This window comes from Pithys albifrons, chromosome 7, assembly GCF_047495875.1.
Source record: "Pithys albifrons albifrons isolate INPA30051 chromosome 7, PitAlb_v1, whole genome shotgun sequence".
In the NCBI taxonomy this organism is placed as follows: Eukaryota; Metazoa; Chordata; class Aves; order Passeriformes; family Thamnophilidae; genus Pithys; species Pithys albifrons.
In genome coordinates this window covers 42,639,997-42,928,354 of record NC_092464.1, presented here as the reverse complement: position 1 = coordinate 42,928,354, position 288,358 = coordinate 42,639,997, and the positions used below count along the sequence as shown (strand labels likewise).

Genomic DNA, 288,358 nt, shown 5'->3' with positions numbered 1-288,358 from the left:
AAGACTCCAAAATTTGCTTTCATACACTTTATTTTGGGACCCACCTGAAAGACATGGCAGTTGAAGTCCTCTGCCTTATATACTGCAGCTAGAATACGAAGGGTGCCAGCAGCAAGCCTCGAGTGGGTGGGACCTCCCCACTCCAAATCGGGAGCCAAGTTCCTGGGCAGGGAACTTGCCATAAAAATGCTCTTTGCAGTCTTATCCGGAGCAACTGTGACAATCTGGGGCCATCTGCAGATTTGCCACCTCACTGCTCACCTCTTTTCCAGATCATTAAGGCGTGCATTAAACACCACCGGCATTCTTAACAAATTTGCGAATCAGTCCTACAGCTAGCTGAGAAAATGCTCCCAGCTCCTTATTTTCTGCCTCCATCTCTGTTTCACTGTGCCTTCCTTCATGTGATGGGGCGATTTCCCAGTCACAATTATTCAAAGTGCGTTAGGAATCGGGATCCTTCGTGTCCTGCACAGAATCAGGGCTGGAATTTCTCCACAAGCCTTTGGAGAGGAGTGGATGCTGCTGCTGTGCTTGCCCGCCTCCTGGCCGTGTGGCAAGGTTCCTCTCTATACAGCTCGTGTCAAGGTCGTGCCGTGCAACTCTTCCAGAGGCATGGGAGAGGCATTTGGGGAAGCTTTCCTGTTGTTGCTGGTCTGCTTTGTGGTTTTTTGCAGGAACCTGTGTTGCACCTGTAATCTGGGATAGGCGGAACCTGGAAAGAAAAGACATAAACAGCAAAACCAGAGCCACCCAGGCCAGGTAATTAGTTGTATTTATACAAACATCTCTCCCCACTGTAGTTTTTGCTTCCCTGGTGCATATTTATTTTTCTTCCTCCACTCTTCTGAGAACATTGTGGGGCATTTCCCTTTGGCGGGCCACCAGCCCTGCAGGACTCAGTGCCCTGCTGCTGGGTTGGCAGCACAAGTGCAGTGACCCCGTGCAGCAGCCCCAGGGCTCCTCTGGGATAACAGGGTAGATGTGCTATGGGAGTCTGCACTATGCACCCCGGATTTCTCTCTCCCCTTGCCACTTTTGGGGAGTGGGTCTTGAGCTTGCTGTGAGGGACAGTGAGCTTATTAAACTGCTCGCTGTGCTCTGCAGCTGCACTTCTGCAGTGTTCCCGCTCAGCAAGGCCATCACTGCCACCCCTCGTTTTGTGTGGCACCTCAAGTTATTCCTCCTACCTGAGGGAGAGGAGGGGGAGAGCCTGTTGGGAAAATTTCCTGTGAACAAAATGATGCTTTCTGAAAATGTACCATGGGATACAGCCCCAAGGAGGCAGAACAGCCCAGAGTCACCCTCAGGTGATGTCTTCCCTTTCCACCAGCCATTTTAAAGAGAAGCACACATCCCCAGTCACGTGGTTTGTACTGTAACACATGGGGCGGATGGCACCTGCATCCTTTGCTGCCTTTTCTGGTTGTCAGTGCAGAGACCTGGCAGCTCCAGGGCTTGCTGGGGCATTGCTTCAACCCAGATCTCAGCTGTGTGCCTGGAGATGGGCAAAGCACAATCCTTTCCTCCCAGCATCCAGCTACCTGGAGGAGACAGTGTTAGCAGGAACAGGAGGCAAAAAAGCCACTGTCAGCTTTGGGATCGTAGTGGGGATTGCAGAGCCCTGGCTGCCAGTCTTTGCTGGAGTGGGGGATATTTGCAGCCCCAGGGTGTCAGGGTTCAGAGGACTCTCCAGTCCAGCTGGGCTGTATTTTGTTTGGATGCACTGAATGGAAAATATTAGCCTGCAGACAAAACAGACGCTGTGAGGAGGAGTGCAGGGCAGTACGCCCACCTCAGGAGCCGGGGCTGGAGCAGCATGCTCCCCACATGGCCAAGCTATGCCAGCTATGGGCTTGCTAGGGAGCCATGCCGGCACTGTCCTCATCCATCCTGTGCTGGGAATAGCTTTTGCTGCTGAGAGTCACCTGGGCACACTTAATGGAAAAGTTTAAAGGTGAAAAGTCCTCTTTGCATTCCAGAGAAGGGTTCAGTGTCTGTCTCTCCAGAGCTAACCAGGAAGCAGCCAGCAGTTGGCCTCCTGGTCTAAAAATGGCTCTATTTTATAACAAACCTCTCACTTGCTGTTGGAAGGTAGTAATCACAAAGCAGGTGGTATAATCTGCAAGCAGCACAGGGCTCATCTCCCTGTGTGATAAGGACAGAGCTAGAACCTGCATTGCACTGGAGGTGACCACCCAGTGCAGCCCTGCAGATACACATGTGTGAAAATCACTACAGGCATGCACTTCAGGTCTATTCTCCATAGGGCTTTTTTTCTCCTACTTAAAATAAACCCAAAATTCATTAATTAAGAACCCCTATGTGCCATCTGCTTGTGGGCCAGCATAGCTGACAGTACCTGCAGTCAACCCTCCTGCCACCTGCTCCCACTGGGTTTCCTCTTCTGGCAAAGCTTTATAACCTTTGGTTTATAGCCTACTCAAATGTGATTCATTATTAATTGGCTGTAAAAGCAAGGCCACTGCAACAGACTTTTGGAGTTCCTCCCTCCCACTCCTCTCCTTGTATGCCCTGGCTTGGCCAAACAGGATGGCAAAGCATATCTCCAAACTCTGCAAAGGAGGATTACAAAGGAGGGCCACACTGCATGGCATCCCACAGCTCCTGTCTCCAACTCTGCAAATCCCCATCCGGATGCCAAAACTGGAAGAATGGAGGGTCCTCAGGAGGAGATACCACTTTAGGGACAGTCTTGTTTCTACTGTGTAGGGTGGCACAGCTTCCCCCTTATACCCTGATTTTACCAAGCCAGGTTCTGTCCTGCTCCCTTGCTGACCCATCCATGTTCAGGAAAGAAGAGACCATCACCATAATCCAGTTTTGTCTCCTCCAAACTCAGCCTGAAGCTTCACCCAGTGATTTCTGCACTGAGCTCACAAGCCCTGCCAGAGGTAGCACCTGGCTTTTTAGAGGTCCAGACCTGATGTAAAGACTTTGAACATCATTACAAAAATCCTCTTCAAAAAGCTGTAAGTAATCCCTGTGAGATGTGCAGATGGGAAACACAACTTTCTGTCCCCCACCCTCACATGGTGCATGGCAGTCTGCATGCATGGCCCCAGTGGGTACACGCCATCCCCTGTGACAGACACCACGCCTCCAACACAGTGTTAGCATGGAGCATAAAGAAAACAGCAAAACACACATCCCCCTCCCCCCTCCAGGAGATCAGATCAGGATATTTCCATCCTGGCCCTTTCAGGGATGGGGGAAAGCAGCAGGTCACCAGCTCAAAATGTAACCCAGTCAGTGGGGCTGCCATACAGGCACGTGCATTGCAGTGCTCCAAGGCTCCCTCTCCAAACATGGGGCCAAGATCCTGCAGCGTGGGGTGCCTGCACAGCCAATACCACTGCTGTTGGTGCCATGGCCCTGCTGGGGGACAAGGGGCTGGAGCAAACCATCCTCAGCTCTCCAGGAAGCATTGGTCATCCAAAACAAACTTAAAATTCAAGCTTTCCAGCTGGCCTTCTGTTTGTAGTCCTGGAGAGAACTTTTGGGTACAAAAAAACAATCCCAAATGCCTTAAAATAACCCTGAATCTCTTCAACAGAGAAGTTGTATTTTGAGTTATGTAGAATATTATCAAACAGTGAGACCTTCTGCTAAAGCCATGGAGGAGATGAAAGAACCTTAACTCCTTTTCTCTTGTCTCCTGAGCTGCCCTTCAGACCTGGGTGTGCTTTTATCCAAGCACCTTCCAGAACTCAGGCAGTGGGCTCATGCTTTACATCCTGCTTGGATGGGACAAGGATGTGCAGTTGCCATTGATGTTCTCTGCTCCTCCTGCATCAGAGAGCTCTGCTTTGTTTCTCTTCCCAAGGCTAGCCAGGGAATAAGCAACCAATGTTTAAACAAGCAGTGGACATTTTATTTTATTGAAATATTAATTAAAAAATTGTTTTATAAACCTGAAGGTTTTGGCTTAGGCTCTCTGACAGCCCCTTCAGCACAACATGATGATAAGATATATTAGCAGGTCAAACACTCTGCTCAGTTTAATGCTATGTGTTATTGCAGGTCTGAAATGTTATTTCTGTTGGATATACAAAACCTTGCTCTTTAACAGATTTATTTCTTCATTCCTCTCAAACTTGTCTCCAACAGCAGGCCTTTGTGTTCTTTCTCTAGAATCCCCAGCTTGCTCACCTTACCAGGGCCAATGTTACCCTGCTTTGCTCAGGATGCTCTAAGCCCAGAGTGCACCCAGTGTTTCTGCCAGTCACCTGCTGCTGCTCCAATCCTGGTACAAATGCCCACTTCAGGGATAGAAACCTGCTTGTCTGGGCTGGAGCAAAAAGCAAAAGCTGTCCTGAACTGGGGGAATGAATAACCATCCCTTCTTCTATGCTAGTTTAGGCATTAAAACAGAAGGCTTTGGGGACAGAAAGTCCCCATCATCAGGCTACGGATACCACAGGACGTGGTTTCATTATGAGCAAGGTGGGGGGCTGGAAACAAATACTCCTTTTAAAGAATTCTCCACTCACTGTCTTGAAACAAATCAGGTCTGTCACCTTCTCTGCTCACCTGTGGATGTGCACTGCCTACAAATTCAGAGGTTTTTTGATTATTATATCGTCTACAGTGGGTTGGTGCCTGCATAGAGCTGAGAATACCTGATCATACACACACAAACACACACATTCATGGTGACAACTATTTTTATGACCACAAAATCCCATGAAAACAGATGGTGCTGTAGTAAAACTACAATAATCAGAGTGATTTACATACACAGTCAAACTCCAGCTCTCATTAAGAATAAACTAAATAAAGATCCGCAAGATGCAAGCAGCTCTCCAGATCTGGCTCCAGGCACTCCCAGCATTGCTGATGCCTGAGTCTGGAATGTTGCTGCAGTCCCAGGTAATGCTGAAGCCTGGGAACCACAGATTTGCATTTCATAACAAATTTGAGATGGAGTGTGTATCCAGAGCATCAGTCTAAGCCAACCTCCAACATAAACTGAAGGAAAAGATGCTTTTTGTAGATTTTAAGATTATAAAGTGGAAGCTGAGCCCCAGTGCAAAGTGGTGCAGGTGATCCTCCCTTCAGAGCTTGGAGCCCAGCACCTCTTGGTTTGCCTCAAGCACAGCCACCTTGCAAGTGGCCCCCAAGCCTCCCATGTGCTCAAGGAAGTTGGTAAGAACAAATCTGGCTGCTTTCACCTCCTCTTTGGCGAAGGGCCCTGGCCAGGGCACTAGCCCAATTACCCAACATGGGTAGGCCAGCCAAGAGCCCAGCATCCCCAGTCCCCTTCTGGAGAAGGTCCCGAGGGCTCTGAGTCAAGGACACACATGACAGAGAGGATGGTGTGACCACAGAAGGGCAAAACCCATCCCACCTCCCCTACAGGCTTGGGAGAGGAAAAAACAAGCATCCCTTGGGCCTCCTCTGCCCACTGGGAGAGAGCATGGCCCCTCCAGCAGCTCCCACTGCCCCTGGGTCTTCCAGCCCAGACACAGAGCCAACAGTCAGAGGGGACAGCTGAGTCCTGAGCAAGGGTTATGCCATGCACCACCATTACTTTTCCAGTGTGATTTTGAAATGATGGTTTCAGCCAGCACGTGGCCAGACATGGCTGCTGTACCTGGAAAGATAAAGGGTAAAGTCTAGAGAGTCACTGGTTCGCCTCCATTCTGCAGGGCTCCCCAAGGCTCTCCTTGTGACCCTTTATGTGTCCTGAGGGACTCGCTGTGTGTAAAGAAACATGGAGAGGAAGGAGGAAAATCCAAGATGCAGTGCAATTAAAGCCACTGGGAACATGATAAGTCAGCCAGCCCCTAGGCAAGGACCCTCAGGGAGCAGCTGGCTCTCCAGGGAGCAGCTCCAGGGGCTCTTGCTGCAAAGGCTCTGCGCAGCCTCTTCCCATGAAGCACAGCCTGACTTGCCTCACCTTTCCTATGCTTTAATTTTCAGGACTTTTACCTGTGTTGTTTAGGTCTTGCTCATAATTTGTTCCCATATGGTTTAATTTGCACCTCTAAAATTAAAACCAGGTTCCTTGCTGTTAGGGGGCAGTGGGTCTGAATACCGAGCCACAAAATTAACTGGTTTTCTGTCCCAGTGAGCTTAGACAAGCTCAGGGTTCCTTGTAGCCTTGGTGTTCCTCAGCCCAGAGCTACAGGAATGGGGAGCTGTGGCAGTGCTAGAAAGTTTTCATTGAAGATTCTTTTAAGTGCCATCAAGTTGCACAATGCAATGGCTTTGAAAGGTGCCAGATGAGAAACTCTCAAATTCACATTTAATGTGGTTTGGTTTTTTTTTTAATCTGCCATTAATCATGACTTTCATGATATTCACAAGGAGCAAAATATTCCGTGGCAAACTGAGGTTACCTTACTCCTGAAATGTGGAAAACAGGGCCAGAGCAAGTCAGGAGCTCTGTGACAAATGTGTACAGTATATTCTAGAGTATCATTAGCAGACAATCACTCCCTGCAGCCTCCATGTGCAGTGTGGATGTAAAAACACTCAGACCTCGCTGAAGTGTGGGACTTGTAGCTCAAGGGAAACCTTCCTCTTGGGCTGAAAGCTCCAGGTACCTTCAGCTTCTGCCCTTTCCATGTCTAATTCCATGAGGCAAAGCAGACTGAGGTGATTCACTCATCAGAAATGTCAAAACAGCACAGTAGGCTTCAAGAAGAGAAAACAGCCATCCTGGGCAGCCAGCCCCTGCCCAGCAGCCAGAGCAGATGTCCAGGGAGTGCATACAGAAAGCGCAGACGTGCAGTGCATTGGCCCCAGGACAATCCCATCCAGTGGCTCATTGACTTCAGCTGCCTGAGATCACATCCTTGTGTTTGGCAGTCCTTGAAGGATTTTAGTTCCTTGAATTTGTCTAGCTGCTTTCTGATCCCTGACAAAGCTCCTGAACCCTACACCATCCTATGCTGACACCCTGAAATGGCAGCTGTGCTGAAATACTATTTCCCCCTGCTTCTTTTAAACATGCTGCCTAATAAATTTACATTATGGCTTTGAGGCTGGTGAGAAGGAATTAAAGTTTCTTCCCATTTCTCTTTCTTTCACAGCCCTCTTGCATCCTCACCCTTGCCCTGCAGCCATCTCACTTCCCGGCTAATATGTTCTAGCCTATCCATCCCGTTCTCCCACAGAAGCTGTTCCCTATTTCTGTCTGCCTTTTTACCCCCCAGCAGTGCAGTACTAGTGATGTTGATCTACCTGAGCCATCTCACAACGAATCAGAGCAGGTACAGGTAGAAGAGTCACATCACTGGGATGATCTGTCTGAGGTCATTGTGTCATGCACAGCATTTCCTTATACATGGAAAATTTCACTGTTGTCCCATTGATGCATGCTCAGCCATGGAGATGCTGCTGATGGATGTCACTGTGAGTACACTGGCAGCTCCAGACTGTTTGAGTCCAGCTCCTGGCATGACTGAATGGTGGCAGGGATAACTTGGTCCATCTTGGAGACCAGCACAAGTGAAGAAGGAGCAGCGTGACTGCCTCAGTTTCTCAGCCATTGCCCTACAGCACCCAGAAAGCAAACACAGAGCCTGTGCTAGACAGAGGCTCAGGAACAGCCACAGAGGAAATCTCTTACTTCACATCCTGGGCAAAGGATGCTTCTTCCCAGCAGATAAAACAAGCTGGAGAGAGGTGGATGCATCTCTTCCCTCTCATGAGGAGCAGAGGCAGCACACCCCTGCTGGGCACCCACCTCCTCTCTTGCCTTGCTGTTTCTGGGCTCATCAGTGTATTACAATTTACTCTAATTACTGTCTTTACCTCCTGCCTTTGAGAAGCTGCCCACCCCCCACTGCTTGAGTGAGGAATGATATTTTACCATCATTAAACCAAGCAGGCTGGCAATATCCCATATGTTTTCATATCTGCCTTGATTTAGATGGGGATCAGCTGTGAGGTACATTGAGGATCAGACCCATACACAACCTATCCAATACCCCTCTGTGTCTGCCAGCGTTGGAGATCAACCTTGACCAGTTTTCTCTGCTGCAGGTTGTGTCCCAGTCCTGACTATGTCCCACCTCTCATGATTTCATGCCCTTTCTGGCTGTTCACTTGATGGAGAGCTGAACAAAATCAGTACAAAAGAATGCTGTGGCAAAATTTGCACTGACATTTGCTGGCATTGTTCTAATTTTCTGGCAACTTGAATGTGGAATGTGTCTGATATTTATCAGAGAAAAAATGTCACATCCTTCCTCTTCCTCCTGATATATATGAAAAAAAAAAGAAAATGCAGTCTGGAAGCTTTTAATGCCATGTGTTCTTCCACCAAAGACAGTCCCAGAAGCCTAAATGCTGAAGCACAGATGCACAATGTACACCCCAAGAAGATTATTCTCCAGGAGACCCTTCTTCTTGCTGGATTACTTTTAAAGGATGCAACATGCTTCTAGTTTTTGCAGTCTCACACTTGGTGTTCTGGGAATTGCCTGGCCATGTTTGTACCACCATAGGACCTTTACATCCCCACAGTCCCCTGTGGGAAAGCAATAAGAATGAAGGGCTGCATGTTCCCCTGTCCTTGGTCAGTCTTGCCTCCTGGTTTTCTACTGTAATGAAAAATATCACATCAGCAATTCCTTCTTGGAAAAATCCAACCTCAACACTGGTCTCTCTTTCTCTTTTAGGTGTCTTTTCCCGTTTCCAGCTCAATTTGCATCCTGATGTATGATACTTTGCTGGAAAAGCCTATTGACACAAACACTGTGAACCACATCCATGGTTTCCGTGATTGCAGGTATGTGTCTGTACAGGTGTGTGCGTGGGTGCTTTCATGTGCAAGTATGCAAATATGCCAATATGTGAATTGATCAGAGTATTGCACCTGTGTATTTATCATTTATTATAATGCAATATGTAATGCAAATGTCATATGCAAATAATTTATTTAGTGCCACGCAATGGAACACAAGGAATCCGTCTCTCATCAGGTCTGTGGGGTTTACATTTTGCATCACAGAGTCACTCTATTTGCTGGGGATGGCACAAGGAAAAGAGCTGTCAGTAATACTTTGTGTGGAAGCAGATGCGTTGTGCAGAACTGTGAGCAGGCTGATGCAGTACCTTTTATTACCCAGATTAAGGATGGCAGGCAATATACTTGCTAAAGGCCAACAGCAAATAATCTTTTTCCTGTGAAATGAATTTAGGCAGCTTGAGGTGGGGCCAAAAAGCAATTAAGTATATTATTAAAGCAGGGCATGAGATTGTAATCATACATATGTATATTATGTACTTACATATGTAGAAAGGCAAATAAGTCTGCAGCCACCTTTGGAGCCAATATATTCAAGTCTGAAATGCAATAAGGCTGGAAATTAGGTGCTTATCTTCCTTTGTTAATGTGTAATCTTCCCCTTCAATCAGCTGCATTAATTATTCCATCACACTGAGTTTTTACATTTCTGAAAAGCAGAAAAGTTAATTTTGTTGTGGTTCATGGCTTTGGAGAATTACCTGGGGCTGAGAACAGCAGGGATGAAGACAGGCTGGCTACTGACTGCATCCCTCCCCTTCCAGGCACCCTGCTGACAGGTTCCACACCTCCCTCCACCCGCTGGGGCGGTGAGATTCCCGCAGCATCTGGCAACAGAGGGGTACTCCACTCTGGATGTTGTCTGTTGTCAAGGAGACAAAGTATCTAGATTATCAGGCCAAGAGATAATATGATAGACATTTAGCAAAATGCATGCAGCTTTCAAGAAAAAGAAACCACAAATCTTCCATAGTAAGAGAGGGATTTTTCAAATGAAGAAGTGGATTTCTTTCTTCGGAGGCTGTAAACAACAGTGGTATAAACTGAGGTCAGCTCAGGAAACCTGAGTCACTCTCTTTCCCCACTTCCCCTTTGGACAGAAACATTGATGTTTCCCTAGTTGTTATGAACACCATGTGCACAGGTTCGTCTGCTTTCCTACTTGTTTTTAGTGCCCTCAAAAAGGGGACTCCCCTTCCCTTCCCTCTGAGCACCAGGTACATGGGCAGACCTGCTGCAGGATGCCAGTGCAGCACAGCTCTGTGAGCCACTCACTGGGAAAATATGTACAGCCAGTTGGTCTTCCCTGCTGCTGGGATTTAGTGCATCCAAACTGGGAACAGAGCTAGCAAGCACCATGACAGATGCCATAGAGCATCAGACTTGGGTAGGCAATAATTTGGGAAGCATTGTTGTGTATCTTCTCCTCATTCATCCTCCACAGAGCTAATCAAAAGTGTTCTGACCAAACAAGCATTTTTCCATTGAGGTTTGCCTTTTTAAACAAACCAAAATATCCTTTGTACTGATTTTGATAAAAATCACAATTTTCTTCATTTAAGAAAGGTGTTCTGTTATTATTAAAACATGCCAGACCCATTGTGTTATTGAAAATCTTTCAATTAAACCAAAATACACTTGAAAAGTGAATTTTAATTTCAGGAGATATTTCAAAATTTGTCATTTACTTTTGGACTAGGAGTGGAATAAAATGAGAAACTGCAAGAATGGAAATTATCCAGGTAATTTCTGTATAAACTGACATGACTCCCACATTAACTGCTGAAGGGTTTTATTGCAGGACAGAGTTAAGATTCAAACTAATGAAGTGAGGCCAATATACAGGTCAAATAATGCAACAGCTGTTACAGTGCTCTAAGAACTATAGGAGGTCACTAAAAATTATGCCAGTTCACACTGGTTTACATAAAATGTACTTTGTCAAACTAACCGGATGCCTTTGATGAGATGATAAATTCTGCTGAAAGAGATAAAAAGCCTTGGACTTGGTACTGCGTGACATTGGCTTAGAAACCAGAATGGCAAGAAATCAGTGTGTCAATATTAAATTAAATTAAGCAACTACAAGCTGCTTAACGTCTACATCTTAAAATAAATTGTGAAGAGGAATCATCTCTTGTGTGCATTGTATGCGAGTCACTTTGGTGAGCACATATTTTGTGTCCATTACGGCAGATATTTCTCCTAACATTTTAGAAGAAAACCAAACATCACCACTGATGACGATTGTGTGTGACACAGACATTGAGGGACACATCAGGAACAAAGAAAGGATAGCACAGATCAGCATCACCTGGTGACCTGCACTTGAGCAAAAAATAAGTTGAGCAAAGCCAAGCATAAACCCACATATCCAAGGGCCAGAATATACGGACAAGGCAGGTGACCCATGCCCACATCCAGCCTGTGAGCTGAACTACTGCAGTAAGAGCCTTATTTGCAATTTAATATCCTAGAAGACCCTGGCAGAGCCCCACTTGTTATTATTGCATGTATCAGGTAGACTGGACCACCTCTGCACTTGGATGCAGCCTAAGTTCTTCCTCCTCCTGTTTATTGACCAGCTTGTTGTTCTGTTGAAGGCTCGTCTTTATTCCTGGTTTTGAGGCGCTGCACACCCTAAGAGGTAGGACTGCAGTTACTTGACACCTCAGCATATGGCCTTCCAGCAGGCTTCCTGCACTCAGCCTGCCCCTCAGGGACAAGAGACATTGCCACTTGCTTGGCTTATCCCTGGGGACCTCTGGACTGCTACTGATTTGGGATCTCTAGAGGACTTACTTACAGGTTGAAAATCCTCCTTCAACTGTTACAAATAAATCTTTGCCTTAATAGCCTCATATTTTGTGCCATCCTCTATGTCCTTTCAGGATGTTATATGCCACATAAAATGCAAGAGGTCATTAAAGTTAAAATGAGAAACAAATTAGCCTATATTTACACTGATGGATGCAAACAAATTAAGATATTCAAAGATCAGGCCTCTGTTTTTAAACACTGATTAATATTCTAGTAAAATCCTCAGGTTCTAGAGATCACAGAAGATGTTTCATGTAACACAAACCCCCAAATATATGACTACACCTGGGTAACACTGGGCGAGAGGAGCTCACCCTAACACCACCTGCAAAGCTGCATTGAGGGCACTGCTACAAGGACTCTTACAGCTGCTGCATCTCATATGATCAACAAAGAGCCATGGACCCTTCCCTGTAAGCCCATCAGCTCTGACCCCACAGGCTACGAGGTGCTAACATATGTTGCAACCAAAATATATCCCCTATATCCTCAAGGGAACCTACTGCCAAAGCAGAGGAAGGATATTTAATCTGTTGTGCACTGAAGGCTGGGTGCCTGCTGTGTCCCTCTTGATGTTGCTGCTATTGGGATCTCTGTGTTGCTCAGCTCCTAGTTTTGTGAAACTTGTAGGAACTTCGTGTCTTTGTGCCTTTCATTCCTCTGTCAGATTTGTCTGAGGCTGGCCAATAATTCCAACCTAATAGCAGGGAATGCAAAGGGAGCAAGCAGCAGCGTGATTGCATAGCTGTATTTCCTTACGAAGAAAGGCTAAAAATATCAGTGACCTTTACGAGCTCTATTTTTCCATGGTTTGGAGCAGAGTTGTGAAATTTGGCAGGTGCAAGAGGCCTTTGGGGTGTGCCTTCTGCTGTTCCTGTGAAAATCTTTTCAAATTTGGACTAGGTATAAGCCTTTGGAAAACAAGACCATATGTTAAGAATACGGTTCAGATGCATGTAAGAACCTCAGCAATTCAGAGGAATTCCCCAATAATTTCATCCTCCCTGAGTCCCTTGGTAATTTGCTGCTCTGTGCCACTGTCTGGCTCTGGGATCTCCATCTAGATATCCCCAGATTCCAGTATGAATACTAGGGTGGAAAACATGGGCACAGTTTCTTCAGAGCTCCATCTTCTCACCCTGCTAACAAAGACAGAGTAAAAGGATGCTCAGAGCAACCATGTGAAGGGATGAGGACACAGAGCAGATGGTGGACCAAGGTGGTCTGGAATCACCATATCCCACAGAAGGCAGAGCCAGCGGACAACCTCCCAAACCTATTCCCGCTTGGAGAAGGAGGGCTTGCTGCTGTTTTTGCTTTCAGACAAAAGCTGTGTATAAGCCACACGCATTAACCTTTGTGAAGCACATATGTGAGCAAAATAACCCCTGTTACGTGATCTTGTCACGCACATGGAGGAAAGTTCTTGGTCTGGGATCTGCCCATGTGGCCATAATGAGGAACAAAGTGTTTTGCTTCACAATAGATTAGTCATTTGCTTACAGTTTAAATAGGCCTCTGAGAAATTATCTGATGCTGTTTTCTGGCTAGACAGGTAAGAGTGGCTGTGAGCCGTGTCCATGGAATACCTGCCTCACTGAACTAGAGGAGTAAGCAATGACAGAAGGTGGTTTGATGACTCCTGCCTGAGTGAAGGACGCTTTCTCAGACAGCAGATAAGTGCTTTTTGTTTATTGCTAATTTACACAGACTTGCTTTAAGGGAAGCTGATTTTGAAGTAGAGGATGAGCTTTGAGGTCCTTCATACCTCCAGGCTTCAGCCTGCTTTTCCCCTGGCCCTGCTTGTCCCGCTGACCTGCACAGGCCACATGGGCAGTGGATGATGCAGAATGATGGGTGAAAAAGAGCCTCCAAGTGACTGGGTTTAGCCAGGGGGATTAATCAGAGTGGAGCAGATTAATCTGGGCACACCTGAACTCCAAGGGAGATGAGAAAGCTTGTCACAGCCACAAACACTGGGAGTGACTGGGGAGGTTGCAGGTGGCAGGCAGGCAGGGATGGAGGGAAAACTGATGAGGAAACCATTACAGGAATTGAATGAGAATTGGGATTGCCTGGGCAGAAAAGAATAAAGCTGAACTGAAAGTTAAGGGAGAGACAAGATGGGGAAATGGAAAATATTGTATTCTGTAGTGGCTAGTTTGGATTTCTGTCTTATGCACCAATGATGGCAAGAGTCCTATAGAAAAATTAGATTGGGGTGAACATGCACTCAATTATGTTAGTAATTAAAGTCTGCTTATTGTAGAGGCTGTTCAATGAAAGTTGCACAAGCTGTGTCCTTTCTAACGGCTCCCAATTTCTGAAGGGTTGACTTTGTGATGATGGTCAGCCAGTGCCCTGTTCTTGACTGAACTCTAATCCTTCAAGAGCAGTATCATCCCAATTGATTCTTGTTGGAGGTCACTACACACAAACAAACACAGAAATCACAAAGCCAGGGAGTGCTGGAGCAGTATTAGAGGAGTCATAAGCAATGCCTTCACTGCATTCTCCATGTCCATGTCCTGAAAATGTCCACTTTTAGATAAAGCACTGCTTGAGCCTGGAGGGACTCCAGTGAGGGATGTTGTGAGCAGCAGAATATGACAGCGTTACCAGCAGTGGGTTAAGGACCTGCCTGGTCAAGATTGGGAACACTCTGGCATGGGGAGACAGGGGCCTTATGACAGCCTCAGCCCCACTACTAACGCTGCCAGACCCCATCTGTCAGAGCCCTGGGTGTTAGCAGGATAAGAGCCAACAATCCTTAGTAACCAGGGGAAGATTTTGCTTTTGAGCTTAAGGCTGAACTTGTGACGTAGGCAGGTGCCTGCAGCTGGGTGTTTAAGCCCTGGCTTAAACATGGGATGTGGGTGTGGGACAAGCTTTGCACATCTCATGCTGGGACTGCCTTCCTTGCATAGCATATCCTGGTGCTCTGGTCCTGCTGAGTTGATGGGAGGCTGAGGCTGAGGACCCCATGCAGAGCCCATGACAACCCGTCAGCTCCTGGGCCCTGTGCTGATGCCTCCACAGCCAAATGCATCAAGTTATGGCACTGTCACTCATCAGTCACCCATCTCTCCATGACCCACTTCAGACTGCAGATTGCATCCTAGTAAAAAGGCTGTTTCATAAAGGACTTTCTGTCCTATTTGTGAGAATCCAAAGCCCTTTTCCTTCTGTTCACGGCTGTGTAACAGCCCTATTGGCAAATGCATCAGCTGCTTATTTGGGAGAGAAATCCTGGCGAGGCTGGATGTAAATTTACGTAAGCCAAATGGCATACGAGTTTTCCAGAGAAGACTGGCAGAGCCCCTCTGATTTTCAGAAATATCTATTCTTTTAATAGCTGATGGACAGGTTCATTGGTACCTATTTTTAAAGAGATGAAATAGACTCTGAATAACTGAAGTGACCAACATGTCAGTCCTTACCAGACAAAACTTGGATGCCATCATTGAGGATTTTTCCCATGTCAAAACAGGGCAAAGGCTGCAACGCTTGACTTCAGTGATGCTGAGGACCCCCAACCAGACACCTTGCTGTCTTCCCAGTGATGAGTGAGGAATTTCATAGTTGATTGTCAGGAATATTTACCTGGGCAGGTGCTAACACTAAGGACAATCTATTATATATACACACACATAACTGAATTTGATTAGGAGTCTATGGAATTTTTAAGCAGATGGCAAACTGGACAGTATAACAGGAGCAAAAGCTGGGCAGATACAACTCTAAACCTGTTATGTCCTGGTTATACGTACCTGTTGCTCTGAATCTGCAATGCCCCCTTGGCAGGGCAGAACCACCCAAGTCTGGTGATCTCAAGCCAGAAGCTTATAGTCTCATGGTAGAATCAGCCCTCTAGATATTTTCCACATCACTGCTGTGAACTGGGCCATAAGGACCTGGAGAGACAATACAATACATTAGTTTTTCTGGGGTCTGCAGTGAGAATAAGGTTGAATCACCACCCACCACCCCCTCTGACTGTCTGATGTGCCAACATTTTCTGCTGTCTAATGCTTTGCAGCCCAAAGAGCAGGCTAATATTTTAACAGATGTAGACTGCCTCCTTCACCAATCCCCTTATAGGAAGAGTTCATTGGAAGGTTAATAGGATGCTGAGAAGACAGACTGATTAAAATTAAATTAGTCCAAATTAAATTAGGGGAAAGTCGAGTAACCCAGTCAGTTCATAAGAATTCATAGCAAAAGCATTAAAAAGAAGCTGTTCACGCTGTAAAGAAACAAAGGATCTGGACCTGAGAGTGTTCTTCCCCAGGCATCACCCAGCTGGATTCAGTTGGAGAGTCTGCATAGCTTGTAAGACCAGTCTCAGGAGCAGCCAGGAACATGCTGTGCTTGTTCATCAGCCCCTCAATACACTTAGCTGGCTCTGGGACACCCTGCAGACTTCCCAGGGAACAGCGTGGCTGGGAGTACCTGGTGGTGGGACCTGTCACACACCCATGCAGGAGGTCACAGCCTCTGTCCAGTGCCCTGCAGCATCCCATCCCATCCTGGCCACCAGGCAGGCTGAGACCGCAGCTTGTAAGAGGCAGAATGTGTTGGGAAGCAACAAGGATCCAGCAGGTATTACTGAACTCCTTGCCTTCATCCGTGCTGCCCCAGCAGTGTGACTGCTTCCACACCCAGCATCCACCTCACAGGAGGGTTTGCAAGATGTGGGTCACAGCACACAAGGTCATCAATGACTCCGAAGCACCTTTGAGAAAGCACTTAACACAAGTAAGGTTGTTTTAAAGTAATAATAACAGTCAAGTGAGATATATTAATCTCTACTGCTCTTAAAGCTGTTTCATAAAACAACAAAGCTCTCCACAGATCTGTCTAAGTTATCCACTCCCCCAGTGCATCCTCCAGGAATTCAGATGGTCATCTGCTTTCACATGCAGCAAGGCAAGTTTCTTTTTCTCATCGTGTGAAGTTAGGAAAAAAACCTGTTTCAGAAACAAAGGGTCACAAAATATTCACTATCCTAAGGAGCACGGAGCCACAGATCCTGCCATTCAATATGTAATGAAGTTAATATAAATGTGCCTAATTTTCTCTTAATTTCAAAGTATCTCTATATCATTTGTCTTTGGATTTTTGCTTTTATGTTTGTACTCTACAAACTAAGAGAGGTTCTTCAAGCTCCATAGTGTGCAATACCTCCTTCTAAGGAGGTAATCATCTCATCACAAGATGAAACAATATATATGTAAATGTACACTGATACATAAAAACTGAAATAAGACATTAACATCTACATTTTGATGCACTAATTTGGGCCTAGTTATGTTGACACAGATGGAGTAAATTACTGGAGGAGAAAAAGCACATCTGTTAGATGTTATTGTTTAATTAAGCCATTAGCAACTGAAAGACAAGGGCCTTTAAATTATAGTATTTTATATTTATCCGAGCCTGTGGTAGTGATACTTGGAGCATGTTGTAATCTTTCATGCAATCAGCCCAACAACCCCTCTGTGAAGGAGACAGAAGTGTCCCTCTTTCTGCCTTGCAGAGGTGGGCTGTTTGGTCACCAGATTCCCAGGAAATTTTGGTCAAAACACAATGGTCTGAGGATAACACTGTAGCACTGACCTGCTTCATTTGTGTGGCAAATCCTCACAGGACAGCAAAAGAAATCTTCTTCTGGAAATGAGCATCCTTGAAACCTCCAGTCATTGCTGGGTGAGGGCCTTGTACCCTGCCATTCGTGTACACCCTGTTGTGGAGTTTTGGACAGACACAATTTGCTACCTGAGTGCCAACACTGTGCACACAGCCAAAGAAATTGGCAATAATCCTTTATTACAGTTGCAGGCTCTCTCTGGAAATCTTATTCTCCTGTTCAATTTTACAGGGAATAAATTTCCTGGCTGGAGGGAAATTTCTTCCCACGAGAGGGAACAAAGTGTCTCTGTGAGACACCATACCAATGGACTTAGTACAACATAGAGGAGAAGAAGTATAATTTTGTATCCCAAAAAGCCTGCAAATTCACAAGGAAAGAGTCCATCATGACCCCTGAGGACACAGGGTCAGCTACAAGGACTTGTCCTGCAGACTGTCTCACTAAACACCTGCCCTCTTTATAAGATGCATTTACTGGGGAAATAGAAATTTACAGAGGTCTAGAGAGCTTAGAGATGTTAAGCATATAGAAGCAGGGCAAAAGCAGACATCCACAAAGAACAAAGAGACCATTTTAGCAGCTTTAAGGTGGAAGAGGTGAACACCATCAGCTTTGTCTTTACCCAGGAACTGAGGTTTTCTTGGTTGGCTGTCCAAGCAATGCCTGGTAGCTGTCACGATGGGCAAGCATTAGGGTCACAAGCAGTGCCCATAAATAGTTCGTTTAACTTTTCTGTGCCATTTTCACCATCACTACCAGCAAAGTGACACAAGATAAATAAAAGTAAGAAATGCTTTCAGCTTTAAAAATAGAAATGTTTTTCACTTTAGCTGCTGCAGGAGGAAGGCCTGAGTCTGCTCTCACTTATGCTGGCATGAAACAAAATTAGCTGTACAGAAATGTATGGAGTTACATCTATCAAAAACTGCACGAGTGACAGCAGAACTGACCTCTTTTCTTTTAAACTTCTTCCCACTCAATACTGTATCTTTTATATCTGATGCAGTAATCTTTTAGAGCTGATCCCTGACCCCCAAATCAGTGCTGATGCTATTCAGGAACTAACATGGATACAGCTCAGAGTGGAAAATTAGTCTTAGTGAAGGCCCAAGCAACATGAGAAGTGATCCTTGGGCCAGCACAGAGCAATGTGAATTGCCACCACAGAGAGCCAGCATTTGCTTTTCCTTACACTAGAAATGTTAAAGCACAGCACAGTTGCTGGCAGCAGGGAGGAAGCTCATGGGGCTCTGCAAGGAAAAGAAAGACTGATGGACTCCTGATGGTGCCCCATTCAGCTCTCCTCATCCAGAGCCATTGACTTTGGCCAGGCAGGATCGAGCTTTGTGGGACCTAAGCAGATTGGCAGAACACATGGAAACTTCCTGAGGGATGTTCCAGAGAAAGGACACAGCATACTCCTCCTAATGAAAGCAGAGGTTCAAACACAACAAAGACTTTCTCCCAGGGAGCTGGGTCCCAGTGCTCTACTGTCTGAGGTGGCAGAGATTTGAAAACTAACCAGAAGCCTTGCTGCTATCCCAGAGTACTGCATTAAATAATTGAAAAATGAATAATTAAATTAAAAGAGGATTATTTCCCACAGGCAGGCAGAAAATTGCTGCCTGCAGGACAAAGGATGATGGCAACACTTCATTTTCTGCAGTTCTCAGCAGCCAGGAGCGAGGTGATGTGAATAACATCCACAGTGGGCCGGAAGAACGCCCCCCTGAATCACGTTGGGTTTTTGGCTCCCAGTTTATCCCTAAATTGTCTATTGCCAAACACAAGAATACCGATTCTGAAGACCGAGGAAGCAAATCAGGAAATACTAGACATTCCCTTTTCCAAGAATGTCACCCTTGGGGTGTGTGGGGTATCTACTTACGTGCAGATACCTGAGGGATTTGCACAGATCAGTCCTGTTGACTCATGGTTTGCTGCTATACACATTTGTAGGATACATTTCTATGTTTAGTCATCTGCGTTTATTTTATTGCTGGATATGAGGAGACGTGCACGTGTGCTTTCTTCTAGCACCTTATAAGAATAGTACAATGGAACTATTATATTTTTCCCTAAGATGTATATATCTGTTTGAACAGACGACACATTGTAAGAGTCTGTATTTCTCACGAACTATAATTAAACATGAACAACTCTCCGCACAGGATAACAATACTATAATATACTTGCTCTCCTCACAGAAATTTAAACAAGTCGACATGCTGAGTGAATAATGATCCTACATTTAGGCAGCACTTATTTTCTCTGAGTAGCTGCAAGCCTTTGGCATGCTGATACCCAGACTGAATAAAGCACTACAGCAGGGTCTGAACAGGACCAGAGGGGAGTGAGTTGTACTCTTCAACCCTTTTACCTTCGCAGCATCTCAAGCTCTTCTTGCCCTGCAAAATTTCTCACCCAGCAGCTACACCCCTTCACTGCCCCCCTTTCTTCTCTCTGCCTTTTGCATCTGGAAGCCCTCTTTTTCTTCTCTGTGTAAGGTTCCTTCTGACAGTGTTCATAAACCCCTCCCTTAAACTCATATTTGTCCAGTGAAGCAATTTCTTCACTCACCACATCAACATTGGCTATAAAAGGTCAGGGTACTTTGCCAAGAGCTGTGACATTTTCCTTAAGCCCATTTTTCTCTCTGTCCAGAAACTTCCTAGTCTGCAAGATGGTGGTTATAGTTGTGACTGAGCTGTCACAAACCAGATGCCCGGGATTCAGAAATACACATGTAGCAACAGGAGGGGTAAGCTTTAAACCCTGCTAGTTGTCCTTCCTCCCTCCACTGGCAGGTCCATACTCATCATCACATCCCATATATATCTGAAAACTGTGACCCAGTGCAGGAGGCCCAGGATTTCAACAGCAGATTTCTCATTCTCCACCCTGTGTGCCAAAGCAGATGGGCAGAGGAAGCTCAGCAAGTAAACAGCATGCTTGACACCATGGAGCAGTGCTGTAACAGAACAATTTCTGAATGCCAGTCCAGGGCCTCAGTCCCAAAAGCAGCCCTTTCCTTCCTCTACAGAGGGTATGTCTGCAGGCTTCATTATGAGAGGGAGCATCTTTTGTGAATGTGGCATTTGAATTCAGGAGCAATAAACCTGCACTGGAGCCCAGAGCCAGCAAGGCCAGAGCCAGGGAGAGACAAGGATGAGGGCCTGGCTGGCCATGTAGGCAGCTCCATCGCCCTCCCCTCACAATGGTACAGCAATCTTTCAGCATAAGAAGGAGCAGAGAGCAGCACAGTAACTTCTCCCTCTATGTAAAACCATGAATAGCAGCCCAGTGGAGGCTAGTGGAGGAGATATTTCAGCATGTGCCTTTTCATTAGAATACCCTTGCATTTAGTAAATAAACCTTCAGTCCTTTTAAAAATGGCCTCGCTCTGACATGTTCCAGGGCCAATCATCACTGATACCAGAATAACATTTACACATGGAGTAGTTCAAACTTGGTATTCACAGAGTACCCAGCACCAATGCTTCTCTCTGTGCCTACACAGCTATTCCCTTATCTCAGCCTATCTAGCAGCCTCAGGAACACAGTGGGTCATGTTGCCTCCTGTCCTGAAGCCGTCCCAGATAAAGCAATGCAAACATCTTTGTCCTGCTCAGGTCCAGGCCCAGCTCCCTCCACCACTCCAGCAGAGGCTAAAACCTCCAGAGGGATACTCTAATCCCAGCCATCTGGCAGTGGTCCCTGGGGGACAGTCCTCCAGCTCCAAACTGTCAGCATGCTGCCAGATGAGTGCTCCCCGCTGCTGGAACAACTCCCAGCCAGCCGGCCACCACTAGCCTCCAGCCTCTCCTTCCCACAGGCACAGGAGAAAGGAGCTGTTTTGGGGATGGGGGAGGAGGGAACTGAGCTTAGACACTCCAGAGAGGCATTCACTTTCCCTTGCTCATCAGGAAACACTAAACTACAGGTTTTGTGAAGGTGTGTCAACCCCTGTGATTTAATGTTAGCACTGGCTCTTTGTATCTTCAAAGTTCTTTACCATCAGCTGTCCGTGGTCTCCTCTCAGTAACCACCAGACAACTGTGCTGGGACCAGTGGCACCACACAGAGCTTGTCTCACTCCCAAATGACTCAGGCCCTGCAAGGGTACCTTTGCAAGGCAAGCAGACTCTGTGTTATTATTCCCTCTGACAGATGGGGAAAATGAGAGGAAGTGCAATTGCAGGATTTGCCCAGGGCCTTCCTGCTAACCTGTACTGTGAATGCATGAATTACTCAGCCCTGCGCTCCAGCCAATGAGCTCAAACTGCCTCCAGCACTCATTGCTGCAAACCACTGACAAAAGCATCAGTGCATCAGTTCTGGGTCAAGCCAAGGTCCCATCTATCCCTGTATCCCATCTCCGATGACAAGCATGGTGGGTGCTGAAAGAAAGGCTATGCCAGTAAGGCTGGTACAGAGCATCTCCCTCCTAGTATGCCTTGAAAAATTAGTGATTGCATTCCATCCCCAGCATCTCTCATAATCATTAAAGCATTGAATCATGCTTTTTGGCTTGCAGAGCTTGCATTGTGCAGGTCTGCTTGAACTGAAGAAAGGAAACACTTTGATGATCCTAATCAGAACTTCCCTGTATACACACATTTCCGTCTCCACCATGGCAGGAGCAAATGCAGCATTCTGCTACCCAAGAGCTCACGTCCAAAACATGCTTCCAGCCCCAAAGGTCACCAGAAATGGAGGAAAAAATGTAACCCTGCTCTCAAGCTGTTAGCCAGATCAAACAAAAGATTCCTCTCCAATCCCAAGAGCAAGAAGGCCTCTGGTAGGCAGTGGGGCATCAGTGGGAGATCAGGCATTTCAGCCTGGTTGCAAAGCCAAGGAAGCCAAGAGGAGGTTTTCAGTGGGATCCAGATCAGGTCCTTGGGGAGTGTGTATAATCAACAGCAAGACTGGCCATATGGATCTGAGATCTAAACTGTGCCATAAGAGCATAAAGCAACAGTAGGCTCTGAAGAGACAGTTATCCACCATATGCTATGGATCCTCCCCTCTACCTTGTGAAGACATTTTATATATTTTGCACCAGAGGTAAAATTTACCCAAGGAATGTAATAAACATTATTGCCTCAAAGACAGAGCACAAACTTTACACTATTGGCAGATTAAAAAGTCATCCGCTCCCCAGCGACTTCCTCCTGCACGTAGCAAGGAAGCCCAAGTGTGGATAAATTTAACACAGATGATTCTCATTTTTTGCTTCTGGAAAATGTTGCCCTGGCAGATCGTGGAGTCAAGCTATACATCTGTCACTCCCTCCAGTCAAGTCCTTGGGAATCTATATTTATAGTCCTGGGCTTTATACAGTTAGAGTCTGTGCCAAGCCTGCTGCAGTCAATGGAAATCTTGGAAAAAAAGCCTTTGGAATGTTTTATAAAAGCACAGTTTTGACTAGAATATGTTAAAATGTTAGAATATGTAAAAAAATATTTTTTAAACATTTCAAAGAAAAGTTTATCCAGTTAGTAGATTCTGAAATCAGCTGTGGAAGTATGCTCATGAAAATGCTCAGGGCAGCAAGATTACCTGAGCATAGCATATTACCTGCCATGCACAGCACCCTGTGCTCCTCCAGCACTTCAGCCTCTGAGCTGAATCAGAGAAAGTTTTGCATAGCTGATTCAGGTGATATACCCAATTCCACTCTAATCTACTTTTCTGTTAAATAAATGCCATTTTACAACTTCATTATTTGCTGTTATCAATCACTGAGGAACAAGCATGTGTGTATATCAATAAAAGCAGGAAGATTTTTCTCATTTTTATGTTTGCTGAGAGAAAAACAGCATTTGCTGCAAGAATTTTTGGATGAGCATGACCTTCCTCTGGGACTCCACTGCAAAATATTGGTGCTTTTTTGTGGGACTGCATAGATTTCAATATATATTTTGTCCTGGTCTCCTTCAGCTTTTGCCAGGTTTTACAATCTCCTTGAAATCTGGCCTATGAGAATCCAGAATGCCTGACCTGTAGGTCAGAGATAGAGATGCTACAAAGGGGACACACACAGACACAGACACACAGATACACAGACACACACACGACCGGAAAACTTCAGAGTGATAAACAAATGAGCAAAAAACATGCATCACAATTTCTAAATCCTACAGCAACATAAGTAAGCAATAAGAAGTCCTATAAGAAAATTCAAAACAAAAGCATTTCCAGCTGACATAGCCAAGAGAAAAAATAAGATAAAATGCTGACCAGAAGCATTTGTAGATAGTACAGACTTCATGAGACTTCTCCAGTAAATTTGGCTTCTCAAGGTTGAAAAAGGTTTATACCAACCTTGCTGAGCCTAGCACAGCTGGCAGAGGCCTCAAAGCTAAAAGGATCTGGCAAGCTTCAAGCCAGTTTTAGCATCACTTGGGAATAGAGCATGATCAAGCCAAACATCTTCCGCTGGTGCCATGTTCACATGTATTTTAGTGTCATCCACAGAAAACCATGGCTGAGGATATACAGAAGAAGACAGTGGTACACTGGCCCCTGGGCTCCCCATGCAGCACCTGTGCCACCAAATTTCCAGTGCAGATGCCTCAGTTTCAATATTTAGGCACTTTTGTGCTGAAAGAGCAAAGTCAGAGGTAATGCAGGGCCCACTCCTGGCTAAGTGCTGCCCACATTGTTGGATTCAGCTTATGTACTGCCAGAGCACAGCTTAGATGTGAAGATCCACAGGGCAGCATCCTTAGGGTAGACTGAGCTGAGCAGTGAAAAACATTTATGACACAGCATGTCCTCCTGTCCATTGCTTCTGCTCAGATTTTACCACAGACCTGTGTGTCACCAGTTTGGATATCAGGCGAGCCAGATCTCACCATGGACTTGCTTGGATTCTCAAAACTCTGCCTGGGGAGCTGCTGTATGCAAAAGGCAGTGAGATTCCACAAGCCTCAAGCATTGCCCACCCAACTCTGTTAGGAACCCAGTGGGCTACCTCTCTGCACCACAATTTTCATGGTGCCACACAGCTAAGTACAGAAGGGCTTACAAGGTCCAAAATTAGGGCCTTGTCTGCCCAAGACATCTGTTAAACCTCACCTATGAAGTGCTTTTACCACACATGTAGCAAATCTATTCCCCCCAAAATGTGAAATAGGTAGAACAGTTTACCCTCTGTTTCTCCACCTCTTTTACAGCATGAAGCTTCATCCACAATGTGGGAATCCCAGGCATAATTTCATCTTTTATGAGAGTAGGAATATGTGTGTCCTAGATACATGCTGTGACTACCAAATAATAGGTTATATCCTGGGGAGGTTCTTCATGCCCAAAATAAAACAGGGACACTTGGCAAGAAACAACAAGATTTGGTGGGGAAAGCAGAAGCTGTGAAGGGAAATTCTGCTGCTGAAACAGTTGTGAAGAGGAAGAGGCTGTAGGATGATGTAGGCCATGGAGCAAGGTCACTGCTAACTTCAGAAACTTGGGTCAGGATACAACTTCTTAGCTTTCCATATCATCTAAACACTGGATTTTTAGAAATTTCCTTATAAATTTTATGTAACTTCTCTTCTTCTCCATGAGATTGATGCTCTGTACCTGCTTCTTTTACATGGTATGACACCAGGAGAGCTGTTTAATGCATTTCACAGTCTGATGATAGCAAGGGGTTTTTATATGCCTCATGCAATTATCTTGCTACATGCTCAGGCAATGTGTGCCCCAGGACTCCAGGAATGACTGTTACCAGGACATACCTGTTGGTTTTATAATATGCAAATATCTGTTAGCTGGTTTTGTAAATTCTCAAAGTTATGAGCCAGTGAAATTAGAGAGTGAATAGCTCCATGCTACAGAAATCCAAAACAGAGCTCCAGCACTTGTAAATCAGTGTAGCTCCACTGAGTCAGATGGAGTTGGGTCAATTTATGCCAGGTGAAGAGCTCATGTAACTCCAAAATGGTCTGTAATAAGACACCATCCTGCTTTTTCTCTTTGCAAGTGTACTAGCACTGCATCTTTGCAGATGATCGTATGTTATGCCACGTGCTGGCCCTTCACACACAGCAACTGGCACTGATGTTTATCCAAAGCATTGCATGAGGTGAGAGGGAGAAAACCAACCACAACAAGAACTTGGCACCATGTTCGTCTCATCTGAGCCCTGTTTGGATATGAGGAGTGTTCCAGAGGCTCTGCCTGCCTGCTTTGTGCTGGCACGAAGGGCAGCCTTTGATTCCCGGGTGGCACCAGCTCTGGCCCTTTGCTGTGGATTTAAGACACAAGGGCATTGTAAGTGCCTGGCTGCAGTTCTTAAGAATACCAGCACTCTGGGCTCTTGCAGCAGCTGCATCCTTATCCTCAGCATCTGAAACCCACTTGTATTATTAAAGTGGCAGATTTCAGAACTGGCATTTCCCCATAAACCACAGGTATTTTAAATATTTAGCAAAACAAGATGGCATGTCGGAATGGTTCTTATGGGTTCTGCGTAGCACTTAGGCAGGAGACAAAACAATACCAGAGTTGGCTCCATGCAAGATGAGCCCTGGATGCGATTCCTCCTCTCTCTCAGGCAGGATACAGGCACTGCGTGCACAAACCCACAAAGATTCATCCGTAAGCATTGCTCTTCTCAAAACTTTTCATGTCCTTGTACACAAAATGCTGTAAGACTCATAACCTACTTAAGACTGGTAATGCAAAATGGGAAACAATTGTCCCCAGGAAGCAGCTGGCTGATGAAAGTTCCACTGGTGTGAATAAGCAGTACAATTACAGGGGAAGGCAGCTGCCTTCAACCAACTGCTAATGGGACACTGAGCCTTTAACTGATAGATCAAAGTGCAAATGTGTCCCAGAGCAGGACTGACTCAGTTACTTGAAGTCCTATGGGAAATGTGCTAGTAAGGCTCATTCCAGCTCCTTAACTCATCCAAACCATTGAAACTTAAAGAACTGAAGCCTCCAACAGACTGAGATGCCTCTGTTTGTCCTACCAGAATTGTATCTACACCTTTGGAAACCTGACCTTACTTGTCTCCATCATAAGGTCCACCACTGCCACTCATGCAGACAGTCTCAATTTTTGGCCAAGAACAGAAACAGCATGAAAATGAGAATCCCATTTTAGCACTCATGTCAATTATTTATTCATGAATGCTGATTTATTCATCAAGATGTCTGCCTTCAGCTGTGATTTAACAGCTTTGCTAAACATGGGTTTCATTTAAGTAACAAGGAACTTCACTCTGGTCCTTCATCTATCTAATAAGGACCAGCAGGGGTCCTTATTTAATAAGGACTACAGATGGACCAATCTGGATTCTGCCTTTAATAGACAATATTAATAGCAAAGATTAATTTCCTCTACTGCAGGAATGAGCACTAGTATGAGCATTATGAGGAAGTCGGGCTAAATGTTTGTAAATTCTAAGCCTTAATATCTATTTAGGTAGTCATTTTATAATAACAAACAATTAGATGTATGCAAAAGGCAGATAACACATAGAAAAAGAAAATGCTCTATGGACCTTTCTGGACCATAAACGTCTATCACTTGGTTGCCCGAGACTGTGTGGAATCAGAGTCAAAGGGTCCAGCTGGCTCTCCCAGTTCTGTATTTGTCCTGAATATAAAGTAATTCATTTATTGCTCAGAGGAGATAAGTTACAGGTATTTCCAGATTAGATAAAAAATAAAAGCCTTCTGCAGTCACCCATCCATGAATCACCAGGACTTCACATGGAGTGAAAGCCACGTGCTGCTAAAAGGCTCACTGTAATAATGTTGGATACCAAACAACAAGTCTGAATTGTGATATGAATTCTTAGTCTAAGCAAATTCACCCTGTAAAATGAGAAGCTCCTACACGATGCTGCTCTTGCACATTTGAATGGGTAACCTTTGATTCCTGGCAGCCCAGTGAGGATAGTTTATACAAATGGAATAGGTAGGGGTCAATGTACCTAGAAAGTTGATCAAGACTTAATAGGAAACAAAATCCAGTAAGTAAAGTCACCTGATTGTGACCAAGTCAACATAAACTAGCCTGAGCTCTGGTAAAAGGCTGAGTACAGCTCTAGCCCATGACAATTATGACTCTCTAGAAATGTTCTCCTTCTCAACTGCAATAGTTAGGAGCTGAGTGTGGCTCAGATCAGAAGCAAGACTGTGCCTGTGCCACCTCTTGCTACCACTGCTGAGCTGAGGGACAAAATTACCAGGCCCCAGCTCTGACACTGCCTCCCTTCAGGCATCCACTGTTCCCTGACATCTCCTGACACGGTGTTGCCAAGCTCTCCCAACAAAGGGACACGTCTAATCAGTTTAAAGGATCCCAGAGAGGTTATGAAGTGCCCAGACAACCAACTCAACAAACAGAGTAGCTGGGTAGAGAAGATAGGGTGGGTAACAAGGACCTACAGATGATGATGACCTCTTAAGTCAGCCAAAAGAAGACATGCACCCACAAACTAACTTGTCAAAAAACCTGTAGCTCAGTCACATGGAAGTGTGTGAAAATACCCAAAGCACATACTGCTCTACTTTCTCTCCTTTGGATGTTGTTTATTAACAAATACTTCTACAAGTCTGGGGGAATTACATTGGGATGAAACAAAGTATGTACTGGCAGTGAATATGCACCATGGTTTGCTATATACTTTGCATGACTTTTTAAGTGCCAATGTTTTTCTTCTTATTTTTTTTTCAAAGCCTGGCACATTACCATGACAGCTTTACAGTGAGACACCAGTCCAAGATGCTGACATCAACTAAAAAGACATAGCAACAACCCAGCCCTTTCACATACTTTACAAGTACAATGTGTTAGTGTTAGGCAATATTTGAAGAAATACTAGGAAAAATAGTTCCCAGGAAGACCTGGATTCTGCCTTCATCCAGGCAAAGAAATATATGACAGAATCGATAAATCCTAATGACATTGCTGATGGCCCACCTAGTCAGGGAGCAGTTGTGAAACTCAAGTATAAGAAATGGCCCATAAAAGACAGTCCTCTTTGTTCTTTTCAGTTCATTTGCTCTACTTTTATGCTGGCAAGAGTTGTTTGGTAACACTAAGTAGCATAATAGGGCAAGAGGTTTGCTTTTTTGGCATCTAGTGAAGATAAAGAGGTAACTAAAAACTCTGCCAATAATAACTTGTATTACAAAGGGTGGAGGTGGACAGTGTAGTTTGCTGAAACTGCACTAAAGCCCAAAAGCAATGGCACATTTACACTATCAAAGGTCTGCACGTTTCACAAAGAAAATGACCCTTAATCTCTGGAAATGGACAGATAAAGAGTTCAGCTCAATCTCTACAGACAGGGTCCTTCATCACCACTTTACAATGTTCGCATCTTATGCAATTCACTCAGCTCCCCCCACCCCTCTTTGCCTTCTTCAGAGATGGAAATGTTCTGCTGGCTTGTGTGCTGTAGCAGCTGCTTCTCTTGACATTTCTGCTGCAGGCTGGGATACAGACCCTGGGAGTTCTAATGAAATAGCTAATATAACCCTTCCTCTCCTTTCCCAATATTTCATGTGAAATAGAAGTTCTAATTTAGGCAGTCATTCCTCTGAGAAGTCTTCCAAGGTTAGTGGAGATTCAAAAATAGTTCAAAACAGCAACAACCAAACCAGGGGTGCTTCAGGCTTTAATTTTCTTCCAACAACATTCGCTGCTTATTAAAAGGAAGTAAGTATTATTTCTGCCAGGTATCCTGCAAGGAACTTAAGTCTATTAGTTATTTGCTCCCACTCTTTAGATGGATGTTCAGGTAAATAGAATAACGTACAGAAAGCTAATCATAGAATCATAAAATATCCTGAGTTGGCAGGAACCCACAAGGATCATTGAGTCCAGCTCCTGACCCTGCACTGAACAAACCCAAGCATTACACCATGTGCCTGAGAGTATTGTCCAAACGGTTCTTGAACTCTGTCAGGCTTGGTGCTGTGACCACTTCCCTGGGGAGACTGTTCCAGAGCCCAACCACCCTCTGCGTGGAGAACCTAATATCCAACCTAAACCTCACCTGACACAACTTCAGGCCATTCCCTTGGGTCCTGTCACCTGTCACCCCAGAGAAGAGATCAGTGCCTGCCCCTCTACTTCTCATGAGGAAGTTGTAACTGCAACGAGTTACAGTCTTCTCTCCTCCATGCTGAACAGACCAAGTGACCTCAGCTGCTCCTCATACAGCTTCGCCTCAAGGCCCTTCACCATCTTTGTAGCCTTCCTTTGGACTCCCTCTAACAGCTTTATCTTTTTTATATTATGGTGCCTAAAACTGCACACAGGACTCAAGGTGAGGCCACACCATTGCAGAGCTGAATGGGGCAATCACATCCATTGACCAGCTAAATTCTGGTGCTGTGAATATGTAGTACAGGGCACAATAAGAGAGCATGATTTTGGCCCAGAGGTTGCATTTGTAGCTCAAAAAAGTTCCAGGGAGAAAGTGTCTTTACAGAAGTTATTAATATTGCATTTCTATGACAGAACATCCTAGCTGAGGCTTCATCTGCTGAAGGGAAAAATAAAACACTGTTTTCTGGATAGGAAAACAAATAAGAGTGATTGTAACATGAAAAAGGGGCTTTCACTTGTCAGGCCATCTCTCCAATGGGCCTGCAGGAGCTGCTCATTAGGAGTGTTTCAATCACTATCAATGACTACTGAAGGCTCTGTAAAGACAGCCTCCATTCTTTCCCATCACATTGCAAATACCCAGTCCAAGCAAACATTTGGGTTTTTTCAAGCTCCACTGAGACTGCTGGCTAACAAAACCATCAGCATCACACTGAGCAAATTTGACAAAATACGAAGAAAGCTAAATGTCAGTCAATGAGACTTGTGAACGGAGATCTCTATCTTGAATTACCCTTTTTGTGCTTTCGCCCATTACCTGGGACATCTGGGAAGCAGGAATTGCAAATGCAGTCGATTACCCTCTCAGCTGTAACAGATCTAGTTTGAGTTCTGGTGGTATTGCTCAATAGTTTCTTTAGGGAAAGTTATGTTGCAGGAAAAACTAATTGAAAACATGGTAATTAATTGACATATACACTCCATCTCAGCAACTAGAAAATACTCCTTTCTGCCATTGGAAAGAGACTAGTCTTCTCATCCCGAGTCACTTTACAGCTCCATTAATCACCTGTGTTTGCTCCAGTGGAGAATGCGCTAATTGCAACTGCTTTGTCTCAAGCCTGCATACATTTTCGTACCCTGCCTCCCCCATAGCCTCCAGGAACTCCTTAGTGCAGATAAATTACTTCATGCAGTTCACAGAAGCACTCAACAATGCCACTTGGCCAGTTCCATTAATATCATCATGTAGCATACTGATACTGCTTTTTAATGCATGTATGTTTTTCAGATTCCAGGAAGAACTATACTATCAGCAGCTAATTAAACAGAGTATTTAACCCACAGTGAATATTTCTGAACACATACAAACCTGGTGGAGGCTTACTGATGGATTGCCATGGACCTGTTTCCAAGGTTACATTTCTATTGGCCTTTTTCTGTATGTTGATGCCTTCTACCCATACATTAAAACAGGGTCTGGAAACATACCTGCCTTGGATATGTGTTAGGTTACTATAATTCAGGAGTCCGAGCAGTGAATTCCCAGGTGCTACAAGCCCCTGAATAGAAGTGAGGTACAGCCTGTTGATCATACAGCCTCTCCCCAAACCCTCTCTCTGTCAGCTTCCTCCCTCAAACCTGCATTTCCCTCAAGATCTAGTATTAATTCCTCAGACTCAGCCCAGGGATTATAAATATCCCCTATCTCCCACGTTCCAGTTAGCATTTTGTGAGAAAACCTGAGGAAATTCAGCAACACAACTAGCTTTTACGCAGCATCCTAAACCAGCTTATTAAAAGAAGAAATAAACACCAAGCCCTTTCCAAAATGCAGCTTCCTTCCATCTAACTCTGTCCTGCACCAGAAGTCCTTGGAGCGAGGAAGGTGAACAGGCAGTTCAAGGGGTACCTGCTGTGAGATCTGCACCCTTTGATCTAGAGCCCTGTTCAGCCCCTTCCCCTCATGCTCCAGCTTTCTTGTGCATCTCCTTGAGACTTCACCCAGGAGTCCTTTTAAACTCTCTTTTAACACCTCTTTAGCATTACTGAGTTGCTGGCAAGTTTCCAGTGCTCCTGGAAAAAAGGGTACTAAGTTTGTATTAGGAGCTAATGCAGTCAATGGACCAAAACTCATTATGCCATCCAGCAGCAGCAATCCGGAAAGTCTTTAGCTTGGAATATCAGGAGACACTGCAGCTGGAAACATCGAAGTATATGTATAAAGGCTTGCCTGTCACCTTGGATTTTAGGGACCCGACTCCAAGGAGATATGCAACAATTTGCTGTCCCTATTGCTGATCAGCAGCCACTAAGGAAATATTTTTTGAGTTTTTGCCAAGAGGATAACAAGAGACTGCTGGAGCACTTCAGCTTGAATGGATATGAGTTGTAAATCCTCTGCTTAGCTGTATGTGCTGAGAAGAGAGATGCATATCTTCTTTTTCCTTAATCCCGAGGTACTCTACTATCCCACTTGGGAGGATGGAGCTATGGAGACACCATTGCAATTATCAACTGAAGTTGAGAGATCAGTTCTGACAGTAGCACAGAGTATGCCACGAGCATATGAATGGATCAAGCCTGAAGTCACTAATTCACCTGGGCAATTTTGTTGTTCTCTTTAAATGTCACGTGTCACTCTGTTGTACACTAACAATTATACAAACCCATAAATTAGTCCAAGCTTGGGCCAGAAAACATGTGGCATGAAGCTGCATCAGGGGAAGTTCAGACTGGACATTAGGAAAAGGTTCTTCACTCAAAGGGTGGTCAGTCACTGGAACAGGCTTCCCAGGGCCCCAGGCCTGCCAAAGTTCAAGGAGTGTCTGGACTATGCTCTTAGTCACACAATTTAGTTTTTGGTAGTCCTATGAGGAGCAGGGAGTTGGACTCAATGATCCTTATGGATTTCATCCAACTTGAGATATTCTATGATTCTATATCAGACAATCAATAAAAAGGGTCTCCTAACAGTTTTAGAGGTACAGAAACTTCAAAAATGGCAAGAGGGTAAATGAAGTCACGACAAATACCATCTACTTCTCTACTATTAGCTTTCGTGTTTCATAAGAATTTCCACAAAAATAAAGCCATGAAGGAAAACAAGAAGGTTACATATAGGTAAAATTCAATAAATTGAGAAAGATGAGGGGTTTGATAAATAGAAAATAAAGACGCTTCGAGCTTTGAGAATCCTGAAAAATTATACTATCATATAAACCAACTACAGACTATGGACATTATGTTGTATCAGTAAACATGTTTGCCCATCCTCTTTCAACTGTAGCTGCAAAGGAAATTTTTTTAAAATGCAGTCAAAACGTATTTCATTGTACTTATGTGCTAGTAGAACATCTCTCAATTTTACAATGAAATTCCAGTAGTTTGAAAAGAACTCAAATTTGCAACTGCAGATAGTGAGTCCCTGTTTTTGACACAAACCTCTTTCTTAGGTGGTGCAAATCAGTCATCACGGAAATTGGAAATTCATTGCAGAACAAGGTATTGTGCACTGTGGGAAATGCTCCATGACTAGCAAAGGATAATTTGTTTAATCTGATTTTATTTTCTAAATTAAGTGGCTTTCCATTTCTTCTTTTAGATTCAGGAATAAACAGTGTATTTGAGTGTGCATCTCCTATATGTACCACTTGAAACTGCACAGACACAACAGCTTGTCTGTGGAGATCGAAACCAAAGGTCGGTTTGCCCAATGTTGGGATATGGGCCAGGTCTTGTCTATGGTTTTCTCTCTCTCCTAATATCACTCTTGTATTGGTGCCAGGAATTAGGATATTCATCTTCTCTAGGTAAACATCAGTTTATAAAATGGAGAATATAATTGCACAGAAGCAGCTATGATATGTCTTGGGACTAGTGAATGCCTCCTAATTGAGCTTTAGTGAAAGCGGCAGTTCTGGCATTATTTTTATTCACCTTGTGGAAAATTATTGGAGCATATTTCATATAATTAGGATCAAGAATGGAATTGGCATCACTTCCAGCAAATGCCCCTGAACACTAATCTAGTTTATTTGGCACCACTGATGAAGCTTCTCTTGTGGGGAATACAATGACAACAATTAACCTGGCAATACAGAACAGAAATGGGAAGTGGGAAATTGTCTTGTATTTTATCCACATACAGCATGAAATGTGACCTCATTTGGCAACAGAGCAGCAGTGCCTTCAATTTATTTTTGTGTTTCCACCCTTCCCCATCACTCTGTGTCTTGAGATGCCCAGAGGAATCTTCTATTTTTTTCTCACTTAGCTGAAAAATCCCCACTTTTCATGTTGTCCAAGAAGATCTCAACAAACAGACCTATTTAAAATGTTTGTAGCTAAATGCATAGGATTTAACTGGGTGTTGTTGAATGACCAGAAGATTTAGACCAATATTGACTTTCAACAGCTGCCAGTTCAGAGTGGGAAATCAATACCAGGATTTGGGCAAGGTCTGTACATTACTGCACCAGGATGTACTTCTATTTCTTTTTTTTTTTAGTATTTGCATATCATCCATACCTACTCCAGTTTCTAGTGGGTTCTGTTTGTTTCTTCTCAGCAAGTGTTCTGGATAACTCATCAAACCCCCTTTTTCCTCTCCTTTATCCACTAGCTATGAATTCAGTTGTGGCAATATATTTTAAGTTTTCCAGGTCAGGTGAAGGGACAATTCATCCGCCCTTAGCTTTCTTTTCCTTTGATCTAGTCATCAAGCTGGATGGTGACACAGTGAGACTTGGAAAAACTAGTCCTCCAAAGTTTGTTCGCAGGGAGGATGTTTGGAAGAGACTTCTACTAGAAGCAGGACCAAGAGATTAGGTATTAACCTGGGATCTTAAATACGGCAAAGCTTGAGAGACTGAGGGAGACTTACAGGCACAGGGGAACTTGACAGGAAAGAGGAAGAGCTAATTTGGTTTAGCTGCTGAGCCAGCTGAGAAAGGGATGCAGAAGAACTCTGTGGGGAGGAGTGAGAGAGGAGGATCCTGTGTATTCAGGGAGCCTTAGACTTAAACACAAAAAACACTACAAAACTGTGAGAAAATTTAAACAGGGAAATATAGAGTTGCTTATTGGCATTATGGGCATTTTGGTTTTTTCTAGAGCAGTATATTTCTTTTGCCAGATGTAGGACCTAAGAACACAATGAATGTCTTGCCAAGACTCATATTCTGTCCCTGACCATGGCAGTAGGAAACACCATCCAGGCAAGCATGCTTATTTAATTTAGGAACAGTTACAAAATCTGTCCCTTTCCTCTCTTCTAAGTGGGTGGACAGGTGGGATGGAAACCCTTGAGCACTGATTTATGGCACTGGAGCTCAGGGCAGGAATTCGTTTAAGCTGTTGAGCAGCCCAAGGAAGGCAGCTGTGGGCCTGGAACACACGATTTCTACACCAAGTCTCATTTCTTCTGTGAGAAAGACACAGAGAGCCTAAGCAATGTGTGACAGAGATTGAGGAACAGACAAGAGCTGTGATTTGCTTAGGTGAAGAGCATCTGAAGAGCCTCCTGTAGCTTCAGTGTAGTGGGGACAACTTGTAAAGCCCTGGTGAGAGCCATACTACTGTTTATGATGAGCAACTGGAGGCCACAGGATTGTATTTCAGTCATATTATTAAAAATCTCTCCAAACACAACAGATTTGGGGAATGCTGTCAGATCTAGCCCCATCCTTTCTGAAATCCTGGGAAAACAGAAGAGACTCACAGCCTGTCCTGATCATTAACACCCCCCCTCCCTGTAGCCCCCAAACAGCCTTGAGCAAATGCCAAAATTGAGAGTTCCTCACAGAAAACGTCCTTCCATTATCCTGAATTCCAATCTGTGCTCTATCCTTTTCTTCGACAGCAGAAAAGGGATGTGGTAAGTAAATCCTGTGCAAGCTGTTCACACCAAAACCAACAGCTGATCTTGTAAAATTGCTGCTCCTGGTAAAATACCTTGTTTAGAAAGAAAGTAGCTGCATACAGCTCCTGGACTGACTGTAGATGTAGCCCAAAGATCAGCATGTTACACCAATTCAGCTGTGAAGAAACAAGCAACTGACTTGCATTAGCAAGGCCACGAATGCATAAAAAGATACACTGTCACAATGTCCTGGCAAGACAAAAATGAGAAACTTCCTAGAAACTGCTGATTTGTGGTTGTGCAACAGGAACCCACCTAGAGCCTCGGTGTGAAATCCAAGAAATGGCAGGGACGCATCTTCCACAAGGAGTGGAAATGTCTATTTTTCATAAGCAAACAAGTCAGTTTTGCCAGATGTAGTTTTTGCCAAGCCATTTCATCATGAACTTGGTCCTCCACCAGTAGTCTGTGAGGATTTCAACAGCTCACCAGCTTTGTTGTCAGGTGAGCCAGAGTGGTTTATTGTCAATACAGCTGTGCTACTGCAGCCTATTTTCCCTGTTCTGTCCCCCACAAAAAATAATTTACAAAGCAGAGAGGAGCAAAGGGCAAGACAAATGACACTGAACCCAGGGGAGCTGATCCTTGCTCTGGAAATGCCTGGTGTGGAAGGGGTAGCAAATGTCCAACACCAGACATCCCAGCCACAGTCATCAGCAGGAGACTGAGCAGTGCCCTGTGGCTGTGGCTGGTCCCTGTCCCACAAAGCATGTGTCCTCTGGTTTTATTCATGCTGCTGCACTTGGAAAGTGATACAGGCCACTATGTTGCCCCAGACCTCACCTTGTACAGGAGACATTCAGGCTCACTTTCCAGCAGTTTTTCTAAACATTTGATTTTTATGCACACATGGTATAGAATATTATTTTTTAATTTAGAGGCTCTTAAACTCATCCTTGGCTTAAAATATCTTGCATACCCACCTTCTGGCACACCATTTTAAAAACTCTGGTGTGAGTCTCTCATGTCCTCTCTTGTGTCAGACATTACACAGCCCCCTAAACAGTGACAGCTAATGCATTGCATATGCTGCAATATTAAGTTTCATGAGCAGAAAATGGGGTGTCACCTTTAACCATGAATTTCCTTCTTTCCTTTCCTAAAAATCTATGTAATAACAATTAGCACAGACTAAATGGGCATCTTTCATTTTTACAGGTTTTGGACACAAATGTTTTTACCTCACATTACACCAGAATTGGAGAAATAGCAATGTTCCCTGTCAGCACAAAGAGAAGTGAAAGACAATAAATCACTGACTTGTAAACTGCACCCAAGAATCAATAAAATGCAAATGGCTACAACATAGAAGGTAGAAATACATTAAATGTGGATGGTAAGAAAGCGGGATAAGACTGGAAAAAGATAAATCTGTGTATGTCTTTACATCAGACAGTAGTGATGAAGAATGGTTCTGGCTGCTAAAAAGAGAGAAGTTCTTTGCAAACGAAATGGTATCTGACCACTAAACCCTGTCCACTACCCTTCTAATGGAGACAGAATATATCATACCACTGTGAACAACTTTTAGAAACTTTACACATTGCTGATTACAAATGAAAATGTAATGCAGTCTACACATGTTTTGGCTCTTATCTCTCCTCCAGGGGAAAGCACTAAAGCCTCAGCCTACCATGGAAAAAGTAGCATTCAGACATCTGTGACCAGTATGTGTAGAGAAGAAAAGATAAGGTGCATATCAAGCCTATATCTGTGACAGAGGTCTCAGAGTTTCTAGGGATAGATAAATGAATGAACATAAGACCAACTGAAAATCTTTTATTTAAACCTTTGCTTTCCCCACAAGTATTTGCTCTCTATGGAGTATTTTCTCTTTTGAAAGATCACCAAAAATATTTTGGCCAATATCCTCAATATCCAGTGCTTACACACAAACACACAAATACACTCCCTTATTTTTCTTTTATCTAGCTTATTCTTGAGCAAAGATACTGTGTATACATTAAAGAGCCCTTGAAGAAAATTCAACCTGACAGCCTATTGTGCAAGGTAAGAGGTAAGCTGTTACTGGTTGCAGGTGACATTAGATACCTGGGCTGTGAGACAGATTTGGATATTTGAAGAATAACTGGATCTGAACAATAGGAGATAAATAAATCAGAACAAAGCCACAGGTAGACGCTTGGATGAACAGTGGCCTCCCAGTCAGTGCCTGTCATTAGCCCACACTGGCAGTACTGTAGGTGAGATGAATAACGTAGAGTTTCAACTTCAAAGTTCTGAGCAAGGCTCTTGAGTTTTATGGCTAGAAGTACAATCAGCTTTGTATGGTCAGCAATTCATCTTACTGCTTTAGAAACTTAAGAATAAAAAATGCAAATGGACCTTTCATGTGTTGATTACTTAGGGATGTACAAAACCATGAACAGTGGCAGTAATGAAATGTCTCCTGGGTGCCTTTGAACACTACAGGAGGACACAGGCGAGGTTCCCTAGGAAACCAGAGATGCACTCCAAAGCATGTGCAAGCTTGGCCAGCTGACAGTCACTCAGTTGTGTTCTGAACATCACTGCTAGAAGGTATGTGATTCGACTCCGGAGTGAAGTTGGAAGGGCTAATTGTGCAAAACCTAGAGGCTGTTGGGATAGATTTACTCCTGGTTGCATAAATGTTCAGATCTCCAAGAGAAAGAAAAGGTTGATTGCTAGCTATTCAAAATGAGGGGGAGAGAGGGGTGAATAACACCTTCAATTAATCAAATATTGATCTTAGTCCCAGATTCTGCTGGCCTAAATTCCACCTAAATCCTTGTGCCTACTGTTCTACATTGGCTGGAGCCCCAAAGGCTTCTAAGTAATTATTCCAGAGATGTGAGTCAGGCTTAGAGCACAGAGCCACCAGTGCTCAGCATTAAGTACTCGGATTTATGTAGAATCTAGTCCTGACAAAACTGGGCTTAAGGATTAAACTATACCTCTGAGATGCTTATGAGGGAAGATGCCTTCAGACCCAATGCCTGACCTTGCCTCTTCCGACTTCTAGGCAAATATCAATTTAGCATCTCTTGGGAAAAACAAACTATCACCTCTCCTAAACTTTGCTCTCCAACCCCTCACTGAGATTGTTCAGAAGAGAGCAAAGACCATATATATGTGTGACCCACAGGGGAAATGTGAAGAGAACAGAAAATAACCAAACACTTTTGCCCTCCTTGGCAGCGTGATTCCTAACCCTTTGCAGATTGTTTTTCTCTTACCACAAGAAGAAAAACCTTTTTTATGAGGGCAGAACAATGGAATTTCTCATACAACTATGGAAGACGTGACAACACTGAATTTCTTTCCAGTTGCATTTCCCTGACTCCCTTAGAACAGGCCCCTGTATCCATCAAAGACGGAAAAGCAGTCACAAGAGATTTCAAAATGCTACCTATGACTTGGCAGTGAGTCCTTTCCAATGATCTATGGATCAAATACCCTTAATATCAAATATTTGAGGATTTGGATATCTGGACTGCAAAGGGCCTGCCACATAACGAGCTTTCTTACAGAGTTTTCCATGGATTGAAGAGGCACTGTTCCTCCTGAGCTCCTCTGCCTTGGTGTGAGATAGAGCAGACAGGTGTGGCTGTAACTCCAGCACAAGACATAAATACATTTAGCAGCTAGATTAGCATAATTGCTTGCCTAGTCAGCTAGCATGCAAAGTGCACAAACAAGTACCATAACAGTTTTATTACAAGTATGCTTGCGTTTCCTTGAGACGTGATAAAACAGAGAGATCAGTATTTTTAGAAAGAGCAGTAAAAAACCTGAAAAAATGCAATGAGTAATTTAAAACAAATGTTAAGAGAATTTTGTCTTTAAGAAATTTTCTCCAAGATGCACAGCTATTCTATTTTATCAATGTGAAAGAAAAGATACGATGACCAAATGTGTTGCCAACCACAAAAACATTTAGGTAGCTTTTGTTTAATTCCTTTATAAAATAGACTTCACTGCAGTCATTTATAGTCTTCAGAGTAAAAGGTGTGATTCCATCTGGAAATATTTTAAATGGGTGATTGGTTGAGAAATTTCCCCACCCTTTCTTTGTTCAAGCAAGAGATAAAGAATGTGCCTCTTTTTTCTCAAGCACAGTATTTAGTTTTTGCTGATAAGACTGTACAGTGCCCTTTGAAGAGCTTGAATACCAATGAATTATAACTGATATAAACACATTTCTAACAATCCGCTATAATTTCACAAATATTACATGAGCTAGCTAACAAGTTTGTTAATCAAAACAAAAAGACAATAACATCTTTGGTGTTACACCAGGATGCACTCAGCTGTTAAACAAAGTAAAATCAGCTGTTGGAGTTTGTTCCCTCCACAAATGGCCCATTGTGTGTGTTACAGTGAACAGTGGGAGCAGTGAGCAAGATGTGAACAAAGTAGTCTGTCAAATCCTTGGTTTGATTTATAATAATGGGGTTGCATTGACATGAGAGTGAAATACAGCAAAGCATATGTTCACTGTGAGTAATACAGGCTCATTTATACATTACAGGAGTATTAAATAAACAGGCTTGATCATTTTCTAAAATAGTCCTACAAAGAATGTGGTTATGTGCCATGGGACAAATTCTGCTTCACAGGCAGTGATCAGAGAGAAAAAAAAATTAGCTCCTTTTTTCTCTTCTCCTGTAAATTTCCAATCCTTCTGGTGAAGAGAGTTGAAATAGCATGCATTTTCCTCTTGTAGGCCTAAAGAAAAACTAACCCTGGTCTTTCTCTGGAACAGAGAACAAGCACAACAGTGGCTTCATGACATAACTTGCTCAGTTTCAGTCCTCAAAAATCTGGTCCCTTCAAGTCTCAGTCAGATGTTGATATGAAAGGGCTGGGTAGGACTTCAAGAAAATGTTGACAGATTCAGAGATGTCAGTGACAAATCCAACTTAGCTATAAAACACAGAGTGGGGAACACAGGGAAATACAGGCATTTATCTTGAACACTGGCAACTCTTCCACATGAATGTTCTAATTAGGAATCATGACATCCTATTCCTTTTTTTAATACCCTAGTTGCAAATGGACAACAAATGTTATTTAGCAGTGATTGAGCAAGAGAATGTCATTGTTTAAACATGGAAATGGAATTTAAAGTTCTGCATTTAATTATGTTTGGGATTGCTTTTCATTTGGAGCTAAACCTGGAGATTTAAAAAAAATGCGGCTCCAATATTGTTTCTCTTTGTAAAATTGGAAGAATGTTGAAAAACATACCCAAGCTGCCTCTAACAGCATGAAAATTGTCTAAAAAATAGTAAATCCTCTAGTTGTTCAAATAATAATGCATTGTATGAGCACAGTTATTTTGTGTTGTGGTTCTAACCACTACACAATGTGACAGATCTTAGAAGTCTCTGAAGGCTCATTTTATTTCTTTCCTTTCCTTTTTTTTAATGTGAAAATGGTTCTTTGCTTTATCTCTCCCAGAGACCTCAATTTCATGGGCACCTACTCAGTGTCAGAAGTGAAGTCATTATAAGGAAACTGCATTTTTTTTTCTTTCCAGCCTGATTTGAGAAGTTCTATACATTTGCCAGTAACTTTTAAAACCTGATAAATTAAACACACAGCATTCTTCTCAGGCCACCTAGAGAAAAGGAAGACTGAGTACAGAAAGGAAGACTGAGGGAAAGGCAAAAAACCCCAACAAAACAGAAGGACTGTTTCCTGAGCTTTAAGACATAGCCCAAACTGAAGCTGAGGTGTAGCTGGATACAATTCCGCAGCACTGGTAGCGAAGTACAGGCCAAGGCTGGAGCTGTGAATTCTTGGGTATGTGGAGCTTCAATCTGCTAACCCTGGAAAGCTGCTCTGCCCTTCACTCTTCATTTCAGGGGGGTGAGTTTAACTACACAGCTTTAACCACTGGCTTTTACTGCACTGGCAGAGGTCATTTTGACTACATTTGCTGCAGTGCTAAGAGCAGATGTGTAAGTATTTAATATGGTATTCATCAGAATAAAGAAAAAGAATTCAAACAAAACCCCCTAACCCCAAATCCTTTGTTGACATGAATTTTTGAAATGTTTCATTCAAAAACTGATATGTTGCACTTATGAAAATGGCAATACTATCCTTTTAGGTGATCATCAGTTATTCCAAGGAAAGACATTTTGCTGTGTAAAACACGATTACTGCTGTTCCATGACTACAATTGTCCTCAAAGGTGTAATTCTCATTTTTCCTTCCAAGAAATTGCATATTTTTTAATCCATGGCATTACATCATTTTAAAGGTCTTCAGCTACAGGTCCCCACACTGCATCTTGATATTTTCTGCAGTGCACTGGATGCAACTAAGCTTAAATCAGGGGTATGTATAGCTAAGGACCGTTCCTCAGGTAATATGTGTTTGAACATAGCTGAAAAGAAGCAATAATTATAATACTCTAAAAAGCTTTTAAATATTCGGGGGTTTAGCACATGATGGTCCTGTTTCATCCATTAAAGTGGCAGGGTGGAATATAGGTCATATCCTAGCCATTAGCACTTACGCTTCAGTAACGAACAACTGGGGTTATCTGTCACATGACCAGGATTCTAATTTTGATTTTAACGCAATAATTGTGTATTTTTTTCCCTGTAGCAGTGCTCATATGGCTGATTTTCTACACTTCCTACCATTTAGTCTATTCAAAACATGCATTGCATAAAGAAATTGAAAGAATTCTTTCTGCCATTCATTTGCAAAGAGTATCTCATCAGAGTTGTTCTTCAGAAGGTCAATTTTTTTTTCTAAACCTTCCATTCTTGCTCCCAGATCAATGCTGCATTCTTTATTCTTCTACCCTGACAAAGTGAAAGGGGAGAATCCAACTCAAACAAAGTCTTCCCCAGCCAGTGTGACACCTGCACAAGGAAAACTGGTGCTTTGTCCCGCACAAAGGCCTCCCAACCCTTCCCACAACAGAGAAAGACAGAGAGTACTTCTGAGTTAAGCTCCTGACTACTATAAAGTAACATGTTGGCAGTAAGAGAATTTTTTTTCTGGAACTGACTCACTTTTTCCTACCCTGTCTCTTCTAGAAGAGTTACTAGGAATCCCTAAATAACTTGGGCCAAGCCCAGAACCATAAGTGTAAAGGAATGCAAGTCACCAGCCTTAGAACCACTCCTAACTTAACTATGTTTAATTAGTTTATCACTTAGAACACTAATGTGTGTCATCAGACTTTATACCTCTACCTTCCCTTCCACATTCACACATTTTTATCCCTTTCGACTGAGGAATTAGGCATCCATGTCATTCCTGACTTAATTCATCATTTCTATGCTTGATGTTCTTTTAATGTCCTGTTCCTTTCTGAGCAAAGCAGGAGCTTTTAAATTATGTCATCAGCTCACAGAATGAGATGTGGGACAAAGGTATCGTAGAAAAGGCAAAGTTTCTGCACTGCTTCTGTACTAATCAGGACTCAGAGAGACTGCATGCTGGATCTCAGGCTGATATTTTTGTCCCCTTTGCCTGGGATAAGTCAGGTTGGGCCACATCCCAGCTTTCCTGTGAGTACAAGGGTTCTGTTTCCTGCATTGCTGTCTCTGTCATTTGTGTCACCAGCTGGATTTGTTGCTTTCAGTGAAAAGTAAGTGAGGAATTAGGGGACACAATATGTGCTTCCTTCACAGTGGGCAGCAACTCTCCAAGTGCCCTTGGCACCAGTGGGAAAAGCTGCTCTCCACCCACAGCAGGAAGTACACACCTTCTTCCTCCATGGCACTAAAGTATCCCTAGCCTTGCTTTGTGTGTTTCCCTCCATGGCAGAGGCTGTGGGTGGGTGTTTGTGCCCCTTTTCCTTCCTGGAGAGAGGAGAGATCTTTTGCAAAGATCTGCAGCAGCATGGTAGAACGACCATGCAGTGGTGGAGAAGCACAGTATTCCAAATGTGGTCTGAGTGCCAAGTTAGAAGATGGTAATTGCTTTCCCCATCTCCTGGCTGTGCTGCTGACACAGCCCAGGGTGCTAATAGCCTTCATCACTGACTTGGGATTACCCAGCTGTCCCCAGGCCCTCAGGCCCTTCTCTGCAGAGCTGCACCTTGCACAGAGTTAGTCTTTCCCAGGTACCATTTGTCCTGGTTGAATTTCATGAGGTTCTTGTCATACAATTCCTCCAGCCTGAGTCCCTCTGAGTGGCAGCTCTATCCTTGACCATATTGACTAGTCCCACCAATTTGCTGTCATCCACAAACTTGATGAGAGGGCACTCTGTCAGCTCCTTTAGGCGTTGATACAGGCGTTAAACAGGTCGTGTCCTGGGACAGACCCCTACAGTACTCCACTCCTTACTGGCCTCCAGACCGAGTACAGCCCTCTAACCCCTGGCCTCTAAGTCCCATCATCCAAACAGTTTTTTACCCAGGTGGTTGTCCATTCATCTAGCCCATAATGTACTAATTTGGATACAAGATTGTGGTAGATGGTTTCAAAAGCATGGCAAAAATCAAGGTAAATAATATCCACTGCTCTTCCTTATCTATAAATCCATTTGTTTTACTATAGAAGGCAGTCAGGTTGGTGAGGCATGATTCACCCTTGGTAAATGCATGCTGACTGTTTCTGATCACCTTCCTCCTGTGCCCAGAAATGTGTCCACAACCTTTCAAACACAAAAGTACAGCCTTGCAGTGACACCAGACACCTCCCTCAGCAGTCTTGGATGCAACTCTGTTGATCCCAGGTATGTTCATGGGTCAAATTCTCCCATGTAATCCCTGACTTGATCCTCACCTAATACCAGCAATTCTCCTCCTTGAATATGGAGCACACCGAGCTGGGAGACCCTGCTGATACACCTGAGCCAACAATAGTTCTGGGTACCACAACCTTACCTGTTTCCACTGTTAGATCATTTGCCCCATTCAGGAACAAGACCACATTTCCCTTTTCCAGTATCTTACTCTTGGAGTTGTGCCAGAAGCTCTTCTTGCTGCCCTTCCGATCACTTGCCAATCTTAACTACAGCTGAGCTTTGACCTCAGAAAAGAGACCATATGTGGTTCCTTTGGACATTTCCAGCAGTTTCTCCATCAGCCCAGAAACCCGAGTTACCTCTTGTGATTGTGGAAATGTACGGAACATTCAAATGCAAGCACTGAGGCCATTAAGAAATGTAATATCTGAATGTCCTCCACAAGCGTCAGTATAAATTGTACTCTTCTATATCTGTCCAAAGGCAGCTGCTTTGTTCTGCTTTGTCAGGGAAACTGTTAATAATTTAATAATGAAAGGGAACTAATGAGGCCTATGGATTTGAGCCTCATGCTCAGATTATCCGGTGTCTAATGAAGTGTGAATTTTGACTGAAGCTTTTTCCACCCTGAGGGGAAAAAGCCACTCTCATCCATGCGGATTCTCCTGTGACTAATGAAGGGTGAGCTCACGCTGCAGCTTTTGCTGTACAGGCAGTACAGGTAAGGTTACTCTCTTCTGCCTAGGCCTAGTTCTATGACAATTATGAAAACATGTAATTCTGGACATATTTACCCCTTTAATTCAGATTTGACCAGTGGGTTTGGAAATTACTAGGGAGAATGGACATACTCACAAAGGCTGGTCCAAAGTCATTATTTAAGCTTTAAACACTTTGAAACATCCCAACATTTTCTTGCACTACTTTGCATTTCAAACACATTTCATTGAAAAGGTGCAAAATAATTGACATTAAGTATTAGCCTAATCTTTGAAACAGGTGAACCATAATGATTCACCTTTATATATCCTTTTTTAAATACTGCAGACTAACAATTTTTTGTTTGTTTGTACACTCCATACTCTTGACAGACGGCTCACACATTTAGTATCTTATATAAAATATAAGGTTATTTTTAATGTCAGCCAATAAGTATTCTGTAAAACAAACATTATCTACCATTTTCCTTCCGTAGTAGACTGTGCATGGATTTAGCAAGGAGGAATGTTGTCTGGTCTGATTTGGATGCATATATGCCATGAGCAATCCCTCAAGCAGATGCATGAGGCTGTTGCTGTCACCTTCCCTAGACAAACACATTCAGGCTAATGACTGACAGTGAGGTGTGTGCTGCTGTGGCACAGCTATCCTGTTTTACAACCAACGTGGGGACAAGGCATGGCACTTTTATTGTGAAGTAAACCAGGTGAGGCCAACCAAAAGCAGCAGCACAGGGCCGACCTCCCCTGGCAATCTCACTGCAGCTTGTGTGATTTTACAGATGTGTTGCAACCACATTAATTAAGTGTTCACTGTGAAAAACCTCACAAAACAAGGCCCTGTGCCACTGAAGACAAAGCCTAGTGTGACTGTATGTGTGACAGGAGGTTTACATTAGCCTGGTGGGGGAATAGTACTGGTCTCACCCCAGCAGCGTGTGATCTTGTGTAAGCAGTGATAAAACTGCCTGAAAAAAGGCAATTCCATCCCACTTTGACTGCCAGACTCTTTCCAGTCCCTGCTGTCTCCTCTTAAGTGGTGCATCTCTCCTTGACCCTCTTCTTAGTCTCACCCATACTCATCTACAAAGACTCATCCCATTGAGTAAAAAAGCTGTTGTATCATACAAGTGACCCAAAGTATAGTATCTCAAAACAGCTATACCACAGATGAGAATTCTTTTTTCCTGCAAATGTATCCTTTTCCACCCACTTGTTCTCCCACAGAAGCGAACACACAGAAAAGGTTGAGTACATCTGAGTGTGACACCCTGTGTGGCAGCCCACTAGATGATAATGTGATTTCTAGCTGATATAAAAAAGTCCTTTAGACCAAAATATTTTGCAAAGGGAGACTCAGTGGCACTGAACTGAAGCATCGTTTGGTATTTGTGAGATGTGCCTTCTCCAACATGCCAGTGAAAATCAACAAACTATTATTATCTACAGAGAGGGAATCCAGACCTAAGTTTCACAGAACAATAAGCACGAGGCATCACCTCATTGCAGCAGGCTCAGAAACCCAAGCGGTATGTGCTGCACGCTGGTGGAAACTCAGACTTGAGAAATCAGTGATAATCAGGAAAACACAAGTGAACGGCTGGTTATTGCAATTTCTTACATCAAATCTGTCTCATAAATTCAGCAACCAGTTGTGTTTTATTGGTATCCAAATGGTGTAAGATTGGAGAATAAGGTCTACAGAGTGGTCTGAATTATGACAAAATCATGAAATTCTCATTCTTCTTAGGAAGAAGTGATCAGACTCAACATCTCCTGAAATCTCCATGTAATTTTTTTATTTCTTTTTTGAAACCTTAAAACACGACATTATTATGTCCTTTTGTCCTTTTTATTACGTATGATCACAGAATTTCAGTTTAGTCATCCCCTGAACTGTATTTTCTGGTTGAGTTGATTCACAAAGATTGGTTTCAAGCTAAGAAATTCCAGGTTAATTCAACTGCCCTGCTGTACAGTGTAAAACAAGCTTAATTAACAAAGGAATGACATAGAAATGTTGTGAAAGCATAGGGGAAACTGAAGAACATTTATCAAACCTGTTCTTAAAACTGGGCTTTGCTACAATGAGGTTTCGTACTTTCTGTCCATATATCCTGAGTGGCCATTTCTATTTGGGGGGGGGGGGGGAGAAGGCACTTTTCAAAGTACCCCTTTTAAGGCTTTAATTTCCCTGGCTATTGAAAGATTTTCTTTCCCTGATCTTTGGAGGAAATCCTTGCATTATTTCTGATGCTCCAAGCAACCACTTTGCTCACCCCTCGTGTAGCACAACCACTTCAGATATTCCTCTTCCCTTCGCTACATGTACAGCCAGGTACGTGTACAGGGAAACAGTACTCTGCCTGGTGTAAGGGTACAGGGAAACTCTGAAACACCTGCCAGGCTCATTCCTTGGCCTGTTTTCTCCTACTAGTCTCAATGTCACCCTTTCCTTTCACTACCTGTAATTCTAGATGATCTCCACCATCACATCGTGCTCCCATCCTTCCCACCACAGGGCAATCCAGTGCCAGTGTGCCTCACTGTCCGGGACATACGGGGCAACATCCCTATACCCTCTTTAGGATGCTACTATTGCTGCCCCTTTCTTTGTGATCAGCCAGGAGTCACAGGTATGGCTACTACCTGTTTCTTTACTTCCAGGTGACCTCCCCGATCCATTTTCCTTCCCACCACAGGGGAATCGAGTGGCATTGTGCCTCGGTGCCATACACCATTGCCACCCAGGACACAAGAAAATCATGCCCTGCCCAGGCAGGTGGTGGATTTGCCACGCCTGGAGGTGTTTAAGGAAAGACTGGACGTGGCACTTATTGCCGTGGTCCATTTGGCAAGGTGGTGTTCGGCCATGGGATGGACTCCATGATCTCAGAGGTCTCTAACCCAATTGATTCTGTGATTCTGTAACCCCCATACTCTAATACCCTGCTATTGGAACACAAGAAAGGGTAAAAGGGCATGGTCCTTTAACGACCTTACCCAGCCCTCCAGCCCAGCGCCCCCTGCAGAGGGACAGGGGCGGTTTTGCCCTCTCCTCGGACATTCAGCGGCTCGCCCTCCCCTCCTATTTTTGCCATTTCCAGGGCGAACTGCTCATGTTCTTCATGCAGCCGGAGCCCCGAGCGGGCAGGGCCGGGACATTCCCGTTCCCTGCCCCTCCTGCGCTGCGCTCCGCCCCGCACCCGGCCAGGCCCCGGCCACCATTGCCCCCCGCCATCCCCGCCGGGCGGCGCAGGCGCGGGTGCGCGCGGGCGTGCGTTGGCCCCGCCCCGCCCCTGGCGGCCCCGCGCGCGCCGCGGCCGTTGTTGTCAGTCGCCACTCGGAGCCGCCGCGGGAGCGGCCGCAGCGCCGCGTCCTGCAGAGCGCAGCCCGGGCGTGGGGCACGGCCCGCCGCAAAGACTCCGCGCCTCCCCGCTGCGCTCCTGCACCCTCTCCCTCCTCCCAGAGCCTCCCCGCTGAGCTCCCCGGCCCCGCAGCCGCTCCCGAGGGCAGTCGCGGCGGGCGCTGCCCATGCAGGGGGCGGCGCGGGGCGCGGCGCCCCGAGGAGACGCCGCCGCCGCTGCGGGCAGTAAGTTGCCGGCGGGGTTGGGCCGGGTTCGGCTGGGGCTGAGCCGGTGGGGTGTGGTGGGTTCCTTCCTCCCCCTCCCTACGCCTTCCCGTTCCTCCCGAAGCCGGCGGAGCCCAATGGCGGCCTCGACCCAGGGGGAGGAGGCGGCGGTGGGGGGGACGTTCTCCGGCCGCCGCCGAAGGTCGGTGTGTCGGTGCCGCCCGGGGAGGGGAGCGCAGAAACGGGTGTTCCTGCGGGGACGGGGGGCTCCCGGGGTGCGGGTGCTCCTGCGGGGACGGTGAGTTCCCGGGGTGCTGATGTTCCTGCGGGATCGGTGGGTTCCCGGGACGCGGGTGTTCCTGCGGGATCGGTGGGTTCCCGGGGTGCGGGTGTTCCTGCCGGATCGGTGGGTTCCCGGGGTGCGGGTGTTCCTGCCGGATCGGTGGGTTCCCGGGGTGCGGGTGTTCCTGCGGGATCGGTGGGTTCCCGGAGTGCGGGTGTTCCTGCGGTGCCGGCGGGCTCCCGGGACCTGCCGTGCCCGTGCGATCGGCCCCGTGTGACCGCAGTGACACCCGGCCCCGCGCGTGTGACCGAGCGCGGTGACAGCGGCCCCTCCGCCGCCCCCCCGCTGCCCGCGCCGCGGATGTTCTGTCGCTGGGAGGGGAAAAAAGATAAACAAGCGCGGCGAGAGCCCCGCGGTCCGGCCACGGGTGCGTTTTAGAGCAATGACGGTGCATCTTGCCCCTCGGAACAGGGTGCGGAGCCAACAGGTTTGTCTTCGCCCAGGACTGGAGCGTGGCCCTCCGGACAGACGGTGGAAGTATCCCTGGTGCTTTGTCAGTACGTGTCTTGCTGCTGTCAGTGCACTTACTGCGTTGAATTTGCTGCCTTTGGCTCGCTCTGGAAGTCAGTCGGATAGCTAGCGAGGTCCTGGATAGAGGTCTTTGTGCTTTTTGCCAGGTTTTGGCACGCAGGTGGTACTGCACTAGTTAAATTAATGGAAGGTGACTTTTAAAGATGTGTGTGGTTGATGTACGGTGTTGGTAAGAGTTGAAGGACAGATGTGTGTCGTTGGTTTTGTTATTTGTTTGGGGTTTTTTTCCAGTAGGTAAACTGAATTATGTATTGAAGAACATCTAGTAGGGCAAAAACCTACATTGGCCAGAGGATGGTTGGTGACAAAAGTGACCTATTTTCAGATTGGATATTTTTATTGGTAAGGGATGCTAGTATACCTGTGAAAGAGAGACCTGTACATGTGATACATGTGTATAAACACCTTTGGGTTTCTGCTGATACACAGATAGTTTCTTATTGACCATCTTGTTTCCAAGAGCTTGTTAAGAGTAGGTGGGCAAAGAATTGCTTTCCTCAGTGGTACCATTGCAGTTCCTGGAGCAGCTGAAGCGTATTGTGTGATTTTCAGCCATCTAGCATGAATGAATTGCATGCAAATGTGCTTACGCCTGCCCTCTGTAGTGCAGTCACTACTTAGTCATATTGGCTGCTTTTTTGGAGTTGTTTATTATGGATATATTTAGATCTTCTGGCTCTGGGGAAGGACCAGTTTAATGGATTTCAACAAAACGAAGTCTGTATAGAAGTGTTTACAAGTAAATATTTCTTATCATAGAATTAAGCATTTTTTTCAAGGCATGCACCATTAGGAACTAGTTTAAGGAATGGTGAGATTTTTTTGACAGCTACATCATAGAAAGTGGGAAATTGCCTACTGGTTATTTTTGTACTATTGCTGATGCTTAGAAAGAAGGAATCTGAAACAAATAAGAACTAACAGTTGTTGCTACACAATGCAATCAAATTTTACTTTGTGAAAGATGTCAAAATGTTAACTTAGACTAATATCTGCCCCTTTTACTTAGAGTGCATGCAGATATCCAGATTTGAGGACTTAATAGTAAAGCTAAAGAGGAGAAAGTCCAGTCTTGTGTCGTATTTTTCCTGAATATTCTAAGTGATCAGAAAAGTGGCAGAATGATGACATGACTTTTCAAGTGGTTGGAAGAAGCAGCTGACCTGAATGCTCGAGCTTTGCCTGGTAGTCAGGGTGTCATCTAAGACAGCACATTCATCTTGTTCCACACTGGAGGCTTTCATGGAGAAAACCAGGGGAAAGGGGGAGTTGAATCTTAAGTGGACTTAGTGTTTTGTGGTTTTTGTTTTTCATTTTACACAGTGGAGAGGCAAGAAAGTACTGTTTGAGTTCTGGACACTGTACAGGTTACTGCTGTTCCTTGAGTCATTCTTGTGTGAGAACTGATATTCCCATGTGGTGTGGGTGGTTGCACTGTAATAAATAGGCTGCTTTCTGATTATTTTAAACAAATAGCATGATGAGAGGATGCATGGTAATATGCTACTGCAGAATTCTTCTGCTTGAAGTAGTGCACTGTTCTGACCAGCCTGGTCTCTTCTAACTTGCTGCCTTCGATATCATATTTGAATAATTCTTTTGCAGTCTGCGCCTTTCATGTATCATTGTCCTTTTTGTCCCACTAACAATGCTAAAGTAAAAGTAGCACCTTTGTCTTGCTTAGCCTGCCTTGCTCTCAAGGGCACAATATCCTGGTGCAGCTTTTTTCCTCACAGTGTGTCTCTCCTGAAGTAATGCACTTCTTTTCTTGGATTTTGTTTGGCTTCGAAATTTCATTGCAATGCTGTAAAACTGCTTGATGAACTTCTGTCCATTCCTACTTAACAATTTTCTAATCACGTCTTAAAATAATAAAGCAACGAAACATGTTTCAGATCAGGGAAAGGCAGATACCACTGAACTGCACTTGATGATGAATATAGTGATGTTAAATTGCATAAGTTCTTAACTTTAGCAGCCTGTGAGGTTCTGCACATCTTGTGTCGTCCCACTGTTCTCAAGCACTGAACTGTGATGCTGCAGCTGCCTTAATAATGTAAAGTAGCTGTTGTTTTAATACACCTAACAGTATTATGTAAGAGCTTAAGAGGATTTGAAAAAAACTGTGTATTCCCTCACAATTCTAGGATAACTCACCCTGGCAGAGTTTTAGTACACATGAGTTGATTGAGTCACCAATGTTAAGAACTTAATGAGAAAAAATTACACTTGTGAAATATAAACCTGGGCATGTTCACTCTGAAAACCGGAATCTGTCTGTGTTACAGTAATCTACAGTAGTGCTGGGAAACAAATGTTGCACTGAATTTGACAGACTGGTTATTACTCTTCCTTTATATATCATTGTGGGTTTTTTGCAGCATTCTCTTATCTGGAGTTTAACTCACTTTACTTGGGACATGGTAGCCTAGATTATAATCTTAGTTCATGTTGAAGCATGGTGAATTTCAGGTGTCTGTCAATTCCTAACTAATTTAGGTGCTGTAAAAGAGAATAAAGTATTGAAATTGAGTAACTGTAGGTTGGGGACAGTTTGTATCCTGGATGGAAAATGTCAGTGTGATTGAGGCAATTTAAATCCATTCAGCACTTGAGATTTATTGTACCAGATGTGTTGCTGAAGCAATGAAGCCATCTGACTTTGACCTTGAAGATGTTCTTGAGAAATTTTACAGCAATTATTATTGCTTGTAATAGGTGCATATATTTGCACCTGAATAGTCATGTTTGATATGAAGGTTGATGCTTTCACCTCCCTTGATACAGAATAAAAATCATGTCTGTGGTTCTGAATTTACACAGCAAAGATGTACGTGTTAAAACAGTGGTAACGTTGAAATGTTGCACCACACTGAAACGTTCATTGATTACTGGCAGAATGTTTAGAATTCCTGTTAGCGATCTTGGCTGCACTGCCTGGCGTGACAGAATTATGTGGTAATATTAATAAATAGACATTTGAAAAAGGTGAAACAGTTCTGCGAATTCATGAACATGGAGGAGAAGCAACTCTTCTGAAAGAGTCCAGATTGGTGGAGTAGAAATCTGAGTTGTCTGTTCTCTGCCAAGTTCCCGCAGAAAGTTTCCTGGAAATAAAGATTTAAGGTCCTATCTAAAAGATAGTGACACCATCATGAATCACAATAATGTGACTTCTGTCTGATATGCGAAGTATTTCTTCATCAGTTTCATGTTCCTGCTTATTTTGGGGGAAGAAAAAAGGAAAATGTGATGGCATTTAGAGTATAAAGTTTTCAAGAATCTACTTGGATACTTCTTATCAAGTTTGGAAAAGTATAATTTTGGGCAAGGGAGCCCAGCCTGCCTGAGTTATCTCTGTTCTGATGGGATGGTTGGCTGGAACACCGGGCCTTGATTGGTTCGGTTTGTGAATGGCTGTACCCGACAGATCCATGCCAGCTTTCTGCAGTACAGGAGAGGTTTTTCATAATTGCAATTGAAACTAATTTGTGTTGTGACATCACAGGATCTGAATAAAGTTTTACAACTGATTTACAGATACAAAAAGAAAGTACTAGCAGATATCACAAAACTTGGAGCAAATCCTTTTAAAAGATGTTATCACTATTATGCAGAAGATATTTTATGAGACGTGGCTATGTGGGAACATTTCATATTTTTCTTATCCTATACAATAATATTTTAGGAGCAACTTTAGAGCTTAAGAGCTGAATTGCTGAAGCATCTGGTTTGTGAACAGGGTAGTAGTTTGTAGTATTTTTATATATATTTTTTAAGCTACATAGTGGACTTTGAGGGTAGGCATGAGAGGAGAACAGCAAACATGAATTTAATTGCTTTTGGAGCTGTGACTGGTGAGAGGACCTTAAATGGTGTAAAGCTACTGCCGAGCTCTTAAATCCATAGGGCAGCTTGTATTTGTCTTGTGTAATCCCTCCTCTCAGAAATGGAAAGTACCTTGTGAACTGTGGCCATTATCAGCATGGTTGTGAAAGTATCTTGGGCTTTTAACATATTTCACAATTGGAACCAATGCCAGTGACTGCAAGCCGTGGGCTTGTTAGTGGATCATCGTTTGGTCGCTCTTAGCACATCTGCCCTCTTACAGCTTTGGCTGCAGTCTGTGGTCACAATCCTGCTGTTACTGCTACTGTCTCGCTTTGCAGTGTGTACAGGCTTCATTGTTTGTAATTTTTTTCTCATTCACATACTTGTGAAAGAAAAAAGAAATAGACATTCTTGACTTTTAAAGTGGAGGCCCTTAAAGGGCCAGTTCAGATCCATCTTCTTTCATTTGTCTGTATTGAAGGAGATTCTCACAAAGATGCCAACTATCTGGTGGAGTTTCTACAACACAGTTCTCAAATTTTAGTTTGCTCTTTGCTGGTGTTCTGCAGACCACTGACCACAACTTTGGAAACTCATGTGGAAGAGGAAAGCTTTCAATTTCTGTGCTTCCTGTGACCGCCCTAGTCTTCAAGAAAATAGATGGTACACAGCGATCTGTAGGTCTAAAAGTCTGGAAATTCTTTCTCTGAGAAGTAAATGTGTTCTTTAATTTTTGGTATCCTGAACTGTGCATTGTATTTTTTAAGTTTTCTTTTTCTCATGTGTTGTTGTAGCTGCCTCAGAGTGTTTTGCTCTTAGAACTCAGGTCATGCAGGCTCTCATCATTTTATGTCATAAAATAACACCAGTAACTTTTCTTTCCTCTCAAGTCTATAACACTGCCCATCTTCCCTGCCCACAGCCTTTCATTTGTCCCAGAGCAATGTTTTACTAAGTTTATTCATCTGCCAAAATATTTCTGCTGCTGCCTGTTCACTGAATAATGGACCTTAGGGTTGAAGAATTCTTGGTAGCATTTTGCTTTTACTTCTGAATTCTACGAAGAGTTAAGGCTGGGCTTCAGTACCTCCAATGCCTAATGAAACACTAACACTTCACTACAGACTTCCCAGACATTTAATGACAAAACTTCATCAGTAATTGGCAGTTCTCATATCTTTACAGAGCAAAATTCTGTAGACTGTTTAAGGAATACAATAAAATTGTGCAGGTTAATTCTTCTTTTTATTTTTGGAACATAATACTACGTGATAACTCTTCATCATGATCATCATCATTTTAGGTGTAGCCATACTGGATGGTAGAGAGGTTTGCTGAATACAGCTTGACATTCTGGTAATGCAGTATGAGCTGGATGCTGATGTTGGCAATAAGGCCCAGGTGGAAAATAAGAGGTGTGTGTACACCTCGAAAAACATTTCCTGTACTGTTGTATTGTGGCACTTGCCGGGAGCAGGAGGTTTGATGGTTTTGTCATCAGTGCAAGGGAAGACACATGTGTGTGCTGCGTTGCAGTCACGCAAAGTGGAAAATAAAGCTCTAGAGGGCATTGTATGTAAGGGCTGAGTTTTAACAGAGCTGCCCCTGTGAATTGTGTCTTACGCCCCTGCCAAAAAAATGCTGCATTTCCACAGTGTTTGCCTCTAGGGCAGGTATAGATTGTCCTTTTTCCTTGAGTACATTTCACTGGTAATTGTGAAGGCTGAGGTCATAGGAAGGTGAAAGAGGAAGGTCTCTGCTGGGCTCTGATAGCTGTGTATGGCAACAAAAGAAGAATACAGGTTCTTGGGCTCTTAAGTCTCATTGAGTCTTGAATATTCAAGAAATGTTTAGTAGTAGAAGCTTAAAAACTGGAATACTCTGAAGGAGTTGAATAATGTCAAGCTCTCAGAGCATGTGGTATGCATTGAGTGTGTATGTTTTTCACATTTCACTCTTGCAGTGCCTTCTACCTGTTTCCAGTGTGTTGGCTCTGCCTTATGTAAAGGAGAAGTGACCAAAAACCCTCGGGGAAAGCAGATGACAGTGTAACAAAATCAGTGAAAAAAAGACAATGGAAGTATAACATTGTCGCGTGTAAGTAGTGGCTCATTTAGTAACAAGACAATTTTTAAAGACTCATGGCTTAGCCTGTGAGATATCTTACAATAGGATGACAGATAAAAGTTAATAGGAAATACTGGAAAAAATATGAAAAGTTATACTTGCAGTTTGTATCCTAAATTGATATATCCTTTGGTTTGCTCTCAGATTCTAATTATTTGTACAGATTGCTTTCAGAGTAAAAAAATTGCTTTTGAATCTCCATGATCTATTTATGTCAAATTTGCAGTTTATTGTTTCTAAGAACACCAACAACATAAGTATTACTCTCAGCATAGAGTTAGGTAGCAAATAAATAATTGGTATAGATGCTGTTACTCATATGAGACAAAAGAGCAAAAGGACAAACAGGGTAAAACTTCTTTAATGTATCTGGTGGGTGTGTGTAATTTGTGCATCCACTGAACTGCTCATTCTCAACTCCTGTTACAGAAAATGAAAGCGTGTGTTTTAAGAAGTGATTCATTTGATGTATTTGTCTCTCTGCTTTCGGGTGCAGTTGGTTTTATCATAGACTCTTATCTGTGTTGACTGAACCTCCATTTATCATGAAGGGAGACAGGAATGGTTCGCTGTCTGTGGATGGAGGAGTCCCAGTGAAGATTACTGGAGCTTTCATGTCTGTTAGCCTGATAATGCAGGGAAGCCTTTGCAGTGATAGTGTTTCAACATTTTGTTTAAATGGGGTCTTGAACCTTCATTTTCTGAAGTAAGAAGCTGATACACACATTAAGGTAAGATGAGCTAGGCTGGTCTGATGTGCAGTGTAAAATCTAATGAGACTTTCTGAAAGGGGTGAATTGCTTAAAGAGAAACGAGTGTCTCTGGAACATGCTGCTGTTCTAAACAGATCTATTCATCCCTTTTTAAAAGTGGTTGAATCACAATACTGTTGTTAAGCTTCCTAATAGGATGCATGTGATACTACAAAACAGCTTCTGCAGATCTCCATTACAGTGACTGTTTGCAATATTTTATGGGATAGTTTATATGAGCTTCTATGGGAGGAAGGATCTGTTCTGAATTTATGTACTGGTAAATGTCTACATTGCATGAAAGGACTATTGGGGGCACAGCTGAGCTCTGGTATTGTTCAGGAAAACAGTATTTTTGAAACCATAATTAGCCTCATGGATTGAATGCCACTAATGGTTACTGAATTCATCAACTGGACAGCTCAGTGCTGAAAAGTGAACTGATCAGGGCCTTGAGGTGAATATGAATGAAAAGACAGGTAAATATTTTCTGTGATATAACTGTCTCTCAAATGCTTTTGATCAGGCTGTAGTTTGGCTTGCTGGTAAAGTGTGACTGGTGGAGAGTTTGCTTATCATGTGCTTTAGTCTGAAGCTCCTTCATTTGGTAAGGATGTTCAAGAGGTCACATAGGAAACTGGATTACTGAAGTGATCCATTGTTGAGAATAATCCTGTTTTGGAGGGTGATGGTAAATCTGGAAGTTTTGGGTGGTTTCATCTGTAGTTGGCCCCAAAATTTTCACTGTTGTAACTGAGGAGACAATAGCAAAGAAAAGGTCTCAAAGAGGCTTCAGCTTGAAAGCTCTTAGTTGATCCTTAAGTACTTTCAAAGCTCTGCTTTTTTACTCTGGAGAGAAACTGAGAAAAAGAAAAGTATTGGTACAGCAACTGCAATTCTTTAGATAGCATATTTGAATTGCAGTCAAGGCTTGTATCTATATACACTGTGACATTTTTGCATCCACTTCCTGCCACTGAGCACTTTTGGTGTGTTCAAACCATGTGTGTATGGAAGATCCTCGTGTTTAGCTGTGGGAGCTTCCTCTCTGAGGCTGTATTTTAAAACCACAGAATAAAGGGTTGGTTTTTCAGTTATTTTGGAGACTTTGTTAAACTGTTAAAGAATCTGCATTAATTTTATTACAGCTAATGGGGCCGCAGCATTAGTAAGCACAGTTTGTCCTCCGTTTGTGTAAGATCTTATGCTATTGATTACTGTCTGGTGTATTTCTCCATGGCTTAAGCAGAAGTGATTTTTGCCGGAATTCAGTTGACAGGTTGTTTATGTGTATTCTGTGATTTAGAGTTACATCACTTGTTGAGTTTGTACAAAGATGGTTGAGAATGTGCCAAGTGAACAAAATAATGAGTATAAATCTTTCCTTACTGCTGAGTGTTGCAGTTAAATTCAGACAAGTTGCATTCTGTTACATCTGGCTGGATTTGCTCTCTCCCTTTTGCTCTGCCAGGGATGGAACCTTCCTCAGTTTAAGGAAAAAAAGCTAAGTCAGAGTTGACTGAGGCTTTTTTACCTCTGTCGTCGTCTTTCTCTCTTCCTTTTAGAAAACTTTGGTTTTACCATGCACTACAAACTCTCTGCTTTGTCTGTAGGTGTTGTTTTTGAATCCAAGACTTAGCAGAAAATCTCTCTTAAAGCCACATCTTCTCCTCGGGGAGAAAAGGTGTTTGGTGATATAGGCCAAATTGGTAGGATGTGATGAGTTTGTGCTAATAGGGGTGTAAATCTTGAGGTTTGGCGTAACATTCAAGAAAGAAATGGTCCACAAAACCATGAGCCATGGAGTTTTTATTGTGGCTAACTTTAGTTGCATGGGGAATGGCCTTCTGTGTATTGACAATTTGGGGGGGGTTGTTTTTTTCTTTTTTTTAACTTAGGAGTTAATTATTTTAATTAGTTTAGCAGAAAGTATCAAGCATAGGATAGCATAATGGGTAAAATAGATTTTTAGGGACGGGATGATGTCCTAGTGACAATTTAAAAAAGTGGTCTTTGTGTGCTCTTTTTTTTCGTTAGTTTCTTTAATGAAGAAGCAGTGAGGAGTCAGGTTAGCATGATGTGGAGACAGCAGTACTATGAAGTGTGCTTGTGTGGAGTGTTTGGGGGTTTTGTTTGGTTGGTTTTTAAAATTCTGGCAATCTCTTTAAGATTAGGCTTCTGGTGTCTCACAGCTCTGTGGGTACTGCTGGTTATATCCCCTGTTGCTTCATGCAGTTTAAGGTTGGGTGGTTTGTGTGTGTACATGGACTGTTCTTCATTAGTTGTGTTTTGGGGATTAGGTCAGTATGATGGAATATTGACAATTGTTGGAAGGCATTGCATGAAAACGATGTCTGTGCACAGTAGTCGTAGTGAACCACCTCAAATTGGCCTAAGAAAGTAGAATAAGACAAAGCAGAAAATGTGTGGAGAAAGGTGAGAAGAATGTTAAAGCCTGTGGAATAACCTGCAGAAGGAGTAACAGGGTAGAACTCGAACAGGTTCGAACCGAAGCTGGAAAGGGAGGAAGCTGAAGCTGTGACTTGCTTGAGCCAAGGTAAATGGAGTGTGATAGTTCCTGTTTTGGAACAACTGAATGAGAAGATGCCCAAATTATCAGGAGATTTAAAAACAAACAAGAGGAAGTGGTTCTTCTCACAGTTAAGCTGTTGAACTCTGTTGCAGTATGTTCTTGATGCTAAAAATTCGCATGCTTTAATAAAGTCCCTGCCCAGTTTCACAGGGAGGGGTGTGGTGGAGTCCATCAAGTGCTATTAAACACAAAGCCACTGCTCTCAGATGTAAAGAAGTTTGTGAATCTCTTAAAGAGAGGTTCATTGTTTATTGTTACATTTGTCACTGTGCTGTGTTCCTCCCTGTGTGTCCCCTAATGGTTACTTACCACCTAGGGGAGCGCCCGTAGGGGAGTGTTGGGCACGGGCATTTGATGTAAGGTGCTGTGCTTTAATTTAGTTTTGTGCTTTTTTCAATTAGAATAGGATGGCATTAAATGGGAATAGTAGGGGAGACTTTGCAAGAGCAGCATTATGGGGACCATTGGGAAGCAGATATGCCAACCTGAATTCTGATACTATGGCATCTCCTAGTGAAGGGGAGTGGTTTCCAGAAGGGCATGTGAAATGTAGTGCTCAGTAGCCCAATGAAAGGGTCCATAGAGCAACACAACACAGTGAGGGTTGTTAAAGCTTGATTACTATCTGTAAAGAAACATAAAACCCCAAGCCTCAGTGTTTACATGCTTGTCACACTTCTGTTCCTCGTCTGGCTTATGAAGTTTTGGAAGTTGATTGACTTTGTTCAAATTTTACAGGTGTGGAGGTATCAGCCTGAATTCCCATGGACTTTGTGGAAGCAGACAGCTGGATAGCAGAGAGGTTATACCCATGGCTCCAGCTGAGAGAAGCAGTAAGGTGAGCTTGTTAAACATCAGAGAATCCTCATAGGACCCCCAACCTTGTAATTGAATTCATACGAAACCAGATTCATTAGTTTCACTGTGAAATAACTTGTTTAGCAGGGAGTGTTTTTAATCTAGTGCTTACATTTTGACTTGGGAATAACTAATGTAAGGAATGGTCTGTTTGCCAGCTTCCTTTTCAGAGAGTTTCCTTTTGAAGTTCAGTTTTGAAACTGTGAAAATACATTCTAAAGAGCTATGTTTTCTGTATTTTATATAGACTTGGCAATGAGCCACCTGATTTTCATATTTCTACTTCCTTTGCACTCACAGTTGGAGAAATGCTTTTTGATAGCTACAGTTTTTCATTTAAACCTCAATCTAAGTTTTAACGATGCAGGAAAAGTTTATGGGAAGTTTTGTATGTGGAAAAAAAATGGCAGTGGGGATAGAAGACCTTCAAAACCAGTTTTGAATATGAATGCTTTATAAGTTTGGTCTTGTTTGCTTAAATGCCTAATTATCTGGTAAGCGGGAGTTCAGCACATAAAAGCTGAACTCTGAGTTTTCTCCCCTTTCTTCCCACTCTTCTTCCCCTTTCCCTGACTCATTCCCAGGACTGCAGAACATATGCAACCTACATGCAAACTTTGTGTCACCAGTTTTTGTGACTTCAGTCAAAATATTTAAGACATTTTATTTAACACTAAGAGTACATTGAACTCAAATGTTTGAGTTCAGCCTGTAAAGCTTCATTTGTTGTAATTACAGTACTGATTGATAATGGTCAAATTAATGAGAGTAACAAAATTAAGTATCATATGTCCCTCTGAGCCTGTTAAACAGGAAGCTGTTAAAGGGGAGAAGGTGGTAAGTCCAAAGTCACCCATCAGAACTTTATATTAGAGCTGTTTCATGTGCAATATGGAATATGCCAACAGTAAGATAAATCAAGTGTGCTTGTGTTGCCATTATTCTGTACTGCCCAGCTGATTGCTAATGGAGCTGGAAAACTTACAGATTTCAGCTTTGCCAGTTTTGACAGTCCTTATAGTACTGATTTCCTCAAGTGCTGCTTGCAAGGATTCTGAGTCAAGGCAATTAAGGCCACTGAGCCTGAGAGAAATTTTCATTCTTGTAGTGTTTAAAAGCACTTTCTTCAAGCATACTGATAATGTCATGTCAGAAATCTGCCAGTTAGCCTGGCATGGCTTATCAAACCCTTTTCAAAAACTCCTGAAGAATGTAATAAATAATCTGTAGTAACGTGCTAATGTAACTTCAGGTTAATTACACTATCATAATTTTGCTTCCTTTTATACAAATACGTAACCTTGTCTTTTTGTTTTTAGGTGTGCTTGGCGGTGATGATGGACTATTTATTTGCATCAGATACTCTTGTATGAAAATACCACGTTTCCAAAGAGCTTAAATATTATTTCATCTTCTGAAACAGAATGGCAGGCTTCAAACGAGGATATGATGGAAAAATTGCAGGATTGTATGACTTGGATAAAACTTTGGGCAGAGGCCATTTTGCTGTGGTCAAACTCGCTCGGCATGTCTTTACAGGTGAAAAAGTAGCAGTGAAGGTAATTGACAAGACCAAACTGGACACTCTTGCCACTGGCCATCTTTTCCAAGAAGTGAGGTGCATGAAACTAGTGCAGCATCCCAACATCGTGCGGCTGTATGAAGTGATTGACACCCAGACCAAGCTTTATCTAATCTTGGAGTTGGGGGATGGTGGAGATATGTTTGATTACATCATGAAACATGAAGAAGGTCTGAATGAAGATCTGGCAAAAAAATACTTTGCTCAAATAGTTCATGCTATATCCTACTGCCATAAACTGCATGTAGTTCACAGAGACTTGAAACCAGAGAATGTGGTCTTCTTTGAAAAACAGGGACTTGTGAAATTGACTGATTTTGGCTTCAGCAACAAATTTCAGCCTGGAAAGAAGCTCACCACAAGCTGTGGATCTCTTGCATATTCTGCTCCTGAAATTTTACTTGGGGATGAATATGATGCACCAGCAGTTGGTATGTTCTCTTTGAATTCAACCCATAATTTGTGAACTCAAGTACCATGATGTTGTTGTACCTCTTTGTTTTCTGTTTCAAGGTAGTGCCATATGTGGAAGCCAACTAATTGGCAAGAAATAATATAACCTGGATGAGCTATGGATGAGTTAATGCTGTTTGAAGGAGACACTCAAACATCCTCAAAAAAGCTTAGAAGTTCTTTCTTTATGAAATCATGCAATTGTATCCATTGTAATTATGTTTTCTGTTAATGTGGATGACAAATACTGGATTTTTGTACATACTTTGTTAGAGAACTCACCTTCTTTTTGGAAAAGTGCCTGTTTTAAAACTTACTTTTAACATGACCCCACACCCCTTGCAAAAAAACCCAACCACCAGTGATTTTCTTTGCTCAGTTCAGTCACAAGCCATCGGTGCAGTGGCCTTGTGAGCCCAGGCCACTTACATGTTCTGCTGCAAGGTGGGAGGCACCATTTGTACTAACTCTGGTGCCAGAGGAGAAAACAGGGAGTTAAAGAAAGCTTCAACTCCCTCTTCCCCCTTTTTGTCTGAGCTGAAAGTAGGGGATGAGTTTCCAGTTGCTCCCAATTGTCTCAAATGTAAGAGAATGGTAAATGAGCCTGTGTGTTTGTAGCTGGAAAGTGGAGTGTGCAGGACAGACTACGACAGATAATTCTCTTACTGTCTCTCTTAGGGCTACTGCATATTCTGTTAGAAGTAATTTAGAGGTCTTTTTACAATAGCTGTTAACATTGATAGAGACACTGAGTATTGTCCTGTCTCACACAGATCTGTTAGTTGAGGTACAACTCATTTCTCCAACAGATTCAGGTAAGCAGACTTCCAAATGGTGCTCCAAAAATAGGTTCTAGTAGTCAACATGCGTCTTGTTCTTATTTGCTCAGTGTCTTAATACTTTTACTGTCTTGATAGCACCTGTTGGGACTCTGTATATGGCTGTGTATGTTTTTACTGTGTTTTACAGCAGGGACTGTAGTCATGGTTTAAATTAAGACTGAGTTGTCCAGGTTTTGCTAATTTATCTGAGGTAAACAATGACCCAGTTTTGTATGCTGACAGGCACACTGTTGAACTACATTTTTTGCATTATTTTTAATATAAATATGTTTAGCTACTAGATCTTATGGTCTTGGCCTAAACATTTGAATGACGCTTAATGGCCTTGAATAAGTATTGTGCTCTGGGTTTTCTGGACTTGAAAGTACTTTCTCAAGTGTGCTATAATTAGCAATTTTGGATCTGTGTTACTTGTGGGTTTGCAAATCTATGCTGATGATACAGTGATGCTTTGAAAAATTATTTCTATTTAGAGTCAGATGTTTTAGGTGAGTTGGTTCTGGTTTTATTGGTGGCAAATGAGAGCTCCTCACTCCAGAGTTCTTCTGTGTCTCTGAGAATTTCCCGAAGCATGAGTGTCACCAATTGCAGTGGCCTCCCAAACTAGATGGAAAAGTGCATTTGTTAAATATTCTGTACAGTGTCTTATGTGAATCATTTCTTGGAAAATGGAATAGCAGTCAAATTTTGGAGGATGAGCAAAAAATGAAGCTTTGATATTGCTGCCCATCTAAAGATGCTTGGAAGAAAGGTGGTGCATGGGGATTAATGGGGGAGAGGTAATGAGGAGCATTATGATCAGGTGGTTCAAACTGAATTTTGTGGTTAACAAAGTGTGCTTTGGACCTCTAAATGATAAATGTAATAATGTTTATTGGAGGACTTTGTAAGCAAGTGGGTGAGTAAACCTCTGAGTGGTACTAAAAGGAAATTTTGAATGAATTCATAGAGGAGAAGGTCTTGCTTACATAGAATGGATTGATGTGAACAGTAGAAAAATTACCCAAAAATGAAATTCTTCTCACTTATGTCTAAGGATGCCAGTTAAGTTCCATTTCTGAGAATACTTAAATACACATTAGGGGTTGTTTTTGCTTATTCCCCAGGATGCTGCCTCAGTTAATGGATACTGAGAACTTCTGTCCTCCTTGACCGATTGCAGTGCTTGAATCATTGTAGTGCCGTATTTTTCATCACTTTGTGGTGCACTATAAAATCTTTATAAAGGAATGTCAGCACAATAATTAACAGAATAAAAATACCAAAGTTTACTGCAAGATGCCAATAAGATGATGACATTGAAGGCTCTGGATTTTTCTTTTCTAACTATGGGTAAAAAAGATAAACTATATTTCGGAATACAATTTATTTGTGTTTTAAATGCAAAAATGGTGGGGAAAAAAATAAAATTAGGGCCTCTTTCACCCAAATGGAGTCTTAAATGTAGAATCTTAAAAGAACATATGTTTAGGAAATTTATCACTAATGATATAATTATATAACTAAGGAATTGGCTTCTGAAAAACTTTCTTAACCTTGAAAGACGGGAGGAGGTCATACCTGTGGCCTAGAAGGATGTATAAATTCAGAAGTAGACATTTTCAAAAAGAAGTTACATCAGCTGCACTTTGCTGCCAGTAATGTGCCAGGTGTGTATATGTAGCTTGAAACAGTGGTGGAGTGCTGTGAACTCATCCAGCTGTTGGCTGAATGGGGCTATTCATGTTGCAATAATAGTGACTGACAATGGCAAAGATTTCTTTCCCAGTCAGGGTGAAATTACGTTAGAGCTGAACCAATCTAAAAACTCATCCCTTAGCAGAAAGCAGGTCATGCTTTCCCCAGTGCAACTGCATGGTCCTGGTGCTCACTGGAACACCAACTTGACCACTTGAAAGCCAACTCAGTTTACTAAAATAACAAGTTGAAATGGATTCCCTGCTTACATGCTGGGCACAGGAAGGGACACTTGCATTCATTATAATATTTTTATAACCCCACACCAGTTTATATTTATGCAAAATTGTTGTTGCAAAATAAGTGCAAAAAAAAAACAACTGATCAAGCTGTATGATGAGTTTTTCTGCCAAAGACCTTTGCCATAAAAATGACTTTTCTGATCTCTTGTTAATGATGTTAGAATGAGTATATAAAGGAAAAGACTTTCCATTTTCTTTGTACAAAAAGCTGAAATATTTAGGGCAAGTCTTTTATTAAGTTATATGCTTAATAAATACAATGGAAAAAGCTTGCTTTATGAAAACATAACTTTCAGCTAGTTTAGGGATTAATCTGCCCTTTGTGATGCCACTTGAAAGTTTTCACACTTGAAAAGAGCCTGGTTAATTTGGGTCTCTCATTTCCTTTTGTATTTAAAGCTGTAGTTATAATGATGCAAGAGGAGTATTGGGCAATGACTGTGTGTTCCCAGGGCTTTTCAAAAAGCTAAGTGAGTTAGATAATGAGAGTTTCACGTGTTTTTTCATACTTAATTAAAATTTGTTCTAGTCAGAGGAAAGTGAGAGGACTGTTGTTAGACATAAAGTTCATTTCATGAATCAAATGGATGTATTATTTTTGCTCAGTTTGGTCTAGAGCAGGACTGTGATCCAGTGAACTCCAGCAGTATTCAGAAGTGGATAACTTAGAGGAGGAAGAATAAAGCATGTTCTGGTAGTACTTCTCTTTTGCTTTACCAGCCTCAGCAGGGATTGGAGCATTAAATAAATAGAAATCACCTCTTTCCTAGGTGATAAAAATTAATTGGAAATTTACAGATTAGTTGATTCTTTCAGAGGAGAGCAAGTTCTATTTTAACTGCTTGGCATCTCTACAAAGTGAAGTGCTATGTAGGCTACAGTGATTCTGGAAGGCATAAACATTTCTGATAGCTTTATGTTGTAGTAGAGTATTCTGTGCCTGATTTTGTCGATGCATGGAAACATTTGCAGAGGAAATTCATTCTTCTGGGGATGAAAAATGGGCAAATTCAGGTCGTAAGATTGGGATTTTGTACATTTAGCACAGTTGAGCACAGGCCTTGAGAATGGTACTGTAATGCACAAATCACATTGTTACCATCACAGTTACTTAACATGCAGCCTGTCATCACAGCAACACAATGAGAGTGGTGGGAAGATGTTCCTCGGAAAAAACTAACCTGAGTGTTGAGGTTACTGTAGCTCCATGCTATTCAGCTGGCAGTTTGTGTAGCCCAAATCCAGCTTGCTGCTTCCTTGGAAGTTGCAGACAACACCCATTGCTTTAGTAACTAGATGCTGCCTTTCTTGCACGACTCAGAGCTGGATGTCTTCTGTCAATATGATAAAACAATATATGTATTAATTATGTAGTCATACATTTTTCAGAATTAAAGGAAAGAGAGATTAGGCTTTTTTAAACATACCTTTTGCTGTCCTGAGCTGATGATATACTTATTTTAGACCCACTTTGTGTCTGTTGAAATGATACTAAATTCTTTTGTTGTTGGTTTTTATGGTGTTTTGGTTTTTGCATCAAGCATTTGCAAGGGCTTCTTATTTGTATATGGTGTTGCTGGAGTGTGTTTGGTCTTTCAGAGCTTCAGCCACGCCCAGCAGCCCCAGTGACCCTGTCAGGCCTTTGTGGAGCTAGTTCTGATGTTTCTTGTTGTGTATAACACTTTATTCACAAACTGAATTACTAAGCATAATGGCCAGTGGCCATATACAGTAACCTTTTACACTACAAAAATACTGAATACAAGACTGGAGTTAATAAGGTAAGTGCCAACCACGTACAGTATTGAATAATTGAGCATACCTGGCGGCATTAGCAAATCTGACAGAAATGAAAAGCAAGAGTTCCTGCAAAAGCTGTTCTCTGCTTGTTTTGAAAATCTCCTTTTTTGATGTTGTATTGCAACACTTCTCAAGATTTGTAGTTAGATACATGATGGAATGAGCTCGAGCCTGTGAGGGCACAGAAAGCTCCGGGTGTAACGCTCAGGTGTCTCCAGGGCTTCCCCTTCTGTGCTGCTCGTGTCAGTGCAGAGCTGTCCCTCCTCAGGGGCTTTGCTGCTTATGTGTGGCATGGCTGGCCATTTGATGAACTGATTTTTATCAGCTAACTCGACAGAAAATCGTTAGAAAGCCAAAAGCTGATGGAAAGTCTGTTCTCTGGAGGCTTAAGTTGTGTGAGGTGAGCAGAGCTGTTTGTTCCCTCGGCACTGAGCACAAGAGCTGGTGGAAGGGAGGTGAAGGGAGCGCAGCTTGGACAGAATTCTGTGGGAGGGTGGGAGGACCTGCCTCTCTTTTGTGTTAGCAAGTTTAGGTTAGATCAGCTTTGCCAGGGTAACTTTTTCTGGTAACTCATTTGACTGAAATTCATTAAGTATTGTCATTGCCAGTGCGTTTGTAAAATATTGTGCTTGTTCTATCAGCTTTAGAAGCTTTTTGAAGCAAACCAGAAAGAATTGGTGTACCAGGTGTGTTTCTGTCCTGCTCTCTCATCCTGTGTACTTGATTTCCCCCTGCGGTGCTGTGTATCTCATGCTGCTGAATAAAAGAGTAAAATTTGAAAAATTATCAGAAATTAACTTTTTATACCTTTTTAGAAGGGGCAAGTGGAAGTAATTGGTTGTAGAACACTTGTAGAAAGTGACAGTCTTGAGGATATTCATGACATGTTACCAAAGAATTTATGTTCTGTGGCAATTTGTATGTAGGTAGTAAAATTTATTTTTAGTGAAAGGGGAGTTCAATTTTCATGCAGTATCCTTTGATTCCCTTCCCCTGCCCCCCCCAGCCCCCCCATCTAATTGCTCTGTTGACAAGAAAATATTTTCAATGCCTCAAATTGGGGGTGTTATGCTGCAAGTATTGGAACCTTTTATTCAGAAGTGAAGCTGTGATGTGATGGGGCTGCAGTTAACAGTGGGAGTTTGTGGTCCTGATAACGTCTCAATAAATCTGCACAAGCTGATATTTATGAATTATAATTTATGTTCCTTTCTGCACTACTTTATGCAAAAGTTTTAATGCATTCACCAGTGCTGGTGAAGCAAAGAACAATTTATCCAGGTGAAACTAGAGAAGAGAAGCTGTCGGGATAGTCTTCACTTACTGCCACATCAGCTAAACTGTAACTCAGGTATAGTGTTATTTCTCAGCCATCTTGCTGTGTTCATGGGACAACTGTTTTCATAGTATTTCAAACTGCTGTTATGGAGCAAGATTTCATTATGATGAATACATCTCTGCAGCCAGGAAGCCTAATTTCCTGCATCTTTCAGACAAATATTCAGATTAATTATGTTCAGCCCATGGCTGACTAATTTGGCAGCACAACCTCAATCAGTGGTGTCCTACCCAGTTATGCACCAGATGCCCAAGTGTTGCATTCATGTGTAAAGCTGTACTAAGATGTTAATTTTTATAAATAAAGTACATTGTACAGCTAGAACCTATAGGAAAAGGTAGTCAATCAGAAAATAAAATTTTTGAGATACCAGGAGCAAATTGTATTTACATACCAAAAAAAGACCAAAATCCTTGCAGTGAAACATGTTCATAAGCTGTATGTGCTGTATAGACTTTGCTATATCCAGTGATTTTGAGAACATGTTTTATATAGAAAAAAGCTTCCTTCTATATTTAACCAATTAATATTGTTTTATATCCTGGCTAGTTATTTTCTGGATGAATAGTATGGAAATTCACGCAGATGATGTTGGTTTTGTTTGTTTTTTTAATAAAGATTCAGTAACTTTTTGTGGCTAAATGACAGGAACCAAAGGAGATAGAATACATTTCTAAATGCAGTATTGATGAGTTGAAGTCAAACAGGCTATTCTGGAAGGAAAGCAGTGGCAGACCTTTCAATGGTGGTGGTTTTTGTTAAAATATCCTTACCAAAATTTGAGATGCAGTAGTTACTAGAAAACAAAAGAACTGATTGTATTTCAATAGTTTTATTCAACCAGCAATACCCAGGCTATTGACTTCAGGGAAAAATCATGAATTCACAGAATAGTTTTGGCTGGAAAGGACCTTAAAGGCCACGTATGTCCAACCCCCTGCCATGGACAGGGACACCTTCCACCAGACCAGGCTGCTCAAAGCCCCATCCAGCCTGGCCTTGAACACTTCCAAAGATGGAGCATTCTGGCCTTCTGAGGCATTCCAGTGCCTCACCACCCTTGTAGTGAAGAATTTATTCCTAATACCTAATCTAAACCTGCCTTCTTTCAGTTCAAAGCCATTCCCCCTTCTCCTGTCACTACATGCCCTTGTACAAAGTGCCTCTCCAGCTCTCTCTTAGCCCCCTTTAGGTGCTGGAAGGAGCTCTGAGACCTACCTGGAGCCTTCCCTTCTCCAGGCTGAGCAGCCTCAGCTCTCTCAGCCTGTCTCCATGGCAGAGGTGCTCCAGCCTTGGGACCATTTCCTGCCCCAGCAGGTCGGTGTCCTTGTGGTGAGGCCTCCAGAGTACTGGGAGGAGTTGCCGGATTGAATGAAAATAAGAATGGTTTCCAAGGATAAGACTCGTTACGATGATCATGTGCTAGTCAAATAAAATAACTTACATAGAACAGACTGTTTTGCCAGACAGATGAGCTAATTAGGAAAATAATTTGCTCAATGCCATTTGCTATTTATGCTCTTTTTTGGAGGGTGGAGGGAAGGAAAAGATTTCTCCTAATTCTCTTCTCTATCTCCTAATAGTAATATTGATTGGATTTGTGGTGCTTTAAAACAAAGGAAAAACCCAGTTCTGCATGTTAATTTTGAAAATACTAGCCTTGATTGTGGATGTTCTCTTCCTGAGCCTTCTGCAATGGAAAAATTAATTATATTTTACAAAGACAAAAAAAAAGTTGAATTAGCAGATGGTAGCATCTCTGAGAGCTAGAAAGGTCAGTACACAAGTTTATTCAAAGCCTTTTTCATTAAAAATTAAAGAATGAAAGAATAGTTCAATCAGCTAAAAATTGGGTATCTGAAAAAGTAACCTTTGTTCTTTATCTACACTTCAGATTTTACACCTGGCCCAGTTTGAGAATATTCCAGCTTTGTCAGCAGTCTTTGCACGTGGCAGTGTAAAAAGACTTGTGATACACAGAAATGCTGAAATCATTAACACAGTTACTCTGTGCTGTCTTGCTACTGACTTTTTATGCCAGGGATACAGCTTTAAAGCTTTTTGGCTTACACAAGGGTAAATATACTTTTCTTATTTCCTTTTGAAGCACAAGTATATCAACAAGCACCATTCAAACAATTCAGTACTATGAGACCACCTTTTATCTTCTGTACTGTAATTTTTCATAACTATTTCTAGTAGAAGCTTCATTTTCTGCAATGTTTCACTTCTCATATGTATTTTTACTCTTAAACTGTGTTTTGGTTCTTCAGACAATTATGTGAAGCTGTGCTATAAATGTGAGTTTTCATTCAGTTTTCCATAGCCTATGGTGTGAACAGGAGCTTAAATTTCAGTTTCTGACAGGCATACCTGCCACTTCTCATGACTTACCAGCCTGTCCCTGCTCCTGAGCCCAAGGAACCCTGCAATTCCAATCCAAACAAAGTAGTTTGTAATGGTGTTTTTGTGTCTGAGTTCACAGGAGTAGCTGCAGGTACTGCCCAGTTACTGCCCAGCCCTGAAGATGCCCAGAGTGCAGAGACGGAGATGATCTCTGCAGAGGTTTCCTATTTAGCTCTGCATAAAAGAACTTGATAATGAAGTGCTGATGTACTGACTCTTCCCAGGCTTGTATTCTCCAAGTTTCTTCTACAAAACTGCTCTGAAGAGATTGTGGCAGTGGTGTTGACATTCTCTTTAACACCTTAACACAGTGGTTACAGTAACTGCCCATGATCGTGGAAATTGGGGTCCATTTCCATCCTTCATTTCTCCACAGTCTCTTGATACTTCTGTAGTGGGAAAATAAACGTGTAAAAGTTTCTGTCATCTCCATAAATGTTGATTTGTTTCCTTTTCCCTTAAGTGCCTTCTAGTAGAAGATAACTATAATGTTCAGCTGTTACAGGCAAAGAGAAATATAGAACCTGGATAAACTTACTCAATATTACAAGTCATGTCTGAGGAATTAGACTTTCTGTAGAAAGATCCATCTTCTCAGCTGCGCGATATACACTGTGTAAACTGTTAAGCAGTTCTAAACTTCAGTTAGCAGGAAAACTAAAACCAAGTATTTTCCCCATCAAGGTCTGAAATAAACAATTTCAGTAAGCAGTCTCAATTTACTTTATGTGTGTTAATGCAAATGTGTCTATTCCAAAATTAGTATAGATTTTTAGCTGCTTAGACTCACAAATTCACATTGCATATACAAAGTGTGACAAGTCTCTGACTTCTGAGGAACAGCAGAAATTTGAGTGAATCTGAAGCTGTAATGATCCCCTGTGTCATTTAAGTGGGAACTTTCTGAAATCTGAAGTGCTTATTTTAGGAGTAGACCAGAACTGTAGAAAGCAGTGAGTGGCTGATGAAATGGTGAAGCCCAGCTTGGCGGTGAAGCAGATGCAGATGGATATCCTTTGTGCAGAGTACAAACCTGAACGTGGCAGATGTTTGACCACCCTGTGTTTAAGACAATTACGATGTAGTTTGGTTTCTATGGCAGTGACTTCATGTTATGTAAGAAAGTTGCGTATAAACAGCCCTGGTTGTCATGGTTCACAGTCCTTTCCTGATCAACATTATTTAATGGCTTAGAAAACAAAAAAAAATACTGCAGCTAGCTACAACTGCTTTTATTCTTATTTTATTCATGTTGTAGAAATGGCAATTTCAATTTAGTAGTACCCAGTTTAAAGGCTAAATTGCTTTTGAAATAGGCCTTGATTTTGGCCACTGCAGTGTAGAATTGTACCTTCCTACACCAAAATAATTTGAAGTTTTACATGTTGCATGTCAGGCCTAATTTCTACTTTTCCATCAGTTTTCTAAAGAGAACAAATTAGATGACCCTTGAAGAGAAGTAAGCAGTTTCCATAAAGCCTTCATCTGCTAATTGGTAATTACTGAGAGTAGTAAAAGAACTTGAAATTGTGAAAATTAAATTGTTTAAATCGGCTCCTCCAAAGGTGGGTCTGTGTAATCCTTCTCTTTGTGTTCCTTAAAGTACAGATCTCAAATCTAGAATTGGCACTGGCACCCGAGTTCTGAGCTGTGAGAAGGGAGTATGTCTCAAAGCATATGCCGAGGTGTTGCCCCCAGCCAAGGAGCTTTGTGGTCTGTGGCTTGGCTATCCAGCAGTACATTTATTACAATATCTAAAAGTTTTATCTAAAACCTAGTAACTATTTTCGAGCGTTAACACAGCACCATGGCCAATACATTATCTGTAAGTGGTGCATCAGGTGCATGGAGGAGAGACACAGCTCCGCAGAGTTCTTCACTCTGCATTGAATATTTGCATTTGACTGAAGGGGAGATTTATTTAAATCGTGCAACCCATTTAACAGGTCTCAAAAAAATAGTTTTGCTGTGCATTCAGATCATATCAGTATAGTTCTCCACTCTTTTTTTTTTTTGACTCTGAGACAGTGCCATTCAGCGGCTGGGTAAAAGTGTAGATAGATGTTGTCTGATTTGCTTTTAATTGCATATCTACAGTTTCTAATAATGTGTGGAAGCAGGAAGCTGCCTCAGCTAGGACTTTTCCCCTGAGTTAATGTAAGGTACATATGTGGAGACCTAAAGAAAAGCTTCTGTGTCTTAGAACTTTGAGTTATGTTTCTTCCTCCCTTCCCCAGTTATTAGCTAGTCTAATAAAGAGACAGTGCTGCTTTTTTTATTTTGAAGCCTTGCCTTGCCATGTCAGGCTTTTAATTCCATTGCTGCTCCAGTAACCTTCTAATCTGCTTGTGCAACTTTCTTGTCACAGGTGATGCTTCTGAGCAAATCAGAATCACTAGACCTTGACTGATACTTTCACTTGGCTTGAGTGAAAAACTCAAACTTTTGTAAATCCTGGGGATTTAGACATGAAAGATTGAGGTGCCATTGTCTGCTCTGGGGATGGATCAGTCTCCCGAGCAGGAGGTGTTCCCATTTCACCACACCTCTGTATGTGACTGGAAATCGTGTCAACAACCAAGTGTTGGTCAAAGCTGGTGATCAGTTGAGTGCAAACCACCTTCGTCATTCCTTACATTCTTTGGATCCAGAGGACAGATGATGAGTTTTTCCTTTATTAATAAGAAACACTATTAGAGCAGCACTGATAAAGACAGCACAAACCAGTATGGTAAGGAACATTCTTGTGTGTGGCTTTGTGTAAAAAATAAAACTTGGTAAATATGCACTATAATAAAATAATCTCTGATTCTCCTTTACTAAATCCTCTAAGAGAGCCACACTTAGAGTTGTTCCATCTTTCAGCCAGATGGCACTATTCTGGAAACAAGAGAATTCTCCAGAATGAACTGGGGTTATTACATGTAATGGGTGAACAAAAATGGTATATTTGAGGAGAAGGCATTTTAATTTCCTCAAGAGTTTTGTGCAGTATATTTTCTGAATTTGACTGAAAAATAGGCAGCTATTCATCTCCAGTAGAGAAAAGTGGAAAGCAGAAATACAGGATTGATTTTTGCATGTATGGGAATGTTTTAAAACTAATAAATCAGGAACAAACATCAGGATTTCTTATTTATGTACCATATAGTCATTTAACTGCTGATCTTTTAAACCTTTCAAAAAGGTGTGTTGGTATTAACTCATTATTTTGGAATATCTGCATTGAAGACTTCAGATACTAAACCTTGAATTTCAAATTGCACTGAAGACTTAGCAGACCAACATGTTTAAACTTATTTGCATGTTGGGACTACAGGTCACCTTTTTAAGTTTAGAAGAGAGATTTACAAATAACTAAGAGTTTTAACTCTTAAGTTTGTGGGTTCTTTTACAAGGAGATTATTTCCCATTTTTGGTGTTGTTACCCATCAAGATATAAATGTCTTCAAAATATGCAAAATAACAACTTTATAGCGCAAAACTGGCAGGGATTTCTGTTGTCCTGGAAACTGAGATCTGCCAGTAAAAATCCTATTTTTTATTTCATCCAGCGTTGTGTTTTGGAAAAAATGCCAATGTGTGAAGTGTTGTGGTAGGTTGGGAAGGGCAAGTTGCTGTTGTTACTGATCTTATTTTGTTTAGAAATGCACACGGCTGTTGTCTGAATAATTGTAAGTTGAAATATCAGTGAGTATTCCACTTGTTATGTACCAGTTCCATTTTTCCATTGTTTTGGCAGGATTTGTCTATTTTAAAATTGTAGAAAATTTGTTTCCTATTCTATGTCAGCTTTTTTTACTGCTTCCTTTACACTTACTATTCTTTACACTGTGTTTGGTATTAGGAGTGAAAAGTAATGGTTTTATAGCAGATGAGACAGCTCTGTGCTGGTTTAAATGGAAGTTTGGTGTGTTCATGCTGTCAACATTAGTTTAGTTCTCACTGTGCTGTCATGCTTTCAGGTTCTCAGATGGACACCCAGGATCTGCTGCTTTTCATGGGCAAAAGGAAGCACAGTTTTCCTGTTGGTGCTGCATCCTGTGAAGGTCATGTGGTGTAATCCCCTGGTCACGCAGAAACACTTGCACAATTCCCCACACGGTGTCCAGGTGGCTTTTAAACATCCCCACACCCTCTGTGGGCAGCCTGTGCCAGGCTTGGTCACCCTGCTCAGGGTGAAAAAGTGTTTCCTGATGTTCACAGGGAACACCCTGTGTAGCAGTTTGTGCCCATCGCCTCTGGTCCTGCTGCTGGATGCCCTCTCTTCTCTTATATGCATTGATAAGCTCCCCTTAAGCCTTCCCTTCTCTGAGCTGAACAGTCTCAGCTCTCTCAGCCTTTACTCCAGGAGACACACTCCAGTCCATCATCTTCATGGCCCTGCTTTGGGCTCTCTCTTGCACGGGGAAGCCCAGAGCTGGACTCAGCACTACAGGAGTGGCTTCACCAGTGCTGAGCAGAGGGGTGAGGGGTCACCCCCCTTGACCTTCTGGCAACACCCTCCTGATTGTTGCAATTGATGATTATGGTGATTCATTAAATGTGGGTTTTTTAATTTGTTTTTTTAAAGAAACACCTGTAGATTGTTGCCTGAAATGCTGGATGGCAAAGCATAGGAGTGAGCTGGGTGATCACAAAACTTTTTCAGAGTGTCAAAAACTTCTGCAAGCACCTGTGCCTGCACCTGTAACAAGGTGGCAAGTTGCAGTTGACCAGAAAGAACCTTGTTACAGGTGCTGCATCTGCCATCTGGTTGGTTGTCTTTTAGTTGCATGAGGAGTTACAGACAAGTGATTGGGTCTAGTTAAACAGTGGCATAGAAAAGGGTCAAGGGAACAGACCTTCAATTGGACAGGGCAGGACAGAACTCCTGAATGTGTTCTCTTAGTATACCTGCCAAAATCCCAGTGCTTGGCTCTGCTTCCAGGAATGAGGAGAGGCTTGATATAGTATGATATTGGAGGGCTTGTGAAGTTGTTGCTAGGGATGGCCTCTGTCTGGTGACATAGTAAATTCTGCACTGAGTGTCCCAGTGATTTTTCCATCTTCACACATAGACTAGACTTCCCTAGGCACACCAGGCTCTTGCTTCCTGGTTATTAGTGTGCCTTTCAGTTTGCTTGGGCTGCTCAGCTCTGTCCATGACACACCAAGCTGAGCCATTTTAGTCACCTTGGCTGTAGGTACAGTGAAGTTGATCCTCATCCACAGCTGTGGATTCATAATAAGGTGTGAATAAAAACCATGTAATTGTTGGTATCATCAGAATAAGTGTCTGCTATGCTGGCAGGGTAAAAAAATACACATTTTTCAGAAAAGTATAATGGTAAGCTTTGCCTGTAGTGTGTAAGAAGGAGGTGAAATGTAGTTGTTGCTGCCCTAGTGCTCTTCACTGCCAGCGTAAGAGCATCTAGATAATATGGCAATGTAAACAATTCTAAAGCATTGTTTTTAGTTTCTAACAAAACTTTTTCTGCATACATGTGATTCCCATTTAGTGTTTATTTTGTGCATTAAATAAAATGCATGATAGAATGAAATACAGTAGCAGTTCAAGGTGTGCTTGATATTTCATTAGCAAGAATTTGTTATCTATTTTTCATGCAGTTGTCTTAAAAAATTATACCATTTGCAGCCGCACTTATCTGGAAAGGCACATGAGTACAGAGAGCAAAATACAGTAACTAGTGACACAAAACTCTGTTATGTGCCATCTAACCAGTAATTACTGTTTTATTTGTCCAAACATAGGGGTTGATTTTTAACTGGACATTGCATTATGGCAAACAGTAGTCTTTTTTTTTAATGCACTTAGAGAATCAGTTGGATTTTGTTTCTAAAAAGTGGTTTTTATTTTTATAAAGTAAATGTACATACATGTTTGTCTAAATAACTTTTGAAAAATTAAAACTGTTCCTGTTATCACATGTCCTTTCAAGTTGAAATATAGTGAAGTGTATGTATGGCCCAGAGAAGAAGCCATGTGTGTGAAATACAGACTAGGTTAGGAAACTGCCTTGTGACAGAAAATACTTAAGGATGTTCAGTATCTGCTCAATGTAGGCGAAACTTCAAGGTCTGGTAGAGTCTTCCTGTACATGATGATTTCATGAAGCTTCAGTTGTCGTCTTACTTTGATTGCTGTCCTTTCCTCAGGATTGTATTATTGGTTTTAAGCTTGATTTCTTAGAATATTGTTTTTTTCCTTCTGTTTAAACTTTCAATATGCTTATTTTTAACTTATACTTTAATTATTTTCCTCCCCTCCCTAATATTTTTCTTTTGGCTTAAATTTAGCCAATATTTATTGGTTTTTTTATAGCAAATGCAATTTGTCTGTACTAGTGAATCCTATGTGGACTCTTCTAAAATACTTCATGCCGAAAAGGTCCCATGAAACATTCTGTTCTGTTGTGGGGGGAGTGGTGAACAGAATAGTGGGATAGAGCATGTTAAAAAATAAATCTTAGGCAAAGTTAAAAATATGGGAAGGACACGGATAACCAAAAGTTGAATGTTCATAGAAGTGCGTAAGTCACATGTCTCTTGTGCTGGCAAAAACTTCTTGTAAGCAGTTGTGTGGTGGCAGATAGATAATGCACCAGAACTTTGTGGTTGTTTTGAAACTGAACAGCAGGAGAAAGATGTAGGTTTAAAAATTAAAGGTGGACCTCTTAGGTGAAAGTGCGTTTCTGTCTGATGAGGGTTTTTTAAATCCTGTATTCCGGAACATCCGCTTTGTGGCATCTGGCTGCCAAAGTATTAAAGCGCTTACTGAGGCTGTAAAGGTGGGGATAGTCAGGCTGAATTTGCAGGTGTACCTGATACGATGTCTGAGCCTCCAAATGCTCAGTACCTGCAGGATTGAGGCCCGAGCAGCAAACCAGAAATCCAATAATTGTCCGAGTTAAGAGTATACTCTTACTACAAATTAAAGCTATAAAGAAAATTACCATGTAGTGTTTCTGTTCCTCTTTCAGCCAAACCATATGAAGAATCGGTTGTAGCGAGCAAAATGAGTAATTGTTCTGGGGATGAATCTGTGTGATTTATGTTAGTGAATAAAACTGTAGCCATTTTTCATGTATTAAATGCATGTCAAGTATTTGATTGGGACACAGAAAGCAGGACGCGGCTGGGTGGGTGACATGGTGTGGTTCCCTCTGGCAGGCCCTGCAGCAAAGAGCTCTGTGCTCTGCTGCCCAGGCCATGCCAGCTGCCCTCCCCTTGACCTCAGGACACCACCTGCGGCATCATTCCCTCTCCTCAGCTGTCTGCTTGGGTGTACTGGGGGCAGATCTGGGAAATGCTAAGGATGGAACATCCAAAATTGCCACTGAAATTTCCAGAGCACGAAGTTGTAGCTAAAGTTTTAGCATGGCCTTTTTTCTAAGCATTTACTGGAGCAAGTGACTTATTTTTCTGTAATATGATACATTTCTCAATACTTATGCTTCCTGTCCTGAATGCAGCGAGACTCATGAAATATTTTCTTTTAGGCAGACTCTTAATAAAGATTTGAACTAAATATTAGCTTTTGCACTAAGTAGAAACCAACTACAGGGCTGCATGCCCTGAAGTGCTTCTTTTTCATCTTTGGTATGTCATTTCACTGGGGAACAAGAAAGTTGTTAAGTGTTTATTTTACACAAGCAGGAATTAAAAGGAAACAAGAAGAATCCCAGAGTGTAGTAGATACCACTGTTGTTATGTTTGGATATTTAAAAATAAAAAAAAAACCCAAACCCACTGCCCCCCACTTAGTGTCATTGGTATCAGAAGTTGGTTTTACATAAATTAAGTCCTTACTTCTCCTTGGAAGTAACAAATTTTAAAGGAATACACCACCCCCACTGAAGGAAAACCTTAGCTAAAACAGTCTTACTGAACTACGTGACTTTCTCTGTAATTTCGTACATCAAAGAGTAACACGTAAATAGTGCAGAGAACAGTTTATGCTACTCCTTAAGATGGGAATGTGCTTTGATTACAAATCTCTTTACTAACCTGTGCCTGTCTGTTAACAAAAGACTAACAAATTCTTGCCTTCTAAGTGACCAGATTATTTTCAGCTTTATCTAACACTGCTGTCGTCAAAGGTGTTAATGCATCTCAAACTGTTAAGCATCCTTGAAGTCAGGAATTCTGATTTTTTTTTCTTCTCAAAAACTATAGAGGCTGTCAAACAATGGACTACAGTATTTTGTACTTCAGTGGAATTGCAATTTCCAGAAGTAATGCTCATAGTAAAGAGTCATCACTCCAGTATGCATGTCAAGAGTATTTCGTGGGTTTGATGGTAATTATGTCTCTATCCTCAAAAGTTGGTTTCATTTGGGTTTTTTCCAGATATCTGGAGTTTGGGGGTCATCCTCTTCATGTTGGTCTGTGGACAGCCGCCATTTCAAGAAGCAAATGACAGTGAAACCCTGACTATGATAATGGACTGCAAATACACAGTGCCACCTCATGTGTCCAAAGAATGTAAAGAGTAAGTAGAGCACTAAAGAACTTGAAAGCATTCACAGAATTGGATTTTCACTGCCTTTGGGAGTTCCTCTTACCATATTATCAGTGGTATATCAAGTGTGGAATACTCCCTGATACTCTCATATCTCTCAGTTGTCATGCATTGTAAAGGATCAGAGAAGCTGCTCATTATGATTGGCTTTGGCCAACTCTGTTGCTGGACAAATTACCAGATGTAGAGAGTATTTTGTGGCAGGGGTAAGGAAGGTACTGCTTCCTATCAATTTCTATCCAAAACACATTTTGTCAAAACATACAGATATTGCACAGGGGGTGTTGCTCATCCCCTACTGAAATTGCAATTCCAAATCAACATTCTAGGCAATCAAGGGAGAAAAATATTCTGTCTGCAAATACAGTATGCCACTTGGGAATCATGATTCCTTTTGATGTGTTGATTTTCTGTAGTGTTCACTGGAGCTTTCTTATTTTTTTGCTATGTTCCAGTATTGTCCATATTTCCCTACTGGTTAATGACGTCTTCAGTCCTTTTAATGTATAGCCAGTTGCATCACTTAGGCTGTTTTACATTGTTTGCCTGGATTCTTAAATTTATAATAGAATATCTTTTCATCTTCAGCATGAAGGTCCAGATGCCTTTATAAGTGCTTGAAAAATTAATTTGGTCCAGTTAAAACACTAGGGCAGTGTCTAAATTCTGTTACCTGAATTTCATTTCTGAATGAAATCTGTTACAGCTGTGGTCATAGTGACCATTCCTCTATTCACTTGTCACCTGTGTGGTTGAGGAATCCAATGCATAACGTGATCCACACCATCCTGGCCTGTGTCAGCAACAGTGTGGCCAGCAGGACCAGGGCAGTGACTGTCCCTCTGTACTCGGCACTGGTGAGGCCTCATCTCGAGTGCTGTGTTTGGTTCTGGGCCCTCAGGAAAGACACTGAGCTGCTGGAGTGGGTCCAGAGAAGGGCAACAAAGCGGGTGAGGGGTCTGGAGCACAAGCTGCTCTTACAGAGTGGCTGAGGGAGCTGGGGGTGTTTGGCCTGGAGAGGAGGCGGCTCAGGGAGACCTCACTGCTTTCTGCAACTGCCTGTAAGGAGGATGTAGCCAGGTGGGCATCAGCCTCTTCTACCAAATAACAAGCGGTAGGACAAAGGAATGACTTCAAGGTTGAGATTATATATTAGGAAAACCTTCTAGTCAAGAACTGGAACAGGCTGCCCAGGGAAGTGATGGAGTCACCACCATTCCTGGAGGTGTTCAAAAACCATGTAAATGTGGCGCTCAGAGACAGGGTTTTAGTGGTGGACGTGGTGGTGCTAGTTTAGTGGTTGGACCCAATGCTTTTGGAAGTCCAACCTTAATAATTGTATAATTCTATGCCATAGCTGGTTTTCTTGTCTTGGCATTAGTGTCAGCATCTCCAGTAACACAGAAAAGCTGCTGTCAGCTCAAAGAGCTTAACATACAGGAAGAGGTTTAAAACACACAATACAGGAAGAGGTTTAAGGGAGTTCTTATCAGTGAACTGTATCGAATTAATCTCTTGAGATGCTGTATACTGTGCTGAGGCCAGGAAACTTGTATTTTGCAGCCTTTGGTTAATATATTGGCTAACACTAATTTGCTTAAATGTCTGTAGATCTGCTTTCTCTCCACAATGCATCAGTGATGGACCATCAGTTACTCAGGTCCTCTATAGGTTATGTTTTCTTAGGAAAAAGACTCTGGGAATGTTTAAACATCCTGCTTGGAGTGAAAGCATTTGTGGTTCAAGATGCATAAACAAGCTTAAAGCAGGAGGCACACGTGGTACGTTTGTGCAGTTTTACTACAGGTGTGGTTTAAAAAATAGTCAGATTAAGTTTGTTCTCTTTGTCATAATATTAACAAAAGCAAAAACTCAAGGCTCCCATGTCTCACCCCACCTTTCCTTTTGGTAAAGGCAGAGACCACAGCTAGTAAGAATAAATGTGACATCCTTTGTTAACTAGAATTTGTTAAGAGGGCTGAATTAACCTCCATTTTTAAATCCATACATCATCATCACACACACACACAAAATTGTAATGACCTTTGTAATTTGTGTGGCCTTGCAATTTGAAGGTGCATGGTATAGTGTAGTCAGTGCAACAGAAAGCTTTGTGTCAGAACTGGACAAGGTTTCATCGAAACCTTGGTGTCAAAACTGTATATCCATGTTCGTTGAACAAAGCCAAACATACCTCCCCCAAGGTTTTTTCACATATAGTAAGTGAACAGAGATGTGCTGTGCTTACCAAGTCATCTTTTTCTGTTTACTTGGGGAATTTATGAACTTCCTTTACAGCATTTGTAAAAACTCAAAATCAACCCATGAGTTGGTTTGTCACTACATCATCCCAGAGAGTTTGTTTGGTCTTTTTGTCAGTAGGTAGAACAGATCACAGTTTTTTCAAGGATCCTGAAGACTCCAATGTCTGATAGCGACTTCACAGTAAAATATTTCTGCTTTTTGCCATTCCATATTCTTGCTGACAGCAGCAATAATAAAAAGTCGCATTTCTGTCACTTTACCAACCAGCCAATAGGCCATCTGTGACAGTTCCCCTGTAAGACCTATTAAAAACAAACAAACCAGAAAAATCAGATCAAGGATCTAAGCAGAGCAAATGAAAACTGCAGTGTTTATGATATTTATAGTTTTTAATAGGTAAATTGTTTCATTTCAGCAATATTTGGAATGTCTTTGAGACTAAATAATTTCCCATCACATTGTTTACTGTAGATACCTCTAAAGATCTGTGAGCACTGACAGCAGAAAGTGTCTTCCTAATGGTGCTTGTACAACAGCTGCTTTTTTAAAACGCGAGTGCATTTTTGTTTAGATTTATTTTTCATTCACAGTCTAATTACACGGATGTTGCAGAGAGACCCGAAGCGAAGGGCATCTTTGGAAGAGATTGAAAACCATGCATGGCTCCAAGGAGTTGACCCTTCTCCCGCAACCAAGTACAATATTCCTCTTGTATCCTACAAAAATCTGTCCGAGGAGGAGCACAACAGCATCATCCAGCGCATGGTCCTTGGTGACATCGCAGACCGCGATACAATAGTGGAGTGAGTTGTCAGTTTGCTACATGCAGTGTGGTTTGTGCAGCTCTCATGTTTGATTAAGAGTGTCAGGAGAACCTGGGCACTTCGGTGATTAAATATCAGGCCATTCAGTTAAACAAAGTGTTAGTCTTGCTCTGTGACAGGATATTGTGGGACGAGGAATACTTAAATGTACCCAAACTTAGGAAAAACTTCACAAAAATGTGTTGGAATGGTGTTTAATTCCTGCAGTAGTTTGCCATCTTGAGTAAACTTAACTGCTTTGGAATCCATGCTTTTACTTGTGCTTTGTTTCTCATGCACATTTGGAGGTGATTCAGGCATTTTTCCCTCAGCATGTTTTTAGTGTACCTGAATATATGATAATTTAAAAAATTAATTTAAAATATTACTCCTTTTGTCTATATAATGGATAATAGTCATTGTCACTGAATGAACTTGCTAGAAAGCTACCTAGTTTCTTCTAGATTAAAAACTGCCAAATTTCTAAAATATTCCCAAAATTGAAAGAGGCCTTAAATATTTTTTCTATTTGTATGTGTTTAAGCTGGAAAAAACAGTTAGTATGTTACCATTGATGGAGAGAGGGAAGCAGCAGTCTCACTTCTTAAGCTTTAGCTGTATAATGGTGGCAGTCCTTTTAGAATGTCAGAGTGATTACTGGTTATGAATTTAATTTTACTATAAACTCAATGTGCAGCCCTAAAATTAATGGGTTTTCCTCCGTTTGTTCCATAATCAAATATTAGTACTTTATATTTGTATGTGGCAGTGGAAAGTCCATCATTGGTGCAGAACATTAATGAAAAGCATTTTTATCATTTCAGGAATGTAAAATAAAAAATAATTCCTTACTTTTTTTGGATGATGTGCCGAGGATGTCCTCATCCAACTATAGCTGAAATTACTAGACTTGTTGGCTCTCTGTTTTTAATAAAACTAAGACATGATTGTCAAAACATCAAGAATAGGCAGTTCTGCTCTGGGAAGCACAGCAGGCTGTGAGGTGCACGTGCAGTTCTCAGACCCCATTGACGTATGGCTTATTTAATGTCTTGTTCTTTCCTCAGGGCATTGGAAACTAACAAATACAATCACATCACTGCTACTTACTTCCTACTAGCTGAAAGGATCCTGCGAGAAAAACAAGAGAAGGAAATTCAGACCAGATCTGCAAGCCCCAGCAACATCAAAGCTCAGTTCAGGTGGGAATTTAGAAATCTAAATGGCTTTTGGGTTTTTTTTGTTTTGTTTTGGTTTTTTTAACTTGGCTTAATGGGAGTATTATTGAATTTGTCAAGCACTGCTTTCTTAAAAACAGTAAAATACTTACTAATTGCAGATTTTTAAATGTATTCAGAGTGCTTTGGACACTTCAGAAGCTGTTCAGAAATCAGTTACCAATAATAGTTTCAATTCCTACCATTTTCAGGAAATGACTATTCAGTTTGAAGTCTGTACCTGAAGAAGCAAGTTTCACACCTGCTAAAAAAGGGCTTGTTCACTGACCTTCAGTGTTGTGTAATATCCCTGGAGAAAGTTAGTTGCATAATCCATAAAAATGCTGATGGAGAATTAGTTATAAATGGGAAGTCGCTCTAAATTTGACCTCTAGGTTATGTTCTTTTTCCTCTCTGCTGATACGCCTGTTGTCTAAGCAAAACTGTTGAATTTACTGCTTTAATCAGTAATTTAAAGATATTTTCTTTTGTTTGACAAAAACATGATTTAAGAAACCTTATAGTAAGGGTCCCTGAGATTTTCAAAGCTTCAGCTTGTTGTGACACAGTGAAATTAAAAGGAGCAGTGGCTTCTGTGGTTGGTACTGGTATGTTCAACCACTCCATTTCCTCTGCCAACAGGTATCAGAGCATCCCATATTTTCAGTTACAGCAGTATGTGCTTTAAAAAAAAACAAAACTTCAGAAAAGCCCCCAAAACCAAATACAAGGCAAATAGTATTGTTTCCACTTGCACTATAATACTGGAGGATTCAAAATTTGAGCAGTTACTTTTCTTAAGCATTGTGTTTTTCATTTAATGAGTTAAGTGTTAGACTGTGGCCAGGAATCTCCTGGGATTTGATCAAATATTCATTGGCCCATCTTGACAATGGTTCCAGTGAAAATGGAGGATGTGCTGAGGCATTTCCATTAACACCTGCCCTGTAACCTCCAGGGTTTTCAAAGTTGCCCTTTTGGGTTTTGGCAAAATATTATTGGTAACTGTTATTACCTGATCTCTTAATGAGAAAAGAATATTTAAGTGTTTGTGCTGATGTTTAGAGTTGCTAACTCCAGCAACACCTTCTTGTGTTACCTCTCTGTGGGATTTAGAGAAAAAGACAAAATAACTTGTTCATTCCAGAGGTTTCCTTGTGCAACTTCTATGCAAGATCACATGTGAAGACACTTAATAGGAGTAATCATAGGGACATAAATGCTGTGGTGTCCTTCAGGTGCAGAGTTGTATTTTCCTTGGCCTAACTGATAAAAGGTACTACTACTTCAAGTTAAATCTAGAAAAAATGGATACTTGTTATAAATGAAGGACACATACTTTGGAAAATGGGTTAAAGTCTCCATTGGTTGTTACCTTGGATTTAGGCTGAGATCTTAGAGGCATCTCTTCTGAATACCTGTCTGTCTACCTGAGTTATGAGTTGTTGTTCTATAAACACTGCAGTGGTTTTCAGTATCTGTGTCATCTCCAGGTGAGAATGCACCCTGAAGGGTCATTCACTCAGTGGTCACTTAGGTAGGAAATTTTATTCTAGGTGGTTACAAGTCCTTCAGAAGAGTTATTGTTGCAGGCATCGAAGGGCTGCCTACAGAGCCTCAGTGCTCTGGGGCTTGATGTTACAGAGCTTAACCCTCCTCAAGGGTAATACTGTAACTTTCACTTAGCACCTCTCTCATGATGGATCATCCTCTTATTTTTATGTCAATTTCTTTGAAAAAACAAATTCAATCAAATGTGTTTGAAATAATTTTTTTATAAGTAATACTTAGTATTAGAGGAAGACCTGAAGATTACCGTCAAATGGAAGTTTTAAAACTGCAGAGTCTGCTTTTAAATTGTTTGGGGTTTTTTTCAGCATCAGTGTCACTCTTTCAGTAGAAGAGCAGCTCTAGTTATATAAGGAACTGGAGCAAACAAGTTCTGTGAATCTAAATGTTTGTATGAATTTGTGAAGTTAGAGTAGTTGTAGCCTGCTCTAGGAGCATGAATTTTCTTTTCATGACAAGGACTTATGTACAAACTCAGGAACCCTAGCTCTTAACAGTCCCAGCAGCTGTTCCTTGCCTCCATGATGTTCATAAATTCAAAGTGTTTCTACAGAATGACCTCATGGAAAAGACAACAAAGTAGTCCTTTATTGTGATTTTGAGAAGTCAAGAGATTAAAAAATTTTAAAAAATTTAATTTGCAACCTGGAGCTTCTCTTCTGTCCCACACTCCCTTCAGGCCCTCTGGGAATAAGGGAAGAGGCGGAAGGGAAGGAAGGCTAACGTGGGCTGCTCTGAGAGATAAACACGCTGTAGTGAGGGGGCTCATTGCCTGGCAACTGCAGTGCTGTGAGATACTAGATTGGCCCTTTATTTTGACAACCACAGAACTCCTTTTTTTGCTGACAAACCAGTCTGTTCTTAAAGCATGGTAAATTCCTGAAAGTTTTAGATCTTCATTTTCTGTCACATTTGTAGTTATGTTTCTAATTTATTTAAGTCCTGTTTGTTAATTACAGACAGTTGTGTTTAAAATACGCAGCAGAGCCCCAGTCATCAGGAAACTGGGTCAGTGGCTCCCAGTGCTCCTGGAGTCAGTGGGGCCTGAGGGAGGTGCCAGTGGGGCACACCAAGCAGGAGCACAGCCTGGGCTTCCCTTCTTGCCTGTACAGCGTGGCTCGGAGCTGCTGGCTGTGCTGCCTCCCTCCAGGTATTGCTGCTCGCTGGAGGGAAACCAGCAGCTCCCAGTGCTGCCCTACCCAGGGAATGGAATACACAGGCTTAGGTGGGTGCACGGGCAGCCAGGTCTGACTGTCAGAGGGTCCTGGTGGGTGTTTCTGTCACTGGTTGGTTAAGCAAAACCAGTGCCAGCGGTTTAAAACAGTCTGCAGCTAGGCTTGATGAGTTTAAAGTGGGCTTTAATAAAACCCTTCTCTTCAAATTTCATACAATTTGGGAGATAGTTGTCAGCAGACAACTTCTTGTAGACAAGAGTCTCACACCTCAGGGTCCTTTTCTATCCAGTCATTACAGAGGGAGACTTTAGCAAGTGCAGTCCTGCTCCACCAAAGAGGTGTCACCTTTCCCTCTTTCTTCAGCTTGAGCTCCCAGCATGGCAGAGGGCAGGAATCTGGTGTGATCCTCCTGGCTTTGTGTGCAGGCTGGCCAGGCAGATACCTGGGGTCACACCTGGTGTGAAACATTCTCTGCTCCTTCTCCCGCTTTCCTCCTCCCACCTGTTTCTAAACTGGGCTACAAAGTCAAGTAGCCCTTTCTTCTGGCACCCACAAAATATGGTTGGGAATGTCTTGTAATATGCTGTCCATTACAGAGGTGTGAACAGCTTTTCACACATTCTGGTAGAGTATTTTTGTTTCATAAAGTTAAATGATTGCAAAGCTTTTAAAATTTGAGAGGTTAGAAAATACTTGGTCTCCACAAGAAATGTGGGGCTTATGCTGAGTGAAGCAATTGAAGAATTATTCAGTGTTAAGGTGTTGGTCTGTAGGTGTTGGTCTTCTGGATTAGGCTTTCAAAATAGGGTAAAGACTGACAGTCTTTGTTCTTAATTTATTCTGTGTGTATTAAGGGAAATTTACAATATATGGTAAGATTTAAAACTATAAAAATCATTAAATAGTAGTTTAGATAATGGAGATAAGACATTCATTGTTAACTGATTCACACTCATTTAGATTAAAGCTAACTCTAGTACAGTCATACATTTTCAGCTTGGAGTCACAGTTTATTCAAGTGTCATGTTCTTTAGCAGCCTGAGTCCTGAATTCATGCAGCTGCATTATCCCAGTTGCTCAGCCAAGGACAAATAAATGTATGATCTCAGTTCACGTGTGCTTAAAATTAAAGGGAACTTTGTAGAATAAAGCTTGGTCTGAATGAGACTTACTGAAAATGAGAGAATGTTTCTTCTGACTCACCCTTTCAGTTATGAACTCATGTTAATTCTAACTTAATTTTTATATTAAGAATACTGGGGGGGAGGGGAGTAACAGAAGCTTCAGATTAAAAAAGTACTTTGCAATACTATCTTATTGAAGTTGTGCTTGAATCAGCTTATACCTTCCTCTCGGTTCTGGTGGTGCTGTACTTACCGCAGAATGTTTTCTTTGACACACAATTATTTCAAGTTTTTTATTGCTTAATTCATTTTCTGAGAGCAGTGAAATCCTCCTTTGACAGAAACCAACATAATTTCAAAACTATGCTCTTGTACACATGATGTTCCTTTCAAGTAGCAGCATTTCTAAAGGAATGCACATTTTCTGAGAAGGTTTCCATTTGCTCAGACACTCAGTGCTGTTGTTTACAAACATGCCACTCAGCAGGCCAATTTGTGTGGTGGTACTTGTGCTTCTCTGGTGCAGATCTTACATTTTCTCACATGTTCTGAAATGCTTTCCATGATTTAACTTCTTGTTTATCCTTTATAATTGTTTATGTAGGCAATCGTGGCCAACAAAAATTGATGTCCCTCAAGATCTGGAGGACGACCTCACAGCATCTCCTCTCTCCCATGCCACTGTTCCTCAGTCCCCAGCTCGCACGGCTGAGAACGTTCTCAATGGCCACAGGAGCAAGGCCCTGGGGGATTCGGGAAAGAAGGAAGATGTGCCTGAGCTGGCCGGGCCGGCGCTCTCGGCTCTCCCATCCGTGAGCTTAAAACCCACTACAAGTGGCCGCAAGTGCTTGTTCAGAGTAGAAGAAGACGAAGAGGAGGATGAAGAAGATAAAAAGCCTATTTCTCTTTCTACTCAAGTTGTTCTGCGTCGTAAGCCTTCAGTTACAAACCGTCTCACTTCAAGGAAGAGCGCACCAGTGCTTAATCAGATCTTCGAGGAGGGCGAGTCGGATGACGAGTTTGACATGGACGAGAACTTGCCGCCAAAGCTCAGCAGGTTAAAGATGAACATCGCCTCGCCCAGCACCGTGCACAAACGCTACCACCGGCGGAAAAGCCAGGGGCGGGGCTCCAGCTGCAGCAGCTCCGAGACGAGCGATGACGACTCGGAAAGTAGGAGGCGCCTAGACAAGGACAGCGGGTTTACTTACTCCTGGCACCGTCGGGACAGCAGCGAAGGGCCGCCTGGCAGCCAGGGAGATGGTGGTGGACAAAGCAAACCAAGCAATGCAAACGGGGGGGTAGACAAAACGACCCCAGGTGATAACAGCAAAGGTGGGGGGAGTCCCTCGGGTAGCTCCGGTGGTGGCACCAACACCACTTCGGGTTCCACTCGGAGATGCGCTGGATCCGGAAGCTCGATGCAGCTGTCATCCAGAAGTGCGGGGGAACTGGTTGAAAGCCTGAAGTTAATGAGCCTTTGCCTTGGTTCACAGATTCATGGCACCAAGAAATACATTATTGATCCTCAAAACAATCTGTCCTTTTCCAGTGTAAAAGTACAGGAGAAATCAACATGGAAAATGTGTATAAGCTCCAGCGGAAGCGCAAACCAGGCTTCGTCACTGGGCAGCCTGAAATTTTTTTCTGACCAGATGTCAGACACAACAAATGAATTGGAACGAATAAAGAACAGGAACTTGAAAAACAATGTGCTACAACTACCTCTCTGTGAAAAGATGATATCTGTGAATATTCAGCGGAACCCAAAGGAGGGGCTGCTGTGTACCTCCAGTCAGACCAGTTGTTGTCATGTCATTTGACAATGACCTGACTTTAACAGCTCGATCTGCTTGGCAGCATCGTTCTTCTTGGTCAGAGCTGTGAACACCTTGTCACGGACCCCCTTTTATTGTCTTAAGATTTTTAAGTGGGCTTTGAGCAGTTATTTATTACACTTTTAATTTTGTGTTTGCTTGATGGTATGACAATGCATGGTCTTTGCATGCTGCTAGCCAATATGTTTTTCTTTTTCAACAAAACAGAATATTTTATTGTGTAAATTTTTACATTTATAATTTTACTATGGAAGATCTGGATTAAATTAAAATAAATATCTGGATCCTAATGTAAATGAAGCACTTAGCAGTTTCATGTTCTGCACTTAAACTAGAGAGAGAGGCTTTTGTTTGCTTGTGAAATGTTAATTCTTGTTCTGACCTGTGATAACTAAAACATGTGATATGTGGCATACTTCTATGTGTCTGAAACAGAACCAAAGCAATAATGTTTTGATGCTGAAAACTCTTCAGGGAGCTTTCAGATGTTCCAAGGCTTGTGCAAAGCAAAGATGCACTGAAAATTAGTGATCTTGAAATATGATTTTAAACCCACACCTATTTGTCTTAAGCTATGATACAGATAAAGTTGTGGCTCAAAAATCAAACCGAAAAGATCTTGTTTTGCTAGAGGCAGTTTTCTTTTTAAAAAAAGGCAAGTAGATTTGTAAGGCAGCTTTCTCCCATAGAAATATGTTAATATTACAAGCAGACAATCTTTTTTAATATAACAAAGGTAAATTATTAAGTCTACTTCTGAGTTTTTAACATGCTAACTGAAATGAAAATAAAGTATTTGTATGAATTACTTTTGTTAGTAGTATATCATAACATTTAATATTTTAGGTTTCTACCTTTTAAACCCTCTCCCTTGTCCTCTCCTTCCCTTCCTGAGATTCTAGAAGGCAATAAGGGATGGAAAACCTTTAGGTAATTGGATTCACATTGAAATTGTTCTTGTCATTTACATTTTTGTTATTATTACTCTTTTTATGACTTAAAAGACTGCTGTTGCCCACATGCACATCACTTATTTTCTCTCAGTTCTAACGCTCTTCACAGTCCATTTAAAATAGCCTGTAGGAAAGTGTTTATTTCACAGCTCTCAGCCTTCCTGTTGGGTTTCCCATCGCCATGGCAAGGTCTTGACTTAGACTATTTCTGTACAAAAGGATACTTTGACCAGATGAATTAACTTTGTGGAATTTTATTATCTAGAATAAAATATATTGCAGATTCCTAGTTTTGGGAAGGGCAAGAATGTTTTATTTTTTCATGCTGTGCACTGGGTCTTCTAAGCAATGCTAGTGAAACTGGGGGTACTATGTAGCAGCGCCCTGGGCAGACTTTGGGTGTCCCAGAGGAGTTTTGTCACTGTAGAGCATCTTGTAACACTTGCAGAATGGTCAAATACAGGTTCCATGTCTGCTGAGGAGGGAGCAGAGCACCAAAGAAGGGCGGTATGCTTGGCCAAGATGTCTGCAGCTCATGACAGCTCTTTTGACTGCTAAAAGACTTCAGAGAGTCTGAGTTGCATGGGGTGTCCTTGACCTTCCTGATGAGCCCACCCAGGGCGTTCTGCTTCCTGAGCAAGGCAAAGGATAAATGTTTTCCTTCTTTCAGTTTTGAAACTCGAGTTGCAGTTTAGTTAAAAGCTACAAGAGTAGATGTGTGGGTGAAGCCATAGAACATATTTGCTTGAAATTTTTGAGCAGGGATCTTACCAAGGGCCAGAAATGAGATGTGTGGTTCACAGACAGTGAGCGTAACATCCACATAGGAGAAGAGTTTATAAAGGGCATTGGCAATAAACTTTATTTGTTGCAGCTTTTTTCCAAGTATTGTAAATATTCTTTCCTGATATTATGTACAGCCTTGGAATGGCACCTTTTAACTAACTCCAGGTGTATTTTGTTTCCAATGTTTTTATATACGACTGTATATATGGTGCTCACTTTAGAACAGCAGTGTTGACCATTTATGCTGCATAGTTGTATTATAGCCTTATAGTTGTGTGTGGCTGGTTGAACCTCTGGGTGTACAGATGTGTTTGTCTGAGTGGTGTCCTTTCCCCAGTTGTTGATAGGTGAATGATTGTGCATGTGGTGTACGTCGTATTATGTCGTCACGTAAAAGGAAGGGCGAGAATAACCACTACATTAAGATAATATTGGACCAAACTATTTAGAGCAAGTAAACAGTTTCTTGTACCCCTTAACGTGTCTTTAAGAGTTGCATATAGTTACAGTAGTGTATAAAGTAAATATTGTGGAAAAACAGTTAGTCTTGTATTTTCCTGTATGTGTGTATATAAATATATATAAAAAATGTACCTCTAGCAACTTAATCTGTATTTAAGATGTGACAATCTTGACACAGAATTTTAAGAGTAGCAGTCTAACTAAGCAGAATTAATGAACAGAAGTATAAAAATCTCTCACCAAGAAAGAATCCATGTATGTGTGTTAAGAGGGTACAGAAATATCAGCTGATCTTATTGCTTCCAGCAATGTTTGGCTTTTCATTGTATAAACAATCATGGTGTGCGACAGAAATGGAAAATCCAGTTAATAAAAGCGATCTCCTGATTGATGCATAACGGATGCCTTGCACGTGGATGCGGTTTGTTTCTCCTGGCGTTCGGGGTATCAGAGCAGTGCAGGCACCTGCAGAGAGCGAGGTGTTGGTGCTGCAGGTGCCCACAGCCCCCACAGTGCAGCGGTGGGCGGGTTCACGGCCTGCAACAAATCCAAACAGCTGTAGAAAAGTCAGCTTAGAGTTGCCTTGCAAGAATCCAACTTGGTGAGTAGTTGAAAGATAATTTGCGAATTTCCGGTTATTCTCTTGCATAGATCAAACTTGTTCATTTGGGCTTTGTCACAGTTGGCATCTGCCAGAAGAGCTTTTGTCTAAAGGCTGAGGTAGCTGTTCCTTAGGCAGGACTTCAGAATGGCTTAAACACTTTGGTAAACCTGACATGCCTTTGTTCAGTGGAGGACACGTGTGCTACACCTGTGCAGCTTAACCCCTCTGAGCAGCTGGTGCTCTTTGGCAGCTCCGGACCACAGGACATGAGGGGTTTCCGTCTCAGGTAAAATGTTTGCTCTGCGTGTGCTCGGGTCACTCAGAGGAGTCTGATCTCAGCCCTCACAGTCACGGGAGGGCAGGGACAGCTCTCCTAGCCCTGACATCCTTCTTGGGGGAAGGAATTTGTTTCAGTGCTCTCAAGCTGTCTTTGTTAAATGGACGGATGGGGTGTATGCCATATGTATCTGCACAGGTGCTGTGTGAACTAGACTTTGTGAAGGTGTGAGTTGAAGTTTACCAGTGTAAATAAAATGTTTTTAATCCAAACTTAACCCAGTACTGTTCTTTGCAAATAGGTAGTAGTAAAAAAGTACCAACATAAGCTATCACTTATGAACTGCTGTGCCTTACGGTGAGATTAGGAGAGTGATGCTCCTCACTGCTCTCCTTTTTCCAAGGTCCTCTGAGAGGCAGTTCAGGCTGAGGAGGGGGCAGCAGTGCCAGCCTACTTTGCCCACCAGCACGTGCAGCAGTGCAGGGCACAGGGCTGCCTGTGAGTGAGTGGATTCTGACTTCATGCACAGCACCAGTTCCACCTCAGAGGTGTCTGTGGGGGCCTGTGGTTGGATCAGCTCAGCACTCCCTGTGCTGCTGCAGAGATTTAATATGGAGCTTCTGAGCTCACTGCTCCTGGGACACCAACTAACCAGCCAGAGAGGTATGGACACGGGAATTGATAGCATCTAACGGGCTCTGTAAACATATGCCATTAATGTCGCTTTGTGCCTGGTTCTCAGTGCAGCTGGGACTCACTGCTGGTGAAGAGCTTTCCAGCTCCAGTCAGTGCAAAACAGGGTGGAGGGGGCAGCAGGCAACTCACAGGGCTGTGAAAGGCGTAACAGATGTTGTGCTGCTCTCCAAGCAGAACTGCAAGGCTAAGCAATAACATTGCATTAGTTGGTAGATGCAGGTCAGATTTCTTTTCATGGCAGATTTTTTTTAAAGGGTTTTTCATTAGCAAGTACAGGAATGTGCTAGAAGTTACAGGGAAATCCCAGTGCACCTGGCTGGCAATAAGCAGAGAATGGGCGAACTGGAATTTCCCAAACATTAGAGACAAGCCAGCCACACTGACAGCCTTTGCCATGGTTAAGGTTACGTGAATGAATCAGAACTGATGTGTCTGTCACTAATTCCAAATTATGACTTGCTTTCAATAAAAGGTGTTTGAGTAATAACACTTTAACATGACTGTACTTGGGAAAGCATCACTCACCCGTTCAGTTGCCAACTGGCTGCAGCCAGTGTGTCGCCCCCACTGAAATGGCATCCATACAGTGTTTGAAGGGACAGCTGGATTGCCCTTCTCCAGAGCAGTGTCTCTAAAACTGTTTTAGCTGTTTCTTCCTTGAAGCACAGGCTTTGGCTATTCAATTTTTTTTTAAATTGTAATTACTTGCAAGAGGTTGACTCAGTTTGGTCTATGTGCAATGACATCCATTTCTATAAGTCAAGAACCCTGCATTAGTGACAGAGTAGAGTCTTACTACAGTAGGGGTAAAAAAAAAAAGGTGGCATCTATTTTCATTTAGTGGAAGAATTACATTGTATTTGGAGAGCCTGAGAAGCATGGGGAGGTTGTATGGACTTCATGAGGCTCTCTCAGATGTGTCATGTCAGATCTCAACAAGTAATTTCAGGAAACTCTTGTGTAACATCTTCCTCTTTCCTCCCTCTCACTATTCTCTCTTGAGAAACAGGGGCCTGGGGAGGCAGGCCAGAAGGATCTGATTTCTCTCTCATGCCCTGAGCCTGGGACAGCCTCAGCTCAGCCCTGAAGCCCTGGGAGCCAGGAGCTCCTACAGCAGGCCCAGCATGGCCCTCATCACGCTGGTGATGGCAGAGGCTGTCACTGCTGCTCTTTACGTGGAGCAGGGGGTGCAGAGACCCCTCCTCTCCCGGCATCAGCACTTGGGGCTGTCAGCTCCAGCCTGACACTGGCACTCACCCCTCCAGCTCTGGGGAGAGGCATGGCAGAACTTTCCTGAGGAAAGCTTGTGGTAGTAGTAGGCATGGTTCCCACAGGCTTTGTTTATATCAATAAAGAAGTAAACCCTCAGTTTCTCTCAATGAGATTCAAGATCAACTCCCTCAGGTTCAGGTAGGCTAAAATACTTGCTTGCTTACAGAGGAGCCTTTCCTCTTGTAACAGTCCCAGTGTTTTCCTCCTCTACTCAAGTTCATGGGAGGTGAACAGTAGAGATCTTGAGTCAGCAGATGCCTCTGGGCCACACAATTAGACCTCTGGCTCACAGTGTACCTGATGAGAGAATTTTTGTATCACCAGCAACTGATTTTTGTCCTCCCTTCTCCTTGTAAAACAGCTTTCTTGGTTGTTACTGTTGCTGCTAAGGAGCTGTGTAAAACCCAAGTCTTAACAGATAGGTACTGGCTACTCCCACACAGTCATCTTCCCAAAGGGGATGCCTCTGGTCTCCCTTGGTTTCTCCCTAAAGCTTGAGACCAAAGATTAACATGTTCTATTGCTTAGACTCAGGCACGGCAGAACTGCCCTGCACCCTTGTCTGTCAGCCTGCACTCCCAGAAAGCCCAGAGCTGTGTGAGACTGTGCCATGGACCTTGGGAACAGACATTCAGATTCCACAGCTTGTGAATGGTGGTTAGTGGTAAATACCTTATTATTTCTAATATCTTCATCTGACAACTGATTTTGGTCAGTAAGTTTCATCCCTGGCATCACACAATTTTTACAGATGCACCTACAGCACAAAGGAAACAAACACATTCAAGGGCCCAGACAGAAACTGTTTTCTCTAAGTGAGAAATGAAAATAGATGCCCTCATGACTACAAAAGAAAACCAAAAGACAAATCAAAAACAGTATCAAACAGTATGAAACACAGAAAACCCTCCTCAGTAGAAGACCAAAGAGTTCCACTGCAGAGGAATAAGAGTAAAATTTCAATGCAGTGACAAAATATTACTTGGCAATATAAGGGTACATTTCTCAGTGTGTGCTGTTTAGGACAGAACCATCTGTGATGCTAAAACAGGAGGTCCCCCAGTATCAGGAACAAACTTTAATCCCTACAAAACAAAGCAATCCCATAGTTCTCACTCACACAATGGAAGGTCATTATACCAATTAGCTTTAGATGGAGAGTCCACCTAAAGAACAGTATTATCTTCAGTGATAGATAAGGAAACTAAACAGAAGTGATTTGGCAAAGGCAAGGGCCAACAGTTAATATTACTGATGTCACTGAGTACTTGAACCTTACTGGAGACTTTCCTGTTAGTCTACAGAAAACAGGAGAAGAAATGGACCTTACAAGGGAAACCACAAAGTCAGTTTTGCAGACATTGACTTACTTTTTTTCACGTGACTGCAGCTGAGACAGGACAGGATTCTCTTTTCAACCCATTTTAAGAATTATTCCAGACACCTGGCAGAGCTGCCATCAGCAAAACAGCCCCAGCACCAGTTAATAGACCAGCAGATTCCCTTCAGAAGGGCTATGACAAGCTCAGAAGAACATTCTCCATCAGAAACTGGTGGATTTTTCTTCTCCTGAACTGCTCACTAAAAAACACTGACTAGGCAGTAAAAACCTGAACAAATGTGAGCAACTTCAGACCAAAGAAGGCAAAAGGCTGCAAAGCTGAGGAGCTTTCATGGAGAACATGCTGGTCCCCTCCTAAAAAAAGCTTTCATTTTGGGATCTCTCCAGCACTAGATGAAGGGTGACATACTCCCCCCCTCCCTGCTTTAGAGATCCCCCAGGGCAGAGCCTGTGCAGCCACAGCCCTGCTGCGGCTTCCGAAGAGGCTGCGGAACAGCAGCACCCCAGGAGACACCCCTGAAATAGCAGCAGTGTGGGGGACTAACAGTGGGAGAAGCAAGAACAGAGACAGCAGCTGTAACACGGGTTTGCTGCTCTTCCCAGGGGAACAGAGTCGTTTCTTACTGGGTCGTGCCTGCAGAGCTCGAGAAATGCTAATTTTAAATTCAAGACAAAATATATTATTTTGGCTTAGTTATATTACTCCACTCTGGGGACCCTGTGGCAGAAATCTGGAATGTGCAAAGTAGGCAAATACCTTAATTATGGCAGCAGCAGATTTTTCCAAACAAAATTCCAGCAAGTATCACATACAGGTAAGTTACATCTACAAAAAGTTAAGGTCACAGCAGCCAAAAATAAATGGTCCCAAGGCCACAGGAGCAAACATTCTAGGTTTTGATCCTATTACTGTCAGAAAACAATGAAACATTGGGAAAAATCACCTTTCTGTGATATACAAGTGAAAAAAACCCCAGATATTCACTACTCAAGTACTGGTATATCAACTGTGACCTTTAATTGATCTGTCCCTGCCAGTTCATTTAATAAGAATATCCATTCATACAATACTGCAGTACAAGATCCAGCAAAGTGATACCAAAATCCAATGTAAATTAAAAAATAAATACACTTCATAAATTACTGATCAGCAATCTGACTACTACTGAATGCTTTTTACCCAGCTTTTGAAAAGGTTTTAACTGGAGCTTATTTAAGGAACCAGCACACAGGAGTATATAAGGCATACTCTATGATATTTATGTTCAGCTATTTCTCAGATCATATAATGGAATATATGTTTGTTCCCTAGGCAATGTATAAAATATTTAAATTAATTTGCTATGTGCACACAGTAGCTAATATGCAAGTCTTTGAAATAATACAGGATTATTAGCTAAAGTAATAAAGGAACAAAAAGGGTGATAACCCCAAAGGGACAGTACACTGTCAAATAATAGTCTACTTTTTTTCCCTTCAGAAAGTTGCAGCTGCAAACTCTATTTAGCTTCTGGATGCTTCCTCACAGGCTCTGTTTTCAATCACTCAAAGCACAGTGAGTCTGGTGGACTTCAACCAGACCTGGCATAAGCTGGAGCGCTTTATTTGGTGTTGACTTTGCAAACAATTACATACGAGAAACAAAGAGAGCGGGAGAAAATACAACTTTTTACAGTGTCAGGCAAAGATTATTTACCAAGTTTCACATAAGCAGGTGCCACCTACTCAGTAGATGGTGGAGCGCACCGAGAGCCACATCCCCACAAACCCAGGCTCGAGCTGTGCCCGCACTCATGTGACCGCTTTAGTCATCCTCATTCCTCCGTGTTTACTCCAGTGACTCCGCCGCCAGCTGCATTTGCTGCGGGAGGAGAGAGAAACGGAGAGAGACACTGAGGACAGCGGCAGCAGCAGGAATTACAAAACCAGCAAGACTCCAAAGCAGGGCATTTCTGAATCCTACTGAATAATAAAACCACACACACAAAAATAAAAGAGCTTGAGCTCTGGTACTTAAAAACAAAAAAACACCAGTCTGTTACAAAAGACACAATTTTAGCAGAGGCATTGCTTTTCCACCAAAGACTTAGCAAATGACAATGCAATTTGTATGTTAATTCTTTTTGTGATGAATAATGCCTTACATAAACCTCATCTGGCCTTAAATATTTAAGCTTTTAAGGGATTTTGAAAGGTCAAGAAACTCCCAACAGGTCACTGCCCCCATTTCCCATTGCAACAATCTGTTAAATGTTACTCAATATTCCTTTTTTGTTCATTTACTTTGTTGTTGTTAGATTGAACAAAAACATCCTGTGATATAACAGAGGTAGCAGACTGCTATGGCAACATATATTCTTTCCAATCCTGTTAACCGATTTTGTTTTCATTATCTTAGCACGTCACCACAAAGATCTCCATGTGAAACCAGGATAACAATCCCAGGTGTCAAAAATATCTGCTGAGAAAGAGAAATCAGAGCTGCTCTGTGAAGCTTCTTGTTAGAGAGGATGTTTCATAACACAGAAGTTACAGAGGCAACAACAGCAGAGTTTAAATTGTGCCAAAAGCATCTCACACACCACCTGGGGTTGTCATCCACTGTCTTGCAATGCCTGGAAGGCTGCAACCACCGTGATATACTAAGCAATAGTTACAGTGACTTAAGTCCCCAAAGCAAAAGACTGAGAGACAACAGTCACAGGAGGGAGTTGAGATGGAGACCAGTCCACAGGACCATGTGAAGGGCAGAGCAAGGAGCTGCTCAGCACTGCTGAATTTACGAGGCCGTGGCTGGTGCCCAGCATCACTGCCCCCTTTGAGGCAATTCGGCGGAAAAGGAAAGAAAAAGGCTGGGCATGAAAAAAAGTGAGTGATCATGTGAAGAAACAATTTCTGCAGCTTCCAGCTCCTCATCAGTTGTGTGGTTTCTGTATCATCTCCCCAGCAGAGAATGGACACTTGTGCTGAGCTGGAGTTCTTTCTTTTACACTTGTATTTGATTTTATACAAATGGCCCAGAACACAGGAGCTGTTAAGAGAGACAAATACCAAATAATGCTATAAAAGAAAATGGAAAAGAGGAAACTGCAATTAGACACTTCCATTCCATACTTTAGCACAGCACCTTCTACCTTTACTTTGCTGCTAGTCTGTGCCTGAACCCATTCCAAAACACTACTCTGCATGATAAAACACACCTGTAACAACTCTTCTTTACTATTTTTATCTGTATTTCCATGCCATCTATAAGTGAAGTAAAATTAGTCTGTGATACAAATATTTATATGCTTCTCCATAGCAACAGTGCAGGAAAACAGTCACAACTAAAGGCTGGAATACAGATTCCTCTTTGGAATCCTGATTAATTTATTTAAATAAATGCCTGAATAAAACTACAGCAACTTAAATAAAGTGACCTTTTCCTCCAATTGTAAAATTATAAAAAAGATACAGAGGACAGCAATTCCATTCAGTTCTTGATTCAAATTCAAATCTAATTTTCTTATTTTAGAATGACTTTCTTAAATTCTGAGTGGTGTTGCAATTGCATGGGATTGATGAGGAATGCAGAAAACTGGAAAGGTATTTTTATTCTCTGATCTCTGCAGGGCTTGCCAAAGTCTGGAAAAAACCCAAGCACATGACTGTTAATGATGACTACATGGTAACCTGCCCAAAACTCTGTACAAGCAGGACTGCTGTAATTTAGTTTTGAAGGCCCTCCCAATTTTAACTGAGCTAATCTTATGCTAGGATTCTCTTATGCTGGCAATCTTATGCTAGCATATTTAAAATATATGATATGAGCAAACAAATTTCCCAGCTTCTTGAGTGGGCCAGTGAGTAGAAAAACCTCTTAAAATAGCTTCACATGCTGGCATAGCACACAGAGCCTGGGCAAAACCAGTCCAAATGCAGTCACACATATTTCAGGGAATGAATCATAAGCCATGTGAGAACTCCAAGAGCTGTGTAATTAATTTATTCTTTATAATTTCTAATACCAAAACATTTTTGGCAGTACCTGGCAGCAGCAGGCTCCCTAAGAGCAATCACTTTAGCAAGAAACAAGTGGTGCTGCTCTTGAACAGTGGGACTTTTTGCCAAGTTTGGGCTGAAGAATTTTTAAATTTTCTTTTACTGTGAAAGGAAATGTTCTGTTTTAGTGGGAAAATATTTCTCTAAGACTACATCTGGGACAGGGAGTGTATTTTTGTTCTCTGATTCTGTGAAAGGAAACTGATGAGGTGGTACCTTTCAAGATGACCTTTCCCAACAGCTTCACTGACAAACTGAGGGACTGAGTTAACTACTCTTCCATCAGAAAGACAATTCTTTGTACGCTTTAAACAGTATTTTAGAACTATAGAAAAAGAGATACTATAAACTTCTCGATCTACTTTTCAAACCTACTAATACATAATGACAAACAAAGCTCAGTTGAGAGGTATTAAAAGCCTCTGCAAACTAACCAGAGGCACAGTTCAGATATGAGCTGGCTCAAGAAACCATTCTTCATTTATTATCAGCTGAGAGTTAACAGTGAAAGGTTTGTCCTTACTGGTCTGTTCTATGGAGCATCCTCAGTAGCCTAAGCAGGCAATACCTAAGGGAAGGATGTGTCTAAACTAGTATTAGTTTACTTTAGTGGGGATACAGTGTTGTTTATTCTGAAATTCTGTTGTTCAGCAATGTTCTGAATATTCATCTGCTGTAATTCAACAGATTTGCCATTTCCATCTTATTAAGTTTAAATTTCTTTGTAAAGCAGATGTAATATAATTAGACAGTACTTTCAGGAGAAAGAGCAAAAAACCTTCAATATGGTTTACAAATAGGTTTTATCAATTACTTAGATTTCCCTACATTTCAACATTAAATTTTCTGAAAGTACTTTAGCAAAACATAACAGATACTTTCACACCACAAATAGAGTTGCACACCAAGCATACAAAATCAGGCCACTTCCTTTGCAGGCTCTCACAACCAGAAACACAAACTTTAGTGCACAGGGTGTTGGCAATCATAACTCTCCACTTTGAAGGCCTGTGGAAGTCTGAATGTGTGACTTAGTGCTATGAAAAATACTAAAATACAAAAATAAGCAGCTACACACATGAAATAACAGATATAACAAATAATACACAGCATCACCACAGAGCTTAACTACAGCCAAGCCCAATGAGCTGCTGAGGTATTTACCACCAGCAGTGCTGGGGCTTGGTTCAAGCCACAGCTTCACTGGAAACCCAGTCCCTTCTGCAGTGCATGAGGAGCACCATGGCCCTCCTTTCTCTTCCAGCCCTGTGCGCAGTGCCAGGGATGAGGAGATGCTCTGCCCCTCACTCTGCACAGCAGGGCTGCTCTGAGCAAGGGCACTGCACGTCCCGGCCTGTGGCTTTGTGCTGCCCCCACAAACAAGAGGCCTGTGCTGCCTCTCACAAACCCTGTCCTGTACATCCACCTGTGACCTTCTTTCTGCACCAGAGGATGGCACAGAAAACTCAACATTTCTGCTGCACCAGGGCTGGCTCCACACACACTCATAACCTAACCAAACACACGCACCTTTCCTTTATGGTTTCTGTGGGACAGCCAACATTTAACAGGCAGCTAACAGTCTCTTCCAGTTTAATGTTGATTTATCGCCCTTGCTCAGCTCTGTGTCAGATGCTTAGAACACTGCTGTTTGCCAGTTATGCTCAGTCCTGGGAAGCCAGCCCCTACCTACTCTTAATTTTACCAGTGTGTGTTAATGCCAACTGACAATTCAACCACAACTTGAGGAAAACAACTTTAAACAATAAAAAGCATAAAAAATGAAAAACAATGAAACCGGGACCTAATGACTCACCAGCTGGGTGCTTTTCCATATGTGTATTCAACATACACATATATTTGTTCATGTGAAGAATGGACATGTAAATAGCCTATATTAAATATAAGAAGACATAAAGGCAAAATTTTTTATCAGCAACTTCGTCTTCTCATTTTCCTGTATACACCACACAGAACAACTCATGAGCAGTTAGAATGTGTAGTGTTACATAGTATCTTTCCCACTTTCTAAAATTAATTATAATGTGAAAAAATGACAGAGACATATATATTAAACCATTATTTCCTAATGGTGTACAATCACAACAAGGGCAGTTTCTTGGCCCTTGAGCTGTGCTTGAGAACTGCATCAGCTTAATCTGTACCAGCCAGTCATAGAAGAGGAAAATTAAAACCCATTTCAAAACTCAGTAAGGCTCTTCCATATCTAGTATTTTATTATGTGTTAAAGTTGAAAAACTTATTTAACAGAAATTTGTTCCCACTGATTATAATGGTGGAAAGTTGTCATAACTTCTTATCTAGATTCACAAACCTTCCCTCAAGGTTTCCATCTCTGGCATTGGACACCCTGTACATGGAATGGCATTTCAGGACTGCAGGCTCGGGGTTACTTTTAAGCCTCATTTCTGACTCTAAGCAGTTTTTCAGCAACCTGTTGGTTACCTCAGCTGGGGATAGTAACAGATGCTTCTTTACAGTAGTAATAACCAGTCCCCATAGTAGTATAATCCTGTTTACAAATCCCAGGACCACACAACCACCCTGTAACACTGAATGCTTATTTTCAGTTAAGTCATCCAGCATAACCCTTCAGTCTTCCTGAAAGATGTGATGCTGCAACCCACTGGAAACAACTCTCTATAAAGGAAATCCACACATGAGCATTAAACAGTCAAAGGCAGATTTTTGATAAGGAAAAGAATTTTAAACTGAAGATAACACAGAAACAAATGCTGAATTGCCACTCTCATGAGGACTTTGTAAGCAATTACAGTAATTTAACTTTTTGAGGACTGAAAAATTACCAAGCACTGCACCTATCACACTCCTTACTTCTAGGTTGCACCTGGAATATTGTGGCTAGTTTTGGGCCCTCCAGTACCAGAAGGATATTGATCAACTCCACCAAGCACAGCCATGGAAGCCAGGATGGCAGGTAGCTAATGCATCTGCCCTGTGTGAAATGGCTGAGACACCTGACAATATCTACACAAAGATCAGCAAGAAGATGGAATCCGAGTCTTTGCCAAGGTGCACAAAGTGGTCATTAAAAAATAAGAAAAAAAACCTACAGAAAACATTTCACTATAAGCACAACTACACACTGCAGCAAAGGCCCAGGGAAGTTTTGTAGTCTGTGTCCTCAAAGGTTTTCTAAGACCTGATAGGGAGAAGGAACACCCACCTATCCCTCCTGAGGTCTAAATTTGTGATCTTATTTCAAGCAGGAGGTTGGATTAGAGAACTTCTAAGGTCTCTCCTGGGCTGACAGATTTCTATAGTTGTTTCTGCAGGATTTGTGACAGGAAGTTTGCCTGGACTCACAGACCAAGAGTGGGAATTTGCTACCAAAAATAGGAGGTAACAGCAAAGAGCAAAAGAAATAATTCTCTTCTTTCCTTTCTTGTATGCCTGGTTCAAGACAGAGTACCAATTACAAAAGCTAGTCTTAATGAAACAATAGGTTTGCAAAATTAGTAAGTGCAGAGTCAGGAAAAATTACAGAATCATGTAATACGTGCCTTAGAGTATTCATGCCTGATTAATAGCACTGTGAGGAACAGCAGACAAAGCAACACAATTTATAGTAGATTTTTTTCCAAGATTTTTTTTATCTACTTCATATTGTCTCTGATTTAAATTGCAGAGTATTTGTTACAATATTCTTACAGTATTAGTCACCTTTTGCTGAACCTTTTTTAGTTCAGTAGACAGTACAAGAATGTAGAAATAATAGAAATCACAGATAGTATAATAGTATTTTCTTCAGAAGTATAACTTAGGCATTCTAGCCCTCAAAAATTATTTTTACCTTTGTTTAGTTCATACTTTTTAAAATTAACTTTTTTCCAACATAACAGACCACGTAGATGCCAAGTGCCAGAAAAATACACAACGTTAAACAACATGTCTGAATGCCTAACAAAGAGTGTGTGCTGGAATTGCCCTCTCAGGATGCCCCCCCAGTCCAGCCCAGCGGATGCTCCTCCCTTTCCCCTTTGGCTTATGCAATTACCTCCCATCCAATAAGCAGCTGGTCAATAGATTTTGGAGTCAAAAACTATTGACTGGATATGAAAGCAATGATGCAGAAACATCCAATGTGACATGACCTTGGTGACATCTCAGAAGGGAGGGGATGACTGTGTAGTCCCTCGAGATGTGTGCCTTTCACTCACACATTTCTGTAATTTTGTGTCCTGGGTCAAGGAGATGTCACTGCAGTTCAAGGGTGCAGTTGGTCCCTTCGTTAGAAGCACACCAAAAATGTTTTATTGCTTTCAGGGTGAGCTATGATGAAGTTTACTTACTCGGGGGCCTTGGAAAATGTTAATTACCTGCTTACAATTACTAGTTACGATCAAGAGAAAATGAGTAAAATAAACCATTCTGCCTCACTGAAGCTTAACAAGATTGGACTCCAGACACAAAACTAAAAACCCAACTTCGGGCACTATTTTTGGAAGTTTCCATCTGTGACATAAACCTGACATAAATAAGCAGACCAACATACAGAGTGCACGGCTGTCCCCTGTCCTGCCACCACACAGCAGCCACAGTGCTGTAAGTACAACAGTTCCATCCCTTCTGTGGCAGCCAAGAAAGTTCAGCTTGACAAATACGTCAGACACCGCCAGAGATATTAAACAACTGAACAGAGTAAGTAGAAAATACTAAAATATATCTGAAGCACAAACCACACATTGAGAAATCAGACTTCCACACTAAGTACTGTGTAGACACATAGGAAGAGCTACCACTGTGGTGAAGGACTTCTTTCTAAGAGTGAATTTGCTACTCCATTTATCTGCTGTATCAGCACAGAAAATGAGTTTAATTCTAGAGTTACCGTAGTATTAGAAAATAACATTTTAATGCAGTAAAGTAGAAAAAACTATTCAAAATTTGTATTTTTTGGTGAAGAAGAACTATTTTCAATTCTCCTCAAGAGTTTAATAGGCAAGGAATCCAAGACCAGCAACCAAAGGACCTGCCAGGCCCCCTTATTTGTCCTCCTCCCCTGCAGAGGCTCTCCTGCCCCAAGCACTTATTCTTACAGTACAATTTTGAGTAGTATTTTCATTTGTGCTTTTCTCTTCGAAGACAAGATTTCTTCTACTTCCTTTGAGGGCTCAGCTATTGTCTATTCACAGCCTAGGAAAAAATAATCAACACAGAGCTGGTAACCAATTGCTAGTTACATTAATTTTATACATGTTCTGAAATCAATGCTACTGATTTTAAAGCAAGTCAAAGATCTCTTTGCAAATAATTCCAAAACAGCAATTGGCACCACTGACAGAATTCCTTCTTCCACCAAAGACACCTGGGAAAGGCAAATTCCACTTCTGCCAAGTACCCTGCTGCATGGGAAGACTAACCACTCATGGGAAGAGACAAATTGTTTTCCCTTAGTTAACCACTGGGCTAAGCATAAGAATTAATTGGCTACAGGTAACTGATTGGCTTTTCACCATGTATTTAAGTTGATATCTGTCTGATCAGATTACATCATGAACCTATCCAGATAAAGTCAGTCAAATTACTTATAATGGACTTATGGTTTGATTTGGCTCAGGAAGTTCTGGAACTAAGCACAGGCAGAGGATGGGGAAATACACGTTATTCCTGCTTTCCATTCTATCCTAGACATGTCCATCTATTGCCACTCTGGAACCTGCAGTACCCCTATGCAGGTACACACCCACGCAGAGCACACACAGCTTACTGAACTTGCCATTTTCATTGAAGAGGCACAATTGGACATGAAGCATTACTCAGTGTACTACAGAAGACTGTCTAATAAGCAGGTAGAAGAGTCAAAATAACCTTTGAATTAGCTTGCACAGGTAATGAAATTGAAAATGAGTAAAAGGTTGGTTTGAAAGTTTACAACTGCATTTCTTCAGAATGATTGAAGTTATAACACTGACATAGTCCTAAATTATAGGTATGGTAATATTTACAAATTACCCTGCTAAGCCTGTTGGAATTCTAAATAACCTGGCAAAGGGTAAAGGTCTGGTTTCCTTGAAGGCATAGGCAAAGTTCTCATTTACTCCACCAAAACTAGACATCCTTCCATTTACAAGTGAACAAAATGCTTTTTCCCTTTTTCCAAGAAGTAGGAAGAAACCTTCTTTGCTGCAGGTTATTCACTGTCTTTGTTTTGGAGTGATGTAGCGCTCAACTGGCAAGGCTCCTGTCCTCCTGTCTGCTTTTTCCACCAGAAAAACAAAGCATTCCTGTGCGTTCCATCGGTGTGTGGCTGCACTCACTGGTACTGCCATGTCCTGGGTGCTCTTCCACAGCAGCCTCCTCTTCAGAGAGACCTGCAATGCTATGACAGGCCCTAACAAAACACTGTGGGTTTCTGCCTCTAATACCATCAGCAATTTTAATTTGCAAAGGTTTATAAAATTCTTTTGCAACAAAGAGCAAACTAAAGGTGTATAAGAGCTACTATTTTCAGGCTGAAGAGATATGATATTTTAAGCAGCTTTGTAAAATGAAGATAAAACAATGATTTGTAGATATGCTGAGTATTAGCATGTACTCTGTTTCTGAGATCTGCTTTAGTGCCTTTGAACACCCTGTGACATATAACTGAGGAACTATAGAAGAGGATTTTGAGATGAGATTTAGATTGGAAAAAATGTAGTAATCATTTCTGACTAATTATTTTCATGCCTTGCCAACCCTATAAACCCAGTTTCTGTCTGTTAATTTCAGTTCTGGGCAGAACAATACATAAAAGCATAAGCAGAGAACTTGTATTATATGAAATGCATATACATTTGTAAGAATTTATTTTAATAACATTGCAATTTTTAGGTTTAGAACTTCATATTGAAACTGTTACTTTCTAAACAAAATTTGAATAACTGCAGAAAGGGGTATACATACTGCAATTACTCTTTTCCTTCTTCAACACAAATGTTGTGTCTATGCAGCCTTTCCATGCACACAGTAAGTCAATTTTCATACACTTTGGTAGCATCCTTATATTTCTGCTTTTTAATTTCCTTGAAATGTTTTTGCTTTCTTTGTTAAAGCATTTTGCTCCCTTTCCTTATTTATCCCTTGCTGATTCCCTGCCCTCTGTTCTACTGTCCTAGTTGCATCCTCTCCCTTAGATTTTTCTTCTAACCAAGAAATCACTCCCTTCTGCCTTTAAATTCACAGGTGGGTGAGGGTCAAACTTGCTGTCAGAGAAACTGCAGAGGGCAACTCCTGGAAACTGGCAGCTTCCTGCTGTGAAGAGAGCAGCACTTCTTTCCCCACTCCCATCACCCTGCTCTGCTTTACAGGAGTGGTGGGAAGAAAAGGAAGGACAAAGCTAGCACAGCTGCACTTTGGGGCTCTGCTCAGAGGGTTTGGATAAAGCCTGGCAAAAAACTGAAGCCTAGAAATAAATGTGTGGAACAGATACACACAGCTCCAGTCCAGCTGCTGTTCTAGACTGACCTCCTTCTTTTGCTTCACTGGAAATTAGAGCTAATGGTGCCAGGTTCGGCATGCACTGAGGGATTAACTATTGTGATTCATGTTCAATTGCCACACTAATTCTATCAGACCTCAAGGGTTGGCTTTGAAATATTTGCTATACGTTGCAAAGTGCTTTTACTGGATACCCTGGGTTACCAGTACCACCACGTTCCTATTTCTCAATTTTAATCTACCACAACAAATTCATTATCTAGCATGCAACCACAAACTTCTAAAATAATTTCTCTTCACCACATGAGCAGTAGCACATCAAAACTGTCCGATTGCTATAGAAACACTGTACAACATCACCATTTGTGAGAAAACATATGTTGTCTTGTAAATTTTATAGTAAGACCTTTATAAAATAGGTTGTTACATCTATCAAACCAACTGTATTTAAACAAACATGCCAGTAAGTGCTGTGAAAGGACTCTAAATAAATGCTGAAGACATCATATGATTTTGCACCAGTGAAGTGAGTCAATATTATCCAGTGAGTCACCCAGCAAATTTATGTGATGGTATAAGATGGAAGGTGAACACAAATTCCCACAGAACCTTCAGGGCAAATCAAACATGCAAGCTGGGACAGGGCAAATAATTACAAAATATTAACAGGCTGCAGAAATCCATTTTCTGCACTTTGCGCTTGATAATATGTCAGTGCTCACACACTCCTGTGTCCTTCTTGGCACTGGAAAGAATCTGAAAGCAAAGAGTGAAAATTCCATACACCATTATAGGACCAATAGAATTGTAAAAACTGTGGCCGTCAGTTACATCACTTCCTAAAATAATAACAAGTTGCAACCATGGTAAAAGATTTCTTCAATGAACTAAAGCAAATATTTCCTACATACTAAAAAGAGAGTGCATAATTTTCCCTATTAATAGGAAATAATGGTAATTATTAGTGATGTAAGGAAATAAAGCAAAGAGTATGAGGCTGTGGTTTACAATAAGCCAGTGTAAGAGTGCAGATACAAAGGAACTGAACAGCATCCACACACAGAGATCCTCATTCTCTCTCTGTACCTCTGTATACTGTATCCATCTATCATAAAGAAAACGCATTCATAAAGAAAACTTTAACAATGCTTCTATTTAAAGGGGGATTATCAACAATATCAAAGGGTAGCTGTTAGGTTTCGGTTTCCATGTGCTGGATTTTTGGGTTTTGTTACCTTGAAAATTCTCCTCCCAATGCCTTCTTCATCTGCAACCTGGGAAATTCGGGAACTAGCCAACATGGCTAGCAGTGTTACAGGGAATTCACACTTCAGCTTGGCACAGTTTTTCAGCAAACAGTATATCTTAAAGACTAGTAGCAAGCATTAATTTAAAATATATATTATATATGTTACTTTACATTACTTGGTATGAATCTCATACGAATAACCTTCAAACAATTGACTTTGAATTTTGCAACCTTATTAACTTTTCGTCAAAGAAACATATTCCATTGAAACTGCCATCCGCTGAACTTGCTTCTCCATTTTGTTTCATCTTTCTGTGACATGGGAATAATCACCAATACTATTGGGAAAAATACATAAATAACACCTTAAATAAGTTTTCTCTCTCATGAAATCAGCAGGGGTTTGACTAAAAAGAGAAAAGAGGTCTTTGTCTTGTGTTAGTGAATGAATCAATCTCTTTCCTTGATTTCTGCTGATTAGTGAAAAAATAAAAGAGAAAATAAAACTCAGAATTACTAAGATCTATATAAATGCTCTTGTATTAAATGCTTATGCAACAAAGTAGAAGCTTCACAGTGGCATTAAAAATAATTTGCTTTTGAAGCAGATATGAAAATTCTTCCTATTAATGAGATAAGCTTAATACTAATTGATACAGCAAGTAAGCAACTGCTCCCATTTATAGTTGCTCCAAAATTTTAACTGTTCACTACACTTTCATACACTTCTCATGGAAAGAACAGGACTGATCACTCCTGAAGAAATAACTAGGAGTGAACTAATTAATGTTTTGGTCTGATCATTTCAACATCACCACCTTAAAAACAAGAGAAGCTCTGGGTGTGTCCCACCTGCAGAAGAAAGGTGTCTTTCTGCCACATGTGAGTCTAATTCAGCCACTTAAGAGTTTCTCAACTTGGCAGACCAGCTAAATTCTGGGTTTACTCAACAATACTTCCATCAACCCAAACCCACCTGTCTTTCATTAAGATTTTTACCTCACTGCTGGTTACCAAATGTTAGCAAAAATGTGGTAATAACAGACCCTTCATCTCCTCAAAGCAGAACAAGCCTTTTTCAAATGACAGAATGATGAATTTGAAAGCATCTATCAAGTCAGAAACAGGGAGAACTAAGGGTCACAAGTACTTTATCTATTTAGCAAATTTGCTACTCCTTTTCCTAGATGAGTACTGTTATCTTTTGAAAAAATCCAACAGCTCAAGATGCTGGTAACAAATCCCACCCCCTTTAAGGCAAACAGACCTTGTTAGTTATTCAATTTATTTCAAACTATTCAAACACAGAGCTTCTCTTCAACAAATATCCAGCAATCCCTGCTTTGTTTTGGGCAGTCCCACTCTTCCAATAGCATGTGAAATTGTTCTTAAATATTTAAAGCTGTGTTGCTGCCCAAGCACTTTCAAGTCTTCTTCTTCCTAGGTAATCCGCATGACCAAGCAGATGGTGACCTGTACCTGTAGCACAGACATCCAAAAAGACTTCTGTGGCAGGAACTTAGCACTTGTACATTTTTATAGAGAGCTAAGGCAACATAAGCCCTAATGTGTCTAATCCTTTTAAGTGCTACAACTATATAAACATTGCAATATAAATAGTTAACTTATACACAGTTCTTTTCTCTCAGTGTCTGACCTGAATATTAAAAACCTGAATATAAATACCTGAATATTAAACGCCTGGCAGATTTACCAAAATACTTGTGAAAACTTTTTAAATCCTGCAACTTTTTCATCTTTGTCCTTTGGCATGCAGAGCCTCACAGTACCATTGAAAACCTCCTGACATCCTGCTGCTCAGAAGCAAAAAACACATTATCTCCCCAAAGGACCTGCTCTAAACAGTATTTTCTTTTGCACAGGAGCTACCTATCATCCCATGACCTGTTACTTGTAATTCCTACAGCTGCACATCAAAGAGGATCAATGCTGAGAGTACATACAGGAAAACTTACTCTTCTGTTTAAGCATGGAGCTATTTATATAATGGTGTGGTGCTCTCATGTACAAAAATTAATTTTCTTTCAATGAAAATTCCTTCTAAATACCGGAGACTTCAGTCTCTTATTAAATAAACACAGAGCAGCAACGTAATATTGTTTCTGTAACAGAGCAATACCAAGTCCGATGCACATGCAATGCTGTGGATATGCTGTCTACAGAAAGCTACCGTGTATGTCCTGTGATTTCGAAGTTCCTAGCAGGATATCATATTGAGTTGACAAAAAATACAGAATGTCAGTCACTTCAGTTTAATACTTATTTCAGGAAGAGAAGGTTAAAGGAACTCCACTGTTGTCCACTAACTAAATTACCTCAGAATACATTTTAGTACTTCATCATCTATTAAACATACAACATTCAACATCCCACTCTCTGTATGAATAACAAAAATAGTTATTTTTAGCTTGCTAAAACAAATAAATATTTCTTACCGTTTTTACAGTGAGTTAACTATGCACTAGGCATCTAAAATTTTCACCATGTTAACTTCAAAGGATGCTGAATACTAATTAATGACTGACATGCTCTTTGACCCTGCATCTTTCTTTGAACAAAAAACCTCTTATTTCCCAAATGTCAAGCATTGCTGCTTTTCCACAGAAGTGTATGACACTTCAAATGCAGCAGAAATGCTGTGTTTATGATGCTCTGCAGAAGAATGAAAGAACAGGCAATGCTCGTATGTTGAGTGTTGCAGACACTCAGGTTTAAAACCACCCCTGCATCCTTCATGAACACATCAAGCCTCGTTTGCTCCACTTAATGTGCTCCCTATTTTGACTGCATACTGAAAAAACTCTCATATTAGTGTGACTAACCTTCTTATATTAATTTTTCTCTCTCTAATTGCTTCATAATTCAGTCATTTCATAATTCAGCTGTTGTTCCAATGAGATGGTGTCTAACAGATTTGCTGGCAGTCTGAACTAATCGTAGGTTCTGGCCAGAATGGCATTTTCCTCAATCTTGTGCTAGAAACAAATTTGATTTAAAGAGAAAATGCAATGCAATTAATCCATTTCAAGTGCTTTATGATGTATCATCCTACTCAGAGTTTCTCATTTCTCTAAATATCTGCCTTCCCCTCAGGTTTTGTACACACACTGAATGTCCCCTCCCAGGAAGACTAACACATACCATCCATTTGCAGTTTCACACTGTGGGTGCATATTCATCACAAAGTACAGCATGAATACTTTATTGCTTGTTCAATACCTGAAGAGTCTGTGTATGCCCTGTCCCCTCACACTAGACTAAAAAGGACTTGGAAGTAGGTAAATGGTAAATTTGCATATCAACAAAACACTTCTGACGACGCCAGTTATTAATGGGTAGCTTCCTTTCCTCCCTTCAATGCCTGTCCAAACGATCATTCACACTGTCACTGATTCAAAGCAGTGTCCTCCCACATATTCACAGTTGATTAGGAGTTAGATTTGAGAGTCTTTCAGCTGCACAGCTGACACAGGCCTGCCAAGAGCAGCTTTGCTTCTGGCTGTCTCTGAAAGGGCAGTTTGGTAATAAGGTAGAGCAAACAAGGGGGTTACTTTTCAGATGTCTGAACCACAGGATTTTCGGTGAGCTCAACACTGTAATTCAAACAACTGATGAGTGTACCCGGGTAACTAAATGCAGGCAAATATCTCATTGCAACTTCTGATGAATTGTTACCCTGTTAGTCTCCTTAGTGATACGCTTATATTGAGTATAGTTATCTTGAGTAACTAAAATGCAAAAATTAAATGAAAAAAATCTCAAGCTTAAGTGTTCAATACACACGTTCATCCACATTGTAGTAGGCATCTAGACAAGCAAATAACAAACATAACCACACATCTGGCAGCATGTATTACTACAGAATAATTATTAAATAATGACTCTTGAAAGCTCAAGCAAGTCTCTGAATTTCAGTGGTGGCCAACAATTGTTTCCTAAAATCTGCAATTTTCACTGTGACAGTGTGTCTCCTTAAAATCAGCTGAATCGGATGTCTAAAGGGCCTGGGCCACAGAGCAAAAGACCACAATGGACATCATCACTTTGCAGAGTTCTGAAGGACACCAAACGCCCCTTCATTTTATGAAAATCAGTAGCTGGGTATGAAGGGAAATCCCAACCAACACCTCGTCACTGAAAACAGAATTGTAACTCAGAGTAGCTGCACAGCTGTCTATAGGCTCAGGAAAGCCAGAACATAAATCCTGAGGAAATCAGGCTTCATTAGTTCCACTGCCTATAAGCAGATTGTGTGCAATGCAAGAACATGCAAATGGAAAAGTTTATTGTATAAGAAATCAGTCCAATCTCCTTCATAGTATCTGCCCCTGGACAGTCTTGATAAAAGCATTTTTATTCCCTTCCCTGTTTTACAACCTGCATTTATCAGTGTTCTGCCATCTTCATTAGTCTCTCAAGCACAGAGGTACCAAAATTTCTGATTTCTTTTTATTTCTATCTAAAAATGACCATAAGCTCTGAATCTAAAATACCTTTTCATCCTTTTTATCTCAAAACAAAAGGTTTTGTTTTATTTGAGAGCAAGGATGCAAAAAGAAATTTTAGAACATTTCTGAAGAATAACATTAATGCAAGCATATGACTGAGGAAAACTGTCAACCACAACAAAAATCAGAGTAACTACAACTTACTGCCTTGATAAACTTGAAAACACTCATAGTTTATAGAAATTCAGCTCTCCAAGGAGCCAGGAGAACAATATCTGCCATGGCAACCAAACAGAGCAGTCTTCTGGCACTTTCTGAATGAGCATTTAGGAGGAGATTAATTCAATACTCCGCATGATGAAAGGGCTCTTGAGATCCATAACTGTCTCCCACAAATTACCCTTATTGTACAACTGGATGTTTAGAACAGATTGCACATTATCTATATTGAACTACAGCTTTCACAGCAAATTTATACGAAACAGATTAAGCCCACATGATGTGTCACACTATTTTTCACCCACTCCTTTCAGGGCATTTATAAAAACGGGTGTTTTATTAAATGGATCAGTGCAGTTTTGCAAGATTTATTTTTAAGCTTATTTATATTTAGAAGCTACTGTAAAGCCTTTTTACTATGAAACCTGGAAATTTGTGAAACACGTAAAGGCATAAAAAGATACTATAAAATTTACAATATGGTATGTAAACAGACAGCAAAAAGACTGCCACATAAGTAAGCACTACTGTCTTTGTAATGCATATCAAGCTAATTTGAATTTACAAAAAATTCAAGGGATGACATACCTCAATTAATAATTGCATCTTCCTAGTTATATGTATCAAGCCATATTCTTTAGCAAATGCAGCACCTGATGAGCATCAGACACCTCAGTGAAGGTAAGTGTCTTACAGAACACATTTTACGAGAGTGTATTAAAACTCCAGTTGCTTCATCAGATTCTAAAATACTATGGAATTTTGCCTCCCAGGACAAAAGTTACTTGGTGTTTTACTTATTTCCTTATATAGCCTCCAATCATACTGTACAACATACAGAACAGAAGAAACTTTGAATGAAAGAGGACTTCGAGTGCAAGCACACTTAGAAACAATTACGGGATAGAAGAGCTTGTCAGCTCCTCTCAGGGAAGTGGAAACACGTGTCATCTCTCCGAGCCCACTGCAAGCTCCTCTCTGCAGCCCAGCAATGCTCAACACGCACTAGTTCACTTGCTGCACTAAGTGAAGAGCTTTCTAGTTGTTTGCAGTAATGAGCAACACCTGGATTGCACAGAGTGTTCTGGAGGATGCACAGCCAAAAAGTAGTCGTAGCCAGTCTGATAAAAGTTACTTGACAATGAAGATTATAAAAGCATTGATTCAATTTTGTATTTGCCAACTGCAATGAATGAAAGGAAGGTGAACTTTTCAAAAATTTCTAAAGGCCACACATAATTTGCAGTGATAGACAGTGGAAATTAGACACTTAATCCATCACCATTTCTGCAAATCCCACTTTAGCTTTGATTACATTATCATACATTATTTCTGCAAAATCTTTATCTTCTTTACAACTAGGAATATATTAGGCAGGCAACAGAGAAACAAAAGGTAGTGAGTGTAATTACAATTTTGAAGATCCAAGATTTATGTAGAACTATCATTTATTTGCAAATGAGACAATTCTGAATCTACACTGCTTAAGTACAGACTGTGCTCTATACTATGTATGGAGGAACTGTGTATCCTGAATAATAAACATCTTCTAAATCAAGGAACAGCACTGAGGTTCTAAGCAAAGAAAAAAGTATTTATCTGCCATTGAGCAGTGAAAATAAATTTAGGTAAAGCAACATCACTCACTGAACATCACATAACTTACCTCAGGCTGAGTTAAGAATATTGGGTGGAATAAAAAATCCAGAGCACAAGGAGCAAAACTGTGGTTTGCAAGTTCCCTTCAATTTATTACTTCTTACTTTACTGCCATTTTACAACCATTATATCATTATCAAACCTTCAGTCCTCACTTTGGTACTGATAATTAATGCTGTTGTAAGTTTTAGAAGGTCTTTCAAAATATTAGGCATTTTTAAGCATCACAAAAAGCCTCTGGGCTGTATCTCTTGAGAGTGAGAGGCTCTCGAATCTAATGTAGTTGGGCTGATTATTCCAGCCAAAGACTTTTGTGTTTCTTGACTCCTGTAAAAAGTAACGAAGTGAAATAGATTTGTACATTTCATCATTTAGACTCAACAGGAAGGCTATACAGGATTTAATAGCTGTATTTTAGAAAACAGGTGAGACTTTCAAAACCATTATAATGATCTCTCCCAGAAGTATATCTGTTGATTAATAAACCTCCAAAATAAACCAATCTTTTCCATATAAAGAGAATTAAATAGGTTGCAATTTCAAGTCAACGTATTTTCAAGGAATTAGAAACTGTAATTTGAAGATTCTGTCTCAAAGGATTTGCAGAAGTACTTACATTATTGACTAAATTGCTACTCCCCAATAGTACTGCCTCAAGATCATTATTTTCCAAAGCTACTCTTCACTTCACAAACAAGCTACACAAATCTACAAAATGTGGTGAGACTTTGAATCTGCAATTCATGAAAGAAAACATGTAACTAGAGAGCAAAGAATCATTCACAAATACAAAACTTGTCCCAACACCAAATTCCTCTGCCTCCGTGTCAGCTGAATCTGAGCTGCCTGCACTCATTCCTCCCTCTCTTCCATACAAACCAACAATCATAAATCCTACCGTTATAATAATCTTTCTGATATGTGCCTTTGACTTCATCATCATTCTCTTCAGTTCCTTTGCATGAAATTAAATTCTTCTAAATTTAGGAAGTTTTATAATCTACTCCATGTCCACTTGCTCCACTGACACAGGGCTGACTCTCCACACCACTTTGCCAAAGGAATGATTCCTTGCTGGCTTATTTCTCCCTCAAAATCCTTGTTCTGTCATGCTGCCACACAAGCATGGAAAAGCTCTCCATGAGCATTCATAAAAAGTACCCTGAAAAAAAATCACTTTTGATGTATAAAAAAAGTTCATAAAACTCAGATCAGGCACTTATTAGTCATCATGAATATGTCTTCTGGGAGGGCTAAAAACTCTTCATTAGATCTGATTAGATATGCCAAAATACCTGATTATTTTTTTACCACATCCTCCAGAGTCTAATTTTTGCTACCGTTCTAATATTGTAGTTTAATATAATAGAAAGTATTATCTAACCTTAGCTATAGATAGCACTGCTTGTCTCCTATAATAGTTATAGTGAGAAATTGGAAATAGAGCATGAACTGTGACATATTTAGAGTATAGTATTTGGAAGGGAAAATATTTTGTAGGAGTGAGCTCTTTTCATGACTGAGTAAAGATGTAATGAGCGTTGTACTTCACATTATGAAAGTTTTATAGTTCCAGATATTCTGAATGAATGTAAAATTTAAATTTAGTAAGATGTGGTCTGAAGCTAATCTTGTCATTTAAACACCTTTTGAGTCCTTAGGAACAGGGCTGATTGTTGCCTTGGAAACAAAGACTGCTCTCTACTGTGTTCATTTCAGGGGATTCAGTCAATCTGAAGGCGTATTTCCAGTTGCTAATTTTATAGGTGGTGCAGGTGCTAAAGTTTTTAAGATCAGAACAGAGACTGTTTGCAATGCTGTTCCCTGACAACAGTGCGTATTTATTTTTATTTTGCTCTGCCCTTGGCAAATGATATCATTCTTGTGTAATAGTCTGTAGGAAACTCAATTGTACACTGTCCCTCTGCATAGGTGGGTGATTATGATAATGGAGGAAACAAACCTGAAAGTGAAAATGCAAAGACCTTCAGGTATAAACAAACAAACATAGTTTAAAGAACACTGTAACCAAAATTAAGATATTTATAAAACAAATAAACAGGAAAATAAGCCAAAACCACCCTGTGCTCTACTTTTAGGCATAGATTTTTTTTTTATCTGCATCTAGGTTTAGATGAAGTATTTGTAAAAACGAGGACTAACACTTAAAAAGACATTCCACTCATCCACTTCAGTCAAGCCAAGTTTAAATAAAGCATAATAAAAGACACAAAGAGACACTACCAAACAGGACTTATTATATGGATGATACATTTCCAGAAGCCCACATTCAGTCTTGTATTAGTGGGCCCCTTATTCACTCTTGACTAAATCATGACATATCATAGTCAAAATATAAACACTTCCATTCTGAAGCAGGATGTATATTATGCACCAGTTTCTTAGCTGGTGCCCATGAAAATATTCACACTTCACCCTGAGGGAGACTTGTCCTAAGATGCTCCATATACAGATAACAGAGGCGACAGGCTCCTTCAGAGATTGCTCTTGACTCAAAGTTAGGTTCCTGTTCTGAGGAACCTCTTTTGCTGCTTTTCTTCAAGGAATAGGAGAGACTAACATATCTAAAACAAATTCTCCAAGTATGTCTATATAATATATTCAGTGAAGATATTTTAACTACACTAGCTACGATAGCAAAATGCTAGTACTACACAAATCCCTCCAATTAGCTATAGGAGTTTTATGCTGTTAAAGTATTTTTAATTCCTCACATGCACAGGGCTCCTTAACTTCCATGATCTCACACTGTTTATGGGTTCAGGATGTTACGGTAATCTTATTTTTTTAGTTGAGTAGTTACAAAGCACATCCACAGAGAATTAACTCATCAATTAAATCTTCAGAAACTGTGGTTTTCACTCAGCTGTAAAAGAATCACTGGCTTGACCTTCTTAAATCTGCATTCTCTACTTCTGTTAGTAAAATTAAACCAGAATTTACTCCAATATTCCAAGGTATACTATATCTAAAAATTTCTCATGACCAGTCTTGCCTTTCTAATCAAACTACAGAACTCCTGTCTCAAAAGACTGATAAAAATGGAAGCTATTTTACAAGATGAGGAACAGCTTATCAGAAAAAAATGGTATTTCCACAGAAGCATGTGCAGTAGAGGAGCCATAAAGCTGCACATATACCCAGAGGAAAAAAATACTTTAAACTCCCCTGAAATAATAAATACGATTTAAATACAGCAGCTACAGAATGATTCAGCATCAGAATTACTATACAATTGTCACTGACAAGCTGATTAGTACTACCAGAACACAATTATAAAGAGCATATGGATACATACAGACCCACATGCAGGTGTATAAAGACAGGTATACACACACAGGAGTTAGTGTACTAGGAAAATAAAAATGTCCTTCAAAAAGAATGAGAGGATTTACCATTAACACACATTTCAATAAGAAATGAAGACAACAAAATCACTTGATTTTGATATCAATGCAAAGTTAAAAAGCAAATGAAGGAACATCTTCAAAGTGTGCTACGTGCAACTACCTTTGCTGTCACTCTTCCATCTTCCTCAACTTTCAATTTCAGGTTTCAGCATTCAGTTTTGATTGCATCAGGCTTTCTTTGCAAACCATCACATTCTGTTCTCACTGAAATGAAGGCCTTTGAGAACTAAGTATTTTCAGTGTTACAACAAAAATGTGTGCATAATGAGGGTAAATTAAATGCAATTTAATCTAGTTGAAAGCCTGGGAGATTTTGTTCAAATACTGAATATTGTGATGAGTGAACAGCACAATTCAGAATAGATTCTTTTCTTCCTTAGTTCTTTGTTTGTGTCCTAATAAAATCAGTGTAAACAAACTGCCTAGAAGAGCAAGGCTGGCATGGGTACTTTAAATGACTTTTTTCAGCTCATTTCTTTTCCTGGATTAATTCCATTGTCACTTTGTGTAGAGCTGTGGAACACTCATAGTGGCAAATAAATGGATGTTTACAAAATACTCACTGTACAAAGACTTTGAAATGCCTAACAGTTTATTAGAGTCCAGGGTGATCTGCAACGATGCAAAGAGTACATTTATTAAATGAGGTTTATGAAACTCATTGCATGACAACCTAACAACATCTCCCCCATGAAGATTAGAAACATTAGGATAAGTAAAACAAAGAAATGCGGAACTGAAGAGTCTACACACCAAAATTAATAAAGACAAAAACCCTTTCAGAACAAAGTACAGCGGACAGAATACAGAAAGCAGGTACAAAATTTGAAAGAAGGGCAGGAAGGGGAATACCATTTTTATACCCAATGATTCCACAAACCACATTTACTTCACAGTCAGGGACTCTTTTTGTCAGATAAAGGTAACCATCTGGATGCAGTTTGATGAACAAAACTAGAAAACTGAGCTAGATTGTTTGCTCCTTGTTTGCCTAATGCTAAAGAAACATTATTTTACTTTAAATGGTTCTTTAAGTTATATTGTCATATGGATTTTACGGTGATTCACTTGACACTCATCATTGTTGTGGTCTGCCTGTAAACAACTACTCTTCTTTAAAAAACTGGCCACAAAGACCTCACTCCCAGTGCCTAGCAATGAGTTACCATCCAGTCCTGAGTGTACAGGATGCATGTGTGAAACAGAACAGGGAGTACATGATGGCTTCATGGGGCAACCTTCCTAAACGTGGGAAATAAGGACCAAGGTTTTCCTCAAGGAAAATACACAAAACTCAGTCTGCTCTAACAAAGCAAAAAGCACTTGTGCAAAAACTAGACAGATCCCAGCAACAGTGAAGTGACAAAATGTGTTACATGACACTAAAGTAGGAAAATAGGCTGCAGCAACTTCTGCCAAATGTTTCTTCATAGAGTCCACTGAAAACTGCAATTACTTTAGGACCAGCCAACAGACTGAAATAGCACAAAGCTTTTTGCAGGAGGTTAGTGATTAACATTAGGCTGCTAATGGATAGAATTTTCTTTACTTAGCAAGTCAGTCTACACTGAATTTTGTTCTTCATTTCATGGAGGAGGTGGTTTGACCTACAGTTGAACTGCCCCTCACTGTGGCAATGAATTGTACACTCATTGCTGGATATGAAAGCAGATCCCGACTGTAGGTCTGCGAAGCAACATCAGGCAGAAGAGATAACTGGGCTATAGGCTGGACTTACATATTAGCAGTCTCTAATAAAAAATGGGCTCAGTTTAGTTCATTGTTGGACAGGTAAAGAGGCTTCAGCTTAATGGTGCATATCTCATGACCAAAGCAAACTGTTTCTGGACAGAATGGAACTGATTCTGCTCCTGATTTGCTTGGACAGTGACCATCACAGCACTCTGTCAGCACCTGGCCTCTGGAATCCATGAAGAGGATATGTCATCTGTGTCCCACAACATCTGGATGAGAAGAACCTTGCAGACATTCATTCCACCTCCGTGAAGGTATTCTGTTGGCTTCCTCACCCCCAAGTAAGTTTTAGAAAGGAGGCTAAAGGATGAAAAAGAGCGCTCCTTCGCAAATTCAATCTTTCCAATAACTCAGGGAGAGAATGTTTTGTAAATTTCTCATCTGTGATCTGTTACAGTTACTACAGTGATTTCGACCACTTACCCTGTAATATAAAATTAAATCTGGCACACTGTTAAGAAGGTGGTGTAGCTATCTGACTGAAACAAGAACAATTGAGCTCTCACTGCTACCATTAAAATGTGTTGCAGGGGATGGAAAAGGTTCATCATCAAAAACACCTTTTGGTCTTGAGCTTAAACTGTAATGGATTAAAGAAGCCCCAGCAGATTTCCCCACCTTTTTTTCTCCCGTAAGGAATACTCATGCTTTTATTTGCAGGAGAACTGCAGTTAACTCTACAGAAGATTTTACTAGCAATATCAAAATAACTAGCAAAAAACTGTTGAGCTGAAATTCTCTCTTCAAATGCAAAGAAATGCTTATTTGGACTGTATATAACAGTAGGCCCTTCCTGCTGGGCCTAAAAACTCCCCACCATTTCACAGTATTGGAGTCAAATATGTTTCAATACAAGTTCATGTACGGGATTTGCTCTTTTAAACTGATACTCAGTAAAAAAGAAAAAAAAACAAATTCATTTCTTATGGACATTTGATTCCATTCTTCCTACAAGTCCCCATATTACTTTTGAATGTTTATACATGTGCATCTCTTGCTGCCACTGCTGCAGCAATAACACAGATGCCCATTTTCCAAGTGTGTTGCCTGTGTTTCTGGGCTGGTTCCAGACGGGTGGTGGTTGATTTTGGAAGAACAGCCAGTGACCTGGAGCACGGGGGGGCACTTATGTAATATGCTTATACACCTTATGTAACTTTCATATACTGTGACAGCCAAACCATCTCCCAGATATTTGACTCTGACAGCTCTTCCTCTCTAACTCTCTCACGATCCGGCTTTTAAGAAGATATTGTATAAAACTACTAACAATCCTCCCTCGCTCCCCCGCCGAGCTCCCCAGATTACAGACACTAATGGCATCATGCAAGTTACCAGCAGGAACAGATGAGGTCTCTGCTTTTTGGACATTTTCACATATATCCCCTGCCAGTAAATCTAACTTTAGAAAAATCACATTGTGCACACATCACAGCCATGGTTTCACAGCAGGAGAAACCCGTGTTTTTACAGCTTATTTTTTTCCTCAGTAATTTAATCTTTAGCTGTGTGGATGGCAAATATTAACCAAGGGCATTCAACGAGGAGGAAGGAAAGAAAATCCGTTGTGCAGTACTCAAGTATTTAACAAAGCTACAGCTTTTGAACATGATCTGTGAAAAAACAGTTCTTACCAACAGAGTTCTTTTTCTTGGCTGATATCAAAGTAAAACCCAAGGTATTTTAAGAAAATCAGTTCTATTTGTCTTTTCTAGAAGAGTTATACATTTTTTTAAAATATGTTTGCTGGTACTTGTTTATACCTTGCATAAAACAGTATTCGTAAAATAAAGTATTTCAGAAAACTAAGAGTATAAATAATGAACTCATACTTTCTGGTCAACAAAAACTTTAACTCATAGCACATTGCTGTAACTGAGCAGCCTCATTTTGCACCAGTATTATTATAATGACACTGGTAGAATACAAAAAGCATAGATAGTATTGTAAGTATAAAACACAATCAGCATTCTTCTTAAGTGGCAGCTGTAAGAAAGTAGACCTGGCTCTGTTGTTCCTGCCATTGAAGTTGGGATCTTAATTGTGAGAAACCCTCTCTTTAACCTTGTCAACAAAAATACAACAGAGAATCTGAATTTAATGAGTAGCATTTAGCAGTAGCATGCCTAGAAATACAGTCAGAGGATACAAGATAATTTGACCTAAAAAAGCTAAGAGGCTTTGAGCATTAAAGCAGACTCTCAAATGTTTATCTTAGCGCAACAGTTTTGCCCTCAAAGCTACACAGTATGATTAATGTTTGCTGGAAAACATGAGCACGTAGATGAGTATAAAGACAGCAACTTTTAAACGCATCTCCTCCAGGGAAAGCAGCTGCCCATATTCAACTGAACTTTTAAAACCTGCCTATTGTGAATATAAAGAAAATAAATAAAGGAATACAGTAGTTACAAAGGAAAGATGTAACTCACTTGTTAGGCAGAAAGCCTGGGCTGCTGAAATTTGGCTGTGCATTATGGAGGTGACCAAGCAAAGTGCCCCTCTTGAAACACAGGTGATCCCAAACAGCAGAAAGATTCACCTCTCCATATTTTTAAGCATTCTGGTCATGAAACAAATTCTTGACCCTTTTACACATAAATGCTTTTCATGAGAAAGTCAATATAGCTAATTATTAAGGGAATATTTATTTTTCATTTGTAATTAAATAAAAATTTTAGATGCACAATACAATTTTATATAAGAGTCACAAAAGTAAATAACCAACTATATCAAGAATGCAAACCCATTCCTCATCAATGCAGTATTTTCTTCTTCTAAAAAGTTCAGAGAGTTCGAAACACTGGACCTTTAAGTGTGCCAGTCCCAAGAGACAGAAATGACCTTAGCTATTTTAAGAAACTAAACAATGTCATGTCAATGTTATGTTGTGGTGTAACTGCCCAGCATACTTCAAAAACAAAACAGGCCATGAGATCAACCACCACCAAGTTCTAACATCTCATCTAATGACAACTGCCAAACCAACAGTACTTAGGATTTTTCAGGTTTTGGCAGATTAAACAATTTTCCATGAGAAAACCCAGGAAAGCACACCTAACACCTAATATCCACACTATGGTGGCAAGGAACAGATTAGGTAAATCAATTCCTGTACCATACAGAGTGGAAGACCAGAAACTACAAGAACTTTGCCAAGTTGAATTTTCTCAAATTTGGTAATCAGTCTGGCTTTCAGTGTGTTAGCAAAATGTTAAACTGGCCTCCAAGAAGGGGACTCTGTACCAATTCACGTTATTTGGCCATCCATACATTACACAGGAAAAAGGGAGTCAGCTAAAGATCTGAAGCACATGATTTGACTATATTAATTATCTTAAGGCAAATTTGCAAGCACCATTAACAAGATAAAAGCAAATCAGGCCATCATGTTTTCCACAAAGCCCATAAAATAAAATTACTGAAACTCAAATTCACAGATTCCAAAAGGACCTCTGTGTCAATTCAGCTAAATTATCTCCTCTCAATATGTAAAAGCTAAAACCTTTTACTATCAAACCTGATTAGAATATATTAAGACATCTGCAAATAAACAACCTGTGTCCTTGGCCAAGAATAATGAGTTGTGGGACTTCTTGTCAAAGGATACTGTGGACTCTAAAGCTAAAAATCGTTCAAAGGGGAAGAGAACACTATAATGGAACAGAAAATAACTGAAGATTACTAAATACAAACAAACTGCATCTGTCTTAGAAAAATCAAAAGCTCAAAATGACTGGAAAGTATGATAGTTTTAGGAGGAAGCACACCACCTAGTTGCCACACTCCCCCAGCTCTTTTGTAGACATCTGCTTGTGGATATTGGTAGAGATGGCATATCATCTTTGATAAAAGTTTAGTTTGTCCCTAAGACACTCCATTTCTAATCTGAACCAACATTCACCTATGTTCTCAAGCACAAAATTGTGCCTCCTTTATGTAATGTCTGATTTCAGACACTGGGCCACATTACAGTTTTATCAAGAAGCTAAAAAGGTCTCCCACTACACTTCCACACACTGGTAAATACATACCTACAGAATAAGGCATCTCTCAACCCTTTTCTTGACAAACTAAATAATTCGCCCCTAAATAATCTTCCCTATATTATGGCAGCAAAGGTTAGAAACTGCTGGTTCGGGCTGTCATAGAATTTAAAAAAATAATTTGTTCAGGTATTAAAAAGAACTGCTGATATTGGCACCAAAGGCTTACAGATTTACCTATGGCAGATAGGACTTCTTCTCACACATGTACATTAATCAGAAAAACTATCAGAGCTTAATCTCTGCAGACTCTCCTGTCTTCATCCTCTGCATTCTGTGAATGTCATCACAGCTTCTTTCTGATTTCCTAATCATATACACCAACTAAGAAATACCAAAAACAAGCTCCTTTGACGATACAAATGCTACCAAGTCCCCTCCTAAGGAAGCCAGCAGGTTGCTTTGGTGGAGCAGAACACATGAAATGGAGGGAAAAGCAACTTATTTCCCCCGATACTCCACTTATGCTTCTAGCACAGTGACTTAACACAGGGTCCTGGTTCTGCTGCTCCATCTGGCGCAGGGAGAAAAAGGGACTCAATCTCCTTTCCGCTTCAGTCACAAAGGGCATCTCTGCTCCTTCCTCAGATGCTGTCATGGTGTGTTAAGGGATCAAATTTTCTGCAGTTCCACATCATTTACTAGTTTAATTTCAGTCAAGTAGTGCCCACCATTGAACAATACATCTCCACACCTGTCACACAATCATTAGTGGAAATACTACTTTCCTCACTTATCATATCTATGACATACACGGAATAAATTTTGCTGGTGCTGTCCTGCCACACATGTATATTCAACTTGCAGTTAGAGCACTTACATCTCTACAACTGAGAGAGGTTGGACTTTTTGTTTTGACGCACACACATGGCATGTTTTCACAATGAAAATCTCACATACAGTTCAACAAGTTCCAGAAAACAAATAATGATTTTTATTTTAATCTTCCAAAGCCAACAGGGGAAAATGCCAAAAACCTCTCTGGCAAAATGTCACAGGGATGTTGGGCTGGATGACTTCGAGCTGCCCCAACACACACGAGTCGGTAATTCTGTGAAATCGGAAACTCTTACAGATTATGTTTAAGTATAGTCTAGGTATCAGTCTGGACATTGGCAAAGGGTAAAATTATTTACGACATTATAGCAAAATTCCTCATATTATGGATACAGCAAGCCTTAGAAAACAGGTGTTGATGCAGAACATACACTTGCTAATTATCTATGAACAAGTGGGTGGTGATTCTTCTGATAATACAGAGATACCTATATCGGACATGACTATTTTTCAGATGACAGAGATGAACAAACAGTTTGCAGAAGCCTTCTAATGCACTGGAGTTAAATAAAACCATCTTTGCTGGACAAAGCTGCTTCACATCTGTCTGTCCACCTGGAAGGTTTTCCTCAGCACAAATTTGAATTATCACAAATTTTGAAAAGCAGTAAAAGAAAACACGTGCACAAAACTAAGCTGCTAACACTGAAAGAGTTCACAGAAAAAAGTACTCTCAAAGGACATTACTAGTGCAGAGCAGTAGTTGCAGAAATAACTGCACAAATTGTCACTGCTTGTGTGGTGGGATCTGAGCCATGCAGGGTGGGGATTGATTTGCAGGGTAGGGTCCACTCTGTGACAGTCAAAGGACTGATCTCTACAATAAAAATCCCTTATGGGATCAAATTTCAAGCTTCAGAAAATATCAGCAAAGATGGTGCTGGGCATGAATTCAGTAAGGGGCAGATGAGAGCCTTTGCAGAATGTGTTTCCTCTCCTACTTTGCAACTCTATTCTTGACTGTACTGGGGTATTTTGCTGTCTCTTGTGAATTAAATGCAAATGTGTAACCTGTATATCTACATATACACTGGTGAAACTGTTTATGTCTAGTTTATTTGTACATATCTGTGATTATAAAAATGCTGTGACCTGCATATTAAAGTAATGAACCTCTAACTTATATGTTGAGGTCAACACCACAGCCTGAAAAATAGGGAAATAATACACAATGAAGATAACAAGTGCCAATTTTTATCTGTTGAAAATCACCCCCTCAATACATTTTCAACTCTATCAGCTCTTCAGATGCTGAGGGAAGGTACAGAATTAGATATTTGAAAATGCCAGAAGCAACTGGCCCTGAAACTACCTTTACAAAGTCCTCCATAATGAAAATTTGAAAAACAATTGCACAAGGACTAACACACAAAAAGCATGTGCTTAAGTCATGCATATACAAAACATTAAAGTATTAATATACACTATGCAATTTAAACAAAATGTACACATATTAACCACTCATTTTTATGTTATTTAGACAAGCAATTACATCTCATTTCAGAACAAAACTGAATCAATACGGTGAAGGCTTGACTATTTGGCATGAGTTTTACCCACCTCACTGAAATGGCAGATATATATCAGAGCACTGCTTCTCATACCACAAGAAGTATGAGTATTCAGGGCAGCACCAGTAGCCATAGACATGTTTCCAAATTCAAAAATGAACCACCCCACAGTGGCTGGGTAGGCAACGTATCATATTGAACACTTATTCTTAGAATCACCATGATTAGTCTGCACAGCACGTACAAAGACTCAGTCATGGTGCAAGTGTCATCAGTAGTAACACTCAGACATGAACCCAATTTTAAATTTTTGCCTCTTTTTCAGGAATTCTGTAGGTTCCTGCTTTTGGATCTCCAATTAGCCTCAGAAAGAGTTCTGCCTGTAGATGAGAAAACAGAGATTTTCTTGTGAGGTACTGGTATAATCAGATAATTAAACATCTAAAATTTGGCAGAAATCATCTCTAAAAAGTTGAGATGTATCATGTCCTCTGTCTTTCTGCTAGTACAGAAAGCTTTGCAGAGTCAAGTTTAATTGTTTCAAATAAACCAACATTCCCTTTAAAAGGCCTATTGTTCTTACTGCAATCTTTTGAGGTGGCATAGGGAAGAGGATATTTTTATATTGTGATAGGTGTGTAGGAGTCCACAGCTGCTGGTAAAAAAAATGTATTTTTTATCAACAAGTTCTATTCAGCTCTAGAAAGAAAATTTCATTATGAAATTATGCTAAGTGCAATCTTTTGAGATTCTTTTGAAATAATTTTATCAAGATAACAGATTTATTTTTTTACCTCGATTTAGTCCCTCACCTTCTCAGTAACAGGTATTCCCATTATTTAGAAATCTGTAACTGTAGCCACATGAACATCCTGTTGAAAGCTGGTTACCAGAGTTCTTGAAATCAAATCTCACTGTGCACTTTACTCTCATTTGTATGGGAAGTGAAATAGCCTCTTCCCTTGTATTTACACCAGTACACATATAATTGGGCTCCCCACTGGGTTCTGAAACTATGAAAGCCTGATGAAGCTGCAGTAATGTTACAGTAAGAACAATTTTAACCTGGTTTTTACCCTATCCTCTTACTCCAGGTTTCCTTGTTGAAGTCCTATCTTGTCAATGTCACGTATAGAGGGAGAACTGAACTGATCGATGTTCGTTCCACCCCTAGACTCCCAGTCAGGATTTGAAAAAGGTAAAGTGGGTAAACTTTCCAGAGAGACTCAGCTGTTACAGAAACATAACCTGATGGACAGTTTTGCCCTGGCAATAGCCACAGATAACACATGGATTGTTAAAAAAGAAAATTACACCTGCTGTGAAGTTGGTGCTCTGTTTGTTTCTGTTCCATTTAAGAGCATTTTAAAGCATCAGCTACCATTGCATGATATCTATTTAAAAGTTTGTATTTATACTGTGAGCTCTCAAAGGTCTCACATGTGAAAGTTTAACTTATTTCCAATCAGACAGACTTGGCGTTCTCTCACCTTCAGCTCAAGTCACAAATGGGGACGCAAACACCTTCCCAAATCTCAGGGCTTTTGATTTTATTTTTTTATTTAGAGGACCATCATATATTTTTGTTTTTCTAAAACTTATATTGAAAGCAATTTTCATTAACATACTCTCAAGCAAGCTCCACCATTAAAAGAATTCGTGTTTAAAATACATGGGTAAACTATGTTTGAGCACAACTGGTGTGATCGGATGCAGGTCTTTCTAGGCTTAAAAAACTGTGTTATGAAAATATAATTGATCTTACTTGCATCTTATCCCTGCTGCTATCAAACATATGCAAATGGTTTACTGACATATCTTAATGCATTCTGCTTATTCCCTCAGAAAAAAATGCATTTGTGAAGTTGAATTAACAAGTTCAGTCTCCTAAAAAACCCTAAAGCAAACAAAAATGATTAAGCAATGGTTCTCTTTTAACATCAAATGTGACTTATGTCTGATTACACAAACTAGCAGAGCCTATCAAAAAAAGTGCAGCCACATATTTTTTTCAGAAAAAAAATGAGGCTTTGTTAAAAATACTTCTTTTCATTAGAAACAACACTATTTTTAAGGACTTGCTTCATGGGGCTGTGTCAAAACATAAAGCAAATGGTTTATTTCATCACATTCTGTTTTAATCTAAATTCTGTGTTTGAGCTCAAGTTTCACCAGTCTTTCCTACAGGTTGTTTCTGCAATCTTTGCTTATTCAAATTAAATCATTTCGTGTCAGCTACATGCCCTTCCTCTTGTCTGACTGCAGCCTTATGTTTGTTCAGCACTGCCAGGGAGCATGGAACAAGCTTCTCTTATTATCACTTTTGAGGGTAGTCCTGAGGCCACAAGTCCCTCTAAATTCTGGTAATTATAGCAGAAAGAATATGCTAATAAGGCAGAAATCCACTGAGTTTGTTTCAGCAAACTGTTTAAAAAAACCCCACAAAACCAAAAACAGCCTTCAGTTCCCATTTTGCAAGGTAAACAAGCAGGATGTTAATATTTAATGACTTGTTCTCCCCCAACCTTAAATAGTTAAAAACCAGTATCTTGTTCTCTTTCTTCTCCCACCAAAAGGAAGGATCGTTTCTCAGGCTCACTGATAATTTAAGCAGCTATATTGGTCCATCACACCCACAGTCATATTCTGAGACATGGTATGTTAGTAAATAGAAAATCTCTGCAAGAACAACAGCTTGAAGAGGTGCATGGAGCACTTACAAACGTTACACAGTACAGAAGACCCTTCAGTTAGCCGTCCTTCTTTGCTTTGCTCTGAGCTAAAGAAAGCTGTTCTCAGACAGGCTACACACTCCAGCAGGGCAGGGGCCAGAGGGGCCAGCATAGTGTGTTCCTCCTGGAAAGGACATGATTAGTGCTACTGGGTACCATTCCCAGGGGAAATGGCAAGGTTCAGCAATTGCAGTCAGAAACCACAAAGCTCTGCAGTTATTAGAGCTGCTGCATTGCTGTGAATTGCGATGTTAAAGCACTGAAATTACTTGAAGCAGAAGGTTTTCAGTGGAGAGAACAGCGACTTTTGCATGCCAGGAGGGAGAAGGGTATAAGCATTCCATATGGCCACAGCTAGGTGAATAGACACCTGACTCTTTCTGTCATTGTCTCACCATCCTTTTCAAAAAGGAGCTAATTAACACACTGCCACGTTTTGAAGAAGCTTTTGGTAAATGAATATGATGCAGAGACCAGGATTTGTCATTTCTTGCCTTTCCTTGAGAGGGAACTGAGACAGGAGACCTGTTTTCAGGATATGCATGACATTGCTGGAAAAACCCTAGTGAAAGTTGCACTTACTGTTGCTTAAAACACCTTGTTATTCTGCCGGAAACCATTAAGGAGCACTACTGACTTACAAACACCTCGATCCCACTCTAAAGCAACTGAAGCAATTGTTTATGGACATCCAGACTATACCATTGCCATTAAGCAATTGCAAGTGGATGGTACAACTACCAAGGGAGATACTGTATGAAAGAACAAAAGGTCTTTCACCACTTGGCCCAGGCTGATTAAACTGCTTTGCTTTATCTCTCTCAGAACAGAAATACACCAGGGAGGAGAAAGGAAGCTTATTTTTGAGGCTGGTGTTCAATATGCCTGACCCTTTTCATTACTGCCAGTTGAGGAAGGATGACAGCTGTCAATCAGCTGACCAGGCCCTTTGCTCATGGGAATGTCATCTATCTGACATCTCCTTCTGGTGGAACAGTTGCAGATGGACGCCGGATATCTACCAGATGGACTCACTTCTTCAAAGGAAGCACTGAAAGGCTTCATATATCAGAAGGAAAAAGATATTCCTGTGAAAAGATACAGGCCATGAAAGGCTAGAACACTAAGGAAGGAAGCCAGAGCACAGGGATGGCAGGAAGTTTATAGATTAGGACCCCTTGGAAGTCAGGGATGTGGGTAGGGAGGAAACCAGGAAGGGATGCAGAGAGCAAAAAAATCCTGCACATCTGCATTTCTGCTCCAGCTTAAGGACAGTTTTTTTCCCACTATAGTTCTGAAAAAGCCAATTCTTGCACTAAAATGTATTTCTCTATTGTTGCTATGAGGGCTATGTATATTTTGCTGAGATAGTGGTGAAGCAAATATTATTAGGAAAAACATCTTTACCCAAGTCACATAATTCAGATGTTTTAACGCAAAAGTACCACTACAAACACAAGCATTTTTACATCAATAAATTTCTGTTATCAGAGCTAATATTGATGCTGTATAAGTAGTTGCACTTTGTGAAAAGATAGGCCATTCCCCATAACTTAAAACTTTATCCTTCCTTGAAAAATAGCTATTAGTTACACATCTTGTTGAAGTTCTTACTCTCTGTATTTCATTATCAGAAAATAATTACTATATTATTTTTTAAATATTATAATTCTTTCCCCCCAAATTGTCTCTCATTTGTTTTGTCTGGATCTAGTTCAAGTGCAGAAAAAGGTATTTATTTGATGTTTGCATCAACTGGAAGAAGGTAATACTGGAGAGATCCCCTAATACTTGAAAATACAACTGTAGTCTGGTCCACAAAATGCAAGTTATGCTGTTTAACCTGTGGTTGTCTTGTGTTTCTAGAACTCAGACCTTTTATAAGGACATACTGCTGATCCTTTTCTCCAAGGAGGAGGGTGTTTTGTCTATTCATTAAGCTTTGATCTGTCCGGAAGCTGCCACTGCCCTGAGAACACTGGACAGTGACCTCACACAGGTTTTACATCACTGGTGCAATGTACGGTGTAGGCTGATGGCAATTCCAGAAACCACCAAAGAATTAACTGACTGCTCCCTTGCTGCCTGCAGACACACCCAGACTTGGCCTCCCCTAAACAGGGACTAGGCCAAACAGCATGGCATCTTCTGCACTTGCAGCAAACAGATGCAACAGAACAGGGTACTGCAAAGATGCAAGGAAAGTCTCGGGCACCTCACCCCACTTTTATCAGACAGCAACTTCCCCAAGAAGGGTCAGGATGCTCACCAGAAAAGCAGCCACCACCCTAGTGGCAGATAGCACCCATTTCTAGTTGCCCAATATCCAGGTTTCCTTCCAGATGACACAGAACTTGACAACACTTTAGGGAGTGTGAAAGGAATCACTCCTGCTCCTCTTCCAAAAATCTTGACATATGTTCTCTTTACATCTCTGTTAAAGAGTCTACATCCATTTATTCTATGTCTCATCTCCCATCAAAATAGTCTAACCAGCCTCCTCTACCATTCTTTACACTGAAGGACATCAGGGAAATTTGAAGCAAAGCATAAGATGTAGCATATTCCCCAATTTAGATTCGGAAAGGTTAAAGAGTTTTGTCTGGAGTCACATTAACAAACTTCAAGATACTTGGAATGTATAATAAAAAAGTATTTTCAAAATAGATCAGATTATTACAAATCATTCAACAGTCCCCTCCCTTTCAACAGGCTTAACACAAACTATGTAAAGAAAAGTAAAGCAAAGTTTCAAACAAACATTTCAGAAGTTCCTAAAAAGCTTTCTTGAAGTTTGAGAACTACAAAATAAACTTGGCATCCCAATATAAGGTGTTTTTTTATTATTATGGCATTTTTCACTATATAGGAGGGATTTTTTAACAAGCTCTAATGATGACTGTTCATCTCTTCCAGAGAACTGAGACACTCTGTTCCCCCAAACCCCTTTCAAATAGACAGTCAAGCCTTCAAATGTATTTGAACTCTGAATAGTTACAGTCCCACTGCACCAGGTTAAAAAGTAATTAGCTTAGCATTAATGAAAACATAAAGGTACTCACACTCCCTAAAGTTAAGGATCCCAAGCAAAATCAATATAACTGTTCAATGCAGCTGTGTAAGGGGATCTTCTCCCTGTGCCCTAAATATGGAGCCTAATAATCTGTTGTGGCACCTCAGAGGTTTACAGTCTGGCATTGTTAATACTCTTCTAGTAGCTACATCCCGAGACAGCAGTACTGTAAAAGATCGTATGGCAAAACACAATGGAATGTATGTCTGCATAGCACCAAGGAAGGAATGCAGTGCACACTTGCATGAAAGTGTATGAATCACTTTCTCCACAACATTTGATCCTACAATGTCTTTGCCCCAGACATTTATGCCTGTTTTTACAAGAGCTGTTTTGGGGGGTTTTGTTGTCCTTGTTTTTCACTTGAAAGTAAAATAGGCAGTATAACCATGCTGACCCTCAGTAACAGAGGAAGATTAGAAAATGTGCTTCTAAAATAAATGCTTCTGTATATTTCACATTGCCAATGTATTACTTTTAAATGCAGATACTTTTCACTCAAAAAAACAACCTTAAAGAGCAAGAAGAAAGCCCAAATATCAGCATGTCTATGGGGTACATAGCATGGTATTAATCAGAGGAAATCTAAAAAAGTGATGGTAGACACTTGTATTTAAAGTACCTACCAAGGCAACTGAAACCCAGCCAATACTCTTCCCAGATCCTATAGAAACCCTGAAAGAACTAGGCCAGGCTTCTGGTTCTTGCTGAAATTCAGACTAACTTTTCACTACTGAATAAATAAAGCAACCCTGAAGAATTGGGAATCAGGCTTATATTATTGTAGGAATACACAGATGCAGGGATAGGAAATGAAGACCCTATGCTGACATGCACACTCATACTGAAAAAGACTCTGCATATATTCCAGTAGGAATTTTATAACCCAAGGTGACTGACTATATTTACTTGACCTTAAGGTTCTGGCAGATGACCTATTTTTGCTGGTCTACAAAATGAAAACAGAAAGAACCACTGAAATAGAAATGTAGTCCTGTTCCTTTCAGTAGTATCTAAAAACCACATGAGACCCCTGACCAGCTGCTGTTAACTTCCCATCAACATACTAGAGGAAAGCAAAACAAAACTATTAGGCATTAGATTCAATTGTAATTTGGATTTTGTCTGTTATGGCTGATTACGAAAGACAGCACTGACCTCAATAGCAATGTTCTAGTATCACACAAAACTGGGATTTTAACTAGAAAAGGCAGTGCATTGTTTACAGGCTCAGTTTGTCCAGAACCAAGAGATCATTTTGTCACATGCAGATACAGTAAATGCTTTAAAAAGTAACATTCCATTTTACACACATAATGGTATAACCACACGTGTATGTGGAGGACACAAAGAACATGTTCAGGTAAAGCCATGCTCTGCAGTGTGAAAATATCTGAAATAACTATAAATAAGTGAACTAGTCTCTGCATCTCAGTGCTGGGGTTTTTTTTGTTTGTTTTCTGATATGCAAGGTAGCTTAGAAATTCTGTCTAGCATGGTAGAGTCAGAAATGCCTAAAGAATGCTGCCATTGCAAAACCAGCTCTGCAGAATCTCTGTATCCTGCTGGAGGTAGTGCCATGCAATTCTTCATCTCTTGTGATCTCCACCACTCTCTAAGGAATCATTTGTTGAAACAGAAATTTTCAGTAGAACAATCTAGTTCCCTATTTTCGTAAATTCTTAGGAATGCTTGTTAAGTATACAGTAAAATACATTTTTAATGCAATAAAATGTGAATAGTGTATGGACAGTAAAATAAGGCAACATTACCATTCACTGACATATACTTAGTTCTCAAGACAATTATTTCAAACATGTTCAGCCTGTTGACAATTTCTGATTAACATTTGAGCCAAGTTAACTGTTTATTTGTGATGGTATTTCAGCAATGAAAGAAATCCTAGTGTTGCAATAACAAACACCTCCAGGGGATGAAGTGAGGTTCCATAGAGCCCAATGCCCTTTAATAGTGACAATATAAACAAAGAATGTTTGCACACACAAGGACAACAGGCATTACCAGCTGCTACAAAACTAGCCATACCAGGAATTTCAAGCTGTCTGAAAAGGAAGATCATTTTCCTGATGTTGACTTGCATACATTATTGGGTTGAAATGGCAGATAAATAGGTTGAAACTCTCTGTTCCACTTCTTAAGTAATGATGGATTAATAGAAAATGAAGCATTACCTGAAATGCTCTTACCTGTTGTTTGAGAGCCTCCAAGGATTCAAATTCCAGTTTGGCGAGTTTTATCTGGATCTCTCTTGGTTTATCCGGAATTACAAATGCCATGATAAACTTTATTGCAAGCAGCAAGTGCTGGGAAAAAAGTGAAAAGAAAAATATTGTTCTATAGAGTTTGAAGCATGGTGAAAACAGCATAATATTAATTTCAAGTTTTAGTAATAGAGGTATAAACAATGATTTCTTCTGACATGTACAACACAGACAGTTTTACTATAACCACATTAGGTCTCAGTTACTTTGCATTTTTTCTACTTACAGTCATTCACAATTTGCATATAAACATATATAGTTTGGCTTATTTTCATAATAATCCTATTTTCACTATATACTATAAATTTCTAAATCAGTTTTGTATTTGTGATTCCAGAAAAAATAATATCTTTCAAAATGTATTATTGGTGCATCAAAATCGAATTACAGCACCCAAGCACGTGCAGTTTCATAGTGAATTTTTTATGTGTACGTATATACATATAATTACACCTAGGCAGATGCAATTTTAACAACAGGCATACACACATGCACATATATATTATGTATGGCATGATACAAATGAAACAAGCTACTGCAAATATATGAACAATATGAACAATTTCTGCCTTAGAAAAGTTACTGAAACAAACGACTTCTGAGAAAGCAGCAGAAGAGAAAAAACCAAAATAAAATATGACCCTAAAGAAGTGGCACACACAGGAACACTTTTCAGGAAATGGAGAAACTTTCCAAGTATAGGATGCTAAATTAGTAACAATTTATTGCAAAAGATTATAATCTTACTTAAGAGGAATCAGGCACAAAGTTCTGTTGAATCTAATCACCGACCAGTGTTTAAATTTCACTTAAATATGCACTATCCCCTCATCTCACAAAAAACAAGTGCCAAACTGTCAAGTTAGTGGTTTTGTTTCTTTATTCATGTCAACTATAATCTAAATAATAATTTAATCTTATTCTATAAGGGCTGAGATAACATATGCTGCATTTTTGTAAGCAGGAACTTGCTCCTCGCTGAGAAAACCCTGACCAAGATAAGGCAACACTTAAATATGTGCTTAACTTCAAGCATGTGCTTAAGTTCCACTTACATGATGATACTCACGGAGGTGCTTAAATTTAGATTGCATGTCCAAGCTACTTAGCAAATTCCTCTGACTTTTCATAAAGTGGAGCAGACTAGTGTTGCTTTCTGAAATACAGTTTGCTGATCTCTAAGATCTCAAAGGACTGGGGCACCTGAATAACCATGTACAGATCTAAAATCCCTGAGATTCTGGAATTATATAAGCCAGATGCAAACAAAAACTCTACAGACTTCACTGAAGTGGTAGAGAAACTCTAAACAAGCCAAGTCAAAAAAATAAGAGTTAAAGAAAAAAGTCAAATAACAGTAACAAGTAACAGATCAGTAACAAAGAGCCATACGTTACGTTCAATTATTTTTTAAAATGTATTACAGAAACATAGTAGATCTTGGAAACAGTGTGCAAAGTTAATACTTGCTTTAAAGAGGTGGAAGGAAGGCTGAAAATTGATACACAACTAATACATCATCAATGAAAACATGAGCACAGACTAAGAGCTTAAAGCAATTGGCATGTTTGCTGTGTAAAGCAATAGTTAATAACATATTATTAAAAAAAATTCTGTCACCAGTAAAACATTCTCCCATTCATTCAAATTTTCTTGTCCCCTTCTATTTAATAGTACCTGTTACTAAAACTTCTCTTCCAAAAAAAAAAAAGTTGGTTTATGGTAGAAACACAGCAATAAAACATGTATCAGAACTAGCAAAAATTGAGGGATTTGGAGCGGGATATTTATCTGAAAGGTTACAATGGACAGTTAAAAAAAGACTCAACATCACACAACGGCACTTCTGGCTGCCCAAAGTCCTTGGGACTGGGGATCATCTCACATTGCTAAACAAAATAAAAAACTGTACTATTTTCATATTGAAGAGTGAGAACCAAATTTGGGGGCTGTAATTATGCAAGCACTGCCTCTTGAAGAGCTTTGAAAACATAATCCAAACTAGTAACTTTACACAGAGAGTTCAAAGTAACTCCAAATTCAAACAACTTTTAGAAAAAAAACCAAAATAATTTCAAAGAAATGTAAATAATATTATGGAGGATAGAGACTAAGTTTTTCCCATTTTTGATACAGATGAGGAAGGAATAAAACCGACCACTTAGGGAAACCAGAACCAAAACCAATGGAAACACTGGAGTTATTTCTGGGAAACACTGTCTTTTAAAATAGCTTTAGAAGACAAGCTTTATTTCACCACGTGAAGAGTTTTAGTGCAGTATAACTAACTAGCTGCTTGTCAGAAGTCAGTTTTCATGCCAGCACAACTCAGCCAATAAACACAAGGATACAGCCTTAAAAATGAAGGCAGAACCTCTGACTCAGAAACTCATAGTCTACAAGCCAGAGAGAGATAAAAAGTTGGAGTACAGGTGGGGAAAGCCACTACTTCTGCTTGACCCACTGCCATTCTCTTTTCCAGGCATCCACTGTCATTCATTTAAAAAAAAAAAAACCGAAGAAGGATTACTGGGTTGGATTAGGTAGACCTTCGGTTTGTCCCTCAAGAATGGCTTTTTTATGTTCTTTTCCTTCCCATCAAAACAAAGGTTTATCAGTCATAAAGTGCTTAGACTGCATGGGATGTCCCCGTGTGCAAGACTTGTGACCTCAGGAAACACACTGGACTTAAGAGATTGCAAACTGAGTCCAAGCCCACCTCATAACTCCCATGAACCTGAAAAAAAGACTTCACAGCAACAGCTTCCCTTGGATAACTTTTCCAGCTGTTACTATTTGCAAATTTGGAGCAGTATTAATTAAATTGTCAAGTAAGACATGATGAATGTGGGCCATATGATCCACAAAACCTTTTAAAAATAAATATATCTAATTTTTAGCAGTTTAGATTGCATTTGGAAATTCAGATTTTGAAATTTGATTAAGGCAATATAAGTAGTTATTCAAGAGAAACTGAAGGAAAAAGTAGAGAGGTGAGTGGTTCAGTTCATTATATCATTTGTGTCCCATACTGACTTCTTAATCTTGTTTTAGTATAATTCCTGCAAGCCAGATCCACAAAAAGGAGACATCTGTTTTCAAAAAATAAATGTACAGTATAAATCACCAGAAGACAGCAAGATTCGGTTCTGTTCCATAAACACTAGTATGAATATGTTAGAAAACCAAAACACTAAAGTTTATCAAAATTTGCTACACTAGTGCAAATGTTTTTGTTAAATATTGAAATTTCTTCATAGAGCTGGGTTTTATTTTTGGGGGGGTTTTGTTTTGTTTTTATAGTAGGGGTTTTTTTGTGTTAAACCAGGTTATAAACCCAACCATTATTTCTAACTATAACCATTAAAAAGCAGTGCTGTTTCCAAGAAAATGTCCTTTATGATTACAAGAGGACTGTTTCACTCAGGGTAACATTCCCACAAGCTGTAAGCTCTCCAATGGCAACAGCAAAGTCCCCTCTTATTTAGCAATCTGCCAAGTGGGCACAGAAACAGCATTGAATCCCTTTTCCCTGATAAATGTAGTGCCATCAAACTCTTTGTGGTCCTGTGCCAGGTGCTTGGAGAGCCAGAAGAACTATTCTGTTCTGCAAAGCCACCAACATGAGTAGAGACAGCAGCTGCGTTTTGCAGCAGTGGGTCCCCAAACTCGACTCTTCTAAAACAGAAAATGCAAATTAGGGTGAAATTCCTGGAATTATGAACAGCTAATTTGATTTCTATAGTGGTTTTACTGCAGCAATTCCTGACAAAATGTACCCAACCAAAGTTAAAAAAAACCTAACAAAAACCAACCAAACAAAAAGTAGTAGCTGTGCATGCCAAGTGTCAGCTTAGAGGGACTTCACTAAAATTTCGCATTAAAAGGCTATTTTAGAATCTAATATTTATAGAAACTTCTAAATAAAATCATAAATCCGGACCTAGTCCAGCCTAGAACCAGCACATGCTAAGGCACAAGGTGGTCCCTGGTTACTAACTCTGCACAGGTACGGAATCCCACGCAAATCCAACGCCCGAGAATGGCACAGCACTTGGAACCTCTGCCTCTACCAGCATAGGCAAAACGCCTTTGCCAAAGGAAAGTGTCACTGCAAGACCATGTTGCTGTCAGACAGAAGGCAGGGAGATCATAAGCTTCTTTGCTAGGACTCTGGATCACAGTATTCTGACATTAAACTAAGCTAGATCAAACACTAAGAACAGACTAAAAAAAAATCCAAACCAATTTCTGTCTTTCTGTGGCAACAGTTTTTAGCTTTAAGGGTCTTGCATCTTTCCAAGAGGAGAATAAAAGGCAGGAAGAAAGTGAAAAATAATTCTGTCAAGGGAGCAATACAGACAAAGAAAAATTTTCATAAAGCTCAGGAAGTTTAATTAAATTGTCTTTAATAGACAGCAATAAATTTATGAGCAAATATTTCTGCATTACATAAGAAAGCATGACCAAATTTCCTTCCCTCTTTTAGGCTGAACTGGCTTTAATACAGAGTCTTGCTAATGGAGCAGAATTATCACAGCTGAGGGACTTTAAAAAGGGCTTTTCTTCTGCTACTCTGATAAATGCTGCTTTTAAAATCACATATCCCATACATTATTGTGGAATTTTCCTTTCCAAATTTCATTTTATCCACAGACATGTCCAAAATTCTGGGGGAGGGAGGTAACTGATAAAGTTATTTCATGTTGGTCCCATTTCAAGGGTTCTTCACCTCTCCCTCTGAGCTTGAGACTGTGTGTTCTCTTCCCACAGCCATACACAAGCACACCTTTAAGAGTCCTGAAGCCTGCCACAATCTGAAAGCTCCATCTACCCTATTTATTCCCAAAGCATCCTAACCTGGCTATCCCTCATTTCAGCCAAACAAGATTTCTTCTCCTTCCTGCTGAATCTCCAGGTAAATGTTAGGACCAAAGTGCAGCCTCTCCCTGCTCCTTGCACCTCCACAGTGAAATCCGTCTCAGCTCTCAACTGGAATATGCTCAGTACAGGTGGAAAGTTCACATGCTTACACCTGATGTGCTCCTTTAAGTCTCTACAATGCACATAAACCACAGATGTTTCAGAAACTTACATCTTCATCAAGTTTGGGCAGTTTTCTCACAGCAACATAAAGCACATTCTTTAGATCAGAGTGAGATGTATGTCAGCCTTCATGCTGCTACTTCACAGCACAGATACGATGCCTCTTCTCAACATAATCATCATCTTATTTAATATATTTATATATAAGCTATATTTATATGATTTTTTTATTTATAGAACTTCAACTTTCATAAAAAGTAGAAGGCATTTAGGTAAAAACGCAAAACCTCAAAACTCCCAACTTAACCCACCCAGCAGGGAGAGCTCCATCCTGTCCCATTAAAATGTGGCTGAGATAGGCGCAAGTGAACAGGAGCTTATCACAAAACATGTCACAAAGCATAAGCAGAAACAGCATTATCCTGTCCATTCTGTAACAGCACATGCACTTGCTCCTCTTAGATGATGAACACACAGATCTGCAAAGGTTGTCCAAGGAAAACTGGTAGCTACATTTCTGACAGAACATTTCACAGAGCATCAGAAGGGTAAGAACAAATCACCCATTTCCTATTGAAAATAAAGCACATTTGTGAAGTCTGGTCCTGCTAAACAGAGTATTCAAGCTTATGTTTAGTTTTAAAGTGTATCTATGAAAATATTTATTTTCAGAAAAACATTTAAGCCTGATAATGCCTGAGTAATTTGCTGAATCTGGATCTTAAAATTCAATGGCTGAATCATAATGCCTTTTTTTCCCCTGGGGTGGTTGGATGTGACATGTACTAAATTCACATATTTGAAAGGAAGAATGCTGGCTTGGCACAGTGACTCCTTACATTTACACTTCAAAAATCATTTTAGTTAATGCAGAAATCCTGGTCTGTATTTTTATTACCAATCCAAATTATTATCAATTACCAACGTAAAATGTCACAAGTAAAAATCTATGCTGAAAAAGATATCAAGCTTTAACATGCAGTTCTAGGCTATATTTCAACTGTAAGTTTTAAGATACAGCATAAGAATCAGGATTCATTTTAGCAGCTTTGGCCTCCAAATATGTCTCTTCTAGATTAGTCTTGGTCTTATGCCTCGAGACTATTGGTTTCTTTCAGAAGCAGTAAATTCATTCTAAATACGGTAATTGCTTCATATACTATCAAAATAGAAAAAACAAGACATATCCAGACCAGTACCCCTGAGCAAAAGACTAAGATGTAAGACAACAAGAATATTTTGGGCTTTTTTAAAAAAATAGTAAAGATAATCTCCAAGGAAGTAGATTTTGTGCTCATGTTTTCAGGAAGCAACTGCAGAAGTAATGAGTTAAGCAAAGGAAAAAATAAAACATTGCAAACATCATCTCCCAGTAAGGAAGTTGGTCTCTTCTGACCTTACATATTTTTGTACTCTCCTTCTCTTTTCCAAAAAGCCTCTACTGGAAAGCAAGCAAAGCAAGCCATTCCTGTTTCTGAAACTAAGTCCTGCTCTTGGACAGCCTTAGGAAGGATTTAAACCAGTTACAAATCTAAACATAATTCATCAGCAATAAGTCTATTAAATAAATAAATATTCTACCAAAAGACATACTAATAAACATGAAAGCATAAGTAATCTGATCAGTTACACAGTTCTGACTATTTTTCTGTCTTATAGCACCATTATGCTTTTTAGTAATTCAATATTTTTAAAAAACAAATTTTCTAATTATTTATAGTTTATTTTTACTAATGTTCAAACCACAGCTGTTACACATCATATTCAGCTTACTAATTAAATGAAGCATTATCTGGTTTTATTACACTTTTTAAAAAGATTTAGAAGCCCAACTGTTCTCTGTAATTTTCTCCAACAATAACAATTAAGATACGAGGCAGACCCAAAATCCATAAAAATTTTGTCACCGACTTATTTGACACTGTAAAAAAAGCAACTAGTTTGTTACTTCTCACCATTTACATGACTGTTCAAGGCTTTTTATAGATTTTTTACACTGGAATTTTAAGCCTACTTTCAGATTACTTCTTCAAGACTGAAGCATGAAAAAAAGTAGTGGCCAGAGATAGTAGGGAGGGTGTTTTACTTGCATACTCAAGCAGCATTCCCCTCTCAGCCAGGCAAATGGCCATTTCTGTATCTATCACCAGAAATTAAAAATTCAGCAGGGTCTAGAAACTCAGGCTGAAAGGAAAAAATTCTGAATAAAAGATCCTCTGATAGAAGTCTTGTACACAGACTTCTAACTGCAGCTTGGGAAAAAAACAGCTACCCAAATAATCTTGTTGTATAAACACAGCACATTCTGTGACCCAAAATATTTTATGATACAGCACACTTGCAAAACTGTCTGTACAAAAGTCTCTACAAAACTAGAGCATACACAAATGAGCATTTCAGAAACAAGAACATGATTTTTCTCACATTTGTTTCATCCTGTAGTCAATTCAAAAGACATGAAAAACCCACACTGTAGGTGTAAATTTGTCTTGGACTTTGCAATATTTGCTAATGGTTAATTTTGCAGTAACCCAACAGTCTTGAAAGCAGCATGATAATGCGCCCATCTCTATGTCACCATTTGATAATCCTGAAATGTTTTGGCACAATGCTTATCTCAATTTGTGGCCACTGTTTAATAGGAACTGCAATAAGAGTTGCCAAAAGCCAAATTAGCTAATGCTGAATGTAATGAACAGCAGAGCTTTGATCATGCTCTGAAATAAATTCTAAGTGAAGACTGGAAAGAAGGATGTCCATGGAATTAAAATTGACAGTATGATTAATAGCAACCCATATGCAGTGCCTCTTAGCTGATTGCCAACATTACATACTGGCTCCCATTCTGGCAGCTACAGTTTATTGTCAAAATGCCCTAATGTTCCACATCAAGAAAGGGGGAAAAATTGCCATTTTCTATTAATCTACAAAACTTATACTTCTTTCCACATTTAAGCCATACATTTTTCTCTATGAAAGAAAAAGTACAAGTAAATTACAGCACATGTCATTGTATTTATGCATTGCAAGGAATTATACTCATCAGGACTCACAAATTCCTCCTTGGTTACCTGACCAGATAACCTGTGATTAGTAAGGAGATAAGAAGCATTATTTCTGTCAGGTGTTTGAAACTACTCTAAGTCAGTTCAGTGATAAACAGAAATTGTCACCTACTGCAGGCATCACAGATTTTAAGAACTTTGCTCCTGCCTCAGTCAAACTTCATTTGTCCTAGTCCAAGTCAAAGTGGACAAGTATAAAACTTCCAACTGATTTTTGAACAGATTCAGCAAAGATATTAACATGTACAAAGATATTAACATGCAAAAGCAAATCCACTACACCTCAACAAGTCTTACGGATGGTTTTCCCAAAACTGTAAGTTGGTTCTGGAGATGGAAAGACAATTAGACTTGAAAATCTGACATTTTTCTTCAATTTATATGCTAGGAAAATGTGATGCTGCATCTATAATAGAACTTAAACTATTTTAAACATTGAAATTGATTATTTTGTCTGTCACCTTGACAACAAGAAAACAAAAACACTGACTGGGGTTTAGCTTTAAGAGCAAAGTCTCAGACAGTCATTTTTCAAAGATGATAAACACTTTAGCTTTGAACTTTAACTGTGAGTAACAAGTTCTCCAACTAGATGCACTGCATTGTATTTACAGCTATTTGCTTTTTTCTCTCACAACTCCCTGGCTTTACATGCAAGTCTTATGATGCTTTCGAAGCTGATTCACAAGAACATTCATTCTATTGAGAAATCTCTTCACATCACAACACCAAGATAAATAAAGAACTGTAACTGAATAAACACATTTTTAAATAAAACGGAGTGTTTCGCCACACTGCAAATGCATCTTCACTGAAAGATTCAAAATTCTAGTGTAACACACAGCCTTCTTCATACTGTATTGTATTCATCCTATTTTAAGTGTCTTGCTTTGCTTTACTTCTGCTGCAGGTAGTAGTGAGTAAATTCTGTAGGACACAGCACATTTTTTAATCTGGAACAAAAGGTGAATCATGCAACGTTAAATAATGATCAGAATGTCACAGCCATGACTCAAGAGAGAACAACAAATGTTATTGCAATATATCATACCGTAAACTGCAGATTAATTGTCGCCTCCATTCCTGTGCAGCAAATTAATTTAAATGGGTACAACAAAACTATGTAATCTAAAATAACTGTGTAGGGAACAATCAAACTAACAAGCTTCATACCGGAAACTCATCACCTGCATTTTCTTCCTGTAAAAACTAAAGGGTTTTTTTTCATCAGAACTATGCAAAGTCAAATAATCCCTTTCTTTTCAATAAAGGTCAAGAGAAAAGCTTTCCATTCAGCTGGAGTTTTTAATTAAACATTGCAGCAGGTGTTTGGATATACTGCCAACTCCTAAAAAGCTTTCATAAAAACTGTATCTTTAAAAACATAAAGATCTGTACATCCTCCTCGAGCTCTCTTTGTATGCCTTTTCTTTGAATGGGTATTCACAAAATTACATGCCATTTTCTCTGTTTTGGAACACCAGTACCTGCCCTTGCTACAAAAAGAGTTCTCCATCAAATCTGCTGGAAGCCAGCCATGCAATTCTCACATCAACTTTTCTGGCCATGGCAGATCCCTGCAACAGAGCACAGCCCAGAGCTGTGCCTTGGCTGCTGACCTTCTTCACCTTGTTGGGAACATAATTGGTCTGCTCAAGCTGACAAAAAGACAATCTTTAACTATGAGCCAAATTCACTTTTGAGACAAAATACTGCAGGTAAAGCAGAACTCTTTGTAGGTCATATGCATGTAATTGAGTTTTGCAGTAATAACACACCTGCCAGCTTCAGGCACTCACATAAAAGCAGCCTAAGGAACACTTCCAGAACTGCTCATGTTCTTAAGGAATGCAAAGCCCATGGAAAGGTGTAGACCTCAGAAGAGAGGAAGAACAAGCTATTTTCTTCACAGTGGCAGTCAGTGATTCTATCAAGTCATTCTATCAGCTGAGAATGAGTCAGAATGTGAATCCCAACATAAAGACTAGAAAGCAATAGTTCCTATACCACTGCGATACACATAGTTGCATCAGTGCAGTACTGTTCTCAAAAAGTAGATTTTTACCAGCATAATCCAATGCTTAGGGCTTGACAAATTCAGTGGGCATTTGTGACATCTCAGGAAAATCACATGCGCATCAGGAAGAGGTTCTCAATTGAATTCTGATGTATGAGGAGAAAATAATACTAGCAAACATAATACAGCCAGAAAAACTGTTATTCACTAATTCACTTAGGGTTTTTTTCTGAAACCTGGTAGGTTGGCCTTTGGAACTATAGGCAGAAGAGAAAAACAACAGTTTATTCTCAATGGTGTAGAGCTTTGGCAACATGCAGTAAGCACAACTTCTGATCTCCCTACAAATGGCAAGGCTGAAAGCAAAACAAAGGAAAAAGAAAAGCTCTACTTACAGATTCAATTAGAATTTTAATACCATTTGGGAGTCAACTTGCAGCGAAGGCTCAGCATCACTTTGTTGCTATGAATATTATCACACAGGAATAATCAGCCATAAAAACCTGCAGCTGACTCATTCTGTGGCTCAAATGATCTCAGCTGAGGACACTTTCAACTGAAAATGAATTAAGCAGCAATTTTGAACATGGCTAAGAGATGTCTCAAGCACCTCAAATAGGTAAGGCTGAGACTTCAGACAGGAATCCTGGATTAGGAACTAAATCGGAACAGGTCCTTGAGTATAATACAACATGCAAGCAGAGACAGGTGGGAAGCTGAGACTTTTTCCCCATGAATCTGAACAGAGCTGACCAGTGCTGTCTTGTGAATCTGAAAAGTTCAAGGAGTGAAGGAAGAAATCATCTGTACTTGTAACTAGCCTGGTACTAATAATTACAAGGGGTAACATGGTACAAAAAATGACTATGTCTCAGTTTCAAAACTCATTCCGGAAATGAGAAAAACCTGTGAAGAGGCATTACCTCACCATAGGAATAACTTGAATAATCAGTGGTGATTTGGCCTTGCTGTGAACAAGGAGGATGGTGTTACAGAAGTATGTATCCTACGGACTTTGAATCTTGAACCAGTCCTGGATTTGCACAGAGACTGATGAAAAGTAATTATTTACTTCTGACCTTGGGGACAATTTGTATTTATTCATTTTCCTTATGACTAGACCAAAAATTTACTCTCCTTCTTCTTTGAGCTAAGAAAATGCTGGAAATGAAAGTATTCTACAGTGCCCTTCCTTCTGCCTGTAGACAATTAATGCTCCTTTTTTGTGCTAAACTTGGGTAGAGAAAGCTCTCCAGGACAAATGAGAGAAACATACAAAGACAGAAGGATATGAATGTACAGGACTGAGCAAACTTGGTGCACAAGGGCAAGGCTGATGCTGCAAATAGAGACTGCCCTGCAATCGGCTGTGAGGCACCACCACTCTGTCAGCTTCACTGTCCGTCGACAGCAATGGGAGCCAGTTGCCCACCACAAAGACCTGCCGCCTCCAAAAGGGACAAGATGACTCGTGAGCTGCACAGGCAGGTAATCACCTCTGAAAACAGGCAATACTTATAAATTAATGCAATTTCTGCTTTCAAAAGATACATGGTTATAAAAGCAAAATCAATGAAGATCGCAACATTTCAAATCTTTTATCCAAACAAATTCCCTCAACAGTCACATGACTCTGAAGTACATCCAAAACAACAGCACACAGAACTGGCAAAACACAAACAAAATTTTCAGGGTTCGAAATGTTACTTTGCTGTGACCCTGCCTCTTTCCCTTAGAAGTTCTTTAAGAACTGTTACTGAGAGGAGAAATCTCTAAAACCTCTTGGCCTAGATTTTATCTTTTTTTTCTTTTTTATATCCTTGACCAAATGTTTGGTAATCTAAACACACATCCGTATGTACAAAAGAAGTCTTTCCCCACATTCTCAAAAGGCTATAAAAAACACAGTGGTAGACCTTGTTCTGGAATGCTTTAGAGATGTGGCAGTATTTGATGTTGTGTGAGGTTTTGCGACATAAGAATAGCAGAATTATTTTTAACACAGTAAATTGTTACACAAAAAAGGTTAAAGTCATGTCTTGATACCAAACAAGTTGATAAATCAGTTTTGCTATTCACATTATTTTCCTAACTTCTCATCCAGCATTTTTACTGGGAGAAGAAACATCAGTATGCCTCAAACACAGGAAAAATATTAGTCAGAGTATTTAAAAGTAAGATCTCCCAGCATGATATAAAAGCCTTATGAGCGTAAAATTGAGTATATTTTTCTTTCAACTGAGAGGAACAGTACCTTTCTTTGATAATACTAAATGGTTCTATAACATGACTTTGCTGTATATAGCAATTTAAAATCCTTTTATATGATGTAGCAGTTCAGCATCAGAGATATCAAGCTCTCTCAAGATAGAAACAATGTCTTTACTAGTCAGTAGGCTAGTAACACACCTTGCCCACTTCCAGTGGGAACGAGCATGTTATCCTGTCACATGAAAAGTGGAAGTAGAGTTGTCAAAGGTGAACTAGACAAGTACCAGACATTGTACTGCTTCTGGTTTTGTTTTACAAGACCATGCAAGCAATGATTATTACTTTTTACTGCCTACCTGATCTTCTAAAATCAGTTGCTATGTTGCAAACACTGCATCATTAAACACATGGCACATGTATATCACCAGATTTTATCCTGGCTCAGGTTTTCAGAAATTTGAGATTTTCTATAGTTGTTCTGTGAGGCAAGGACTTTTTAAAGTAACTTTGCATCTTTCCACACTGCACATTTACTTATTTTTGCCTAACTCCTCTCACACAGACAAAACCCATTAGGTAATATGTTCAAAGCAAAAACATTTGGGGATCATCAACTTCCAGGACTCTTCTGAAGATACAAGCCATTCTTCGGAATCATTATTCTTCCAAGACAAACACTTAACACTTTGAAATCAGTTAAATTGTGAAGGTTTCTTTGTCAAATTGGGTTGCCTGAAGTGAATATAAGACATGCTTTAGAATTCTAGATAATGATTTCTAAAGCAAAGAATGTCATTGTGGAAAGGTTTATTTAATTTTGCTACAACACTGAAGGAGATACAACGGAGGTTGGTTTTACAAAACAAACAAGATACAGTTGCTATGATCAGAGAGGTGCTTTGTTACTCTATTCTGTTGCAGGTTGAGCCCTTCATCTCATTAAGGAGATGCTTGGCTGTTAGTAAGGGTAATCTGTCTGACAATGCTTTGCTTTTAAGAGACATGGATTTAATTTATTTTGGTTGGGTTAAAAGTTCACCTTTCCCTTTCTTTCCCTCCCAGGGAAAGCCTGGATCAAACCATCACACCTTCTTTCTATTCCCCACCATGACAGCAATTTTATCTTCATACAGCCTATTCAATTTTTTTGTTCTTTATTTTTTTTCAAAGCTCAAATATATACAGCTAACCTTTATTTTAATTTAAATTCTCCTTCATACTTTTAGAATGTTATCAAACTTGTTATCTCCAAGGGAACTTGCTGCTGCATAGTGAAACTAGTCTTTTGTGCACAGTCAGCAATAGGATATGCTAAACAGGATGAATTACTGGGCTTCTCCAATCAATCTGTAACTCACACTGCCAGTTCTCAACATAGTGCCTTTAGCAATGCACTATAAAAGCTTCTCCTGTGGACACAGGCTCCGAAGGTGCTGTGCCTCCAGAGCCCTCAGCTCTATTTTCTGTATCTGATATTAACAGTGGGGACATAGCCACGCACACAATTGATGTGCTGTCCCGTGTAATGAAAAGGCTCATGAAGAAGACCCACCATTTGCATCCAACACAGCTCCATTCTAAACAGCACATGGTAACAGATTAGCATCTAGGATTATTTCAAGAATTATATTGAACCAACAAGGAATTTCAATAAATAGAAAACCTAGGGTGATGGCTCTCATTTTGTTTTCAAGTGTTATGTGTCTTTTCTTTCTAGATATTGGCAAAGCAACAGCAGTTTTTAAAAAGATTCATTTAGAACTATACAATTTTCTTAATATATAATGCTGCTCTAACATTACACATATAACTGATTTTCAGAATGTGTCTCTCTTTAATGCACAGAAGCAATAAAGGAAAGACAGCCATTATTTGCTCCAAATATAATCCCTTTGGTTTTGGTTTTGTTGTTTTTTTTTACATACAACAATTATATACACTTTCTGAAAGTAAGCCTGGTTACACAGTGTCCCTGGGAGTACACTGGTATCGAGATCAGAGATCACTTGCTTTTTTGCCATAAGGAGTTGCAAAATCAATTTTGCCAATAAAACCTTCCAACTGAATATGAATGATTAAAAATCACAATGCTGATCAAAGCTTTGGGCTTGTTTTAATGTTCTTTCTTTTCCCTTGCTACAAGACTTATGTTCAATAGCTCCTCAACTAACAGGCTAGAAATGCCAACCAGGTCTGCTCTGTGTGTGAAATGCACATGCTGTAACCCTCAGTCAATAACAGGGCCAGGAGAGATGACAGCACAAACCTGCATTACCTCTGTAGTGCATCATGTTTCTTCCTTATGTGCACTTAGATGTTTCCCAGTGGACAATCTATTCTTCAATAACCTGTATGAGCTTTTGTTATATTTTCTAAATAAAAGATCTACTTTACACAAAGTTACTTCATGAATTTTGCCTTTAGATATTCACCTGCAAAGTAACCCCTTGTACCTGAAAGTGCTTGCAACCGAGCTACACTCCATCATGAAAACAAGGCTTTTAAACAGACTAGAAGCATTTCCATTTATCTTGAATGATTACCAAGACAGCTTTCAATCATGAGGGAACAGACTTGCATTCCCTTGCTCACTTATTCTACTTAATAGCAAATAGGTTTTGCTGCCTGTAGTCCACCGGCAGAGCACTCTCTCAGTGCAGGGGAAAACCAGCTGGAACCAGCAGCCCTCTCACTAAGCAGACACAGCATGCAGGGGTGGGCCATGTGTTGTGTGAAGATGGGTGGGAGCGTAAGGCAGCGTGATTGACACAAACTTCCTACTCTGGTTCTGGGCAAGGCCATTTTACATCAGTCCAGCTAGATACCTGCATGTCCCACACACTCCATGCAAAGTGATGACTCAGATCAAGAGCTCCTGCTCCAGATACCACAGTTTTGATCAATGACAAAACAAGCAAGAAGGTAGAGGTTTATGATTAGAAAGGAAAGATTAGTCCTAAACGATAAAACACAAACTAATCTTGATGGCTCCATTTTAAAAACATTTAACACTAATAGCAATCTTCCCTTTTTCCTGCAAAACTTAATTAACTATGAAGTTACGCCTCACAGCACGGAGGCAGAACAAGACTGAAAGCGGAACAAACACATCTTTGTCCATACACTAGAATAACAAACATTATCAAGTCAGCACAATAGCTTTGGAAATGAAAAATGAAAAGCAATCCCTTACCATCACATACCTCAGAGCATGAGTTTCAAGATCGGATGCTGAAAACCAGTTTCTGAGAAAGTGTCAGCATGCTCTATTTTTGTTGGCACAACCAGGAGTGCTCTAGTTCTGAGAATTGGGTCAATGCTACTTTTGTACCTACATGCAGATGCTTGAAATCAGACACCTGTATTTTGTAAGTTCTGTCTTACTATACAATATTTACAGTTTGTCCAAACATTTAGGTCACTGAAACAGACAAGCGCTAATAATAAATATGCTGAAATTAAAGACTAGACATGCAAATTTGGATCAAGCCTTCTTATTGTTGAGCAAAAGTAAATTCAAATAATGTATGAGATTTTCTTTCATCTAAGTTCAATTATCTAATCAATCAAGCAGAGCCAAAGCTAGCAGGCTATACATCCCAGATGGTGTATCATTCCATTCCAAGTGAAGGTAGAAATTACTCTCTGCAGGTGTTCATACATTCCCCTTGCCCAGGAGACTGGCTTCGGGCAGGTACAAACTTTCCCATAGTTATCGGTTAGGGGAGACTTTCCAATTTGTATAAATTTAAGAGTAAATGCCATAAAAACCTCACCAGCTGAACTCAGAGGGAAACAAGCACAGCACACTTGAGTAGAAGAAATGTTCCAAAACCTTTTTATGATACTATGTTTCTGCAGAAATCATTTTGAAACACTAAAAAAAGCCTAAGTGTAACTTAGGTAATATGAAATATGATGTACAGTTTCTAGCTGGTTGTGATTACTGAAGCTAATTACTAAAATAGGATCTTGCTTAGGTTGCAAAGTGTGTACTTCATAGGTTTATTCACACGAATGGGTGTAGACAGGTCTCACATTCTACAACACTGATCTCTCTGGGGCTTCCATACAGTGTTAGTGGTAATAAGTTCAATATTTTAATAAGAGTAAGAAAGACTTCGGAAAACTTTTAACCTCTCTATGAATTATTAGAGAAGATTTTGTAAACTATTTTTGCATAGGTAAAGAACACTGAGACTACAATACTGGAAAATACTTTAGGAAATGTCTCATACGTGCTTTGATGTGTCTCAATTATTTTAAAATTGCTGTATTCTGATAAAAAAAAACAAAAAAACCCCACTGAATTATCAGAAGATAAATATTTTTCTTAATTTCTGACTTCTCATGGGATAAAAAAAAATAGAAAAAAATCACACAAAGCTACACCTTCACTAATTCACTGTCTGAGACATCCCAAAGCTTCACACATGCACCCCAAAAGAAAACCAGAAACGATGCACTGTTTTCAAGCTTCTGGAATGAAATTATAAAACACTACTTCATATACAATAAATTTACGAACTTAATTTCCTTTCCCAAAACAAAGATCATGTAGTTTCCTGGGTCTCCCTTGTCATTGCCCAGCTGTGCAGGCTACTCTAATGCTCAGGACACAATCATAGAGTTGTTTAGGTTGGAAAAGACTTTTAAGAGTCCAACCATTAATCCAGCATTGCAAAGTCCATCGCTAAGCCATGTCCCCAGGTGCCACCTCTATATGTTTTTTAAATACTTCCAGGGGTGATAACTCAACCACTACCCCTGGCAGCCTGTGCAGCGCTTGACAACCCTTTCAGCGAAGAATTCTTTTGCAACATCCACTCTAAACCTCCCCAGGAACAACTTGAGGCTACTTCTTCTTGTTCTACTGCTTGGTACTTGGGAGACCATACTGACTCCCACCTCACCACAACCTCCTGTCAGACAGTTGTAGAGAGCAGTAACATTCTCCCTGACCCTCCTCCTCTCCAGACTAAACAGCTCCAGCTCCACAGCCACTTCTCACATGTTCCTCAGTCCTTGAATTGTGCTCCAGACCCTTCACCAGCTCCATTGCCCCACTCTGGACCTGCTCCAGCACCTCAATGTCTTTCTTGTAGAGAGGGGCCTAGAATTGAACACAGAACTCAAGGTGTGGCCTCACCAGTGCTGAGTACAGAGGGACAGTCACTTCCCTGGTCCCGCTGGCCACACTAGTCCCAATACAGGCCAGGATGCCATTGGCCTTCTCGGCCAGCTGGGCTCGCTGTGGCTCATGTTCAGCTGGCTGTCGACCAGCACCCCAACACTGTCTTTTCTTCCCCAAAAAATTAACTTTTGTTGCATTAATGTGTCTCCCACCAGAAAACATTTAATGTCTGTTTTACTGGTTCAGCAGGCCCTCATTTACATGGCTAAAGAAAAGTCACTCAACAAACACATGAAGACAAGCCCATAATCACAGAAACAAGATCCATGTAACAAGAAAATAATTCTAATTAAAACCAACGAAGAAACAAAGGACACTGGGGCAAAAGCAGCATTCTGAAATTCCTAAGTAAGTGTTCAATTTTCTTGTCAGATGTGGTCCAGGAATTCCTGATCAAAATTATTAACTTGTAGTTCTGTCTGTCTCCCCCTTAGTTTCCCTACACTATGAATGTCCAGTGCAGACTACTACAGTCATATGTGCTTTTAAGCAACACATTAAATTAGGAGTCTCATAATTTTTCAGAGATTTTAGGTCAATTTACTGTAAAGCCCTCTGGCCCTTAGTATTTCCACTTTAGTATTTCCCATCAACAAGTCAAATGCAAACATTTTAAGCTTCATTAGTCTTCAGCAATCCCAAATGCCCATTTCTTGATTACCCACTAGGTTGCTATATACTACTCCATCTCTTAAGCTGGAAGAGGGATTACAGTATTATAAAATCACTTAGAAACTTGCATCATAAACTGAACTATTCATACCATCTGTTACAAAAGAGCGAATTCCTTTCCCTGCTGAAAAAAGAGATTGAGGTTAATCCACTTCCCTAGCACTGTGCAGCAAATCGGGAGAGCAGACTACATTAAAATAATGAAATCTATGCTTACCCATTCCATGACAATTCTGTATTATCTTTTCAAGAATCTGGACACACAACTAACATAGCACATCAGTCTGAAGTCCTAAAACTTCTTGAACTATTCTACTTCTTGAGGCTGCAAATGACTTTTTTTTAAAAACATTTGTATATTATTAGCTATAACATTATTACTTCAGTGCCCAGGTAGTTCAGCTGGAGAATGCAGCCTCTGCATGAGATGTTTAAGACAGTTATTTGAAGTGTTTCAGGTCAATAAGCCAATACTACTGCACTCTTGTAAATGAGGCCATGATGTCTCATGAAGTCTTACCAATAAATTCAGAAATATTAAATTACTTCTGTCATCCTCTTTGCCTTACTTAACACCACAGATCCTATTAAAAAAAACGTTGTGTTCTAGAAGACTATACAAATAAAATCCTGAACACAGACCCAGCTGGAAAATGAAACTCCTTCTGCATTGCCATCTTATTTATTGTCTGCTCAATGCACCAGTTAGAATTTAGAAATAAATTAATTTTCATAGCAAAATGAAAACAGCAAGCTCATTACACAAAGAGTGGGGTAGCTTTAAATTAATGTATCCTATTTTCTCATTTTATTATTCTCTTATGCAAGCATTTTGACAGTGTGTTTAGGCCAAACTCCTCCTCTTGTACCACAGCTCAGTTCCTCAATGATCACTGAGGTCATGAACACTGGATTAGAAAGCGACAGTAGGACCTTTCCTACAAGAATGTGTTGTATTTGACCTTAAAACAAAACTATATAAAAATACAGAAAGAAATAAAGAAGAACAGAATGACAATAACAGGTAAAAATGTTGCCAAAATTCACATTTAATGGAGAGTGCAAATTCTTTTTTGAGTAGTTCCAGGAAGGTGCCTGGTGCACAGATACTATGATGGAGGAAAAGAAGCATCTTACAGACAATGCAGACTTAGTCTAGGCCCACTCATCCATCTCTACAAAATTTGGAAAAAACTACACATACTTTACTTCTGTAAATAGAGCTATTAAGGTAGTTTATATGACATGACAAAGTTATTTACCATTTAGAATGTAAGATTCATGGATGAAGAAAATCTGCAAATAAGAGGAAAAACATTTAGAGATTTCATTGGCCAGAACAGTTCGAAGAACAAAAATTCTACAGTTCTGCACTCAATTATCAGAGGAAAAAAACATTACAGTTTTTAACAAATGGTTGAAGAAATAAATTCTAGTTACTTTAAGACTTCAATATTCATTTTGAGTATAATGGGGGAAAAAGAGCTAATGAAAATGTTTTATTTTTAATTACAGGCAGAGAAAAAAAAAATTGCAAAGGCAAGCTTAAAAAAGTAAACATCTCATTTTCTCACCTGTGCACTGTCCACAACAGATACACTGTTTAAGACCTACTACCCACCCTACCGTAAGAAAGCCCAGTGTAACCCTACCCATGTCATGGATACATACAAGCAACTCTACAAGACTTCAGTGCAAGCTTCAAGAACATACTACCCAGAAGGCACTGCCTCCGAAAAAGTACAAAGCCACTTGAAAATCGTGCTCTTTGCTCTGGCTGCATATTCAGTTTGTCTGCACACAGGTAACTCTTGGATGAATATGCACACAGCATCAGATGATGATAAAATCCAGAGCTGAAATGCTGTTTACAGTGACTTGACATGAATCAAGCCATGGCTTTATCCAAGTGTGACAGAATTCCTATGAGATAGAAGCAGCTCAGTGAACCATCACTCTCCTCTAATGAGTAAACACCTTTCTGTCTCTCCTAATCTCTACAATAAACACCAATCAGTAATTCTAGGCCCTCCTCTTCACACAGTATGACACCTAATTCTGAAGACAACTGTGATTATTTTGACAAAAAAAAGAGGATGCAGAACAAAAGACAAATATCAGCCTTCCTGCAGAAACAAGCCAGAATGCTCCCATTTTGTAAATGAATGTTTTTCTCCAGTCTAAACTCACAACTGGTTACACACTAAGTCTCTAATATATAAACTCTACCTTGAAAAATAATTTTGTTTTTATCCACCACACTTACTTGATGTTGAACAAGCACCACTTGAGGCTAAAAATGTAAATAAATTATCCAGGTATATACAAATGTAAATTGAAATTCTGCAGATTTAATACCTGTGGTCCCTCTGGTTTACCAGAATAACACAGGATGCAGCATTCTGTCTTATTCCATGAGCTGCCTATGAAGTATTTTAATATCAGGGTTTCATGAAGCTTAAAAAAACTAAGATAGAATATTTTTTACTTTTAAATTTAATGATGCTCACAAGATTTCGGTACTGTACTGTTTGCTCTAACATCTTCAAAAGGTCCCTTACTTGTTAAACTTTTCAATGTTGATGAGTTGTCCCAGATTAAAATTTGACATAAACGAACTCTCTCTTACTGCAACAGTACAGTAAAAGCTTTCAAAAAACCCCATACATGTCCAGTATACAGAACTAAGTTGCTCCAGACTTTTATTTCTTTGATAAACTCTTTTAAGCTCTTACGACATTTTTGTAGCATTACCTTGACATCCAGATACAGTTATGAGACTTAATTATTTCCAAGCTGTTCAGACTTTGTCAGTGTTTAATGGTAAACAAGAAGGTAAGATTTTGTTATGTGGCACATCCCCTGTAATGATAAACATGATCCCTCAGTAGCGACAATTCTTAATTGAAAAAACCTCCCTAGGATAGTGAAGAAACTTCTTAATCCAGCTATAAATAAGTCACTGTAACATGGCTACCAAAGAACTAACGCATATAGAGTCTAAACCCTTTTTTCCCTCCTTCAAAAAAAAAAAAAAAGAGGCAAGGAGGAAATACATTGCTCAGTTTATTTGACTGTGTATTACATATTGAATGATTTTGTCTATTGCTCATTTTGAGTTATTCCTCCTGTGAAATTAATGCTTTTTGGCTAAAGGACTTTTCCTATTCAAATTCTGCCCATCTGCAGGGAATTCAGAAAGATTTTTCATCCTCCTCCAGAGGATCTAAGAACAGAGGCATTTTTCTATCTACTTATTTAAAAAACTGCAGGAGTTTATGATCTATCACAAAAAATCCCAATAAAAACACAAAAGCAAACACTTTAAAATATTATTACACAAGTCATAACTACATAACATAGCTGGAAGCTACTTCAATCCCTTTGACCTTTGTCTACATTGGAGGAAATGAAAATAAATACAACACTCTCTGTGCTCAAGCAAATCAATCTACAGTACCATCCTATGCAGAACAAAGTAGCTTTTAGCCATTTAGGATAAAATGAATGGGCTCAGATGAATTAAGCAAAGACCAAACCTTCATCTTAAAACCTTTTCAGGAGATGGTGACAAGTCATTACAGCATGGACTCACAATGTACCAACAGGGCACATCCCATCCACAGGTACACACCACTGCTTCAGGTGTTCTGCAATCATCACCTGCACCTCTTAGTTCAAGAAACTGGGACAGTGAGTTAGTTTGTGTGACTGACACTTCCCAAGAAACGGATACTCAAGAAGAAAAATAGGAGTCCTGGACTCCAAATGTTACCTAGTATGGTAAATCAGCATGGATATACATGTGTGAAGACCAATGCCCGATTATTTTGCATGCTATTTTTTGTAATTCCTTTCCCCTCTCATTGTTTCTGTAACAGGAGTAATTAAGGCCAGGATACTGCCCATTCTAAAGTAAAGGTATCACTTTTCCTTCCTGGTGTTAGTATGCCTTGCCAACTTTGCCTCCTGTTGCTCTCAAGAAGTCACCATCTTCTTCTGTCTGGAAGCTCACAAATAAATTATTTAATTTTAAAAATATTTATACTGTCAATCTCTGCCAGACATCATCACCTATTAGCTCTGTGTTACAAAGCCAAACAAAAATTTGTATCCCATCAATGGGATTATCTATTTACTTTTTTATTTAACAACACTTAAATTTTACATTTTTTTTTCTTCGCTGTTTTTTTTTAAATCTTTAAAGAAGAGAAGCACTGACAAATTTAAAGGCAGCTGCCCAGAGACCCATGGCTAGCGCTCAGGAGATCAGGTGTTCTGATTCACTGCACACTAGATGGCAAATGCTTAGTTTACAGTACAAACACCAACTGCTCATCAGCCCTCGCAGGTAAAAGATTACCCTGCAGGACACATCCACTTTACAGCTCATTAACTAAAGAGCTCTGTATTCCAAGCACACAAAGAAAAAAAAAAAACAAAAACCAAAACAACAAAAAACCCCAGAGTCCTTTCAAGACATCTTACCTAACAATGAAAATACCCTATGTTAACACACATATACTTATCCTTCCATTATACTGTGTTTGATATGCTATTAACAGAGAATAGTTTTTAATTATTACTACATGAAGCGTTACATATTATTAAGTGTTACAGATGCTTCCTGACACAAGTCTTATAACATTGAAGAGTGGGGAACAAACTGCTACAAAAATGCATGTATGGGATATAATCTAATGAGTTCTTTTGGAATTTATATGGGCATACAAGTGTCAGCCATCCAAAACTATTTTAGAAATTCACATTTCAAAATACTGTTTCAGTTTTACTTCCCCTCCCATAAATGGTATGAATGATACTTTTTTTTTTTACTTTTTGAAGTGCTTCAGGCTGGTGTCAGAAGGTACTTTAAATTTCTAAGAGTGCCTCCTGTACATCCACATCTAGCATGTTTAAGAGGAAATATTGTCAGTCAAGTCTGACAAGCAGCCATACAGGTCATGAAAGGAGTTGCATAACCAAACAGTTAGGACAGTTCTGGTACTCAAAAGATAATAGTGTCGCAGGTTTGAAAACAACAAAGCAAGTGAGGTGTGTTCAAAATCATAAGTGAAGGAGAACAGAAACATCTACATACTTTCAATCCTGGAAAAAATATTTAAGAAGCTGAATATCCCTTTCTACCTTCATAAAGACAAAACAATCCCTACAACAGGGAGTGACTGTATTTTGTTTTGCTGCTCTAGTTATAAATGCCATGTCTCAGGCACCACTGTTGCTGCTTTGTTGTCATGAAGTGACAGCCAAGAAAAATGATGATGCCAGAGATATGTGTTATGAATATACAAATAGGTGAGAGCCAATTGATTCCTGCAGACAAGAGTCTAGACATTTCATTTAATAAGTGCTTCTCCCTTTCCCTTTCCTTGATTTCAGCAACCCACCAAACAGGGCCCTACCAAGTAATACCTTGCATAATGTGCTTCTGGAACTCTTCTGGTAAATAATCCTGCAGACATTATTATGGCCTAAACACCCTCGGCAGCTTTAGCAGCAGCATTGATCTCACTGCCATAAAAGAGACTAGTCCAGGGTTTCTGAGCCTACTGGGACACTGAATAGTCACCTACAGACTGTGCTGCTTTGTGTGCACAGAATAAATTGAACTACTAACAATGTCATATTTTGCTATCTTTTAAACAAGATGTTCCAGTGAAAAAATGTAGTGAGAGACAGCAAACTAACTACAATACAATATATAAAGAGTGACTTTCTTGAAAAGGTGCACGTTAATTCTAACATACTATTCAAGAGCTTCTGAACAACGCTGAAACCTAACAGGTATTTGGAATTTGGTTACATTGACACATATACCTGCTACCTCATAAGCAACAAAGGAAAAGGGCTTAAACTACCTAGGAGAGAGAAAAAAACAATTTTTTTTTCTTCTTCTTAAGACAATTCAAAAGCCAAACTCCAGTTAACCTGTGTACTACCAAGTTGCTTATTTAATTCATACCCAGAAGACATGGGTTTGTTGCCGCCAAACCTAGTGAGACTGCACACACCAATGTGATGTTCAAGCAAATCCAAAGTTTATTCAAAACCACAGGTATTTATCACCTTAACTGACCCCGCCCCAGGGACAGATGTCCGCTTCCATAGGTCAAGGCTGGAAGCATGTCCTTTTAAGGTGAAAACGAAACCTGTAAGGTGGTCACTCAGACCCACCTGAATTAGAGGCTGCAACATCGGTTCATATTCATAAAGAATATGTTCTTCTATTGTGTTGACATTAAACTAAACTGAAAAAAATTCAGCATGTAGCAGAACTGAGTATCAAAAGCATGGTGCAGTGATGCTGCGAACATTCTCATAGGTGGACAGTGATAAAACTAGAATGGTTTTGTCTTTTTGTTACCTTTCTGGGGCTTTGGTGTAAGCTTTCCTTACCACACATCCCAGAACAATTTTTTTAATTGGTCCTAAGAATATAAAAGGATCTCAATGATGGATAAATTTATGCTGACAATTTTCAGCCATTTCAGATTTTGTTGTGTTTCTACTGACTTTCTAATAACCCACTTCAATACCAATGTAGTCTTGTTTTTAACATCTTTCCAAGTTAATAAAAAGCACAAAATTACAAAAACAAAAATGCCATAGCTTATACAATGGCATATTAGAAGCAACTCAACTATTTGAACTGAAATCAAGAACTACTTGTTAACAGTACACTGCATTCAGTAACTCCATCAGTAATTTTTAAGAGTCCTACATCCACTGGAGAGCAGTTACATTATACTTGAAAAGGTAAACTTAGCATGACCATGATAATAATAAGTACCTACAGATAACAAAGAATCCCACCCAATCTCAGAGCCCCCTCGTATGCAAGGTCTTAAAAGCCAAAAGGAAGGAGAAGGATGTCTCTGTTATGGTGGTCTCTCTTATTAGGCTAGGTCTTGTTTCTGCAACAGAGACATTTTGTTTTTCATGTATTTACAATCAGAACTACGTTTCCTGAATGTCTTCATTCCTTAGTAGTGCAATTATGTCTATGATATGCCAACTAGATAAGATCAGAAAGAATGAGTATGCAAATAAAAGTTACCCCAAGAAAAATTTTCTAGACAGACACAGCACACAACACATGAGGTTTACACCATCACCATCTGGTTTATGCCTGAGTCATAAGTTCTCATCATCACTAACAATCAAAATTAGTGCCCATCAACTTGTATTAGCATAAAGTGTGTCATTTTAAGTGGATATTGGTTCTTGAGGACATTATAAAACTTGGTTGATAAAAACAACAATTTTGTTGTAGAATACTTAAAGCTTCTGAAAATGTGACATGATTTTACAGAACATTTTGATTACATAGCATCATGTAAATTAATCAGGCCTAAAAATGAGAGACATGACAGAACTCAAGGATACCATCTTAGTACCTTTCTGCAGCAGCACATGAACTATCTCAAAAGAATACAGTACTTGCTGATCAGAGTATTCAGCTCTTGATGATCTGGAAGAAAATTGAAATCATTCAAGGAAAAAGCCTGTAATGTCTAAGGAATGATAAATTCTGAAGAAACCAAGGTGTTGATGCAGAGGTACAACATCTCTTCATTGATGCATACAAGGAAGACAAAACCTGTCTAGAACAACCAAGCAAAATGCTGTACTTACAAATGGTCACAAAGACCAGGTGACAGAACAGGGGAATCACTGTCCTCAGCAGCAGTAACTCAAAATGGGAGACCTGAGCACTGATTAATAATAATTTGAATATTATTCCTGGGACAGCACCAAAGTATTGTACTTGACCTGATAAACAAAGGAATTTGGAGAAGACAGGAAGCAAAACTACTGTGCCTCTGGTACTGATGAGACTAGTACTGAAAAAGCATAGGAAATGTAGCATTCACCACTTAAAGAACAATCCTGAAAAAAACAGGAAAGGCTCACAGAAAAAAATCAACATATGAATAACTAAAGAGACACAGTGACAAAGTAAAGAAGTCTTTATTTATCAAGAAGAAAATTAAAGGCTAATCTGATTAAAGTACGCAATTGAGCCATCAAAGGGAACAGAAGGATCCTGAATTTAAGAAAGCAAAGAATAATGAATGAAAAGAAACTGAAAAGTTAAATGCAAAATAAGTGATTCTTCTCTTCTTAAATGGCAAGGATGATTTATGCTTGAAAGAAGGTACCAAGGGTCACCATTTTTGCAACTTGTGTACATGAATGTGTCATTTTCATAAATTGGTTTGGGGCTTTTTTTTAAAAAGAAGATATAATGGAAGTCATGTCAGTATCAAGAAAACTTGAGTGGTTTTCTGGCTTTAAACCCAGGCATCTTTAAAAATATTCAATAAAAGTACAACTGCCTGAACAGTAATTTCTTCCATGCATAAAGCATTCTATGCAAGGCACCCATTTCCAACACTTAGATCCTTATGTGCAGTACTTTCACAGGTGCAAAGGTCTTTTGGCAATCTCTGTAATTGTATTGTAGTAGCAAAGGAACCTTCCTTCATTTGATGAACTGAAAGTGTCTCAACAGATCAGCACATTGGTATAAATAAAGAATTATGAAATTTATAAAGCCTATGTTCTCCTTACTTCAAAGTGAAAAAAAGGGGCAAGATATAAGAATAATAAACATAACAAACTTTTAGAAAACAGACTGCTTATTTTTAAAAGACACATAAATCACCTAACTAACACTTAGATAAATTGTCTTTTCTCTGACATGGGAAGCAGTGAGAACAGACTGCAAATGATGGCAGAAGAAAGGAACTGCTGGGATAGGAGGAGAATGAACAGGCCAACAGTTCAGAGGTTCACCTAGTAAATTACTCCAAAGTAAGTTTAGTATTTCACTAATGTTTTGTAATCAGTTTTTCAGTAAGATTCAGGACCTAGAAATCCTGTTATCACAAATGAAGTCTGATGCTGTGTAATTTTGCTTGCTGTTCTGAGAAACAGAACTGTTGACCCTGTGTTGCCCACCCACTTGTAAAGTCAGTTCTTCAGATTATTTTCAGTCAAATCTCAAGAACACTGTAGAACCAAACCTATTTTATTTAGTAATAGGCAGCTGTCAAGTAATGGAAGTGCTGGGGCTTTTTTATTGTCCAATTTTGCTTCTGCTTATCATCCTCCAAAAGGAACCAAGCTTTTCAATGTACTTGAAAAGAACTTCAAAGAAAGGACAACAAAACTGCAGAGAACACTCACCTAGAAGATAAAACACTTTCTATGATGAACTGTGAACTTGAGCCTAGGCAGCTACCTGCGCTTCAAGGGCTGAATACCAAGACAAAGTAACAAAGGAAGACAAATCCATGAAACCATCCAAGAGGACGTCAATCTCCAGCAGGTATCATATAACCCTTGTAAAAAGCAATTTTCTTGGAGGTGCCTAGAAAATGGCCTAAATTAAAATTCCACCTGTTCATATAACATTAATGTGTGTGTGTGGCTCAGCTTCGCAAACGAAGATTTGGGAAGGGCTCTCCCCACGTGGGTGTGCCCTTCCAGCCTGCGCAGTGGATTTTAGGTGAGGCTCAGCGTGCGCGGAACTGGCCCCACCGTTTAAGTCCTGAGGTTCATCTGCCACGGCCGAGCGAGCTTGGACAGTGACAGTGAAGTCCTCAGGACTAGAACCTACAGCACCCGGCATTTCCCAGGTCTCCCATCCAAGTACTGATCCGGGGCTGACCCTGCTTAGCTTCCGAGATCTGACGGGATCGGATGTCAGGGAAGAATTTAACATTAATATACATTTTAAAAATGACATAAATCAAGGATTGATTATGTGGGATTTAAGGAGGCTAACCTAAGAAAGCAATTAACTTATTATATACCTTTATGCTATTCCTAGGCTGCTGTATAATAAATATTTAGTTGTACTCTGAAGTAATTTTAACAAGGAAAGGGATTCAACATTTCTTAATATTCTTCTGAACTTGTTAGTAAAATATGCAATAAAGGAATTTTTCAAGGAGGGGGGAAATGTGAGTGGGTAGGCACCTCTCATACAGATATGTACCTATGATGCTCTAAAAGACATGAGATTAACAAGACATCCTTTCTTTTGTCAGTTCCCAAATTAAGAGAAGTTCTATACTCCCATTTTAGGATTAATTGGAAAGCAGGACAAGTTAGCTACTTAGGAAACCTGAGGAGCAACATAATGGAAATTTAATCTGTCAGAAGAAAATGATTCTAACATCTCCCTACTTTGGAATCAGAGGAAATGGTGAGAAATGCACACAAGTGTGCTTCAATACGCCATAAGAGAAGAAAAGAAAGTGAGAAATTACTCCCCACCAGAATCCAGGTGGCATTTCATGCAGCTGTAACCTGTGAATGTATTTTATTTTTAACTTAAGTAATCTGTTTTCATAGATGAAGAGCCTGACAGCAATCAAAAACAGGAAATAAAAGCATCTGTGAATGAAAATGATAATTTGCAAACGCTTCTTCTATAAGCAGATTATGTTGTAGATAGAAACTTTTTATGAAAGACTTGAAATTTGCATGTAGCCATCAAGGATCCTCCTTAAAATGCCTATAGGAAACCAAGCTATATTCCTTTCAAAAGTGGGGGATAAGTTTGAATCATCCATTCTGTTCTACATTAAAGATGGCATTACACAACCCTAAAAGGCTTGCCATGTTTACTTTGAGAGCATGAAAATAACTAGCAACAACCTTCGTGGGACTAAACAATTAACAAAAGAACAGCTTTAGCTTTTCTCTTCCATTCTTCTTGCTGTGGTGGGAGGAGAATCATTCAAATGGCATAAAAGCATTTGATACCTGAAGTGTCACAGTATCCCTATGAGGTAAGAAATGATAATTGCCCAGTAAGAAAATTAAGCCACAGGGGTCAGACTCTCACCCTGGGCACTCCGGAGTGCTCCATTTTCAGGTTCATGCCATTCTGTGCTAGTCCTTGTCTGTATTTCTCTCAGAACTCAAGAACAAGTTTCTGGAATAAATCAGTCAGAAATAACATTGTAAAAGCAGACACAAAAAATTTCACATCTGGAATTGTTCAGTCCCTTGGAGATACTTTTATTGCACATTTCCAGAGGTTAGCCCTGCAATCATTATGCACTATTGAAACAGAGTAGAATTACTCCTTTTCCATCTGGATTAGAACTCAGTCTCATTTTCTTATACAGCTATAAAATGTTGTTGTAAAAGACTTGGTCATTTTTTCTTGCAAGTATTTTCCATATATTCATTAATTTCATCTTGAAAAATTTTATGTTGTATAATTTCATAAAATGCAACTACTAGCAATGCAGGAAGTAAATCTAGCACATGCATAAATTACCTGCTACATGTACAGGTTTACATGTAACAAACACTGGACTATCGAGATCATAAAGATGCTCTGAAATCACTAAATATAAGACTGTCTGGTATCTTCTGTACTGTCTCATTCCAAGAAATCACCAATCTGCAGATTTAAATGTGGAATTGCACTTATTTAAACAAAAAAGATCTTTTATTAATTGTTTTCTCTTGGCTAATTTAACTCCTGTCTATACCGTAGTACATATTTGGGTTTTGAAAGCAGTATAAAGGTCTTGGTCTGGACCCAGACTTGCCAGTAGCCATTTATCCTCTCTTTTAAGCCACAAACTGACGTATGAGTTCCCTAGGATCTGCATAAGCATTACCAAGTCTTACCAAAAAAAACCAACTAAACAAAAAGTAGTTTAACTGCCAGATACAAATTGGGAATTTTTGCCTCTATCAACAGTAATTTCAAATACTATTTGGGACCTCTTGTAGCAGCACCTTTTTTTACAGCATTCTCTACAATCAGCATCTTCTATTGCATTCTATTAGGTACCAAAAGGAAATAAATGCAAGGTCAATTAATTTAGCTGCTTGACTATACTTTAAACATCACATAGCACTGCAGAATTGCACAGAAATAAAAATGCATACGCTGCAAGAGTCTAATCTGTATCCATGGACTCAAAGTAGGTTCTTTTTTCTGTTGCAAAACCCTTTTTTTCCTGTGGGGCAATCCATGCAGCTGTCCATGCTCCCCATTCCGTGTTTAAAACCTAGTAAAAAACCTCAGCTGAACCTCCCCATAGGTAACTTCCTCAAATTCACAGGTAACAATAAATAAATAGTAAAAGGGAGGCATGACATAGGCCATTCCAGTATATATAGAACTTTGATCTACATATTTTCCTTTTCCAAATTTCTGGCCTATTATCCATCTTTAAACAATCTTGTTTAACAATAATGCAAACTTTTTTAGACTTGAAATAGGTTTGAGCTCACTAAAAGCAGACATACCGAACACAAGCAATTCTTCCTGCATGGCTGGATGATAATAGTGATCACCATCTCTCAGGCACAACTCTGGGTACAGCCTTCCAGCATCACACCTGAATGAGGCTATCCAGCATTGTTCACTCAGTGCACTCATTTTAACCTCCAGAATTTGGTACTTTAGAATGGAAAAAGCTATTTTAAAGTTTCTTTTTCAACTGCTAAAGGTAAACATTCAGATTTTAAATCGCATTAATTGTGTTTTGTGTGTGCTCGAGACAGAGATACTTGGATCTTTACAAAGACTGATGGGGTCAATGCTGGTCTGCTTTTGGAAGCAGAGCATGATCCATTAAAAAAATCCATGAGGTTCTTGTCACCTCCATCAGTCGCTTTTTCTTACCAAAATAAGACCCATGTGTAAATTATCAGTTTGGTAACAAGTACCCTTATAGTAGGTAAATGCACTTGATTCTATTGACTTTTAATTAAAACCAACTAACCTTTTATTAATCTCTCAAGAGCCTTACACTATCATCAGAAGTTTAAATTGTCCTCCTATCTTCGGCCAAGAGAGATGATACAGTTTTAAAAACAAAAAGAAGATAATCTTCTTAAAAAAGGATAAAGCAATCACACTTAACTGTAAAATAACCATGCAGCTGTTAATAAGGCATAAGGTAGCTCTTATGCCAAATTACTTTATATTTTTAAGTACTGCAGCATATTTAGATAAGAACATTAAATTATTTGACCTCATGCTAAAGACACAAATCTTGCAATAAATTTTTTCTTGAATTAATGCATAGGCAGTTAAGGCAATTACAGCAAGCAGTCATCATCATCTGCGAAGACAAAACACAGGTGAAGCCCATCAAAGCATCATTCCAACACACAGAATGAGGGTTAAATTGCTCCTGTCATTACTGAAAATCAAGTTTTACTGCTGTTTTGGTAAAACAAGTTAAACTAAAATATCTACTTATGTCAGTTCAGCAGTGTAATAGTAGTTGCAATGGTTGAAATACATAACACAGACAGAAAAGTTCCAGCCTGACAGTGCAGGCTGTGTTATGTAACAAGCATATAAACACTTCCACAAATTAAAATATTCAAACGTTTTTAATATCCCTTCAACTTCCTCTCTGGCTAATTCCTTTTTCAAAACAAAACCCCAAATACAGCATGTTAGAACACAGAACACTAAGTAGACAAGGAAATTAAAATGTTATTTTTCTATTTAAAGAAGAAAAAAAGAAAGAAACAATAAAATAACAAATTCAGTTTTTCATTTCTGAAAACAACTACTTAATTATTTCACGGGTAACCTGGAGAGTGAGTGATTTTAAGAGACTGGCCCCTGCATTGTTAACAAAGGAGGCTCCAAACAATTAATTTTGTTCTATGTTCCTCCCAAGTATCACACCAGAGTCTCGCCTGACATCCTGTCCCTGTTTACTCAAGCAACAGACGCCATAAATGCATCATTCAGATCTCAATGTTTAGCTTCCAAAGTAAAAAGGCAGGACAGTTCTGGAGAAAAAAAAAATCACTGCAAGTTCTAAAACAAGCAATAAATTTCTGAAGCAAAAATCATCTGAAAGGTCATACACCTATAAAGTTGGACTTTTAGAAGTACATATGACTAGTCAGAATTATGTCACACTTGTAAATATATAATGTGGAAAGTCTGTACAATAGTAGCATATTTGCAAGAAAAAACAGCAATTAATGCACTCTAAAGCAGTAGGTCATGCCACTCTTTAAGACCTTGTTTCTTTTTGCTATTCACCAGGGACAACAAAGTACGAGGTCAAAAGCTCACTCTCCCTTATTTTGCACTAAACACTCAGCCAGTTCTCGGGCAATACTACAGGAATTTCAGACAAGACACAGCCATAGCCAGCACTGCCCTTGCAGAGCACACACAGCCAGCAGGCCCCTTGTTGTAATACTCCTAGCAGAACAAGTGTTAACCAGAAGAATTTAATGCTAAGAAAGCAGTATATAAAATCTGCCTCTATGGATTTAATGAAAGCAAGTTAGTACGTCAGATAAGGTCTGCGGGCTAAGACATATAAGCACTGTACACAGAAATAGCCAGGAAAACAAATGCAGCTGTCACTTGGGGAACAGAGGCAGGAAGGAAATCTGAGTGGGGTTTGAAGTCCAACTCCATTATGAAGAAGAGAACACTGAACTTCAACAAAAATCATGAAACAAAATTGGAGTAATTATTGTAAATAGTTTTGGTAAGAATAGACAAGAGTGAAATTAATTTTAGGCTGTCTGCAAGGAAGGCAGCAACTCTACAGTTAGAAAATTTCAGCTCATACATGAAAGCACCATAAATTTCTATTTAATATTTTTACCTACCCTAAAAGAAAATATACTTTAGGTAGCTGAATAAGAGGTAGATTTCTTTTTGGAATTAATTTCAGTGCATTGATACGAGTGTAAATTTTAACAGCATCAGACTACTTTCCAGGCTTTCAGAAGGTCACTGAGTTTCCAGATAAAGAATATTTTATAACAGTCTCTCTTCAGCCCTGGCAGTAGTCTAGCAATATACCTTGCTAGACACCAAGCCCTCTCCACTGCCTGCTCAGGAAAGCCACATGCATTTCCTCACCTTACATTTCACTGCATTAAAGAGATTATGGAAGCAGGTATAAGAGAATGTGCTGGTTTAAATGTAAACTGGCAGGAGAAAACAAACCCAACACAAAAGAGATCACAAGTCAGAACCACAATTTAATAACAATATCACAACAAATTCAATGGCACAAAGAGAAATTGGTCTCAACCCACAAAAGCCAGAAGTACAACCCAGCACCCTGGGGCACAAACACAATGGTGCTTGTTGGCCCCTGTGCTGAGACCCACGTGGTTCCCCCAAGTCCAAAACAAAATGAAGCAAAAAACCTGCTGATGCAGATGACAGTCGCAGTCTGGTTGAGAGTAGCAGCCTCCTCCTGTCCAGGTTCTGATCCTTCTCCAGATCCGACGAGTGGTTCCTCGAGGTCTACAAACCCCCAGATTATGTCCCCCTCAGGTCCAGGTGGGAGCACCCAGTACCTCCCCCAGAGCAGAGAGTTGAACAGGTGATCTGACTCTGTGAGTCAGGGGGTATTTTGGAATCTTGATGGCCCATTAGCAGACACGCCCCCTCAGGCTGGGAGTGAAGGTGCTAATGACTCCCTGGAGGGGAGTTATCACAGCTCATATCTCACAGGTGTCTTTCACGCCCAGCTCACAGCCTGAGGAGTGGGGTGTGCCCTGGGCAGCTGCTGCAAATGGTCCACTGTTAACAGCTCATGGGAAATGAATAGAGGGGGTAGAATACATATCTTTGGTCACCCACACACAGTGATAAACTAGTCCCACCTGCTGAACCAGGACAGAGAAATGATTAAGCATTCTAAAAGGCAATTTATTGTTTCTAGCAGTATTACATATGGATTTTTCCTTTCCAAATCAAACCAAGGCTCCTCATTAACTAATATGCTTATGCTACAAGTAACAAGAGAAAATCACAGAAGCATTAATTTATTGCAGCTCAATAGTTGAAGAGGAATAACTGCACTATAGTATTTATCATCCCCTTTCATGTCCTTCCAGACATAAGCTACTAAACATGGTCAAGTAAGCATTTGCTCACTTTGTTCAGAACAGGGTTTTTTAATAACTATCTAGTATTTTTGAAAGTCTTCCCTTCTCTAAGATCATTGTCAAACTACAGGAGGAAAATATACTGTTATGTAGACATCTGACAGTATTTAGCACAATTTAATGTTTTCAAATCTTTACCCCAGTCACCTCTTTTCTTAAATAAAATCTTCGAGATGTGCAAGAGAATTATGTCATCACACATAATCACACATTGATTTTCCTATTATTGAATATTCCTTCAGACAGACATGTGGAGAGACCACCAGAGGTCTTCTAAACAGTAATTTATAACTGTTCCTTCCGTGCCTCCTTTTTTTACGTTTTTTAACATTCATTCCCTTATGCACATAAATATACCAAAAGAAGCAGTCAGTGCACACTCTTGATCAGACACTGATACGATACAGAACAGTCTTTTTGAACAACTGCTCTAAGCAGTTTGTGCAGCTTTTGTGACAAGCTATTCTTGAATTAGCCACTTTGACTTCATGAACAGGGTGGACAACAACCACAAGTGTGTCCCTAACTAATGAGCAACAGCAGCAGAGCCATTCCAATGAAGTCCAAAAATGAAGAAAATACCAGAGACTGAGACAATGTGTGTTTTCTGAGATCTCAGGAGGAACCTTGTGCATTTTGAGGAATTCAGTCTTACATGTTAAAAAATGCAAACAAACTCCAGAGATTTTCAAAAATATCTCCTATCCAACACTTCTGCATGCTATCCCACTCAGATCCTACCATTTCCAAGCACCCCCAACCCTTCCCCAGAGAGCCTAAATTCTCTTCTGTCCCTAGTTGCATCTCACTATGCACACAACACTTCTCCCCTTGGCATCATGCACTTTGCACCAGTGCTTAGGCTTTCTCAGACCAATATTGCTCAGGTTTTGCTCAATGGAACTGTTTGGGTAAAGGCAGCCACTCTTCCAGGAGCATGGCAGTGACTTCCTGGGCTGCTTGTCCTTCACTCCATGTTCATTCCTCTTTTGACTCTGTTTCTGCTCACTAAAACAGATGTAACTTTTCAGTTCTGTCTCCACAACTCTCCATGAAAAACCCCACCTGTCCTGCTTAAAACAATACACACTGAAAAACTAAATGCTGACAGCAGTGTAAGACTGGGATCATCCAGAAAACGTGCAGTGGAGAAGCTGTATCTTAGCCCTCACATTCTGAGTCTCCTCAGACTAGCCCTTCTGCCCTTGATCTGCCCATCTGACAGTGGTTTTAAAACTGAAAAATACGAAAGCTGCTTTTAGAAAGTTTTGAAAATAAATGCCATTTTGTTACTTGAAAACAGAACATAAACATTCAACATCCTGTCCCTGGAAGAAAGTGCTCAAGAAAAGACAAGAGGATAACAAGAGCTTCCCACAGCACACTCTGCTGCTTCAGGACCCCTCATGCCAGAGGTTGTATCTGTATCTTTGGCTTAGACTTTCCATTCATTAAACATTTTGAAAAATGTAATTGAAAATACATCAGTTCTTCCTTGCAGCCTGATCACTGTGAATCACTGCTAGAGGGAAACTGACCGAATAAACTGTTCACATCCAAATGTTTCCTTAACCCTGAAATTTATTACATAGATGAAGTGCATCCTTGACTGTGGTACTCATGCTAACAGCATCTTAAAAAAAAAAACCCAAACAAAAAAAACGTATTACAACTATTAGCAACTATTTCAAAACAACTTTCACAGTGCTGATCAAAACTATCATTTCTTGTTTCATCATTAGGTTCCTTTAAAACTAGATGGATTTGCACAACAATGATTTTGTTTTCACAGTATCTTCTAGACGTTAAGGTAAAAAGAGCAATCTGTGCTTTAATAAATAAATACATTAAATCTGAACTGCAGAGGAAGCTAAATTAACCCCACTGGGGTTCCCATCTCTGTTGTTTTGCCTGTTTTCTTTTTGTTTGCTGGCATGTGATATAAATATTGAAACATTTGGCTCAAAGTACTCCTGAGTATACACAGGAGAGTTGCAGAGACAGTTCAGTGTCAAGCAGAGGAAAAGGAGAGCAAATGACATCCTGTCTGCTTATGTAACTTTTTCTCCAAAGTTTGCTTCCCACAGTTGGGATTTAAAATAGTACCTTAGCTGCATTATCAAAGCAGAGTTGTAAGTTCACAAGAATCTTAAAATTTACCATAAAATGGGCATATACCAGACAATTAAAAGGAACAAATTAATTGCTCTGTAGAAAATTCTAAACCCATCATTACACAAATTTCCACATACTTTAAATCAAACGGGGAAAATATGCCTGCAAATAGAAAATGGAACAGAACTCTGGTCTTTGTCATAGTATTTATTTGTGCTTACAGTTTCCCCAGTCTTTCCTACTGCTGAGATACTACAGCAACATATGTGGGATTGTTACCTGCTCCAACCCAGGATTAAAACATTTGTCTTCTGTCAAAATGCATTACTGGGTCAAAAGACCAGCAGCTTAGTTTTACTGTATTTCAAACCAGCATGTCTACAGAACAATGAAAATGGTCTTCTTCAGTGTGCACTATTTGGAAAGCTCTGAGTGAAAAACTGATTAAGTGCTCAGACGACTCTCATTTCAAGCCATCACAGACTCCTTCTCCATCAAGCAATATTGTTATTTTGCTTATTCTGGCATCACACCTATGTTATCACTGATCATAACCAGATAACTGTTAAAGCTATTTTAAGTCAACTTTCATTGAGTTTATTTCCCGCAGCTCAAACATCCCGTCACTAGGGAAACATCTGTAGGCAGGAATGCAAATTATCAATTATATCTAGTGAGGCATAAAAGAAAAAAGCATAAGAATTTGCCTTTGTTTTTCAAAAACTCTACAAATATAGTATTTCTGAAAAATGGTTTCACAGTTCTGCTAGACTGAAACAATTTTGGGTTGTTGTCTTGTGCTGGTTTTTTTCTCTTTTTAGCGTGTTCCATAAAACCCTCCAAAAGTTACCAGAATTCCAATACATTTAACAACTGAATGCTGATCTGGACTGAGAAACTCAACTCCCAAACAACACTAAGGAACTTCTAAAGCCCATCGAGTTCCTGAATACTTTTAAAATGCTAACATGGACAGAATTTAAAGCTCTAAAATAAACAAGCAGAAACTGTTTTGTGTTCTGAGTACCTTGGTAAATCAACAGGGAGAAAGGGCAACTTCCAAACAATGGAATGCATATTATAAACATTTAGAGCTCGCCTAATCCAGAAGTGACATTTAATATGAAATAATGTGTACATTCATATCACTAGGATTATTTCAGTATCATTCCTTGCAGATATTTTTCATTCTAGTACAAGACCAGTTCAGCTTTGGAGGCCTGTTAGAATTTTAGTTCATGCCATATCACTAATAAAAATGTGAGCACCAAATAATTATACTGGTATAATTTTAACTTCCTTAGGCTGAAACGCAAAACAACAAAAAAGCCAACACCACCAAAAAAAAAACCCAAGCAGATCATCCAAAAGAAAAATGAAACAGCTGTCTAAGTTTTGAAGTAATGGTAGTTCTCCAGTAGAACTTTTTATCTGTCTCATTTCAATATTCTTTTGGGAGGTACAGATATATGTAACATTTGGATTTATTCAAGCTATTTAAAAAGAAGCATTGTAGCAAACTTAATCCCACAAGCTGCTTTCACTTAACTGTATATTTTTACACATCCTCCATGTCAAAGTTATTTTGGAGAAAAAACTATGAAGTAACTCTAGCTGCAAGAAAAAATAACTCTCTACTGACCGAAGATTATGAACACTTCTGTGCAGTGCAACACCACAAGCAAAGATACTGATGTTGTGTTCCTGGATGTACAAACCGTATAAAATAAAATCAAGTCACTCTCTTCTTGATATATAATCTAGCTATTTAATATGGACAACAGTTTTAAGTACACACAATTACTCCAAAAGATCTAAAGATATTTCAGGAAGGAGTCAGTGTACACATGCAAGAGAAACAGTTAAAGAACCATGGCTACAACAAAATAACGTATATGAAAACACATTAAATAAAACTGATGAGTGAGCACTCATTGTTTTTATACAGCAGGACACATCAGAAGTTATTATGTGAAAAAAGAGACAAGAGTTTCACAGGCTTGTTAAAAAACTTCTTTTGAATTATCCTCTTTAGTACCTTCAAAAAGAACATGTTGCTACTGACAATGCATTTTTTTTTAACCCTATCATTGAGAAGATGTCCTGTGTTTGTGCAGGCAAACACTGCTCAGAACAAGTGCAGTAATGGATGTGTTCTGTTCACTTAAAAAAAATTCAAGTACAAAAAAAAATCTATTAAGTAAACATATGCAATTAGAAAAATCCTTCCAGTTTATATTTTAGGGAGATAACACACATACTGACTACAAAATTATCTTTCCCATTATAAACTCCATTTCCATAATTAGCTCTGTCCCATAAAGTGGCTCTTTAATCCCACTTGCTATATTTTTATTTTGCTAGCAGGCTGTAAACATACTACCTCTCCTTTTTATTAACCTTGGCTAATTAACCATCAGTTTGAACATACACATGTCTGTCTTACAGATGTTTTTTGCAGTTTAAAGAAACTAACATTAGTATGTGACTTTGGAATATTGTAATTGTTATGCATCTGAGTTAGCTAGAGTGTTAACATAATGCTCAGAATTTTAAATGGGAAATAAAGGATTATCAGTTTGGGGAAACCAGCTTGAAAAATCATTCCTATACAGGATTGTATGAACTTTTTTCCCTATTTTGTTCAGCACAAACATGATCATCTGCACAGAATCTTTCACAGATTTTTACTGGTCAATATCATCCTGATACTGAAAGTCAAACTACAGAAAGCTTTAGTGACTGAATATTAATTTCACCCAGTATTTGAAATATTTGCAGTGAATGCATGGAGGTTTCAAATCAAAGTCACCATCAAAACGCATCTTTAATAAATACATTATCAAAGTGCTGTATATGAACATCTGACATGAAGTTACGAAACCATGTTACATATGAGAAAGTATTGTAATAAATTATTTCCATGCAACAATCTTCAACTCTGAGGATTGACTTAAAAGGTACATCAGGTAGCTAAATTCACTATACTGTTTATGTTCAGCAACTCCTAGCCATTAACTCCCTGAAAATTACCTGGATCATGCACTGCATATGCCACCCTTGATGACACATTTTTGATGTATTTCAGCATTCTAGCCTTCTCCAACTTTTCGTTATAGCAATTTCCTAAGAGCATATGGATATATTTTTAAGCTAGTTATTCCAAGATGACCTTTAGAGAATTTGAAGGTCATGGACCCCTGATCCATTTCAAATTAGATATGCAAGTATACATGTTTTGCAATGACTCCTTTTGACTGACATGGATATAGGAGTATTCTCACAGCAGATTAGCAGGGATATTACCTCTGACAAAGGAGAGAAAATCCAAGTGGGAATGTACAGTTGGATCCAGAAAACCAGAAATCTGCCTGTACACTTCTTGTGAGGGGGAGTGAACCAGAGCTACAAGTCAATAGTGTCGATCACATTGGGCAGGGGTTCTGCTCTATGGAAGAAGACAATATTCAGCTTCAGTAAACTGACCACATCCCAACTAAGATATTTATACTTATCCATTATCTAAGATAGATAAATGAGGAATTTCAATTCCTCATTTTCCTTCCACCAATAAAATGATTAATGCCTAGCTCTGGTAAAAACAACCCCATCTCTCATCTCCTGTTTCCTAACTCACAAATTCTGAAATTTAATTTGGTTTAAGCCAATTTTAAGACTATGTGTCATATATCAATTGATTATTTCAATTTAAAAAACAGAGATGTCCTTGTAGGGAACATTCTCCTCTGCCTGCACACAAGGAAGCATATGGCAATTAATTACCAAACTTTGTGAGTAGCCTGTTTAAAAAGTGTTTACATTATGGGTTTTTTTTCTTTCAGTTATATTCTGGTTGATTTAAGGTATCTGCAGCTAATCTGCTAAAATAAACCAGTTCTACCAAGCAACACGGCAATTCACTAGGAAATAAAAACATCAAGCAGGGACCAGGCAAATCAGTACCTTCACTTACAATGTGTGAATCCTTCAAGCAGGAAAAGCAATTATCAGATAAAAACAGATCTGCACAGAGCCAGGATGGCTTCAGTATCACTGGGGCTTGAATGAGCATTGACCAAAAAAACCTCCAAAAAGCAAGCACACACACAAACACATACACCCAGTGGCAGAAGAGTTTATATAATAAACTTAGGAAAACATACATTTGGAAGGGGTTGCCAATGTCCTCTGACAGGCAGTAGGAAACAATAACACTGGGATGAAAAGCACAAATATAGAAAAATACCCTTCAAACGAAGTAACATTCCCCTCCTGTCTCAAACACAAGAGAAATCTTCAAAGAATGTCCAGCATTCACAGCATCCAATGTTAAGAAGGCCTCTCCTTAAGGAAACAAAGGCAGTGCTCTTCTACAGACAGAGCTGATTCAAACTGCACCAACAGAGACAGCCAACCCCAGAAACCACATTAAAAGATTTCCAGAAGGCGAAGGATGAAGACTTGGGCTATTAAGGGAATGTCTTGAATCTGGAGGTGGGTCTGAACAGGATTTTAATTTAGGAACATATATTTACAACTGGCTATTAAAAAGAAAACTATCGATTGTGAGACTCAAGGTCTCACAAAACACTCTCGTTAAGAGACACAAATCAGTAACACAAAATCAGCACTGGATTTATTTTACATTTAAAATAAAATCTTGGCATTCACATTTACAATATTATATTTGTTCCCATTTTGTTACTAATGTTTACAATCTAAGTGGTAGAAATTAAACAATGGCAACAGTATAGAATTAATTTAGTTGTGTAAACTGCATGTATGTTTCTGGAGAGATTTAGATGCTAATGTACTAACTTTTTTGTAACCTCCATTTGTAATTGTCCCCTCTGCCCTGAAATGCAACCACAGGCATTGAGATAAACATATGGAGAGGTCATCTAGTTACAGCAGCTTTTCTTAAAACCCTGCACATCCTCTGCCAAAGTGCAACCATGTAATCCTCACTGAAGGGCTGGTTTTAGTCCTGCTTTCTAGTTTTGCTAAGGACGTAGATAGCACTTCACCTCAAAAGTCAGGAGTCATTTACTTGTATTTTCTTAATGTAACTTGGACTTTATTGATGCTCTATTGCAATAGTTTTGTTGGGCATTAAAACTTCACTTTTTGATGAGATGGCAAAAAAAAGATTAAAATTTTAATTGTTTCCTTTTCATAAATTTCAGTTGTCTAAAACAAGGTTTAGACACACCACCTGGCCCTGCACCAAGTTTTGACACATTTGCTTCTCCCCTTCCCTCTAATAAATCTACTGAGCCACTTTCAAACCAGATTAGACACTTTTCATGCATAGCTACTGATATTGAATGAATGAATAGGTAGCACACATTCAATACATGCTGGTCATATTTCAAGCCACTTTAACCAGGTCTCAGACAAACTTGCTTCTACAAAGTTGCTGAAGTGTTTCATACAATGAAAATACTGTCTCTCTCTTTATCCAGAAAGCTATTGGCAAACAACAACGGGAGGGATGGAGGATTGTTGCTCTTTGTGCCTTGCACTAATATTCAGACTGCTTTTACTTCTAAGAAAAGCAGAACCAAGCTTTCTACTTAGAAAGTTTTTAAAAGTCAGTATTCCTAATCACAGTAATTGGAAAATTTTAAGAATTCTCATTCTTGGAATATATTGAAAACATGAGCATAATTCTCCCTTAGCTAAGCCTAGAGAAGGGGCATCAACAACAACAAAACATATTCCAAATGAGCCAGCCTTGCATCGATCAGCTCCAGAGATGACTCTGCAACTGCCACGGCAACAAGCACAGGAGCCAGCCAAAGGACCGGAAAAGAAGCCAGAAAAGAGGTCAAGGCTTGGGAGCCAGAACTTGGCATCCAGGTCCTACAGCTGTCAGGGATACTTATGAGAGAAGTCACTGTTGTCTACAGTTTTTTAAAACAGTTGAGAAACAGGAAGGGGAAAAAAACCCCACAAACCAAAATCTATTTACAATTATTAAGAGCCAAGTTAGTGCAGAAATGCAATCCATGCCACCACTTGTTTTGTCACAGCATTGTCATACCAAGCCATTACACCAAATGAGAAAAGTTTTATCTGTACAGAAATAGTTTTGTAGTGGTCTGGAATGTTAAGACTCACAAAGAGATGATTTCTTCTGGAAAAGAAACATCAGTGAACAAGATGGAAATAAAAACTAGACAACTACCCTATTTTTATGTGTTTCAAAATAAAAAAACAATTAAGGCAAAATTTTGTAAGGGCAGGGATAACCTATCAAACTTCCCTTTAAACTCCCCATTGTGTAACGACTACTGGCACCAGCCAGCTCAGACATATAAATCAACAGTTTTATTGCCAAGTTGTATGTACATTTTATTTAAAAAGGCAAACAGACCACAATTTATCTAGAGATTACTGAGAAAATATGAAGCTGCACTGCCTACATTAGGGATTCCATAGTTGTTAATGGCAGACACAAAACTCAGAATGACAGCTGTACATTTTAAGGCTCATTAAATAGATTTTGCAGGATCTCTAAACAAAAGAACAGAATCAGACCCAAGAACTCTAATCTTGCAAAAATTAAACTTAAGTGCACATGCATGCCAAAATTCAAAGCTAGTGGCAGTTTTTGGGAAAGCTGTCTCCATAGATTCCGTGCTGACAAGCCAAGCAACTGTCAAACAATGTTTCAAAACAAAAGAGAGGCTATTGCAAAGTGCCAAAAGAGATGTTATATTCTGCCATTACAACTCGGGCCTTATGAAAAGGAAAGAGAGGACACTTGTACTGGGCTTCTCATTGGCACTGGGAATGAGGCACATTCTGTACTAAGCAGAATCCCAAGGAAATATCATGCACACTAGTGCAGACTGGAAAAATGAATAAATGTTCAGCTGCAGTGAAAAACAAAAGAAAAGCAGGAACCAAGACAACGCAACTAATGTCAAAAAAATGCATGGCTCTGTCACAGGGTGCTTTAAGCAAAAGGTCAAACAAACAGCAAAACTCTTAAAACATAATTCTATAGGATACTTCGATTTCTCCAATCCTTTCTTATTCCTTATCAGCCTCTATGTCTAGTTGTAGACTGATACACAATCTCTTATTTCATTTTCTGAGTTTAGAAGAACTAGCTAGTTCATAATTTTCTTAACTCTGTAGTCTGATATCCCTCCTCTAAATGTCACACTTCCATATGTGGAGCTTTGTTTTTCTTGGGCCGTATGAAGAACCGGAAAGCTGTCACAAGGATCCTTTTCTTCACTGTTATACAAATAAGCCCTCTAGTGGTAAAACACCGAGAGACCTTTCATATTCAGTTTCCCTGCACCTCCTCACCAGGATACAAATTTTACTTTCATATCTCCTAACTAAAGTTGAGCTGCTAATGGTCTCTCTACTACATCTCTTGAAAGCTATTCAGTGAAGATGAACAGCTTAATTTATTTTTAGCATGAATGCATGACTTGGTTAGTGAATCCAGGGATAAAAATGTTATAATCAGCATAAAACTGTCAAAGGTACAAAGCTAATTTAGAATAATGTCACAGAATTGTCTGGATTTTATGGGTTTTTTTAAGAAAAAATGAACTATGTCACACAGTCGCACTTAATTAAACCCTTTGATTACGAGCATTTAATTAAGTCTTTCAGTTACCAGAATCACAAGTGAATGCTTGTGTTCTTTTCATTCTAAGCTATGGAATTTCCCTTCCTTATGTATATTTATTCTCTATTTCTAAATACTAGTCAGTGAACTGATAGCAGAAACATCACCAACTCTGACCTCTGTTTGTGGCAGTGATTTCCATTGTGACTGGCCAAATGTTGCCAATGCATCAGATACTTTATTTGAAGCAACTCAAACACTGCCAGACTTAACACTGTCAAATATTCCTAAATATTATGCCACCATTTCATAACAGAAGACTAGCACGCTATCTAGTTTTAACATAACATAGCTGTATTTTAAATTAGCGAGCATGGGCAAAACCCTCCCATTCACAAACTTCTCCTCATACTTGAACACTGCAATCCTGCAAACTGTTATTACATGAACAGGGGCCCAAAGGGACAGTCATAGTGAATTGGCACATATTTCCACATATTCAGTAGTTCAAATGAAAGAGAATTATCTGGTGTTTGGCCAGAGCAGAGCTTTCACTCTGTTTTTAATGACTCAAGAGCTCACTGACAGTACCATGACGTATTTCTAATCTCACCTGCTGTGATAATGAAGGAGACTATGCTGGGAGAGGTCACTAATCACCTTTCTCAGAACACGGTTTACTTCAGACTTCCTTTCTCTTCTGAGTAGAGTTGGGCTTAGGAAACCACAGCACACCATCAGCTCCCATAAAAGATCCTTATCTTTTCTCACTAGGACAAAACTGCAGCCTATCAAGTAGAATTCAAAATGCAGATTTCTTAGGAAATTCAAGTGCCAACAAAACTACTAGCAAATAAAACAATGTGCTTTGGCCTATGTAAACCTTTTTTGTGTGATTTTTATCTATCATGCACATGCCTTGATATAACACTAATTGGTTGTAATTCAGAGAACAGTGGCAGAGGATGAGTAACTCATTTTTTATTTTATTATTTGTTTGATAGTTAGAAACTAATTTCTAAAACTCAATGTATATTTCTGAAATTCCTGGCAAAACCATTGAAAAACGAAACCACAGTGCAGAAATACACAAAACTGAAATGTGGGTTTGGAAGGAACAATAAAAGTAAATATAACTACTATGACAAGATGGAGAATAGTTTTGACACTCTCAAAGCACTCGAAAAGCAAACAAATAATAAGGAAGCACGCAACTGCCTGGAGAAGAAAAGCCCTTCAACAGTAACCATCAACAACTGTCAAGCTGGAAAGACTATCCTGTGATGGATCAGATCCCATTTCAATAACTTCATCAGCAATGTTGGTGAATTAACAGGAAAATCTGCTTAAGAACTGCACATATCATAGCAAGCAAGGAGAAATCCAAGAGCTCTGAAGAGCAGAATTAGAACTCAGCAATCCTAAAAAACTGAAGAAACAGTGCACATTGAAAGATGTATAGCACTAATTCAGGAAAAAAGAAATATTCAGGACAAGGTTCCGGCAGAAAAAACAAAAAACCTTTTGGCATGCTAAAAAGAGTATTACATAGAGCACAAGATGTACCTGAACCTCTTTTATATGCACTTGTAGCTTATTTCAGGTATCATCATTTTCAAAGTAGAGACAATACTGGCAAAACCAAAATGAAGTATTTTGAAATAATTGACCTTTGAGGAAAAGCTGAAAGACGTTAAGTTCACGTGGTTCAGCAAACAGAAGACGAGACCATCACAGCAGTTGGAGTCACCATGAAGGGAGCAGTGACCAAATACTTTTCTGTGCTATAAATACCAGTCAGCTTAGCCTGCTTTGCGGAGATTCTGGTTAAAATTCTTCTAAGTACAGGAAAGCTCATAAATAGGTTACTTTGGAAGGCCGAAAAGCCTTAAAATAGGAATTTCACATCTTGTGGTGCTGGTGAAGATTACATGATCCTGCTCCAGAACGGGGGGAGAAAAGTTACATAACCTGAACTTAAGGCAGGGTCAACAAAACACTTTGAATGTTCATTCCCCAATCAGCTGGGCTGGCAGAGCTGTTACACTGTGCTGCAGCAGCATCTCCACCCTCAAACAGCCACTCGTGTTTCACCTGATGAAAGATGGGGTAAACAGGAACAGAGAGAGAATGACACACACTTGAGTCTCATCCTGACAGAGTCAAGCTCTGGCTGAGGCACACAACACTGAAACATTAGGTAGGCCTTGCAGGCTCTCTACAGTTTTGACATTGATTTTCCAGATGTAGCTAAATTCTGTAATATAAAACACATTAGAAAGGCACATATTGCAAAGGTACAGTTCATAGCTACAGATGATAGTAGGCAAAAGGAATCTAACATGAATTTATCTCTATGTCTTGACTTTCTGCCAAAATATTAAGCTATCTTTGTGTGTTGTAAAATGTATACACATGCATAAGGACACTTTTGTACCAGCCGAAATGCATCAGTGTAATTATACCAACACAATGTCTGCAGGCAATGCACTAACAGAACATGACAGGACAGGAAGTGTCTTTTGTTCAAAACAGTCAGCAAAGCTGTAAACCTTCCTCCAAACTTTTAAAAGAATTCACAGTATAGCTTTTTACATATTAGCCACAATTACTTCGTGGGATAAAAACAAGCAGCTCTTTCTGTGGTTTCCAAGACCATAACCTATCACTCACTAAATCTCTGCAGCTCAGATGTCTTCAGAGGGATGCTGAGCAAAGCAAGATGCAGGTGGCATATTAATACAATGTGACATTGCAAAGGAAACTGGTTTTCCTCCCTCTTTTTGTTCAGAGTTTCTATTAAAAAGGCAATTCTTGCATTTAGCTTTCCTAGCTAAAATTTGAGAAATATATCATACAGTTATATATGCTCTTACACTTCAGCTTCAGAAGACATTTTACAACATACAGCTTTAGATCCATTGCTCTACAAATTACATTGCATTTAAACTACATAACTACAGACACTATAGATCTTCAAGTTTAATCTACATGGAGACTGGGAAGGAAGAGCAAGTTGCCAATACTGTTATTCACTCCACCTTCAGGAACAGTTAGGGAGGGGAGGAGACATGAAAACAGACTAAAAACTCAGCACATTTGGAACTTCCCACTGTAAAGATTTATACCAAAATAAAATTATTAATATACTGTAACAGTAACACTGCACCCCTTACATTTTTTCTTCAGTAACTGTTATTGTTAACTTCTCTGGCTAGTCCAGGTCTTAGTGCAACCATCACAGCCTTTGAGGCTGCTTGGAAAGCCTGAGCAACTTGCAAGATTCACAAAAACAAAACAATATAATGGTATAAGGCTCCACCCACATTTAGCAAATTCACAATTTTCAGTTGCAGTCACACCAAAACAAAGACCATGCAGCTGGCAAAGAACCCAGGAAATTACCAGTTATGTTTTGTGCTACATGTAGCTGCCAAGATATGCACCAAAAAAAGGAGAAGTCCTATGGCAGCAGATCCACTCATTCCTTCTGACATATCCAAAGTCAGTTTTATTTGGCCATAAAGGACCATTCATGTTTAGGGGAAGACCAGTTCATGAAACTACTAACACAAGGGCACCAGTGTCCCTTTCCACCTGGTGTCTCCTTGGGGAGGAATATGGCCACATCCCATTCTCAGTTCCAGCTGTGCCTTTGACTCTTAAAGGACATTCTGCAGTCAGAATTTAAAAGTGATTTTAGTCTTCTGTAATTATGGAGCAAAACAGAAACAGGGGTGCTGGCAGGAACACTCTACAGTCTGCATTGTGAGCTCCTTATTCACATGGAAGGAGTTAACCTTCAAATGCTCTGTATATATACATTTTATGCTTTTAAAAATAATGTCATACAAGTTTCACAGAATTATTTTGCTAAACTGGCACCAAAGCCACTGGAAAGATGTCACACTAATACTCACTGTATTTCTCCTGCTTCCTCCTGGCAGTTCCTAAAAGTACACAGGAAGTGAAGCAGGACTACCAAATGCCACCAGTGTTAGAATAAACTGATAGTTACAGGTTTATTTAACATACCATCTATCAAGATGTATTAATTTGTCTTACAAACTACTCTTAGTATACCATCTTTCTTTTTTTTCTTTCAAACAAAGCTTTTAGAAGACAGAACAAAAAAGTACTTGAATTCAATAACTTTATTTGCTAAGCTGTAAGAGTAAAAATTTAAACATTTCCTGTAATCAACTGTTTATTTCCATTTCACTGGATTCCTAAACAAGTTTCACTCAGATTTTTCACTCATCATGAGCTTCTGAAAAAAATAAACTGAGATGCAAATAAACTCAGGTATCACAAACTATATTTCAAGTTTAATAAGATACCTTCATATTTGATATTGGTTTATCTGTAATGCCTATACCAGGCGCACACACACTTTTTATCTTACGACAAATCCTCTGACTAAAACTAACCTTGATCAAACATATTATGATTTATGAATTCTCAGCAGCTTAGAACTGTGTCTCCTTTGTATTATTCATTGTAGAGATTTAGCTGATTACAGGCATGCATTAGAAATCTCCCATGACTTCAAAAGGACTGTTGGAGGCATTAGAATAGAAAGCAGCAGCATACCAGGCACTTTGCACACTGCCACACTGAATCAAAAATCCCTTTGAAAATTACACATCATGGCACTAATTTCTTCTGATTAGAAGAGTGAAAATCTGGATTGACACTTCCTTTCAGTGTAAGATAAAAATTCAGTGCAAAAATGAAGTAATTAAGCCCCATTTCTTCTGACATTTTCTAGCATGACTCATGACCATCTTCAGCCTGCGTTTAATAAAACGTTTTCACAGTGAATATTAAAAAAACCCCAAAACCTCTCTACTACAGCCTTTCAATTCAGTACTGTATTTTCCTGCACAATCTGAGTTACAAAATCCGTTTTCATTTAAGTGTGCCAGGTGGTTTTCAGCACTTAAAAGCAAAACAAAGCAAGGAAGCAAAAACAGTTGTTTGGGTTTTTTTATAAACCCAGATTTTAAAAAGCACATGGTACTCTGGAGCTTTTATTAAAGAAGATCATGAGAGTAAAAACTATAGAAAAAATTTCTATCATTTTTAAATAAATGACCATAGAAATGCTGGAAGTTTCCAGTCAATTTCCAACAGACAAAAATTTCCTATCAATAAAAACTAATTATGTTTACTATACTGAGTAGGTATGTAAAAAAGTCAAGAACATAATACCAAAGTTGATCCAGAAGGTTTAACACTCCAAACCAGAATGTTAAAATTATTGTGAAGAATTTTAATAACAGAAAAGCAAATTCTTCTCCAATTTTATAACTGGAAAACACATGAACAACAATATTACATCATTAAGACTCTTGCTGTAAAAAGGTGTTCATATGTAATCAACAGTATGGACGCTCCAATAATTCTTTGATTGGCTTTCTTCTGCTATTTGGAAACAGTTTTACTGATCTATTCTCCATCTCTTGTTTACAGCTGCAGCTGAAAACCCCACCCTTTCTACCTTGCCTGCCACTCATTTTCACTCTCAGTCATCTGAGGATACAAATGACAACATGTATTTATCCTTCAATGTGGCACACAGTTTAAAACCAAATAAACCAACCAAAACATACCACATTCAACAAAGAAATTATATAAAACTTTGGAGATGGGAAGAAGAACATCACAGTGCCTAAAAAGAAAGATTCCTAGTAAGAACAATACAAAGAAACACTACTGCAAACTGCACCACAGATAAATGGACATATGAACCCTTACAGCTCTTCCTCTTTTCTAGGGAAAGCCATTATTCAGGCCTGTGCTGGCAGCTACTGATATCACATTTGCAGAGAATTATTTAAATAATTTAACAGAATAAACTAATACATTATTTACAAAAGAAAGCAATTCAGTTTCATGAAATGCTAAGCCAGTCTTGAAATGGTTGTGAAGCAAGAAGGCTTTCAACGTTCATACTCTGTCTTGTCATTAAACAATTACTCATTCTAATCAAGTGGAAAGTAAACAATTAATATTAATAGGTATTAACTTGGTTTTTGTCTGGCCATTCAACTTCCAACTGCCAGAAAGGAAGAGTACATCCTGATCAGGCTTGAGCTGGAAATATTTACACATTAAAGGCAAGTTCTTTGTGAGAAATATTCAACTAAGTGGGTTTTAAAGATATCTGAAAGACTGATTCTTATAGAGTACTTTAAAATGTCTTGGAATTGTCTCCAAAGATCTGCTCTCTATTCATCCTCCCTTTTGAAGTTTTGTCATTTTGGCATCCTTACACAATCCCAGAAGAAACAGAAAAAATATTCTTACTCTATCTTCTCTTGCTGTTTTTCCAGGTTGACACTTGTGAAGCACTTATTAGCATAGTTAAGAAATATGCTCTCTTCCTAAAGTATCTTCCCATCCAACCTCCCTAATATATGCATAGTTTAAGCATACAGCAGTATCTACCAGATAATGTTAATTCATGAGGAATGGCACAATCTCAGAAGCCATTAATTTTTTCTTCTTACTGAAGGAACCCAGCATGACCCTTCTAGAAAGTTCAGGCCTTTCAGCTAACTAGCACCTGATACCTCTGCAGCTCCCTGTTCCTGCCCACCACCTGGGTGATGGGAAAAAGAGAGCATTCCCTTTTTGCTATTATTGTTTCTATGGGCAATTAAATGCCACCCTGACACCAGATCCTGTCAGCTCTCAGGAGGTCAGCAGGGTCAGCCTCGGTCAGTACTTGGGATGGGAGACATCTTGGCAATACCGGAGGCTGTAGGTTCTAGTCCTGAGGACTTCACTGTCACCATCCAAGCTCGCTCAGCCATGGCAGATGAACCTGAGTTAAAGGGAGGGGCCAGTTCTGCACAGCTGAGCCTCACCTAAAAAACCCACTGCACGGGCTGGAAGGGCCCACCCACGTGGGGACAGCCCTTCCCAGATCTTCCTTGGCGAAGTTGAGCCATACACATCATTGTTTCTACCAAGGTACTGCCAAGCTTTTCTCACAGTGAGAGGGTTTCCTGTGCCACCAACTTCTTAACCTTCAGTGTAATGGCAAACACACACTGGCAATTTAGAATTAAAAATCTTTCTTACATGGAAAAAACAACTGAAAAAACAACTGAAAAAAAGAGCAAAGAAAAGCTAAAAAAATCCAGGGTAGAACCAACACACAAGATAATAACTCACAAAACTGACACTATATTAACATTAGTTGCTTAACTAGCTTCCTATTATGAAATAAGTTCTTTTGGAAAAGTGGGTATGCCGTTGCATAAAAGTATTGTACACTTTCATATGCACCTCTGGCCAGATCATTTTCAGTCATGAGACAGGTTACACTGCAAATCACCAGATCCTGGGAATTAATTTTGAGGGAGCATGACTACATAGATAGCTGTACTAATTTACTCTTCCCTTGGGCTCTGCTGCAGAAAGGATTCAGGCCTACACAGACCCCTAATCGGACCTGGCTCAGTCGTTCCTTTGTACACAGTCCTAGTTCAACTGGATCAAAAAGTTCTGTTAATAAAAAAGGTAAAGGTAAAGCTGTATTTCATACACCAAATCTGACCCTTACAACCAAGACATTTATTTATTTATTTAAAGATAAAAATCACATTCTGAATTGTGTCCTCTAAAGGTAGGAATAAAAATTACTGTCAAAATACAATGCTCCAGTTGGAGTAGACACAGTAGTAAAATGTACATTTCTGTTATCAGAGTTGAAAAACCTGATGCAACACATGGGTTTCTTGCTGTCCTACACATTACTACACATAACCTGCATATTTAACACTTTTCAGTGCTTGTACATGATTTGAACAGCACAATTCATTCATTTGTGTGATTACTTTTCAACTTTGAACATAGCAAATTGAGAATCTGCTAAAGGAAAGGTTTAAGAACAGAAAATAAGTAGGAACAAATGAAAATGACTCAAAGAGGAAAATGGATAAAAATTGTTTTAAGCTCTGAGACTTTCAAAAGGACACTAGACTACTTAAGGACAGATATTAACATGCATTTTCATTTCTACACTAGCAGAAAGCTAGAGAACACAACTTGCTCAGATCTTTGAATTTTTAATGTTTATTTGCATTCTGACACACTATTAAGATTTACTATTCAAAGTGACAAAAAATCTACACTAAATCAGAATGAATATCACAAAATAACCAGCAGATGGCAATAAAAAGATCTGTGATAAATTTTGATTTTGGAAATAAACATAATCTGTATTAATGTACAACCAACAAAATTGTCATTTCTTATTAACCTTGTTGATATGGCTCCAGGAGGCTTCCTGAAGCAGCAAACATTTATAAAATTTTATTCAGACAAATCCATAAACCTTTCCCTCATCTGAAGGCGAAAACTCATGCTGAGGTGAGAAAAAAACCCTGAGAACAATCTGTTCCCCTGCTACTCAGAAGAATAACTTATCTAAAATATTTCTTAACTGTATATTCAAACTAAACCAACAATTTCAAGAATCTTCCGATGTATACAAAATGCAGATATTCAAGTTCATTTTTAAAATCTTAAAATGTTGTCAAACAATAAAATAAAAAAGCAGTAAAATTTGTTAAGTCTTTGTACTTATATGAAGACTAAGTCTTTCTAGCTCTAGAAGCTTCATTTAAGTCTTAGACCAAAGCTATTCAGCAGCTACTGGTAATTATTGCTATCAGTGTCAAACCAGTCACCAGTGTCTTGGATTAACTTTTTTTAACATTCAGAATTAGTAATGATGCAGAATTATTTTATATATGTATACAACAATGGACCAAATAATTACACAATTTACATAAAGTGCATTTTTCCATTTATCTTTCTGTATTTTCATCACAAGTGCAAGCATAGATAGGTCTTGGCTAGGATACCTGTTCCACTGAAATAAAATTCATGATGAATTAAATTGCCAAGTATTTTCCCAAACTTGAACCATAAAGCTGTCAGTAAGGTTTGCACCTTGCCATGAAACACTTCAGAAAAAGAGGTACTTATATAACTCCCTAATTAGTATCTCCTCACTATAGCTAAATAGTCAAATTTTTTTCAAAGGCACTTTATGCTCAGCTGTTTAGCTTCAACTTTTGCACTTTTATAACTCCATTAGTGTCAATGGATGTGTGTATGCTGATATAGCCTATTTTTCTGCCTTTTTTCCCCTGGTTTCTTTACTATGTAAAATTGGCCAATGCATAACTTTGTATTTAGCATATCTGCTAAATCACAGACTCCTGAGCTCTACATGAATAAAGCTAATTGCTCCACACATTTGGAACACAATACCATGCAGGACCATGCCTTACTTCCATCCTGCCAGAATGAAGTCGTGTACATTATTGCCAGGAAATAAGCCAGCTAATATGGTTTCATAAAAAAGTTACCCAACTTTATGGGGAATAAACAGATTGTGTTGAAATCTGTTGCAAAACATTTAAGGATTTTTTTAAAGGAGAAAAAGAAAGGCAAATAATTTCAATGTAACAAGTCACCTAAAATTGCTTTTGCTCAGGAAGTGGATTCCTGCACTTCAGGATGCATCAAGTACTAATTTTCAAGTTTATGTAGTATGCAAAGTATAACATCATCCCCTACTAGAATCCAGACTTCTTAACTCTGGTAGTGTTTCCCAGTTTCTGTGGCACATCATCTCATAAACAACTGTCAAGCTTACTGCTCAGCTGAGTGTTGGGGCCATTACATTACAACTACTCAGCAGAAGCCAAAGGGTTTCTACTGTACATCATAAAGCCTTTGATGAAGAAATACACCTACTAAAATGGAACTCTAGAGAAAAGAAGATTACCAGACAAATCTCAACCCCTTTGATTTTGGATTAGCTTTATTAACAAGCTATGATTTCTTCTTCCAGCCTTTGACAAATGGACTGTCAGCTCCTCCTCATCCAGAAAAAACAAGGGTTACTTCTCTCATTCCATTCAATACTTCTTATAGAACTGACTTTTCAATATAGGATTTTTAAGATGCTCCTGAAGATCTATTTTGACCAGAGCTGACTACATTTTTCACAAAATCGTATTTGTAGTCCATAAGATCAGATTTTATCCTACCATTACCAAGACAGACCTCCATTATTACTTAGTATTTCCAAGACAATCCCCAAATGCCTCAATGTGGCGTAGAGCATCCAGGCTAAGTGCATTTCTGAAAAAAAGCTTTCCATTACTTTACTACACTTGAGTGCTGGATACACGAGTTACTTTTGGAGACCAGGATACATTCATGCTAAGCTGTACTTTTACAGCTACGGCTTCAAAATACCCGCATTGATGTACTTTTAAAACCAAAATTCACTGTTAAGACATGTACATGCAACTCATTTCTGGAGCTCAACTTTCAGAGTAGTCCTCAAACCGATTTAGTTAGCATTCTTCAAATTTATGAGAGTCTACATTAAAAATAAATAGTCAGCAGGATCAAAACTCTTTGTCAAAAATTTTCAAAGAAAAATAAATAAAGCACTCCAGAATTAAGGTTAGACCTTGTTTTAACCCACTCCCCCAACAATCCACTGAATTTCTTCAGAGTAATTACCCTTTTTTTGGTTAAAATCAGTGTAGGAAGTCAGAAGTCATTGGGAACAGTTTCACACAAGCACAGATGCGTGCTTGGAATGTCCTACTTTGCACCTGCAGTACAGACCAGAATTATGGTAAAGCCTGACTAACGAAACACCCTATGGGGGATAAACTATTTTAAAATTATGTTAATAAGGATTTATTGTTTCCTGCTTTAAGGACATTCACCTGCCTCTTCTTGTTTGAAAACTGTGCTGGCTGCACTCAGTTATCATCCATCTGTAAGTAAAAGAGGGGAGTTTCATCATTCTGCTCCTGGTTCAAACCATGTTGCTATGGAAGCAGATGTTGAATTGATGAAAATAGGTCAACTGTTCAAAAAAAATCACTGGTTTAATACTTTAAAAATATTATTGTATGTTATTTTAAGGCTTGCCATTGTTAATATTTTATTCTATGCTATTCTAATCAGCATTTACTTCACTCACACAATACATATTCCCATCAAAAATGTAGACAACAGTAGAGTTGTTAATGAAAAAAGAAGTATTTTGCATAAATCTGTAGGGGCTGGGTACGGAATGAATACAAGAATATCACACACAGTTCTTTGTTACTCCAGTAGTGGATGGTGTTAAATGTTACCATACAAACTGGTTCCATTTGAAAAGCATTATTAACATTTTTTAGGAAAAAAAAATCAGGCTATTGCTCATACCTCTGCTTGGCTTTGACAGCTACAGTGCTTTTCTGTTTAGCTTTGCATACAACAGATAAACAAATATTCAACTGGAGTCTCAATTACTTAAAACTGAATAAAATACTTAAAGACAACTCAGATTTAAGTAGGCTACCTCACCAATAGAACAGGGGGAAACACACATAGCCAACTCAGAGATTTCTTTCTTAACATTTTCAAACTGCCTGCCAAGCTGCTGTCAAAACAGCATAAACACATCATAAAATGCTCATCTTCACCTGCACCAAACACCACAACATAAAATAACTCCCCTAAATCGTGTTTCTGAATCTCTACTAGGTAACCTTATCAACACCCTGGTACATCCTAATTTTTTCCTACCTTGACACTGATGTACTTTAGATGCACCAGGTTTGTCCTAGAGGTTTAATGTGATATATTCTATTCCTGAATTTTTCTTTAGAGCTGAAATGCAGAGTTTAATCATTAATAAATACAGTAAAGGTGCATGGGAATACTGACAATATGAGATTTGTGTTTCTTTCATAGTTCAGAGATCTTCCTGTAGTAATACTCAAAGGAGAAAGGCTCAGTGGTGCAAAGCCTCACAATTTAATCCAGCACAAACCTACCACAGCACTCCTGCACATCTTCCACACGTAACTGCTTCTGCCCTGCTCCCCAGTGAACTGGGTCAGACAGCTTCTCCCAGATCAATTCCCTAATCTGGTTCATCATATAAAATAAACTCCCAGTGTAACAGATAAGATGTGAATAAATACCCAGGAAGCAAAAGCAAAACCAGCCCCATCTCTTGAAGCTGCCATAAATCTAGACTGCTGCTGTTCACAGTCCCACAGCATCAAGTAATACTGCCTTCTTTCAACATTTTGTAATCAGTGTTTTAACCTGAGATTTGTACAACAGAATCTCTGATTAAAAACATTCTGTAACTGAGGACAAGTTTAACTGTCAACACAATTGAAATCACCTTCAACAGAAGCAAAACTCATGTGCGCTCTGTTCATTTTCATATGGTTTTTAAATAAAACTTCTGTATAAAATGTTCTGCACTTTGGAGAACGTTTTTGGACTCCAGAAAGTTCATCATTTGTGTTACAAAATTGTTTGCAAGATTGCATGACCCAAGCTATTCTCTATCTCTTTAAAAATTCAAACAAACGAAACCTGTCCAAAACCAAATAACAACAACAAAACAAAAAACCCCAAAACAACAAAGCTCGAAAAAGGCACACCCATGAAGTTGATAAATACTGTTTTAAATGTACTGAAAGAGTGCCCTTATGGAGACTGCTGAAGTCTTACATTTCTCATTGAATGGTTTTGGAACTGTTTATAACCAAAAACATTCCAAAAAAATCACATGGCTTGTTATGCTGCAGAAACACTTTAAGACTCATATGTTGAGTTTATATCTTTGTGTTTTCTCAGACAATAAATAGTTTGTAATAACAGAAAAACAACCACAAAAAACCCCCTCAGACTAGCATACTTAAAATTATCAAGCATACTACACTTCTATTTAAAATCAATTTTAAATAGACCTTTTCTGACCATTGCATTATGGCTTGCTTTGTTGGTGGCAGTGGTGGTAGGGGGGGTGTTAATTAAGAAGAATAATAAGAGAAAGCTTTTCTTTAACCAAACAGTTACCTTTCCTCTCCTCTGGGTCCTCCAGCATTAGCCTCCCAAAGTCCTTTCATACAATGTTAATTATAGATTGATGGTCTTCAACAAAGTTGCTTCTCTGTATAAGACAACATTTTCCTCTCTCCTCCCCTTACTAATAATTTACCTTTTCTTTCCAAACTTTCTTCGCTTTGTTTTCTGAATCTCCCTTTCCACAGCATTTATAGCTAATTTGAGATATAATGTTAAACAGTAATTCCAAGAGCTACTTAATTAACATGCTGCAATTCCTGTCCCTAAAGGGTTGCATATAAGCAGAATTTAAATTTAGAGAGAAAAACACTGATATCCTCCTGTGCCTACCAAGGAACAGAGGTCAGCCCAGAGATCACACAGCCAACTTCACATTCCACACAGATAAGAGTGGAATACAAAGCAAGCAAAGGCAAGAACAACCCCATCTCTTTACACTGCCATAAATCCATACTGCTTACACTTAGTTATACAGTTTTCATAACATGACCTCTCTAGATACGTTGTCCAGCAATGTACTGTATGATTACATTTAATGTACCAAATTAGTTTCGCATTCAAATACCTCACTGAAGTCAATGTAAATGCTCACACTTGCATAACAGGAGAGCACATCAGGCTGCCTGTAGACTCTTTAACATCAGCAAACCAGCTGACATGATCCATATTTAAAGTTAACTCTGCAAACCTTAAGGCTTGAAAAATAAAATTGAAAGCAAGCTCATAATTCATTGCATAACATTTAACACCTGTAAAAAGAACAACAAAGAAATATGTGCTCCTGATGCACCTTGGTAAGGCAATTTAGTAATTATAAATACACAATCCAGACCTTTTGCCACAAGGAAAGTAAATCCAGTTCCTAGAGGCTAAAATAGCATAATGATGAAAGTCAAGGCAATGCAACACAAGAAAGCTCTGAAGGAAAGATACATAAGGGCAAAGTCCTGCAGCCTCAGTTATTATTTAAAACGCCCACATACATCCCCCCATGTCTGAAAAAGAATAACACTCAAGTGCTTACTTCCATAGAATTAGGAAAAGATTAAACCCAAACACTGTTACAATCACCAATGTTTACAGCCATCATACATAGTTGTTTCACATAAGCCTCACAGGATACATCCATAAAGATTATGTATGAAGTCTTTTTAAGATAAGCTGGGGTCACAAACCAAATAGAGAAATAACCAACTCACAAAAACGTGATTATTTTGCTTCTTGAAATTGCACTATTAAATACTTGCAATACATGAAGCCACAAATACACAGTATCTTGGGAATGCACAGGAAAGTATGGCAACAGCTTTCACAGTACATGAAAACACAGAAAAGAAAGAAACCAAAAGGCAAGACTTTGAAACTCTTCTTTGATAGGGGAATCTTCATTTCCTTTTAGTATAAGGCGTGAGGAAAAGTCTACTTCCTGTCATCATTTTCACTAGTGTTTGTGTTATTCACCAAAACACGCATTGCTTGAAAACAGACTTACCTCTACCAATGCCACAGTCAGAACAAGGTCCATTTTTGAGTCTGGGAAAAGGGCATCCACTTGTGGAGACATTCCAATCAGTATACAATTAGTAACAACTGATATTACACTCATAGTTTCAAAAGCCAGCTGAAATAAAACACAAATATATTTACAGTTACAACCATTACCTCTAATTTACCAGTCCCAAATAGCTCTGGACTATACCTCTCTCTCCATTAAAGCCTCAGAAGACCCCTTAGCTTAAATTTTTATCTTGCTTCCTCTTTTGAATTCTATGGCATAAGACTTGTTTGGCAAGCAGTCCAGACTTCTTCATCAGCTTGCAGGCAAGGACAAAACCACAAGGCTGTAACCTGAACATGTATAAGAGTATGCACTCGCCCACAGTTGTACTCCCAAACATACATTTATTTCAGGATAAAAGAAATAGTGCGAAATTCCTAGAGGAGCTAATAGTCTTAATGCTGGTGTTGAAGGTTTTGTCTGAATGCTAAATAACAGGAAAAGGTAAGGATGGTTCAGAATGCTTTCTTAAATCACGAGTTGCACAAGCTGAAATTTATTGAAAGACAGATTTCCATTTAAACACACGCAATAGCACAAGTCTAACAAGCTCTTGCTATAGAGCTCCCACAATATGTCTGAAAATACTCATACAGCTTAACAATTAAAATTGCAATGTAAGGGTTACTTATTCCAAGGTCCCGTCTGAAATGAGAAAGACTGACATTGAATTGTAGCAACTGTCACAATGAATTAGCAGAAGTAAACTTTCTCCTTGACAAGAAGCTAGTGATTCAGCTCACTTGATAAAATCAATCTAGTATTCCTTTCACAGAAATCTTTCAGCAAATGCTCTAATTTGCCATATGAAAAAGCCAACTTGAAAATCTAGTTTTTATTTTTAATTCACAACAGAAATGAAAATTTCTACTATTAGTTAATGAAATGACACCATAAAAAATTACTGTACCAGTAGCATTGTAATTTTTCAGCCTACTCCCTTGCTTGAAACCAACTATTCTAGCCAAATCAAAAACTATTAATATACCTGCAGCTATGCTTGTGACTTATGAGCACAGACTGACTTTTCTGGTGAATGCAGCTATGCCATCAAGATGTTACCAGTATAGTTTTGGACTGAGAAAAAACATCCCATGTTAAAATGCAACCAGATTGTAATTTGCATGTTAATGACATATTATCAAAAGACTCTCCTATAAATCCACTTCATTAATATCTATTGCATGTTTTTACAAGTATGTTTCACTTGAAGTTTAATGATTTTGTTTCTCATCTCTCACTGGCTTCATTGGATAATATTTACAACTCCTCCAACATAAGTAGTCAATTAGTTAATTGTGCCCTGTGTCTCCATTACATATCACTAGAAAGTCTGTTAAATAAAACGAGAATATGGATTATCCCCTAGAAAGGTCCCCCAACAGACTTCACACTCCCCGTCAAGCCACTGCTGTTACAGAATGCTAAAGTCTCTGGATGCAACTTAGTTGCCTCCTCTCTTTCCAGAAACACCTCTGGTCAGGATCAGTTCACTGACGCAGCACACACAACAGGCTCCAAAACAGCAGGTGCCAGCATGATTGCATGGGCAAACAACTGAGGACAGAAAATCCTTAACCCGGTACTACCAGCATGAAATTGTTTAGATAGACTACAGTGTTCAGGCTGTGCAGAAAGTTCCAGCTCCTGCTCACAGATCCACGTTATTTTAAAATTAGTCAGCTTGAGTACCAGTGATCACAAGGGCACAAGCCCAGCATGTGGCTTATCTATTCTTCCATTTTTTTGAAACCCTTGCTGAGCTCCATGTTTCTGAGATGGCATCTAATATTGCCATTCTAAAATAGTGGTGGCCATAAGGAGTACTAGGCAGTCTCTGGAAGCTTTGCCTTGTTGCAGTTACAACAGGAGTACAATACATATACACGAACAGAAAGGAAGATTTGTTTTCTTTTCAAAGGCAACCAAAAGACATGTGGTCAAAAACCACACCAAAAAAATCACTTGGATAGAGAGTTGGATAGATAATATTCTAAGGCATTAAAGAGAACAAAATCATCTACTAAACTCTGAAGTGCCTCATGGGCCAAACACACATACTTGTTGTTGAAACCTCTTTTAAAAGAAATAAATAGAAAAAAGACACAGAAATTACCTGCCAAACACCAATATTTGCTGTGGGTTCTGCAAATGGACGTTTGTAAACTCTGCACATCTTTAAGGCATCAGAGTATATCTCTGTAATGTTGTTTAACACTGCAAAGACAGCTGCCAGTGGATAAACACATGAGAAAAGACTCACATAGCCAAACTGTAAGAACAACTCCAGGTAATCATCAAAAGTACCCTGAAAAAAAGAGCAAAAGAAAGAACAACTTTAACCTACAAAAAACCACAGAAATAACAGTACAGTTGTAAACATATTTCCTTTTCTCAAATCAGACATTTGAGAATGACTGCTGATAGAAAATAACAACAATTAAAAAACCCCAAACATCCGGTTAATTTGGAATTATTCAATTACTCAACATGTCTTATATGGGAAGGCCAAGGTTTTTCCTTTTGCCTAAATGCATTTCCTGGAAGTCACAGTTCTTACCCTTATAACATGAAGTGCAAACCCATTCATCCTATTCAAGTTTCTGACTATCTCAGTGCACCAGTAACAGAAGGAATAGTGGGGAACAGGAAAATAGCACCATGCATTTAAACAGTCAGAACATTCTCCTAAGAGCACTGAGGCAATAGAAGTCCCAGTCCTTCGGATTGTCAATGAAAGACCAACCAGAAAGGTTGGTTGGCAGATAGGCAACTTTTCTCTGGTACTTCTGCTTGTTTTACTCCAAAATGGGTAGGTCAGAGTTAGTGGCCCACTTGAAGGCTGAAACAGCACAATGCAGCACTGACATCTGAAAGGAACAGTTAGTGGAAACAAATGAAACCTATTTTAACAAATCTATAACACGTCTATCACCTGATCTTTAAACCAAGAAGGTGGGTACTTGTATGCTTACGAAGTATTCACATACAGGTTTATCGTAAGATTTGTATATTGCTTTTTTAGTATTAATAGTTTTCTATGATTGCAGCAATTATTTATGAAAGAATCAAAATAACTCCTTTTAAAGAAAAAGCATTCACTGAACAAAGAATGGTGAAATACCAAAACCAAGTTAAACTGGGATCTAGGTATCTTGTGTTTACACAGACCCACATATTGTCCTCTCTCAAGATTTAAATCATAAAAACTTGACAGTAACTGAGATTATTGCAGGAACCACATAAAATTGGTTCTGGCTCAGACACATGGTTCTCTTATAGCTGTTAAACTGACTACCCTTTCCGGCACCTCATGCTTTTTTCCCTAGCAAACAGAGAGAGGTAGTAGAAGCCCACAAGCTCAGAAATCGGGGTGCTCATTAGTTGCATTTTCATTTGAGCTCATTTTCAAGTTGAACAGTATAGCTGGGTCTTGCAAACAGACCCGCAGGCCAGACCATGAAGAGCTACCTAACTTTTAAAGCTAAGATTTTTCTTCAGAAATGTTTTGTATAAACTCTGAATTTTATTAAGGTCTTTCTCAGGGACACTTTTGCAGGATCCCTCACTGGGGTGGCAGCCATACATCTGTTCCTGCTGTCACTTTCTCAGACGACTGTTGCAGGCAGAGAGCACTGCTTCCCTTTCTGCCCCTGCTTCTGGTAACTGCTCAGTATTCCCACTGCTTCCTCACACCTTTCTTCTCATTTCCTTGTTCAGTATCTACTGACTTTTAGAACAGCAGAGTATAAAAAGAAAATAAGTATTTATTTATGAAACTTTGGGAAGGAAAACAGGAAGCCTGATACAATGTTCAAGAAATTTCTAACTGTGCCATTGTCAGCCGTAAGATCAGCACATGATCTACAGCATCAAGGAAACAAAACCAACAAAGAACTTCAGGGAGAACTACAGGAGAAAAACAAAAATTATTTAAAAAAATTTAAAAATTATTGATGGATGTTTTTACATCTTAAACAGGGTTAAGGGCTGGAGATTTGAAAAGTGAGAGAGAACAAGGACAAAGAAAATGGAGAATTAAATGTTGAAGTGCATGTGAAGGAAGGAAGGAAAACAAAAGACCCTGAAACACTGAATTCCATCAAGACTCCTGCTAAACTCCTCAGTTACTATACATAGTCAAATGCTTCCCCCTTGTGACAGTTTTAATTTTAGAAATATTCTTGCCTGCTGACAGCTGCTTGCAAACAAATCAGTGGTCTAATATCACATATTCACAAGCACAGTACAATTATAGTATTTAGATTGAATATAAAATTAAGGCCTTGAGTACACAGTACCCTGAACTGAAACTGAGGGTAGCAGTGGACACATCCAAAGCAAAGTCCTAACTATGACTGACCTCTTGGGCCCCTGCAGAAAACTATTCAGGGCACAACCATACAACAGGTGCAGATTCATTTGATCAGCTCTGCACAAGAAGCACTGACCAACGAGATTCAAAGACACCACCCTGGCTTTATATGTGACAGCTGGGAATCAGAATCCAGCTCAGTCTAAGAGGTAGAGCTTATCTGGACAGGCATATCAAGGCCTGATGCCGACACACAGCTCTTGGAGCTGTGCAGGTGCAGTGCTCGATTATGCTGATGTACCAGTTCAGACACTATTTCAGGGATTTCTGTTGTGCTCTCCAATGCAAGACAGACATGCTGCCTGAATTTATCTCTCTCCATATCCAACATGGGAAATACCAACCTTCACACAGGAATACGTGTATTAACATTTCTACAGTTTCTCAACTGTAAAAGTAGAATTTCTTCCTCCTCTTCCCATTTCATGATACTTCATGCAGGAAGAGAGGAATCTGATATGGTAATAATATCAAATTTCAAACTGCTAATCTCTATATAAAGGGTATGCTGTCTACATGTAATTTTTATTCTCTAGAAGTATAAACCATACAGTACTAAGACTCTTGTGACTATGCTTGCAGCACCTGACCAAGCAAGTTACCAGCCAGTCTGTAAGGCCTTAACACACACACTGATGTCTACTTTGTCAGTTCCTTTAGAACTGCAAGTAGCAAATTGCATGAAGTGTGTTAAAAATTATGCTGGGTAGGAGGTGGTCAGGAACTGAACCAGGGAGACAGTGAATGCAAAGGCTGTGGTTTCATGAAGTAAGAGCTTCCAGCAGCAGTATTTGCAGAGTTGGTTTCTTCTGCCCTCTCCATTTCTGACCCCATCCACACACAAGCACACTCTCTCAGGCTCTGGTTTAACTGACCATTTAAACTAGTTACTACAGCAGAACCAAACCAAAGCAACCCCCCTCTTCCCTGTGTCAGACTACTCATCCTGGTTCCTTCAGGTTACCCTTGGAGATTAAGGGTATATTCCACAAATACTTCTTTCCAGTGATAAGGGGTTAGGTAGCTCCAGATACAGCTGTTCATTCTTTCCTCTTCTTTCTAGTGTAACCAGGATCCTGCACTGCATTCATTTCTTGATCCAGAGCACCATGTAGCTGCATAAACAATGCTACCAACAAACCCGATGAAGCTGGAAACAAGCTCTCAGGCCAGACAACCAGAAATATTTTCATTTGCCCTGGCTGATATATCTGTCAGCTACAGTCCAGAAAACTTTTAACTCTTTTACAGTAACAGAACATACCAAATAAGTTCCCATTTCTTTCTCCATGTTGACTTGCTCAGCTAATGACAGGTTTGTATCAGTTTTCTTAGAACTCATGAGTTTCTTCATCCTCTTGTTATGTCTCTTTTGAAGCCAGTAAGGAAGCAAGGATTCTGCAAACTGATTGAGGATCTGCGAAGTTATCAGCAAAGTGGCCAAGCTCTTAAGTTTAAAAAAGAAATAAAAAATGGAACTGTGATAAATCTATGATAATTTGCAATTCTGTGTGTTACAGCAACACTGTAATACTATGACAAAAAAATGCCAGCCTAACAAACCAAGGATTAGCATATGAAAAGTATAGATGCTCTAATTCCCTTTTTTTCTATGAACTGAAAAGTACAAAGTAGGAGATGGAAGACTAAATGTTTTGTGGATCTGGATGTATCTTGAAGACAGTACACCAAGTGCAATTAAAAGTTACAATCAGCCTATGACAATGACAATCACAGAGCTAAACAGTGATATTTTTTTAATGTTTTTTTCTTCTTGCTTTTACCTGAAAGTAGAGGAAATGTCATGAACGTCATGGCTGGTATAGTTATGTCAAGTGTTTTGCTAGAGATCACTTTACAAGAACAGAGATCTTAAGCTGAAGTTCTTGTTGTACTGCTCATTATGTTTAGAGCAAAAATATTTTTCAGTTTTCATGTATTTGAGTGCATGAAAGATATTAACAGCAGAAAGTTGATTTAAAATACTAACTACAAATTGGTTTTGCCTTTATTTATTTGCAGATCCTCATTGTAGTCATAAACTTAATGACGCTCCTATCCTCAAGAGTCCCTCATTAAGAACACTACAGAGAAAACCATTTTCTAACGTAAGAGGAAATGAAAATTCCCCAGCCTCATCTGTGTAATCAATTTATTTGAAAACAGTGCCTCATTTATACAGAGGGAAAGAACTGCTCTACTCTGTTATGATTCTTCAACAGTGCTAGGGAAACTGAAATGCAGAAGATGGATTTCTAAGAAAATGTATGTCAGGTTAATGTATGTCAGGTAATAACAATTAAATACTAAAGTCCTGTTTCAATCAATCCTTTATTCTCCTAGATTCATAACATTCTTAAGATGATTTGGAACTCACCTGTCTCAAAAGCTTCATATCAAACAGCACAAAAGCGATGTAGAAGAGAGATGCAAAACAATTTAAGAAGTTGAACTGCAAATAAAAATATTTGGTTTCAGTACTCAGGCAAAAGTTCAGATGCACAATATTATTTAACTTAACAGTTACCCTGACAAAACAGCTTCCATGCAGATGTAAACTGTTCATTAAAATTTTCTTTACCATTTTTAAAACTTAAGTCAGAAAAAACCCCAGTCTTACTCAGATTTTCACTTGACAAGCTGAATGCTTTCCTAAAGCATAGTGTACAAAGAGAACAATTCAACTAGGAAATGTGGACATTAAAAACATGTCACCTTCTGCTTAACCTTCATTTTTTGGCAATTTTTCCAGAAGTAACACTATAAAAGGGATGTATTAATCCTAATTTAGAGTAATGATTTTTTAAATAAATACTTTATCCAAATACATGCATTGGATGATGTATCTCTCAATATGTACAACTGTTCCTTGATATTGTTCGTTGAGATTTATGTTTAATCCTTTCAAGGGGTTTTATAACCAAGAAAAATATTCCCTACTTCTAAAATGTTACATAATCACAGTGCTGTACTTAAAAAAATCATAATCAAGCTCTGAAGTTTCCTACTTGCTACCAGTTCTGCTGCTGCTGTGCTGGAGAACACAGATAAAACAGGGAGTGCAGAGAGCCATTCACAGGGTGAAAGGGAAAACTGGGGGGAACTTAACTTGACATTTCAACATTTTTAAATTATTTTATATCTATATTCTATGGGGAAAAAGAGATAGTGCTAAGTTTTTTGAGAAAGGTAGGGACAAAGTTATAGATGATATGAACAAGAGTTGTAGCTCTAGAGGTTACCAGTAGCAGATGGGTAAGAAGCAGATTTAACCACAAAAAATCAATAAAAAAACCCCAAACAAAACAAAACTACACATAAAACCCCACCACACTGAAGGAAATAAAAAAGGAACTCTGGAAGAGAGTTTAATCAATCTTTTCGAAAGGAAAGATTAATTAAAACAATCTTGGCAACTGCTTTCACTGAACATCTTATATGCAAATTCAAAATTAACAGTACAATTCCTTAGAATCAGTGTCACATCTGGGGGTACACATAAAAGAGCAACTAAAGACACACACCTACACACAGAAGCTGGTTGCTCAGAGGCACAAAGTAAACAGATCAGTATATACTATAAGCTGCACAGAGCAGACTGATGGGACATGTATTTCCAGGCTCCTCTGATCGTCTGAATGATCGTACAGGTGAAAGTCAATACAGGAACTTTTTAAAATATGGTTAACCATGAAACCTTGCAAAAATTGAACAGAATAGTTCCCAGCTGAAGACCACAACAATTAACATGAAAATGTTCATATACAGAATCCTAATGAAAGAATAAATCCATACAAATAAAAAGCCAACTTTCCACTATAAAAGAGGTAACTAAAATAGTCTAGCAGTTGCTGAAAACACAATAGAAATATTGTTTACTCTGGTATTTGTGCTAATATTTGGCCTTGAACAAAACTGTAGGTCCATGAGGTAATGCTAGGAAAGCACTAATAAAACACATGACAAGACATCTTTTTAAATACTTTTAAAAGCTGCTCCTGCTACATACTTACCACTAAAACCTTCAGAACTAAATGATTCTGATATGAAGATTCCAGCCTGTGATTTTCTAAAATACCAACAAAATTATTGATTAGTAAACAGCAGAAGCTCTTATCATATACAAGACATTGCTACACAAAGACTAAAAAGACTGTTTCTCCACCTAAAAATTACTTATCTAACAGTTTATGTTCCTCCAACATTTTAAGGGAAAAAGAATCTATACTGTACCAGTACCTCACTTAACCTGTGAAGCTCACCTGATGCACAGTATTATCATACATACTTTTGTCTACAACTCCAGCACTTTTTCTACTGCACAGACAGAAAAAACATCCATCATGCTTAACACTTAAAATGTTTCTAGCTATTGATTGTTCTTTGGCTGAAAACTAATGCAAGACTAATGGGAATATATTATGGAAAGTAACAATACCTACTTTGATTCAAAACCAGTAAATGCTCACAGAAATATTCCCATACGTCTCTAACATATTTAGATCAGACACTGAGCTCTAGAGCAACACTAGAGTATGTGAAGTTCAGTAGATGCATTACTCATTCTAAATTAATATTTTCAGTTCATTTAAGATAAACTGTCAGAAGCTGATGTTTCAGGAAGGCTGGTTACCAGTGGGAAGAAAAGGAAAGTGAGTGGGAGATTTACAATTTCTTTTTGCTGTTTTGTCAGATTGTACCTTTAAAGGCCTGGCTAAGCAGTAACTGAGAAGGCAGTACACCAGCATGAGCTGTGTCAACAAGGCTGAAAGGAGACACCATCACCGAGGGACCTTGATGAGGACAAATCAGCAGAGTTCTACTCTGACAGGGGTGTGAAGTGGGGCCTGACATGTGGAAAATGCACTCAAGTGACTGAATTCAATTTTTACTTTTAGCTTTCACTAAATGATCAGTTCTCATGACAAATGGGTGCAAAAGGTGAGCTTAAAATACCCCAGATTGCTTCCCATGCTTCATCAGTTTAGCTGTTTAAGTCAGATATTATCTGAAAATACACTGGGTGGGAGAGAAGGTAGGACAGTCAGATGAGCTTTTCAGCCTACTCAAAGCATGGCAGCATAAATATCTTGGATAGAATAGAAAAGGCACAAGCTGTCAGTGTGGCAAATTACATAAATACTGCCTCTGTTGAACATGAAACATCAGCTTGAAACCAAAAAATTCTGAGTTAAAAAAACCCTTGAGTTGTCTGTTAAAGACATTTTAGTCTATCTGATCAACATAACTGGGTATTTTGCAGAAAAGCTTTTTACTGCAGTATAGTAAAAACAATGAAACAAAGCAGCTGAACTCTGGATATGAATTTAAAAGTCATTATTTAAATAAAACCCCTGAACAGTCCTAAACAAATCGAGTAATTGCTTTCTTTTCATATCATGGCTGTCAGGTTGCATTTGCTGAGCAAGTCAATTTGGCATGCACAACCAAGCCCCACTTCAACACCTCTTTTAATTCTGTCTTCTGCATCAATCTCCCTTTTGCTTTATCTTTCTTCTGTTAATTTTCTGGGTCTCTGGCTTTAGTAATGTGGATTTTATCCTGCAAATAAATGCCATATGGAGCTACACAAAGCAGTTAACTCTCCATTAGCTTCATCTATTAACTTTGTCTGAAAGTGACTGCACATGTCTGTAGAAGTGCTAAAATTCAAATAAACACTAGTATTTCACTATCATTATGTTAGGTTACAAAATACAAGGTCCAATCTGTTAAATAAGCCACACACACATGGGAAAAGAAATGCAATCTATTATAACATTCCTTCTCTTCTGAGTGCCCAGAGAAACATGTTTTGATAAGGATGTGAAATCTCAGTCTGTTATATATGTAGCAATATAAATACCTTCATATAGTATTTAGTTGGTGAAAGTAGATCTGGTTCCATTAACTCAGTGCCTCTGCCTCTACAGATGTATCAGTAGACTAAGAAACACTCAGCAAACCCAAGTTGTGGGTTCAACTTCCCAGGACAGTCCTTCCTGCCACCCATCTACCTCTGAGCTCCTTCCTTATGCTGTCACCTTGTTCCTTCTGTCACCATTATGGCCAACACAGTGAAACAAATTGCTGAATCAGGGAAGGGGGACTTCTGCACCAAAGGGACAGAGAGGCTGAAGGAGGCAGGATCACCCCTTCTGATGGCATGTTAGGCTCAGATCAAATTAAACCAAACATGACACTGCAATTTCAGAACACTCAAAATATAAGAAGTTAAGGTAGCCAACTCTTTTACCCCACAGCAAAAAAACTACTTCTGGAAATTTCTTTAACATTCTGTTGAACAAAAGCTCACAGTAAAAGAAACAATGTCTAAGCATCTGGGATTCTAACTTGAAGGAAGAATAAACAACTTTCTTACCCCATGATGTTAAAAATTCAGCAGCATATCGATAGATACGGTTCATAATTTCAATCACAACAGCATATATGATACTGGGCACATACAGCATCAAGCTGCTGAAGTTAGACTCATTCTCTTTGTGATAATCCAGAGCCCACTGTTCCAAGTCAAAGTAAATCATCATCACATACAGTGAGAAGTAGAGGCAAAGGCACACAAATGGTAAGGACACCAGATAAATCCGTAACTGTCTCTTAAAACTTGAGTATACTGGTTCCTCCCTCCCAGTGACAGGATTGATACCCAGGACGCCATGGAAGCCAGATCTTGGCTCTTCAAACTGTCGTTTCATCAACAGTGTCCCCCAACGGTATGTCAGGAGGGCGCAAATCCGCTTCCAAACTTCCAGGATCACAGTGGACCAGAGCAGATTGAACGTGGCAAACATCACATATTTGTCATAGTCTTCCCATGCAAACACGTAATAAGGAATCCCAACGACAGCCATTGGAATCAAAGCAAATGTGAAGTATTCCAAAAAGCCAAAGTAGAGAGCAATGGTTTCGCCAAAGTAGCTGCGTATGTCATCTGCAGAGAGAAACAAATAAGACTCCACTTAACACAGAAGTCAATACAGTATCAAACCTGACTTTACACAAACTTGAAATTTTCCATTGGCAGAATTATCTTTTTTAAGTAACAATTTTATCGCTCTTTTTTTACCACCTCCTCCCATTTAAAAAACTCAGACAGTTCTCTGAATTATTACATATACACACACACACAAATGTACCATTCAGATGGTAAAGAACTCAGTATCTCAATACTTGCTATAGCAACATCAGATATCTAGAGAAGGAGAAACAAAAAGAAGAGAAACCCCAACCAAACTGAAAACAGTACCATCTTGATAACAGAATCAATCAATGAATGGCTAGAAGGGCATTGAAGGCATTTGCTGTAATAAAAAACAAACTTTAACAGTAAGTGACACCCAACTTCTGAAGATTCTCACTGGCATACATACTCCTGGGAAGCAATTTGTTTCAGCCTGCTCAGGGCCAAAAAGGGTTAGCTGTGCTTTGACAGCACTGGAGGAACTAAAGGAACACATGGAAGTAATATTGAAATCTTTAATCTTAAACATGTCAGAACACCCAGGTTGAGATATTCTCTACAGCAGACAATTGATAGATGATATACACACTTGCTGTACTCACTAAGCTTTTCTGCTTAGTTATAGACTTGAAAAGTGCACTAGTAAAGGATGTATTTCAGATATATTAGCTCTAAGAAGACAAGATCTCACTCATCTTACCAATAACAAAAAATGTAGGAGGAGTGTTCAACACAATCTAGAAGTAGCACCACATAAGATATAGAAATATCTATCAGAGTTTTGAATACCAAAATTTGTTTTGTCTTTGCCTGCTTGGAAGACCAGATTGCTTGTATGCCACTGTTATGTGTTTCACCAGCTTAACAAAACAGCCACAGAATCATGACCTCTGAACTGACACTCCCTGTAATAGCCTAACACATCAAAACCCCACGTGCAATACCAGAATACTCTTATGGTTCCTGGTTTACAAAACACTACAGCAGAAGTCCACAGTTGCCAATCATGTAACTCTCTGAAAGCAAGAAGGAAAGGTAAACAGAAGGATCAGAACTCCAACATCCCTCTCAATCAAAAATTCATTAACAACTACATTCAAGCATAGGTCATCAGCATAATTTCACACTCCAAGCAAGCAACATGAAAGATATTCTTAAATTAGTACATTCTAGACAGGTTCCTGGGATTTACTACAGAATTTTGTATATATTCAGTGTCAGTCAAAAAAAAACCCAAACAAAACAACACTCTCTCACATAAACAAAAGACAAGCAGACAGTAAGGCTCCTAACACAATACTCTGGAGACAGGCATTATCAAGCCAGATCTTTAACTTCCTGCAGCTCAGGAAAGAATCTCAAGCAACTACAAGACCCAGAACCTTATAATCAGGCAAACTCCCAAAGGCTTCCTTTCCCATTTGTAGGTAAAGTTCACAGCTTTAGAGTTTAGAACTTATCCTACTACATTGCCAGACTAAAAATTATTTTCATTTTAGGATTATTCAGTGTCTAAAATACATAAGTGATGCTGGCATGCAACAACATGCACTCTTCATACAATGAATTTAAAACAAACAGTTGTAAACACACTTTTGACATTTCTACAACTCAAAACAGCTTTGGGAATTCCAGACATTTAGGAGCTTCTCAAGAGTCAGTTTGATAAAACAGTCTTGGCTTGGACCATTACTGCTTTGCTGATGGATAGGGAGAATTTGTGGTGTGCAGACTGCTGTTACATGAAGCTCACAGACACTGAATCTGCAGACTCTGGAGCCACCAATTTGCAAGTCTAGAACCATTTCAGGAGGTCATACAGTAAACACTAAAAGAGAAAAAAACTTGTCCAACTGGAAAAAGAGCAATGGTCTCAATTCAAGACACTGTATTTGATGACCGAAGTTCAGCTGCTGAGCCTCTGAACTGCCCCCCAGCGGCAACTTGAAAACTACAACCAAAGGCCTGTACCTAAAAATCCTGCAGCCACAAGGAAGAAAAGCATGAGCCATGCAGTGCTTCATTCCAGAACATTTGTACTGAGAGTCATTACAGCAAAGATTATCCTACAGCCATCTTAGAGTCAAAAGAGAATTCAGTAAACAGACCTCACCTGTGCATGTCAACAAGTCTGGAAACACAGGTGCTACCTTAACCAGAGCCTAAACCACTCTGCTTATTCGAAGACCATTAAGAACAATGGTGGGTAAAAAAAGGAACTTTGATTCAGGAAGGCAAACAAAGCAACTTGGGCAGAAAGGTAGTGTTTGAGCAGGTGAACTGCAATGGGTAATTTGGGATGTAAATAGGTAAACTCTTACTGAAATAACAGACTTCTTGGTACAATACTTACCTTCCACACAGGGTTTTCAGTTCTACAGAAGCTAAACACTGAAGTTAGGAAAGACCTTTGATCTTCTCAGAGAAATTGCAAATCTCTCCAGAAGAAACCCTGCATTTATTTGAAGTGGAGTAAACATTCACATACCTAAAGGTTGAAAGTCGACCTTCACTCGTTCATACCAGCTGTGACGCAGCTTTTTCAACTCTTCTCTATCATGCAGTGGGAAAATCTGAACTAGGATACCACTGGTCAATAATCTTCTCACTAGAAGAAAAAAAATGGTACCTAGCACTCCTTCAAAAGACAATGAAGTTGACATAAATGAACAGGTCATATTATATATTTAGCAAGCCTAAAGTTTGTTTGAAATAGATCCAGAACTCAAATAAAAAAAAAAAATTGTCTACATGTTGGTCAAAAAATTATTCATAATAGAAAGCAGTTGTACCTATTCCTACAAAGACTGTGTTGTCCACTGGAAGAGAAACAGCAACCTTTTTACATCTATTAACTATTCCATAGGTTTTCAATATAATCAGTTGCAGCTTCAATGCCCAAAAGTCCAACAAATCACAACTGAAATGCCATATGGAGGCATAGGGAGCTTTGTGAGGAAAGCCCCAAAGCCACTGTTGTATTAATTTCAGGAAAGATACTAAACCCACTTCTGAATTATCAGTTGACACTAATTTATAAATCACAACACGTCTTCATTGCAAACAAACTACATATTCCACAATTTGTATTTAACTTTGTTATGAAAAGCAATACTATGTGTGTAGATAAACAATTAACAAGCTGCTCTGAAAGTTACCAGCAACCATATTAAAATAGAAAATAAATTTCAAAAACAGGAGAGTGGAGGCACTGGAAGCTGTGTGATAGTATTTTACCATTTCCCATAGGCATCTGCTTGTCATAACTAGAAAAATACTTGTTATATAAAAACATTACCAATGTAAACTCATCTGACATTCACATGTGTTTATATTTTTTGAACTGCTAATATGCACAGAACTCTTTCTTTGATGACCAACACTAAGGAATAAAGATACTGTTATTAAAAGGGCATACAAATATTAAGATAAATTCTCCTAAGAAATTAGCATTTCTGCCAATGAACTAGTTCCAGTTACCATAAAAATAGCACTAGCTCTCATTGCTTCTTTCTCCCATGAAAAGGAAAAGCTCTTGCAGCAAAGAGGAGGATTGATGAAAACAAATAAATTAAAACTTTCTTCATATTGTGAAATCTTTAACTCTGGAGCACTGTTACTCATTCCAGTACTTTTACACAGAGACAATCAAAGTATATCATTATGTAATTTAAAAAAAAGATAAATATTTTTTATAGTATTTAAAAATAATGAATTACATCAACATGTGTGAAAACTATCCAGCTGAAAAGAACATAAGGCAGAGCCTCAGCCTCACAGAAAGACTGAGAATGGAAGGTCCACTGGAATTAATCTGACCCAACTTCCTGCTAAAAGTGGGTCCAGCTTAAATCAGGCCACTCAGGGCCTTGTCCAGTGAAAATCTGAAAGTCTCCCAGGACAGTTACCAATAATCTCTTTAATACCCTGTTCCAATGTTTGGTTATCCTATTGTGAAAAAAACTTTCTTGATACACATTCAGAGTTTCTCTTGCTGCACTGTACATCCATTTCCTCTTGTCCTATCACTCTGAAGCAGTGAGAAAACAAAGTTGATTAAAAACAGTGGGACTTCAATGTCCGAGTGATTTCTCTTCAATACAAGAAAATTAAATTCTTTTCACAGTGAACACTATCCTACATCAACAGAGTGAGTTACAGACAACAAACTACATTGCTTACCAATTGATTTTCCTGGGTACAGCTTGGCCTGAGGATATCCAGGGATCATTTTTTCATTTTTAGCTCTCAAATTTTCAAGTTCGTGTTTGATGATGTACTGACATTCTGCCATTGTAAGGAAATTGTGATTGTCATCTAAATGAAAAAGAAGGTTGTATGAAATTGTGCAGCATCAGAATACAACCCTGGAACCAAATAACTATAAAAAATTACCAGAATCATAAAAAAAAAAATTATGTGACTATTATTGCCAATGAACATCCATTAGCAAAACCTCCACTATTTAAAATAAACTACTTCTTGAGAATAAGCTTTAACTAGCACAAATCAGCCACTGCATTTTTTGACTACCCAAATAAACTAAGAGAACAAATGACTCAAGAGACAAACACCTCTGAAGTATTAATTGCTGATGCCTTGCTGAAAGACTCTTTCTTAGGCATCCAGTATTTGCCAATTTCAGCATCTCCACAGCCCTTTCTGAGATCCAGTTCCTGAAGCATTTTCATAACAAACCCCAGTAAGATGTCAGGAGAAATCTCCTTTTCAGGAAGCATTTCACAGCAAATATCATACAATCAACAATATCTTGCTCTTATTGCCCATACAACATAACAATAAGCCATTTGAGATAACTAGTTCTGATAGAAATACGGAAATAAGGTAAATCAATAAGAAAACTTTCAAAAAATCCAAAATTTTTAAAAGCTACAGCAACAAATCTATTGTCAACCCCATCCTCAGGAAAAAAAAGACTCTTGATTTCGTTAAGATAATGACCAATTAATTTCTTCTCCTCTTAGGAATAAGAAACAATAAAAATTGCTTTAAATACACCAAGGAAGAAGCTAAAACAGCAACAAAGAATAAGAACATAGTTAAATTGTGGAACCAGAAATATAGAAAGACAACACAGGTCGCAAGAGGTTTTTTATAGGTGGCATTTTTCACTCATCTAAGCCTGGTGGTCAACTACTTTATTCTCAGATTGGATCTGGACAAAATTAAAATTATACTAAATGTTTTTGAAAATAAAAATTACCAGGAGACACAGGGAAAATTGTATTTTAGATTTACAGCAGTTGGCATTCCAGCTCCTGGAGAATCTGTTAGCAATGACAGTCAGATTTTCATCAAGAATGTAAAGGCATGAAATAAACAAAAACGGCATATTGGCAATTGTTCTCAAGGCTTCCTAATTTCAGGACAGCAAGGTCACAAAAGAAGACACCACAACAGTTACTGCACACAGCAGCAGTGGTGAACGGGCATCAAAAACCAAACCTTCAGCTCTATCGTTGTTTCAGACAGAACCAAGAGCCTTGGACACTGAAAACGTGGCAAAAGGCATCACTCAAAAAGGCACATGAGAAGTATTAGCAAGACTAAGCTGGAACTCCAGTATTTACCTGGGGAGAAAAATTAGTTCTGCCACTGTAGGGGGGTTAAATACCTTACAAGCAGCACATTTAAAGTCAAACATTACCACGCTGGAACCATCTTAAAACAACAGAGGAAAAGGAACGATTTCACTAATCACGCCCAAATTCCACTAAATGGCTTTGTAGTGTTTAATTGTTTGATGTGTACATGTAACAGAGAAAAATGTTTCTATTTCCTCCAGCTAATTAGAAGATAATAAGCTCCAAAACTGGTTCACAGAAATTCAGCTGCTGTGCTAATTTATAACATTGATTGTTAATCATAAAATCTTGTTTATCAACTATTTTTCTTGTCTTACTTTCAACAAAAATCTTTCATGTAACTAAGAGACTATTTGAAGCACAGAAAAGCATAAAAGAAAACACAAGCAAAAAATTAAAGCCATTTGAATGAAAAAAAAGCATCATATGATCTGAATTTCCATAGTGAAAAATGAGTATATTTTCATGGCTCGGTCTCCCTATTTCTGTTCACTGTTACCCTTTCAAGGAATAAAAAGCCTGTGAAAGATTTAGCAATGTAATTCTTACAATCTTTAGTCATAACTTGCAATGACGAAGACCCCTATAACAGCTTACCTGCGAAATCTTTGAAAGTCTTTCTACTGCTGTATGTAAAAGTTCTCATTGAGTTATCATTACATTCCTTCACCAAACCCACAGTTTCAGCTCCCACCAACAGCCTTAAGTGGGAAGCTCCAACTAGATAAATATTTTCATTTCCATTTTCCGTGACCAATGGTTTAATCAGCAGTTGCGCACCTTTAAAGTAAAGAAAGGCAAAATAACTAAGAAAACACATTAAAGTCACATCTAAAAGCCTGAGTATTTCAGCATCCATCACATTAGCCCTGTTTAACAGGGACACTGAAAATGCTTCTTCCTAAGGGCACAAAATATTAAGGCTTCAACAGCATTTGGTATGTGCTGTTCAGAACCTTGCAGGGTCACCCCCTGCTTTAGATCTGTTTCTGGGGAAGCACTCATGAACTGAACAACAGGGACAACTTGGATCTACTCCCCAGTGTTCACATCACATTTGCAAGCAGTGCTCCTGCAAACACTCCCATTCGTTTCAAGGAGATTAGACTTCTGACACAGAAACAACTCTAAGTTACCTAACAGAGGCCTGAAACCAAGTTTGTATTCACAAATCCAAACAGCCACAGAAATATTACTGACCATAAGCTATAAGCTACAACATGTATAATAATGTCTTTCTAAAAAATGTAAAAAAGAAATCCAAGGAACTACAAATTAATTAGCCAAACTTCAGTTCCTAGAAGTGTACTAAAATGAGGGTTGAAATACTGTCTTTGTAAAACCCTACAAGCTACCAAGAATATAACTAAAATGAATTTATCAAGATTAAATTGCTTTCTGTTAACCTTGTTCTACAACACAAGTCCTATGGACAGGATGAGAGAGGTCTTCATTTTGGCAAGCCTATCCATGAGCAACAAGAGAAACATGCTTTAGACAACTGCTATAAAAACAGCTATCAAAACTACTTTGAAAGACAGGTTTTCATGTTCTGCTACAAAAACAGAAGAATTCTAGAGTTCAGCTGGCATTTGATCTTAAGCCAATGTTTTCCTTTATAACAGGGTTAAGAGTTATTACATTTTCATGACAGCAACAGGAAGTTCTATTCTTACATAAAATTAAGCAACTTCAAAAATGCAAAACAATGAGATTGGCCAAACAATGGTTAAACCACAAATTCCCTAAAAATTAATCTTCTCTAAGTCTTTACATTATGGTGACAGCTAATTTGCTCCCAAAGTGTCACAGAAGATCATATTGCACTTACCTCCATCTGCTTTTTTGTCTACAATACGTTTAGTGAACCATTCTATGGTTTCCTCTTTGGTGCCTTTTGCAAGTTCAATAACTACCAGAGGCCTGAAGTTGGACTCAACAGTATCCAAGAATGACCAGCTTTCTGCCATCTTTTGTGGTTTTTCCACCATCTCTTGCGGGCTTTCTAAATACAAAAACAGAATAAAATGCTAGGGTTAAAAAATATGTGGTACCAATCTAAAACCCACAAAACTTTATTACAGTGAGTTAGACATATCTGAGCTTAGTAAAGGCATAGGTGTGCATTTTTGTGGACTTACTACTGTGACCAGTCTGAGAAACTGCTCCAGTTGTGAAGACCCTACCAGTCCTCTGTGGCATTTATGTCCTACTCTTAGTAGGAAAACTTGTTGCTACATGTAGTGAAGTAGTAGCTGTAGGAAAGCAAATAAGTACATTCAAACAACATAATAGGGAGAAACTGTTGTCAAAAACAACTGCTGACAACCCCCTACAGTGTATTTGTCAGTAAATGAAAATATTAACAGAATCTTCGTCAAACAGATATTTAAAATCAATAAACTTCTCATGGCAAGAGTATGTAAACGTATTATTAGTTTAAGGAGGAACCTTCTCAGTTAATATTGTAAAGCTTTAATCATATCAAGGAAACCTGTATCATCTTGGGTAGGCGAGGACACCCACCATATGGGTAGGCAAATTGAGCACAAAGCACTTCAATGCCTTGTTGAAAGCTATAAACCAAGTGTTCTGTGACAAAGTCCAGCTGCAAAGCACTCAGCACCAGCACAGCACTATGTGCAAAAAGTCCAAACGATCTAAGTGGATCTTTGTAGAAACACAGACCTGTTGGGGTTGGAAAAGAACTTTGAGTCCAACCACTAACCCAGCACTGCCAAGTCCGCCACTAAACCATGTCCCCAGGTGCTGTACCTACACAATCTATACGGCTTTTAAATACCTCCAGGGATGGTGACTCAGCTGCTTCCCTGGGCAGCCTGTCCCATTGCTTGGCAACCCTTTCTGTGAAGAAATTTTTCACAATATCCAGTGGCACAACTTGAGCCCATTTTCTCTCATCCTATCACTTGGCAGACCCTCACCTTGCAACAATCTCCTTTTAGGTAGTTGTAGAGAGCAGTAAGATCTCCCATGAGCTTCCTTCTCTCCAGGCTAAACAACCCCAGCCACTTCTCTTTAGTTTTGTCAACAAATTTTATATAAATGATTCTACAGAGATCGTTATATCATGATTCACAGAGCAACTTACAGGTGTTGATATAAAATGATAAATCTGGTAATTAACCCACCCAATTTGAAAAAAAAAATAAACCACCAAAAAACCTATCTCAGACTTAATTTACTGAATTTAAAAGTTAGAGGAAGGTTTGGTGATTTTGGTTTAATGTGTTTTGGGGATTTTTTTGCTATTAACTTGATTGAAGAAAGGATTATACCCACTGACTTTAAGTGGTTTTCCCCCTCCTGTTCAAGCAGTGAAATTACTTAAGTTGCTCTAAGGATGCAGTCCAGCTTTTATGAGTTACACCTGTGTGATTCAAAGAAAAATTACAGTCCCCTGTATTTCATATAAATTATCCCACAAAATACAGTGATACTGTAAACATGTGCATGTCATAATAAACACTTGTGACTGCCAAAAAAAGCTTTGAATCCAAATTTCAGTGAGGTTTTCAGTCAGTTTCACTTGCCTTTCCACATGCACACAATTTTGAAACGTTCATATTTACAGCTCTGAACCCAAGTATGTACATCTTTAAAAAAATACTTAATAAAGTCCTTAAAAACCGTTCAGATGCACTAACAATGGATCAAACAAAGAAAATCATAACCAGGGATGAGGCACTGTAACTGGGATTGTCAATAACCGACTACACTGTTTTGACTGTTTCCACCTTAATGCATCGCTATCCACAATCAGGTGTTGGGGTTGTTTTAAGACAAGGCCTTAAACATTGTACATGCTGCAATTCCTAAAGAATTTAAAGAATGAAAAGCACTACATAATTATTATATATTACTAGTTAAAAATATAGCTTTGCAGAACAGTTCCTTTCTGAAAACCTTTGTATAAACAGTGTGCTACTCAGTGACGTTCATTTATTTGCTAGCATTTATTCAGAATCATTGTGCTTGGCATAGTGACTATGTAAGAACTACTGAATCATCGCAGAATCACAGAATGGCTGGGTTGGAAGGGACCTTAAAGACCCAACTCATTCCAATCCCCCTGCCACAGGCAGGGACACCTTTCACTAAACCAGTTTGCTCAGAGCTCCATCCAGCCTGGCCTTGAACACTGCCAGGTATGAGGCACCCACAGCTTCTCAGGGCAACCTGGTCCAGTGTCTCACAGTAAAGAACTTTTTCCTAATACCCAACCTAAACCTACTCTTTTTGAGTTTGTTATTTTTTGGCTTTCAGTAAGATTTATTATTTTCAGGCTTATTACTACTGGGAACTAGTACAGAGCTGAAGCACTTTTCCACATCGTAGCCGTGATTTCCAAACATACTTTCCGAACAGCCCGTCCAACGCCCGGAACAGACCCTGTGGGAGGTAACTTGGCCCCTTCTTTCATTCCTGCACAGTGTCAACTTGCGACAGACCCAGACGCGCAGCGAACAGACACAAAGCCCCTCTCAGCCCCCGGCCCAGTCACGGAGCAGCTGTGTGGTGGCCGGGGGCAGGGGCCGGGGCCGGGGCCGGGGCCGGGGCCGCTTTGAGACGGCCCATCACAGCTGCCTCCCGCTGTTAGGCTGCGCCTCGCCCTCCTTTTACAGGAATCGGCCGAACAGGGAGGAGAGACACCAGGCGGGCCCCGCCATGGCGCTGCCGGTGACTCACTCCTTCCCTCCCTCCTTCCCTCCGTGCCGCCCGGCTGGGCCCGCTCCCTGCGGCCCCCACCCGGAGAACGGGCCGGCTCCCGCGGCCGAGCCGGCTGCAGACCCGGTATCCTCCCCCCGGGGACAGGGGCAGGGGCAGGGCGGGGGTGGCAGAGCCACCCGGGCCCAGGGACCGGCTTGCTCCGTTCCGCTGCACGGCCGGGTGGGCGGGCAGGGGGGAGGCTCCTCCCCTGGCGGCGCCGGCAGCGAGGGCCCCTGCCAGCCGGGTGCCGGCCGCCCACTCCCCACTCACCGCCGGGGCCGGGGCCGGGGCCGGGGCCGGGACCGGATCCACATCCGCAGGGCAGGGCGGGCAGGGGCGGTGGCCCCAGGCAGCGAACCCGGCCCGCAGCGGCGCCGGCCCGGCCCAGCGTGACACCGCCCGCCGGCTCCGCCCCGCCCGGCCCGGCCTTTGCACCGAAATGAGCTCAAAACGTTATGAGCTGTTATGTCACTGCTGTAACAACCCTCGTGTGGACCACGAGCTCTCACGTCACCCTCTGGTTTATTTTCACCTTTCCCTCCCTGTGCTGTCTCCTGTCACAGAATCACGGAATCAGTTGGGTTGGAAAAGAGCTCTTGAGATCATCGAGGCCAACCTTCGACTGAACATCACGTCAGCCAGACCATGGCACTGAGTGACATGTCCAGTCCTTTCTTTAACACCTCCAGGGATGGTGACTCCACCACCTCACTGGGCAGCCCATCTTATCACCCTTCTTATGAAGACAATCTTCCTAATATCCAATACAAACCTACCCTGTCACATCTTAAGACTGTGTCCTCTCATCCTGTCAATAGGCTGCCTGGGAGAAGAGCCTGACCCCCACCTGGCTACAACCTCTTTACAGGAGGTTACAGACAGTAATAAGGTCTGCACCTCCTTTTCTCCAGGCTGAACACCCCCAGCTCCCTCAGCTGCTCCTCAGAGCACTTGTGCTCCAGACCCTTCAGTGGCTCCGCTGCCCTTCTCTGTATTCACTCTAGCTCCTCAGTGTCCTTCCTGAATTGTCCTTCCAGAACTGGACCCAGGACTCGAGGTGTGGCCTCACCAGTACTGAGAACAGAGGGACAGTCACTGCCCTGGTCCCGCTGGCCACACTATTCCTGATACAGGCCAGGATGCCATTGAGCCTCTGGGCCACCTGTGCACACTGCTGGCTCATGCCCTTCCCTGGACACAGCCCAAACCTCCTCCTGGAGCTTGAGCTCTAAAACCCCCTCGCTTCAGCTAGGTCAGTTTTATTTCCAAATGTTGCTTTGCACAGGCAAAAGAGGACATTTTTGCATTTAGATACCAGCCTTTCATAGAGAATATATTTCCACACACCCATCTGTAGCTGGGAAGCAAGCACTGTGACTGCAGAGCAGAGGTGATGGGTGGAGATGACCAGCAAAACATCCTCCTCTGCTGGGCTTGGGGAAGCCTTTTCAGCGTATTTGGAAATAAATACAGATTTTCACATGTAAATTTTATGGTGAAAAGTTTGATTTGTGTTTGGAATCCTGTATGAAATACCAGTTTCTGGTTATAAGCTTTTCTTTTGTTTATAGTCAATAAAGCAATGAGGGTCTAGGACATCCTGGAAAATGGATATATGCGAATACTTGAAATTCAGGTACTACGGACTGCAGTAGGGAGTATCAGACAGACACCATCTGTACCTGACAGTCTGGGCAGAATGCACAAGTCAGACTTAAACTGTGTCTCAGTCTCATCCAGCTTCCAGTGGCCTTACCTAATAGTTATTCACCTCTGAGTATCTCCAGCTGCAAAAGCTCTTAATTCCTGGAGAAAAAACATGTCAATAACAGACAGGTGGGTTTAACAAAAGAGGGTTTTTTTAGAGGGTTTTTTTAGACAGTTTTGCATATTGGGCGTCTCCAGTTCTGATGCATCTCATTGAATATCCACAATGTTTTCATGGGCTTTGGGCTCTTTTATTTTAAGAGCTCTCTGGCCTTCTTGGCCTGACATCTTCAGTCTGCTAGTGGTTTACAAAAAATCCTTTTCAAACTACTGCTGACACCTCTTATATTTATGAGTTTTCAGTGCAGACTTACCATTATCCAATTACTTGGGCCCAGGAAAAGATAGTCATTCAAGATCAATTTTTTTTCTGGTATCAAATTAATTTTTTCTACTAGACAGGGTCATTAAATGTCAATATTGCTTGATGGGAACTGCCACATTTCCTCAATGTCGTGTATCCACTAGGTGTCACATTCTTGCTATGCAATGAATTCTTAACAGTTTTACTCTCAGTTTCTCCCTAAAATGTTTGCATTTTGCTAGCCATGCATAAGGGTTAGCCCATAATGCCATGTTCACAAAAGAAAAATAGGATTCATAAGTAGATGGTGGATGTGTCTACAAAGTAATCTACACACACATACACTGCTGGCGTAGTGGAAACTGTCTCACCATGATGGCAAAAAGTACATTACTTTGTGCCAATCACAGTGTGGTAACAACTAGAAATATTTCCTTAAGAGGATTAGCTAATTTAAAGATGGATCAGATATGCCCATCCTAAATTGCAAACTGCACTAGCACTATAACTAAATATAAATCCCAAGCTTGTATCTGTGAGTGACTAGTCCAGTCTTGCGATTCTGTTAGCTGATTATAGATCTTCATGGTCTGTCTCTCTCAGTCACCATGCAGGCTGCAGACACAGTAGAATGGATGAGCTGTAGTAAGGCAGGAAAAAGAAAAAAAAAAGAAAAAAGAAGAATCCATGAAAATGTCAAGAATAAAGGATTTATTGTTATTCTGTGGTCAACTCTCTTCTCCCTAGTCTAATGACTACCACAATACTTCACTAAATTAACAAGCCATTAAGCTACTGTGAAGTGAAATTATTCTTTACATCTGGTTGAACCTTTTTTCATATTTTGGGTATAGTTGAATGGCTAGCTGAGCCCATCCAACATCTCACTGCTACTGAAAGTGTGAGCTCTTACTCCCAGTCCACCATTACCATTTCCTTCTCCCTGTGCCTTTCATTGCCAGGTGAGTGGCTCTGTCAATTGTGGCATTCACCAGGTCCTTCCCTGAGCCCATTCAATTTACCAGCACCACAGAAACCCACCCACTTTTACCTTGTTTTGCTTTGTTCTATTTTAGTGATTTAAATTAACTCATAAAGAGGTTAGTTAAGATCAAAAGCTGGCACAATGAAAGCACCTTTCCACACAGTAATTCTCACTAATTCAAATATATGTAGATGTATGTGTGGTGTGACAACTATATTTCACATAGTCACATAAATGAGACTAAAACTGGCTCTTATCTGAAGTAATATATAATAGCAATCATTCTCTTAATATTTACCTTTACCTAGGGTTTGAGGTATACCGAAACATTGTCTTATCATAAAAGTAAGGAACAATAAACAGCAAAATATCCTTTTCACTCACAAGCTAACACCATATTAGTTTCATGTAAAATGGATGATGGGACACCTGAAGTTTAAGGCTAATATTAAATCACATTATTACGTTATTAATGCTAATTACATGAAAATTTTATCAATTAAATTTCAATTGATGTATGTGTCAGAGTAAGATACAGCAACATTTTACCAATCTTCAGCGGTGTTTTTGGTCAGATTATACAGGATCTTTCCAAGAGTGCAATAAACATTATTATAATGTTTTTAACTTCCTGCAAATGGAGGGGGAAATTGTTTTTGAATCACACCTGGCACAGTTTTTACATCCTGACAGGAATTTTCATGTAAGTGTGTTCAGGTAGTCCAAGCATTGTTTGGGTCAAAGTATAGTAGCTTTGATTCATAAATACTGAGCGATGAAGCTAATAGATTGTAATTTGTAAACTACAAGGAAGACACATCTCTTGCATTTCATATTGTGTCTACCTGATTAGAGACATCTAGCTTTATCTTACGCATCTATTTCCAAATAAGATCATCAAGGAGCAAAAAGCCCTGTTCTGTCAAATAAAATGGAAACAGCATAAAAGGAGGAGGATCAGCCTGCCTCAGCCTGGAAGAGGAGAGAGAAACCATTCCCAAATTATTACACAGGAGGAGCAGGTAAAACCCAAAACATGCATAAGATGCTAATCATAATTTATACATGAATAGAAGGAAAATAAATTAAAAGTTGTCAAGGCAAATAGCATCCTGGTTTATATTAAAAATAGTGTGGCAGGCAGGCCCAGGGCAGTGACTGTCCACCTGTACTCTGCACTGGTGAGGCCACACCTGGAGTCTTGTGTTCAGTTCTGGGCCCCTCACTACAAGAAAGACACTGAGATGCTGGAGCAGGTCCAGAGAAGGCAACAAAGCTGGTGCTGGGACTAGGGCACAGCTCTGATGAGGAGTGGCTGAGGGAGCAGGGGTTGTTTAGCCTGGAGAAGAGGGTTCTCAGGGGAGACCTCTGCAACTACCTGAAAGGAGACTGTAGCCAGGTGGGTATTGGCCTCTTCTCCCCAGACACTTAACAAGAGGAATTGGCCTCAAGTTGTGCCAAGGCAGGTTTATATTGGATATTGAGAACAATTTCTTCACCAAAAGGGTTGTCAAGCATTGGAACAGGCTGACCAGGAAAATGGTTGAGTCATCATCACTGCAGGTATTTAAAAGACGTGTATGTGGCACTTGATGTCCCAAAGGATGAGTTAGGATCTTGGCTTACAGAGCCATGCGTGGATTTGTCAAAATAACATATGAATTCATATAAAGACTTTGCAGTTTACCACTAGAGCCCAGTTAACATCACTGTGATAGCGTCAGGGGTAAAAATGCTGCATTTTACTGCATTTAGCCAAATGGAGACATGAGGTTACTGAGGTTAAAGTGTTTCTGATTAATCTATATGGCCTTCTGTTGTTATTGGCTATTCTTTCATTCAAACAGTTTACTAGACTTCACCTTCCACCTACTGTGGAATTGTCTACTATATCCTATGACCTAATTGTCTATTCAGAAGTAACTCTTCACTGGAATTTTCAGTACATTCTGTTGGTCTGCCTCCATTCAGTGACTGACATATGACACCTTTTTTTCTCTCTTATCTAGAGACTTCACCAATCACAAAGGCTGGAATTAACATTTTCTGCTAAAACAGCAGCAACAACAGAAAAGCTATTGTGTATGTTTAAATTTAATTTTCTTTCTTTGCATATTTAGTATTATTGAGAATGATATCTGTCATTCCGCCTGGGCAGAACATACTTGGTTTATTTGTTCAGTGCATGGATAGGAACAGTACAGCCCAGCCAATTTGTTAATTACTGTGATAGCAGAATTGCACACATTCTAATGAAACGTGCAGTCTGGATTCTTCAGCAGCCATGATGTTATGCCTGAGGCTGTGCCTCACAGAGGCAGTTCCTGACTGTACTATCTGATTACCAGTCTTTCAGTAGATTGTGTTTTTCAAATACCTGTTCTAATAATATCTCTGCATGGATTTAGGAACTGAAGCAAGATTATTCTAACTTTTAACTAGGCTGCTATATTACGATCATAGCAGAAAGAGCTTAAACAAGGTTTGGGTGAGTCAAGTTCAGGCATTTATTATTTAGTAAAAGTCCTTCCAGTCACTACCTTCAAAGTAACACTCACTGAAGATAACAACATGATAAAGCTCCTTACAGTCCTATGCTGAGGGCTCTGAATTATGAATAGGAATGACTGTAGGAGGGCTGAAGTAGTTAATGATTCCAATTATCTTTCCCTCCCTGTGCCTGAATTCAGCCACTGGACAACCACAGCATGAGGCTTTAAGGCAAACCAAATTCAGAGAGAAGAAACAACATCGGCCATTCCCAACTACATCAGATATGCACATGGCTTATTGTGCTTCATGAACTATTTAGTATGTTCTTACAGACAACTTGATGAAAGTATTGATATGAAATGCAAATGCCACATCTTTATACAGTCCATTTTACTCTAACTTTTAAGTAGTTTGAAGCATAACTTGAGAACTGGTATTTTATGGAGCTCTTGATTATGAAAAGATGAGTAAGTTTTTCTTCACACTGCCATAAATTGATTTCTCTAGGGAAATGCATTCACTTAGACATTTAGGCAAGGGCTGTAGCACTGGCATACTGCTGGTAAAATGATAATAGATTTGACAGCTGCTCAATAGCTTTAAATCTAAAGACTGGTGTCTGTTTTCCTTTCATACAATATACTCTGTAACATTGTAAGATACATTAGCAAGTCTAATTTTTGTTTAACTTCTATCTCCTGGTATGAATTTTACATCTGTTTATTTGACTATTCTCACCATTGCTTGGAAAATGACAAAACTAATCAAATCCATTAAACTACAGATATCTTATTGCTGTTAATTCCTCCTTCTGAGGTCCCAAATTTGTCATTATTACTGAAGCCAGTCTAGTTTTACATAATACATCTACATAATCAGACACCATTTTCAGATGACCCCAAATTGATGTATACTGGTGTTTACCCATCAAAGACTCCAAAACAAAAATAAAAATCACAGGTATTGAGTAAATCTTATTTTTTTATCAGAATATAAATGTAACCACTGCACTTCACAAAATTATGGACCTTGCCCCCTTAGAAACCAACAACACCAAGAAAAAAATAATGAACTAATGAAATAGCACCATTTGAAATATTCAGTGAAATACTGTAGCAGTCACTGAAATTATACTAGCTGTTAAAGAGAAATGGAATGAGTCAAAAGAGAAAGTCCTTTGCTATGATCTCTTCTACAGAGTACTGACAAGTAAAGTACTGACAGAACTAGGCAGTGGGCATATGCTATTGTTAAAAGACTGCATGTGCTGATCTAAATCAGCACATAATTTTGGCCTCTAGTTAGTTCCTTGAATGCAAAGTGTGGCACAGTTTTTCCCCATCTGCGTTCACGTGGGTCCCAGTGCTGTCATCAGACGTTCAGCGCATGGGGTAATAAAGACATGAGATCTGCTGACAGTTCAGGGGGACATGAGGAAGTGAAACTGAAAAAGTGTTTAACCTGCCCTGCCTGCTATAGTCATGCATTCAGAAATACTAGATACTAAATATTTGTACATTTAAAGATGTTTTATAGAAATTTTAACTAATTAGAGCTAGTACATTATCTTTATTAGCATCAAATAGTCCACTTAAAATTTAGTACTATGAGTCTGTACAGAAAAACCTTGATTTTATCAAGGTCTTTTGTCTGTAATTCTATAATCTGATTTGAAGCACACTTAGATATGGAAAATCTAATTTTAAGAATTTTTTATTTTAATAAAATCATGTCCAGTCAGCAATTAGAAATACAATGTGGTAAAAAAGAAGAAATTCTATATCTGTCCTCTCTTAGCTCCTTCTGAAGCAGATGTCTACTGTTTGCTGAGATGGAATTTGCCCTGTTTTAAGTTGCAGAAGGGAGTACTCCTTTGTGCTGGTACTACAGTGAAATAAGCTAAGCAAAACATTAAATCAAAGGATTCTCCATTCTTAATATGAAATGTCAACTGCAAGTCAAGAAAAGATTAACAATTATTGTTGCCCTTAAAAATCTTTTTCCTGGGGGATCCAAAGTCATGAACTAAAAAGAGAATATGGAATGAAAGTTCCATTTGGAGTTTTTTTCCTTTTCAGGAAAAATAACATTGTACTTTGGTTTTTATGTTATATAACCAGGAGTCTGTGTTCACTTTGGATTTGATGAGTGTCAAGAGTTTGGGTGCAGACAATCTCAGCCAGCCCAGCCTGGGTGTGAGTGGGTGTACTTAAAGCTGGAGGTGAGTCACTAATCTTGCATGGAAGGCCCTAGAACTCATGAGAACATAAATGCTTTATGTTACTGCACTGTTGGTGCGTGGAGGCTCTACACAAAGTCAACAGATGAAGGCTTCTCTCTTCTGTGTAGGGCCGTGCATTGGAGGGGTACACCCTGGGCATGTTGGGCTCTGTGGCAAGAACACACTCCCCTAGAAGGCACATAAGGCAGGCAGGCCCCCTGGGCTGGCACACACAGAGCAGCAGGGACCAGCAGTGCAGGCAGAGACATACTTCTCTTGTCTGACAGAGAGCCACAGCCTTTTCCCAGGCACCTGGAATGATGGCTCTGAGAGCAGCTGCAGTGCTACATGGATAGCATCAGTTCCCTGTATGACAGCAGGGAACCAGGTGGTGAAGGCCAATGTGAAGGTGTGGGAGGATTAAATCCTTTATTGCTTTATTACATCCATGCCTGCAACACTGTCTATGATTCTTTCTCACTTAACTATGAGAGAACTCAAATGTTCTGGGCACTCTGGAAATGCTGAGTGGCTGTCAGCACCCATTTATGTTGTCACTCTGAAGCTGACAGCTTATTAACAAAAGTGAGAATAAGAAGAAGTGCTGGTCCTGTGTCCCAGCTGAACCAGCTTGTCTGAACTGAAATCCCACCTCCAGAATGAGATGGTCTCAGGTGTCCAAAAGTAGTCACCACACTGGTGTAAATGCAGAAGTAACACACACAGTCAGGCACTTACAAAGGGCTGATGGTCAGGACTGAAAGGCTGCCCTTAGTAGTATACAGCAATTTGATCAGAGACATGGTTTTCCACATGCCAGATAGGTAGGACCTGCTGGAAATGAGGATCTTTGTGTGTCTGGAAATATGGATATGGCAACAAGTGGTAGAACAGGCTGTTCTGGGCCTGTTCCAGCTTAATGTGGTTGTGTACTCTGAAACCACTGAGAACGTGTGCAGCTGCAGAGGTTTACCAATTCAGACAAGTCTGAAACTCACACTAACCTGGCTTTGAAACACTCCAATCTAAAACATTCTTGGTGTTTAACTTTCTTAAAGGCAGGGAGATTGCAATGGCAGGGAGATTGGTACATGGCAGAATTAAGATAGGTACTGATAATATTAGACGATGTAATTAACAGTATCCCACACTGAAAGCAATGATCCACTTGGCAACACTGACCTAGCATGCTGTAAGACTATAGGTATCAGCATCATCTAGCCAGAAGAAAGACATGTAAATATACTGGGGTTTTCAATATCCTTTGCTTACGCAAGTGTTAATAAGCAATACTGAGTTACTAGATACATTGTAATTTTTTCCTTAATCATTAGGAGCATAATTAAAAACACATCCCTTTCTAACTTTTTTAGCGACGTGAAAGGTGTTTTGCCTTCAATGGGCAACATTTATGCCCTGTTTAGTTAAGTGGTCTTTCAGGAGGTCTCAGTTTACTCCTGGGATTTTGTTGTGGAACCTAAGTAATGTTTTATGGTAAATATGAAGAAAAACAACATGGTAAGTTTGACAAAAAAGTTACCCTTAATTAAAAAAAATATGGAGGTCTTACAGTAAGATGTAATATAATTTGTATAATATTGCTTTAAAGACTTTTTTGATTGATGGACATTTGACAGATTCTTTTATATATTACTATCTTCTTTGATTTTGTTATCTGGATCTGTAATTGTAGTTTGGTTAATTTTTTTATTTGCTTTCCATGGGATGACTACATTTAATTGTTGACTTATTCACTGTGTCATCATTCAGCTTTCTGGGGAATGCAATGGGTAATAAAGGTAGTTCACCACTTTGGTTTTTTTAACTTCAGAAGCCATCGACATTTAGTGGCTATTTTAAATGTACATGTTGGGTACATGACAATTCCAACAGCTTTTGAACATATCTGAGTAAGGAGGAAAATTGTAAAGAAATGATAGATCCTTAAGAGACCAGAAGAAACAATGTCAGCATGTAACTGACCTTTATTAAAGCTTCTTCCATACTAGATACCAAAATCAAGTAAAAATTGAATCACAGTAATGTACCCAGTACTGTACTCTATACAGCGTGGAGTCTGTTCTTACATAACTCACATATACATGTTTTTTAATGTGATTTATTTGTCTTGACTCCACTAAGTTCAGCCCATGTAACGAAAGTATAAATGTTTGCATTTTGGGGCTGCACGCCAGTGCTTTGACACATCGAGGTGAGGAATTGGTTCCCCAGATAGGTTCCTCCACACTTCTGTTACCTGAAGGAGAGTCAGCAAGAGATCCCTGAGCGACCTTTCAGCTGCCACTCACGGAGATTATCTGCCTGATCTGGAGTCACTTGACACACCCTTGGGTATCAAAGAATCTGCAGAGAACTGGCAGATACACCACAAGACTGAAGACAGATCTGCACCATTCTGAAGCAACAGCGGGAAAACAGAAGAGAGACACCACACAGAAACACAAAGGGCACTAGGCAGCTAAGTTTAGGCAGCTTATTTAGCTTTTTACTTCTCTAGTTAGGTGGGCACTTTATTCTTTTTTTTTAGAGAGGACTGTTCTGCATCAGCCTCAAAAGCCAACAGTTCTCTACACAAGATGTTACTTATCAAGAACATGATTGTATACATTTTTCTCATTTTCATTAACAGGTGTACCTATTATTTTTTCTTTCCCACAGCCTATAGTAACATATTCAGACAAGCAACATTTGGTAATACTGTTAATAAATAGTGTCCACATACTTACCTCATGTCATGCCTGTGCTTTCGCAGCACATCAATATCAATTACTGTGCTCTTCATGGAATTCTAAGTCCTTGATTTCTATTATTTCACCAGCAGTAAAAATCATAAGGAAACTCTGGGTGTGTCTACAAAGAAAACACACGATTAAATAAACACTCATATCAGTGGATTGCTTAGCCACACACCAGTAAGCATATGGAATGTTTTGACAAGAATAAACTTTAAGTTTCCTCCTTCTTCTCAGAATTGCTCTACATGTCCAAACATCCTACATAGCAAAATGAAGATATGCCTGTAGCATGGGGAGGTATCTTTAATTCAGTTAACATACTTACAAGTTACAGCGAAGATGCAGCAACATAGTCCAGATAGTACATTATATAAATCAGAATACAAGCCATAAAAAAATCTAGCAACATGTTCTGAACCTTCTGGTTGGTTTTTCAGCTTCCAGCAATCAGTAACCAAAGGATTGGGATGGAATTTGTATCTGGTCACTGTCTTCAATGACAACCAACAGACATCTTCCATTACCCTGCCTGCTCCCTTTACTATAGTTCTGGCTCTGAGTCTTCAGCAGTACCATATTCCACTATTTCTGTCACCTGAAAAAAGAAATTCCTTCTGATTTTTTCCCTCTGTACTATGATTCACAGGATGTTGTGAGATTATGTGAATGCTTGCTTCTTGTTTACCTTTCCACACCATCCATTGCTTTAATGATTTTTCTTGTGCTGCATTCCATTATCACTTTTCTAGGCCAAGAATTTAACCCATTTAACTTCTCCACATGTGGTAGGTATTCTCCACCTCTGAAAGTCTCTGCCATCCTTCCTTTAACTTTTTCTTGTTCTAGTCTACTATGCCTTTTGCAAAATGGCATAAGCAGAACTCCATATGGGAGTAAAATTACTTCAATCCAAATTAACATGCTTGAGCTTATTCCTGTTATATAGTTTCATTTCCTGTTCTGTGACTAAAATGAAAAGATTAATTCCTGTAAGGTGTTTGAGGAATTAACTTGCAGCTATAGGACATATACCAAAAGGAAATTGAATATATCTCTAAATAGTAGTATTCTCATAAGTTACATAGTGATTGGCCTTCACTTGACATAATGGTGTCATTTTTTAAACTAATTTTAAAGAAAACCACGAATAGCACAATGTTCCATATTACACAGGATATACTGTATGTAAAACCACAGATCTGCAATCAAAGACAAAAGTTCTGCTGAAACCAAGGTGCCAGACAAACAACATACATTTAAAAACAAAACAAAACAAAACAAAAAATTTAGAAACAATCCATTTCTATCACCCAAAGCACAGAAACAAGCAAGATGAAACCAAGAGTCTCATGAAGAAGAGAGAAGCGTATCCAAGCAACAGCACTAAGACTCAAAAGAAATAGGTCATGTGAAGAGAAGCACTAAATTTAGTAATTAAATGTATATTCAGCAGCAAAGATAAAGAAGGGTTAGTGAAATAACATCAAGAAAAACAAAAGAAATTAAAGACTCCTGATCATAATATTTTCTTAAGCTGAGAGACATTTCAGACATAAGCTGTGCACTTGGTTGCAATGGTACAACTGAAAAGAAATTCCATGACAATTAACTGTCTTAAATTTGTATGAAATATAAAACAACTCAAAGCAGATTTTGGTCCAGTATTTTATTTTTGATCTGTTTTATCCCAGAAGCCTGATAAGAGTTCTAGTTGATTGTGTCTCTGAATATGCAGATAGAAGTTGTAATGTGTTAAGTTGGTACAAAAGTACAGTGGCAAAACTTTTACTGACATCACAGGGTCTTGCAGACAACCACTACAATTTGGGTTTGATCCTAATTAGGTCAACTACAGAGCTCTCCTGCATCACACAGAATTGTACACATGACTTAATGAGAAGGTGTGACCGCAGCTGCTGTTGGCATCCCATCTGGACCTAGTCAGTTCAGCTGAAGAACTCGTTCACCAAGGAGCTTACCTGGAGGTGTGACAGCCAGCTGTCTTGAGGCACAGATGTGGTAACACTGAACAAATAACCCTGTTCCACAACCTGTTAGAAAAAAATTATTCTCTTTTCTGCCCTGAAAGATTTTCACTCCATTTCAGAGACTGTCTTGTTAAATCATAGAATGCCCAGGGATGGCATTTGTTGTAATAGTGGAGTTTCTGTCACTTCAGGTGTACCAACATTCACAAGAGCAGTTTCTTCCACTGTTGAATTGCAGGTTTTCCCACCTTTGGACAAGGTCTGAACTCCATGAACACTCCCTTGCCCAACACAGAGGCAGATCACGCAGCTGACCGGTAGTAGCTGAAGGACAGCTGAATTAGGACCTTGGGGGAACACAGAAACTTAAAGCATCCAGGAAAGGAAAGGGCTGACTCCGTGAGCATCAGGGTCACTTGTCCTTTCCTCCTACATAGCTCAAGACTTAGCAGGAGCTGAAATCTGAATATAAATTCATCCTGTAAATTTGCGGTCTCTGGGAGTAGCCACTGACTTTGCTCTGTGGGCACTGCTGAAAATAGTGGGCCCAACATAATTATTTAATCATGCTAAATCTGCCTTTGTTTAGCAATAACTGATAACTGACAGTAAAAAAAATATGGGCTGGAACCCAGGCCAATATGACAAGGCTGGAATGAGAACTAAGATATGTGGTTTGAATGTGATGGGAAAGGTTCAGTACAGTTTGGAAGAACAGTGCGTGTCTGTCTGTCACCAGCACTCAGTAAGCAAACAGAAAAAGCCACGGAGAGCAAGAGAAGCAGCACTTACATGTCAGCAAGAGAAAGCTGAAAGAACAAACTGGAACATGACTTTATGCCTTGTGTGGTTTGATTCTTCCTCTTTCTGAGGAAATAAAATACTGTATACATTTCTTGCAAACTCAAACAGTGCACCATAGATGTAACTGGTTTCTCTGTCACTGCATTCTCCAATTTAAAAAATACTCAAGACTGAATCTGGTCAGCAACAGAAGCTACAAAATAAGGGGAAATAAAGTACTTTGAGTTTAAGCTGCTACTCATCTTGACATTGCTTTACAAAAGTGATCTTTATGTTAAAAAGGCCAAACCCCAAGGAGAAAAATAATTTTCATTTTACTACTACTTACTACTGCTATTTTCTACCAGTACAAATAATAAATATTTTTTGCCTTATTGAACCCTAATGATTTACCATCTTTTGAGAAAAAAAAAAGGTCAATTTCTCTCAAAAGAAGGAACAACAATTAAATTGTAACAAAACATGTTGACTGACTTTAAATATTGCTTTCAATGTTCTCTTCATATACACAAAGCAAACTAGTAGAGGTAATTATTCTTTACTTATGTTGTGTACATAAATAACTGGGACTCAACATGGCTGAAAAATTATCAGTTATTTTACAAATTGAGCTGAAAACATTTATTGTATTTCAAGTATAGAGAAGTAGTAAAATAGTATTTTTAACAAAAAAAACCCCCTTCCAGTAAGAATTTATTTCACAAGAGTCATGACTGGAAATTTTCAGGGTTGGAGCTTACCAGGTATCAAGTACAATACCCACTAGATGTTTCCTGTATTTACCCAGTGGAGATTGTTGACCAGTAGGGGATTGCAACATATGTTTTAAGGCTAAAAAAAATGAGATGTGGTTTTATGTAAAAAGAAGACTTCAAAACATTGCACTAGTTTCTATTTAAAACCAACAGGCTGAAGATGAGGTCAGGATTACACCAGAGAATTTGCACTGTGTTTCATGTTTAGCCTAATGAGGAGCAGGATTGTGAGGAGGATTTTCTGGATTCAAACCTTCAACTAGTATCAAGTGGAGTGGCATGGGCTCCAGAACATGAGGCAGCATAATGAGTGTTCTGGTGGACAGGATCCACTTTTTACCAAATTCTGTAGTGATAGGAAAAGGGGCAATGGTTTCAAACATAAAAATGGCAGGTTTAGATTTGATATAAGGAAGAACGTTTTTATGATGAGGATGATGAGACACTGTAACAGGTTTCCCAGACAAGATGTGGATGCCCCAGCATTGGAAGTGCCCAACTTCAGGTTGATGGAGCTTTCAGCAACCTGGTCTATTGGAAGCTGTCCCTGCTTATTGCAAGGGGGTTGATGACCTTTAAAGGTCCCTTCCAACCCAAACCATTCTATCATTCTATGAGTTTATGATTCTATGACATCAGAAACAATAAAATCAGAGCGTTGAAGGGTCCTCAGAAAGTCAGATTGACAGTCTCTCTGCCTCCAGGCAGCTTCACTATACCTACTAAATTTCTATTTATGAAGGATGTGTATGTAGCCTGTTTTTAAAGACCCCAGTGACAGACTCTGACCATACCAGTTAACCTTTCCCAGTACCTCTACCCTTAAAAAACATTTGTTCTAATGTTTGAACTAAAATACCCTGGTTGCAATTTCTGTCCCTGGTGGACATAGAAAACAAGTTATTTCAATCTTATCAGTAACTTCTCATATACTTGAGGGCTGCTGTCATTCTCCTACTCTTCCCAAATCAATCAGTCTGAAATAATTCGCTGTTTCCTCTAGGCCCCTTGGCGTTCTGGCTGTGCTCTGGGTGGTCCACATCCTTCTTCACATGCAACACTCAAAACTAGCTTTACAACTGTTAAGCAAAGCAGAATTCCTTGTCAAGTCTTGCAAACTCTAATCCTCATAATACATCGTAGCAGAAGACTTACCCTTTATTGCAATAACAAGCCATGGTTGACTCACACCCAGCCTGTGACCACTCAAAGCCTGAGTTACTATTATACAGAACTGCTACCAAACCAGTTTTCCCCACCAACTGATTATTCCTGCCTAGGTCTGCAGCTATTTTGGTTGACTAGCTTCCCACTCTTTTCGTATTTCTAACTGAAGATCATTTTTTATTTTGTCCCTGACCTCCATCATACTTACTCCCTCCCAGTCTGATAAATATGTGAATTTGATAAGCATTTTCCCTTTTATAAGCATTCATCTAGGTCACCAGATTCTGAATCTGTGCAGTCCAACTTGACACACATTTCCATTTTGATAGACAACCACCCTGTAATTCTGGTTTTCCAACAAACATTTCATGACCTAGCTGCAGATCAACACAGAACATACTTTATTAATTTGTTTACGGAAATCACATAAAAGTTCCCTGGCAATCAAGACATTGAATTTACAGCTCTTCTTTATCCATAAGGTATGTCATGCTGTTAAAATGGCAAGCAGATTTTTGAGATTTTTTTGTGATTTCTTGTTGCCGATTACTCATCCCTATGATATTTTTCAGGGATGTACAAATATATTTTCCACTCCTTTTCTAGAAATTAAAATTAATTTGCTTAACAATGTCATACCTTCTTTCTTTGTTCCTCCCTCTCCTTCACCATGCTTGTCACCTTACAGCGTCCCTCTATCCTATCTAACATCCGTAACTTCTCAAATGCTTTCATTACTGACACTGAGATTCTGTTAGCAAGACCTTTAAATACACTGAGACAAAGTTAAAGAGAAACTTGAAGTCAGTTTGAAAAAACCTGGCTTAAATACTCTACCCTTTGCTTACTGAAAATACACCTGGATAGTGCATTAATTTCCTTATTTTACTGATCCTGGATAGTGGAATCTAAAAGGTACTGCCTTCCTTTCAATTTTCTCACTTTGCAGTTACATAAATATTTCTACCTCACACAATTATTGGGCTTCTGGAGTGATGGGGGATTTTTTATTTTGCTTGCTAGTTGCATTTCATTTCATGTTTGTGTCTTTCTGGTTTTGCTCCTGTGTGCCTCTGTTACACTTTTAGTCTCAGCCCTAACAACCAACCTAAAAGCTTACTTACTTTCTCCTTTCCTATAGGTTTATTTCTTCAATTTGAGTGATTTAGCCAAGCTGATTTCCTAAATACAGTTGCTGATTTCGCTTCGCAGTGAAAACCTCTCTCTGTGCTCTTAATATTAGCAACTCCTGTGAATTCACTCTTTCATATACCCGTTCTACAAGCCTCCCAGGTGATCCCTGCCTTCTTCTCCAAGTTCATTGAAGGTTGCCTTCCTGACTTTCATGGGGTTCAGGTTTGTTACACTCCTTGCTCTGGTCCTGTGTATCAGTAACTCACTCTACTATGTCCTGGACAGTCTCAACTAATGCTTACCCTGACCTTTTCAGCTAGTTGCAATCAGAACTCGAATAGCCTTATTGCTGTGTGGACTTCTTTAGAAAGTCTGGAAGGCCCATCTGTCTCCAGCCTGTGTGTTCCTGTAGGTATTGACACTCACAGGTGAGGGACAGGAAACAGAAGGTTGTGGCACAGGGATCTCACAGCGATCACATATGACCGAGGCAGACCCTTGATGGAAGCACCCTTCCACCCACCTGAAAATATGAAACCTTGTCTCTCCCCAGACACTCCTGTGTCTAGAAGGGATTTGAGGTTAATCATGTGTGAGTCACATACTCTGGAATAGCCAAGAACAACAACATGGAAGTTCTGCCTAGCAACACAGCTTATCATGGCCTCAGCTGTTGATGATACTGTTATATTAAAAAATAAGTATCTAGGCACATCTCTTTGCAGTTCACTTGCTCCTTGGAGCACTTAAATTTCTCCTGGCCTCCTTGTAGCTGACTCAGCTGACACAATTACTCAACTTTCTACCACAACTGCTGTGGACATGATTTCAAAACGGTGCCTATAGGGCAGATAGGGGCTCTGAATGCAAACCCACTCCGAGATGGTGTGAACAGCAGCTCAGTCAGGACTGGTACATTTTTTGCTCCCATCACGTGACCCTGGTGAAGTAACCAGCAAAACATTTCTTACAACTCTCCTCAACTATATTCATTCATTCAAGTGCCAGGTTCATCAAAGACTCTGGTTTGTCCCAGACATTCACTCCAGGACTGTCCCCTTACAGTCACGACCACCATGTCACTGATACCCCAGTATACAGACAAGCCTGCACCCAGAGAAGGATCAGACATGAGTCCTGGAAAGGGCACAGGAAAGCCTGTCCTCCTGCACAACAAAGGTGTGAAAGTACAAGAGACTGAGACAGTGTTTTCCTGTGCAGGGCAGGCCTGGGGCACAAGGACCATAGCAAAACATTAGCCTTTCCTCAGGGAAGGTGCCCCATGCCAACCATCCCTCACCATCTCCAGGAATCTGCGTTATCTGTAGAAATAATCTCCTAAGGATCACCAGAGCCAGAGATACATTGGAAGATGCTGGCAAAATGAAAGTGAAGGAAGACCTCCAAGTAGCTGAATACTTTCTGGTCAAAATCTATTCATTTTAAACTCTATTCCTACACCCAAATGGGAAACAAGCTAACATGAAGCAGTGACACTAGGAAGACAACGAGCATGCTGCCACTGGTCTCAAGCTGCCATTCCAGTGTGCAGGGGAGCACTGTGACAGTGGAAAGCAGAAAGACGTATCAAGAGGTGAACAATCTTCTCAGGGGCCTTTCCTTCAGTGCCCCTGGAGACCACCAGGGTCTTAGAAGGCTCAGTAATATGAATCTCCAGACTCCACCAAAGACTGACATTTTTATGACTTTTCCTTTCTTCAGTGAAAGTCAAAACTGAAACATCCAGCTGCCAGACTGCCATAGTACTGTGCTCCAGAACCAGGCAGAGGAGGCTCAGCTGACATCAGGATTTCTCCCCCACTACAGCAACACCAAGAGCAGAGCTCTTCCCACAAAAACGGACAACAGCACTCTGGGCTGAGTTCTTCATTTACACATCCTGAGAGCTGCATAAATCTTCAGTCTTCCAGCCCTGTTTGGACTTTCTCTCAGGCTTAGCGACAGCTTGTTCCAACACCTGCACCTCCAGTCCCTGGTGCAGCTGACAAACAGGCATCTCTCTTGAAGAAGCACTGCAGAGAAAGTAAATCCTCCAGTGATAGCAAAGCATGAACAAGAGCTCCTAGGGACATTCTACAATGGCTTCAATGTACTCTTGCCATCATGAACACGTTCACTTGCAGAAACCAATTAGTTTTATTCTGCCTTCTCCTTGCTATCCTGAGTCCCCACAAAATATGAAAAAAAGATTGCTCTCCTTCTCAGCCTGGGCTGCCTGGGATGCAAGGTTCAAATTTTCTGCTAGAAGTTATGCCTGAACTAAAAGATATGGAGAAGATACGGAGTAGACACTTAGAGGATCTGTGAGAGCAAGAGACACAGGGCCTGCAGAGGTTGAATGGTAGTCAACTACATGCTTGTTGAAACACCACCAGGATGCAACTGCCCCTTTGCTCATGAGCTGGAGTGCCACTTCAGTTGTTGCTGCTGAATCAGATCAGGCATGACATTACTTTCATCAAGTTGTCATTGGTTATACTTTCATATAAACAATAAGCATAAACAACCTCAGTCTGTAAATATTTGTCCAGGTCAACCCTCTCTGTGGCTGGTTGCTCAGAATGATTTTAGCAAGTTATTTGTGACGCAGTTTGGAGAAGTAGCTTACCAAGTGGGTCATTACAAAATGTGGGTGATAAACACTATTGCTCTATTTTTGGGCTTTATTAAGCCACAAGCTCCAGCTGACAAGCAGCTACTTCTGCTGGATCAAAAGTAGGATCACAAGCACAGCACATGTAATACATAGATTCGGTGTATTTGAAGAACATTGACAAAGACAATAGTACAACCCCAAATGTTAAACAGCTAAGTACAGTGACAGGTACTGTGAACTGGCCTCTAACACAGATAGTCTCAAAGGTACTATGTGAAATACAGAGTAAGCAAGATGGCTTTGACACTCAAACTTCTGTAATGTCATGCAGAATTTTTCTCTAGCATGGAGAATGACTTTTTTCTTTTTAATCTTAGTCCAGGACAAGGGGGATATGTAAGGTCAGCTGGATTGCTTTTCTTCTGCCAGTAAAAAGAACTTGCTTTTTCTTCTGATGCTAACAGGAAAAGATGCTTGCCCTGAAAAAGGAGTGTAACAATGAAAGCAGTAATGGTAGTAACAAAGCGGTCAGACATCTGTAGGTTTGGGGGGTTTTAATTTTATTTTTTCACTATGAGAGAGGAAAGTCTTTCTATTTTAATTCTATCTATATTAGATGACTGGATCTGAAAATAAAATTCTGGCTTTTAACAGCAACTCTGGGTAACATACCACTTATTAAAGAGAATGATATTCAACTCAGTCAATAAAGAGGGCCAGATACAAGTCTCACTAAAAATCAACATAGAGAAGTGGGACCATTCACTTAGAGACATTTTCAGTGTTCAGAAAGTTCTCTGAAATACAAAAAGGGAAAAAACCTCATCTGAACTACTTTTTACAGCTTCCCTTCATTCATTTACACTGCAACATCAGCCAACTGATGCAGAACTCTCTTCTATCAGCATTATCACAGTCATTTCTTCAAGCACAGAAACACAGCTGATTTACCCACATAATCAAATCAGCTCTAAAGAAACCGAGTCATTCCCTAGTAAGAGAAAGAAGGACTTCTAAGTGGGAGTGGGCTACTTGTACATTTCATTCTTAAACAAGTGTAACCAATTGCTGCTTGCATGAGCACCACTGAATTAAAATTGCAGAGATAACTGTGTCTGAACACTTGCATGTTCCATAAGTAGGGTGTAAATGTTGCTCGTGAGGTTTTAAACTTACTATTACATTGAAATTAAGAAGAAATGAAATCATAGTATTCAGATCTATTGTTTCAGGCTGTTTGCAAATTCTAGAGAGCATCATTGCAAACGTTTGCGAGTGATCATGATAGTCACATTTTTGGTAAGTAAAATATTTCAAAGCAATAATAAAAATAAATACACTCTCCTGAGAAAAGTATCAGATTGCCAAACCATTGTGACACAGCCAAAGAAACTTGAGCTGAGATTGTGTAATCTCAATAATCGCTGTTGTTCAATTGCAGAATGGTTTTAGCTGAGAATTGTTTCAGCTATTACCAAATTAACCTTATACCTTTTATCAAGGGATTTCAGAAATCAAAAGAAACAGTAATCATCCTTCCATCTGTTTTTCTAAAGTGCTTCAGAGCTCAGTGACAAAATTCAGAAGAAACAAAAGACTTATAACCTTCTTGCCACTCCTTCCACATGCTGCACCTTGCTGGTTTATTTCAATTAAAGTTTGTTGATTGTTCAATACAAATGCTGTTCTTATGCAGCTGAACAATAACAGAGCCAATATTGTGAGGCTAAATGCTGTCTAAAACAAACACATCCCAGCATTCTCCTCCCCATAGGCACGGCTTTCACTTAAGTCTTTCAAAACACTTGAAAACTACAATCGTAATAGTTATTCTACTTGGAATCACTTTAGGGACAGACAGTGTTTAAGTTGCATACAGAACTCCTGATTTGTTTCTTTTACGTAAAAACAAACATTACAAATCTGAAAAACTTGTGCTGGCAACCCCTGCTGCCCTTTCTGTGGGCCTTGCTAAGCAAGCTGGCCAAAGATCTCTGTCTGCAGAGGGGCTGAGAGTTTTGCTTAGCTTCTACCTCTCCTGTTTTATATGTCATCTTGTGCACTGGCACAGAGGCTTTGGCACCTCTCTGATGTGATTGCCAGGTGTTGTGTCTCATCTGTACGTTACTCACTGGGGAGGCAGTGGGGAACACTCTCACTTGGTAGGTATGTACACAGTATGTGCACTGTGCACATGTATGTACACAGTATCTATGTAAAGTGTACAGTGTACACACTGTTATATGTACACAGTATGTAGTGCATACCATGTACATGTACAGTGTGTACACAGCAGTGTGTGCACGTATGTACAAACTGTGACACGTACACAGTATGTAGTGTGTACACAGTACAGTGTGTACACATATGTACGAACTGATACATACAGTATGTACAGAGCATAAACAGCACAGTGTACACTGTGATAGTGTGCACATATCCTACAAACTGTGATACATACACAGTATTTACAGTGTGTATAAATATGTACATACTATATGTACACAGTATTTAGTGTGTATATGTATGAACTGTGATATGTACACAGTATGTACAGTGTGTACATTACAGTGTGTACACATATGTACAAACTGTGATATGTACACAGCACATACAGTGTATAAACAGTACAGTGTGTACACCTTTGTACAAACTGTGATATGTACACAATACATACAATGTGTACACATATGTACAAACTGTGATATGTACACAGTATGCAGTGTACATATATGTAACAGTACACAGCATGTACAGCATGTGCAAATACGTACACACAGTCATACACAGTACATACGTGTACATGTATGTACAAACTGTGATATATACACAGTATGTACAGTGCATACCCATATATACAAACCGTGAGACACACGCAGCGTGCACAGTGTGCACACAAATGTACTCAGTGTGTACCCCAATATGTACAAACTGTGACACGCACCAGCATGCACAGTGCGCACCAATGTTCACAGTGCAGCGTGTGCAGTGTGCCCAGCACGCACACCCATGCACAGCGCTGCCCAAAGCAGGGCCCACGGACGCAGGGTTGCCCCTCCGTCCGGGCGGGAACGCGCCGCCCTTCTCGCGGGTCACCTGTGCTGCCATTCCGGGATCAGGCGGCGGGACACGGGTCCCCCCACGGGGCGCGTCGCTGCGACCAGGCCGGGGGCGGGCGTGACGCGCCCGGGCCTCCTCCCGTCCCGGGGGCACCGCGAGGCCGCCACGCCCGCGCCAGGGCCGCCCGCGGGCACGGGCCGGGCCCGGGCGCTCGGGGCGGCCGCGCCCCGCGATGGGCGGCCTCGCGGGGATGACGCAGGCGGCGGGCGGGCAGGAGGGAGGGAGAACGAGAGGGAGGAGCCCGTGATGGCCGGTGCGGCCGCTGTCGCGCTGTCCCTCGCTGCGCTCCCGGCCACCGCCACCGCTCCCCTGCTGTCCGCTCCCGGCCGCCGCGCCGCCGCCATGGCCGAGGAGGAGCCCGCCAGCGAAGGGTGAGTGCCGCGGGGCCGGGGGAGCGCTGCCCTCCCCGCGGGTGTCCGAGCGGCGGGACGGAGCCTGCCGGGGCGCCCGGGCCGTGCCGCGCAGCCTCCTCCGCCCCGGCCCGGCCGCCCAAGGCGCCTGCGAGCCGCGGGGAGGCGGCGGCGGGGCCGGTCCCCGAGCCCGGGGCTGGGCCGGTGGGCTCCCGCCTGCCCGCCCGGTGGGCTCCTACCTCTCTTCTGCCCTCCGTCCCCGCCCCGCCGCGCTCCGGCATCGCCTCTCAGGCGCTGCCCCAGCCTTGGGCACGCTGCTGCCATGTTCTCCTGCTGTACAGCCGCCCTCCCGCTCTGGGGTGTCCTCGGAGCGCTCGGCAGCGGCCCCGGACAGCCCCGTGCCCCCCTCGGCGCCGGAGCCGCGGCGTGTCCGGCCCGCTGCTGTCACTGCACAGCTGCCGGCAGGTGTGTGCCTACGCATTTCTCTGCCTTTCTTGCTTTGGCGTTTGTACACGCTGTCATCCGCACTTCCCCTCGGGCCGCGGAGGCCACATATCGCTATATACGGTGCTTTTGTGTGCCTTTGGAGCTTTATCTGTGCATACAGATACCCCATCTTCTCATTCCATCCGTTCTGTATGTTCACTTTGATGTAGAACAGACAGTAAGCTTGTCAGCCTGTCTGTGTCATCTTTCTATAGTTGATACAAGTAGGAGTTGAGAGCACAGCTATAAATTACAAGCATAAGCTGTTTTTATAACTTCTCCCCTTGTGCATACTGTATGCTTACCTCATCTCGGCCATCCCTGTAAACTTTCCTTTCACTATCCCAAGGCATTCATATCTACCAAAATAACTCTTCTGGCATAAGTTATGCTGCCCCTTGTTCCTAACATATATCTCTAATACTTGTTTGGAAGAATCTGCTCACACCCTCGATATATGACTTTATTATAGCTATTAATCATTCTTCTGCCTGAAATTACAATTCCTCACTTTATCTTTTGTCTGTGTACATTCAAGTGGTTCCATACAAGTTATTAACCAGTGGATGGTTTGTTCTTCTTCAATTGATGTATTCTTTGCTTGTGTATGCCTTCTCATACTAGTCCTTCACAATATGCTTAATTTCTTGTTATACACTTCAGTTTCCATTGCAGATCCATTCTTATACCCTTCATTGCTCCCAAATATAATGTTTGTCCTCCTTTATCGGACTGCTGAATAATGCAGTCATCCTGCCTCTGAGACTGTTCACTAAACATGATTAACTTACCTCCCAGTTTGCTCCATTATATTTCAGGAGTCTAGTCCAAACACTGCTCTAGCAGAAGATACCTAGCTGTGCTTTAGTCATATGTGCTTTATCTCTTCTGTCATATGTGTAAATAAGCTTTGTATGCATTGTTTACATGAACTTTTCCTATTTCTCTGTGCTTTAATATCAGGTGGTGTATCTCATTGCTGATAGCCTGGCCCTCAACATCTCATTTCTTGCCTTTTCTTCTCCATCTCCCTTCTTGCATAATGAAGTCTTGTGTTATTTTGAGAAATGTGACTTAGAATTCTTTAACTACTTGCATGAAAATCATGGTGTGTATTCATGACTTCATAATTAAGGATGCTACTGTTTGCATGTTGTCACATTATGTGTCTGTTCTGTTATCTTTCAAAACTACCTTCATTCTCAGATTTATTGTCTTTTTAGTCCTTTTTCTAATTTGAGACTTTGGTATTTCATCTTATATTTTTCCTGCTCTGCCAGCTCAGCCTGACCAGAACCGGACTATCCATCTTTTCCAAACTCCCTGTTATACCTTTATTGCCATGTATACACAGCATTCTCTTTTCTACTACAAACTCCAAAGGCTTCCCTTTCAAAGCACTGTGCATTTTTGTCTACTTTAACTCTGCTCTCTCCTCCTTTCCTCAAACTTAAAATAGCTTTTCAAAATAATCTTCTCTCTGCCCCCTGCTTTCTGTGACATTACTCATTTGGAACTACAGTCACCTTCTTGGTAGTGCTCTTCCTGACCTGTTCACATTCATAAAATACAAGTAATTTGTAAAGCTTCTTGTTGCTGGTTGACGGGTTTTCTAAGTACGAGACTTAAAATAGCCCTGCCTCAATCTGTTTTGTTTGTGTGTTCAGCCAGCGCATTAGCGTGCACTGTATTAGCTGTCTGGTTTGATCACACAGAGTGCTGAGTGCTGCTGAGGTGGTGCCAGGCACCCTCGGCTCGAGTTGCCTGTCAGGATTGCAGGATCATTAACACTAGTTGATCTAGGCATAGGGTTAGGAATAGTAGGCTGAATTTTCAAGAGGATTATTGCAGGTTTCTCATCATGGTTTACATGGCTGGACAGCTTTTAAAGGGTGTTGATTTTCGTAACTTCTGAGCAATCAGGCCATTTGATGTGAAATCTTTCAGAGTAAGCCCCCCAATTCTTCTAAGCACAAAATCTCATCTTTTGCCATGAATTCAGAAAGAGCATTAGCTTTGAAATCTTAGTGCTCTTATTGGACTAACAGTAATCAAAATTAGCATTTTTTCATCTTTTGAAGTTAAGAAAAACTCAGTACCCAGAGGAAATTGATAAACAAGAGAAATATGTTAAATATTTTTTGATTTAGAATGCTGTGGCAGTGAGAGGAATATGTTAAATATTTTTTGATTTAGAATGCTGTGGCAGTGAGAGGAAGAGTTGCAATATACCATCAAACCCCTAGATTAAATTATTAGTGACAGGTGTATACAGACAATAAATATGAAGTTTATCTGCTTTGAAAACAATGGTATGACTCAACTTGTTATGCAACGCGCTCTCTTTGTTGCAATCTGGTAACTGTGTAAAAGCATGATGAAAACAGACTAACAGTGGCTCAGTTACTTTCTGGAAGATCTCAGCTGAAAAACATTTCATGACCCTGTCCTAACTTTGAATGAGAAGATTACTAAAGTGTTTTAGTATTCATAATGACACTGGTTGCTTGGTTAGCATGTCACCTGCTGGTCATTTCCAAATCTGTTTGCAGTCTCGGACCTTCTCTGCACGAATTTCACATGTAGACCTGTGCCTGTGAGGCAAACAGCCCAGAGTAAGCCTTTTGCCAGCACTGAATCCACTTGTGCTCACTCTGGATGCAGCTGGACTGCTTATGGCTTGTAATGGAACTAGGAGTAGCAGTACCAAGTGTGTGTATATATCTATAGAAAAAAAACCCCAAGCCACAATGCTGGGGGGGGTTTCCCCCTCTAAGTTAAGTGGAATGGCTTTCTTAGAAACAAAAATTTTAGATCTGCACTTATAAACTTACATCAAGTGGCTTCTAACTGCCCTGTAGTCTCACAAAATAATGCCTTGGAGTAATAGGTAAAAATGTACACTGCAACACCAATGTTCACAATTATTTTTGTATTATCCTTCAAGCTTGTTTGTATTACAGAACTCTTTATATAACTTTGAAGTGAGCTTTTTGATTAATAAAAGAAGAATAGTTTGCTAGGCTTATTAGAGCCTATGTCTGCTCCTTAGTGTGATAGTTCATGAGGGTATCATAGTGGTTTGTTAAAGCATGATATTGTAGCATGAAGGGGCACTCTTAACTCAGATTTTTGCTTGATTATTTTTTGCTGGTTACATCATCTAGATTTTAAAGCAAACTGAGTGGGTAGGCTGCTGAAAGCAGGACCCTGCTTACTTTCTTTGTGAAAGACAGCTATTTCTAAGGGCCTTTCCTATAGTGCAGGCGACCAACAGCAGGTCTGAAACTTGCATTTTTAAAGACGGAATGAGACATAAGTGCAGTGTGGTAAGCACATGTAGGAAAAGGTTAAAGACGTTTCCTTCCTCTTTTCTGATTTTGACATTTGCTGGCAGGGTTGTATTAGTCATAGCTTCAGTGCTTAATGCTTTTTGTGTTACAGCTGTGAGCTCATCTGCAAGTATTTGTATGAGCAGGTTTTCAGGCATTTATAGGGTTGTTTCTAATGGTTTCCTTCACTTGCATATATCTTCTTATTCCAGTGGCAGAAGAAAGGTGCTCATGACCCTGCTCCCCATCTGTGTCAGGAGGTTCTCTGTTCTGAACTTTCATGGGAAAATCTGAACAACTGGCCCAACTGATAAATTATTAAAATGTCTTTTTTCTCATATAGTGGTTTATTAAGATTGGTTGCTGAGAAAATTTTGATTGTGTTTCATAACTTTTGAGTATTTACTTGAAATTTGGACATTCTTTCAGGATAGTTTTTGGTACATGTTTTGCATTTACAGCCAGAAGGAAGAGGGCACGGGAGGAGAGGTGTCTGCATTTGCATTGGCTCTGAAAGATCCAGATGAGAGGCTGAGCAGCAGGAGAGAGGTCAGTGGAGAAGAGAGATTTGTGAGTCAGTAAAGCTGTGTAAGTGAATGAGGTTGGTCTGGAATAAGGTTAAGAGGGTAAAAGGAGGATTTTAAGTGGCGGTAAGAAAACATGATGAGGAATGACAGAGGAGGAAGGTGCTCTGTGTGTGTTGTAATTGAAAGCTCAGGATAATAGGAGACTACAGAAAGAAGAGGAAGATACAGGCATAAAAGTGCATTCTCTAAAAAAAGATGCAAGAGCACCTATTGCCATCAAGAAAGTCTACTCATATGTTGAAGTGAGGGAAGAGGAGAGTATGGCAATGAAGAAAATAAAGAACTGGGCTGCTCTAGCAGACTATTACAGATTTTTGTTTCTTGTTGCATTTAATAAGTGTCATACTGACACTAAAGGCTTATTAATTATATCTCTAACTTTCTACAAGGGGACTTTTGATGCAATGACTTCATAGACCAATTTAGCTTCTTAACTATTTTTAAGACTACTTGCACTTCCTTAACATCTAAAGCATTTGTGGTGTAAGCATATACAGGAAAGAGTCTGCTGTCCAAAGGGTTGTGCATGTTTTAGGTTTTCCAAGAAGTGGAAGTGAGGCTGGGTAGACCAAAATGTTGAATACCAGTTCTTGAATTTTGACAGAGGTGGCTGTTTGTCACCTTAGGGGACCGATAAAGAAATACAACATGGAGGCTGCTCTAGTGCTCTGCAGTGAAACAACCTGTCTTCAGTGTGTATTCATACTCAGGTACAAGTGGGGTTTATGTGCAGCACATTTGGAGCTAAGGGAAATTATCGTGGACCTTGGATAGTCTTTTATCTGTGTTCTTATATGGCTCCTTATGGAAAAACGAAAATATCAACTTCCTATTTAAGTTATGATCTAAATTGTGCATAATATACTGCAGAATCTGAACAACAGATAAAGAGTTTAGAGTGTGGGTGGGCAATGGTACAGATTGGTGAGAGGTGCCTCTTATATGTGTGCTTTGCTCTTGTCCAGTTTGATGGAACTCAGAGGCGTTCTGAAATGCAGGCCACTGGTGTGGTAGCTCTGAGAAGGCTGAGAATGTTTAAACAAGGTTGAGGTTGTGCAATATCTGAAGGGCAACAGGAGTACATCAGTTGGTGTATGAATAAAATGAAAGCAGTAGAAAGCTAAGTAACATCTGAAGGGAGCCAAGAGTAAATTTTCATTTCCTCAGTTTTATTTATGCTTTTCTGCACAAGTTCTTGCTGCAATGTGCAGTGTATTGTTCGTAAAAAATCTTAAAAGATATAGCAATGCTGAGTTTTATCAGATGGGATTTTAGCATGGAGGAGGCAGAGGGCTGTAGGTCCTCTGTGGTTCCAAACCCATGTGTTAAACATGTGATCTCTGTCACAAGGTTGAGTAGTTTTAGAGGGACTTTCTTCAGGTCTGCACCTGCATCTTTGTGTTCTGTATTGTTCCATACTTGGTATGTAGTTGCTAATATGTTTATTCTCTGGATTGTTTTTGATGTTAGCTTTTAAATAAAAATACAAAACGCCTTTATTTTATAAGAAAATACATGAACCCTGAGAAGAGATGACAGGAAATATTGGAGGGCTTGCTTCACTGGTTCCCATTAGCAGTTAGTGGACCTTAAAGTTTTCTTGGGGAAACGCCTGTGTGTTAAACAGTGTGTTGCAAGTTAGGGAGGAACAGTGTTTCTGAAAGCTTGTTAGAACTAATTAATTCTCTATATTGTATAATTGTGGCCTGACTTTAATCTGACTGTGGAGAAGACTTTGTAATGTTTGGGAGGACAGTAGGACACTGCCCTTGTTTGTAGCTTTGGAACCTGTATAGCAGTGAACAACAACAGGAGTAAGTAATAGCTGTGTGACCACACACACAGTTTCTTTGTTATTGCACACATGCTGAATGATTTCTTGCACTGGGTGCTACCACAGCTGCTCTGGAAGCAGTGTGAGCATTACAGGTTGCAGGCTTGGGTGACAGCCACGGATAAACTTCATTCTAGTGGGACATACTAAAAATGCACTTGCCCTTAAAGAAACTAGGTGGAAGAAATTACAAAAATATATAGAAAAGGTACGTATGGTTAAAAACAAAAAAAAAAAAAAAAGAAAGGCAGAGCTGGGAGACAGAAGAAAATGTGGAGCGAGCTGCAATGATGCAAGGTGTACTCCAAGGTGGCTGATGTTCAGCATGGGAGAGAGCAAAATTGGAGGTTCTCTCTGGTTTCTGAATGTTCAGGTTGCTAAAATGAATTTAAATAGAAACAGTAACCTTTAATATCTGTAAAATAGCTGGGAAAAGCTCATTGGTTATGGATTCTTATTCATTAGATACATTGATTTTGATAAGTGATAGTCCTGTGTAGAGACTGTAAGGAAATTTGCTTCTGAATTTTTACATTAATTTTGATGTTGAATGTTCTGAATACAGAGTTCAAGATTCAGTAAGTACATGAGGAATGCATTGCTTTCACCTCTACCCTAATGCAGAGCAATATTCTGCAATAACCTATCATGAGTTTTTTGTTGGAATGGGGCTGATGTACGTTACACTTCCTAGAAATATTATGCAGAGGTTTTCAAAACATTCTGGTTTAATGCTACTGAAGGATTCCAAAAGTTTCACAATATGTAATTGCATGGAACATCTTGGCTCGAAACTCATCTAAACAGAACTTTATGGGCAGGGTTATAATGTCATCTGTGGAAAAAAAAATTGGTGTCCTTTTTAACCTATTCACAATGATTTCATCCATTTTTTTGTCTGTTTATGAAAATGGTAAACAGACATTTGTTAAAGCATTGAGGGTTTTTGTTCCCACAGCATATTCCTATTAACTTGCCTCTGGGTCTTAACTGTTCAGTGTGCTCCCCAAGGTCTTTCCCTGAGGATTGCAACATTTTTAGTCTGTCCATGCAATGAAAGTGGAACATGGAATATTTTTCTTCTCCTGGTGTTCATGTGCAATTGCCAGAGCATTTTGTCCTAGGAACATCTCATTCAAATTGTTGTGGTTGCTGTATCTGGTTTGTACTGTGCGTGCAGAAGCCTTTCCCTGGATATACAGCCTTCACAACAAAGGTATTTTACATGGGCTCTCTCTGCCTGAGTGATTCTGACTATATTCCCTGTTGCCAGAAGCATTAAAGAATATGCTGCACTTCAGGGACAGAAGTGAAGGACTACAAGGACTCCTAAAATTGGTTATGCTCTTAAGGTTCTAATAAAACCATATCCTGAGCCTGGTTACAGAAACATCCCTGCCTGGTTATGTTACCACCTGTCAGTGGCAGCTCTGCCTTGGGAGCTTGCTGTCCTCCACCTTGACTCACTAGCATTTTTTTCCACTTTGTCAGCTCATAGGTCTGCTCGTTAACTTTATGGCTTCTCTGTAGCTGGATCTCCATAATTACCTGGCTTAAAATACAGTGTCTGTCAAACCTGAATCATTTCACAAATCTGGCAGAGAGAGCATCCACCAAATAGCTGAACTGGCAAAATAGAATTGAGTGCTGTTGGATCTGACAGGATCTCCTGTAGTGAGGTTGGCTTCTCAGAGGTGAACTAACACACAGCCTTCTCTGTGTGTTTTATCTTTCTCATTTTAAAAGTTAGCTTTCCTTGAATTAACAAACCAACACTGAATATTAACACTAGTAAACTACTTCTCTCAAGGGTTTAATTCTGATGCATGTTTATTTGCTGCATCTGGCTCTCAGTTCTGCGCAGAGCTTGCTGCTTTCACATGATAAATATATTCTTCTAATTTTTTAAACTTTCAAATTTGATTAGGAAATTTGAGTCTTCTTTGTCATTTCAATTAAATGTGTTTTGCTTTATAGTTTTTACTACATTGTATAATTAATAAAATCTCTCTGTTACATTGTTATATATTCCTTGAACAGAAGGTGCATTTGTATTAGTCATTAAGAATGTGGTTTATTTACTTAGTTATATCTTTGCATTAAAACATTCTGTAGTCTCGTAGCAAGATTTCTGCTTTAAATGGGTACCAAGCTTAAATGTGTAATTCTCATGGATTTTAAGTGATTACAGTGGTTGAAATGCTGAAGGTGCAGGCTGCTGGTTTGTCCAAAACCTTATAGGGGAGCCTGAACGTGTTTATAAAATTTAATCCACAGTGATAAAGTAACATCCCATTTTTAGAGGTACTACCTTATGTGTTTTAAATTTCTTATCACTATTAGTCTTATCTAACAGAAAAATATCAAATTTGATTCAGAGATATTCAGTTCCAATGTATAATAATTTTAAAACTTTCTTGAGTTAAAGATACTTGCTGCTTCTTTATCTCCTCCAGTTCAATTTACTGGGGTTATAGAAACATGTTTTCTTGCTTTTTCACTCGCTAGTTTGAAACAGACTTACTGCATTTTTAACAAGCTATTTTTTTACCAGGGATTTGTTAAACAACCTATAGTCAAGAGAAATTTTACTCCCCTGGGAATAAATAGAGAACAAGATGGAACTTGGATATAGTGATTACGCGAAAGAAAAATATTTGCTGACATACTCGGTTGGTTGTGGGTTTTTTTTGCCATGGATGTGTTGCTGGTAACTGTTAGCAAAAAAGCATGGAAACAGTGTGCAGTATCCTGGTGCTGCAGGCCATTCAATTAGTGAGATGGGAAAGAACAAGTTTAACTTAACTCTATCTTGGATAGAAATGAGCCAGATGTAAACCTGCTACTTTTCTCTGACATTTTGACACAAAAAGGCCAGTATGATTGTGTTATCCTTGACTGTTTCTTTTGCTTCATGTTGTTTTGGGTTATTACCGAATACAGAATTTGCTCTGAAAACTTGGTGGTGTTTATGGTGGAAGAAACCACATCCTACTAAGCTTTGTGTAGACTGCTGCTGAGGGAAATGGAGAAAGCATTCAGTAAACAGGCTTATCTCTATAGTTCCTCTTAAAAAAAACCCCAGAAAATAAAGAAGATAATGAGGAGAATAAAAGGGTATCTCTATTGCACTTAAACATCCGTCCTGTGTTGACTGTGGAGTGTTCTTAGAGCATTACAGCAAAACAGTTTTATTTTTACAATTGGCACTTTGTTATAAGTTTGATATGTTAACCTCTTACCCGGGTATGAACACCTGATGCTCCTTTTCATGCGTCCTTTTCTGCCCGTTCTTAGTATTGCTATAACAATTGAAAGGGCTGAGCAAGTTGTGGAGTAATATGGGTAAGTGTTTTTCTGGTGAGGTTTATGTGAGACCTGAGAAGAGTGTGTCTTATGTTGCTTATATTTAGATTTCAGCATATTGGCAATTTCAAATTCCTTTGCTAGCAAGTACTTCAAAGATACTTTATGCAGAAACAAGAGGGGAGAATCTGAGCTGTCTTTGCATTGTCTTACTCCCGATTTTTCTATTACGGTGTAAGATTCTCTTCATTCAGAGCCAGCTCACACTGATGGGTGCTCACAGCTGCCTTGCCAGCTGGATGACCCTGAAAATCCCATTCCTCTTGGTGCTGGGCAGAAACAGTAGCAAATTCGTTTGTTTTTCTTTTCTTACTTATAAATAGCTGAAATTAATTCTGAGAGTCAGGAGAGGAGAGGGTTGGGGGTTTGAGAGATCAACTGATTCTAATAAGATTTAAGGGTAAAGGTTAAAGCTTGAAGTGGTTTATCAGTGAGTTCACCCAGTGTTTAAGCTTTTTAAGTTTTTGAGCTTGTTCCCTAGATAAAATCTTGGTAGTTTGCAATATTGGATGTAAAAGTTCAATTACAAATATTAAATTAGCTCATTTTCTGAGGGCAAGACAAAAACAGATACACAGCTCTGTTGCTCGTGCATGGAGTTACTTTCCTGTAATACTTTGAGTTATTGTGCAATTGTACACCCTGAGCTCTGGCATCTCTGCTAATGAATTTTTTAAGTCCAAATAGTTCTTCATGACAGGAAGATCTTTCTCCTCACTTCTGTCACTCTAGTGCATGGTTTTTGAGTCTGTACTGGGCATTTTGATCACCGAACTATTTTCAAAATTCTTAGTTAAAAGCTGGTTTTATATTTAGCACAGTAGAAAGGTCTCTGCGTGTCCTGTCTTGGTGGGTCAGCGATTTTTGACAAATCATCATGTAGGGAATGGTATTGCTTTCATTTACTCAGATTTAGGGGAGTTCTATTGCTTTTTTGCAACCTGTTTGCAAACCCCAGGTTTTTTGGTTTGCTGTTTTGCCACACAGGCTTTGCACAGACTGACTACTGGCTCTGCAGTGGTGGTGTCTATGGGAAGCTGTCTCTGTCAAATGCTTTCAAGCTTAATATGTCTTGCAAGCCCTGCATTCATGTAACTAATGTAGGTAAATTGTAAGTTTGGAAAGTGAGAGAATGAGCAGCTCCATTTCTGTACATTTATATCTCTTATGTAGAGTTGCAAGCAAATTCTGATGAACATTTTGATATGGTAGTGCTTCCATTTTTTAAATCCACATTACAAGCCAGAAATCAAATAGATATTCAGCTATTTGAGTACATACCTCAGTGTTGAAATAGATGTTTTCAGTTCTTCAGCATTATCTAAGCTTTCGTGAGCTTTTTGTGGAGTACGTCAGATTTGTAACTGGCTACAGATCCATCAGTTGTTTTGCATGTACTCAGTTCCCACCCTGCTGAATGGGGTTAATGTAGCCGACAGAATGGTAGTACCCGGGTTACCTATTTGCCATATTCTTTCTCCTGTTTGCCCTAATTAGTGGAGGTGGATGGGTGGGTCAGGCTCACTATGCCTTTGCCTCTACTTGATTCTCAGTTCTTTTGAAAGCTACCCTCGGGCAATTCAAGCTGTACTGTGACAGTGAGTTCTTGGTTCAAATTAACAAAGCATTCAAGCAGTTAAGGAAATGCAGCATTATCCTTAGCTACATTTAACACAATAGTAAATTTTTCTTTATGGATTAAATGTTTGACCATAGCAATAATTATTTAATTTTAAAATATTTTTTCTTACTTATTTTTGTCCTTTCTCATGCTTGCAGTGAGGGACACAGAACTCTTGCTCCAACCAGCTGACATGTTGGGTCCTGCCTGGTGGTAGTTTGGCCCCTCTGCATGGTGGTTACAGCTCCACATTGTCTGATGTCTGTGCCTGTGTCCCTTTTGTTTGAATTACTTATTACAGTATTTGGTCATCAGCACAGGCTACTGATGTTCTCCACTAATCTTCTAGTCTCACATTAATCACCTTGACTTTCTCTGTATCTAAGGTCATTCAGGGAGTGTCTCCAGGGCTTTCCCTTACCTTCTGGTCTCCTTCCAGAGATGTGTTAGAAGGCATGTGGAGTTCTGTTGGCTAAGAGAGCAACTTCTCTGAACACCTGGCAGGCCACCAGCCCACCACCTGCCAGCCTCTGATTTTCCCAGCCTCTGGTAGTCCAGACTTTCTCAGGTGGCTGTGAAAAGTGTAACTGATCCCAAACAGAGGATGGAGGAAGCATCCTATGCAATGCTTTGTCCTGCTGGTTATTGCTTATTTCAACATGGATGTGCACCCTGGTTTATGTTACGATGTGTAACACGCGTAAGTACAGTCAGAATAAAAATGATAAAAATTTGGGCTTTCAGTTGCCACATTTATTTATCACTTTTTGGTATAGCAAGCAGTTAAGCCGAATACAAGATTCTGCTGTTGGCTTTGCTTTTTGTAGAAAGACAGATGGGAATAGAGTGTCAGGGAAGTGGTGGGTGATGAGAGCAGAGTGGGGTCTGTCCTGTCGGTGGGTAGCTCACTTACAATGTGAAGTGCTGCTGCAATCTTTGGTTTTCTTTTGTAACTCATCTCCATTGCTGGTGAGCACTCTGTCTGGAAAGGTCATTACTTTTGACATTATATAGCACTTACAGCTTTATATCACAGAAATAAAAATGATAGACCATGTAAGCAATTGATATTCCTGTGTGCATTTAGAAGACACATTGAGCACAAATGTGCTAAAGAAATAACAACTGTATTCTTCTGATAGCTTTAGAAGACTGATTTAGTTAGATTACATGGTTGTTCTCCATGTGTGGAAAACATCTAGCAAATGTGGTAAATCATTTTTGGAAGGAGGGCAACAAAGTTTTGAAGACAGGTGACTAAATATTTTGGTTCTAAAATAATGTTTCTAGAAAATGCTTGCTTTTTTTTTTAAGAAAGTCTTCATCACTTGTTCTTTTAGTCCAGCAATTACAAGATAACAGAATTGCAAACATAGTTTGGATTTTAAGTGTTTCAGCTTGCTGACTGTATTTGTGAAACTATACATGTATTCAATGTCTCTTCTGAATTAAAGTCTCAGTATTTGTAAACAGTACTTAAAACTGACAAAAGAAAGAGCGGGCATCTGTTACAACTTTGCCGTTCTGATACAATTGTCTAAATAATTTTCCTGAGTATCCAGGTGCCTCCCTAAGACTGGGAAATACAATTCTGGGACTGTGAAATGTAGATGTCATTTATATTTCATTGTGGACATATCTCTGCACTGTTGTCATGTGGACATGTTGCAGCTTTATTTTTCTATGAAAAAATAAATACCATCTTTAAAGCATTTTCTTCACTGAATCAGTGGGTTTGCTGAGAGGAAGCAGTTCATACAGTTTCAGCTTGAGGGAAATAGCAACTGGGTTTTTTGCTTCTGACCTAAGAGTTAAGAATGAAAGTGTGTAGGTGAGCACATAACTAACAGAACATTTCACTCAGAGAAGTGGTGATGTAGCTGTTGTTTAATAATTTACTGGAGTAATTCATAGCATTGGACACAATTAGTGTTATTGTTAAACTCAGTTTCACAGTTACTTGTGGGTGAAATTACTTTTGGCTTGTCCCAGCTTTAACCTCTTAAAAACCTTACTTTTAAATAAGTGTGTAGTTTAATGTGGAAGCAAAACACTTGGATGTCCATTCCTGTAAGGTGCTAAGTTCCTTCATTTCTTATATTGCATGAGGACATGGCATGTAAGGACATTCAATCATCTCTTCCCAGTCTCTCAGTTATAATGATTATAACAATTCCCATGATCTGGTGGCTCAGGAGGGTTATTTACAGGACAGCCAGACATTAGAGTAGAGAAGTAAATAATACTGAATGGTGATGGGCATAGTGCTTTGGGGTTTTTTTCCTTGATGTCCTCTAATACATTTCTATGAATCTGAATAATGCTTCTTGCAGTTGTATTGTGAACCCCAGAAAACCACCTGTGTGGTATCATAAACTTAGGTAGCTATGCAGCTAGAGTAGATCAGCCCCTTAAAATGTTGGGACAAGATCCTTTGGATAAAGAACTGGAGAGGGGCCAGATCTTTAATTTATTATCAATGTGTTGTGCACACTCTGAAAAACTGGACATTAGTAACCTAATAGTCTTTTAACATTAGTTGTTGTATAACTAGTGCTCACAATGTTCAGTCCTGAAAATTCTATATCTGACTGGAAAGCAGTTCAGTGTACGAAAAGAGTGCATGAGAAAGCTGATTATGAATTTGGTGGCTTATCATCTTCGCTGTGAGGAGTGGTCTGGGGTCCTGCAGTAGCAGCCTGTGCACTGACAGTGTGAGCCACTCCAAAACCAGGTGCGAGGTGCAAAAAGAATATTCCACCTTGAAAGCAAGGCATCAATTAGCACCCAGGAAAAGCTGTACCAAACTGCTGTGTCCTTTGCAGGGCTGCCAGTGAGGCAATGCTGCCAGCTGAGTCATTCCCCTGCTCTCATGGTCAGGCTGGCACTACACTACCAAGATAGCAACTGGCGCTGGAAAAGCAGCTTCTGTTGGGGAGTTGCAGTTTGTTTTCTTATGGAGCTTTGTTTCTAAGTTTGTAATTAAGGTCCTAGGTTTTTGCTTTGTTAGGATAAATCTGCTTATTTTTCACTTTTTAAATTTCGTATATTAATCAGTTCACATTAGGCTGGTGAGCGCACAGTTTGTGGCTTTTTTGGAAGTAATAGGGTCATGCAAGGTAATGGGTGTGCAGGCAGAGTTCCAGAGAAACTTAAGAGGAGGCTGGAAGCTCCAGTGATTATGTTATGCATCCTGCCAGGCTTGTCAGGTTGGCATGAGGGCTGATGTCTCCAGATCCTTACACTCTGATAAGTGCACACGGTGAAAAAACTGCACTCTGAAGAACGCCCCTGATCATGATGCCATTTTATAAAAGTCAGGAGAAAGTGAATTCCCCTCCCACTGCACACTCCTGTTCTTCCTAGCATATGGTTTACATGGGTTCTCTTACAAAGAGTAACAAAAAAATGTCTTCAAAGCATCAAATGGTGCCAAAAATCACCATGTTACTCAAGCCATTTTTATTCTGTATTGCTATTGTAGGTTAGGATGGTTATTCAGCTGGCTTCCTGCCTGGTGTCCTACATCACTGCTGCACCTGAAAGAGGCTGAGGACAAAATGCTAAAATGTAAGTCTTTGTTTGGTTTTTAATAAGTTTCATAGATACAACTAGATTTTCTGTAAATGTACATAAAATCAAAGAAGTTTTTCAATATGACTTTTACATTGTGATGAGATAAGCAGGTCTAAAATTACATTGTCATTGTTCTCTTATGAAGGTATTTGATTAGAGGCTCTCCTTTGAAAGGGAGCTCCTGTTTTAAACAGTGGCTTCCCTAGAGTGTACTTCATATTTTATCAGACATGTCTAGCAACATAATTTTTTCCCACTTTTTCTTCAGGTATTGCAAACATATACAATAAACGATATGTGTTTATATCAAATGGAAATAAAATATGGACACTGACATTCTCTCCAGACCTCTCAAATAAAACTCCACTTGTTCTCCTGCATGGGTTTGGAGGAGGTGTTGGACTGTGGGCTCTCAACTTTGAAGATCTCTGTGAGAACAGGACCGTTCATGCTTTTGACCTCTTGGGATTTGGACGTAGCAGTAGACCACACTTCGACACTGATGCTCGGGAAGCAGAAAATCAGTTTGTGGAATCCATAGAAGAATGGAGAAAGGAGGTGGGGTTAGAAAAAATGATTTTACTTGGACACAACCTAGGTGGATTCCTGGCTGCTGCTTACTCATTAAAATACCCATCAAGGTATGTGAAAATAAAGGAAAAAAGCAATGCTTTTTCTGAATTTGACTAGTGATTTTAACACAGATTTTACTTTTTCAGGTTCTTTGTAGATTACGTAAATGAGTTTGTTGATTTAAAGAAACTTGATACAGAATTTTAAGTATTAAAAAACCCCAAAACCTACTTGTATGGTTTGTTTTCAGGTGGATAGAAATAGATAGATCTGGGAAATACGATTTTCTGTATACTTGTCTGTACCTCTTTGCCTGTGTTCAGTACTCCCTTGCCATGTTAGAAGGTGAAATGGCAAGGAATATATTTATGGGTGAATGTTTTGCAAGGAATATATTTATGGGTGAATGTTTTGCATCTCTGATTAAACATTGTTTAGCGAAGGGAAAATGGTCCTGTTTCTGCCAAACTTCCCATTGTTATGGATAACACTGAAACTTCTGAATGTATTTCCCCTAGGTAATTTATGCCTATATGCTAGCAGTCAGCCTGGTGCCAGCATGATGATAAAAAGTACTTTAGTGACTGTTTGATTTAAATTGTCTGCATGCCACTTTGTATTTCTTCTTTGCAAAACAACCCAGCTGCAGCAGTTCTGCAATTGTATTTCATCAGCATTTTCTGAACCACGTCATGGCCAACAGTTAATACATTTTTTCCTCTTAAAAGCTGTAATTTGTCTCTTTTATCTGGTCTGGTTATATGACCCCTGGTGAGCTCAGATCCCACCAACTGAGGTAATTCTGTCTTAAAAAAGGACAGTGCTTTTGTTGGGATACACATTAGTGGAATCCTATGAACAGCTGTGAATATAAGCTTTCCACATCATATGGCAGATTCTGTATTATACAAAACATATTTTTTTATATTCATGTCAAGTTTTATCATATCTTTGTTTCTCATTTGGATATTTTTGATACAATTTCATGCGTCATTTTTTTCCTAAAACACTTTGTCTTTTTCTCTCTAAGTGGATAATGCTTAGCACAGGTGACTGGAAATGATGCGTGAAAGTAGGTGTCTAAATCCAGAATTGCAATGAAGAAATGCAATCTTCTTCTTTAGGGATGTAAACCTGTGATATCCTTTGGGGCATAAACCATCTTTTAGCTAGTTGTAGTTTTTCATAGGGATCACTTACAAGTTTCTTACCTCTTTTTTTCAAAGAATCTGTAAATGGCACTATCCTATCCCTATGGGATGGAATATTCTTTCTGCCCTCTGCTGACCTACATTGAAAGTAGTGCTTTGTTTTCATGCTTCACTGTGCTTAAGTTGGGCTTAATTTGGGGGTGTTTCAGTTTGTGCTCTCTGAATTAAACTAATACTATCAAATTGGCAAATTGACTGGTAGAATCTTAAGACAGCATTGAATCAAGTGATAAATATAGCACAGCTTTCAGCCAGGTTATCTAACAATGAATTAGAGGCTTAAGGGATTCTGGATACATATTGTTAGGAAAGTAGATCTGTTTCTCCAAGCATAGATGATCCTTTAATTTGCTACACTGTACCAGAGTTGTTCATGGAAAATCTGAGGTTACTAATCCAAAAAGAGTCCCATTTAGGATATTCCCAAGAGGAGGAGGGCCATGATTTTCAAATACTGCAACTGTTACTTTTCTCATGGTCAACTTCCCATTATCCTGGGTGTTGTGTTTTAGGCTTAATTACCAGAAGGAGAAATGCCGAATTATTTAGAAAAGAAACAGGAAAAAGCTTAATCTATTTTTATTCATGTGTTTGCTGTGTTATATTTAATGCTGTAATTTGTGCACGGAATATGTGGCTGTCCAGAACAGCTCCTCTAATCTTTCCTGCTTGGTTTGTACCCTTTCCTCTCTTACTGCTGTTGTTTGCTGCAGGGTGCAAATACACTCATCGCTGAGCCAACAGCCAAGAAACATCTTTGTGAGGTTAATTCTTTCCAACCCTTCATTCCAAGCACAGGTTTCTGGTTTCCCAACTGATTATAGTCCAGAAATAGCCTTTGGAATCACTTCTGACATCGTTTTAGGAACTAAGAACTTTTCCGTGTTAATATCTAATCTCATGTCTTTGAAAGAGAAGGAAGTCATGAAGCAGAAAGTAAAGATTTTAGAACCATAGACTCATTTAAGTTAGAAAAGACCTTTAAGATCATCTAGTCCCACCATTAACCCAGCACTGCCAAGTCCATCACTAAACTGTGTCCCTAAGCACCACGTCCATACATCTTTTAAACACCTCCAGAGATGGGGATTCAACCACTTCCTTGGGTATAGTACCATAGAATGACTTAGGTTGAAAGGATCTTTTAATCTATTTCCAACCCTCTACCATGGGAACATCTCTCACTAGACCAGGATGAACAAGGCAGCCTGTTCCATTGTTTGGCAGCCCTTTAGGTGAAGAAGTTTTTCCTAATATCCAATCTAAATCTTCCCTGACACAACTTGAGGCCATTTCCTCATGTCCTGTTGCTTGGAACATGAGACCAAGCCCCACCTTGCTACAACCTCCTGACAGGTAGTTGTAGAGAGCAGTAACAATGAAGCTTCCATGGAAAATTACCATAAATGTGCAAAACTATAGTTCTTCAGAAATCATCAGTATCTAGGACAGTTAAAGTAAGTGTTATAGGATTAAACAGAAATGGATGATTTTAATGTACCAAGTTGAAATAGAATTTTTGCTTGAGGGGGACCCACAGTCTGAAGTGACTGATAGTTGCATGTCCTGGAAACTCCTACTGTGCTTTCTGTACTGATATTCCTTTGAGTAATAATTTTACAGGTCATCTCTGATGTTTCTTTTGTAACCTAAACCCAATAAGTTTAGAAAATATCTGCTAGTTTTGCCCTGCCTCTATCAGTTCAAATTTTACTTTGGTAAGATGATTTTTGAGTTAAACTGTGTCTCTTCTTAGAGAAGAGGTCTTAGACTTCTAGCAATTTCACTTAAATGAAACAGATGCAACTGTCCTCTTTTCTCTCAAATTAAACTGCTCCTGCAAATTATATTAACTGAGTGTGTAGATTAGGCTATTTTTAAAAACAGAAACAAGACTAATTTTTTTCAAATATGTGACAGTGCGTATCTATTGAATACTGAATTTCTCTTTGTGACACGTGCTTCCAAACTTCTGGTGTTCATACATATCATTAGGTGCAGTTCACTCTCTCTAATTAGTAATTGAAAACAAAACCATTAATGAACCAGAAACTGGGTTATAAGCCACTATGATAGAAGTGACTAAAGCAGGTTGTACCTATGCATCTGTAAAACAGATAGCACGTTTTCATTGCACACTGTTGAAGAAAAGCTACTGTACTCTAAACCTCTGAACCTTTTTTGCCAACAGGGTCAAGCATCTTATCTTAGTGGAGCCATGGGGTTTTCCAGAGAGGCCTGACAATGCTGAACACGAAAGACCAATTCCAATCTGGATCAAAGCACTAGGAGCTATATTGAGTCCATTTAATCCATTAGCTGGGCTAAGAATAGCAGGACCCTTTGGTGAGTTTCACATACTCTTAAATAGCACTTCTATTTTGGTTAAACATAAACATGGGGCAGATAGCACATTATGATAAACTTTCCCACAAGTCTGTATCACCTACAGAGGAAAGAGTTGGAGGAGAAAGGTGGGAGTGGCTGAGGAAAGGTTGAACTCCTTAGGACAAGAGGGCTCTTGCCATGAGAAATACTAGTACAGCAGTTTACAGCAAGCTACAGGATATGATTGTAGGCTACAGCTGCAGTGAAACTGGGTTCTTTCTATTAGTAATTTTTTTTATTGCTGTAGTAAATCATGTGAGTCTCATTGGTATCCTGCATTACAGTGGCAATCTATCCTCATATTTCTTCTTCAACAGCACTGATGAGATGTTAGATAAACTCTGTATACGCTAATACTAGGACTAGGTAGCAATGACTGAAAATACTATGGTATTAATTCATCTGAGGAGTGGGAAGAAGGGCGTAATAAAAAAGTCATCATATGCATTCCTTCTAGAGGAGAAAGAGGTTATCTGTCTGGTTTTCTTTGTACTACAGAAGTATCTGCTGGAGAGGCTTGGAAAAAGATATCCTTCAAGCTGCTCGCAAGTTATAATTAACTCACCTCTTCATCATTTTTAGTATTCAGTCTGAAGATAAACTAGTGAGATTTCTAGGCTTTGTTTACATTTAAACCACATCTGTTTCCTAAATCTGTTTCTATAGAATATATATTTTAATATGCTGATCTGTTTGTTTCTTTTCAGGAGTATGACAAAATTAGCTTTTCAGAAAAGCAACATGTTTTGTACACATTTTTTTTTAAAGTAAAATGCTAATTTGGTTAACAAAACAACCTGAAGCATATTGAGTGATAAGCACTGATTTAATCCAACAACAAGTGTTTGTGGAAGAGTTCAAAGCTGAAATTGTCTCCTTCAGCAATAAGTGCACTCAAAACCATGCTGCAGAAACAGCCCCTGTCTTGACAAGGTGTCCCCAAACCTAGCCACGCATTTGGGTTGCTGTGAAGGGTGGTGCTTTTTAAAATTTTTCATCTATTTCTCACTGCATGTGTTAAAAAGGTTTTTTGTCATCAACTTAATGTACAGTTCTTGACAAGTGAAGCATATTTCTTAGAGAGGGGTAAGTTTAAACACTGTGCTGGGATTAGGCATCAGACCCAGCCTTATGAAGTTACTAAACCAAACTCAGGGTTCCTTCTGCATGCCTATGTGCTTAAGCTGCTGGGCAAGCATAGTTCTTTGAACCTCACTGTAAAGCCAATTGTTACTGTTCAAAGTATGACTTAAGCACTTAAATGTGAGGCAAGTTCATTGGGATGTCAGTGGTATCGCATGGACCAATCAGACCCTCAGGCAAATACTTAAAACTGGGAGAGACAGAATCCAGAGGTATTTTTTAATCTGAGTGGTTTCCAGGTAGTTGATTTGCATATTTTTCTTCACTTAACTGGAACAGTCACCCAGGAGGTTCACAGTATAGGGGGTTTGGTGCTTAGGTTGGATTTGTGAATTCCATTCCTAGAGCTGGACAGATAAAATTCCTTAGGACATCAGAAATGTCATTGTGATCGCACCCTTTTTGTGGAACTTGGTGTCTTCAATGTTCATATTTCTTGTAGCATTTTGGAAGACATTGTGGAAAATCAACCAGACAATTCAGAGTGTCTTTAATAAACATTGCAAGCATGAACCACTGTGATTTCATTCCAAAATTTGTTCCCAATGTGCCTTGAATCCTTGTTTCATTCTCCCCTGTTAATTCCCAGGGAGGAGCTGTTTTGCAATTGGATTCACTGACAAAGCACTTCTTATCAAAATGGAAAGTGAATTCTAGTATTTGGTAACACTTCATGCCATGGCCTCTATGCTGATAGCAAGACACAGAATTAGTCTCTTTCTCTTCCAGGTGCTCTTATTCCAAGCCAAGTGTATCATTTGTGTTCAAAAAACCCAAACACACAGAAGAAGTCCAGCAATCAAACTCTCTGCAGGGAAAATAGAGCAGAGAGAATTGCAGGAATTTCACAAAATCTTCATTGTTTCAGGAGTTAAATCAATGTTTCATAAGGGAATTATTTTCTCTTGCACTGTATTAGTTTTCTAAATCTGTTTAAAGAATGCATAAGGGCATGTTGCAGTAGTCTACTCTCAAGATTAGAAAAGCATAGATCACTGTGACAAGGTCTACCTAAACAGTATACCAGGCCTTTGTCCAGGAGTGGGAGGGAAGAAGTGATTTCATTGTAATTGCACAGAATAACAGCAGTATGAAGTTTCTACTGTCTGCACGAGGGAAACATGACCATGAATGGTCACACATTGTTGTGGACAATGGCTCAACGTCCAAGTGAAGACCAGTGACGAGTGGTGTTCCTCGGGGATCTGTATTGGGATCGGCACTGTTTAGAGTCTTTGTCAGCAGCACAGCCAGTGGGATTGAGTGCACCCTCAGGAAGTCCGCCAGTGACATCGACCTGTGTAGTGCAGTTCATGTGCTATAGGGAAGGGATACCATCCAGGGGGACCTGGACAGGCTTGAGGAGTGGGCCCATGCCAACCTCATGAAGTTCAACAAGGCCCAGGCACAAGGTCCTGCACTGGGTTGTGACAGTCCCAAGTACCAGTACAGGCTGGACAGATAACAGATTGAGAGCAGCCCTGAGGAGAAAAACCTGAGGGGTGTTAGTTGATGAGAAGCTCAAAATGATCCAGCAATGTGCACTCGTAGCCCAGAATGCCAAACACATCCTGGACTCCATCAAAAGCAGCATGGCCAGCAGGTCTGGGAAGGTGATTCTCCCACTCTATTCTGCTCTTGTGAGACCCCCCTGGAGTACGACAGCCAGCTCTGGGTCCCTCAACATAAGGACATGGACCTGCTGGAGCAAGTCTAGAGGAGGGACACAAAGATGATCAGAGGGCTGGAGCACCTCTACTGTTATGGCAGGCTGAGAGAGCTGGGGTTATTCAGCCTGGAAAACAGAAGGCTTTTGAGAGACCTTGTGGGAACACTCCAGGACCTACAGGGGACCTACAGCAGACCTGGAGAGGGGCTTTTTACAGGAGCATATGGTGATAGGACAAGGGGTAACGGCTTAAAACTGAAAGAGGTAGGTTTAGATCAGATGTTAGGGATGAATAATATTCTTAGACTAAAATTAGCCTTGTGGTGAAGCTCTCATCCCAGAGATCCATCTGGTGAACTAGAATAGGCTTTTTCCTTAAAGAAGGGTTTCAGAAAAGAAGCTTAAGTTCAGAAGGCCTGAACTGGCCCCTGAAAGGACCCACTACTTCTCTACTTTGACTTTTAAGACAGCATGAGGACAATAGTTTTCAACATTAAATCTTTTCATTTATACCAGTAATTGTGCCTTATGTCAAGATTTCTACACCTGTTTTTCATCATGGACTTCAGTCTTTTCAACTAAACAGTAGTGAAGTCAGAAGCAGACTGTTCTGTGAAAGGTGAGGACAGACTTAAGAAAGCAAAACAGCCCAGCTTTTTCAACAGTGCCTTCTGGTTCTGTAAGTTGTGATGGATTTGGCCCAGTTTGGCTTCTAAAACTCACAAATTGAGTCTTAAGACTTTTCTTTTAAGATGCAATTTAGGCAAAACCCCTTTGTATTGCTGAGGTGACCCTTCTCAAACACTCTCCATATGTATTCAGCAGGGGATGCAGCATAAAATCTTTAAGAGTATTTGTGTTTCATTCCTGTTTGGTGTAATGCCATTGTGCTTTCCTAAGACATGCAAGTGGTAAAATGAAATACTGGTTCTGAAGACATCAACCTTAGCCAGGAGTTTCAAGGGGACATGTTTTGAGAGTTGTAATGAAAAGCATTAGACAGTTTGATAAAGTCATCTATACTCATTCCTCCTCTAATAGTGTTTTCTGTTTTAACAGGATTAAGCCTTGTTCAGCGTTTAAGACCAGATTTCAAGCGAAAATATTCATCAATGTTTGATGATAACACTGTGGCTGAATATATCTATCACTGCAATGTACAGTCACCTAGGTGAGAATGAGTGTCTCAGTGTGCGTTTTGAAGTCTGTCATTCATAATACTGAATGCCTGCTACTCCCTCCAATGGCCATGGCAGCAGTGTGCATGCTATCTTATTTTTAATTGTAGCATTTATTGTATTCAACAAAGAGATAGCATTGCACATTCTCTGAATTCCAGAAACAGATAAATGTAAAAACTGTCCTATTTCTATATTTCTTCTTAACTTGTGTTAATTCTGTGAGAGTTTGGGCACTATATTTAATTAAAAAATTGTTACAGTAGTATAACGTGTAAAGAATTTCCTTAAAAACTTTAAAAATAAGGTATTTCATTATTTGAAGTGTTACCACTCAGTCCTGTAAATATGTGGGCTCTTTCTGTTGAAATTTACATGTTAACCCTGAAAATTTATTTTCCTTAATTGTAAAAACCCCAGCCTTTGTGCTACCCAAAGGCACAGATACTCCAATTTAGATAAAAGGCAGATCCAATGGAAATTGAATTGTTTTTACCCTTTTGAATGGCTTGCAGTGGTGAAACAGCTTTCAAGAACATGACTATTCCTTACGGATGGGCGAAAAGGCCGATGCTGCAACGGATTTCACAAATGGATCAAGACATTCCTATCACTGTGGTGTATGGAGCACGTTCCTGTATAGATGGCAATTCTGGCAGCACTATTCAGTCTCTGAGACCAAATTCATATGTGAAGACAATAGTAAGTTGACTTTTAGAGCAGCTGTTTGTTTATATTGTGTGTACTTGGGGCTTTAAGTCATACCTATGTGGGCAGGTTGGCTAGGGCCCTGAGCAGCCTGGTCTAGTGGGAGGTGTCCCTGCCCTGCCCATGGTAGGGGCGTTGGAACAAGATGGTCTTTAAGGTCCCTTCCAGCTCAAACCATTCTATGATTCTGTGTTTTTATATCAACTGTAGAAATGCAGTCCCTTTGATTTAGAGCCTAGGGTAATAACTTCTGTTTTCTGTAACATGGAGAGAGAAAACAAATACTAGATCGGAGAAAACCTGGGCAGAAGTGTTGAGTTCCCAGAGTAAGAGGAAAACTTAGTGTAGCACTAGAAGCCAAACTAGATCTTTGAGCAAGGTCATTCTTTATTTTGTTCTAAAATGTGCTAATACAAGTAGGTTTTGTGGTCATAGGTTGTTTTAAACCACAGCAGTCATAATACTTGCAGATATATATAACATAGTGGCGAGGCTCTTGTAAACTCTTTTTATCTGTTTATATAATGCTTTTGTTTCTTTAGTAACAGAATGGTTTTGCTCCTGGTGCATAGGTTCTTATAAGCACCTTTCTCTAAGTCATTAAAAAAATACTTAGTGTTTTCTTCCTAGCTAATACATTTTTGTTTAGAAAAAAATAAAATGTGTGTACTTGCAACTTGATGTGAATGTGCATGATGCATTTTTTTTATTTCTATAAAAACAAACTAATTTAAAAGTATTCACACATTTTCACATCAGTCAGCCCTGATAATTGAATGTACATATATGTTACAATGCTGTGAGGTGATAAAATATTTGAACATACCAGCTGTCATCCTACTGATATCTAGAACTATCTGGACAGACGTGTACAATATGTAATGTTGACAGTATACTACAACAAGTCATTCAAATAAAATCTTCTAATTTGATACAATTGTCATCAGAGCTGGAAGTGAGAAAAGATATTGTTATCGAACTCTTTCGGTATGTTAAAGAGCACAAATAAGTTTCATAAATGTTGACATCCACATTGAAAGTGTCACTTAACTGCTTAACCAGAGAGAGAGTCGAAACAAAAGTCTCTGTTATAAAGTGTACAATATATTTCTGGGATAAGCATTACCATTCAGGTATATTTTTTCCATTCTAGTCCATGGCTTTTAGAAGGGACTGTGGAAAACTATTGTATTCCAGGTTAAAATTTTGTCAGGCCACATACAGGTTCTAAAAGGTAAACTGGAGTGGTAGAAATTGCAGGGACACTCAAAAAACCATAGGATGGAAAGGGCTCTAATGAGACCAAGACATGGACTGGCAGTTCTAGGGTTGGTAAAATACACAGAGATTCTGAGATTTTGTTGTGCGTGTTTATTTCTGATTAATTTTTACTTTGAGTTTCTGGGGTTTTTAACACGATAAATTAGCTATACATTATGGGATTTAGTTAGAGACAAGTGAGAGTGTTTTAAGGAGGGAAGGGAATAGTAGATATAAATACATATTAGTCTTTGATTGTAAAATGGAAAGAAAATAGGTCAAGTATCTTTGCTGTACACTATGGTGATTGCTTTGTAGCAGTTTTACAGAGAACAAAAAATTCTAGAAATAGTGGTTACTTACATCCCTGATTTTGTTACGCCATTGCTGTGAAATAACCTAGATTACAAATGCGGGGGTTTCCCCCCAAATATTGCATCATTTGGATACTTTTATCTGTTTAACCTAGTCATTAATTTGGAGGGTTGAAATCTGCTTTCATAAGTCTAGAAAATCCCCAGCAATTTAAGCTTCCAAGTTCTTAATCATTTATCCTAGTACCTTCTTTAGTCTCTTCCATATCACTTTTATAATAAGAAAATGCAAATGACTTGATGCTCTCACTAATGCAAACACTTGCAGGATTAATGAGCAACCTGGCACAACTATTTGAGTGGAGAGTGAAGGGGATGAGGATGCGTCAGAAGTTTGATATGCAAAGCACATTCTTCGCTTTGCAGTGACTTGTGCCTGCTTGAATGATGTGCAGTCAAATAAGCAGTAATTTTACCCTCTTTTCCTGTGCGAGAAAGCTCCTTCACAGGGGAAAGAAGATTTTAGTCTTCCTTATGTTTAGAGCCTTTTTTTAGGCTGTATGATGTCAACTCCTAAGTAATGTGCAAAAGTCAGGTTCTTCACCTTATTCCTCCCAGTGTTTATTTATTTGTTATTACACTTTTGTGATTTTGACATGTTTCTTCACCTTTTCCTCTAGGCTATCCTCGGTGCAGGTCATTATGTGTACGCTGATCAACCTGAAGACTTCAACCAGAAAGTGAAAGATATCTGTGATTCTGTGGACTGAATTGTCTCCTGTTCTTTAGAAAGTCATACCGTAGATAGCATTTAATGGCAATACTTCAGGAAATCACTAAAGAATGTGGAGCTAATGGGACAGGCTCTGTTTGCACACTGTTTCTTCTAAGAAGCCATTTGCACACTTAAACCACTGAGTGCCTATTTTGGGGGGGATGAAGAGGTTTGAAGCTAATTTTGTACAGCTTTTCTTGAGATTATTGATCTGTCAGATACAAAATTACATGTAACTTTTGAAACTGGAATTTTCTTCAAAATTTATTTGGACTTTGCACATGTTGAACTCTCTAAAAATGCCAAGTTCTCCAACAGAGAGAACTGTATCTATAGAGATACAATGTACAAAATGCAATTTTGTAATTTGGTTTCTTTATGAACGTTCATATTTTTAGTTGATGTTTCATATCAAGCATATGAAAATGCCTATATATGTTATTTTTGGAACCCAGAACTCCATACCTAATATTTTAAAAGGGTTGGGGCTTTTTTTCCATTAGAGTGATAACAGCTTATGAAGCTGATTTTGTGAGAGGGATGGGGCCAAAATAATGAGCAGTGTTTGTCACTGAAGTATGTTTGTTAGTTTATAAGAATTTGAGGCTCAATATTAGGAAATCTATCTTCTGTTGGATTTTATTTCCATTAATCTCAAGGCATCCTTTTCCATTTGTGCAACTTTTACGGAAGACTCAGTTTGTAAGAGTCAATGATGTCACCAGCACTCATGCTTCCATAAATATTTTGATGTGTAGATTCCTGTGATTTAAACTACAGAAGATAGCTTGTTAGCTACTCCCATGTATTTTTAACACTTTACTGCAGGATTTGTTACTTGTCTAAACCTAACAATTGTAGATAAGCTGCTAAGATTTGATTAGGGCTAGGAAATGGCCACCTGGATAGTGAGCATATTTCCTTTGGTAGAAAACCTAGTCCACTTTTTAATAAATTAGGCTGAAGGAGAGGCAGAGGGAGAATACTGATGTTCTCTAATTGGGAACTAGAACAGGTTAGTGTAATTTATCTAACATGCAGCCTCATTGTAGGAAGGATTATTACTGGAATGAACAATCCCACTGTAACGAATTATAAATGCATGTTTTGGAGATTCTTTATATATTTTAATTGAGTATTCAGATGTCAGAGATAGTTAGTCTTTGCATCTTTTTGAATTATACTTTGATGTTAGTTCTTCACATGCCTAGTAAATTATATTAAGGGAAATACTTTGTCACTTTAAAGCCAAATTATGTGATGGTTTGTTTTTTAACAAGTTTACATAAAACTGTTGATTTGTTTTTGAATATTAAATTGACTACTGAAGAGTTCTTGATACTTTTATATAGGGAGAATTCGAATTAATGATAGCACCTTCTTAAAGCTTGAATTGAATTCTGTGCATTTTTTCTCAAAATAAGGAATTGTTGCACACATTTATGATGTGGAAGGCAAAGATACCTAAAATATTCAGGAAATACTCTGATTATATTCCTAGCCAAACATAATCTCTCTTTCTGAAGGAGATATTTATCTATATGGTGCTATGTAAACATCAAACAGTTTTTGTGACTGCCTTGACTGGTAGCATTTAATACCTAGCAAACTAAAGTTTTTAATTAAAGTGAAGTATTTAAAAAAATTACTTTTTCAATTAGCAGATGCCAGAATTCTAAAACAAGATTTTGGGTTATTTGCTAAAATCTTGAGTTGAAAATGGAAAATCTGAATTACCATTTCCATTTTTCAATATAAGCTATAAATTATCAGTCATGCCACCATTAAGGTGGATGCCTTCAGCATGCTGGTTTTTTCCCACCTTTTTGAGTGTCTTATTTTGTATTTATCAACTTAAACAGCTGTTTTAGTTGTGTGTAAAAACCTAGTGCAAAAATAAATTTTGAGTCTCCTCCAAATAATAAAAGGTGAAACAAACTTGGTATTTCCAGATAGCACTTACTGATGGGAATTCTAGATTCCACATCAAAAGTTGGAAGTAGGGATAAAAATTGCACACTGAATGTGAATATTGTTTTAAATATCCCTTGCTTTTTCAGCTTACTCTACTAATAAGACTTCCTGCTTATGTTTTGCACAGTAAAAATATTCTTAAATGTTATATTTGATTAATGTTAAGACATGATACTGCTTTTGTAAAAATTATGTGCAATTAAGTCCTGGAAATCAAGAGTTAATAATAAGTTGAACTAAACCATCCAAATGCATTAAAAATGCAGTAATGCGTATTTTCAAATGTCTCATTTTTCTTAGGTTTTCCTGTATTTAACTGAAACTGGTGAGTGCTTGTCAACAAGTAGCTGCAAGCTCAGAATGTTATTTGTATGTACAAGGAAAATGATTCTTGCTTATCTTCCAGGCAGTATTAGTTGCTGCTGTGAAGGTCAGGATGGAATTCTGAATATCCAATTGTGTGCAACATAACCTGATCAAATTACCTGAATAAATGTCACAGGAGGCGCTGAACAGAAAATGAACGGCACATACTGAAACAACTGGGGAGCTACACCCCTTGTGAGCAATTACTGTCTAGGAAGAATGTGTTTCCCTACAAGCTCTGTTTCAGTGCAGTGACCAGTTGCTCCAATGTACCGTGATGAGCACTGAACGCTGATGGTGCTATTCTTATTACAGCACTATAAAATAAGACAAGAATTACAGGCATAAAGGCACCCAAAGATCTATCCTGTTCTAGCATCAAAATGAAGACAGCTGTGTACCAGAGGCTACAGCATAACAAGAATCCAAAATATTAATAAAAATCCAAGATTACCATCCTAAGTCTCCAGGACACGCTCTTCTTTCTGAGGTTGTTGAGATAAAATTTATTTAAAGTAACTTAGTAATATTTTGTTCGCATGGCTGAGTTCATTTTGCTACTTATTGAACCCTGCCAGATTAGATTTAGTTCTGGAAAATTGATTTTCAGAGAATTTATTGATAAGACTCTATAATAAAACATTCACAACCATCATAAGGAAGTCCCTGTTTGTATCTGATTGTGAAATGGAAATGCAGAATGTGAATTCCTATGTGTTGAGCTTGGAAAAATCGGTCCAAACAAGAGAGGAATGTCATCATCTGGTTTCACTCAGATCAAATCAATGCTGGCATTTCTTTTTAATAGTTACCTTTTTAAGGTTGGAGCACAGTACTAATAATGCCAAGGTTGTGGGTTTGATCCCCATGGGGACTGTTGCCTTACAAGTTGGACTTGATGATCCTTGTGGGCCTCCTCCAACTCAGAATATTCTGTGATTCTGGGAAGGTTGCTACAACTGTGTGTGGTGAACTGATGTGCCAGTCTCTGTCCGAAATGCTTTCTGTAGTCTGCATTGTGGTTCATCAAATTCCCAGCCCTTCAAGATCACAGTTACTCAGTTTTTTCACTGGGATTAAAACATGATTAAATGCAATAGAAACATCTGGAATTAATGGATGGGCAGACATATTCAGGAATACCTGTTTTGCTTGCATTCATTCAAATGTGAATCTGCAGAAGCCTAAGGCTAATTGTCAACTGCTGTTTAAATTAGTAATTTCTTAGAGGCTCCTCCCTAATCTTTCATTTTGTTTGGTTCTTGGACATTGGCCAGTTCACCAGCAACTCATCCTGCAATGTTTAAGCATGGCAGTACACTCATGTTGCCAGAAGCCCTTGTCTGGGGATTTATGTTTTGTAGGAAACACAAGTGAAACTTGTGAAAGGGTGAGACACTAAAGGTAACTGGAGAGAGATGTTTTAGTGGGGCTGGTTAGGTCAGAGCAGGACACAGGTGTGTGCAGCAACTGCTTTCTGGTGTTAGTGGCAGTAGATGAAAATGGGTGGAGCCTTCAGGTTTTCAGGCAGGTGATGGACAGCCCAGTGCATATGTGCAGGGCACATTCTGTATGGGGCGCACTGTAAGGTGTTGTATGCCTCTGACTGAGCTGGACACTTAGACTGGTACTCGGATAGGAAACATTTAATGAATGGCTGTTTCCTGCAGTGCTCAAGAAATCATGAGAAACTGTATTCTCACAAATCAAAAATGAGCTGATGGCAAGACATGAGGTAGGGGGTCACTGGACTGCCTGAGGTAAGGTGAAAAATCACAATGTAAACAAGGCCTGTCACTAAAGATGATAAATTAGCTTTTTACAAGAAGAGTGGAGGGCCTTGGTCTTTTCCAGTTTGCACTGTTGCCTTTTGATGACAGATATCCTACATCAAGATTTGGACATGGTGAGAAGAATGTAGAAGTATAAAATCTGGAAATACTTGCTACATATATTTTAAAAATAAGATGCACAAGTAGCAGGAACATTACTGCACTGAACTTAAAGACATTTTTAGATGCGTAGGTAATTTGCATTAGTAATTAGCAGCAAGATGAAAGGGATGACAACACTACACTGTAGGTGTTTACTTGCATTTTATGCTTTGCTTGTAGAGGAAAGCCAGCAAACTGAAACAGTTAGTTTTGGAAAGCGAGGCAAGGGCTGTGGAGTGTGACCCAAAATATATGCTAAGTAGATGTGCTTTGAAAATCAACTACTGTAAAAGCAGAGTATCCATATATTTACAGGTCTATTTCTGCACTCTTGCATTCACCTACTTGATGTGTAAATGACTGGAGCTGTGCGTGGAGCGAGGTACAGCTATCACTTCCTCTGTAGCATCAGAATATTTAAATGCTTGCCTGACATCCAGCTGCTTTTCTGCTTTGACTTTATTTAAAGATACTTGCATTCACTCAGAGCTCAAACCTAAAATGGAGGCTAAACAGCTTAGTGGATGCAAATCCCCCAGCTGGAGAACCCCTCTGAAAAGGAGATTATTGCTCACGTCTCCCCAACATTCACATTCTCCTCAGTGCTTGCCATCTCACTCAGCTTGTCCTGCTGGACCATGTGCTGGTGGCCAGTTTTGCCTCATGAATACCCCCAGTAGATGCTTTGATAAGTGCACGGTTAAGGAAAATAACCATTCTGCAAACACAGTGGAAGGAAGACTCCAGTAGTGGGGTCATGCATGGGGGAAGAAGGACCTGCACTGTGAGGATTCCTCAGAATGGTGGGATGGGGATCCCCATCCAGCCTTTGGCCCTGGTTTATTTCCAGGCTTGTATGGTCTGAGCACTGAGCTGCTCTCAGTTCTTGCTGCATACCCCTGTGGCTGTTTCCACAAAGGAAATGTGCAGGTTAATGGTGTGTGCAGGTAAGGCAGAGAGAAAAGCAAGGAGCCAACCTGCCAGGCAGCTCCTCCCCTGGCACTGATTCCTTCCTTAGCTTTCAGCCCCTCTCGGTGCCCTGCAAGAGGGCTGCCAATGCAGGAGGAGGTCTCCTAGTTGGAAACGCCTCTTCCTGACCACAAATTGTAGTGTAATAGGATCACAGAATGGGTTGGGTTGTAAGAAACCCCTAAGATCATCTGGTTTCAGTCCTCAAAGCCATATCCAACCCAACCTACCTTCATGGAGATCTCCCATGCTTCAGCCCCCATTCTGGTGGGTAACTGTTGTGCACAAGCAGGATCAGGCTGTGCTGGAACATGGTGCACCCCCCTGAAGCAGCTTTCAGGCTGTGTGACACCTGCCATGGTGACTGCCAGCAAAGCCTGGGTTGGTACCTACTGTGAGTTAGGGTCATGCTTGTTCACAGAAAACAAGAATTCATGTGTGTCATGGTGGCAGTTGTCACCAAAATGTTGCATAAACTATTTTAGGGGTTTTTTTTAATACTGGCAAATTTCAGCAGCAGTTTGAGAGACAGCAACTATTAACCACAGAGTAGTGTTTGCCTGTTGTGGAATGGCTATAGATTTGTTTTACGAGGGTTCTAAAAACAGTTTTTGCTAAAATGCTGAATGGTTAGTGAAGAAATGCATTTATTTTTATCTCAGCAATATCTGGAAACAGATGAAAATCCAGCCAGGTGAATGAATCCAACCTCTCATCAAGTCACATCTTTAATTAATAGGCAAATTAATACAACAGTATTTCCCCTGACTCCTTCAGCACAAGCCAGCTCCCAGCTGGGGCTGCACATTCCTGCCACCCCTGTATCTCCATGCCTGCTCTGTCTGCCGCACAGAGTGGGGATGGCAGGAGCAGGGAGGGAAGGGGAGACTCTCCATCAGCTGGGAAGCCAAGGCTCTTGCCTCCTCTCCTCCATCAGTTCTGTGCAGACCCCACTAGAGGGGAGAGGTGGCACTCCCAAACTGCCCCAGCACTTCCTGCAGGCTCCTGCTTCTGCACAGCACTGCTTTTAAGGAAAGAGCTGCACTGCAATTTCTTCCACATCTGATAGATTGATACCTCTAGGTATGGGGCAGGGATGAAATAGGAATTTTAACCATTTGGTTCACCCCCTTCATGCGGGAAAGGGCAGGTCATGGAAGAGGTGAACGTGATGTGGTCCCATTAATGTAGACCTCTGTAGTACTGCATCATGGTTTTTTTAATCCTAATTTCTTTTCACAAGACAGAAATGAAATCCATGCAGAAAGACTAGACAGTGAAAGGAGGAGGGGGAGCACAAATGAACCTCCTCTATTATTACAGACCAGCCCCAGAATGAGAATAAATGGTGATAAGAAGAAAAAATAACTGCAAGGGAATTATTAAATAAGGGGCAACTTTTAAAGTGGCTCCAGTCTGGCTTCTAATTTTGTTCCTGTAATTTGATTGTGGGTTTAAATGGGACTGCTTAGACATTAGCTACTTGATCTGCAAGCAGCAGCAGGTAAGCAGTGCAGAAGTATGTGCTGGGGCACAGTTGTGGGCATGCTCTTCCAGGGCTGAGTGGGTGCTGCATCCTGCCAGCCTGCTGAGAGGGACAGGGGGCAGGGGAGAAGCTCCCTTCCTTCCACTGATTCCATCACGGGCAGGCGTTGAGACCCCCACCGATGGGGACACAGTTCAGAGATGGGCTGAGTGGGATAAAGTTGTATATCCCACAGGGATGCCCCAGCCTGCATCAGTCTCAGCTCTAGCTCTGGAAGATGCAGCAGCACATGGCTGGCCATGCCCTAGGGAAAGTGGTGGCAGCTTTGCTGCTGCTTAGCCAGGTCTCTGCAGAAAATGCTGTAGTAGGCCTGTCTGTGGGCACTCACAGAACGGAGCTAGAGGGAAACAATGCTGTAGGAAACAAGGACAGAATTCACTATCAAGATAATACTGACCCTGTAGTAAAAACCAATATAGACACGTCTACAGAAGCCTGTTAGGTGCTGTAGCTGGCACCAGCACAAGGGTACCTCCAGCCTCCATTGCAGCCTGCCGCCACTGCATGTCACTGTTAGGACAGTGCGACCCAGGCTGAGGTCTGTGCAGCTCCGGTGGGGACAGACCCCGCTATTTCCCAGGCTGGGAGATGGGCTGCGGAAACCCAACACCCAAGGCCTATTACCCCGGGAGGAAACCAGTCAAAAGGCTTAGTGTGCCCTGCAAAAATGAGTTAGGAGTAGCCTGAGCTACCTGTTTCATTAAAAGGGTGGGGCTTTTTCTGAGGGAGGCACCAAATAGCACCTGGTGTGGGTAACTGGGGACTAGGGAGTAGGATGTGCCTTCCTGGATATTCCCACTCAGCACAGTTTCTCACTGGGCTGCACCAGCTGCTGCTGAGGGGAAGGGATGGTTCACCAAACCTTACGGTGGGGCTGGTGGCCATGGGAGCTGGGATGAGGTGAGACTGCTTCCATTACCTCAGCTCCCCCTCTCAGGATGGTGACAGCTGGCTTTGGCCCTACTACGGGCTGGACAGGATACCAAAGGATGCAAGGGTAAGGCTGAATGTTTACCCCATAGTTTAGGGGATTATGGCCATGGCCAAGCACACATGGGCATTGTGCTGCTGGATGTGGCTGCCGGGCACCCTCCTTCCCAGTCTGCATGCTGATGGTGCAAGAAGAGGTGACACCTTCACCCATGCCATCCCCCTTGCCTGCATCTCTATTTCTGATTGGAGGTGGGAGTGTGGTGACAGACCATACGAGGGATGATGTGTCTGTCTCAAAAGCACCTATTACAGAAACAGGGCATGATTCACAGTTCAAGGGGAAAACTGTGCTGGGCATCAGTCATCATGGGACATGGTGTCAGGAAAGGAGAGGCTCTTGCCCTCTGTGTGCCCCACTCATGTGTGCTTCTGGACATCTAACAAGACTCTAGAAGCAGGGATTTGTGTTAATGGGTGAAGGAGAAATACTTGCAGCTGCATGACCTCTTTTGATGGGAGATACAGAAGGAGAGGTGACATTGCTGCAGCCAGGAGGGCATTTATGGCACAGACTTATAGTGGCCAGCAATGTCACCATATGTGAAGTCATGTTTCATCTACCAATGCCTATATTCATCACCTTGCATACCCGTTCCAGCTACAGAAAAGCATTATAATGTCCCAGTGGCATTTGAGAGATTGCATAGGAGATGTTCATGGCATCCTATCAGCCCTTGGACTGACCATCTCAGCACCGGTAACATCTCCTTGTCCTGCTGCAATTCCTGCCCTTCATAGTCTGTGACCAGACCCTATGGCCATGTCACATCTCTCTGCTGCTCCTAAGGGAGTCAAGGTTGGGACAGGAGCAATTTGGCGTCCCAGAACTTGCTGTAATACTGAATTTCTTAGAGCATCTTCCAGGCTGAGATGCTGTAAGACACTCAGCTGCTTGGCAGGTCCCCCCAGTACACACGCACAGGCTATTTGTCTCAACAGGATATTAAAAAGAAGAGGTTATAAAAGCAAGGCATGGTATGAGGCAAGGCTTAGCTCACAGCATCAACATTTATATCCTCTCTGCAATTCATGTTCTGCAAGCAGGAAACATCTGCAGCCCTTGCCGCCCCCTTCTCATACCCCTCTGGGGCTGCCATACTCCCCCATGGGACTCTGGTGCTGTGATGGTAGCTGAGTACCCTGGTCCCACTGGGTTGTTTTTTCATGAGGGACCGGGAAAGGTGTTTCAGCTCTGGCTGGGACACCCAGTCCTGTCTGCATTACACTGCCTGCCTCTGGTCCTTCCTTCAGCATAGACTGTGACCCTGTTCTTGTGGGTGTCTTTTCCTTGGCACAGACACATTACTCATACATTGTCATTTGTCTTCATCCCCATCTCCTTTAGCTGCTGGCAGGATTTTCTAGTGGTTCCTGGATTTTCCTGGACCTGGTTTACCATGCCAGGAGCTGTCAGTTGTCACTAGGTCCAACCCTACTGCAGCAAATCCCCATCACTGCCCAAGTTGTGTTTACTCAGTTTCCCAAAACTCCTGAAGAAAATTCCTCTTTGCTATTTGATTCCCACCAACTCTGCATCTGGTTCAGCATCCAGGCCAAATTTTTTTGTGGATTTTTTTGTGTTTTTCCCACTATTTTTTGGGGGAAAGAAAGACAGAAGATCAGGGATCCCATCCTGCTGGGCTACAGATGGTGATGGCCCAGCTGGAACAATGTGCAGAGGGTAAAGCAGAGAGCAGTCACACAGGATGACCCACTGAAACAACTTCTCTCAATTTTAAGATCAAATAGCTGGCTGTATTTTCTGAATGCATGCAGGGACAAGCTAAGGTACCTTCCTGTCCAGTTCCAGATCCCAGTGATCAGGCAGGCACACATGTGCCAGAGATTTCTCTCTGGCATGGCTGCCTGCTCTCATAATTGTTTATTCCTATTTCACCCCACTCCCCCAGTCATTTTATTTTCCTTCCTCCTCCCTTCTGGTTTTACAGTCACTGGATAGACAGGCTCACAGGCTATTTTTAGGTCTCTAAATTACTTTTCAGATCTATTCTAAATTTATCTCCCAATAATCTGAAATCTTGAAATCACAGAAGTGAGAATCATGTCTGAAAAAGAAAAATTTTAAAGTCTGGCTTACTGGACTGGACACCTTTGCTGTGGTAGCCTTAGTCTTCTTCCTCCTCATTACTCACCTCTCCCACTCCATGTACCGTGACCACTCTTGGCCAGCCTCTGCCAGGGGCGAAGGGTGGTTATTCCCACCTGAGAAGTGTCCAGGACCAGGGATATCCCCAGAGGCGTGGGGGGTGTGGAGGAGCCCAGGGACAGAGGAGAATGGAGGCAGCACTCCAGGGTTACACTTGAACCAAGGAGCCAGGTTTGCAGCTCCAGGGCATTGAACCCCCATGGGTTTTTTCTACCTGCAGAGCTTCCTGTGGAGGGGAAAAAAAAAAAGTAATGTTTTTGAAAATTAACCAAGAAAATTAGTATTCTTGAAGAAGATGACGCTGCAAGCCCAAGGCAAAACTAGGAAGAGGAGGCAGGAGTCCTGCTGCGTGATTGCTGCAGGTTGCTCTTACGCAGAGCTAGAAATAGGAAAACTTTAAAATATTCCTTCGGAGCTGAGTGCCCTTTGAGCCGCTGCCAGCTCCTCCCTGCAGTGCCTGAAGGATAAATCTTCTGTCCCCACCTCTAAATGTTCCACACCCTGTAAACAACCGACCCTAAACCCTCAACAATTGCCCTTTCAAAAGCCGTGTGCTAATGACTTTATCTCGTTGCCTCAGACGGATGAAACCTCTGTCTGTCGGTGCAAGGCTGGTCCCTGACACCCCGAGCCAAGGAGCTGTGAGGGCTAAATGCTTTTAAAAATAAACTATTTCCTCCTCCGTCTTTCCTGACAGCCAGTTCCCGGACAAACCAGCAGGAGGATGCACTGGACTGGGGGAAGGGGAGGGAAGGATAAAAGAAGGGAAGGAGTTAACCTTCTTCCCATGGTAAAGCACCGAGGCTGTCTGCCAGTTTTCGGAAAAGCTGCAAGTCATTCTGCCAGGACGAGGAGGAGGTTTTGAAGTCTCTGGGATGTTCTCAGGCAAGTGCCGCAGTACAAGCCCAGCTGAGCTGGCATGACAGCCAGGGAGGGGACCTACCCAAGATGGAAAGGGAGGAAAGAAATCCCAAGCAGAAGCATCCTGGCAGGACTGCAAAATTGCTGCTGTCTTCAGGTTTCCTTCCCCACCTTCCCCTCTCCTTTGGCTTTCATCCTTCGGCCCTCATCCTTCGCATGTCCCAACCCCAGCATTCCAGACAACTCCATGCAGACAAGAAATCCAGGGAGTGAGACAGTGCTGCAAGCCGCAGGAGTGGGAGCACTCACCACAGGCCTGGCTCCCTGGAACACTGGAAAATATCGGATACCCTCTGATGGGAGGAGAGGTCTGCCAGAAGTGCACCAAGCACTGCTGCCCTGTGCTGAAGGGAATAGCTGGGGCTGTGCCTTGCCTCTTCCTCTTTCCCCTCAGCCTAAGGAGCCACAGGCATCCTGCACCAGTTTCCAGAGAGAAATGTGCTGAAGTTGATGGAATGTAGTGGGACATCTTGCTACCAACACCCATTTCCTGGGAGGAAAAATGTTTCCTTGAAAAAATAACAGTCCATGGTGCATTATAGTTGGAGAGAAAATAAGTGACCCACCAAGGTAAAATGTCATCAGCAAAATACAGGGGTCCCCTTGGGCACAGCCCAGCAGTGTCTCGGCACAGTGGCTGCACCAAGCATGTGGCAGATGCTCAGAAAGATGAAGTTAGATTAGGCAGAAAACAAAACCCTACAAACTGGTGCCACTTTGGAGCCCAAATCTGCAGGTTTAGGAGGCAGAGGCAGCAGAACGGAGCAGTCATGCAAGGCCACAAACTGCAGATTTCCTCTTTTGGGGGAAAAAATCCACTTCACAGATGCATCCCACCCTGACTTTGTTGCTTGGCAGCATAGAACTCAGAAGATTAAAGGCATGTAAAAGCACCAGTGTAATTTCCTAGTTTGTATTTTTACATTTACAGCGTATTACATCCAACACTATCCAGGCTTTTCAGGGAAGCTTTGGTCAATTAAGATTATCTGTCATTCCTCATTTATTATCATCATTTATTAAATCCCCTCCTTGCCAACAGGCAGGAGGAGAAGATGGTGCACAAAATAAATAAATAATTGAGGGAGAAGCTGGTCAGGGCCCTGATTTCTGTCCCACATCATCTCTGGCAAAGCGCTGTTCTGAGTCAGCTCTGGTGGACTCTGGGAAACCATCGCCATTTCAGCACTTCTATTAACATACACATGTATTCTCCTGACACCACTTAGGGTGAGTCAGGGGGGCATGAGTGAGGGCTGCCTGCCAGCTGAGGTGCCACTGCCTCTAACCCATGCTGATCCCAAAGGCATTGAGCCTCTGCTGTACGGGGCACTGTTAGAGGAAGGGGACTAGTCTAGAGGGACCACCAGGCTGACCTGGCACAGCAGTTTTGACTGTAGCTGCTCGGGGTGGGACCGAAGCATATGTCTTATGCTACAGATGGGTAGGAAGGTGACTGGGATATTGACACAGCTCCACCCTGTCACAGGGACCCCGAGGCACCTGGCATGCAGGGCCAGGTGGCATTTCTGAGCTTCAGACTGTGTAGGGACTGTATCAAAAAAGGGCCAAATTGAGACAAAACAGGGGAAATATTTCAAACACAGGCACCTAAGTGAGCAGTCCTAAAGGCCTTGTGCTCCTGGTGTGCATCAAAAACTTCTTTGTCTTTTTACACCTTTAGTTCTTGCCCTGCTTGTGCAATTGCATAATAACAATACGACCTTGAGAGAGAAAAATGAACAACTCCAGGATGCTGGTTCAGATGATGAGAGCTTGTGTAACACTGTATTTCTGGCAGGCTGTCACTCCAAAAATGTATGTCCCTAATCAAAGGTAGATTTAAAAAAAAAACAACTTCTCTCTTCTGCTACACCAGCAGTATCTCTAAGGCACATGTTATTAGCAGTGCGTTGCTGGGCCAAGGGGTTAAATCTCTACATCTTTTACATTGTATGATATGTACCTATCATTTCTGCATAGATCTGTAGTGAAGATGAAATAGCTCATTACTCATCAGTGACAAACAAAAAGTACCATGAATAAAACTAATGGTCAAGGGGGAAAATGGAAGATGATTGGGTTCCCATTGTTCAATGTCTTTCTTATCTTGCAGGAGCACTGAGGAGCAAACAAGCCCCCAGCTTGTGCAGAGCACCGTCCCCCATCAAAAGGAAGTAACCCATGTAGTAAACCCTGAGTCATCTGCACAGTTAATAATTAGAGAACCTGCTGAATGCAAAAGAAAACAAACATTGTTTAATTTGGTACCTAGGGAGAAGGTTAGAGGTGCTCTTTATGTTCCCAGACAATGGGTCTTGCAAAGCTCACAGAGGTGGTGTTGGTCAGGTGAGGATTCAAAGAGTCATTATCAGCCCAGCTTATCTGGGAACCCACCACACAGGCTGGGGAAGGCTCCTTACTGCCTGTTTGCAAAGGGCTGCTGCTACCCACCTGAGCACAGCCTCCTCAATGAACAACTAAAGAAGAGGCAAGAGGCAAAAGGGGCCCAGATTGGAAGACGCGCCAAAAACCACTTGGTACTGTCCACCTGAGTTGGAGCAAACCGCAGTATCAATATAGGCTGGGGGGGTGAACAGATGAAGAGCAGACTTGCCGACAAGGGACATGGGGGTGCAGGTGGAGGAATGGCTGGACATGACCTGGCACAATGTACTCAGAAGTCCAGAAAGCCAACTGCATCCCAGATTGCATCAAAGGAAGCATTATCAGCAGGTCAAGGAGGTGATTCTCCCCCTCAGCTCTGGTGAGACCCCATCTGGAGCACTGTGTCCAGCTCTGGAGTCCTCAGCACAGGAAGGGCATGAACCTGCTGGAGTGAGTCCAGAGGAGGGCCATGAAGATGATCAGAGGGCTGGAGCACCTCTCCTATTAAGACAGGCTGAGAGAGTTGGGCTTCTTCAGCCTGAAGAAGAGAAGGCTCTGGGAAGATCTTAGAGAAGCCTTCCAGTACCTAAAAAGAGCCTACAAAAGAGCTGGAGAGGGACTTTTTACAAAAGCATGTAGTAATAGGACAAGGGGGAATGACTAAACTAAGAGAGGGTTGGTTTACATAAGATACAAGGAAGAAGTTTGTTACAATGAGGGTAGTAAAATGCTGCAACACATTGCCCAGAGAGGTTGTGGATTCCCCATCCCTAGAAAGATTGAATGTCAGGTTGGACAGGTCTCTGAGCAACATGATCAGGTCAAAGATGTCCCTGCCTACTAGAGAGTCATTGGACTCCTGAAGCACCTCAGGTCTGGATGACCCGAGGAAACCTTTTGCTTGTGATCCTGGGAAAATTCAAACCAACTCAGAGTGTTTTGCACGATGGAGCTGCTACTGAGAATTCTGATGTTTCTCTGCACTTGGAGAAGGTGGTGAGCAACTGATACAAATGCAGCATGTCTCTGGCACAATTACAGCACTTACTTTTTAGAGTAGAGGATGGATTTCCAAATAATTTGCAAATAAATTGGATAATTTTCCTGAGTTACAAGTACTTTGGGAAATATATCCTTTGACAAATGTAGCAGCAGTCTTCAGACTTGAGCCATCTCATGAATGCACCAGAAGAAATGTGTAGTGTAGATGTTTCTCCAGCCTTTCCTCGGGGGCAGTGTTTCACACAGTGTGCATTCACGGGCTGCCAAAGGAAAGTAACGTGAGCTCTTCTATTGCCATTGAGCGTTTAAGCTTTGTCACCCTCTGGAAAAGAAAAGGCAGTAACAACTGTCTCAAAGATTGCCCCATTTCAGAGGGGATGGAGGTCCCTCCTGGGAGAATGGGGGTCATGAGTTGGCAGAGTTCATCCATCCCTTTAGAGAAGAGGAAGGTGGAAGTACATGTGTGCTTGGAAATGGGGATATTTCCCAGGGTAGAAATGGTCTTAGTGCAGCTGAAAACACCAGTAGCTGACATACATTTTAGAAAAGCACAAGGGCTGTGAGGTATGGGGAGAGGATGTGGGCAGAAGGATGATGAGGGGCATGTGAGGGTTGTGAGTGGCAGAGGCAGCAAGGAGGCCTGTGGAGCATCCAGAGTTACCTGCTTCAACAGCCCTGCTTCACAAAACCAGCCTAGCTTCTCTGCATCCCTGCAGGAAAGCCAGAGCTTACAAGTGAGCGTGTGCATGAAAAAACAGTAATGGAAATAGAGCTGGTATTCTCCAGATTTAAGTCATTATGTTTGCTTTATGTAAAAGTGTTCTCTTTGTATTTCACAGTCACTGTACCAGTCTGATATTTTCAAACTGGACAAAAGAGGAATCTTCTCAAACAGATACATACACACTAATACTAAATGCATCCATGGATGCATGATTAAAAAATAATAATCCAAATTGCACATTCTGCTTCCATTCTCTCTCCAGTCCCTGCCATTATGATCTGTAGAGGTACAATGATGGAGTAAAACATACTAAAATTTGGAAAGTCACCACTAAGGCATCCCCAAATTCCTGAATCTGCACAGTGTTGTTAGCATCAGAAAAAATAGAAATGGATTAATTAGACTATATTTTGGAAGACAGGTTCCTCTAGTGCTGGAATGAAAATTTAGTTGAAATGTCATAGCTGGGTCATTATTTCACAGTGACACTAAGGGGCAGGTCTGTCATTAAGGTTTGTCTCAGTCTATCTAGTATACAACTCCTTATTCTGAATAAGTATGAATTTTTTCCTTAAATTCAACAATTGTTTGTGTTTTCAGGATTCACAACACTTGTTTTGGCAGAACCAAAATGTGTTAGTAATGTACTTTTCCTTGGAAAATATGGCTGCTTTACCTTATTCCCCCTAATATCACAGGCTTTTCAGTTTCCCTCTGAGAGGGAATAAAACCAAAGAAGCCTAAAAAGCAGGGTTGAAGAATTAATTAAAAGTATAGAAATACTTTTACATATTTAAAGTTTCTCTAGTGCATATTCACTCACACACAGGGGCAGTGAGTGGCTGAGAAGCAGCCCCAAAACTCTTGCCCTTCATGCTCTCAGTCATGGTTCTTCACTTCCCAGTAAACTGGGGTATGGGCAGACAGACCAGAGAAGTGCTGTTAGATGGACACATGTCCTTGGTCCTCTCATTTATTGATGCACCTGCAAATGCATCTGTATTTGTCTGCATGACAATGTAATTGAAAAAGCCTTGTTAGCTTTTCCATCTCCCACCTCCTCCTTGGCACTGCTGCTGTCACCTAAGCACACATAAAGACACCACATGAGAGGGAAATGGAATGAACTGGCTGCCTAGATTTAAAAGGGAACACTAGATAGGGAACCAGCCCACCTTTGGCTTTTGTAGTCTCTGGTGTGAAATGTTTTCAGGCTGGTAACACGCAGTCCCTTCATGGACAAGGTCCTTGGCTCCACTTGTGAGGGTTGAGATATGATACCCATGCTGTGCCTGCTGCGGGCCATCAGCTCTACAGGGATGTGGTGTTGTGGGGACCCAGCCATAGCCCCATGGTCAGCCCCACCACTTGGCGCTTTTCTCCCATCTCTACCCCTGCAGACTGCAACACATCCCACTGCACTGTCCCACCTCATTTTATTCAAGATAAGAAGCCATGCGGCTTCTTTTTGGTGATCTTTACCCTCTGGGCTTGGGGCAGCAGGTCTTGAGGCTGTATCTAGGAAGAGAGGTGGGTGGTATGGGGCTGGAGCAAGGAGACAGGACCCTAAATTCCTGCTCTTTGCTTGTTGGAGCTGACCTCCTGAAAAGGCAAAGTGCTGACCACAGATCTTCTCTTCCTCCTCCTCCTCCTTGTCTGCTCTCTCTCCAACAGTAATGCACATGTGCTTTGTCCATAAATATATTATTTTGTGTTCCTGCCAGCCCAGACTAATAGGGCTAATGTTTCCTGAGGAGCAGCCCAAAGCTACATTAGCCGCAGATGTTTGATTGATTTAAAACAAAGAGCCTGACCGCCAAACTGCTCCATATGGTTTCTCTTCCTGTCACTTTGCCTGCAGGGTTATCTCTGAAATGCAATTAAGGTGCTTAAAAGTACATTTTCAGGAAGATGCAGAATTGATGAGGGTGGGTTTGCCGATGGGTGCCTCCAAACTGTTTGAGCAAGAGCGAAGAAAGTCATGCCCTACGCTTAGCAGCTGCACACATGCTTTTTCCACTTACATGAGGACTCTAGGAGTGCAGGCCAAAACCTGCCCCCATTGTAAAGACTTTGCTGTAGATGTACTTTGCCAGTACTCATGTCTCCTGATATTCTGCTCATTTATTATTGAAGTCAAACATTTCTCTAATTAGATATTTACTTGGGAACTTAAGTGCTGCAGAGATTTCATTTAACCCCACTTCTCCCCCTCTCACACTGCTGGGGCACCGGAGTTGAAAACCCTTTGCTTTGCAACTCCAATGAAGATGCAGTAATGCTGCTGGGGAAAAGATGGGCTCTGCCTGTCATTTGCTGTGAGGAGGGTACCAGTCCTGCCTGTGCACTGGGGGACTGACACTGTACCTGAGGACACCCACACAGCCACTGAAGACCCAGCGTGCCACGCCTGGCTGATGTAACCATCCCCTGGTCCCCTGTAGGGCTGAGAACTCTGCTCCATCCAGCTTCTACCAGAACCACAGCCTTGTGGTGGCTCAGAGTGGGGCTGAGAATAGCAAGAGAAATTTACAGCTTCCTTGCGTTTAATGCGCAGAGTAGATGTTTGTAGAAGAAAAAAAAGTGCTTCCATGTGGAATTCTCCTTCCCATTAGTTCAGCTGACACAGGAAAGCAACAGTTCAAATGCTTTGTTTTTTGAAAACAGATCTTTTAAATATTTTTCCATTAAAATTTCCAAAAGAGATGGCTGATATCTGGAATGTCAATCCATGTCTTGGTGTGTAAGGAAAGGAGAGTAGGATGTAGGATAAGTCACCTGCAGTGACCTTAGGGACAGCCAGGTCTTTTCTCTGGATCACAGACAAAAATATCCATGGATTTGAGCAGGGACTCCCAAGCCATGGTGAGAAATTGATTTCATATTATGGAAAACAGAAATAATCATGTTGCAATAGGTCTGAAGATCATGGCAACAATATATGCATTAAATATACAGCAGCACAGGATAATTATCTAGTGCTCAACTCTCTTCAAACTAGACCTCTCTTAACCTTGTTGTTAACTCTCTCAGAGTTAAAATCCTAAGGTAATTCATCATAGAAAGTCTTGGTACCGTCACGTATAATTGCTAAGTAATTTTCAAGCACATACCATTACCATGCCCGATTAATCTCATCATTGGTCTTAAAGCCACGTTGTTAAATGGGCCTTACATCTAAATAACCTCTAGTATATACATATATATATATATATATACACACATATACGTATCTGTATATATATGCATATGTGTGAGTCTGTTTGTATCAGAGAGAAAGAGAGCAACCCTCAGAAATGCATCTTTCTGTGTAGCCTGCTTTATTCTCTAATTAGGTATTTGCATAAATATTATTCTGGCTACTGCATAGTCCTTAAATTCACGTATGCGATCACCAGTTTCCAGATCTTTGTAACTATTTAAAGTGAATTTTTTTCACAGAAAACCGATTGTACAAACAACACCATATTGCGCTGTGTTTATTTTCTTTCAAGGGCTTCCAGAGCAAATGTTTTTCAGCTCCAAACAAGAGAAGTAGCTTGCTTTCTTTTTTTGGCCATGGTGCAAAATCAGCCCGAGATCTGAAACCTCAGCTGTTTTCTCCTCTTGGCTTTCATACCCCCACATCAGGGATGAGAAATACAGATTAGAAGAGTCTGCCCAGTCTTTGCTGCCCTGGAAGATTAAGCAAATGCACTTAGCCACTTTCTGATTCATCCCTACACCCTGATCATCAGTAATAAAACGGTGGAAAGGCTCATTCCTTGCTGTGTTGCTGTGTTAATAGGTTAAATGAGTGTTCCATGTGCGTGGGAAATGGGGAAAGCACTATGGAGTGAATGGTCCCTTCGAGAATGGGTGCATAACATATTGCTGGGCTGAAGTACCTTCCTGGTGGCCTCAGCAGTGCCAGGTGGAAAGTTCATCAATAGTAGGTTCCATCCCTTTTGTGGGCACAGGCTCCACACAGCCTGAGTGGATGTGGTGGCAAACCAGATGCATGGCCAGGCTCCTGAGTGGCAGCATCCACCTGCTTCTGCTGTTCCCAGAGGGCAAGGTCGTGCCAGGGCCACTGCAGAACTGGACCCTCAGGGCTAATAGCAGTGTGGCCATTATAAAATGCTTGAGGGTAACATTCAACATGCAATTTGTAAATTAAAAGAATTTTTACCTGAAAGGTCTTTATTTGGTCACCGGCACTATAGCACAGAGATTAAACACCTAAGGCCTGTGGTGCCTGGGGAAGGTGTTAGAATAACATAATGGGTAACTGGAGTCATCCAAGGTGACTCAAATTCCTCCCCCATTTGCCACAGCTATAACCCAAAGACATTTCCTTTGAACTGAAGACCCCCACAGGGACCCAAACACTCGACTCAGAAACCTCAAAGCAAAAGAAGTTGAAATGATACTCGCCCGTAGTCTTCAGAACTGAGCACATCCTTCAGGCTTTGAAAGCATTTTACAGAAATCATTCTGAAACGACTTGCTGAAATGGACAGGGAGCAAGATTCACTGGATGAAATTTGAGAAAAATGTCTAAGAACTTCTAGAAAGAGAAAGATGACTTTTTTTTTCTCCTGCACTCTGCAGCTTTGCATTTACATACAAGTGTGAATCTGCAATTTCCTGCTGGTTCTCCTTTCTTATGAGAAATATTCTTTAAAGAGAAGTGCCAGGAACATTGCCAGTCAGGCAAATGTAGTAGGAGGCGTTATTTGCAATGCACCTCCCTGATCCCTGCAGACAGCTGTGTCCCCTGCCTTCTTGCCCTTGCAGGCATTGTATTTGAATAACACCTGCCCTCGGTGCCTGCTGTGCCCGACTTCACGATCCCCAGTCTCTGGGACAGCCCTGTTGCCTTCTCTTGAATCTGTATCTCTGGGAAAGCATTTCTGAAAATTCCATGTGAGCAGCTCCTTTCCAATAGGAGGAGCGGATGCAACCCTGGGATCAGAATGCTGTGAGCAGCAGGAAATGCAGACATGTTAATGGGAAATAACTGTGGCACTGAGCCATTGCCCATTTTGGACCCTTCTCTGATTCCTCTCTAAGCTACAGCAAATTCAGCTGGTTCTCAGAACTACACTGTATTTCCCCTCTGTGAGGTTTCTGGGTCAGCTGTATTAAAATGCATTTATTCTTAAGGGGGTCAGTAATCTGACACAATAGTGATGTACGAGTGAATGGGGAGAATGCATAAATTTTCAACAATGCAGAGAGAAGAATCCCAGAGTTTTGCTATCTGTAAAAATGGAGCATGGGATCTGTCACTTCATGTCACGACAGCCAAATTAAACAAATGCAAGCTGACAGGAAGAAAAGAAACAAAGGACTTCTATCCAATTACTTCCAGAAGAATATTAAATCATGGGGGCACTTGCTTTTGTGTTAGCAAATAAGTATTTAAATGGACCTAGAGTCCTTCATATTCTGAAAGTTGGGTTTATCCGTATAGGAGAAATGGATGCTGTGGATGCTTGTTCCTGAAAGGGAAATGGAGGACAGACGGCACCTTGCTGGCAGGTATATGTTGACATGTGTGGGTTCCATGGCCAGGAACAATGTTTCTACAGCTGTTGAGATGAGTGGGAGGGGCAGTGAAAACCTTTGGGCATCTAGTTTGGATGCCTCCATCTGCACTGCTTCAACAATGGCTTGAGGGTGTCACAAGAGCCCTTAAGATGATGATACTTTGCAAGAAATAGTTCAAGCTTTCTTCCTGTAGCAAGGGGCATAAGAAAGCCAAATTTAAGTTGTTTGAAAGTCCATCCTGACTAGGAAAAGGTGAGCATGGATCTGCAGCTTCTAGATGATTGCAAGATCAGAGTGATCTCTTTGACCAAGTCTGCAAAAGGTGGACTATGCAAAGGCTCCTCATCAGAAATGCAGTTAGGAAAGACAAGTCCTGGCAAATGTCTGGTGCTGTGCTCGGGCTAGCGGTCAGAGGAGGCTGCAGCAGGGCTGAAATGCGTCACAGTGAAACGGGAATGTGAGTCAAAGACACTTTCCCCTGGGTACACACAAGGAAGAGGAAGGTGAAAGTGTCAGGAAACATCACAGCACTCATGAGAGAGAGAAAGCAGACACTGAAAGACAGCTGTGAGCAGTGACAGACCATGAACAGGCACTTTCCCAGGTTGCAGGTGTCCACCCACTGCCACAGCCTGGGGACCTTTCTGCATAACCCATGAAGGCATCCAGAAACAGATGATCCCAGCCTGGTTTACATGGACGAACCTTGGGAGAACCCGGGTGAAGGTCAGTGCCTGGCACCCAGAGGGTCCATGCAAGGACAGGGATGCAATCCCAGTGCACAGGGTGCTGAGAGGAGGAGAGTGGCATTCCTGAGGGAGCAGGAAAGCACGGCCATAGCTTTTGGGCCATCTCCCTCTCTCCCAGTAGTGAACAAGGGAGGCAAAAATGAGAGCTGTGGAGGGTGGAATCGGTTGATCAAAGTCCCATATCCCATCCGCCTCTGAGACATCCTGGCCAGTGCTTCTCCAGCTATCTGTTTTGCCGGTGGCGTAGATGCGTTGGTGGGTCCCAGCAAAGGGAACACTCTGTTGGCCTCCATGGCTGTGCTTCCTGTCCTGGAAATGGGTAGAAGGCCAAGGAGCAGCTCCAACTCTTCCCTGGCAGAGCTGGGAGGGCAGCAGCTCCGCAGCACAGATACCTGTTTGGTAGAGGATGCCAGGGCAGGACAGCTGCATCAAACCTCTGCACAGCAGCAGCCTTGGCCAAATTCTAGGCCTATTTATAAATTGTTCTGCCATGTTACCTCTGTCTGTGCAAGGCTGGGGGTGTCCCTGTTTAAGGAGAACTGCAAACAGCCTCTTTGGATTCCAGGCTGGTGTGACCAGACCCTTACATAGTTGAATGTTAAGGCAGAGAGGGAGGAAAAAGAAGGCCAAATTCCTTTGTCACATACCCTGCTTTAAGTCTAGAGTAATTACATTAAATGTAATGAGCCTCCACACTTCCTTCCCCACTCCCACTTGGGAACAGTCATTTGCTGCTGGTCAATTCCTGCAGCAGACAATGCCCTTACCTACTGCATCGGCAGAAATCTCCTGGTCAGGGAACCACAGAGATGAGCAAAAGCTGCTGCACTGCCCTACCTTCTCCTACTCCTCTTCCTCTTTGCCCAGGCAGAAAAGAAACACTGCCCCTCAACTAAGGCATCTAAAAAGCAAACCTGAATTTTATTTACACCCAGGCTCTATGTGCCTCCCACCAATGCTGCCAGTCCTGGTTCCCACACTGATCCACCACTCCACTGTTTTCTCTCCACCGACCTCAGGGAGACTCTTACCTGAAGAAACACTATTCAGTAGTTACTTCAGGGTGGTGACAGCAGGTCTCCTGTGGGCTGGTGTTGGCCAGCAGCACTCAGCTCTCTTCAGCCACCAGCCGGGAGAGTGGGGAAACCAAGGAAAGAGAGGCTCCAGCTTGGCTAAGAGGAGGTGGTGAAATGAAGAAGTGGAAGAGCAGAGAACAGAGCAGCCTGACCTTCACAAGGCCAGGAGTAAATGCAGTGCTTCAGGCAGCCCTCAGCATTTTAGATCCCAGGCAAAGGCTTTCCTAACAGTTGACGTACACCCACTGCACCCCACAGAGTGAGATGCTGGGCACCACGAAACCATCCTTCCAGCCTGGCAGGTCTGCTCCAGGTGCGGCACAGCACATCATGGGAAGCAGCTAGAGGTGATTAATTCTGCTACATTGTTTCCCATAAATCTGAGCACACTGGAGGTGATCCCCTGCAACTCTCATTGCCCAGGGAGTTCTTGGAGCTGGTCTTCCTTAGCCACGAAGTCTGTTCCAGGGAGCGACGAAGCCATATACAGTAATTGCACATGCCTATTATTAATTTGAGCACCTGGAGGAGGTGACAGCAAAGGCCTTATTAAGGGTGATCAGTAGCTGTATTTAAGAGTATCAGTTTCACCAGAGAAAGTTTTGGGACCTTGGCTTAAGAGCAAAGCTACTTTCAGTACTTGGGCCTCCTTTCTGCTTTCCTTTCCCATGCAGGAAAATATTTTCAGGCACGTAAATGAATTCTTTTGTGTTCAATGCCACTGCACATTTAGAGCATAAGGGCTGGGGTACATCTGTGCTCAGCACAAAGCAAGGAGAGGAAAAAGGTGAAATGTGATTCTGCTTCCCCACCCCTCAACAGCAGCATTATGGGAAGAAAATCCTCCAAGAAAAAAAACAACCCATGCTCTGCTTTCTTCTGATGGTGCAGACTGATTTGTGCTGTCTGTAATTGTAATCAAAGTTAATTTAATCCCGGTGTGGAGGTTGCTGAGCAACTGAAGACATTTATCCAGAGGAGACAAGGGCTGTAATCACGTCACCTCAAGTAAAGTTGGTAAGGCAGCCATGTAACATTGCTATACCCAGGGCAGAGAGCTGTGGGTTGGTGGAAGGCATCAGTATTCATGGTATGGAAGCCAAGGGGAAAGCACTAGGGTTATGCCAACACTGTGCTTTCTTCCATAATCCAGAAATGTTGGATCAGATTTGGAATAAGGTCCTGTATGTGCACCATATGTGAAAGTACAGCTTCCCAGAGGATGAGCAGCAAGTCCCTGCACATCTTACAGCCTCTTGGCTGTAAGGAAAAAGGAGGTGCAATGCCATGGAAATGGTCAGTCAAGTCAGTTTGTATCCCAGATGGCCTCTTGATGGCTCCTTTCCTCAGAAATCCCATTTTTTCCCCACTGTCCAAGGGGCTACGAGTGCTCCCCCTAAAAACCAAGGGCACTGGGCTGTGCCATCACTACCAGTGCCAGGACTTGGGACCGAGCATCTGACCAGTGCCAGAGGGACTACCTGGGGCAGTGGAGTAGCAGCCTTCCCACTGCCAGCATTGCTGAGGGGTGGGAAGCCCAGCACTGCGGGTGAAGCTCCTCTGCACTCGCTAAGAGCCGGCCTCGGTTGGTGCCTGCTGTGCCATCATCAGGGCCATTTGCTGGTGATGAGGAGGTTTCACGAGGTCGCCTCGGTGGGCACCTGCTGCTGCCTAGGGGCCAGCCTGATTAAGTGCTTCAGCAGGGAAGGAGGGGTCCTGCCATCAGCGCCTCGGCAATCAAGGAGGAATTTTCCTCTGCTTTTTCCTTTTTTTTCTTTCTAATTACTATTTTCTCCAAAACCGAAGAGCTTTCGTGGAATTTAAAGGCCTGTGGGTGCACCAAGGACAGAAGGAGGGTGGCAGCCTGCCAGGGAAAGGGACCGAAGTGTGGTGGGGTCCTGAGCATGCCAAGTGGCTCTTCCCCCAGTTGTCAGACCCCTTACAGAAGGGCATTTTATGGGAAAAGTATATACTGCAGATTGTCCAGAGTCCATCTCCTGTTGCACTGACCAGCCTGCCTCTGAAAAAGCAGTTGCAGGGAAAAAAGGGAATTATTTTGCCTTTTTACTGGTGTGTTGGGTTTCTAGCTGAGAGAAGGAGCAGCAGTTTGATGACATAGGAGGACATTGTGGCTTTTCAAAGCAGAACTGTGCTTCAGTATGCTCAGGTGACAAAAAGATTGGGCAGACATCAGGAAAGTGAAAGGGAGTGCACTGAGCAAACCAGCAACAGCTCAAACCAGCAGAGGCAGGAGAAAGGAGCAGGTGAACCCTACTTTCAAGCAAATTTCCCAAAGACAAGTTTTCCAAAACCAAAAAACCCCACAGGAATTTATTTACCTTTCTCCTTATGCTGAAAAGTGTGCTACATTTTCCAGAATTTCGCTATTTTACATAGAATTGTTTAGGTTGAAAGAGATCTTTAAGACCATTGAGTCCAACTCTTAACCTGGCATTGCCAAGTCCATCACTAAACCATGTTCCTAAGTGCCACATCTAAATGTCTTTTAAATAGCTCCAGAGAGGTGACTCAGCCACTTCCCTGGGCAGCCTGTTACAATGCTTGACAGCCTTTTTGGTGAAGAAAGTTTTCCTCATATCCAATCTAAGCCTCCCCTGCTGCAACTTGAGGCCATTTCCTCTTGTCCTATTGCTTGTTTCCTGGGAGAAGAGATCGACCCCCACCTTGCTACAACCTCTTTTCAGGTAGCTGAGTGTTGAGCCCCAAATGGGGAAGGTTGGGTCATTTATTTTCAATATATAATGGCCATCTCTCCTCCTTCTTACACCTTTCAAGAGGAAGAGGCTGCAAGTGCCAGATTGAATATAAATATTGAATATTTATGTGCCTGTCACCCACCCCAGCACTCTCCAAAATGTGCCTGTTCCAGGTGGGTCTGGCTTTTCCCCACTGGGGAGGCTCTGTTTCAGCTTGCCGCCCAGGGTGTTTGCCTCTCTCCAGTGCTCATTTGCTTTGCTTCAGCTACTGGTGGTGACAGCAAAACTGAGAGTTTTGCATCCCCTGGGGAGCCCCAGTGATGCTGCAGGGTTCTGCACTGACCCAACCAGGAGAAAGGTACCAACCATGCCGTGCTGGTCCCAGGGGATGCAAAACTCCTCCCCAGGAAACTGTTGACAGGAGGGAAGGGCTGACATGTAGTTGTCCAAAAAAAAAAAAAAAGTGGGAGCAGTTAAAACACAAACAAAATAAAAATGTCCTGAGCAACTTTCTTCTGAAAAATTAAGATGCAGTTTTGATTAATCCCATACCTCTTGGGTTGTCCAGGCTTTTGTTTCACACCCAGTTTTGGTCAGTCTCAGTGACGATGGTTCCAAACATGAGACCTTTTGAAGCAGTTCCTTAAAGGAAGTGCAGGAATGAAGAAATTCAAAGGATTGCATGAAACTCAGCCATGAAAGTGAAAATGTCTATCGATGCACAACTTCACAACACTACTTTCCCTTTTGTCCACAGGGAAGCCTTTCTGAAGCCTCAACAGCTTTCTGTAATGATTTTTGGCAGCTGGTGGCCCAGCAAGGGTCCATTCTTAATCCATGCTTGAGGGTCTGAAGATTTACACGGGCCCTACCTACCCCTCATAGGTGAGATTTTTCCCAAGGGGGCTGAGAATACAAGACCTACAGGGATTTCACCCAGGCAGCAGGTTGGGTATCACAATCTGTGTGGCACATTCCAGACCTCCTCTGTGTCCTGTTGCTTAACAGGGAGAGAAGTGAACCAGTTAAAACCTTCCCCTTCTCACAAGGAGATTCAAAGCCCATTCGCAGGCTTTCAAGTTTACATTTATTCCCATGTTGCAGGCTTTTTTTTTTTTTTACTGTAAAGGAAATACTAATTTCATGCTTGGCTTGGTTCTCAAGCAGGAGCATTCTCCCTCCTGCATCACGATGTGTACTGTTTTCTCCGCATTGGGAGCTGCTCAGCCATTACCTGCTTGTTTCTCTCCCTGGGGCTGAGGGGATGGGCTGCAGGCAGGAGGGTTTTTGACCACCACAGGGCTGTTTAGCACAAGCATGGAGGCAGCAATTCATCTCCATCTTCAAACCTGACCCTGTGTGCTGACGGTGACATCCCCATGCTGGAGCCAC

The 288,358-nt window shown here is 40.3% G+C and overlaps 3 protein-coding genes across 11 annotated transcripts; 2 read left to right on the top strand and 1 right to left on the bottom strand.

Moving 5' to 3' along the window:
- Window positions 1-48,007: 48,007 nt before the first annotated feature.
- Window positions 48,008-90,810, top strand: SNRK (SNF related kinase). 4 transcript variants are annotated; one of them, XM_071561160.1, is made up of 7 exons: window positions 48,008-48,277; window positions 59,172-59,271; window positions 60,611-61,304; window positions 78,045-78,186; window positions 81,072-81,284; window positions 82,352-82,486; window positions 86,974-90,810. In XM_071561160.1, the coding sequence occupies exons 3-7, from the start codon at window positions 60,716-60,718 to the stop codon at window positions 88,190-88,192; spliced, it is 2,298 nt and encodes a 765-aa protein (XP_071417261.1). In that variant the 5' UTR covers window positions 48,008-48,277; window positions 59,172-59,271; window positions 60,611-60,715; the 3' UTR covers window positions 88,193-90,810. The 4 variants fall into 4 exon arrangements, with proteins under 4 accessions (XP_071417261.1, XP_071417264.1, XP_071417263.1 ...); XM_071561163.1 differs by lacking the exon at window positions 48,008-48,277 and adding an exon at window positions 48,539-48,554; XM_071561162.1 differs by lacking the exon at window positions 48,008-48,277 and adding an exon at window positions 49,081-49,096.
- ANO10 (anoctamin 10) lies at window positions 80,718-235,716 on the bottom strand. Of its 5 annotated transcripts, XM_071561164.1 has the most exons (15): window positions 235,511-235,716; window positions 223,941-224,064; window positions 215,505-216,134; window positions 210,524-210,697; window positions 209,290-209,472; window positions 207,269-207,403; window positions 205,575-205,694; window positions 202,487-203,056; window positions 200,118-200,173; window positions 198,482-198,556; window positions 197,369-197,551; window positions 193,846-194,037; window positions 191,664-191,792; window positions 133,293-133,409; window positions 125,474-125,660 (listed from the first exon to the last, which is right to left on the bottom strand). In XM_071561164.1, the coding sequence occupies exons 4-15, from the start codon at window positions 210,681-210,683 to the stop codon at window positions 125,583-125,585; spliced, it is 1,998 nt and encodes a 665-aa protein (XP_071417265.1). In that variant the 5' UTR covers window positions 210,684-210,697; window positions 215,505-216,134; window positions 223,941-224,064; window positions 235,511-235,716; the 3' UTR covers window positions 125,474-125,582. The 5 variants fall into 5 exon arrangements, with proteins under 5 accessions (XP_071417267.1, XP_071417268.1, XP_071417265.1 ...); XM_071561165.1 differs by lacking the exons at window positions 215,505-216,134; window positions 223,941-224,064; window positions 235,511-235,716 and adding an exon at window positions 213,071-213,211; XM_071561168.1 differs by lacking the exons at window positions 215,505-216,134; window positions 223,941-224,064; window positions 235,511-235,716 and adding an exon at window positions 213,694-213,839 and having other exon boundaries at window positions 125,475-125,660.
- ABHD5 (abhydrolase domain containing 5, lysophosphatidic acid acyltransferase) lies at window positions 235,421-264,774 on the top strand. Of its 2 annotated transcripts, none has more exons than XM_071561169.1 (7): window positions 235,421-235,905; window positions 250,595-250,680; window positions 250,955-251,327; window positions 254,662-254,816; window positions 258,730-258,841; window positions 259,364-259,550; window positions 261,811-264,774. In XM_071561169.1, the coding sequence occupies exons 1-7, from the start codon at window positions 235,424-235,426 to the stop codon at window positions 261,898-261,900; spliced, it is 1,485 nt and encodes a 494-aa protein (XP_071417270.1). In that variant the 5' UTR covers window positions 235,421-235,423; the 3' UTR covers window positions 261,901-264,774. The 2 variants fall into 2 exon arrangements, with proteins under 2 accessions (XP_071417270.1, XP_071417271.1); XM_071561170.1 differs by lacking the exon at window positions 235,421-235,905 and adding an exon at window positions 235,914-236,349.
- Window positions 264,775-288,358: the final 23,584 nt, after the last annotated feature.

Coding starts and splice junctions, on each gene's coding strand:
- SNRK (XM_071561160.1), top strand. CDS start 60,716: ATGGCAGGCTTCAAACGAGGATATGATGGAAAAATTGCAGGATTGTAT. Junction 61,305..78,044: donor ATATGATGCACCAGCAGTTG/GTATGTTCTCTT, acceptor GGTTTTTTCCAG/ATATCTGGAGTTTGGGGGTC. Junction 82,487..86,973: donor AACATCAAAGCTCAGTTCAG/GTGGGAATTTAG, acceptor TTGTTTATGTAG/GCAATCGTGGCCAACAAAAA.
- ANO10 (XM_071561164.1), bottom strand. CDS start 210,683: ATGGTGGAAAAACCACAAAAGATGGCAGAAAGCTGGTCATTCTTGGAT. Junction 133,410..191,663: donor TGACTGTGGCATTGGTAGAG/GTAAGTCTGTTT, acceptor CTTTTTTCCCAG/CACTTGCTGCTTGCAATAAA. Junction 125,661..133,292: donor TGGAGGCTCTCAAACAACAG/GTAAGAGCATTT, acceptor TCTCATCTACAG/GCAGAACTCTTTCTGAGGCT.
- ABHD5 (XM_071561169.1), top strand. CDS start 235,424: ATGCACAGCGCTGCCCAAAGCAGGGCCCACGGACGCAGGGTTGCCCCT. Junction 235,906..250,594: donor GAGGAGCCCGCCAGCGAAGG/GTGAGTGCCGCG, acceptor TTGCTATTGTAG/GTTAGGATGGTTATTCAGCT. Junction 251,328..254,661: donor TCATTAAAATACCCATCAAG/GTATGTGAAAAT, acceptor TTTTGCCAACAG/GGTCAAGCATCTTATCTTAG.